Source organism: Phyllostomus discolor, chromosome 10, assembly GCF_004126475.2.
Source record: "Phyllostomus discolor isolate MPI-MPIP mPhyDis1 chromosome 10, mPhyDis1.pri.v3, whole genome shotgun sequence".
NCBI classification, from domain to species: domain Eukaryota; kingdom Metazoa; phylum Chordata; class Mammalia; order Chiroptera; family Phyllostomidae; genus Phyllostomus; species Phyllostomus discolor.
In genome coordinates this window covers 26,195,852-26,484,209 of record NC_040912.2, presented here as the reverse complement: position 1 = coordinate 26,484,209, position 288,358 = coordinate 26,195,852, and the positions used below count along the sequence as shown (strand labels likewise).

The 288,358-nt window shown below is 40.3% G+C and overlaps 2 protein-coding genes across 6 annotated transcripts; one reads left to right on the top strand and one right to left on the bottom strand.

Moving 5' to 3' along the window:
- The first annotated feature begins 15,056 nt into the window (after window positions 1-15,056).
- Window positions 15,057-46,079, top strand: C1GALT1 (core 1 synthase, glycoprotein-N-acetylgalactosamine 3-beta-galactosyltransferase 1). Of its 3 annotated transcripts, none has more exons than XM_036010317.1 (4): window positions 15,057-15,268; window positions 29,947-30,183; window positions 33,526-34,193; window positions 37,001-37,528. In XM_036010317.1, the coding sequence occupies exons 1-4, from the start codon at window positions 15,262-15,264 to the stop codon at window positions 37,013-37,015; spliced, it is 927 nt and encodes a 308-aa protein (XP_035866210.1). In that variant the 5' UTR covers window positions 15,057-15,261; the 3' UTR covers window positions 37,016-37,528. The 3 variants fall into 3 exon arrangements, with proteins under 3 accessions (XP_035866210.1, XP_028381157.1, XP_035866209.1); XM_028525356.2 differs by lacking the exon at window positions 37,001-37,528 and adding an exon at window positions 40,887-46,079 and having other exon boundaries at window positions 15,062-15,268; XM_036010316.1 differs by lacking the exons at window positions 15,057-15,268; window positions 37,001-37,528 and adding exons at window positions 15,355-15,837; window positions 40,887-46,079.
- An 83,994-nt stretch (window positions 46,080-130,073) lies between these two features.
- Window positions 130,074-284,228, bottom strand: COL28A1 (collagen type XXVIII alpha 1 chain). 3 transcript variants are annotated; one of them, XM_036010297.1, is made up of 36 exons: window positions 284,008-284,228; window positions 280,766-280,925; window positions 278,009-278,565; window positions 272,251-272,271; window positions 270,451-270,507; window positions 268,474-268,527; window positions 266,615-266,656; window positions 258,431-258,457; window positions 254,403-254,447; window positions 251,524-251,568; window positions 250,453-250,506; window positions 236,765-236,833; window positions 235,354-235,422; window positions 229,592-229,660; window positions 227,109-227,177; window positions 224,059-224,127; window positions 219,470-219,538; window positions 218,394-218,462; window positions 213,713-213,784; window positions 212,674-212,742; window positions 209,093-209,164; window positions 205,386-205,454; window positions 204,690-204,758; window positions 199,819-199,887; window positions 199,360-199,428; window positions 186,259-186,327; window positions 184,154-184,222; window positions 155,953-156,021; window positions 155,317-155,397; window positions 155,192-155,227; window positions 151,831-151,867; window positions 149,639-150,187; window positions 147,773-147,930; window positions 133,908-134,133; window positions 132,057-132,233; window positions 130,074-131,192 (listed from the first exon to the last, which is right to left on the bottom strand). In XM_036010297.1, exons 2-35 carry the CDS (start codon window positions 280,887-280,889, stop codon window positions 132,061-132,063), a joined length of 3,465 nt encoding a protein of 1,154 aa, XP_035866190.1. In that variant the 5' UTR covers window positions 280,890-280,925; window positions 284,008-284,228; the 3' UTR covers window positions 130,074-131,192; window positions 132,057-132,060. The 3 variants fall into 3 exon arrangements, with proteins under 3 accessions (XP_035866190.1, XP_035866189.1, XP_035866191.1); XM_036010296.1 differs by having other exon boundaries at window positions 130,226-130,935; window positions 284,008-284,227; XM_036010298.1 differs by lacking the exon at window positions 280,766-280,925 and having other exon boundaries at window positions 130,226-130,935.
- Between the last annotated feature and the right edge of the window lie 4,130 nt (window positions 284,229-288,358).

Here is a 288,358-nt window from a genome sequence, read left to right as displayed (position 1 = left end):
GGAAAGTCTTACAGTCCTGAATGGGGATCAGAGCAATGCATTCACAGTATCTGTTGGGAACTGCCCTGACTGGTATCAGCTGAAACCCCCGCCTAGGCTAAGGCTAAGGGAACGCCCTTGGAACCCTAAGCCAGCAAGGTGACAAGGGCTTGTCTCCCTGGCAGGAATGCTGCTTCTGCTGCTTTATTCATAACTGAACCCCAAAAAGCTTGGTCGGTTAGCCAAAGACGGGTAAGATTCCCCACGCGGGGAATGACCTAAGCCAGGCACGATCACTTTGGGAGGCCCCCCAAAAGAAGGACTTTGGGGGCTGCAGCAAAAGAGGGCGACGGACCCTCGCTCCTCGGCTTTGACATAGCCTGAGTTCTCATCGTCTGGGAGAAAATCTCCTTATTGCCTTAGTTCCCGTGCTAAGCCTGAAACAATGACAGGGTGGTGCAGCTCTGTGCTGAAAGGGCAGATTCCTCGGGTGATCAGGCCAAAGAAAGAATATGTAAATTACTGTGAAGCCTTCTTTGTTTAGAATGCTCTCAGTTGCGTGAGAGGGGTCCAAGGAGGAAGTTTGTTCCTCAAAGTCTTACAGCTCTTTGACCCAGACTCAATAGACCAGCAGAGTTCCTTATTTTCTATAGTTCCTTACTTCCCCCTGATAAGTACTGTACTTTCCCTGAATTATTATGCAAAATGAGCCCAATAAAAGCATGTATGGACAGTAAATCAGGGCCCTCCCCACTAGGGGGGGTAGCCATTTCGTCCCTGCTTCCCCACAGAAACTAGTCTTGTCTCTGTGCATGTTTGTGTTTTGTTTCTCGCGTGTTTTTCGGCGAGCCATCCACAGCATTCCATGGTCACTGCTGGCCGGTGACCCACACGCAACAAGTATCTACCTCAGGTATGCTGCCTTTGATTATATGTACAGTATTGTTTTGTATTATTTAAGATGCATGGGGTGAGTCTTCATAAAATACCCCAGTCTGATAAAGATTAACTTTGCCGTCAACTTCGTTGGGCACTTAGGAATTTCCTGTAGACCTTCCTCAACAGAGGGACCAAATAGTGTTTGGGAAGTTAGAACTTAAAGGGTCAGAACCCTAACCTCACACCTATCAGAATGGCTATCATTAATAAATCAACAAACAACAAGTACTGGTGAGGATGAAGAGAAAAGGGAACCCTAGTGCACTGTTGGTGGGAATTCAAACTGGTGCAGCTACTGTGGAAACAGTATTGAATTTTCTCAAAAAACTAAAATGGAACTGTCTTTTGATCCAACAATTCCACTGTTGGGACTATACCCTAAGAATCCTGAAAAACCAATTCAAAAGGACCTATGCTTCCTAATGTCAGAGCAGCATTATTTACAACAGCCAAGTGCTGGAAATAGCATAAGTGCCCATCAGTTAATGAGTGGATCAAAAAACTGTGGTACATTTACATAATGGAATACCATGCAGTGAAAAGAAAGAACTCCTATCCTTTGCGACAGCATGGATGGAACTGGAGAATATTATGCTTAGTGAAATAAATCAGGCAGTGAAAAAAATACCATATGATCTCACATATAAATGGAGTCTAATGAACAAAACGAACAAATGAGCAAAATAGAGCCAGAGGCATGGAAATAAGGAACAGACCGACAGTGACCAGAAGGGAGGTTGGAGGGGGTTTAGGGTAGAAAGAAGGGGAAGGGATTAGTCAAGGAACATGTATAAATGACCCATGGACATGGACAAGGGTGTGGAGATTGACTGTGGGAATGGGGGCTGCGCAGGTCAGTGGAGAGCAAAGGGGTAATAATTGAGACAACTGTAATAGAATAAGCAATAAAAAATAATTTAAAAAAAGAACTTAATGAGTCGGACTGGTATTTTTCTATGAGCAGGACAAAAAATCACTGTAGCCAGTGAGAGAAGATGGCCAAAACACCAAAAGACAGAAGCCAGGTTAGGAAGGAGCTCAGACCTGGTTGTGCCCACCCACCTGTGTAAGGGAGTGGTGATCCTTGCACAAGCAGACCTGGGACTAAGTAAAGCTCTTTCACAGGCTGAACTTAGCCAAAAGGCTGTAGTTTGCTAATGCCTGATTTAAAAGATTATCATTAAAAACATGGTCCAGGAATCCACTTTGTTTCATTTGCATCTAACACCACAGATTACAGTGTGGCCTTAGGCAAGATCCCAAAACTTTCTGTGTCTCAATATCCTCATCTAATACATAGATGTAATAGTAGTACTTATCTTATGAAGTTGTTAAGAATAGGTGATAGGCCTGGCTGGTGTGGCTCAGTGGAATGAGTGCTAGCCTGCAAACTGAAAGGTTGATGGTTCAATTCCCAGTCAGGGAACATGCCTGGGTTGCTAGCCAGGTCCCCAGTTGGGGGCATGTAAGAGGTAAACAATCAATGTATCTTTTGCACATAGAAGTTTCTCTCCCTCTCTTTCTTTCTCCCTCACTTCCCCTCTCCCTAAGAACAAATAAATAAATAAACCTTTAGAAAAAAGAGTAGGTAATATAGTCCAAGTTGAATATTGAGTACATAGGTTGTCTATCACTAAAGTATTCAGGAAGCAATTTTTGGAATTGTTTATTGTTGTATTTAATATCATTAACACTAAATTAATTAAATATTTTCTGTTAAAGCCACAACTAGCTTACATTTTGGAAGCAGGAGAAAAAGAGAGTAGTTCAAGTGAATTGTTAAAACTTTAAAACAATAATCAAGGACAAAGTTGTATAGACATTCTTTACTATTCTTGCAACTTTCCTATACAACTGAATTTATGTCAAAATAAAAATGGAAAAGAAAAAAGTAAAACTCTTTGATTTTGCTGGAATTATTCAGTATAGAAACATGCATCTAGGCACCCCAACTATTTTTTTTTCTGATTGGTTTTATGTAGTTGTAAAACCTTTACAAAAAACTTTTAATTTATCCCTTGTTTTTTTTGTGTGAAAACATCACTATTTCAGCCATGCTACAGAATAAGAAAAAAGGTATCCTGTACTTATTTGTACTAGAGAGAAGAGAGGATTATCACATTTGGGGGGCGTGGGGCGGGGGCAGGCACAGATGAGATTCAAGCAGGGGAAATTAAAGTGAGAAAGTTTTTAGAAGAAGATGAAATGCAGAAAGAAGGAATATAGAAAGGCATTATTGCTGTATTCTTTCTTGGTTCTTTCCTGGAGATATTTCTTTCTTGCAAATAAATAAATATTTATAAGCACCCACTGTGTGCCAGGCACAGTACTAGGTGCTTTCACATTATCTCATTTACTAATAACAATACTGTGGAAAATAATATTATTGCCACTTTACAGTGAGAGAAATTGAGGCTCAGTGAGAATAATTCTGTTCTTTAAGACCACATAGTAAGTTATGGGGCAGAGGGGAATATAGCACAGGTTTTGAGTCAGAAACAACTGAGTTAAATATCCATCAGCAGGTAAATGGATATACAAATTATGATAAATCCTTATAATGGAATACTGCTCAGCAATACAAAGGAATGTACCACTGATAAACTCAACAACATGGTTTAGTTTCAAAGTAATTATGCTAAGTAAAAAAGCCAGATAAAAGAGAGGATACATTATACAATTCCATTTATATAACTCTAAAACATGCAAACTAGTATACAGTGCAAAAGCAGGTAAGTGGTTGCTTGGAGATGGGGTGCGGTAGGGAGTGGCATGAGAAAAGTTTTGGGGTTGATAGATATGTTTACTATCTTTATTGTGGTGATGGGTTTCATGGGTATACAGATGACAAAATATCATACTATGCACCTTACATATGTATAGTTAGTTATTGCATGTTAATTGCACCTCAATGAAGCAGTTTTTAAAAACTTGGGTTGAAATCCATATTATACTACTTACAAGTGCTTAATCTCTGAGACTAGTTTATCAGTTAATATGGTTGATTAACACCTACTTCAGAGGGTTGGTGTGAAGTTTAAAGTAAACCAGTGACATCAGTGTTTAGTATGGTGCCTAAAACATAATACAGTGTCTAATATGTAGTAAGAAAGCAGCAGAAGTCATATAAGACAGCCTAGACTCTGAGTTCTTCCCTCTTAGAGCTTTCTCCACTTTAATTAGTAGTGTTAGTCACCGTTATTTTTATTTATGGCTATAATTTATACTCATCAATCTTACTCCAAAGCCCTAGATCTTCACACTAAACCATGACAAATTTTATGATTTTAGTTAAGGGACACCATCTCCTGATGGAGGACCAGATCCAGAGTCTTTTGCATAAAATTTGTTTTGTCTAAGAGCCAACTTTGTCTAAGCTGTGGCTATTATTGTATTCTTCAGCTCCACTATTTGTGTTTAACTCCTTTTTATTTCTATCTCTTTTTATCATTTTTCTCTGTATACAGCTCTCTTCTCAGTTTCTCTCTCCTGTGAACTTGACCCATCAATGTATTCCACATTCTCAGTTCTGCCTCCTTGATTCAGGGAGTCAGCTGCATGCTGCCTGACTTGAGAACTTCCTGACTTATTGTCTTGAGAACTTTGTCAAGACAATATTGTCTGAGAGCTTTCTCAAGACAATATTGTCTGAGAACTTTCTGAAGACAATAAAGTTGATAATAAGGCTCTCTTTGTTTGCTTATGTCTATCTCTTTATTGATATTCTCATTTTGCTCATACATTATTTTCCATATTTCCTTTAGTTCATTGCTCTTGTTTTCCATTAGTATTTTGAGCATAAGACAGTTGTTTTAAAATCTTTGTCTGGTAGTGCCAATGTCCAAACTTCCTCAAAGAAGGTTTCTATCAGTTTATTCCTTTGAATGAGCCACACTTTCTCATTTCTTTGTCATTTTTTTTAATAAAAACTGAATTTTATAATGTGGTAACTAAAAGTTAGATTCTTTGTATGCCTTGTAATTTTTCTTTTTTAAAATATATTTTATTGATTATGATATTACAGTTGTCCCATGTTTTTTCTCCCCTTTATCCCCCTCTGCCCTGTACCCCACTTCCACAAGCATTCCCCCACCTTAGTTTATGTCCATGGGTTGTACATGTAAGTTCTTTGGCTTCTTCATTTCCCATACTATTCTTAACCTCCCCCTGTCTATTTTGTACCTACCATTTATGCTTCTTATTCCCTGTACCTTTCCATTCTCCCCCATTCCCTTCCCCACTGATAATCTTCCATGTGATCTCCGTTTCTATGGTTCTGTTCCTGTTCTAGTTGTTTGTGTAGTTTCTGTTGGTTTCTTTTTTAGGTTCAGTTGTTGAAAGTTGTGAATTTGTTGTCATTTTACTGTTCATATTTATGATCATCTTTTTCTTAGATAAGACCCTTTAACATTTTATATAATAAGGATTTGGTGATGACGAACTCCTTTCACTTGACCTTATCTGGGAAGCACTTCATCTGACCTTCCATTCTAAATAAAAGCTTTGCTGGATAGAGCAATCTTGGATGTAGTCCTTGCCTTTCATGACTTGGAATACTTCTTTCCAGCCTCTTGTTGCCTGTAAGGTTTCTTTTGAGAAATAAGTTGCTAGTCTTATGGGAACTCCTTTGTAGGTAACTGTCTCTTTTTCTCTTGCTGCTTTTAAGATTCTCTCCTTATCTTTAATCTTGGGTAATGTAATTATGATGTGCCTTGGTGTGTGCTTCCTTGGGTCCAACTTCTTTGGGACTCTGAGCTTCCTGGACTTCCTGGAAGTCTATTTCCTTTGCCAGATGAGGGTAGTTCTCCTTCATCATTTTTTCAAAAAAATTTTTGACTTCTTGTTCTTCCTCTTCTCCTTCTGGCACCCCTATGATTTGGATGTTGGAACATTTAAAGTTGTCCTGGAGGTTCCTAAGCCCCTCCTCATTCTTTTTTTTTTTTTTTTTTGAATTCTGGTTTCTTCATTCTGTTCCAGTTGAATGTTTATTTCTTTCTTCTGCTCCAAATCATTGATTTGAGTCTTGGTTTCCTTCCTATCACTATTAGTTCCCTGTACATTTTCCTTCATTTCACTTTCACAGCCTTCAGTTTTTCCTCTGTTTTGTAACCATACTCAACCATTTCTTTGAGTATCCTGATTACCAGTGTTTTGAACTGTGCATTTGATAGGTTGGCTATCTCTTCATTGCTTAGTTCTATTTTTGGATCTTTGATCTGTTCTTTTGTTTGGGCAATTTTTCTTTTTTGTCTTGACAAGCCTGTTACATAGTAAGGGGCAGAGCCTTAAGGGTTCACCAGGGCAGGGTGACCCACATCACTGTGTTGTGGCACTGTATGTGGGGGAGGGGTTTGAGAGTGAACAATGCCCCTTGCTCAGCTCTCTGCCAGTTTTCAGTCATTTCCTCTGCTACCCACAAGCAAATTGGGCCCTTCTAGTGCTGATTCCCAGGTGGGTGGGTTTGTGTGCATTCTAGGATGCTGTGGGTCTCTCCAGGGAACTCTCCTGTGAGGCTGGGAGTCTCTCCTATTGCTGCAACACCCACAGATTTTTACAGTCAAAGGTTTTGAGGCTTTAATTCCCATACTGGACCCCTGGGTTGTGCAATGTGTCTTGCTCCCCAGTTGTTCCTCCTGATTTATCTGCACATAAATGTGGAACCACACGTTCTGCCCACTGCTGCCTTGCCACAAGTCCTCTCTGGCCCAGCTGCCCATCTCCACACCTCCTACCAGTCTGAATGAATGTTTCTTCTTTAAGTCCTTGGTTGTTGGACTTCTATACCATTAAATTTTCTGGCAGTTCTGGTTATTTTTTGTTTTTAAGTTTGTTGTTGTCCTTCTTTTGGTTGCGCGAGGAGGCAAAGTGTATCTGCCTATGCTTCCATCTTGGCCAGATTCCCATTGTGATTTTTTTCTGATAAAAACTGGACATTGGACTAATATAATGTGGTAACTGGAAGTCAGATTCTCCCCCTTACCAGGGTTTACTATTTTGGGGTTGTTGAAGGCTGTAGTAGTCTGTTTATTTAATTTCCTGCCCAAACTATTATTGCAAAGACTGTTGTACTCCTGTCAACGTGGTCACTAAAGTCTGTGTTCCTTAGCTCATATGCAGCTTATGATTTGATAGAAATTTCCTAGAATGCTGGGAGCCTCCCAGTCTTTGCAAATTGGCTCCAAGCCAGGGCCCTCCTTCAATTTTCCAGGCCTGCACTATGCCAAGGGATCAGCCCAAGGTAAAAGCTTAGGGTCTCTTAAGATTCCTTTTTCTGAGAACATATTTACCCTGGGCATGCATATGGTTTTCTAAATTCCTCTATACCCATGATTGCTTCTGAATGTCATAACTTTCCAAAGAAATCCTCTCCACCGTTTGTCTTAGACAGCATATTGTATATTTCACTGCATTCCCTGCCCCAGCTGTCTGAGAGTTATTAATTTGGCTTGTATTGTTTTCCAGCTTTTTCACCTGAGCTCTGCATAAGGCAAAACACAGCAGGACACTTTGCTTCAGTCCTTCAGGTTGTTCCCTGTATTAATTAGTCTAATTGGTCTGCCATAACAAAATGCCACAGCCTGGATGACTCAGACAACAGAAATTTATTTCTCACAGTTCTAGAGACTAGAAAGTCCAATATCAAGCTTCCAGCCAATTCAGTTTCTGATGAGGGTTCTTTTTTCTGGTTTACAGACAGCTGCTTTCTCACTATGTCCTCACTTGACTGAGAGAGAGATAGCTCTTGTAACTCTTCTTCTTATAAGGGCACTAGCCTTATCAGATGAGGCTCTCATCCTTATGACCTCATTTAACTTTTATCTCCTTTTCATGGGCCCTACAGTCACACTGTAGGATAGGACTTCAACATATAAATTTCGGAGGATACAATTTAGTTCCTAGCACCCCCAGGCAGATTAGAACAGATATCACAACAGTCTGAGAGCAAGGTCAGCTTTGCTCCCTCCAGAATCAAGGGAACAATGCCACCCTGAGAACACAGGGTGCTGCCACTTTAAGACTGCTACCAGTTTCAGGCTGCTGCTTCTTCACGACTGACTGCAGCAGCATTACAACTGCTGCTGCTTTAAGACTGCTGCCACTTTAAGACTACTGACATTATCAGACTATTCCCATGCGGGGGAGGAGGTAGGGGAAAGACAAGTAAAACTACCACAAAATCTTTGTTCTGCTTTGAAGTGCCTTTTTCTTGATTCATTGCTCACTTGGTTACTGTAAACTTTTAAGTGTTTTCTAGAGTTCTCACAAAATTGGTTCTGACAGTTGCTGTGGGAGAAAAGAACTTGGAGCTTCCCACTTTGCCATTTTGCTTATTGTATACAAAAGATTATAATTTTTGCCTTCTTCTCATAAGCCTTATATTATTCTTCACACCAAATGTTTCAAAATGCTTTTCAGTTCTTATAAATGAAAAGAAATATTTAGATCTCTCTTGAATGAAGGGAAGAAATGTATTTTAAAAGAGCAGGAAAATTGCCCATTTACATTAACTTAGCCAAAAAAAAGTATGCTTAATATAAGAATGCAGTGTAGGGATTTATGGAACTCACAAGCAGTCAGGCCATCTGCCAGAATGGGAAATCTGCGAGAAGCTGGAAAGTGACTCTCTCCCGGTTTTTCTCTCTCTCGGGGACCACACAGCTCTGGGTCCTCATTCTTCTCAGATAATCTGCTTCATTTCTGTCTCTTCCTGCAGACTGGGTTCCCCTTCTCTTGGGTTAGTGTTTGGGTTACAAGCCCATGTTACAGTTTCAGTGTTCATTCAACAGAGAGTAACTGAGGCCTCTCTCCCAATTCCAAATTTCCAGAGGAGAGAACCTGGTTGATGCATATTCCTAAAGGAATGAAAACCTGTTGAATCAGCTGTGGCCAGGAAATGAGAAGGGATTTCTCATGCACACAGCTATGGGGACCCAACCTGTAGAAGGAATGGAGGGGGAAATGGACGAGAAGGGGGACGCTTTTCTATCATGATGGACAGAAACCCAAAAAGATATCCGTCACAATCCATTTTTAAATTTAAATACATTTAGATACAACTTAGAAGAAGAAAAAAAGTGCTGCATTGTGCAGCTAAAATTTGTCAGTCAGTTCTTTACAATAATAGAATTAACATACATATTTATAAATCTTCCACTACTTAGGGATTTTAAACTAAAGCCAGCTTTACCTATTCCATTTACGACAAATGTTCTCTGCTCTTGTTGAGCCACTAGGGAAAATAGTTAAAGAACATCCTGATTCTTATTCCAGAGAACTAGAGAAACACCAAGTCACCCCAGGGAGCCCCACCTCATAAAGAGGCTATTTCTCTAGATGACATGAGTTCCTCAGCATGCACATGGCTGTCTCTGCTTTTAAGCTAGCATGGTGTGAGTCATGCTGAGTCCTCTTCCCTTGAGGTTAGAAGTATTTCCTAGACTTTTTTCCCTTTACCTCCTCCTCTGCTCCACTTCATGGAGATACTTCACCTTTATTACTTTATTACTTTAATACTTCCACCTTTATCTGCTTCATGTGTCACTGAATTCAGAAAATAACAGTAACCTTTGCAACACTCTCAAAGTCTTGGTAGATTTTGTGAAGATGTAGCTGCAAGGAATAAAAACTATTTGAAAAATGCTCTCTTAGATTCCATAAGGTAAAAATACTTTATCCTGGCAGGTATTTTGATATGAGAGCTGAGAAGATGAGAAGAGAAGCTCAGCTGAAAAGCATATAATGTCCAGAGAGGGAAGCTCTGCCCTTTTCTTCCTAGGATTCTTCCTACTCCAGTAAATAAAAATGATAGGTAGCAGAGGCCATTTCCAACCACCAATAAACTGTCTAGTTAAGCCAGTAGTTTTAGCTAATTTGGAGTCACAGCTGAATAGCAGAATGCAAGAATGCACAATACCTAATACAAAACCAGGAGTTTGGATGATTCATCCACTACATAATCGGGACTTGAATCTTATGCTGAGGTTCTATCTTACTCATCCTCATACATTTACCTATGGGGTTAGCCATACCTCCAAGTTGTGCATTGTCAATAACCACATAATCTCTACCTCTGATGTTCTCTTGTCCTCCTTTCTGAAAAAAAAAAAAAAAAATACGTGTAGTCTACCATGTATTTTCTTGCTGCTGGGTGAAATTTTGCTCTAGGATAAACACTTAGACGCAGAGCAAATTATTGGTTAAATGTATGTTTATTACTAAGTATGTTTAACTACCACTGTTACCATAAAGAGGGGCACACACCCAACCACAATTACAAATTAATTCATGAAAAGAAAAAAGCCAGTCATGATTATGTATTCTTTTTAAAGTGCAATAAATTTTCAACAGGCTAATAAAATGAGATCTGACATTTAATAACCTACCATCCTGCCATATTCTTAAACCCTAACTGCTTACTATAAATGATGCTAATACTTTACAAAGGAACACAGTAAAATCAGTTACTACTTCTTGAAAGAAAAGTCTTCATGGTATACATACCTAAAATATTTGATGCTCAACTATAATTTGACTTTGGATACAAGAGCACAGCAAAAACTAATGAAGGCACTAGTGAGAATCATTTGGCTATATGAAAATTCAACAAAAAAGAATGTTATATTTCATTATTTTTTATAAAATTGGGAGTTATACATCCTTACATCAATAAGATTTATTCTAAATTAATGTATATTAATAGATATGTACACATACAAGTATATACTTTTTAGAGAACTGGTTGTTAAACATTTGCCAGCAGACCACTGTATAAAATTCTCTTTCAGGCTTCACAGACACACATTCAAATTAAAGTGAATATGTACTCTTCAAAAAAATAAAATATTTAATGTTTAATTGCTTAAAAATAAAATAGGATAGACCTCATGAGCCTAATTAATTAAAAGCATATTAATGCTTTACAATTACACTGTCACATATAATCTCATTGACTACCTTTTGAGGCAAGTTGGGATTATTTCCCCCAATTTATGGATAAGGGAATTCAGATTTAGAGGTCTTAAATGATTGCCCTGGGCCACTCAGATAATCAGTGATAAAACTGAGAACATTATTCAAATCTCAAGGGTTCTCTACTGCTCCATTCACTACATATTTCTTCCAGGATTGTCAATGTTTAGATCTCAGCAAGATTCACAATTGAGTTCACTATGACAGGGGTGTCAAACTCATTTTCAGTGCAGGCCACATCAGCCTCACAGTTGTCTTCAAATGGCCAAAATGATTTTAGGACTGTATAAATGTAACTACTCCTTAGCTGTTAGGGAGTTGAAATTACATTCAGCCCTTTGAAGGCAACCATAAGGCTGATGTGGCCCCTGTTGAAAATGAGTTTGACACCCCTGGTCTCTGATCATGTCAGAAAACCCTATGTAATACAGGTGTCAGGGATCAAAGATAACACCAGCATCGATGTTACTGTTTAAAGTGAAAAAGAAATATTCTACTTCATTCAATTGTTTTTTCATTCAAACAACAAATAATTAAACAGTAAAATACAGGGTCCAGCAGAAATAAGGCCTGCTTGAGTGTGGTTGGTAGGGTAATAATATCGGTGTAATAATTTATAGTTTTAATTTAAACATTTCAGCTAAAATGTCATATAATGTGCTTCAGTATGATATTGTTATGTTACAGAATTACATGCTTATGATATTGAAAGATACTATGTAATAAAAAAGAGGTGTTATTTGTGCCAGACCCTATATGTGCCAGGCATTGTGCTAGGCACTATTATACCTAACTCCATTAGTTATTTTTTGCAGCATAAGAAATTGTCCCCAATGTAATGGCTTAAAACAACAAACATTTATTAACTCACAATTTCCTTGGCCCAGGAATTCAGGAGCACCTTAGCTGAGTGGTTCTGGCTCAGGTTCTCTCTTGAGGTCCCTAAGGTGATCAGGGATGCAGTCATCTGAAGGCTTGACTAGGATGGAAGATCCGTTCCCAAGCTCACTCACATTGCTGTTGTCAGGAGTCCTCAGTTCCGCACCAGCTGTTAGCTGGAACCCTTAATTACTCATAATGTGGGCCTCTGTGTTTTATGATGCTCCCCCCACCCCCAAGATCATACTATGTCATCTCTCAAATGTTCTATCCATGAGAGCAAGTCACTAACTACAGTTCAAACTCAAGGTGAGGGAAATTCAGCTCCACCTTTTGAAGGAAGAAGTATCAAAGAACCTATGGACATATTTTAAACCTACTATACCAGTGAACATAATTTACTGTACAGAACTTAATCTAATTATTACAAAATGATTTGTTAATCTAATTGTAATATTTGGGTATTTAAAGAGAAACTAAGTCTATCAGAGAAGAAAGTGGTTTCTTATGGTTATTATTGCTTGTTTGCATTGTGTCCCCATTTTCCACTCACTCTGTTTATTGAAAATACTGCATAGTGCTAAATAAATGATGACTTCTTCTATCTTAATATACCAGCTAGGAATTGCATTTGGTGCTTATAACAGAAAAGCTGAACAACAAAAACTTAAATAGAAGGAATTAATTTTCCCTCATGCAACAAGTCCAGAAATGGGCAGTCCAGAACCGGTAAGCTGGCCCTCCAAAGCTATCATGAAACAGGCATCTCTGACTTCCTATGCTATTAATAGTGTGTGGGGCTTTTGTAATTATGGTTGAAATATGGCTGTTCTGCCTCCAGGATCTGCCATTGCTCCTGGTAAGAAAAGGAATGGGTAGAGGTCCAATGACTAAGTGAATATTTCTTCCATGAAGCTTTGAGTCCCTCCTAGAAATACTCACTTTAATTTGGTTACAGCCCACATGGCCCACCATGGCTTACAAGAGTCCGGGGAAGTAAAGATTTTTAACTGGACACATTGTCACCCTGAAAAAAAAAAAAGGAATTCTACTAGTAAGGAAGAAAGGCTATTGCTTTCAATAACCAGCAGTGTCAATCACCCTGCTCCCAGGGGCCTCAGCACACGTTGCTCTGGCCCAACGAGCTCTGACACATACTACTGAAACACCGCACCAGACTGACAATACTTTCTGAGGTTTATCTGTGTTTCATATGGGAGAATCTGGTTCTTTTGAGTCCCATGTATAAAGTATATTTTTCATAGCAGCCACACATTCTTTTTTCTAGTTGATATGTTGAAGAATTGGCTGATGAAAATATCACTTCTAGGAATTTGTCCCAAAAGATAATTAACTGCACAGTTGTACAAAGGGGCATGCATGAGGAAGTTCATCAGAGAGTTGTTAAAAATAGCAAACATTTGGGGAAAAAACATAAATGTCAATCAATAGATAAATGATGGTATATCCACTTAATGGATATTATGCAAGTTTTAAAAGTGATGTTATTCATGACAGACTGTTCAGTTAGAAAAGAACTCTGTACAAAGGATCCAATTTAGAAAGTAATTTTTTATTCTTGGAGATGTATGGAAGAGTAGAACATGAATTTTTAAAATGGTTATCTCTGGATTATGAGATTTGGGAAAACACTGTATTTGTTTGAGTAGTATGTGTTATTTTCATCAAAATAGTAGCTATTTTCAAAAATACCCAAGAGGGTGGGAGGGACTGACCTTATCTGGTATTCTTCCTATCAACATGCCTTGTTGCCAGTAATTTTCTTAGATATGCCGTGGCTAACTTATCCTTAGACATTTCTTATCTTAGCTCACTAGAAAATGTTATTCCTTATTCACTATAAATTTCAATGAAATTGAAATGAGGGTTTTTTTTTCTTCGCTTTCCTTTCTATTTCGAACAGTGACTTCCGAAGGCTCTCCTTTCCCTGTTTATAGCAGCTGTGGAAGGGAAGGCCGGGGAAGTGAGAACAGAATGGAGGCAAGGACGAAAGGTGGGAAGTCTGGAGGGGCGGGCCAGGGAAAGAGCAGTAAACTGAACATCAGGATCCTTGCACTTCTAGTATGAGCCTACCTGTTTATCTTTCTGACCTCAGTTTTCTCATCAGAAAAATGAGAGGTTTAGATAAGAATCATTAGATGTTTTAAAATTCTTTTTGGAAGTTTCTTTTGTATCTATTTAATGGCATATCCTGGAAAACTACACTAGAGCAGAATTTAAACAAATTAAAGGGAAAATAACAACAAAAACTTAAAAATGTTGTTTCTTTCTCCCAGGGATGTTAAGTTACAGTGCAAGGATTACACAACTAATAGGTAGAGGGTGCAAGATTCCAGCTTCCTACACTCCTAACAGCTTTGCTAAAAGCCACTATAGAACTGCCTTAGGAGGGCATTTAAAGGAAGCTTGATAGCTTTCTCATCTTCAAGCTAGGCCTTGTAGATGACGGTTAACCCTAATAAATCCAAGACCTCACCCCAATTTTCTGATTGCTTCCATTGCCTCTATAGCCCGACAGGCTTCTCCCTCTAATTTAAAGATAACTCTCTGATTCAGTGTCTTTTTGCCAATTAAAAGAGGAGGTAAGTTTTGCAAAGCCCGGAGGAAGCCTCTCCTGCCATTGCCTGACAGCACTGAAGTAATGGCCTGAAGTAATGGCACAACCCAAGACCAAGTGTGCCTACATGTAGAAGGCTTTGTAGTATTATCATTGAATTTTCAGCCCTTCCTAGTTCACAGAACTGGTTACCCAGCACTCGCCTGCGTATCTTATCTTGCTGTACTTCCTTTCATTAAGGCCTGAGAGATACCAAGTAAAGAGACTACGAGGGTGGGATAGGGGAAACGGAAAAACGGGGTAAAAGCAGGCTAAAGGTCAAGACTCCGGCAGGGCTGTCCCTCAGACAAAGGTCCTTAAGGCGCCCTCCCGCTTCAGTCCCTGCTGTCTCATTGCATTAGTCCCTGTCAAGGTCCGGGCTACTGCAAGACCCTACAGCTGGAAGAGGAAGGTGAAGGCCAGCAGTGAAATGCCGCCAGAGGGCTGCGACTACCGCTCACAGATCTGACTTCCCAGACCCTTACGCAGAAGGGCGAGGCGTGAGCTCAGCAGCCAATCCCGGCATCCGCACGTCTCCGTAGCTCCGCCCACCCTGCCCCCTCTCACTCTGCCCTTCCCTGGGGCTGGTGCGGCGGCGGCGACGTAAGCGATAGGAGACCCCTGGGTGGCGCCTGCGCCGTCGGCGGGCCGCGGCCTGGACGCGCTGCAGGGAGGGGCGGAGCGAGAGGGCGGGAGCGCGCGCGGGGCGCCCCTGGCTGCCGCCGCCGCCGCTGCCGGCGAATAATCTAGGCGGCAGCGGGCGGCCCGCGCTAGCGGCTGCAAGCTTACTTCTGCGGCTGCCGAGGAGAGAGAAGGTCGCGGGTCTCGTGTGGTCCTCCTCTCCGCCCCCCAGGAGGGGCGAGAGGGAGCCGCGGCTGATGTCAGGTACGGCCGGCGGAGGCGCCCTCAGGCTGCGAGTCCTAGGTCTTGGTTCCCCTCTCCCTCCTCCATTTCGGAGTGTGAGTGTGGGGCGGGGGGGGGGGGGGGGCAGCCTGGAGGGTGGAACCAAACCCTGGGCTAGCCAAACAGGTGTCTAGGAGTCGCCGCGGCAGCACGCGAGGTGCGGGCTGCTGAAGGCGGTGCGGGGCACTTCCTGCTGCGGGCGCTTCTGACAACTGCCGTTGGGTCCGCCTGCCCAGCCGCCCGCTATTTGGTGGAATTGTTGCGACCTCTTCGCCGTGGGTCCTTCCCCTTTGCCTTCTCGCGCCTTCCACCTCGTCGCGCGGTGCCTGCCGTCGGGCGGCGACGGTGAGACGCTGGCTGCACCCGGTTTACGGCGGGACCATTTAGCGGTCCGGCCCCCTCCGACCTGTGGGTCGAGCGGGACCTGCCGCTCAGGTGTGGGCACCTTCTGCGAGAGCCTGCCGGCTGCCTGCCGCGCCACCTGAGCTTCCAGCGAGTGGGCGCCTTCCACGAATGTCGGAGACTTCTTCTGGGCTTTCTTGGAATATCAGGTTTGTCTGTGAGAAGTATGTATTTTTAAATAGCTCTGCCTTGGCAGAATGACCAAGCCGGGTTGTGCTTTGAGCGCTTGGAGAGGGAGAGAAAGAGTACCTCCCTACTTTACCCCCAAACATGATTTGATTAATAGCTGCTGACAAGTTGGCCGTACAGCTTTTGGATAAATTATATGTTCTTAAAAGGTGAACGTTATTTAGGAGTGGGGATTTATTTTTACCCTCTACCTCTTACCCTCTTCTCTTATTTTGTAAAATAATACATAGACCAAAAAAAAAAAAATCACACGCTCTGGAAACGTTGACTAGATTTATAAACTAGTTCTCTGAATTCATTATAGATATGTGGTGTATCCTTTTTACACTTTTCAGATTGGAAACTATTGCTACCTGTGAATTGATTTTATTAGGAATTTAAAAGTTAGTTATAAAGTTAGGACTTTAATGCATCAGAGTGAGTAATTAGCTAATGTGTAAGGGATAGAAATATGTTCATTCACTAAAAGCCGGGCATAAAACAGATAGCTATGTCTGGGTGCCAGGAAAAAGTGTGCGTGATTTCAAGTTGTTCAATTCTGGTGTAAGTTTAGACAGTGGGAATCTTGAGTTTTTAAGAGGTACTTAGCTTTTCACACCCTTATCAGATAATTGTCAAATGAGCTTTATGCACATGATGTTATATGTATTCTAAGTATTAGAGTAAACTATACTGACTGTATTTTCTGTCAGTCTTAGTATATATTGATATGCAATTTAGTGAATATAAACTTTTGAGTTACCAGTTAACTCTTTTTACTATATTTTAAGGAAAACAGTGATTTACTAAGGAAAGTGTGACTCATCTAAAGTTCTTAACAAGAGTTTGGTTTTTCAGTACTAGTAGAAAAGTATTAAATGTCTCTTGTAAATATGTTTGGAGTTTATGTGTTAATTAATCTTTTAAATTAGGGCTTAGAATTTTAAAAATATTTTGTGGTTACTACCCATTAAAATGTAGGTATCTTTTTTTATACTTTTTTTGGTATAGAGTATGTATTTCTGAGTGAGTTCAGCATTCAGAAATTATTAGAGTTTTCTCATATACTTATTTAGGAGTACGTATAATGAGTTAATGTTCAGCTAAGTCAAAGAAATACAAACGTTTGCCACTAGACAAGCACCTTTTACTACTTGTGTATTGATTTGTGCTCACTAAGATAAAAAATGCACTGTATACAGCTTATGAACTTTATAAACCATGGTAATTTAAAATGTTCTTCGTGTCGTAAAATCATTGGTTGGAATTCTTGTGACAGTGCAGGTATAACATTAGATGGAAAATGGACAACCATGCTGAACTTAAGATTCACCTAAAATATTAAGCTTCCCAGTATAACTGTGTGACTAAGATTTGTTGAGATATGAGTAGAAAGGCTAGTGTACAAACTAGCAGGATGAAAAGAAAGGTATGACAAAATTCTTTTACCCAATATACAGTGGGATTAAGGCCATTCTTTTAAAAGGAGAAGGGGAAAAAGGGAAATTAGCATTTTATCTTAAAATCTAAATATGTTTCTAATGTGTACTTAAATTTTCACTTTGCAGCTGATTCAAATGTCCAAGGGGAAAATGCATGCCAAAATCTGTAATGTGTGAAAATATGAAGTGCCCCTTGGAGGAAAAAAAGCTCCCATCACAACTTGGGGGAGTGCTACTGGTATCCAGTGAGTGTAGGCCAAGGGTGCTGCCAAACATCTGATAGTAAACAGAGCAGCCCTCACGACAGAATTATTCAGCTCAAGATGACACTTGTGCCAAGTTAAGAAATCTTGGCTTAATGGGACTTCCTTAAGTTGGGGCATAGGTGTTGGATGGAAGAGGGTGTTTGTTATGTAGACAGAGAAGACAGCAGGAATAGAGGAGCTAACTTCATTGGGATGTTTAGCAAGCTAGACAGTTCAGGATTGCTGAAGCATCAATTAATAAGGCATGGAATATTCAAATGTGAGTCTGCAAACCTGGAGAGAGTCTAGATTAAGGACTTATCATGGATGTAGTTTTTGTCTTATAGGCAATGGGGTTCCATGGAGTATTCATGGAGTGACATTTAGATAGGTCATTTTGGTGACAGAATGGGGATGTGTTGAAGAGACAGCATTTGAGTCAGGGAAACTGATGAAATATTGCAGTACTTTAGGGGAGAGAGGAGGATCGGACAAGTAATAGGAGAAATAGGATAAGTAATAGAAATGGAGAGGAGAGGATGGATTAGAAAAATATTTAGTAAATAAAATTGGCAAGATTTGGTAATTGGATGTGGGGTAGGGGTAAGGAGAATGTTAAAAATGTCTCCCTATTTTCTACTTTAGATAATCAGATGGCTCTTGGTAAAACAGGAACCTATTGGTCAGTAATTTAGGTAATTACCAGCAATTTAGGTGAGATGAGCGGACTTAAGCGAGGAAGGCAGTGAGAATGAGTCTGTTTTGGACATGTTGAGTTTGAGATGCCTATGGTCCAGGTGGAAATGTCTTGTGTATATATGATTCTGAAACTTGGAGAAGTCTAAAAAGGATCAACAGATCTTTTTGTGTGACAAGTGTAGGAAGATTAGTGCAATTTTTTTTCTTACGTTATTTCACTCTGTATATAAAATAGACTACCTTTATTTTTCTTGTCAGAAAAGTAATAGGTGTGTACTTGACTTAAAAATTAAAACATAAAAAGCTTATAAAATGAAAATAAATTTGTCCTTCCTGCCTGTGCAACTGGGTCTTAGTTCCCAGAAATACCATTTGTTAAAATATTTTGTGCACAGTACTTCCCACTTATCCATGGAGCATGTGCTCCAAGATTCCCAGAGGATACCTAAAACTGTAACCCTGTTATACAGACATACCTTGGAGATAATTACGAGTTCGGTTCCAGGTCATTGCAATAAAACCAGTCATAATCATTTTGCTGGTGGAGGGTATGCCTTCCATTTGTAAAAAAAATGCAACATCTGCACAGTAAAGCAAAGTGCAGTAAAACAGGGTATGCCTGTATATTACTGTTTTTTTTTTCCCCTAAACATACATACCTTTTCACTTAAAGAAAGCACTTTTTATACTTCTCTTTGAGACCAACACTACTCTTGTGCTTTAGAGCCATTATTTAGTAGAATAAGGATTACTTGAACATACTAATCAATATCGATGGACCTGATAACCTTACTACTAAAGTGACTAATGGAAGGGGAGCATATACAGCCTAGATGGTGTACAAAGTGATGAATCACATCCTGGGTGGTACAGAGCTGGATAGCACAAGATTTCATCATGCTACTTTTAGAACAGTGTGCCTTTTAAAACTTACGAATTGTTGATTCTGGAACTTTCCATTTAATTTTTTTGGACCACAGGTAACTGAAACCACAGAAAGTGAAACTGGATTAGGGGAGGGGTTCTATACTTATAATTTTAGAATTTTTTGACATATAAAGAAGCATTTAAAAAACTGAATGCAGTAATATGGTACAGACGGTAGTAGTGCTTTATCTTAAAAAATAAATCCTCACACACTTGTTACATAGTTGATAAAAGAGGTTGTATTATGAGAGAAAATAAGAGAAAAGGGTAAAGTGGAAATTAATGGATCTAGAGCATCATCTCTTTGATGTAAATTAAAGGATGCATGTACATGTATGCTGATATGGCATTACTTTTTTCCCCTAAGGATATACAAGAAGTGATACTAGTTACCTTTGGGAAGAACTAGTGTAGAGTTGGGAAAGAAAACGTTTTCTTTTCTGTATATTTTATTTTTTTTTCTATGGTTTCAACTGGGTTTGTTTTACCTTACTTAACAAAAGGTGATGGTTTTTGCCAGAAGTGCAAAGTTTTTATTACTGCATTATGGTTCATTGTTTTCAGCAGCTGCAGAGTGTTTGATGGTATGGATTGTGTTATTTTTTAAGTAGTTCCTTGTCAATAAACAAACATAGCTGTGGCTGCCATGAACATCTTTCAGACCCTGTCCATAAGAGAAATTTCTAATTATGAAATGATGGGTCAAGGCATATTTATTTAAAAATTTTAAAAAGTACTGCCAAAAGACAGTAAGTAGTGTGAGAAAGAATGTATGAGTGCCAGTTTTCTCTCATATCTATGTCAATACTGGGTGTTAACTAAACTTCAGTTTGTTTTGCCAGTATGTTAGGTTAAAAACAATATCTTCATTTAATTTACATTTCTTTAATATGAATGAAATTTAAACATTGACCACTGTATTTTCCTTTTCTGTAAGTGCTTTTTTAAAATCTGTTTTTATTTTTTTATACTTTATTTTTAGATTTTATATACTTATTTTTAGACAGTTGGGAAGGGAGAGAAAAAGGGAGGGAAAGAAGCAGTTTGTGTGGTTGCCTCTTCAGAGCCCCCTACTGGGGACCTAGGCATGTGTCCTAGACTGGGAATTGAACCAGTGAACCTTTAGTTTTCAGGCTGTCACTCAATCCAGTGAGCCATACCAGCTAGGGCTAAAATCTGTTTTTATATTAGGTTGATTTTTTTGTTTTTTCTTTATGACACTTTTGTTTTCCTGTACAGACCTTTGAACCAGCAATTTCACTACCAGAAATTTATACAATGAATAACCTCATACAGTTTTTCTATAGTCACAGTGTTTGAGTTTTGGGAAGATCTCAATTCATGATGTAAACATGTAAAAAGATGATGTTTTCTAGTTTTGTTTTTATTTTTTAAATATTGAAATCTTGGAAATATTTGGAATTTGAAAGAGAAAGGTACGGATCCAGCTGGTTGCTTTTTACTTTTTCCCAAAAGATTAATTCAGTATCATTTCTTGAATAAGCCATGTTTTTCTTGATTTGAAATGCTATGTGTATTCTGTATTAAATTTCCATATGTACTTTTTTTTAAAAAAAGATTTTATTTATTTATCTTTAGAGAGAGGGGAAGGGAGGGAGAGAGAAAGAAAGGGAGAGAAACATCCATGTATGAGAGACACCCCCAACTGATGACCTGGCCCGCAACCCAGGCATGGGCCCTAGCCTGGGAATCAGACCAGCGGCCTTTTGGTTTGAAGGCTGACACTCAGTCCCCTAAGTCACACCAGTCAGGGCTGTACTTGCTTTTCTTAACAGATTATTTGATCTTAGGTAAAGTTTAAATGAATCAATATTTGGTAGGTTTAAAGCACAGGGAGACTGTGTGTCAAGGGGTTAATTAACATCACACTTGTTGCCTTGGAGACTACAAAGTTAAGATAAATGCAGAATGTTCTGTCTGGGAAACCTTTGTCTGACTAATTTAGAAATTGAGGCTGCTTCTGTTTAATTAGTGATCCATCATCTGTACAAGAGTAGGATGTTGTAATATTATTGATACACTTTTTGACAGTTTGGTTGTAGAGAAAAAAGGAAGTTTCTCAGCACTAAGTCTTTTGTATTAATTAACACACATTTAAAAAAAAGTGTTATACATATTCAGATATATTGATATGCCTTTTTCACCTAAATGTAAAATTATTTTTATTACTTTATCACTGTTTATTTTAGGTGATATATTTCAATATCTGGCCAATCTAATCTACCCTCTCGCTCCCAGTGCCTGTTCAAAAATTTCCCAGTGTACTCACATATTTATTTTTCCAAACAACATTTAGAATAATTTTTACATTATTAACTTTTTTAAATCTTATCTTTTAAGTGGGTTTAGTAGACTTAGTTTACCCCCTACACCCTTCTCCAGTATCACATGTTTATCTATCACCCTTCATGTTCACATGTTTATTTTTCCATACTTTTTCAATACTTTTTACCAAGTTATTTAAATTTTTAAAATCTTATATTTTTGTTGGGATGCATTAATAATGTAGATTACTTTGGAAGAAATCAACATCTTTATTATTGGTTTGTTTTTTTCCAGCCTTTTTTTATTGTGGTAAAATACACATAAAATTTACCAACTTAACTATTTTTAAGTGTAAGTCTTAATAGTATTAAGTACATTTATATTGTTGTACAGCTGAAACTCTCTACCCATTAAACAATAACTCCCTATTGCTTCCCTTCCCCAGTCCCTGGCAACCACCATTCTACTTTCTTTCTGTAATTTTAACTAGGTATCTCATAAAGTCAAGTCACACAGTATTTGTTATTTTGTGATTGGCTTATTTCACTTAGCATAATGGCCTCAAGCTTCATCCATGTTACAGCCTATTTCAAAATTTTCTTCCTTTTAAAGGCTGAAGAATAGTCCATTGTAGGTATGTACCACACTTTGCCTAGTCATCCATTGATGGAACTTGGGTTGCTTCCACATGTTAGCTATTTTGAATAATGCTTCAGTAAACATAGGTATATAAATATTGCTTTGAGACCTTGTTTTTAATTCTTTTGGGCATATACTCAGAAGTGGAATTGCTAGATCATATAGTTATTCTAGTTATAATTTTTTGTGGAATTGTCATACTACCACCAATGTTTTCTACAGTGACTGTACCATTTTAAATTCCCAGCAACAGTGCAGAAAAGTTTCCATTCTTTCACATCCTCACTAACACTAACACTAGTTTTCTGATTTTTTTTTTGATGTAGCCATGCTAATGAATGTGAAGTGATAATCTCATTTTCATCATCAGTGATGTTGAGCATCATTTTACCCTCAACATGCTCATACTTGGCCATTTGTGTGTCTTTTTTGGAGATGTGTCTATTTAATTCCCTTGCTCATTTTTTAATTAGGTGGGGTTTTTTGTTGTTAAGAATTCTGTCTGTATACTAGATATTAACCATTTATCAGATATATGATTTGAAAGTATTATCTTTTATTCTGTGGATTGCTTTTTTACTCTCTTGTTACTATCTTTTGGCGTACAAACTTTTAACATTTTCATAAAGTTCATTGTGATGACGTTGTTGTCACATGTGCCTTAGATGTTATATCCAAGAAATTATTGCCACTTCCAGTGTCAGGAAACTTTAGTACTATGTTTTCTTCTAAGAGTTCTACAGTTTTAGACTTATGTTTAGGTCTTGATCCATTTTGAATTAATTTTTGTATATGGTATTAGGTAAAGGTCCAACTTCATTCTTTTGCATGTGGGTGTCCAGTGTTCCCAGCATATTTTGTTAAAAAGACCGTCCTTTGCCCATTCTGTGGACTTGGCCCCATTGGCAAATAACCTGGCAACAGTGAATATGAGGGCTTATTTCTGGGCTCTCTATTTTATCCCATTGGTCTATACATGTATCTTTATGCCAGTGCTACACTGTTTGGTCACTGTAGCTTTTGTAGTAGGTTTTGAAATCAGAAAATGTGAATCCCCCAGCTTTGTTCTTCTTTTTCAAGATTGTTTTGGCTTTTTGGGGTACATTGAAATCCCATGTGAATTTTATGATGGATATTTCTATTTCTACCAAATTATTGGTTTTTGATAGAGATTGAAGTGAATCTGTAGATCACTGTGGGTAGGTAACCTTGAAAGATCAGTTCAGAATCAAAGTCCAGAATCAAAGAGGGCACTTCAGCAAGAAAAAATAAAATGGCCAAAGGCTTCCATATAAAAGGCCATGACAGACTTGGCAGATGGGTGAATATAGGCTTTATGGATAGGAAGTATCAGAAGTGAGAGAGCATGAAAGTAAACTAGAGTCAGATCTTGTGTGCTAAATTAAACTTTGGACTGAATCCTGTGACTTTAGACAGTTTTATGTATTTTATTTATTTTTAAGAGTTTATTTATTTATTTTTAGAGATGGGAAGGGAGGGAGAAAGGGAGAAAAACATCAATGTGTGGTTGCATTTTACACGCTCCCAACTGGGCACCTGGCCCATAACTCAGGCATGTGCCCTACATTGGGAATCGAACTGGTGACCCTTTGGTTCACAGGCCAGTGCTCAATCCACTGAGCTACTCCAGCCAGAACAGAAAGTTTTATGTTTTTAAGTAAGACTGCTATGTGAAAACTCTATGAAATTGTTAGTGAAGAGAAGTAAAATAACAGCCTAGGGAAGAATGGTTAAGGAATGAAAGTTTCATCTCAGAGTTGAGTCACTGAAATAACCGTTTAAAGGCAAAGAAGGAAATATTGCTAAAGAAAACCTTAACTTGTCTTTTGAGTTTTTTGTTGTGTGAGGACACATGGCAAACTGTTAAAAATAACAGTAATTATTTTTTAGTAAAAGGTAGTAATAAATAATAATAATTAGGAATTTACATGACCCTTTATCCTGTATTATGTTTAAGTGATTAATGATTAAGTGAATTAACTTAAAGCACTTACAAGGATAATTTTTACATTGGCTAATAACTCACTGTTACCTGTTTTTATTTGCTAGATTATACTTTAGATTTGGCTGTTATTTATAATTTTTTAATCCAAATATACAAATGACCGAATGTGAGCGTTTTCCTAGGGCTCCAGACCTGCATCTCAAACAGCATGCCCGACATTTCTGCATCAGTGCTTTATTACTAGAGCTCTTAAGTAGACACAGTATGATGTACTGAATCAATAACCAAAGTCTGTCATGTCTTCAAAATATCTTTATTCATCCTGTTTACTTATTGGATAGTCTGGCTGGGTATAAAATTCTGGATTGGAAATCCTTTTTCCTCAGAATTTTGAAGGCATTTCTACATTTTTTTTCTGGCTTTTATTGTGTGTGAAAGAACAAAACCATTTAATTCCTGATCTCTTGTATATAGCCCTTTGCCCCTTTCTCTGAAAGCTTACAGAATGGTTTCCTAAAGTTCTTTGTTGCAGGGCCACCCCCACATTGCCAGAGCCTACTTTGCCAATGTACAGAATGGTTTCTGAGGTTTTTTGATAATGTATTTTTGTGGACCTTTTTATTCACTGTGCCGGGTATCATTGGATCTTTTCAGTCTAGAAACTTCCACGAAATATTTGTTTTTTCAGGGAATAATTTCTAATAAGTCACTTTAACACAAATGCCTCATCTCAGAGTTTGCTTCCACAGAACCCAATTTAAGATGACCACTGACGATTGGGCTATATTCTCTTTGATAATATATTATTTTGAAGGATTGAACTGAGGTTTACTATGCTATCGATTTTGAGGACTCATTTTGTCAAATATTGGTATCAAGCTTTTATATAAAAAAATTGGTTAAAGTCTATGACTTAATTTTCTAGAATGATTTATGTAGCCTAAAAATTAAGTTCTTTGGAAGATTGAAATATCCTGGAAAAGCCTGGATATTTTTGAAGTCTGACTATTTGACAGCATTCTGTATCTCCACTGTGGTTATTTGCCCATTTAGGTGTATATCTTAAGTCAGCTTTGATAATTTGCTTCTTAAGAAAAATGTGCGTTTCATTTGGGCTTTCATCTTTAACAGCCATTTGTCATGTAATATATTTTCCTGTTTTTTTTTCATGTTATCTGTAAATGTTGATGTAGTTTGAATCCTGATTTGAATGAACCCAACTGTGAAAAAAGACATTTGTTAGTTAATTGATACAATTTGATTGTAGAAGACAGTTGGGTAAATTTTATCAGACTGTGGTTTGGATAAGGTCAAAGAATTACTGTTAATTTTGTTAGGCATTTCATAATGGCATTGTGGCATCTAAGAACATTTCATATTTTCAGACAAGTATATTAAAGTATGTAGAGATGAAATGACTTGATGTCTGGGACAAGCATTAAAATTCTAATTGACAAAATAATAAATGAAGTAAATATAGCACATTTTATATTATAATTCAATCTATGTCATGGGTTTATGAGTGTTCATTATTATACTTTCATATGCATTTGAAGATTTTTATAATTAAACTTAAAAAAAAAACGAAACTGTTACCCCTGTGATGTAATCAGAGTACTTCTTAGCATAGTCCCTCCAACGCCCACTTCATTTTCATTTATGTCTTTGCTGCCTAGGTGTATTATAGTTAAATATATTTTATTCTCTGAATAAATTGTTTCATAATTACCACACACAGTTACTCCAGTTTTATATTGGAAAGGATTACAGCCTTTCATGTTGTATGCTAACCCTTTTGTTGAATGATTTATTTATTTGTGAATTTTGTGTTTTTAAATCTGAATTTACCTTTCAGATGAATTATATTGTTAAGTAGGTGGTGGTACTTAGAGTATATGCATACTGAGTCATTTCATATTAGAAAATGTCTTCCTGTTCTCTTGATTTTTGAATGACAAATTCCTGATAATTTAAGTCTATTGGCCTGCTTGGGTTTTTTTGCAGGGTTTTTTAGTTTAGTTTTTTTTAGCCAAAAGAGGAGAAAATTGCCTATTATTTTTCCCTTTGTAGTTTTGCCTAATATTTTGACTTTGACTTTTTTTCCTTGGATAATTAGAGTTTTTATGTTTGTTTTTTTAAGTGTGAAGTTCAGTATCTCTCTCAGTACTGATCCATCTGTATTAGGTTTTTCTGGGTTATATATGAGACCTTTAATATTCAGGTCTCACTTCCAGTCAAGATGTCAGCATATGTAAATGTGGTACTCAACTCCTGCCACAGTCACATCAAAATGACTAAACTACTGAACAACCATCATTCAGAACAACCTGAAATCTGACTGAATGGAAGTCGTGCAACTAGGAATGTAAAGAAGCAGCCACACTGACACTGGTGGTAGGGGTGGAGACACAGAAAGGCTGGTTCCACACCTGCATGTGGCAGATAAATAGTGGGAGGGATATCTTGACTGTGGAGAGTCCCTATGAGGAGTAAGAGGTCCTATCCCCACACAGGGCCCTCCAGCCCAGGAGTTCAGTGCCAGGAAGAAAAGTCCCCATAACTGTTGGTTGTAAAATCCAGCAGGATTTGAGGCTGAGGAATGTGGAAGCTGCTGGAGTCTCATGCAGTTACTTTTGGGCTGGCACATGGACTTACTCTGACTCACTCCCTCTAAGCTCCAGTGCTGGGACAGCTACTTGAAAGGCACCATAGTTATACAGGGAGGAACTGAATTGTTTGGCATCAGGGTGAGAACTGAGGGGGCAGCTTTCCCTCAGACAACAGTGCTAACACAGGCCATTGTTTCTTTGATGAGCCCTCCCCCCCACAGCCAGCAGGAGGGTGCCATATCTGAGATTCCATCAATTTGGCTCACTTTCTTTGCCTCTCCCTGGCGATTCCCTGAGGCCCTGCCCCACCCAGCTTTGGGGCTCATCCAAGCTATTTCCAGTGGCTTTTCCATATGAATGGCTTATGTGGTTCATACTTGAGAATTTCCTAAATTCTCTCAAACAGGCAGCACATGGCTTGTGTGTTTGAGCCCTGTACCCCTCATTAAGTGGCCCCAGGCCCAGTACTAGCAACAGCTGGCCTTGCTTCACAGCTTGGTTTTACTTGGGCAGCTCCAAGCTCAGCACAAGTAGCAGCCATCTGCATATTTTTTTGTAATTTATGCTGGGTGGCCCTGGGCAGAATACAGGTGGTGGCTGACCTTGGCCTGTACCTCCTGGGAAGCCCCAAAGCCTATGCATCCAGTAGACAACTTCAGACTACACTGAAACACCACCCCCCAACTATACCTCCACAAGAGACACACTCAAGGGGCAGATTCAGCAGGCACCAGAGCCTGCTCAAGTAAGTCCTGCTGTGTGGGTTGGGCCTCTGCACAGCTGATCCTCCATGGTGGTGAGCAGTTGATGGTCAGTGGTCACAGCCAGTCCTTGTAGTTGATTAGCCTAGGTAAATCCCTTCCACTCACATGCCAAGAGCAGTCAAGGCTCACCTACAAGGAGAAGGGTTTACAACCCACATGGGGGACACATCTGGACTGCCCAGCTTGGGTAATAGGGGTGACTGTGCTGCTGGACCCTACAGGACATGTACTACATTAGTCTACCAAGCCTGGGAAATGTAGCAGCTCTACCCAATACATAGAAACAAACATAAGTAGGCTGTCAAAATGAGGAGACAAAAAGACATGGCCCAAATGAAAAAACAGAACAGAACTCCAGATAAAGAACTGAACAATGTGAAGAAAAGCAATCTTCTAGATGCAGAGTTCAAAACAGTGGTTATAAGGATGCTCAATGAACTTAGAACACCAACAGCATAAAAAAGAACCAGTCAGAAATGAAGGGTACACTAATTGAAGAATAATTTACTGGGAATTAACAGTAGAGTGGAAGAAGCCAGGACTAAAATCAGCAATTTGGAATATGAAGAAGCAAAAAACAAACAAAAAACCCCAAAACAAAACACACCTAATCAAAGCAGCAAAAAGAAAACAGAATCCAAAAATATAAGGATAGTGTAAGAAGTGCCTGGGACAACTTCACATGTACCAACATTCTCATCATGGGAGTACCAGAAGAAGAAGAAAGCAAGAAATTGAAAACCTATTTGAAAAAATGGCAGAAAACTGCTCTAACCTAGTGATAGAAATAGACATACAAGTCCAGGAAGCACAGAGTGTCCTAAATAAGATGAATCCAAAGAGGCGCACACCAAGATACATCATAATTAACATGCCAAAGATGAAGACAGAGAATCTTAAAAGCAGAAAAAGAAAGGTATTTGGTTATGTACAAGGGAACTTCCATAGACTGTCAGCTGATTTCTCAAAAGAAACTCTTCAGGCCAGAAGGGATTGACCAGAAATATTCAAAGTGATGAAAAGCAAGGACCTACAACCAAAATTACTCTACTCAGTAAAGCTATCATTTAGAATTTAAGAACAGATAAAGGGCCTCCTAGACAAGAAAAAGTGAAAGTAGTTCACCACCACCAAACCTGTATTATTTGGAATGTTAAAGGGCCTTCTTTAAAGGAGAAGATCAAAAATATGAACAGTAAAATGGCAATAATAATATCTATCAACAATTGAATCTAAAAAAGAAAAACAAACAAGCAGAACAGAAACAGAATCATAGATACAGAGATTGTTTTAGTCACTATGTGATGTCATAAACACAAGTAGACTCATTCTTCCCATATTCTTCCCATAAAAAATTATTGTAGCTATTCTAGTTTATTTGCCTTAATATGTAAATTTTAGAATAATCTCATCTGTATAAAAAATCTTGAAGGGATTTTCATAGAAATTGCATTCAACTCATGCATCCAATTGGGGAGAATTGACATCTTTACTATGTTAAGGCCTCTAATGCATGAACATGCTCTGTTTCCCCATTTGTTTAGTTAGGTCTTGTTTGATTTTCTTAACATCATTTAGTTTTTAATCATACAAGTTTAGTGCATGCCTTCAATTGTTTTACGTTTTCCATAATCTTTATCTTCAAAGGGATCATTTAAAGGAGGACTGCTCAAGAGAGGTAAATGTCAGAAATGCGTAGCTGACAATCAGAGTTTGTTTAGATTTGCGTCATTTCCCCCTTAAAAAAATACATTCAAGTAAATCTAACTTAATATGTTAAGTCTTTAAAATAACTGTAACTGGTATAATCCAAATTCTGGAAAACTATAGCAAAATGGTGAAGAGTCTGAATTCTTGATTTAGGCCACTAATGTGAACCTGAGAAGGTTACTAACCTCTCTTAAGTTCATCTATGAAATAGGATTCATAGTCTTTAGTTTAATGGTACAGGACTCAATGTTAGCTATAATTATCTCTCCTTCTATTTCTTTCTCTGTTACTTATAAAGATGCTATTCATATCTGTAATGGTATTCACCAAGAGTTGTTTCTGGTTGATGGGATTTAGGGTAATTTCTTTCTTAATGCAGTGCTTTATCGTGTGCTTTTTTTTTTAAACAGTGGCTAACACAAAGCTTTTCCTTAATACAGTAAAAATAAATATTTTAGTTGTCCCAGCACTTTTTTTTGTATCTGAAATCTCAATCATTGAGCCTGGAAATCTGTATTTTTAAAATGCTCCTCAAGTGATCCTAATTGAATTGTGTTTCCTCGTACTCATATTCACCCATGTCCCACCCCAGCAGTGATTATTCATTTTATTGACTTGTCCATAATGTGCTATTTTAGCAGCAAACAAAGGGATAAACTCGTAGGTAAAAGTTAAATACTCTTAGATATACTCTCATAGGAAAGGAATTAACTTTCCAGTGTAGCAAAGTTACAGACTTTTTACTTTTGGGATGTATAGTGCTCTATAATTTATAACATCCTGCTATTCCTTTTTTCTTACAGAAATACACTTTCGGGAAATGGCCTCTAAATCTTGGCTGAATTTTTTAATCTTCCTCTGTGGATCAGCAATCGGATTTGTTTTATGTTCTCAGCTACTTAGTATTTTGTTGGGAGAACAGGGTGATACCCAGCCTAAGATTCTTCATAATGATCCTCATGCTGGGCATTCAGATGATAATGGACAGAATCATCTAGAAGGACAGATGAACTTCAATGCAGATGCTAGCCAACATAAAGGTACAGTTTAAAGAAGTAAACATAAATCATATTTTTCAGGCGGTGTAAGTATTGAAAAAATTGGGAAAAGATATATGAATTTTAATTATATCACACTATATTTTAATTTACCACACTGTATTTTTTGATAAAAATGATCTTAATTCCAGATATTAGATGACATTCTTGGTTTGCCTCAGAAAAGGAATTGCTAAACCTAGATGTATTTAGGTAGTAAAATATTAATTTTGAATTTATTCAATAGGAACAGTTCAGAAACTGTAATTTGGGAAAAGGCAAAACTTTTCAGACTAGATTTGTTTCTGAAAATTTTTGTTTAGTCTAATTTTCTTATCATGGTTTATATTTGTATCTTTGGGTTTTCTTTTGTCTTATTTTGGTATTAGTTTTTGCTTATCATGTTTTCTTAGGGAAATGCAAGAGTTATATATACATTTCAGTTTATATTTTTATTAATAGTTAATATCACTAATCTTTTTTCCTTTTGAGAAGAATAAAGAACTAAGGAATTAGAAAGCTAGGTATGTATTATGACTTCATTTCTTCCTGTCCTCATATCTCTAACTAGATTTTCTCAACTGAGTCCTCTGTGTGCCCATTAAAGGGAAGTTTTCTCCAAGTTTGTGTCCTTTGGCTCTTCTTTGCCTGCATGATGTCATTAGCCCCTATAGTTTTCATTTCCATCTCTTCTTTACTGTCGTTATCTTCAACTCCATTCTAGATACTATAAGGCGTCAACACAGTTCAAAGATCTCTGCAAATGTTCTGGTTTATGTAACAGAAAAGAATATAAGCAGACTGAAAATAATTAGAGCTCTAGGATGGAGAGGATCCGTATTAAGAGTTGTTTCTCTTACCTTTCTGGCTGTAAATTACTTATTTCCTACCTCTCAAGCAGAGGTTCTAGGGCAAGGTGTCAAATCTTGGTTGAGTTTTGTGTACTAGCAAGCACATGAATACCTTTACAAATTGTATTATGTTGTGTAAATGTTTACATAACTGATTTAACTCCAAGCAGGTGCTCTGTGGTCTTATTGGAAAGCAATTTGATCACTGTGCACTTGCTCTGTAGCATTGCTTCAGGTCTTGAAATGATCAATTGGATTGAGGCTCCTCTACTACTGGTAGGCTATGCTAGGTTGTCCTTAACTGCAGGAACATACACAAAATGAAGGGGATGCTAAAAGTCTGTTTTCTTCAAACTTAACATGTGTATATGAACTCCTTTTTTTCTTTTCCTTCTTACTCCTAAAACTTCTACTTCTTTCTTATTTTATATAGCTTATTACCACCTGCCTATGTTAGAAACTTAAGTCATGGTAGATGCTTTTCTTTGCTTACCAGTCTCATTTGTGACTTAAATCTAACGGTTCACCTTCTGTACCATTTTACAGATTTCTTTTCTCAATCCATAGTGCATTTCTCCTAGTTCAGATCTTTAGTATAACCCATTAACCTGCACACAGCCAAACTTTACCATGCCTTTTGTCCTTTGTTTTGGTGAACATCTCATTTAAAGTCCTATTTTCTGCATCATCTCTTATTTTCGCAGATACTGCTTTATTTTCCTTTCTTCTCTTTTCTAGCCACATTCTCACAACTTTCTTTTCCCACAGCACATCAAACCCTTTGTATTTACCTCCTAAATTGTAGCATTTTTTTATCTCCTTGATATGTGGCAAGTATAGGTTTGCACATGTGTGTTATTCATCTACTTATCTCCTGTGCTAGCCATGCTTATTACAAAGTAATTAATGAGTGAGGATTTGATATATCTGCATAGGTAGGAGATTGGGCTCCCAAGTATAAGAATTGTGAATGCACTCTGACTGGAAATAGGGTGATTTTGTCTGTTTTTAGATTGTGATTCTTGATACCCAGAGGGGCATGAGTGTATTTTTATGCCCTGCACCAACCTTGCCTTCTAGACTCTCTCAATCAGTTAACTGTAAGTTTATGTCTTTGTTGTTAATTTTTCATAGGACTGAGCTTTTGTAACTCACTGGTTGACCTTAACTTGAAGGATATGCTTTCTGAGGATTCTACCTAGAGCATTGCTGTAGATTGCTATAAAGCGTAGTATAGATTTTTCAGACTTCAATTAGTGCTGAAATCACAATTAAACGGTTAGAAACTTTATGGTAATTTGGAAGTAATTTTACCTAAATCTGAAGATAAAAACTTAGTTGGGCTTGTATTTTATATTTCTTTTTAAAATTTTATTTTTCAGTATTTCACTTTTAGCATGTTTATAAAAGTATAGGTCTCTAACTATTGGAAATAAAAATTGGTCCTCACCAAGTACTGATCTAGAATCTTACAGTTGGACTCTTCCTCTGTACCAGTGTTACTCAAAATGTGGTCCTGCCATGACAGCCTGTGAATTGTTACCTGTCTACACCCAGATAAGGAGCTTGCACAGGATGTAAATCATTTAAGCTCACTGTTTTAGGACTTTTTTTTTTGAGGGAGGAGGGGAAAGCAAGACTTCCTCAATGAAAAAATTAACATGCTGCTTTATATTCCAGCATAAGCTCCTTACACATTTCTTTGCAAACCCATACTTTGGAAAACACTTCTCTAGATAATATTGGAAATACTACCTCTACCTATTCATCTATTCTTTTTCTGACTGGTGGATTTGAATTTGTAATGAGGTGTGTTACTAATAGAAGTAATCTCAACTGTGCATTAATGCCTCTTCATCAAACTGGGGTAGTTGGGAAAGCCTTTTTAAAGCCATCTCGGAGAGTACTTGTAGAAATTCATTCCAGGGGACTCTTGTGAGCTTCAGAATGAACTGCCACTTCAGCAGTATGTCTTCCCTGCCTTTCAGAATTTATTCAGAGCAATGAAAAATTCCTGTCAATTTTCTGGTTAAGAACCAGCTGGAGCTTTCTTTGCAGAATGAAGTGAAAAGCAGACTCTCTTAAGGCGGTGAAATGCACACAAATCACCAGGAGAACTTGTTAAAATTCAGATTCTGATTCAGTGGGTCTGGGTTGGGACTTGAGATACTACATTTCTAACAAACTCCTAGATGTTGCTGATGCTATTTGGTCAATGAATCGAAGGAATAGTAAGAATTTAATTCATAGTGACAACTCTTGTTAGCTCCAGTGATCTCCTGAAGATTGACAAGAAACCAGTAAATCAGAATGTCAGTTCATATTAGGTTGAGTTTTGCTTTCTTTCAAATTAAATCACTAAATGGCAGCTAGGTAAGTAGAAGCAGGGGTAGGGGGTGGTTATTTGAAATTGTTTAAGAAAATGTCTTCTTAAGCATAATTTGTTTGGATTTTAGATATATGTAAATATAACAAACATTTTTTTGTTTAATAGATGAGAACACAGACATCGCTGAAAACCTCTATCAGAAGGTTAAAATTCTTTGCTGGGTTATGACAGGGCCCCAAAATCTAGAGAAAAAGGCTAAACATGTCAAAGCTACATGGGCCCAACGCTGTAATAAAGTGTTGTTTATGAGTTCAGAAGAAAATAAAGACTTCCCTGCTGTGGGATTAAAAACCAGAGAAGGCAGAGACCAGCTATACTGGAAAACAATTAAAGCTTTTCATTATGTTCATGATCACTATTTAGAAGATGCTGATTGGTTTTTGAAAGCAGACGATGATACATACGTTATACTAGACAATTTGAGATGGCTTCTCTCAAAACACAACCCTGAAGAACCCATTTACTTTGGGAGAAGGTTTAAGCCCTATGTAAAGCAGGGCTACATGAGTGGAGGAGCAGGATATGTACTGAGCAAAGAAGCCTTGAAGAGATTTGTTGATGCATTTAAAACAGAGAAATGTACTCATAGTTCCTCCATTGAAGACTTAGCACTGGGGAGATGCATGGAAATTATAAATGTAGAAGCGGGAGATTCCAGAGATACCACTGGAAAAGAAACTTTTCATCCTTTTGTACCAGAACACCACTTAATCAAGGGTTATCTACCTAGAACATTTTGGTACTGGAATTATAACTATTATCCTCCTGTAGAGGTAAGTTTAGAAATGTTATTACAACATAAATACTCAACTGACTTTTGCTTACTTAAAAAAAAGTAGCTAATATGTGTATGTTTCTTTAGCATTGCTATCTCCTTTAGTCTTTTTACATAGAATAACAGTCTAACAAAGTAAATGAGAATGAGAGTGTCAGCAATAATCAGTCATTCAACAAATATTGGTACTTACTACATTCCAGGCACTAAGACTATAGCAATAAATGTGGCCAATCTTCATTTTTCATGGACCTTACATTCTAGATGAGGAGATCTACAATAAATAGAAAGACTATCAATTTATAATATGATTCTAGGTTGTGGTAACTGCCCTGAAAGAAAAAAGCTGGGTAAGGGGATATAGCGTGACTCAGAGTAGAGTTGGATACTCTAGTTTGAGTGATTAAGGAACAACACATCAAAAGACTTTGAGGTTCAAAAAGACCTAGGTTCAAGTCCTGCTCTCCTACTTAATAGTTGAATGACCTTGGATGGGCAGAATTTGGTTAACTTCCTAGCATCAGTTTCCTTATCTGTAAAATGGACGTGATTTACCTGTCTCATCCAGTTGTCCTTATGGTGTAATACAGTGCTTGTCACACACTAAGCATCTAAGCCTTAGCTGTTGTTTGACACCTTAACTTACATTCCTGAAAACTTTATCTAAAGTGCATTATTTTATTAAATTTATCAGAAGTACAAATGTTTGAGAAGAGTATAATGCCTTGTACCCACAAGCCAGCTTTACCAAATATTAATCTTGTGCTATATTTGCTTTAGATTTTTTAAAATAAAAAGGTATAGATACAGCTGAGGCCTCTGTATCCTTTCCCATCCAGTTTTCCTACCTCCTCCTTCAGATAACCACTGTCATGAATTTAATATTTATTATTGCCATGCTTGTTTTTATATTTTCTACATGTTTATGTATCCACAAATAAGATATAGTATTGTTTTGCAGATTTTTAAATAAATAGAATTGTACCATATGTATACTTGTACATTTGCCCTTTTCACACAACAGTAAAATTACCAATTAATCTATGTATCTGCTTATTTATTAATTTCAACTGCTGTGTAATAATCTGATCCAGTGATTTTCAACCAGTGTGCTGCAAGATTTTTTAAAACATGCAATACCTGATTATTTTAGTAAGGGGCACTGACCCCTTTTCCTTTAAATTGTCAAATAAAAAAATGATAACATCCAACATAATAGCCATCCAGTGTGCATGAATCAAAATTATAACTATTTTTTGTCAGGTCTGCAAAAAATGTATTTTCTGGTATGCTGCAGAATTTTAGTAGTTTATGTGTGCCATGACATGAAAAAGGTTGAAAAGTACAGATACAATATATGAATGTACTATAATTTGTCCATTCGCCTGGTGATAAAAGGTTGCTGCCAGTTTTGCTGTTATGAGCATTGCAGCAGTGAATGAAGGAGACCAGGAATCATTAAACCCAGCTTTTAATCTCAGTTCTGTTATTATTGGGTTGGCTAAAAGTTCGTTTGTTTTTTTCTGTAAGATGGCTCTAGTAGCGCTTAGTTTTTAACTATATTCTAAACAATTGTGTTAGATTGTATTGTGACAGTTGTCATATCAGCATACATTTAAAAAAATGATCAAAATTGGTGAATTTTTTGTGCAGCCACTTTAACATTGAAGATGGAAGAAAAAACAACATTTTTGGCATATTATGCTATATTATTTCAAGAAAGGTAAAAACAGCTGAAAGGCAAAAAAAGATGTGTGCAGTGTATTGAGAGGGTTCTGTGACTGATCAAACGTGTCAAAAGTGGTTTGCGAAGGTTTCTGCTGGAGATTTCTCACTGGACAGTGCTCCACAGTCAGTAGACCAGTTGAAGTTGATAGTGATCAAATCAAGACATTGAGAACAATCAACATACCACATGGGAGATAGCTGGTATACTCAAAATAACCAAATCAATAAAGTTGTTGGTGAAAATTTAAAATGTCTTTTATTTTATGGAAAAAACCTTACAGACTTTTTGGCTAACCCAATAATTAATAATGCCTTTAGGCAAGTTACTGGGACTTTGCCTTCTTTCCCTCTGGCCCTGAGATACAAGTAAGTACTTTGTGCTATCATTCCCTTCTTCACAAGTCAACACTTTCAAATCATCACGTAGTTCTCAACCAGGGTTTTTTTTGTTTTCACCCAGAGGACATTTAGCAAATCTGGAGACATTTTGGTTGTTAACCAGGAGGTTCCATCTGGCATCTAGGGGTAGAAACCCACAAGATTATAACTCACTGAATGCTAAACATTCCACAACACACAGCACAACCCCCAACAACAAAGAATTATAGTATCTGGCCCAAAATGTCAGTGTCACTGATGTTAAGAATCCCTGACCTAGAACATCTGACCCAAGCTTTAGATGATCAACTTTAAAGGAAACTGAAACCATTACTACTTCTATCACCCACCAGAGCAGTGTGTTCTTGGTACTTACACAGACATGATACCTAATCCTTACAGTAACTCTGCATTTAATAGACAAAACTGAGGCTCAGGAAATTAAAGTGACTTGCTTCTCCTAATAAGGAGTTAAGTGTTACTGCAAACCACTTTGATTCTAAAAGCTGTTATTTTCGTCCTGAGCTTTCCTGTATGATTAGTGGGGTATCTACCCCAAAAGGGTGGGGATAGGAGGATATGTTAAAATAAGTATTCTGTTGGGATAAAATTCCACTTTCCTAAATACACTTTTTAAAGTTCAGTTGTATGTAATGAGTCTGTTTGAAACCTTATACTAGCATTTTATTTCTATCGTAGATGCAAAATTTTTAGACTGTGAAACAGATGCATTCCCAAGCCTGTGTTTTTGTTTTGTTTTAATGAGGTGCTACTTTGGGTGTTTTTTGGATACAAACTTTTCTTACTGTATTCTGACTATCCAAGGTTACCTGGCTGCTTGTCTTCTTAATTTTGCATCCCTTTGCATACAAAAAATATACCCAAACTCAAAAACATAATAAATGATGTAATAAATACACCTAAAGGCGTACAACTTCACCAAAATTATCTGATATTGGGTACACATACAATAAGATCAGAGGGGTATCATAATTGTTCATTGTTTTGTAATCAGTAAAATATCCTCCTTTTCCTTTAAGAGAACTGCCCACAATTCCCACCAACATGTAGATGGGAATTCCCACCAACCTAACAATATGCTTTATATGAACAAAATAAATATTTCTGTAGTGCATCTTTTATTTAAATTGTAGTAGTTTTTAACATGTATGGCAAAATTTATGTTTTTCCTGTAAAAATTTATTCAGTTGTATTAAAGGTTATAAAGTAGACTTGGGGATACCAAAACTGACCCAACTTTCTAATGTTGTCTTTTCTCTCTTACCAGATTTCTGTTATTACTCATCCATCATTTAATAAATTTTCCCCGAGTTACTGTTTTTACAGCCATCCTAAATTTCATACATACATTCTCTGTGGTAATCACTAAAAATAAAAGTGTAGAAAATTTTTTGGAGTCAGAGTAAGATATTCTAGTTCAGGGGTCCCCAACCTCTGGCCTGTGGACCTATACGGGGCCACACAGCAGAAGGTGAGCTTGAATGTAATGTGTTTGAATCATCCTGAAACCATCCCCCTACCTCAGTCCATGGAAATGTACTGTATTCCCCAAAACTGGTTCCTGGTGCCAGAAAGGTTGGGGACCGCTATTCTAGTTGTCAAAGAGTTACATTCTTAAGTTGGTTGTTCAGAACTTTTCATACTTCTCATATTGCCTGCTCACTTCCCTGTAAGTGAGTCTGTTCCCTGGAAAAAGGCTTTTCACCAGAGAATTTGCATTCATGACACAATAGATTTAAAATAGATGTGTATGTATTTACTATATATAAATATATATGCTTATGTATGTGAAATTGCTTTTTTCATAGGTCAGAAATAATCAATTGAGACTTAATTCTCTTAGTTCTTCAGTTTTATTTAGACTAATTCATCTGAAATTTACTGGCACCTGGTTAGGTAGAGAGTTCCTGAATTTTTAAAATTGTTAACTAATTACTCCAATGCCATTTTTTAAAAAGATTTTATTTTTAGAGAGGGAAGGGAGGGAGAAAGAGAAAAACATCAATGTGTGGTTGCTGGGGGCTGTGGCCTGCAACCCAGGCATGTACCCTGACTGGGTTAACCTTGTAGCTTTACAGCATATTTAAGTTATTAATCTAAGAGTGTGTATTTCTCTTTTAAATTGTTCTGGCAGCTCGTATGTCATTTCCTTATATATAAAGTTATTAATTTAGGGTAGTAGACATCTTTACTCAGGAGTTTTTAAGTTTCCTTTTAGGTCCCCTAGTGAAGTTTTACAGTTTTCTTCAGAACTTTATTTCTTCTTAAGTATTTTCCTAGATGTTTACTATTTTTGTTACTGTTCCACTTAGGCTGTTTCTTAAAACTTCTTAATTGGTATATATCAAAACTTTTGGTTTTTTAAAGCATCTTTGAAATCTGGCTGTGTTCTTGGCTTCTTAATTTCAGGTGATTTTTCACTCGACTCTTCTTGAGTTTTTGAGGTAACCATAACAATATGCAAACTATTTTATTTTTGATAATTATAGCTGTTTTATTATCTTTTATTGCTTATAATGCTTAATAATAACAGTATTCTGGCCATCCATAAGAAAATAATAATGCAATAGGGTGTAACAATACAGTAAACCCTATAAAAATATTATTACAATTTCAGAGTCAAAATTGCTTCCACAGAGGATCAGCAATTTAAAATTAACTACTATTATTCAGGGTTTTTTTAGTTTACTATGTATTGGCTAGTATAGTAGCCATTAAGCACATTAACATTTGAGCACTTGAAATGTGGCAGGTCTACACTGAACTGTGCTGTAAGTGTAAAATTCACACCTGATCTCATGGCTTTAGCACAACTAACAAGAATGATTTCATTAATAATTTTTAAAGTATTAGTTACATACTGAAAAAGTAACAATATGGATTTATTCAGCTAAATAAAATGCCTTCAAATTAATTTTACTTATTTGTACTTTTTAAATGTGGCTACTAGAAAATGTTAAACTACATTATGTGATTTATTATTAGGTGATTTATTTATTTTTTAAAAGATTTTATTCATTTACTTTTAGAGAGAGGGGAAGGGAGGGAGAAAGAGAGAGAGAGAAACATCAATGTGTGGTTACCTCTCTCAAACCCCCAATGGGAACCTGGCCTGCAACCCAAGAATATGCCCTGACTGGGAATCAAACCGGCAACCCTTTGATCACAACCCACACTCAATCCACTGAGCTACACCAGCCAGGGATAAACTACATTATGTGATTTATATATACCTATCGGACAGAGCTGATTTAGATAATCACAAGTTGACTTATATCACAAGTATGACATATATGTTTATATGTGTGATATATATGTTTATATGACTTATAAACATATAAGTCATACTTGTGATTTTCATATATTTGTATTGCATTCCCTAAAGACATAAAAAGTAGATACTAGGTAATTTTTCAGTGCCTACATAGTTGTCCAAGATCTCACAAACAATGTTTGTTTCAAAGGAAAAGTTGAGAATCAGGCCAGAGAAAATATAATGAGCAATTTCTCGATAATTTTTACTGCATTGTAAGCTACATACTTCCAAATATGAATTATTAAATGTTCAATTTAATAGGTCAATATCAGTCTTCTCCGGGAACTTGTCAAACTTTCTCCCTGGGTCCTTGCAAAGGCATATAGAATCTGAATTTTGTTGGACTCACCTGGATGAAACAGTCTCCAGATATCAGTTCTGACCCTAAAAATGACCTTGTGACTGTTTAACTCTGTGACCAGTTTTTTTGTTTGTTTTCTTTATTTTCATGCTTTTTCATTCTTATTTGTTGTATTTTTTGTCTTGTTTTAAACTTGTTCTCATACCAGCTGTATTAAGAATGTATGAGAATTCCATAAGTGAACAATGGTTTAACCGTCACTGGAATGTTATTATTTTAGCAATAATAGCTCACATATTGAGCATTTATGATATATAAAGCTTAGTCCCAGGCATTTTACACACATTATCTCCTTTAACCATCTTTTGCAGATAGGGAAATTGAAGCTTATAGAGATTTAATAACTTGCCCAGTGGCATACACTAATAGGCAAAATCTGAATTCAATCCTAGGTTTGATTCAGAACTTTCCTAAATACTATACTGTTTGGGTTAATGTGCAGATAAAGTATTAGGTTGCAGATACATTATGGGCAAAGCTTTCTAGTCATTGAATGCTCCAACGGTATTTTTCTGAGGCTGAGCCCAGCAAAAATTTACAGTGAGAAAATTATGAAAAAAAAAGCGAAATTTGAAGAAGTAGAGCTTTATCCTTCGTATATCTATTCCTTTCACTTAAACTCTCAAGATGTTTTCCTGCTAAAACACTATAGAGTATGAGAGAATATTATTTCAGTTAGAAATACTTATGTGTAGTTTCAAATTATTAGGAACTCTATAAATTCCTTTCTTCCACATGTCTAATAAATTAGGTGCCTCTTTAAATAAACCTTGCCAGCTTTAATTACTGGATTCTGTTAAAATTAGTGTTTCTTTTATCACTATGTGCATATTGTATTTTAACAATGTACTGCTTATTAATAATGCCTGTTTCCACTACTTTTTTAGGGGCCTGGTTGCTGTTCTGATCTTGCAGTTTCTTTTCACTATGTTGATCCTACAACTATGTATGAATTAGAATACCTCGTTTATCATCTACGCCCATATGGATATTTATACAGATATCAACCTGCCTTACCTGAGAATATACTAAAGGAAAGAAGTCGAGCATACAAAAATGAAGATACAAAAGTAAAATTGGGAAACCTTGAAAGAAAACATGAATGAACAGAGGTAAAATGTCTAGCATTGCACTGAAGAACTTCTGCATTTCTTTTATAGAACACTGGACTCCCAGTGAAGAATTCTAAGTGAACATTCCTTATTAGAAATCTTTCATATGAATTGACTGTCAACTGAAGCTTTAATGAGCTGTGAGGTCTGTTAAAGTGTGTTTTTGATACAGTAATATATATATATATATATATATATATGAAAAACTTGTGATTTTATAATGTTGGCCAGGCAAGGGGACTAGAAAAGAGATTTTATTGCCTATTCCTGACCACATGTATTATTTTCAGCGGGAAGCTAAAACAGTAAAATTTGTTAAAACATCACTGCACCATATTAGTAACACACACATGATGTTAAACAGATCTGCCTTAAAATTTTAGAAGGAAGTGTTGTTTTTGGTGGTGTTTGTAAACTCAAGACATGAGTTTATGTTTGCAATGTAGTATAAAGGAACCAAACTCCCTGCTGCCCCTCCCCCCCCATACACACACCAGTGTGCAGTTTTGGCTAATCAAAACTTTGCTGTGACTTTAAAATTGGCAGTATTTCTTTCAGAAGTAGGTAGAATAAGAATGCACTTATCTTAAATGTGCATTAATAAAATCACATTTTGAAATGATCATAGTCCTTGACTGTAATATATACATACTTGGTTTTAATTACTAGTTAACCTTATACAGGCATACCTCATTTTATTGTGCTTTGCTTTATTGCACTTCATAGATTTAGTTTTCAAACCGAATTGAAGGCAAGATTTCCTCCATAAGCAAAAAGATCAGGACTCACTTTATTGTGAGGCTTGCTTTATTGAGGTGGTCTGGAACAGAACCCACAATATCCCTTAGGTATGCCTACACTGAGTCCCTGCTGTCTCTTCTAAGTATGTTCAACCGTTCTTAGATACTATTTTCAGCTAGCATTTGGTAAACATGGATTTTTAGTATTTTGTTCCCATTTTACCCATTGTTAATTATGGGTAACTAATAGTTACTGTAATGCTTTGGGGGGAATGCTTTTCTTATGTCAGTGCCACTCTCAGGAATTACTAAGCGACATTTTTAATTGATTATTTAAAACTCTTTCCAATTATATAACTATAGTTCCTTTTATTCTTGCCCTGTTGTGAGACACTTGTTTGTACCTTTCATAATTTGTTTAAAGCAGTTTTGAATTTATTTTTAGAATCTGAGGTGGTTATTAATTACACTGGCAAAATAATTTAAATGTAGGATTTTACCCAGAGTTAATTAAAAACATTAGAAAACGCAAAGTTCTTAAACAAGCTGAAGTATGTCAGATATTAAAAGACCAAATACTTAATTTGTGAATAGCATCTGAATTTTGATTGCTGGCTTACATACACAGGGTGGGACAGAAGTAGATTTACAGTTGTTCATATGGAAAATAATACAATAATTAATAAAGAATAACAAGAATGAATACTATTTTGCGTACTTACAACTGTAAACCTACTTTTGCAGCACCCTCTATTTTGGGATGATTGTTTTGCTAATGCATAGATAATTTCAATTGAGTAGAATACCCATTTGAGACTGCCATCAAAAAACACATACATGAATGTTTTGTTCTAATTATAGTGACTATCTAAAGAGCTTCTGGAAGGAAAAATTCTTTTCATTTTTGTTACCTTTAACAATATTACCTGAGTGTATCATAACAATATTTTACAGACTTTCTGTAATACTATGTTACATGTTACAGATGGTTTACATTTCTCTTATGTTTATCATTATGCTAATTTTACATGGCTGTCATACCATTGACCCTGATGCTTAACTAAGTAGTTTATTGTGCCAAACATGTCAAAACCGTGACCTCTTTGATGGTGTATTTGAGAGGATGTTCATATTAGCGGCCAGTTATGGATACTCTGCCCATGTTGTAGAAACTTGACACCAATTTTTACCTATTAAATTGTTTTTCATGGTGTTCATGGTGGTTTCACCTGCCAAAATTTCAAGGCATTCATTCTATTCTTTGAGCAGCTCTTCACCTTGGTGTGCATATGAATTTGAGTCCATATTTGCTATTGTACTTTTCTGTGCTACTTCAAGTATAAATGGTTTATCATAAACATCCAAAAGCATTAGAATTTACTCACAGGAAATTAGCATGTGAAAAATCCTGGGGTCCAGAGTCAGACTGCCTGGGTTTAAATTCTTGCTTCATCACTTACTAGTCTTGTAACCTTGAGCATTTTACTTAATCTCTCAGTGCCTCAATTTCTTCATCTGTAAATTAGCAACAATAATATTACCTACCTCACAAGAATTTTATGAGGATTAAACAAGTGAATATATTTATGGCTTTTAGAATACTGTCTGGCCCAGAGGATGGAGCAATAAGTTTAAGGTTTTATGGTTAACTTGGAGTGTAAATATTTGTTTCAAACGAATGAAAAATCTACTTTAATGGAATCAGATATTGAAGGAACTATTTTGTACATTTCTTATCAGTAATTACTAGCTTTTATCTGATGCGTACTATATGCCAAGTACTGTGCTTAGAAACTCTGTGTACATTAGTGTTAAATCCTCACAAATTGGGTGTTACTTCCATAATATAGATGAGAAAACAGAGGTTCAGAATTAAAGTAACTTTTCCACTGTCACAAAGCTAATAATTAGATTTCTACTCAAAGCCAGTATGTTCTTTGTAACCATTGCAGCTCAAAGGTTAGTCATTTAGCATTATTTCCATTTTTACTTACTGACATGTGACATCTTTTACTCATTGGCCAGTAATAGTAAAATTAGCCAGATTGCCATAATGCTTCTCAAATTGTGGTTTTTATAGTCTCGCCTGGGAGCTTGTTAAAACTCAAATTTTACACCAAGCCCAGAAATTCTGAATCTAGCATGGGGCCCAACACTAGTCATTCTTCCAAGCTACCCTTGGGCTGTGGTTCTCAAAGTGTGGTGTAAACCAGTTTCTGGGCCATTTGGGAACTGCTTGGAGATCTTATCTCTCCTGGGCCCTATCTCAGACCTACTGAATCAGAAACTAGGACTGGAGGCTAGCAGTTATGGTTAAACAAGCCCTCCAGGTGAGGCTCATTCATTCTAGTTTGAGAACCTTTTTACACTAAGATCTAAGTGATTCTGATGTAAATGATCCTTCAAACATGCTAAGAATCACGGCATAAGTAAGGTATCTTTCAAAGATTTAGATAGAGCATGTTTTAAATAGTGTAGTCCAAGATTACACTGTATTAAATGTGAAAGACTTTAAAGATGATTTAAAGGGTCAGTGCATCATTTATTTTGACAAATTTTTTTTAACTTTTTTAGAGTGGCTAATATCAGGACCTACAGAGTAAAATCTGTAATTCTTTGAATTCACATTGGGGCAGGAACAGTTCATTAAGTAAGTGCATATTACTTCATTAAAAGCATATGTAAATGAATGTCATTAAAAATGTCCACAGTTAATAAAAATTTTTAAATAGATAGAAAAATATTTTGTTATATGCAGAATGTTTTTTTACTAATTCATACTATCAAAATTGCATCACTTTCAAGAATCAGTTGACTGTCCTATGTAACCTAATAAAAGAAATTCAAGTATTTGATGGACCACATAAAACTAGATTCATGATGATACTGACTTACCTTTTAAATTAAGATCTCTGCTATTTAGTGATTTTAATGTAGTGTCAAAACATATGGCTTTTACTATTTTATGTTCTCCATAATGATATACTTGTATTTTCAGTTGGAAAGTTCATAGATGATATAAAAGATTGTTGTCCCTGAGTTAAATTATTTGTTTTCAAATACCTTAAATTTCAGAGGAGTTTTGTTCTGTGAGATTTGAAAATAAATCACTGACCAGTTGTTAATACTTTTTTGAAGTATGGTAATAGGATTTGGGCATTAAATTTGCCAATTATTTTCATAATTTTTTAGTATTAATTTTTTACTTCCTTGAGTCTATAAAACTATATTTATCTAATTGAGGCTTGAAAAATCCCTCACTTGATTAATTAGATCAAGTCTGTCCTTTTATTCTCCATTCAAATTTTCTGTTTATTTCGAGTACTATGTCTTTGACAGTTTCTGCTTCTTTGTATTTATTGCCCTCTTTAAATTTCCTTTTAACTAATTTCCATTTTCTAACTACTCTTAGTGCTACCTTCACAAGGTTAATTTGGCTGTCATTAGTGATTAGCATTTGTATCACTTAACTGATAATTTTATATAGCTATAACTTTGTTTCCCTGAGTTTAGAAGTAAAAACATCTGTCTTAAGAATAATGCCTGCTGGCTTTCAGGATACTTACCCTCCTTAAAAGTCTACAACTTTAAACTTATTTTAGATATGAAATTATTAAACAAAGCAAAGTTATTTGGATTCTACCACCGCCCCCTTAGTTTTCTCAAAATCAAACAAAAAAACTCATTTGCCTGATGTCTCTGTGTTTTTAGAGTAGGACTGACAGAAATAAACAATAAATCTGGGGGACAACCTGTGGTTTAATTTATGCTAAATGTAACTATTGATTTAAAAATTACTTATTTCAGTTGAAATACAAACTTTAGTAAAGATTAGAACAAGAAATTTCACAAATTCTCTAAAGAGGAACCAACCTAAAACTAGTGTTCTGTTTTAACTCCTTTTCTCTCTCTAATTTTCAGCTTATATTTGTTAAGTTTAAATAACTTTTCAGAGCCCTGCAAATTAATAAAGTATATTACAGGGAAACTAATCTTACTGCTAAGCAGTGTGCTATATTACACAGTGAATGTTTGTGTTTTGGAGTTTAAAAATTATGTAAGGTAATAGTATCATGAATGGTTTAAAAATGTCTGGTGACACTTATTTTAAGTGATCACCAATAAGTCAGAAAAATGTATTTTTTAAATATGTTTTTTTAAAGTGCCTTTTGAACATTTTTAGACAATGGATTTAAACAATTGCATAAAATAAATCACCGTGTTTAAAGCTGCTTTATCTGATTATTTTTAACTTATGTAAAAGTTACTGGAGAAACATTGTCTTTACGGGTATTTTGGGGGTTATTTTACCAAAAATAATAATTTAAATTGTTCTGCCAAAGTTATTCACTTTGAATTGGCGTAAGTAATTTTACTGTAATATATATATATATTTTTTTTTAAAGCAACAAAATATTCTACCTCAGATCTTGAATAATGTACCTTAAAAAAATTATAAATACCTACTCTGTAGTCTAGATGCGTTTGTGTGGGTGTGTGTGTGTAGAAAGAGGGAGAGAGAAAGATTGCTTTCCTATTTCTTGCTATATTTTGATCTGTCTTATATACTGAGAAAATAATTTATTCAACTAAGTATATATTCAAATAATTGTGCCTGGCATCTACTAGAAATACAGTGGTGAGCAAGACACACAGGATTCCTGTTCTTATAGAGCCTTAATTCTATGGCTAGCCAGCAAAACAAGTTAATAGATGAATGAACAAGATAGTTCAGAGAGTGCTGTTAGGAAAGAAATGATGTGATAGAGCACATTTCTGGGGACAGGGGGGTGTCATTGAGACCTGTGAGGAGGTAATATCTGAGCTGAGACTTGAATGACAGATATTTTATACACTTCAAAACGTATTTATGTTTATGAAGTTCTTTGCTCCCACTATGTAAAAAAAATAGCATGTCCACCTTTGCTTAATCATGCTTTGGGCATACATGAAGGCTCACTGAAATGTCATCAGTAGGCCAAAAACTTGGTGGTTTTAGACATATTTCATCCAGAGCTCAGATCTGTTGGTATTAGATTCGTCTGGGACTTTTAAAAGATGAATAAAGATTGGCATACCTCTTCCTAAGCAAATGATTACAAGTGTTGATAAGACCCTCGAGTCAGCCTATCTGTCTCAATTTTCAGTAACCTTCTACCCAGCATGTTCCTTCTTAGTCCATATGTACATTTATGTATGTATGTGTGTGTACACATACATACACTGTCATTTGGATTAACAGCTTTAGAAAAAGTAAGTTTTCCTAAGTCATTAGGAAAACCTATTGATAAGTCATTAGAGAAGAGATTTATTTATCTAAATACATACAGATTTACCACCTATTTCAGGTTTTCCTAAGGTATAGTCCTGGAAATGATTCAAGATTATTGCTGAATTTATCTTCTTGCTAAAGGGAAGGGCTCTGTCTCAAACATATTTTACATCAGATCTAATAATGCTGACAACATAGGTTGTCCAGATACAAGTTCCTTATGTGTTTAAGACGTAATGAACATTTAACAACTGAAGTTCAGCAACATGGACATCCTCCAGATAAATCCATCAGTATTAGTAACACATGGAAGTAAACTTTGTTTTGCCACGAGTTTGATATGTTACTAATAAATGAATTTAGCATTGCTGCCTAGAACTTCACTGTAGTTTGTGAAAAGTTGACATAAGTGGAGCCATTTAAAAATAGAGCTAGGGCAGCCATTCCAGAGCAACTGCCTTGCATGTCTCACTACTCAAACCTTTGGAATGTTTGAACGTGAACTGGGCCACACCAGCATTGTAGTTCAAACAGCTGTTTACAAAGCTAACAGGAAAGCAAACATCCTGATTATGGGCTGAACGTGAGAGAGACACTTTAGAATTAGCACCCACCATGTATAGTTATAGGATAACTGAACTTATGTGCACCTATACAGATTCCCTCCTTCTACTCATGTAATTATTTCCCTTTCCAGGAAAGGAAAACAACAAAAAAAACTTGCCTTCACCCCAATCAAAACACTATTTGCTTAGGTTTCTGCCTATATTAGTGCTTCCCAAGTAGGTATTCTTTTTGATTTCACTTGTTGCCTCTCACTTTTGCCTTTTATTTTTAGGTCAACAAGTTCTCAAAATTATTTTTTGGTGCATCATTTCTTCTACTGAAAGAAGCACCAGTTATTTGTGCTAGTGTTTTTTGTATTGTTATTAATATTTCTTTTTTAGGACTGAAAGTTTGTGTAGGGAACTCATACTCTCTTATGCTTTGCCTCTGTCTAGTGCAGTTGAATACAGCTGCTTACTTTGCAATAATGAAATACTGTCTTTTTTTTTTTTTTATGAGATTCAGTTCTGAGATGTAAGCTATTTGGGTTCTTTATTGAATGTCTGATGGAAGATTCACAGTACTTCTGGTTTGTAGAAGTGCTTGATGGTGTGCCATTATAGAACTGATTTGAGTACAGTGTCTTAGTCTGAACAGCTAATTAAGTTCTGACTCTTGTCAGCTTCAAATCATTTTTCATAGAACTTACCCTAATTAAACTGCATTGCCTTTCCTCCTACACCTATAACACTGGAGTTATACACCTGGTAGCATTTAGGTTGAATTTCACTTTCCATTCATGTTGTTGAATTGTAAAGGAATCATGTGATAGAAATCCAGAAAGAAGTTTAAAAGAGAAGCAACAATTCAACTTTTCCTTTAGGTCTTTTTTAAAGATTTTATTTATTTATTCTTTTTAAAAGATCGTATTTATTTTTAGAGAGAGGGGAAGAAAGGGAGAAGAGGGGAAGAAAAACATTAATATGTGGTTGCCTCTCACGCACCCCATACTGGGGATCTGGCCTGCAACCCAGGCATGGGCCTTGACTGGGAATTCAACCAGCTACCCTTTGGTTCTCAGGCCAGCACTCGATCCACTGAGCTATACCAGCCAGGGCTCCTTTAGATCTATACAAAGCTGTCTTTCTGTATTTGTACTGTTCAGGTGTGTGTGTGTGTGTGTGTGTGTGTGTGTGAGAGAGAGAGAGAGAGAGAAAAAGAGAGAGAGAGAGAAATTGGAGTAGAAAGCTATGGTTATTTTAGTAGTTGGATTTTTCTTAAAATATTGAAACTATTGCTTTTTCATATAATTAGATTTATATAATAAGTATTTGTATTTGATGAGGAGACAGTATGGGCTTAGAATAATGGGGAATAGAATGATTAATTGTTCATAAAAATAGTTTTTACAAACATACTTGCCTGGTTGAATTTCCCCTCACTTTTTGCCTTGGAATTTCTGGCTCTTTGAATTCCCCTGTTCTTTTATTCTCTCATCCCATGTATTTTCTTTTTTCTTTTCTTCTCATTGGCAGCAGTTCTTTAGTTCAAGATGTTTTATTGCCCCCATTTTCTATCAGTAGATGTTTTGAAGACTTTTAAAAGAATTACATATGTTTTGAGAATTTTAGTTCCCTCTCACCAGCTAAAGAAAGTTTCTTAGGATTAGCGGAAAGGGGAAGGAAGAGACACGACTCAGAAAATACATGCCCACATAATCCTAGAATTTCCTCTTGCCTTTGGCAGTGTTTCCTTCTAGAACCTACCCAGCAAAAATACGGGCACATTTTTAAAAACTTGAAAACTACTAAGACTTTGCCTTATTATTTTTAACCCCAAGTCAATGTCATCTTGTCTAGCAAAAGTGCTACGTGACGTTTTGAATGGCACTCCTTGTGGCAGAGGATAGCTCCTGGGAACAAAATGACAAGTATTCTTTCTGCAAAGTGAGGCTGAGGATTCTCCTGTGCTTTGCCGTTGCCTCCTGGGATATAGTTGTCCACTGGGCACTGTTATCTTCTGCTCTGACTGGGATGTAGCCTCGTGGGAGGGACTTGTCTTCTCTTCTACCACAGCACAACACAGACCAGGCTTCATGGGGGTTCCAGAATAACAGAATGAGAATTCCAGAGTAACTTATGAGAGCCACCTAGACCCATTGGGATTCTCTTACTTCTCACCAAGCTGTCCTTCCTTTGCCACCTGTTTCCAAGGTGCCAAAGGTAGCAGAACCTCCCCTATCCCCCCCAACCCACACTAGAAGCATTCCGGGTACCATTACCTTTTTAGAGTCTGAGCCAAATTGATATCTACTCTACGAAAAATGAGGAAGATTTCCTTTCATTCCAGTCTGAAGCTCTCACTCATTTCCACCAGAGAACCGATTCGTCAAGTGAAAGCAGGAAAAAGAGTTGGGAAATAAATGAAATAACTCTGTTTCCTTAGTGATCCTAAATTAGACATGTGACCAGCTATTTCTGAGATCCTTATTAAGTAATCAGTACTTGGTGAGTTTTTGTTTTTTGTGTCTTTTTTTCCATCTGAAATAGTCATAATCTTTATTAGGTCAGACCTTCATTCCGTGTTTTATTGTTCTTAGACCCTCTTAGGCTACGAAATCCTCAAAGTTACCAATGGAAAACTGGTGTTCAGAGGTCGAGTGGCTCAGGGAGAACAAGTGAAGCAGAACTGAGGGGTGAAATTCAACCTGAGTCTGAAGTTCACAATTCGCCAGTATCCAGTGCTCCTTGTAATATACTGACTTAGAGGGTGGAAGGAGATGAAAAACAGCTGCTTGCTCCTAGATTTTAATTTGAGATCACAAATGACCTCATTCAGGGCAATGGATTACCTGGCAATAATGTAAGGTAATGTCTTCATATAAAATTTTTGCTGTATATTAAGCAGTAGAAATTTATATGGCCTCTTACTAAGTCAGTAGTCAGTAGTCTTTACCAACCCTAACCTTACTGGATGTTTTCTAAATTTGCTGTTTGATAACTCTAGATCACTGAATAGAGTTATTTGAAACTCACTTGTAAGGGTGTCTTTTATAGAATTTTCTTTTTTCCTTTATAAATCTATAATTAGATGGATAATTACTATATTTTTTGGACTAAAGACATACTCCTCCCACCCCCAGATTTGGGAGGAATAATGGTTGTTAATGCTGCTGTTGAGTTCTGTTTACATTTACATCAGTGAAATATTATGTTATTCATGTTATTAAATACTTCACCACATTTTTTGCTTCAAAATTTTTTCCTATTTTCCTCTAAAACCTACGTGCGTCTTATGGCCCAAAAATACGTTACTCAAACTTTCTGTTGTTACTGAAACTGAACAAAGTGGAGCAAGGGAAATAGATGCTGTGAGAATGTGAAGCAGTGACTTTACCCAAAAGCACAGTTACTAGTATCAGTGAGATTAATGATTCTTTTAAAGGACATTAAAGTACAGGGTCCTGCAGAAGCAGTGCCTGCTTGAGTGTGGTTGATAGGGCATGTCAATGAATGTCTGGCATGAGATGGACAGCAATTTGAACATTTCACCTAAAATGTCACATGGTGTGCTCGACTGTGATATTATGTTACAGAATTACATGCTTATGATTTTGTAATAAAAGATTTTGTAATAAAGAGGGGCGTTATTACAACGTACCCTGTATTTGTGCCGTACCCTGTAGCTTGGTTTCCTTTGAACTGGTACCATTATTTCCCAAACTCCACCTTATGTGATAGGATGATAGTGGTTTCCTCTGTGAGATGATTGTGCTTCTCACACCTAGAAATTAGAAATTAATCTCACCCCTGGCATGGCATGTTAAAATCAGGAGCTGTTAACAATAGCTGTTAACAGTTATTTCCTTTCACCTGACTCACAGGTAATTCCTCCCAAGATTCAATCCAGGCTAATCTGTACATCCAAGGTCAGCAAATAATTCATTTTGTTAGCTTTTATGTAAGTCAGATTCACACCCAGGAGACAGGTGTGGTAACGTAGAGGTCAAATCTCCTAATACCCTAATTCTAAACCAGTCAATCCACACAGAAACAGTCAGTCTGCCATGTGACAGATTGGCTTCTAGAGCCAAGGATTTGTGGTTAAATTAAATCTTGACTGTTCTGATGTTTCTGAACTGTCTTTTAGGAATAGTAGCCCTCATTAACGAAGCAGGAAACAAAACGCATTCCTCAAGGACCTTACCCTTCATTCAGTTCAGCGGTTTGGATGGAGAATGGAGATACATCTTGAGGCAACACAAGTGCAGTGACCTCGCTTTTCCCCTCCTGTACTGCACACAGATCAGTTAACTTGGTTCACTGCTTTTTTCTGCTTTAGTGTTCTAGCCTTGAGTCCACATAACTAAAGAGTTGCTATTTCAGTATTATAGTAGCGAACCCCACGGTTTCCTTCCTGTTGGATACAATTTAGCTGTACCTTAGAGCCCTCTGCTAAACATGTAAGATGGGAGGAACGGCACCATTAGAGAAGTGGAAACGAAAATAGACTCCTGCTCCATCTCCAGCAGTCAGGAGTTGGGTGCAGTCCCCCATTTTATTACTCCCCTAGAGCACAAACATATCTTTCAGTAACAAGAAGAGGGTCACACTTCTGTCAATCATTGTGAGGGGCGGGCTGGCCAGGTTGAGGGTGGGGATGAGGAGCGAGGGGAAGAAACTGCCTGGAGATTAGAAGCAACTTCCAAGTGTTGTGTAGTTCAGGCCTTTGCCTAGGGTTTGTATTTTTCAACATCTTTCTCATTACCCCTTCCTTCACTTTCCTTCTACCCTAGAAGTCCAGTTCTTGTATTCATGCGAATGACTTATTTTTGCCCCAGGTACTTCGTTGGTCCTGGGGTTGCAGAGAGGAAACGACACAGTCCTGCTCCAGGAACTCAGTGTCTAGAGAGGCTCTTATGACTTAACCGTAGCAGAGCTGGTGAGCCTTCCAATGTGCCTCACCAAATGAGCAGTGAAGGCTAAGGACTTAGAAGTAAAGAGCAGACCTCCAGGACCACAGATGCCTAGTTACCTGAGATGAAGCCCTGCCAGGTGAACTGTAAGGGCAAGTGAGGTTGCCTTTCGGAGGCTAAGCTTTTTGTGAGATTATGGTTTGAGGGAGGTTAAGCAATAACTTCTGTAATGAAAAGTTTTGTTGGTAGTGTTGGAAAGTTTCAAAAGAAAAATTGAAGCTCATGATAGAATTTTAAAATCTAATAAATTTATTTTTTCTGTCATATTTCAAACTGCTAGATCATTTGCCCTTTCTTATTTTTGCAAATGAAACACAAGAACACACATTTGTGCCTGTGCATATACATACATGTACCTCCACTTTGGAGGCCTCTGGTAAACAGTCTGTCCTCAGGGCTGATGGGACTTGTTGGAATCTGTTGCTGGCTGGAGGTGGACATGCCGGAAGGTGTTTGGGAGGTACCCTTGGGATTCACAGCTATAGGGAAGTGGGAGAAACAGGTTTGTGCAGAAGGAGGTGTTGAACCTGTAAGGCCTAAGCTAATCCCTCAGGGAAACTCTGCAACTGGGGCGACCTTTCAGTCTTGTCCCGCTTAGGGCAGGCTGCCTGGCCTTTACACAGCAGTATTTACCCATTATTTACCCATCACTGGATGAGGACTGCTCAGGGAGCGGGCATGACCTTGAACAAGGCAACTGTCTTCAGCTGAGAGCCGTTGGCTGCCAACACTCCCAGCAGCTGGGGAATGGGGGCCTCAAACTTGAAGGGGGGACTGGACCACACCCCATGGTGTCCACTATAGAATCACTATAAAGCGTGGCCTTGAAAGCTCACCCATATCTTCTGTCTTTAGGCCTTTAATGTTTTTTGTTTTGACTTTTCAACATTATCCAGACTTTCCCACTCTGTACTCTCTGTACTTTGATTTTCAATACTTTGAAATTTTCCTGAAGTTGAAAATCAGGCTAAAACCATACTTGTCTGAAAACTCCTAAAATATACACTGGACACTGTGTGCTTTGCTCCAAAAGAGTAATTTCCTGAACCAGTGTGGTGCATGTATGTCACATTTTCTCTTAACTGTTTACTTGTCAGTGGACACTTAGTTTGTGTCTATGTCCAGGTTGTTGTGAGTAATGCTGCAACGGGCACAAGTGTGCAGATGTCTCTTCCGGAAACTGACATCCATTCCTTTGGACAGATACCCAGGTGTGGGATTGTTCGATCATATGGTAGTTCAGTTTTCAGGTTTTTCTATTGGTTGTACCATTTTACAGTCCCACTAACAGTGTATAATGGATTCCTTTTCTCCACATCCTCGCCAATTATTTACTTTTTTTTTTTTTTTTGAGAACAACTTTCCTAACAAGTGTGGGGTGGTATCTCATGGTTTTGATTTGCATTCCCCTGATGATTAGTGATGGTGAGTGCTTTTTCAAGTACCTGTTGCCCATTTGTATGTCTTTAGAAAAATGTCTGTGTAGGTCCTTTGTCTATTTTTTAATTGGAGTCTTTGCTTTATCTGCTATTGAGTTGTAAAGCCAATTTCATAGAATAGAATGGTGGTTTCAAGATCTGGCAGGAGAGGGAAACGGATGAGTAGTCAGAAGGGTATAAATTTTCAGATACAAGACAACTAAGTCCTGAGGTCTCCAGTAGAGCGTGGTGACCATAGTTAGTAACACGGTTCTGTGTGCTTGAAAGTTACTGAGAGTGGGGTTTAAGCATTCTCACCGCACAGAAAAAGAACTATTAAATATATGAGGTGATAGATGTGCTAATTATCTACAATCTGTATGTGTATCCAACCATCCCATTGTACACTTCATACAATTATATTTGTCAGTTATTCCTGAATAAAGTTAAAAATAAGTATTATTTAAAAAAAAAAAAAAAACTAAAGTCTGCCTCTAAAGCCAATCTAGCCAAAGAGGAGAATGGACAGAGATCCAGAGCTCTGGTGCATTTATTATGTGCTGGCTTGAGCTGCAACTGTATGTGTACCAAAGCTAATACCTATCCTCTGTGGCAAATACCATTATAATCTTAGTATCTCCAGGGTCTCCTAACTGGCATTTAGAGAAATGGATCGGTCCAGTAAGTTCTTAGTTCTGGTTGCACACCAGAATCACTTAATGAGCTTTAAAAAAAGTCCTGATGCTCAGGCCTCATTCCCGATCCACTGAATCAGTGAAGTCCAGGTCTCTGGTGCTTTTTTTTTTAAAGTTTCTTGGATAGTTCTGATGTGACCCAGATGAGGTCTGACGGCCACTGGTTTGAAGTGTGGCCCTGCCTCAGAATCGCCTGAGGGCCTGGGCCAACATCAGTGGTCGACTGGCTGACAGGAAGCCCTTGCTTCTTCATTTACAACAGAACCCCAGTTACGTCCAGGTGGCAGTGTGCTAGCAGGTAAACACGGTCGCCTCAGTTTTATACTCTAGTCCTGTTACCCCATCGTGCTCTCCTAGATACCTTGCCATCTCCTTTCAGCTAGAGGCCACCAGCAACAGTTCTGGCCAAAAAACATGTAAGGAGACTCTGCCAGAGATGGGGAGTTTCTAGGAAAGATTTTGCTTCCGAAAAAAGATGAAGGTACACAAGGGGAGCTGTCTGGTGCCCACTGCTGGGCACAGTCATGAAGATGTGCTAGTAGGAGCGGCAGTGACCTGTGGCCATGAGATGAGACATCTACGATGAAAAGCTACTGTGCTGAGGAGGTAGGAGAGAAAGAGCCTGGACCTTTGATAACATTATTGAGCTGCATCGAGGAGACATACATCAGGTGATTTGATTGTTATTGGGTATTGTGTCACTTGCCGCTGAAAGCATTTCTAAGTGCACAGGGCTAGTTTAGCATGCAAATCAGCATTTCTGGTAATGGGGCTTGGGCTACTCACATTTTTAACAACTACCCAATTCTCTCTGCGCCGGACCGCTTGAGTACACTGGTCTTACCTCTCCAGGAAGTGATGAAGCTGCTTCTGACTGGCCCTTGCTTCTTGCAGTTTACTTCACTGCAAAGAAACGGAACGACACCAGTATTCCTCACTTGTTACCACACTTCCCGTGGGAATGTTAGTATTAGACATATCAGAAAATAATAAGTAAGGAAATAACTTGAAGAAAACATGTCTACAAGTATTTTTGTTTAAACAAAAAAACAGAACTGCCAGCTGTAAAATCCTATTTGATATACACTGGGAAGTAACGGGTGTATGGGGAGTGGTGGGCAAAGAGTGGGTAGCCAAGATGGCACCACTTTCCATATTCATGACAAGGGAGTCGGATAGCAGCTCCCAGAGTCTCTGACAATGCTCGTGATAATCAGTTTGCACAGCTCTTCATAAATATGTTAACTCCACGTATCAGAATATACCCTAATAATATATGTAGGGACACAATTTCTTTGTCTAAAAGAAAGCTTCCAGACTTCTCAGTTTAGTGTTCTGTATCTTTATTATTACTCCTAGAGTTGGCTCTAATATTCCCTTCCCATTTGGAAGTGATTCCATGCATAGGAACTTGAACATGAGTTCCCTGAAGAGAGCAGCCCTCCCCCTCTGGTTCCTTGCCCTGTCCATTGCCTAAGACACAGTGCTTTGAACTTGGTAAGAAGTGTTCATCCAATGTCAATTGCAAGGTCCCAAAAGACCCAGAAGGCAGACACCTTCTTGGGAACTGGTATTTGAGAGGCATCTGGAATATATCATCAGCTCGTTCTTTCGGACAGGGCCCAAAACACAGAAAATCAAAGTACAGTAAAGTGCACCAGAGGTCGCAGAGCTGAGGAGTTGCAGAGCCAGCTCGCTGTATTGGTGCGCTCGTTCTCCCAGGTTCATTCCTCATACATCAGCCTTCAATATCAACATCAAGTTTATCTTCCCTGTGAAGATGACATGGAACAGGAAGGTGACTATTTACCCTAAGCAAATAACATGCTGCCATTTAAAAGTACAAAATAAAAAGTAGGTTCCTCTTGTGTAATTAGAATGTAATGTCTTTGAGGTAAGAGATACAACTCTGCTACTGGGCATCATAATGCAGCATAATGACTAGTGCCTGGAAATTTAGTCTGCATTCACCACATTAATATGTCAAAGCACAAGTGTTTAGGCCCTTTTCTTTCACCTTGCCTTCTTCATATCCCAGTTCAGTGCTTTATAGCAAAAATCAGCATCTTTCTAAATCTACAAAGAAATGTCTGGCATTTCCTTTCCAGTCCTGGGTGCAGTAGAGATTTTGGTCCACAATAGCTAACAAGAGAAAGACTTGCAGCCCTCAGCAGTGTGGTTCGGTTAGAGCAAAGTCCTGCAAAGCAAAACATCGTCAGTTGGATTCCCCATGGGACACGTGTCTGGGTTGCACTTACAAAAGGCAACTGATTGATGTTTCTCTCCCTCTCTTTTTCCCTCCCTTCCACTTTCTCTAAAAATACTTAAATAAAGTCTTAAAATTTTAAAAAGTCTTACAGATATTTGCTTAAAATATGAATGAAGTGAAACATGGTCAAAAGTTGCCCAACTTAGACATGTAGGATATGGGAAAACAGGCTCTGATCGCACACATCACAAGATACTCCAAACCGGTCAGCACTGTCGTTTGAGGGTAGAAACCAACAAGCAGACCTTACATAGCAAATAAAAATAGTTTGAAATTGCTGCTTCTCACTTCAGTGGCTCCAAAGAATCAAATGGTCTTAAGAACAAAACAAAACAGAACACAACAAAACAAACTCATAAACAACAGTATAGTGGTTACCAGAGGGGGAGGGGCTGGTGGGGGGGGTGAGGAGGGTAAAGGGGGTCAAAGGTATGTTTGGCTGGTAGGCACACAAGGCAATATACAGATGGCATAGTATAGAATTGTACACCTGAAAAAGCACCCTGATGAATGTAACTTTTAAGAGGAATTAAGTGACTTTTTAAAAGAAGTCTGTTTTTAAGATTCACCATCAGATATTTCTTAACCTCAGGCAAACTTTTTATAAGCTGAAAAACAGAGGGCTCTGTTTCACTTTTCTCTAACTGCTCCAACATCAAAAGAGCTACCTGACCACCTAGGGAGACAAGAAATTCCTTGTAATGGATTGAAGATGTTTTCTTGAATCTGAGATGGTCCCCTGCACAATACTAAAACTGACTTATCCTCCCTGTTAAGTCATAGCTGACAATCCACTTTTGGACAAGTCTGTGGGGAGCAAATTACACTGTTTCCCCACCTCCAGTGTTGCTCATTCCTGGGAGACACCGAGTTACAGGGAGCTGGGGTCCGTTTGCTCTTGGGCGGAGAGATGTGCTTCATGACGACATAGCCAATAGCCTCTTTACTGCACGTTGACCCCTGCGGTGTTTCCCTTTTAGTCTCTGTCTCTGTGTCCCCACATGTCCTCCATCTGCACCTGTCCCAGTCTTCTTAGTCTCTCCAGGCTGCGTTCAGATGCCTCCAGAGAATTTTTACCATTCCTCTCTGTACCTCTCAAGCGCTTGTTAGAACCATCTAGATAAGCTTCATATCTTTTAATAAACAGATTGGCACATCTAAGAAGGCAGGGACTCAGCCTGTATCTTTGCACTTCCTCCCATGGCCAGGACATGGCCTTGGGCCCAAGTTATAGTCATAAATGTCTGTTGTCTGAATGGTTGTCTGACCCAAATTGGTCAGAACAACCTTGCCCTTGTAGGAAGGGGCTCCTAACCCTGTGGCCCCTGCCTCCCTTAGTCCCGAGAACAACTCTGACATCCCAGGTGCTCCCAACCACCCAGGCCCTGGTTAGCTTCTTTTTGTGAAAGATAGGGAGTGGCTGAAGTTGGATTTCATCCATTGTTTGAGCTTTAAATTTTATTTACAGTGAGTTTTAAAATTTACTTGCCCTAGATACCTCAAAACTGAGATTAAGGCATGTGTTGAAAGAATGTGTTTACTGAGGACTGATCATGGGCCAGCACTGCATATGATTGAGCCATCAGGAAACTCAGAATAAAGGGCATACAAGCAGAAGAGGAACAGCTGCATCTGTATCAGATTAAAATTATTTTTCTGTGGTTGTGTGTTCTTCAAATCCTAACTCTCAACAGGCCTGGTTCTGTACTCCTTGGCACAACCCAGAAGAAGAGCTTGAGCAGGAAGAGACAGAACAGGCTAGCGGCCTTCATAGCCAAAGCCTGAGAAATACTGAGAACCTAGAAAGAGACATTGGTAATTTTCCAAGTAAGAGCTCCTGGAGTAATGGTGTTACTTTTTGGTGGGCAAGTAAAAACGTTTTGTTTAAACTTGCCAATAGAAATCAACTATGCCTTGATTTAGGAAAGAAGTTTATCTCTGTGCCAAATAGCAAGTCTTCACAAACCTGGCTGTCCACTGTTGGGGAACTGTGTGCGTGCATGTGTCTGCTGGTGTTCCAGAGACGTGTGTGTTGATGGTACTCTGTAGCATAGATGCTTTCTGGGTGAAAATATATCCCCTTAAATGCTAGGCTAGGTGTGTGAAAGCAAGCCTAACTAGTAAGGAACTTACCAACCCTAAAATGCCTATATTTCATTTCAAGGGTGGATCTCAGAAATGTGATATGAAAATCACATCATTGATGAGGTACAGTAGGCATGAGTGTTTTCAGCATGCTTTTACCTGAGTTTCTGAATGTTTTTACTTTTTGAAGAGTTGATATGTGTGCATGGTGTAAAATTCTAAAGGAGAAGAGAATGCAGAAAAAAAATACACATCTCCTCTATATCTGATTTTAAAAAAGATGTGATAGGGACAGGTATAGGGCAGTGGACAGTACAGAATCTAGTAACTTAAAAGGAGAATAAGACAGTGGGGGAGAATATTACATGAGTTTTATTCCATAGCTTGGAGAAGATGTGAAATGGACAAAAACCATAACTCAGTCTGAAGAGAAGACATTCAAGGAAAGCAAGTTAAAAGTAGATTCTCTGTGTGGTTCAATACCTAGTGCCGGATGCCAGGAACCTCCCAGCTATTTATTTATTTTATAATGATTTTGCAAGTAGCTTTAATTATCCCAATTTACTAATGACACCAAGATTAAGAAATGTTTTGGTGTATGAATACTAGCTCTGCCCTTACCAGCTAAGGAATTTAAGCTGAAATTTTGAACCTCACTTTTCTCCTCTAAAATAGAAATGAGCAATGTTATGAGTGTTCTTATAAGTTCCTTAGCGTAGTCTCTGAAACATGTAAGAACTTAATAATTCTCTTACTGTTATTAAGTAGTATACTTGAACCAATTAGATCAGATCTATGCTGAAAAACAGCAAATTAGAAGGACCTCTGCTCCAGTTTCTTACATTCTTGTTCTCAAGGTTTAGCTCTCCCCTCACCCTACATAACTGGAGTTTTATTTCTTAGGAAGGAAAATGGGGCCCAAGAATCTCATTTGTTAATATACGTGATTTAAATGTCATTAACATTTTGCTCAGTCTCCATGAATCACAAGTTATAAAGGCATCTACTTTATATTACCAAAAAAAGGAGGGAAGGAGGGATGGAGGGAGGGAAAGGAAGGAGAAGAAGAAAAAGGCAGCCCTCTATTTCCATTTCTTATGTATGATTCCCTGATTGTATGAGCCTCACATCCCCCCACGCTCTCCAGTCTCATGAATCACCAGTCAAAAGGGTTTCTAGCCTTCTGTGCAATGGTGCTCCACATTTTTTTCCTCCATAAACCCTATGAACGTGGCCACCCAGGTCAAGGAGAAAATGTGCCTCGCGAGGGTCTAGGTGTTTTCAGAGCCAGAGTCAGGAGGAGGTCCACTGGGCATCTGGCAGAGAGAGGCACCAGCGTATAAGGGGCACCAAAACGGAGACAGTAAGTTTAAGAAAACCGCTAGCAGGACTTCCGGCAAGATGGAGGCATAGGTGGACACAACGTACCTCCACGCACAACCAAGATTAGAACAACAATTTAGAACCAGAATAACACCCAGAACTGACAGAGGATTTATCTGAATGGAAGTCGGACAGCCAAGAAGTTGAAGTAGACCGGTACATTCAGACTGGTAGGAGGGGCCGAGAGGATGAGCCGGGCGGGCGCGGGTCAGCAGCGCGCAGAGGTCGGGGAAAACTTGGCACCAACTCGGCGCATAAGCCATCTGGGGCGCAAGAACACAGCAGTGGACCCTGAGTATGCAAGCTGTGGCTGGCGGACCCAGTGAGGCGGCGATTGTGGACCAGGGCAGAGCTCGCAGCTCAGGATCCCAGGGAAGGGACTGAGATCCCAGGAGAACGGAACTACCGCCATTGTTCCCTCCTGTCCTGCTCCCGCCCCCGCCCCCACATATAATGTCACAATCTAGGGACTCCCCAGCCCCGGTGAACACCTAAGGCTCCGCCCCCCACCGTAACAAGAGCAACCAGACCAAAAAAAATTTTTTTAAAAAGGAGAGACAGGGAGAGATATGTTTCCAACAGAAGAACAGATCAGTCCCCCAGGACTCATCCTTTTGAGCCACCAAGAAATAGCCAGTCTATCAGATGCACAGTTCAAAACACTGGTGATCAGAAAGCTCACGGAATTGGCTGATTTTGGGCGCAAATTAGATGAAAAGATGCAGGTTACCATAAAAGAGATGAAGGAAGATACACAGAGGAGAGCCAATAGTGAAGGGAAGGAAACTGGGTCTCAAAACAATACAGTGGACCAAAAGGAAGATAGAATCAACCAAGCAGGAAAGCATGAAGAAATAAGAATTCAAAAAAATGAGGAGAAGCTTAAGAGCATCAGGACATCTTTAAACGTTCCAACATCTGAATTATAGGGGTTACCAGAAGGGGAAGAGGAAAAGCAACAGATTGAGCACATATTTGAACAAATAATAAAGGAGAACTTCCCCAATCTGGCAAAGGAAATAGTCTTCCAAGAAATCCAGGAAGCTCAGAGACCCCAAAGAAGTTGGACCCAAGAAGAAACACACCAAGGCACATCATAATTACATTAGCCAAGGTAAAAATGAAGGAGAGAATCCTAGAAGCAGCAAGAGATAAGGGGACAGTCACCTACAAAGGAGTTCCCATCAGACTGTCAGCTGATTTCTCCAAAGAGACCTTACAGGCAAGAAAGGGCTGGAAAGAAATATTCCAAGTCATGAAAGACAAGGACCTACATCCCAGATTGCTCTGTCCAGCAAAGCTTTCATTTAGAATGGAAGGGCAGATAAAGTGCTTCTCAGATAAGGTCAAGTTAAAGGAGTTCATCATCACCAAGCCCTTATTTTATGAAATGTTAAAGGGACTTATGTAAGAAAAGAAGATAAAGAAAAAACATGTATAGTAAAAGGACAGCAAACTCACAATTATTAACAACCACACCTAAAGCAAAACCAAAAGAAACTAAGCAAACAACTAGAACAGGAAGAGAATGACAGAAATGGAGGTCACATGGAGGGTTAGCAACAGGGAAGTGGGAGGAGGAGAGAGGGGGAAAAGGTACAGAGAATAAATAGCATAGGTTGTAGGTTGAAAATAGATAGGGGGAGGGCAAGAATAGTATGGGAAATGTAGAAGCTAAAGAACTCATAAGTATGACACATGGACATGAACTAAAGAGGGGGAATGTGGGTGGGAGAGGGTGTACAGGGTGGAGGGGAGTGAAGGGGGGAAATGGGACAACTGTAATAGCATAATCAATAAAATATATTAAAAAAAAAAAAGAAAAAACCACTAGCCAGAACTCATCTTAGGGAGAGTACTCTCTCTAGGGAATACTTGAATGGCTGCTGAAGATGAGAGCTAAGGACTCCAGGAGCATTCTGAAGTCACACCACACATTTCCTGAATACTGAGTGTTGGTTCACTTGAATACGTACTATTTTGCTGTTGCAGTATTAGGGACCAAGACCTGAACTGGTACTGCTGCCAGCGTCCCTCATTCTTCACCCTTTCTCCATGCAAAGTGAGGTCTCAGCTATAAAGAATTGTTGAATAAGTGTTGGGAGATAAAATTTAATGGGGTAGTCAGGTACTCACTCACAGGTCTTGGTTTACAACATTTCCGAGTATCACCTGGGATGATGCACCTAAAATTTACACTGTGTCTTGGTATATCGCCTGTTACATTTTAATCTTATACGCTAGAGGTTATTTATTGGAGCTCCCTTTCTGGAAGAGGGAGGCATATCAGATTTCACCATCAAGAACATAGATTTACCAGTCACACATCTTGCAAGTGCCCAATTCACCAGTGTCCCCAAGTCAAGCACACCTCTCTGCTATTAATTAAAATATAGAAAAGCAATTGCCAATAATAGTGTGCTGGTGAGTTAACTCACTTATATGGAGCTGTTCTGTTGTGGCTTCACCTGTCTTGCCACATTATGGGGCAGTTCTCATTTGTGTAAATGTGTAAATGCATGTGTAGATGAATGTGTAAATAATGGCATGTCGGCAGAAGAGGTAAATTGGCTTAAGTAGTTAGCCACTAATGGCTAATTTGTTGATTGCAGTTTGTCCCATAACAAAATTCTGTATCTTCTTAAATTTGTATGCTGTGTTATGTACACACTAGCAGAACCAGAACCAGATGTTTTATTCATCTTTACCTGTGTATTGGAGAAGGTGGAACTCAACAACTGCAGCATGTTCTGTACCCTGTAATTCCAAACACTCAAACTGTCTGAAACATAATTTTTTTTTAAATGTGAGAATATACACCTTGTTATCATGCATGTGCAATAGAGTGGTTTTATCATAGCAAACCCTGAGGACATGTGAGTTTGACTTAAGAAGCTTTGGAGACAAACATCCTATTAAGTGGCAAGTTCACGTGCCAAGGGAAAGAAGCTCCTGCATTGGGTAAATTTCTGTCCATTGAAATGTTTTTGAGGAAATTGTATTGAAAGGAGATGCACCAAAGAAGCTTCAGAATGTTTCTTTGTCTAATAATGAGATTTGCTAGAGACTGCAAAACCTATTCCTCTTTTTTTTTTAATTTTATGTGTTTTACTTATAGAGAGAGGGGAAGGGAGGGAGAAAGAGATAGAGAAACATCAATCAGTTGCCTCTTGCACGCCCCCCACCAGGGACCTGGCCTGCAACCCAGTCTTGTGCTCTGACCAGGCTGAACAATCGAACAGGTGACCTTCTGGTCTGTGTGCAGGATGACGCCACTGATCCACACCAGTCTGGGCAAAACCTATTCCCCCTGAAGTAGCTACTAGTTTGACAAGCCACATGATAGCTATGGCTGCAGTCAGCTGTCATAGTTACTCAGGAAGGGGAGTGGATGAATCCCCCTTTTGTGAACTGCTTCACTTAACTGTGAAAGGAGTCGATGTGTTCAGTCTGACCCCAGAGTTCATTGTGAACCACCAACTAACACTTCGTGTATATGAGTCAGTTTGTACTGCTGGTACACCCTGCTGTGCTCTGTAAAACTTCAAGCTAGCTGCCTACACACAGGAAGGAGTAGCTATTCGTGTAATGCACTATCATCCACTTGGTGCAGAGGTTTGTCTGCAAAAAGAAAGAATGCTCACTTTTTTTATATAGTGACAAAAATTCCTCCAGGAGATAAAAACCAGATCTTAGCATATTCCATGATTTTTATACATCATTCATTTCCACATACACTAGAATTGCCCATAGCAGCATGTTAATTTTGTAGCAGAGTGAAATTACAAAAATTAGTAAAGTGCTTCTTTCTTTTGTCTCTCTTGAGAGGGTGGTACTTACCCAGTTAGCCTGAGTGTCTAGCTAATTGAATGGGTGGGGGGTGTACAGCAGTAGAAATTGGGATTTATAGGAAGAGGGAATGCAAAACATTTATATTATTCAGGTTATGGAACAAGAAATAAGATTATGAAGGAAAAATAAAAAGACTTCCAAGTCAGGCCATTGCCTTGAGAGAGGATTTTCCAAATACCCTGCCTCTCTTCTTGAACGCATCCCAGCCCCAGCCGGCAGGATCCAGCTTGCGGAGGGCCTCTGTGCGCTAGAGAAGAAACCTTTGCTCTCTGTGGTGACAAGGCTCCAAGACCTGCTGCTGTATGGAAAAAGATACAGCCTCACAAGATAAAAGATAACCCACCCATTTTCCTTCTAGGGAATGTGGGGAAGAGGGAAGCAAGATGGAGAAGGAAGACCAAAAAACAGGCAATGTGTAGGGATGAAATGTACCCCCAACCCTCGCCACCCCCCCACCCCAGCTTAGATGAGTGAAGAAAACTCAGAAGTACAGGGGGAAAGGGGTTCTTGCCCAACTCGCCACTTGAGGCTCTGGGAAGGATAGCTCACAGACTGTTCTGCCTAACTTGGAGAGAACCCACCTCGCTGGCCAGTGCAGGTCAGGAGGAGGTTGTGGTTTCCTCAAGTGGCCTTGGTTCCCACGTGATATTGGATCCTGCAGCCACCGAGTCTGGGGTGGAGAACAACCCAGTGGGGGCTGCTGTGGTGGAGATGCATGCTTTGTAGAGGGGGTTACAGAACAAGCTGCCTGGCCAGGGACTCAGAAATGTCTGTAGCCCCTGAAGAACCAGAATGGGGCTAAGTCAGGAAGAGGCCAGGTGACAGAAGCCACAAGTCCCATGGATGAACCACATGAAGACCGAAGAGCAGCTTTCAGGGACTGTGCTAATGGTTCCTAGCCGTCAGCACTAAAGAAGAGGTCCAGAAAGATATGAAGAAAGCCAAAACTTGTCTGGAGAATGGAGGGGAGGGTGCAGGTGGCAAGCCAGCACACACAGGGACTTTTGCAGCCCTTTCATATAGTAGCCACAGAATTGAGCCACAAGTATCAACCGGGCAAGAACTAACCAAGTGAACTAGGTCCATCATCCGTCCACTGTGCCCAAGACTCTTCCCCTCAACCCACGAACTGTGAAAACCACACCTGTTCCCCTGTAGCCATAGAAACCATCTTGGACATAAGTCAGGGGGACATGCCATATAAGAGACCTGGGAGGCTGTCTGTTTTTGTCTTTTCCCCCAAAGCTCAGCATTATCTGAGGGCGTGGTTTCCTTTATTCATCTGAACTAAGATGTCACCCAGTTTTCCCTAGCACTGGAGGTCAAGGGGAACAAATTTTGGTTGTAGGGTAATTTAAATTTGTAACCCTGTTACATTTATTTTTGAAAGCCTTCAGAAATAAAAGTCTGTTTACTTACAGCCAAAGTAATATTTTAGTTGACAATTAAAAAAAATAGAAAATTTGACCTTCACCTGGTGTATTCAGTAGCTGTACTCAAACATAAAAATGAGCACAATTCATCTTAATATTGATCTAACGAGAACACGGTGTGGCCAGAGGCAAATCATCTGCTTCTATAAATAAATTTCTACTTGGGATAAAGCATGCTGAAATAACTTTCCTTTGGAGAAGGTTTTAGAGAATGAAGAAATGGCCATCACAACTGATGTGACAATGTATTTGCAACAATTTTGTGACACTTTTCATGGGGATTTTCCACTGGAGATTTCATGTAGAAATAACAAAAAACTAAGGATACCAGAACCATTTTTTGAAAAATCTCAATTCCATCAATGATAGTCCTCTATATAAAAGATAATCTGATTAAATTATGACCTAGTGAGTATGTTTTAACAAAAAAGTCTTGGGAATTTCTAGTGAATTTGAATAGCATATCCTACAAATGGCAAAGACAGCAAAGGAGATTTTGTGATTTTAGATCTTCTCACTTATACACTGAAATAAAAAGGCCTAGAGACTGATGACATAAATATAGTTATTTCCAAGTACAATGTCCTTATCTCTTGAATATCTTTGAATAGCAGCTATACTTTTACTGTGTTCTTATTAATTCAGTATTATAGTAAGTGCTAATTACATTTGATTTTATAGTTAAAATGATCTTAAAAGTCTTATTCTCTTTCAGAGGTTTGTAATACATGATGTAAGAACATAATCTGAGAATAAAAGAATGCTAGTGGCCATCGGGTTAAGGACCAGGGTTAAGTTCCCAAACGTCAGCACAGCCTTCCAGAGATCCGGTGCTCATGTCCCAAGAGCAGCCCCTCAACGCCAAGCCCACTGCCCTCCTCTAAATGTGACCAAAGCCCAGCGAGGGCATCTGTTTGCCTTTCATGTTACACTTTGTCTTACAGGCTTGGACAGAATGTCGTGCATATTAATAAAAAAAAGCCCTTGTTGCTATCCAACAAATGTAATAACTCTAAGTTGTAAGAGTACATGTTGAATGTGAAATTGTAAGTAGACATTCTTATTACAAGCTATCGGATCTTGAAGGCTCAGCACATCCATGTCTAATGTGTTAGCTCGGTGTTACTCGCCTTCGCTTCAGTGCTTTCCCGTGGGCCGTCCCTGCACATCCATCTGCCAAGGACAGCTTCTCTCCCTTCTTCGGCGGTGATGTGTCCTGTTGAGAACAATGGGGCCCACACCCAGCATCTCGGCCTCTCTCTCCCCTTGCTGTTTCTCTTGTCCAATTATTACATCTTTTTATGTTCCAACAGGGCACCAGAGATTCATGTTCAAGGTCTCTACCCAGAGAAGTAGTAGGTAGTATGGAAAACCTTTACACATACAGCATTTTATTAAATTGTACATCTGTTAGAGTTGTGCAGGAAGAAAGATTGTCTGAATTAAAAATCAGTCTTACTGCCAAAAAACAGTCTGAGTCTCCCAAGAAGAGAGTCTGTCTCAAACAGTTACATCCTCAGGTCCCTAGCTGTCCAATGAGGGTGTGTGAGCCTGCTCTTGGGAGCAGGGTTCTGTGGAATCCTCCCAGACTGCCCCACTGCTGCAGGTGGCGGAGAGGTTCTTCTATGCTGACCCTACATTTTTATTTCTGTGTGTCCCTGGCTGGGTCTGGCTGTCCACTTCAACACCTCGGCCACCCACTCCTTCCTGCCCTCCGCAAGTGCTCACAGCAGATGGGGCACTTGATGTGCATACTCTCTTGTCACAATTTTATCAGTAAATCAGCAAAGTATTGCAGCGTGCTTACAAATGCTGCAAAGGCAGATGTTTTCCAATCTCCACCCTCCCTTGCTCCTGCCAGAGTCTGAGACTGTCCGCTTAGACCTTCCTGGCTTGGACTAAGACTCTGCCTCTTTGGCACAGTGGTGCTTCTTTGAGTCCCTTCCGTCAACAACCAAAGACGAACCTGAGCACAGCCCCTCTTGTCAGCAAGCTCACATCAATGTTATAGGTGTAGAATTTTACAGATTAAAAAAATCTGATTCATGTCTGATATTTAATGAGAAACTTAGAAGAGGGTAAACATGAAATTATTTCTGAATATGTTTTGGCCAACAGAAGAATTTTGAATCAGGAGCAGCTTTTGTTAGGGGTACTCAGAAAACAGGGAGAGGAAGGAAACAAAGTAATTGGCGTAGACAAAAGAAGGCAGAGAGAGCTGGCAGGGAAGGAAGAGATTTTTGCAGTGGAACACTGGAAACATAAGAGAAGATAATTGAAAGTAGCTTCAGCCTAAGAGCGAAGCCTGAGGGACTATGCAAATAAAGATACCAAAGAGGTGAGCAATGGGAAATGGGAGGTAGAAGTCAAGCACCTCACAGTTGTACATTCAGAACAGTATTTGTAGCAAATATAGGTAGCCATGCACTGGATTTCACGTACTCCTTGCAAACTAACAAAATGCTCATTTGCTTAGGGCAGAAATAGCATCAGTTAAAAATTCTTGCCTCCCTAGGTTCCTTTTCAGCTGAGGGTGTGATGTGACACCAATGAGATGTAGGAGAATATCCCTCCAGACTTTCCTTCCCTATGAAAGGCCACCAGAAGAAAAGAACGTTGGCGTTCCATATTGCTCTTCCTCCTCCCAGCTTCATGCACGGTCTCGGTGCTGCAGATGCAGCAGCCATCTTGCAACCGTGAGGAAGAAAATCCCTGGACTAAGGACTGGAGGAGGGGACAGGTGGAAGGTGCATGGTTCCTGATGAAAGCCTGCAGCAACTGCATTTTTTTTTTTTGGAAGTAGAGTACATTTTAAATAGAGTGTAGGGTACCTTTAAGAACTGACACACCCGATTTAAAAAAAAAAAAGTACTTTTGAACAGATCATCTATGACAAAGTAAAACTAATTAGACACCTCTAATGCTGAAACGAGGAGATAGGAGAGGGATAGCCAGTTCAAGTTCCAGAGAGCAAAGATTGATAAATGGAAATTAACTGTACATGACTCATACTATTCATATCAAATGAGAAAACAATATGAACAGTTCTGTTTCAAGTTCTGTATTTGTTGGCAAATTTTAGTAAACCTAAGAATATAGGCACTTTCCTAAGTGTACGTATAACCCGAATCTACCAAGGTCTCCTGTTTTCTTCTGTATAAGGTTTCAGGTTCTTGCGCCACACACAGGGCTTCCTGGGTGTGCTGAGGAACCCAAGCCTGCATGGGAAGGCACCGCTGTGCTGTGATCCTTGAGGCCTTTGCGCCCGGGGATGTACACTTCCCAGCAGCCATTGTCTTACAGGTGCTGGTTCCATTTTCCTTGCAGCTGTTGCAGCTTGGGTGTGACCTCCCAGAAATGAAGTTGTTAGCTGGGTAAGAATCAAACACCTCCGATGTCACTATTCACCCCGAAGGCTCCTTAAACTCTTTGTTGTCCAAACCCTAATGGTATACACCCAAGATGAGCTTTGGAGAATTAATTACAGACTCCTGGGAATCTGGGAACAGGATGGCAGCCCAGTAGTTCTCATCCCTGAGTCATACTATTTCATAGAATCAACCCACCTTAGGTAAACATAGTGTGTACTTTTGATAATGCAATAAGAATGAACATAGGACACATTTCCAAGTGATGTCCTTTAGGAAATTTGAGTATAAATTTTTTAACACTAATATGTAGTCAAAAGAATATGCCTCTAAAATTTAGACAACAAATTGAAAAAATGATGTTTCTATTCTTGGGGGGAGGGAGAGCAAATGCATTTAAAGTATATACATAATGTACAAGTGGGTAAAATAAATTTATCAGTTCTATTTAAATGACCTATTTTATGATTATCTTAGTTGCTTATTCAGAAAGGTATTAGGCCAATTTAAATACTATTTGTTACATGAGATATACCAACACCTGTGTTACCCAACTTGGAAGAAAGAACATGGATCAGATGTCAGTTACAACTTAAATAAAATGTCATTTCCTTCCACTGTAATGGGTGAAGTTTAAGAAAGAAAATGATCCAGATGGGGATATGACATGTTGCAAATGGCAGTGCAGTTACCAAGGAGACCTTCAGGGGTTTCCCCCCAAGGGTTGGCTCAGCACTTCGTCGTTATGCAGAAAGTGTGCCCCGTCAGGTGAGAACTTCAAATGGAGCTCCTCTGTGGGCAGGGGAATGCTAACGGCTGTGGGAAGCTGCCGCACACACTGGCCTTTTCCCAGCATCCCTGGCCAGTTTTCCTTCTATCTGGTGAGTGACGTGGTGCTCACTGCCAGCAGGCACCGTACCCAGTGTCTTGGAGGGTCTGTGTCCAGCAAGCCTTCTTTCATTGTCATCTCTGTAGTGCATCTCTATTCCAGATCCTTCTAGAATCCATAGACCTATGATTTTTGATTTGCATTTCTTTGTTGTATTGCTTTACACGACGCCTTTTCCTACTTCACGAAGCTATGTCTGATCTCCCCAGGACATCAAAGTGCCAGGAAGGTCTGATTCTCTTGACACAGAGGAACTCACCAGAGTCCCACACTCTCCTGCAGAACTAGCAAATGACCTAAATTATTGAGTGGGGAAGAGAAGGAAGGAAGTGGGAAGAAGTGAGACCCAAGACAAGCCGCAATACCTGTCCCCTGAAGAGGGGGAGGGTGCTAGACAGCAAACCTTTTCCTCTTAGGAGTTACCATCTGTTAGGGACTGGTACACAGAGCTGGTCATCAACTAACACCAACCACTTACTTTTATCTTGGGGTAAAATGATCTTGTGTACAAATGTTAAAGATGCTTATAATGATGTGTGCCTAAACAACATCCTCAGATGGTAATAACAAACAAGAAGAGTGACAGAGAAGTGCTTCACAAATGTCCTAGCTCAAGTTCCAGTAGTTCCATGCCCAGGTGCAGAGGCTGGGGGCTTTCACTCCCACTCCTCCACACTCCTTAGGGTGTCTGGGCCCAGCCCCAGAGAGCTGGTTTTTCTGGTCTTTAAAAAGGGCAGTTGTCCATGAGAAGAGCTCCAGTAGGGCTGGGGATGTCTTGGGGTGTGGTGGGTAGGCATTGCCCCTTCTAGGGCCTGTAGGCATAGTACCTACTGCCTGCTGTGCATGGGAAGGAGGACAGATACTGTTGTATCTCAGCATGGGCATGTGTGTTGGGCACCAGAGTGGGGAGTGTGCTGGGAGTCATCGATTGGTCAGTCGTAGCAGCTGGCTCAGAGGAGAGTATATACACAATTGAACACTGGGAGGGGCATGTACAAAAGCTGAGGACTTGTAGCAAACCAAAGGCTGAACAGGTGGTGTGGCTGTACCAGGAAGTCCATCAAAATGGAAAGTAGGTAGTGGAACCTCAGTGTTGCGCGTGGGTCACCAGCCAGCAGTGACCACGGAACGCTGCGGATGGCTCGCCGAAAAACACGCGAGAAACAAACATGCACAGAGACAGACTAGTTTCTCTGGGGAAGTAGGGACGAAATGGCCACCCCCCCTAATGGGGAGCATGCTGATTTACCATCCATACCTGCTTTTATTGGGCTCATTTTGCATAATAATTCAGGTTAAAGTACAGTACTTATCAGGGGGAAGTAAGGAACTATAGAAAACAAGGAACTCTGCTGGTCTATTGAGTCGGGGTCAAAGAGCTGTAAGACTTTGAGGAACAAACTTCCTCCTTGGACCCCTCTCATTCAACTGAGAGCATTCCAAACAAAGAAGGTTTCACAGTAATTTACACATTCTTTCTTAGGCCTGATCACCCGTGGGGAATCCACCATTTTCAGCACAGAGCTGCACCACCCTGTGATTGTTTCAGGCTTAGGTGGAGCAAGGGAACTAAGGCAACCAAGAGATAAGGAGATTTTCTCCCAGACGATGAGCGAGGGTCCATCACCCCCTTTTGCTGCAGCCCCCCAAGTCCTTCTTTTGGGGGGCCTCCCAAAGTGATCGTGCCTGTCTTAGGTCATTCCCCCCGTGGGGAATCTTACCCTTCTTTGGCTAACCAACCAAGCTTTTTGGGGTTCAGTTATGAATAAAGCAGCAGAAGCAGCATTCCTGCCAGGGAGATAAGCTTTTGTCTCCTTGCTGGCTTACGGTTCCAAGGGCATTCCCTTAGCCTTAGCCTAGGTGGGGGTTTCAACTTCTGATACCAGTCATGGCAGTTCCCAACACCTCAGGGCTTGGGCCTTGGTTAAATCCTAAAAACTACTCATTGTGTGCTTCTGTTGTAGACAATGCATAGGAGTGAATGGGGCAGAAAGTCAGACATGAGGATGAATAAGATGAGTGAGGACAGTGTGGAGTCAAGAATGAGTGGCATGTCATGCCAATGGCCCTGTGCAGGCAGAGCAAGGCCGTGCAGACGTGTGAAATGGTGAATACTTGGGTCAAGGGCACTGGGGCGATCAGTGCTACAGGGATGCTAACTTTTTACTCTTTAGAATGCTTATCTTCCCACCCCCACCCCACCCTAGAATATGAGCTCCTTGAGTTATTCAGTCCTGGCTCTCCAGCTCCTGGAACAACCTGGCACGTAGCAGGTGCACAGTAAATATGTGTTGAATGCGTGATAAAACTGGCTGGTATTCCTCACTCACATGGACAGATGAAGAGCCAGCCACCCTATAAAACCCACTCTTCGTTTAGAAGCAATAAGAAGCCATGCATTTCAGTAATAGCGGAGAACCACTCTTAGGTTGCTTCCTTCCTCTACCTTTCCCTGTTCCCAACACTATTTTCCCCCCAACCCCCCAACCTGCAAAAGGTCTGTTTGTTCACGTTGATTCCCAACACCAGCCTCAACGTGACTCCCCTTCCCACCCCACCCAACTCTGCTGTACCATGTGGCGGGGCATCACTCTGCTCCTTCATGCAGGGAGCTCAGCACCACTAAGCTCGCTGGTCACTGAGAGTAATTCTTCCCAACACAGATGAAGCCTACATGAAAACTGGAGACCTGGGCCAGAGGCGGATGGGGCCTTCGTGGAGGACACATAGATCTTACTGAATTTCATTCATGATTAAACCACAAACCAGCCCTACTGACTGAATGCCTTGGCGTGGTGTACAACTGTATTCAGCAAAGCTTCAGAATGACACAGAATGACTTTGTGTAGTAATACTCAGGTTTTCCCCCCTGGGCAGGTGTAGTCTTGGCACAGCATCTGGTTATGTAGGATGCATTACTATACTTGCTCAGGTCTCCCTTATTCAACTCATACTGGGACCCTTAGCTGACAGCTCACACCCACTTTGAAATTAGGCAGCAATAAATAAGTTAATTCACCATAGATACCTTTATCTAAAAAAAGAATTAGCAGATGTGGAGAATCCACAGTGCTTGTGCCTGAGGACCTTAGTTAATTTGGAATTCTTTGAAAATGTGGAAAGACTTTGATAACATCACTGTCAAGATTCTATTAAATCACTGGTATGCACCAGACTAAATGTTTCAAGCTCTTCCTCTCCCCGTGCCCCACTGCCCCCACCCAAGCGCCACACCTCATCCAAAGCCTCACACAGTGACTTGCTTACAGTCCTCACCAGAGAGACGCTGGCTAGATGAGTGAAAGCATTCATCAATCAACATGTCTGGAAGAATCTGAATAAATGATTCCTATTTTCTTCAGCCTACTAAGAGGGAAACAGCTTGATAAATACATGTGTAGGTTTGATGGAATTTGTGAATTCTCTCGAGTATTTGCAAACCTGTGATTTTATTTCTCAGATGCAGAGTATATTATGGTTTAGCATCAAATTTTTTGCAGTCAGGTACTTCTGTGCATTTTCTTTAATAGCCAATTTGGAGTCCTCTCTGTGCTTTCACTATAATATTCATGAATCCTGTTAATAATAAAAAAATATTTCAAATGAAGGAAATAACTCCCTCCCATCTGGAGGCTGGGGATGGTGTTAAAAATAGAGGGAAGGATAGATTTCTAAATCTGGTTATATACATTCTGATTTGCAAGAGGGCTCACCTTCACTCAACTTTGTGTTGGCAGAAAGCATTCAGAGCAGTGTGCAAATGGAAAATTCAGAAATGGATGCCCAGAGGAAGAAAAGCTACATTTGGATGTTGCTTTTAAACTTTTCCAATGAGGATCTGATCCTTTTGCTTTACGTGATCCCATCCCAATTGTTCTGGAGCTTGGCCAAGGACTTGCCCTAATTATAACATTCTGGATGTAGAAGCTGCTGTTTATGCCTAAACAACCACTCAAAATATCACTGTAATTGTATGTCTTCCTCTCTGAGGTCTTCAAAAATAGGAGCATGACTTACATGCTTGAAAAAAATGTTTAAAAAGTGCTTGGTGCTAAAAAATAAAAATAACAATAGCTAGAAACCTGCTAGTATTTTATTATAATTCTATGTTTTAAGATTATCTTTATTGGAGTAGTAATGCCTTGAATTTATAAAATTCTGTAATGTTTTAAGCTTTGTCTTGCATTCTTTCTCCCCTGGAATATGATGTATGCTTGATGACGATTATTATACTTAATTTGAAGGTAAGAAAATAAATAAAAGGGAAGTAACTTGCCTCACCCCCTGTCTTCTCTTTGTGTCCCCAGTCTCTGCGGGCCTCTCTGTCACTGCGGATTGATTCCATTACCTCTAAACATGCGGGTGGAGGATCGACTTCTCTTTAGGGCTCCTGCCCCACATAGTCTCCTGGACAGTGTCCACAGATGTCCCACAAGTACCTTGAAATGAGTATTTGAAAACTGAATCATCCTCTCACCCCCGATCTTGTCCTTCATTTGTCCTGGCAAGTGGCTCTCCTCCCCAGCCAGTCATCCCAGCCAGAGTCCTGGCTTTCAGCCCTCACCTTCACGCTCACTCTCCCATATCTTCTCTGTGCGTGTCCTCCTCCTCCTCCTCCTGCTACTGCTTGGTTTGGCTCTTTACCATCTCTCCCATGGACTACTGACATGACATTCTGGTTGTTCCTCCTGCTCCCAGCCTACACTGGTCCAGCACACAGCGGCCAGAGTAAGCTCACACATCTCAAATCGTCAGTTTCTAATTAAAATCCTGACACAGCTTTCCATGGTCTATGGAATAGTGTCCAAATTATTACATATGGCATATATGATCTGGCCCTTGCCCACTTCTTGAACTTCATAACCTTCCAGCCTCTAACATACCCTCCACTCCTATTATAGCTTTAACTGTAATCTACTACAGGCTGGGGCAACAAGAAACACATATGATTCCATTTATATAATATTCCTGAAATGATACAATCATGGAAATGGAGGATAGGCTAGTGGTTGCCAGGGGTTAAGGTGGGAGTGAAGGAGGGAAGTGGGTGCAGCTATAAAATGGCAACAGGAAGGATCGTGCTGCTGATGGAAATGGTTTGCGGCATTGGCATAGCTGTCCTGGTCATGATGCTGCGCTACGATTTCATCAGGCGTCACCACTGAGGAAAAATGGATAAAGGGTACACGAGATCTCTCTCTTGCTCTCTGTATTATTTCTTATAGCTGCATATGAATCTACAATTGCCTCAAAATAAAACTTTTAATGAAAAGATAATGCACGAATATTATAATGAGCATATGCTGGCTTGAGTAAATATTTCCAGGATTATTGAAAATGAAACCTCAGCACCATTCCTTATTCACAATAGCACCAGGTTTTATAAGGTACTTAATAGTTATCCAGCCTTAGCTTTTCCAGTCTTCAACTTCCTCCCGTGTATTGGGTGGAACTACTATTGTATAGTAAAACTTCCAACTGATGCCACGGGGAACGCTGGTCATATGCCAAATGTAGGGGAGAGGAAATAATTCTTTCTTTACTCTCCTAGGTTTGTGGCTGAGACTCTTGTGTAATAAAAACAGATTAGCAGAAGAAAATTAGATAATTTAAATTGAATTTAATTAAGTTAATGAAATTAATTTAAAATTTAAATCAATTGAATTTATTAATTGTGGGAGCCCCACAAAGATATGAGACTCAAAAGGCAGCCAGACAACTGAGGCTTCTATAGCATCCCGAGCTAAGGTCTGGGACTTCAAAGGGAGAAGTCAATTCACAGGGAGGTAAGAAGAGGAATATTTGGTAAACAAAGATTGCATTATAGATAAGTCTCTCAGGTGAGAAATTATCTCTGGTAATAGCTCTCCTTCTGTTAGGGACTCACATTCTAATGTAAATTTCCCTTATAAATGGATAACTTCTACTCTGTTTTCAGAGCATCTCAAAATAATCAGCTCAAAATAATCCTGCCAAAGAGGCATGTTTTGAGGTGGAACATGCTGCTCCCCTTCACAAATATGTTCCGAGGATGTCAAGAAACTGGCCAGAGCCCCCGGGCTGCTCATCCTCAGCCGTGGGCAGCCTCGCCTGTTTGCCCCAGCGTACAGCCGCAATCATCCTGTACGTGGGTCATGAGAAAGGCCATATGGGAAGAGCCAGCCAGCATAGGGTCCCTTTTCATAGGGACTGCAGCCCATATGAAAAGGCACGGTAGGTACTTCCTGTTTTGTAAGTTATCTGTCCTGTGTGTTTGGCATTTGCCATGCATCGGCACTTCAGGTACTATACCTTATCTCATCTAAACCTCACCATGATTTTATGAACTAAATAGTGTTATCCACAAAGAAACAAAGTTCAGAGAAGTTTAACTTGCCCAATATCTCATGGTGTGTGGTTGGTTAACCCAATATCTCATGCCAAAGATCAAGTTTTTAACGTGGAGTGATCTCATTTTATTTGAAGGTCCCCACATTCAGCAAAATCTAGTGTTAGGGGCGAATGAGAAGCCGGTCTCTAGACAGGTAAGGGAGTCCACGGGTGAGGGTGTGGCTCAGGGTAGGTCAGAGACCCACAGGGCTTCCTTTCTGTTGAGAAATAAGCACAATGCAAACACCTATGTGAAATAACACTTCAGATAGTGTCGGTAAATAGTCTTTGGTATGGAGTAATATTTTATATTCTTTGTGGAAGAAACTCAAGTAATCTCAGCCCTGAAACCTCTATAAGGAAGGCAGGTTGGTGTTTTTCGCAGCCTCGCAGCAGCAGAAACAAGCAGAGGGGAGAGGGAGAGCTCCGAGGAGGAAGTCCAGTGCTCCGGTGCCACTTCACTGTTCCCAGCACAGGGAGGATTCTCTTTTTGGATCAAATGGGACCGGGGAGATGTGAGTGAGCACTTCATAAATATTTAGTCAAAGCAGTTACCTTCTTTGCATTTCCTTCCAGTGATTCTCGGTGCCTGGTGAGAACTAACTGGGAGTTTTCTAAGACATGACAAAGAATATTCTAGCTAAGCTAATAGACAACATACCAAAAGGGACAGGGAGCCCTGAACAGCCGTAAAGTGATTAGAGCTAAATTAAATATAGTGATCAATTGAATGGTGAGGACTTTCTTGAATTGCCATGTAATGTGAGCGATAATTAATGGTTGCTTGGATGTGGAGTGACTCAGTCAGCGGGCTTCTGGTTTCCCTGTAGGTAGGAAACATATTGCCATGCAGATGTTTCACTAGCTATCAGCAGCTCGATCTTAAATACACAAGTTCCTTCCCCTTGCAGTGAATCCAGAGCAGTCTACTTCAAAACAACAAATCTCTTTTGAGTACCTAGCATATACAGTGCAATCTGGTAGGCCTGAGAAGTGAAACAAAAAATAAGTCTCAAGAAGACAAAAAAGGGTAGGAGCTCCTTCTTTCTTTCTGCTGCATAGAATTCCATTGTGTAAATGGATCTCCTACCCTTTGTGACACCATGGATGGAACTGGAAAGCATTATGCTAAGTGAAATAAGCCAGGCAGTAAAAGACAAATACCATATGATCTCACCTTTAACAGGAACCTAAACAACAAAACAAACAAGCAAGAAAAAGATAACCTAAGACACCGAAATAGAGAACAGGCTGACAGTGACCAGAGGGGAGAGGAGAGAGAATCTCAGGGGAATTTCAGGGGAAAGGGGGAAGGGTTTACAGGAACAAATATGACACATGGACAAAAACTGGGGGGGGGGGGGAAGGGGAGGGAGGTGGGGAGGGATGGGGAGGTGGGCTGGGATGGGAGTAAAGGACAGAAAACTGTACTTGAACAACGATTAAAATAAAATTAAAAAAAAAAGACAATAAAGATAAAGACAACCGGTGTGCATACATTGCAATCATCTCTGACAGAGTAAGATGAGTGAGTGAGCACAGCTGGTCCAGGTGGAAAAGCTTTGTCATCATTTGAAATAATAAGGCATGGCCAGATAGACAAAGGAATTTCCAAGAAAAGGGAACAGTTCCAGTCAAGATAAGAGGCAAATAATCTCAGAGTATTTTCAGGAAGAACAGGTGTTGTGGGTGACAGGAATTTAAGAGCTCAAGTTCTCGTACAACTGGTCTGTCTTCTCCAATACAGTAGCCTCTAGCCACAGGTGGCCTCTTGGTATTTGAAATGTGTCTAATGCAAACGGAAATTTGCTGTAAATGTCAAGTGGTTGTAAATGTAAAATACACATCAGATTTGAACACTTAATTTAAAAATAGAATATCTTATGATTTTTTTACAGTGTTTACATGTTGAAATCATATTTGGATTGTAGGGAAGGAAGAAAAATTCTTTTTTTTTCTATTGACCTTAGGTTCATTACTGGAAACCCTAAAAATTAGATTGACAAAAGGCAGATTCACAAGAGAAAAATAGCCCTGGCTGGTGTAGCTCAGTGGATGAGCGAGGGCTGCAAACCAAAGGGTCTCCACTTCGATTCCCAGTCAGGGCACATACCTAGGTTGCAGGCAAGGTCCGCAGGAGGGGGCACGTGAGAGGCAACCACACATTGATAATTTCTCTCCTTCTCTTTCCCTTCCCTTCTCTCTAAAAATAAGTAAATTAAATCTTTAAAAACAATTTAAAAAGAGAAAAACAAACAGAATTTTATTAATGCATGCATTGCTCATAAACAGGATTACTCAGTGATGAGTAACTCAAATTTGGACTTATAGAGTGTCTTAACAAAGAATAATAAATTTGTAGAGAAGTAACAAGACAAAGGAAAAGGACTTTAAGCTTCTGGGGACAACAAATTGTGGGAAGAAAAATATATGGATGGAGAAACTCACAGAAGAGAAAGGTTATTTTAGCAAGAAAGAGTCTAGAGTTGTCTCCAGTGATTAAAATCCTTCTGCCCATCCTAAGAGAATGGGAGAAAGCAGACAGTTTTTCTTGCGTCCACTTCTTTCCAATTGTCTTCAGCCAAAATAATCCAAATGCCATCCTTGCATATTTTGGGGTGGCAGACTCTGAACCCCTTCAGGATACATTAGATTGAATAAAATATGTTACTAAAATTAACTCCACCTATTTCTTCTTTACTATTGTAATGTAACTCCTAGACATTTTAACTTACACATGTGGCTAATATTATTTTTCTACAGGATGGTGCTTGGCCAAATTATGGCATACCTTGAATACCAGACAAAGTGTCTGAAAACACTTCTCCCTCAGCACTGGATTTTACCAACGTGAGGTGGACATGAGACCATCAGTGGGGTTGGGCCCACGCTGCTACTGTAATATCATCATCGGGGACCAGGACCAAGGCCTGGGAAAGGGCTGGGCAACAGCTTCTCTGGGGGAGTGGGTGGCTGGATGGAGACAACTGTACTTGAACAACAATAAAAGACAAAAAAGAAAGAAAGAAAGAAATGAATGACAGAGGCACTGCTGACAGTAGGCACCGGTAGGTCCAAGGAGAGGCGTCCCTAGCAAGAAAAACCAGGGGTGATCCTGTTCCGGGTTTGCTCTGTGTAGATTTCATAGCAACAGGCTATTCAAGAAAATATTTTAGCATTAAAATTTCTATTGGAAAAATGTGTGTTGCTACCAGTCTGAATCTCTCCTCTCTGTAACTTTATTTTCCCCTTGAAATGATAGTTTTTAATAGAATCATTAAAAACCAAAGGCTGCTGAGGGGCCTAGTTATTGAGTTTTGCATATTGTCTGAAATTTACTTTCGAGCACTTCAGCAGAAGTTGTGTGATGTACAGATGTCTGTTTAAATTAACTTTTGTCTATCTCCAAGGAGATGTTTATTAACTCCTGAAGTATTATAATCATAATCCATACTTGAAAGGTAGGTGACACATAGAAGGTGCCACACTCTGGATGACATTTCTGCAAGAGCTTCAAAAATTGCTCTCTGAACCTGCACACAGTGGGATTCTTAAGGGATAGCATAAGCCCTTTTCAATGGGGAAATGACTGATGTGCAATCTGGGGAGCCTGGCAGCCTTGGGAAAGACTCCTAGATTTATATTTCTGTCCTGCATTTCTTCACTTAAGAGGATTCTCTTGCCTAATGCAATTGGCAGCTTAGCTGATCTTCGGTTAGAACGCTCTCTCATTTTGTCTGGGAAAATAGCCTTTCAGGCAAAGCACTTGTCGGAGTTCCTAGATGAGCAGGGAGCTAGAATTTCACTCAGCTTGCAGGGCAAGATGCATGAGTGAGTGTTTGGGGGTCAATTTGCAATAGGTATTTGCAAACATGTCTTGGTCTGAGATTCATCTCCATGAGAGGTGACGGGAAGACTGATAGTTCAGTGACCATACATCCTGATTTGTCCAGGAAAGTCCCAGTTTTACTGTCCAGACTCGGTTATTAATAACACCACTTTTAAAGTGTCTGAGTTTGAATGATAAATTAGGTGGTTATGTTTTTTATGGCACTTTTAAAATATGTCCACAAATTTTTTGCTGTTCCTCTGATCAGGAAAAACCTAGTGTCTGGCCCCTTGCCCATGGCCTGGATCAGTGACTAGCTTCTAAAGAGCAGATTAAGGTGGGAGGGATGGTGTGCGGCCTTGGGGTAGGTCATTAAACTAAGGCACTCGCGCTCTCGTGGATCAATCATTCTAGGGGAGGCTAGCTGCCACCTTGAGAACATGTGTGAACACTCTGGGCTTCCGGTAAAGCGGTTTGCTTAAATTCCTACTGCCAGGGGGTGGTGGGGCAAGCTCCCAACCTGAGTCCGTCTGACACCAAACCCACACTCTCAAAAGAAGAAATATGCACTCTACTGCCTGGAAGAAAAGAGTCCGCAAAAACGACGTAACAAATTTTGACAAAAGGCCACCCCCAAATGCAGAAAGATGCTGTCTGAAAGAGGTAGCAAACCTAAGGTTTTATATGCTGTTTTTAAGCCATATTTTTTTTCAGAATGTATAATACATTCACATCATTCAAAAGACATGAACTATATTTTGGTGCACTGTCTCTCACCTCTGCTCCCAGCCACCTAGTGCTCCTTCCTGAAGACAATCGGTGTTACCAGTTTCTCGTACATCTTTCCAGAAATGTTCTTGCCCGTACAACATACGCTCTCACCAAACCTTTCTTCACTCAAATAATAGCATGGAATAGACACTGTTCGGCTAACAATGCCAATTTTTTTTTAATCTAACACTGAATTGTGAATGTTATTATGTATCAGCATATAAAAAGTATTATTTTTATAGTTACATTATGTTCCAGGAAATTGTGTGACATAATTTATGTAATGACTTCCCTTACGATACTCATTTTCAGTTATTTCCAATTACTTCTTATTTTTTTTTAAAAAAATGCTGTGGTGAATAATCTTGTTCACACATCCGTTCTGGATGCAGGGTATTAGACCCGAGGTCACCCACTGCCCTGACGTGCTGAGGGGCCAGCCGGAGGGCACGGAGGACTACACTGGCTCACAGTCAAAACTCAGATGGACCCTGAAATGATTGGCCTCCTTTTCCATTATTTTGGGAGTGGGATGAGGGCAAAAGAGCAGATTTTTAAAAATTCTCTTAAATAAATTGGTGGGTATTTATTTTCTAATCCATTTTGTCAGAGAATAGCTGATGAAATTATTTAAGTTGGCAGGTATTCAGCACATTCTCATTTGTCTGTGCACCAAGGAAATAGTGCGTGCTTTTTCATATCAATACCTTCAAGTCTTTTCCATAAACTCCCCCCTTCCTCTGCATTCTCTTTCTTCCTGCTCCCTGCCTCTTCCTCCTTTAGCTATCCAATTGTCCTGGCCTGAAAGGTGTGTTTTGTCCCTGCTTCCTCCTCCTGCCTCACCCCTGGGTCACGGTCCAGGGGTCAAAAGAGCTAGCAGTGAGCTCACGTGCTCATTCTTGGCTACCAAGACAGTGAGTCAGTGAAGATGGGAGCCTCCTTCTTAGTAGAAGAGGCTGTGCCCACACCAGCTGCTCGAGGGGGGGCAGTCCCTCTCCCCACTCCTTCCTCCTAACTCAGGTAGCTTTTCATGAGCCTGAGGTCCCCATGTGCCAGACTGCTGGCATTCTGAGGCAAGTTCTGTGAACACCAGCCTCCCGGCGTGTCCCGCCTCCCTTTGCAACTGGTTGCTTCTCACGCCTACCCTATACAAAAAAGGGTATGCATGGGATTCAGGACATGCTACGCTACCCCAAAACGTGGCACCTTGGCATACTTTTTTTTTTAAGTTGGAGGAGTTTGAGAAAATAGCAGAAGCAGGAAGTCACTCTGACCTTCCCCACCCTCTTCTCCCCGACCCTTGGAGAAGTGTCCTCCCTGTCCCTGGAGGAAAGGAGCACCCTCATCTCCCAAGGCGAAGTGATATCAAGGAGAATCCTAACACACAGGCCTTGCTTAGCTTCCCCCAGGTCACTGTGCTTACCTCACACTCCTTAACCTGTCATATGTCTCCATGGCTGCCCACTTGTCACCAAACCCAGAACAAAAATGCTCAGGTTTGTTTCTTTGGGTCCTCATTTCCTCATGAAGGCTTCAATGCTACATCCAATTTATATTAAATAAATTTATATGTTCATAATCTGTTTTTGCTAGTTTGATTTGTTAGACTGAGCCAGGGACCCTAAGAGGGACCAGGAAAACTTTTTCCTCCCCCGAGTATCAAGGGGCAGTTCCTTCCAGCGGCAGGTAGACCACGCCACATACCCCGCAGAGGCCCTGCCCGAGACTCCTCTCTGTGGGGTGACTGGAGAGCAGACGCCTCCTGCCCTCTCTCCCCTTAGTGGCCCAGCCCAGTAATCTTCCCTTCTCCCAGTAAAGCCTCTCCCTGGACCCATGCCGTGTGCTGCTGTGGCATTTGTCCTGAACCCTGACGTGAGATAAATGGTGACTACAAAGAGACCCATCTTGTTTGCCAGGTGACCACTCAGTCCCCAAATCCTCCTGGTCCTGTAGTGGCTGGTTTCCTGAATGAAATGGGCTTGATAGGTGCAAACTGGGTGCAATGGTTTTCTTTCTCCCTTCTCCCCCTCAAACCTGCCCCTGGACCCATTCCAGGCCAGCTCCGGAAGACATCTCGGGCAAGTCTGTCACCTTTTGGGTCACTGTCACATAATAAAAAGTCCATTCCAGTTGACCCAGCTGTGGAGTTGCGGCTGGGGACAAAGGACATCGCTGTTGCCTGGGTCAAAGCCGCCACCTCCACCAGTCTCACACCAGCCCACTCTACCTCTCCCTGTGGTGGGAAAAGACTTTGAAGCAGCTTCCCACAAAGAGTAGAAGGTGACCCACAAACAGCATTGTACTAAAGTCCCAGGAATCATAGAAAGATACAAAGGTGAGAAGCGGCCTCCTGTACTGGGGAAAACTAAGCTCCTTGGACCAGATCATGTCCACAGGAGTAATTAATCAGAATAATCTGAAAGACATACAGCTGAATGCTAATCAAGCCTTCTTCCTGTTGGTGCAGGGACACTGAACGGTGAGCGTTTCCATGGCAATTTCTGGTGTAGTAAAGTGAGAATGATGAAGATGGATTCCTGCACGTGGGATACGCCTGTCAGGAGACTTTCAGAATGAAAATGCCCACATAAGACCCGTAAAATCCATCTCGTCTAGAATGTTTTAAACCCTTACCAAGGACAACGGGAGTGTTACTGTGACTGATAAAGTCACCCAATCACAAGTCATCAAAGCGGTAGTGTTCCAGCAGAAAAACTGAGCTTCAAATGAGCACATTTGGTTTTGGAAAAATTGCATTATTTAACCTAGGCTCTTGTTTTCAAATGTTAGAAGTTTAAAAATAAAATACTTTGTGTCTTAAGTTGCCAATAACACGACCTTGGAGTTACTCAAATGTTTTTTTCACCCAGTAGAAACTTGCAATTCAAGCAGAAACTTAAGGCCCTCAAAGAGACCTTTTCTTTGGGATCAAGAACCTGCTGGCTTTTTGTAGAAGGGTTTCTGTTCAACTAGAGACATCCTCATGTGAGGATCTTTAAGCATAAGTTACCAGGCATAGCCCTCCAAAACTCATTTGCCATAATAGTTAGCACAAAACAGGATGTATAGGAATGTGTTTTTGTTAAAAACCCTGACTCTGGCTGTTCGAGGTTCCTGATTCCTTATAACAAGTATGAGGAGGGACCCCCCCAAAACCCTGGAATTATCTTCTGGAGGGTGGGCCCTAGTAGTACAGGCTTCCCTCACTAGGTGAGTGTTCTAGGAGCCCATCTGTATCAGTGTACCAGCAGGATTGTTGTGAGAAACTGTGTTCAGCTTCAGTGAATTTTTTTGAAGGCTCAACGCATTTGCCCACTTCATGATGGTGATTTATGAGCACACCGGCCCACACCGTGCTGGGTGTTCAGCAGTTTTTGACCAAAACTGGCATGACCCCAAAAATGGCCCCACCCTCCCTATTCACTCAATCTCACTCTGCACAACTGTTTTTGTTTGTTTGTTTGTTTCCTCAATGATAAAAGTCCTTGAAGGAACTTTTGACGATATGAAAGAAGTGAAACCAAAAAGCAGCAGAAGCACTAAAAGGCATCAAAATCGATGAGTTCATAAACTTTTGAGCAGCAGAAGAAACGTCTCAATGGGTGTATTGCATCAAATGGACAGTACTTTGAAGGTGACTGAAGTTTAACCATGTCAGAATAAACACACAATTTTTTGTAAATAAAGTCAGGTTTTTGGGTCCCCCCTTGTACACCAAAAGTTAACTTTCTCAGTGTTAGCAAGTTCTTACTTGGTTTGCTCTCTGATGCTTAGACACACACATACACAAAAGCACGGCTTAACAGGAAGCAATGAAAAATGTCTAATTTGGGACTAGCTTCTAAAAAGTACGCAGAGGAAAAAGGAGTAGGAGGATCTTTCTGATTCTGGGTTCTCTGAGAATTCAGACTACTGCTTGGTTTCCTAAATAAACAAGCACTTGCATCCATTTCATTAGTGGTAGAAACCATACCTTACAAAAACTAAAAGTATCACAATTCAGATACATTCCCTCCTACCTTCTGGTTTAAAGTTATATATGATTCCTGTTATATTTTAAGTGAATGACTGAAACATGTTATTAAGTTTTTCTTAAAAACATTTGTAAGAGTACTTCAGTTATCAGTATTACTGAAACAACCATCAGAATCCCCCCATTCTAATGACATGTCAGTTGTGTGGGAAATGTAGCAAAGGAGACATGCTCCTTAGGGATATTAATGTCAAGAGTTAAGTGTCTTTAAGGTTCAACAGATGATAAACAACTTGATGCCTCCTGCTACCTGGGTGGGGTTTGCTCTCAACTCTTTCCACAGGAGTCTCACAGAAAATTCACAGTGACATGGCATGAGACTGTCTGTGTAGCAGGTGAAAACACATTCTTGTGTTTTCGGGTATGTGTAGAATACCTGAATCTATTAGTGAAATTTACCTACTCGGGTGCGGGGGTGGGGAGGCAGTTTCCCTGTGTATGGGTACGCAACTGATCCTAAAGGGGTCCCCAACTTCCTGTCTCATTCTCTTCCTACATCATGCCTCTGTCCACATGACTACATGTCATGCCTCTGGCCAAATGTCTACATGTGTGTTTTTACATTACATACAGTCCTAATCAGACTGTCTTATTTAGACTGCATATGCCATTATATCTGACATTCTTATTACTATGGTGTGATCAGTAAAATTCCTATAAGAAATTCTGCTTAAAAAAATACCACACGGGGGAAGGTGACTTATATCCTACATAAGTTCGTGGTCACCTTAATTATAGAATCTTTAAAACAAGTACATTTTTAATGAACGAAGGTGAATAAAGTCACAGCTAAAAACTTGTCCAAAAAAGAAATACAAAGTCCAGTCCAGGGTAATAGTAAAATTCAAAAGTTCTTTCTGATTTAAACCTTCCCCCTTCCTGGGTCAAGCCTGCTTCATGCTGAGAAATGCACCGCCAGGAGGATAATTAGTTTTATTTCTTTAGTGTTTGTTTTACCTTCTTCCCACCGTTGGATACTGTTTTGGACCCATCCATGGATAGAGAACCAGGAAATCTGCCATTAGAGGGAAGGCACAGAATATTTAACTTAAAGGTTACAGCTCTAACCATTATCTGTGCCTCTGAGGCTTGGGGAAAACCATAACCAGTTTGCACGCCTGCAGGTTCTCTGGAGATCCCGTGTCACTGGCAAGCCTCTCGCCTAAAAAGTTTTGGAGACAAGTGATATCTTTTTCAGGTGTCTGCTTCTGAATTTCCACATACCCCCAGGTTCCCAAAAAAGGCTCATTCATTTGTTAGAACCACCTCCCAGCCCCCAGACTCCCACTAGGTTGTCTGTTTGGATGGGGGTTCCTCTCAGAATGACCCAATCCAGCTGCTTCTCTGTGGTCCCCAGTGCACGGTCATTCCTGCCCTGCCAAACTGAAAGCACAGGCCGTTCCTAGGCAACCATCTCTCCTGTGGCTGCCGCAGCTCCCAGCACGGTCTCCTGACTTCAGCTTCCCAGGCAGGAGGCAGACGACGGTGACAATGACACTCAAACACCAAGACAAGTCCAAATCTCCAAGTGATTTTTTTTCTAAGCTCCTCTCATTAGCTTAAAGTAAATAGGTAACACTCATTTTGAGGAACACACTGATTCGTCCCTGCAAAGAAATCCTCGCAGGAGGCTCTTCGACCTCCCAGTGATTCTCACCTTCTCTTTCATGATCTACAGGTGAATGATCCGCCAGTGATGGCAAAACCATCCCACATCCTCTTCACATGCCCTGTGTAGGCGATCCACTGCCTTGCTTTGGAACGAGGGAGTACTTGGCACTTGTTTTCAAAACACTGGGCCTCTGCTAGTTTCAAGGCAACTTGTTGTACTTGATGTTCTCAGTTTTTAGATGCTATCTTTTTTTAGTATGTTTGACTGATTATGTTATTACAGTTGTCCCAATTTTCCCCCCTTTGCCCCCCTCTGCCTGGTACCCCCCTTCCCCCAGCAAAACCCCCTCCTTAGTTCATGTCCATGGGTTACGCATGTAAGTTCTTTGGCTTCTCCATTTCCTATACTATTCTTAACCTCCCTGTTTCTATTTTGTACCTAACAATTATGCTTCTTAATCCCTACATCTTTTCCTCCATTTTCCCCCTTCCCCCTCCCAGCTGACTATCCTCCAAATGATCTCTATATATATGATTCTGTCCTGTTCTGGTTGTTTGCTTATTTTGTTTTTGTTTTTTAGATTCAGTTGTTGAAAGTTGTGAGTTTGTTATCACTTTATGTTCATAGTTTTGATCTTCTTTTTCTTAAATAAGTCCCTTTAACATTTCATGTAATAATAGCTTGGTGATGATGAATTCCTTTAGCTTTACCTTGGCTGGGAAGCACTTTATTTGCCCTTTCATTCTAAGTGAGAGCTTGGCTGAATAGAGTAATCTTTCTTTTTTAAGATTTTCATTTATTTATTTTTAGAGAGAGTAGAAGGGAAGGAGAAAGAGAGGGAGAGAAACATCAATGTGCAGTTGTCTCTGGTGTGCCCCCCACCAGGAACCTAGCCTGCAACCCAGGCATGTGCCCTGACTGGGAATTGAACCTGTGACCCTTTGGATCCAAGGCTGGCATTCAATCCACTGAGCCATACCAGCCAGGGCTAGATAGAGTAATCTTGATTGTAGGTCCTTGCTTTTCATCACTTTGAATACTTCTTGTCAGTCCCTTCTTACCTGCAAATTTTCTTCTGAGAAATCAGCTGGTAGTCTTATGGGAACTCTTTTGGGCTTTTCTCTTGCTGCTTTTAAGATTCTCTCTTTATCTTTAAACTTTGGCATTTTAATTATGATGTATTTTGGTGTGGCCCTCTTTGGGTCCAACTTGTTTGGTCTCTCTGTGCTTCCTGGACTTGTATATTTATTTCCTTCACCAAATTAGGGAAGTTCTCTTTCATTACTTTTTTCAAACAAGTTTTCAATTTCTTTCCCTTCCTATTCTCTTTCTGACACCCCTATGATTTGGATGTTGGAATATTTGAAGTTGTCCTAGAGGTCCCTAAGCCTCTCCTAATCTTTTTGAATTCTCGTTTCTTATTTCCGTTCTGATCAAATGTTTATTTCTTCCTTTTGTTGCAAATCATTAATTTGAATCCAGCTGCCTTCCCTTCACTGTTGGTTCCCTGTATATTTTTCTTTATTTCACTTAGTGTAACCTTCATTTCTTCCTTTATGTTGTTGCCATACTCAGTGAGTTATGTGAGCATCCTGACCACCAGTATTTTAAACTCTGTATCTGATAGGTTGGCTATCTCCATTTCATTTAGTTCTTTTTCTGGGGGTTTGTTCTGTTCTTTGGCCATGTTTCTTTGCCTCCCTGCATTTGTTTCTGTGTATTAGGTAGAGCTGCTTTTACTCCCTGTCTTAGTAGTGTGGCCTATGTAGAAAAGGCACCTGTAAATTGTGTGGAGTGGAGCCTTAGGTAATTGCCAGGGTGGGGTAATCCGCTTCACCACGTTGTGGCTCTGTGTGTGGCAGGTGGTCAGAGAGGGGTCAATGCTTCTGCCTGGCTTCTGGAGGCCTGCCTGGCACTTGCCCTGCTTCCATTCATCTCATCCACCTCCTGTACACGATTGACACCCCTTTAGCTGCTGTCATGGGGGTTGTGTACGTTCTAAATCCACGTGGGCCCTTTAAGCAATGAAAATCTGTCAGGTTCTTCTGCTGCCCCAAACCCCACTGGTTTTTATAGCCAGAGGTAAATGGGGGAATGTAGGACAGTCCATTCCACTGCCACCACCACCTCTCCACACCACACTGCCTCTCTGCCCCGTCTCCTCATTTCTGCCCCTCCTACCTGTGTGGATGAATGTGGCTTCTTTAAATCCTTGGTTGTTGGATTTCTATACAGCTTGATTTTCTGATGGTTCTGGTTGTTGGTTTTGAGATCTGATTGTAATTCTTTCTGTGGTTGCATGAGGTGAAGTGTGTCAACCTATATTTCCATCTTGGCCAGAAATGTAGGTGCTACCTTTTGTAACACTATCTATGTAGTAAAAGTTTATAAGTGACAGGGAGAGAGAAGCAGCATTGTGCTCTGTGTGTAACAGTCAAGGAGGTGAGGTACCACCACTTCAGGATATCAGAGTCTAAGAGGGAAGCGTCTGCTCTTAAAGACAGGAAATACAGATTTCTTAGATCTCTCTACCTCTCTCCATTCTCACTGCCCTGACACTGCTGTAGACCTTACTCTCTCTTGCTCATGTAGGGGATAGTAATCTGAGTGACTAGATATTTATTCCTTTCTCTGCTCTCACCAAATTATTTCTACTGTATCACCATATTTGTTTCCTAGGACTGCTATAACAAATTACCACAATTTGGTGGCTTAAAGCAACAGAACTTCATTATCTCACAGTTCTAGAGGCCAGAGATCCAAAATCACAGCAGGATTGGTTCCTTCTGGAACCTCTGAGGAAGAGATCATCCCATGCCTCTGTCGTCTGATGGCTCTGGCGTTCTTTGACATTCCTTGGCACGTAGACTTCTGGCTCTGTCTTCATATGGCCTTCTCTTCTGTGTGTCTCTGTGCCTCAAATCTTCTTTTTTTTTTTTATAAAGTATGTTTTTTTAAAGTTTTTATTTATTTATTTTTAGAGAGGGAAGGAAGGGGGAGAGAGAAAGAGAAAGAGAGAGAGAGAGACATCAATGTGTGGTTGCTGGGGGTTCTGGCCTGCAACCCAGCAATGTACCCTGGCTGGGAATTGAACCTAGGACACTTTGGTTCCCAGCCCGCACTCAATCCACTGAGCTATGCCAGCCAGGGCCTAAAATCTTCTTTCTTTGATAAGAGCACCTTGTGTGTTCACTGCCAGTTACCAACTTTGAGCCCATCCTAAATCCAAAACAATCTCATGTTGAGATTTGCACTTACTTACATGTGCAAAGACCCTATTTCTAAATAAGGCCACATTCGTAGAGATACTGGGGGTTGGGAATTGGACATATCTTTTTGGGGTGTACCATTCAGTCACTACCAACTTCTCTCACACAGCCCCCTTCTCTTCCACTCAGCACTCACCATCTGACCTGCAAACAGAAGGGATGAGAATGCTTCCTAAAGACTCAGCTACGTGTGATAGACTATTTGTTCCCTGCATAGACCAAGTAAATTAGATTGGGGACTGGAGAGCATGAGTGGAGAGACCTCAAGCCTAGGAGAAGGGAGCTATGCAGAGACAGACATGGGGAGAGCCGACAGCCACCAGCAGGCAAGTCTTCCCCAGTAAGCAGCCTATGTGTGTTAATACTCATTCATTCCCAGCAACCCTGCCCAGCACATACTGCTCTCCACACACATCACATACCATACACACACCCAGCACACACCAAACACACATATTGTATACCACACAGTATACCACAAAATATACCCCACACTGCACCACACCACACACCTCACATACCACACAGCACACCACACATAACCCCCCCCACACACATACACATACCACATACACACATTATGTACTACAACCACACCACACACACATCACATACTACATACCCTACATGCTCACACATACACACACCATATACCATACAGACCACACATATTATATACCACATACATCCCTACATATGTCACACAAACACACACTCACCCCACATGCTGACACATATACCACATAAACCCTTGTACAGTGACCCAGGATTGGAGATGGGGCTCAGGGACACATACGGTATAATGGCGACATGAAGAGAGAGCTTGGCCTCCTTGGCCAAGGTGAAACACACACCCTGTGTGCCTTGATAACTGCCACCCGGAGGATCGCATTGTCCTGCAGCGATCCTCTAAAAATCACATCTGACTTTGATGTCGCTCTGGTTTAAACCCTTCAGTGGCTTCCTAGAAGCTTCAGAATGGAAGCCTCCCAAGTTCTAACCACACAGACTACTTGCAGTTCCCTAAATAGACTCATTTGCCACCACTCCCCTGCACAGCTGCTCCCTCAGCCTGGGGCTTGCTTCCTTTTCTCTCCCTCTCACCTTTATCAAGCTCATAGCTCCTCCTCTCGAGCAGCTCTGCCCTGTGGGTGCAAAGAGAGGTGGACAAAATGGGAGAGCAGCAGCATGTGGCCAGACTGAACATGGGCCTGTGTTTGGTCCAACATTTCGGTGTCGTGATGTGTTCTCTGCCAGGCCAGCTCACACCCGTTCCAGGAAGCCTGCCCCACACCCCAGGCTGGTACTTCGGCTACCACGTACACACACAGTGCATGGTTTCCTGGGCACACTGCTTCAGCCCTCGTCACGCTGTTCTGAAATTAACTGTCTCCTCCATTAGGTGGTGGCTCCCTGAGGGCAGTGACCTGGACGTATTTGTCATTGTGTTCACAGTACCTAGGAACTGTTTCTTAGGCTGGATGCCTGGAAAGGGAGAGATGGCCTTCCAACGGCTCCCTTGTTTTCGACCAGTTCGCAGTGGTGCTCACCTCTCCTGTGGGGACAGTGCTGAGGGGAACAGGAGATGAACCCTGTGCCTTCAGTTCTCTGGACTCCGATGGGAGAGAGGGAGTCAGCATATCCGCCTTCCATGACCTTGGTTCAGGCCAGGACACCATTGTCTAAACACAACTCCGGGTGATTGCTTCCTTTAAGATAACTATAATGCTTTTTTTTCCATTCTAGAGCTACTAATAGTTTATCATGGAAAATTAGGAAAATGAAAAGAAGTCAGAAAGATGATTCATATCCCCATCACCGTTAAACATTTTGGTGTATTTATCTCCAGCATTGGGAGAGGTAATCCTGTTTCTGCTGGCTTAGGTTTGCTCCTATAAGGAGAATTGTAAAACAGGGATGATGCTATATTTGTATTTTGCATCTGGCTTTTTTGATGTAATAATTAACATAAACATTCTTCTACGTTATTACAAACTGTTGGTAAACATTTTGTATCTTAACGCTACACTACTTTCTTGTTTTTTTCCACTTCCTAGTTCTTTCTAAAGGAAAAAAGCTGATGGAAATAAAAATTTCAGAGTGAAATTGACCTTCTGGTATTTCCTCGTCAGCCAGAAATTCAAGTACTGGAAATTCCCCTAATCTCTCTGATTCTCTCTTTCCTCATTTGCGAAACTTGTTTTTTAATGTGTTTCTGGGGATTAAATGAGACAATCTGCAGTAAATTCCTACACATTCCAACAGATGGTTGGCACTCAGATTGAACACATTTCCTCCCCTTCTCCATAACCTCTGCGTTTAAGCGGACAGCCCGGTCCATTCCAGGAGAGCCATGGGTCAGTGGAGGAACAAGGGTCCTCCTCTGTCCGCGTCCTCTCAGAGCTCCATGGCTTCGTGGAGCGACAGAATCAGAAACCACTTCTCTGGTTTCCAAACTGGATTTCTCCTCTTACCTGATATTGAAATTTAAAATAAAGTAAATTTAGCAATCATTCAGACATTCACAGTTGAGAGCTTTATAAAGGAAGTTCTTAACAAGTATCTATTATATTTTCCCTGGAACAACAAATTATTATATGCTTACATAACTTTTTAGTGGAGGTGGTAGAAAGCAGGGAACGAGTAAGGCAGAAGGTAATATAACCCCAGACTAAACCCCTTCTCCTCTCCCTTTCCTTCCCCTCCCCTGCTCTCCTCTCCACTTCTCCCTCTTCCTTTCAGAGGCTCAGATAATTGGATTTCTAGTGCTGTTAGGAAATTACGGAGTGGTCTGTCCTGTGTCCACTACGGGAAAGACTTGCTCAGGGGAATCCATGTTGACCAAGTCCTTCTGGCTTATTCCAGGCCCTGTGCCAGCTTCCCTGTTAACGCTGGTGAGGTTGGTGCGGAAGGTAAACAGCGGTCAGCATACCCCAGGCTATCTGCATATCCACCCAGGAACTGGCCTGGCTTCCGGAATCCGGGAGAGAAATAGAAAGGCAGCTTTCTATTGTGCCATTCTTGTGCTTTCTGGGTCACCTTAGAAGACAAGTGACATGTTCCTGGTGGCCTGTGGCTAATCATCACTCTGGCAGACAGGGCCCCTGGGCGCCCCGCGCACCAGAAGGCACCAGCTGGGGAAGAAGGCTGCGCTGGTGGGCTGGAGTCACCGCCTCTCTCAGAGCCTCTGTTCTCTCGCCTCTAAAAGGACTCTCCTTGGACTTTTTTTCTCTTAGCACAAGTAGTTTCAAGGAACAAATTGGTAGTGTAGTTATCTTAAAAACATGGGGTTAATGTATAGCTAGGGAGGACGGGAAGTGCAAGTCAAGGGACTGCAGGGCCGCTTCAGAACCCATCCTCATCTCCCAGAGCTCCCCTCCCCTCTGAGTGCGCTCCTCCCAGCTCCCCTGGCTTCCCCGCTGTGCCTGACCTGCTCCAAAGAACTCCTGCTTACACATAGCTTTCACCAGCCAAGGCCCTAATTCAAGCTCTTGGTCTCGTTTTACTTTGAATTTCACTACCAACTGGCTAGTTCTGTGTGTCTCTTAGTCCATAGTTCTAAGATAAAAACTTTAATTGACCCAGTGTTTGGAGGTTGAGCTGTGTGTGCCAAAAGGATATATTCAAGTCTTAATTCCCAGTACCTGTGGATGGGCCCTTATTTGTAAATAGGATCTTTGTGGATGTAATCGAGTTAAGATGAGGTCATACTGTATTAGAGAGCACCTAAATCCAATACAACCGGTGTCCTTAAAAGAAGAGGTCAAATTTGGACACAGAAAAAAAATGCACAGGGAGAAAGCCATGTGACTCCAGAGGCAGAGCTGGAGTGTTGCATCTAGAAGCCAAGGAGAGAGAAGGATTATTGGCAACCAGCAGGCACTGCAAAGGAAGGAAACTTCTGTAGAGTCCTCCGAGCTTGATTTCAGTCCTCTGGCCTCAGAACTGTACAGAATAAACTTCTGTTTTTTTCAGGTCACTCAGTTTGTGTTAATTTGCTATGACAGCCCTTGAAAACAGATACACCCAGCTTATCATTTGGGGCCCGGCCAACCTTGGAATGAGGCTACTTCAGGTGGGAAATTCACTCTTTGCCCAGTCAGCTGTGGCCAAGGGACTAGGGCGATGTCATCTAATCGTGGCCACTTAGGAAGCAAGGCTGTAGGCAGAGCAATTTCCTGTAGAAGGAGGCATGAATATGGATAGGAATTTGCTGGCATGACCTCTCCATTACCGACTAGGTGGCTTTTAAATTAATTTTCCTTTCCAAAGATGCACACTGCCTGGGACTGCATGCCATCTCTGGCTGGATCCTAGTCCAAGGACTATTCTGGTCGTTTGCCAAAGCAATATTTTTAGTATAAATTACTTGCCCATCAGCAATCCCAAAGGGACAGTTCCTCCAAACAAAGGTGTGTTGGTTCCTGCCCAGACTGTCCCTTGTTCACAGGGAGCCCTGTGGCAATGGGCCGGCTTCGAGGCAGAACGCATGTTTATGTCCAGAGGAGATTACCATCTTAAGAAGAACTAATGATCTTACCCAGAAAACTGAATACAGCCATAGTCACATCAAGTGCAACAGAGAGAGAAAAAGAAGCAATGTCTATGGCCTAAGGTGGCGAAAGCTTGATGGACTGAAGTGATAGGAATGAGAAGGAAAGCAGGTTAGAATCAAGGCCATGAATGATGAGCATGTGCAGGACCTTCTCTTCCCTGCGCAAACAGGGCGCCTCCGGGGTGAACGCGGTGTGTTTAACACAGAGCAGGCAGCCTAGGATTCTCAGGTCCTAAAAAATGCTTGTTCGTGGGAAATTTACTTTTGGCTGAATGAACAAACCATTTCGATATCTTTGAACTCTGTATTTATGATGGTAGCCTGAGTATTTGTTCAAAAAATGGATTCTTAATTTAGGAACAAAAGCAGGAAATGTAAGTTACTGACAGGGTTGGCTGGGGTTTAGTTTTGCCACTTACCTAGATATAATCTGCTTTCTTGTGTATTTTAAATAACTTGTTTTCATGAATGTACATATTAGACCTATTCACTGTAGAGATTTAGGGTAGAAACTTGTTTTCAAAAATGTGTAGGGTCTGATGCCAGTAGTGGCTTTGAAATGGTCCTTTGAATCAGATCTCTGCTTACCATCTGTCCTGTTAACATGCTTCTTTCTTTCCTCCCTAAAACTCGAGGTTTGCTCCAACCTTAGCCCTGTCACCCCTCCAGGGAAGCACTAAGTTTATTCACACTGCTTCCTCTATAAAGACAACTCTTTGTAAAAGTCTGTCAGCTTATAGGAATGTCTTACATTTCTGTGCTGACACCCTTGTGGAAAACCTTCCGAAAGAACACTGTTTGCAGCTGGAGGTCCCCTCACCCCCACCGACAGCAATCTTCCTGTTCTCTGGGAAGTCGATGCGTCAGCTGATTAATGTCTAGGGTTCTTCAGCAAGGTACATGCCTCTTAGAGATAATTGCATTTCCACAAAAGACAGGAGATGTCATGTCTGCAAATTTCCTATCAAAAGTCTCTCTTTGTTCACAAATAGTCCTTGCTTCTTTTTCACATTTTCATTTTTTAAAAAAAGGGAAAAGGGGGATAAAACTGTCTATATAACATGTCATGTGACATGAGGAATGTGTATTTTCTTGGCCCTGGGAAAGGTAGTAAGGAGGGCCCCAGCATTTTCACTCCAACCTTTTCCTCCCATGCAAACAGTCTCTTAGTTACACCCACAGAGGCGTGGCCATGGCCAAAGGACACACGTGGCACTTGGAGTTTTGAAAATTCATTGCTGATCCTCGGCCCTCAGCCACATGTGGGACCCCCCGTGTGGGCTCCTGCCCGTCTGTGTTCGAACTGTATAATTCTTCATCCAGTCAGCAGCACCGGGGGGGCGGGGTGGGGGGTGGTGGCAGGTGTTCTTTTCCTGTGTGCCTTCCACCGCTGCACCAGGGTGGCCATCTCCTACCCTCCACAGGCTCAGCGCCCTCTGTCAGTCAGCTCTGGCAGTGGCAGCAGCTGTTTCCTCCGAGGGCCTTTGAGATCGTTGCCCCACTAGACAGAGGGGTCTTTTTGATCGAGGTCTTGCCTTCCGCTGATACGGTGACACCATACTCTCCTGGGTGACCAGGCAAGCGAAGGACATTCTCTGGATGAATGGGGCTTCTATTATAGCTTTGCCCACAGGTCTTTCCTCTATCCCCCTTGTTGCTGGTGATAGGTGGAAGGAAGTGGTGCAGTTAAGATCAAAAGAGATCACATTCTAGAGATGCAGTGATTACAGTCTAAAGAGTTAAAGAAAAGACATGGTTGGAAGACATGTTGTTCTACATATATGCTATAAAGCTCCAAAGGATATAAATTTAACACAACCAGACAATGATCATGCTTCGTTTTCATCGTCATCAACAAAACGTGGTAACAATTTTGAGAAAGCCATTGGAAGACAGTGTTCATGGGTGGCATGAGGGGCGATGCCATACCACGAGTAATTACACAACAAACATCACTAAGTCAGTGGTGTCAGAGAACAGCAAAAGCAAGAATATCTATATTGTTTCAATACTAATAGGTTCTAAAGAGCCATAGCGTTGTAGGAAACTGTCCAGGAATGGTGCACTTAATAGTACAGAACCCAAAGAAATGGTTCCCGGATTGAACAAGGACAGATATGACAAGGATCTTTATGTGTGCTGATTGGATAACAAACAAACCCATAAAAACTCCTTCTCTACCATTATTCTAAGCCATGTACTATATCCAGCCATGTACTATAAAAAATAGAGACATTTATTGAAGAAGATACAAGGTACAAAGAAACATTGTACATAGGACAATGATACCTTGGCCCCCTTCAAAGTAGTCAGTCACCTTGGGACCTCACACAGTTCTCCCAATCACCATCAGTGGCCCCATTGTATTTACCTGAATCTCATCAATAGTATGAAATCACTTTCCTTTCTAACCTCTTCCCCACTTGGGAAAAGCTGGAAGTCACAGGGCACCAGATTTGGGCTGAATCACCTGCGTGATTTGATGTTTCACCAAAAAAACTCTACAGGAGAGGTTATGCACAAACAGGCGCATTGTTGTGATGAATCTGCCAACCACCAGTTGTCTATAGCTGTGGCCTTCTAATTATCTGAATATTTTCTGTGGAGGAATGTTCAAGCTTAACACAAAATTTGATGCAGATTTGTCACTTTACTCACTCAGTCATTTTGAAAGTGACAGCCACACAGTACACATTCTCACTCAACAGTGTCTGCCACCCCCTCTGACTAGTACAGTGAAGTCATCATGATTCACACATGTGCATTCCAGTCCACTCTCCTTGGCTGCCAGGTTATATCAAGGTTGTACAAATCATTCTCATTATATTAACACTGGTTGGACTTTTTCCAGACAGACCTCATATTCATTGATAGATTACTCACATGGGTCCATGAATTTTGTAATACATTTTAAAGCAGTTTGTTTATAGAGACAAGGACCTTGCAGAAGGGGTTTGCCTGGGGCCTCACACACCCTATCTTTCCCCTGTCTCCACTCGTGTCCTCGGGAGAGAGGGGTGAAACATCTGCTTTGTAAGAATAATTCTTTGGTCCACAGCCTGGATCTCATATTATCCTTTCAGTCATTCTTCACCCTTTTTTTTAATGTTCAGTCTCTCCTTCTTCATTGTCCTCTCCCTCCACTGATTACACAGTCAAGTTCTCCGTTTTTTAGTGTAATCAAAAAATTGACATTTTTTCCCAGTGACCCACCTTACCAATGCACTTTCATTTCATCATTACAGTTTTTGAAAGGATAATTCACAACATCTTCACCCACTTGCATTAATTTCTTGCAATCTAGCTTCTACTCCTGTTATTTTCCCCCTTCCTCTCTTCCTTCTTTAGGCTATGTTATGAATTTTTTTAAATGTATTCATAAGTAAGCCAGTATTGACCCCTCTTATAAACTTGAGATATGCATTTCCACCTGCCTACTTGTTACCTCTTCCCTGAAGTTCTCATGGTTATTCAGGGTGGACACATTTAAAGCCAAACCTATGGCTAAGATAAGCCCCTTATCTTACTACTTCCCTATTCTATGCGCATCAAAAATGCTACTACCAACTGTCCTATTTTGACAATGGTTCTGGATATTTTTTCCTCTTCCCCGTTCCTGAGTTTCCAAATCCTCCATCTCTGAAAGTTTGCTCACGTGTCCGTGCTCATTTCCTTTGCAATTGCTTTTTAGCCAGTGTTTTCACTTCTAGTCTCTTTTCTCCTTTTGCTTCATTCTTCACCAACATAACTGGTTAATAATGTTGACCATATACGTAAACATTTCTCAGTGATTTCCAGAGATTATTTTGAGGATGTAAATTCAGTTTTTTTTAAAAAAAAGGAATTTCTGGAATCTAAAGCATGAAGATTCTGTGTCTTGATATTATGGGTCCTAATAAAAGTGGCCTTACTGGATAACCCCAGGCATGTGAAGACTGGGGAAATGTTTGCTGCACACTGTGTTCTCGGTAGTCATTGTCTGCATTGCCTTGGGCACCAGTGCACTCAGAGTATTCGCTGCTCCTTTCAAATGAAAGTCAATCAGACAAAGTCGTATCACATGAAAGTATCCTCTTTACCCATGTTAACATTTGCATTTTTAAAAGGACACAGTAGATGCCCCAGAGATATTGCTTATTCAAAGAAATAAATGGTTAACAGGTAGAATTTCAGATAGCAATGACAGGTAGATAAAGAAAAAAGTTTGTTCTTTGGGGTGAAACTTTTGAATTCCTTAGATCACACAAACATGATGCTATAACCTACCTATTCATCAGTTAGTCCCGCCCTGAACCAAGAATGACATCTTCTCAGCAAGCTGAGAAGATAGTGTAAAAGGAGCATTTAAACTCTATTACCTGTGCACTTAATCTACTCATGTCCAATTACTTTACGATTTAATGCCTGTGCATCCAACCAAAGAGAGAGCTTCAAAATAGATAGATTAGTAGATTAATTCACAGACCTCAGGAGTAAAGAGTGATTATTTAAATGGTTTCCTTCTTACCATCCTGCTAGGAGCCTTATTCACACTGAGATCGACAACTACGACCACCTTGTGTGAAATCGCATGCCAGCGTATCATGTGTCTGGGAAACATGCCTTGATGTCACTTTGGAAGGGGGCACTGTGCAGGTTAGGGTCATCTGAAGCACTGAGAACATGGCAGAAGAACAAGACTTGGTTGGATTTCTTTTTGAGAATTAATTGTGAAATTTTTATTCTCTCATAATTTTCTTTTTTCTTACCTTCCCCTCCCCCATCTCTGCTCATAGCAAGTTCTGTGCTCCATCGTATCCAAGGGGACATGTTGAAAGCAGAGATTTTGGGGAGCTTGGAGACTTCTTGGATTTCATTTCCTAAAGCTTTCATCCCTTTAGGAGATTAGGGTTGAGGGGGAGGGGTAAAGCAATGATGAGGAGCGAGTCTGAGGAGTGATGTCCTTCAGCTTCAGAAACGATCTGTGGTCCCAGAGGGTCAGGGCCACAGTTCGGCTTCAGGGACGGTGTACTGAGGAGGTGCTAAGGCCATAGGAATGTGTCGTAGAGTGAGTCGTGGTCCTTGGGGTTTAAGCGGTAGCACCAAAAAGATTCCTGTGTCCTCAGAGTAGAATGGAAGCGCAGAGTCAGGCCTGGATTTACTGCCAGGTTAGCTCCACGGGGACTCAGAATCAAACTCAAGTCATATACTTTAAAAGCAGAGATGACATTTCTCAGACATTTGATTTTGTAAACTGAGGTTGATGTCAGTACACAGCTATAATCTTACCTAAATACAAACTGAAAGCTCAAGGCTTTGGGAATAGAGTGGGTTTCTTACTAGAGAAATTTATGATGGAGACCATCAGACATTTAAGACTACTGACCTGTCAAGTAAAACAGTCGTTTTAAGGCTTTTCTGCCTTTGGAGCAGGTGGTAGCCCAGCTGCTCTGCCCTCTCTGCCAACCATACCTCTATCACCTGCTGCCTGCTAGTAAATGGTTAATACATTTTGTTCTTATTTTAAGCTTTTAAGACCTGAGTTTCAAAAATAAAAATTATTTTAAAAACCTTCACCATAATGGGCAGCATTTTCCAACCTCCCATCTCACCGGAAGTTCCCTTGGAACGGGAGGAGGGTGTAGAGGTAAGGAACCTCACCAGGAAGGGCCGCTGAAGTGGACCTACTATCCCTGAAGCTGACGTGAGGATGTGAGGGGTACAAAGGGGCCAGGCCTTACCCAGACCTTCCAGAGCAATGACTCTTTAGCAGGGATGTGCAACTCATTTTCACCGGGGGCCACATCAGCCTCGCGGTTGCCTTCGAAGGGACGAATGTAATTTTAGGACTGGATAAATGTAACTGCTCCTTAACAGTTAAGCAGGAGCTCAGTGCTGCTGCTGGGTAGAAACAAGGTGAGGGGGCTTGGAGGTCGGGGTGGCGATAAATAACAGGGTGCAGGGCTAGCCCTCGGGCCTTGCATTTGCCACCTGTGCTTTGGAGGAAGCCCCTGACAGGAGTCTCCTTTAAAAAGTCTAACCTGTCCCCTGGAGAGCTCTGGCTCTGGCCACCTTCCTCATCTACAAAAACTAAGGTCAGTCAGTGTCAGAGAAGAGGTAGCAACAACCAAGAGCAAGGGGTGGCCGCACCGTGGGCCTTCCCCCCAGTCTCCTCACCAGTCACAGAGCAGACGGCCCAAGCAGGTGGTGTGAGGGCAGGTGACGCCCCTTGGTTCCCAGCCGCTCGCTCAGCCTGTGCTGGAGAGGCAGGTGGTAGGTTGAATATGATATTAAAGTTTTATAAATCACTACTTTAGTCTTTTAGGAGGTTAAAATTTTGTGAACAAATATGGTCAAACTACAAGAACTAGAATGACATTGTTTTAATGACAAAAATGTGGAAGTAAGGTTGAGATGCTGCTAAGTTATTCCATGAACAGCTGTAAGTGGGGGAGGGGGAAGGGGGTGCTGATTCAAGTACAGTTCACAGCAGATTTTAGAAAAATAAAAATTGTGTTTTGTTTATACACTAGTGACTTGTGCTTGCTCACTCAAAATAATTATGTTTATAAGCAGTTTAATTATTGTTTTTGTCCTTGGTTGTATTTCTATTTGGCTGTTTTCTTTATCTATTAATTGAGGGATATTTATATACTAGGGAAATTCACATTCGGTCCTACAGTGGACAAATCTTTTTCTTTGGTTTGTTATTTGTGTTATACTTTTTAATGAACTTTTCCTGTACATTTTTTTGCATGATTTGTTATTTTTCTTGGTCGATACTGGGGTTTGTGTCTTGCTCAGAAGAGCATGCTCACCCTAAAATAATACTTAAAAAAACCCATTCGTGATTTCTTCTAGTACTTTCTTTTCGTGTTTATAAATGCCATCTTGAGAAGTACACAATGGACTTTCAGAGAGAGCACCCGCTGTTGCTCTATCAACAAGGAACCTTTGTGACTTTTTCTTCCAGCATTTTCCACTCACGCGTAGGCATTTTTTTTCACTCTCATTGCGGCCCTGACTTGCTGTGGACCACTGCCTTGCTGAGACCGTGACTTCCAGGCTAATTGGTCCCATTTTACACATGGCCACCCGCATACACTGGTTCCCACTCACACGCGTGCCCTTCTGACAGTCACCTGGTGCGTCTGCTCAGGAAATGGCGTGGTCAGGAAGCCCACGGTCTTCTGACCCTTCCTGCTGCAGGGGGCTTGATGTTAGGGACCCAGGGAGTTCCCAAAATTGGAGGTCAGCAGCAGCCTGAGTTGATTAGAACAGGACCCTTAGTCATATTTCTTGGGCTCATACTTAGGTTACATTTTCACTGCCATTTGGAAGATAAATTAAGATCTTTATGTTCCACTTTCCAGAATCCCATCTCCTACTGGATAGGGATTATATTCTTGGAAGTCAACAGTGGCTATTATAAAATGGAAGGAATTAGTATTAACATAAATAGAACAGGTTATATCTTTCATCAGAGGATTCCCATTGGGTTATTGCCAACTAGATCCACCTGTCTCTTGGGATTTCTCTGTAGGCTAAAGAATAATGTTCTAAAGTTCCATATAATCATCCCTAAGAAATACTCAAAAGCCTTATTATGACTGTGTCTCCTAAGGGGTTTGATTTTTCCACCTAATTTGAATTCATTCTTTTGTTCAACGTATCTTCATTGAGTATCCATATCTTAGTCAGTTTGGGCTGCTATTACAAATTACCATAGACCGAGTGGCCTAAACAAGAAACCACAATGCTGGACGCCAGCAGCCTAAGACCAGGGCACCAGCAGGGTTGGGTTACGCTGAGAACCTGCTTCCTGGTTCACAGCCATCTTCTTGTATCCTCATGTGGTAGAAAGAGGATGAGAGAGCGCTCTGGGGTCCCTTTTATAAGGATGCTAATCCCATTCGTGCGAGCTTCACCCGCATGACCTAATTATATCCCAAAGGCCCCACTTTCCCATACCATTACATCAGGCATTAGGCCTTCACCATACGACCCTGGTGGGTGAGGGAAACAGACATTCCATTCCTTGCAATCTACTACACAGGCAAGCAGTGGGGATACAGCAGTGTTGTACAAAACTGAATCCCTGCTTTTGTGGAGTATACATTGTTATGGAGAAATATATAAATCAATATATGCCATAATATTAGGTGGTAATAGGTGCTATGAAAACAAAATAAGGCAGAATAAGAGGATGAGGAATGATGAGGATCAGGCTAGCAAGGATAACTTTGCTGAAGAGACAGCATTGGAGCAGAGACCTGAATGAACTGGGCAAGTGAGCAATGTGGACGTCCAAGGTCAAAGCATTTCAAGAACAGGAAACAGCTGGTGCAAAGGCTTTGCAGCAGGAACGTGCTGGGTGCGTGTAAGAAACAGCAAGGCGGCCAATGTGGCTGGAGAAAAACGAGCGAAGGAAAGAATAGAGATGTGGCAAGAGAGGATAGTAAAGATATCATAAGCTGCTGGCTAGTTTTGAGCAAAACAATATAACCTGACACATTTTAAAAGGCTTGCTCTGGCTTCAGTGTGAAGAACTGATTATAGAAAGGAAGGAATGAAAGGAAGGTGTATTACGCTGTGTTCTTCAGAGAAACAGACCCAATAGAGTTTATGTATGTATTTATTTATGAATTGTAAGGAATCGGCTCACATGGTTATGGATGCTGAGGAGTGACAGATCTGTAGTTGGAAGCTGGAGGCATTAAGTCCTAGTCCAAAGTCAGGAGACAATTGCCCCAGCTCAAAGGCAGCTCAGGAAAGAAATTCTCTCTCGCTCAGCCTTTTTTGTTCTCTTCAGGCCTCCATTGGATTTGGTGAGATCCACCACCTCAGGCAGGGAAATCTGTATTCAGTCTACTGATTCAAATGTTACCGTTTTCTGGAAACACCCTCACAGACACATCCAGAACATGTTTAATCAAATATCTGCACATTCCTCTGGCCCAACCAAGTGGACACATAAAATTAACCACCACACAAGAAGAGCAGTTAAGAGGCCATCCATAGACCTGGCCAGAGCTGATCTAATAGTGGTTTGGGCCAGGAACGTTGCCTGGACCTGGGGAGAGGTGATTAGATCCCAGATGCACTTTGAAGGTGCACTTTAAAGGCCTGGCATGGGGGTGAGAGGAGTTGAGGGCTCCACTGAGGATTTCAGCATGAACATGTGAATGGTGTTATTAGGGAGATGGAGGACACTGGGGGAGAAATCAGCTTTGGGGGCTGAACACAAAATTTGGCTTTGGATCTATTAGTCTTGAGAGGCATATTAAACATCTAAGTGGAGGCTTCAGGCAGACAGATGAGACTAGAAGGTAGAGGACAGGGCTAGAAATAAAAATTGGGGTGTCTTTAGCATAGGAAGAGTATATAAAGTCAGAGGCTGCAGGAGGCTTCCAGGGAGAAGGGTAGATGGCTTAGTGATCTGAGGCTGAGCCCTAGATCTCTCCAATCTTAGACAGTAGTAGAGATCAAGGCCAGTGTCAAAACAGGAGACCAGGATATGATTTCCTGGAAGCCAAAGGAAAAATAGGAGCTTAACAAGGAGGGAGTGAGCAAGTGTTTGAAAGGCTGCCTAGAGATTAAGCAACAGGAGGCCTGAAGGTTTTCCACTGGATTTGGCTGCTTGCTCTACGTGATGGGATAGGATGGATCCCTTGGGGCACCCTCCCAGTTCAGGGAGACTGCCAGTTGTCTATTGAAGATGTTTTCCTCCTTCTTACTCACAGAACCACAGTTTTATCCAGGATGGTAATTTGTCCACCTCCTCTGAAGCTAGGAGTAATCCTACGCACAGCTCTAGGCAATTAAGGACAAACAGAAAGCAAGGAATGAGGATTTTTAGAAAGTCTTCAAAGCAGACTAACTCAGCAGGCTTGAGTGTCTGTTTCCCATAGTGCATCCCTTTCGTCCTGCCTGAAGCCTGGATATGATGGCTGGAAATCTGGTGGCCATCCTGACAGCAAAAGGACTGTGGACACCCTGTAAAGAAGGTGCATGGAAGCTGGAAGAAGCCCAGATCGCTCAAGGACAATATGGGACCTGGATGCCAGTCTTGGACTACTTACCTTTTGACTTCCTTTTTTTGTGGAGGAAAAATTGTACCTCTGATTTGTTTAACTGTCTTGCATTTAGTTTCTGTTACTTGGCAACGGAACCTGATCCTAACTGGCACATTGGTTGGGCAGCCTTTCCGTTGGCTCTCCCTGCGGAAGCAGCCCATCCCTGCTGCGCAGCAGAGGCGGTGTGGGGCTGGAGGCACAGGCCGTGGTTCTGGGACCAGCTGTGCTACTCAGACACAGTAGGGCGTCTTTTGTCAAATCGACTGCACAGACTTCAGACTTGTCTTTTCTTGTCTGTAAAATGGGTGTGTGAGAAGGGTCATCAATCCCCGCCCTTTTTTCACGGCCTTATGTTTTTTTCTTCAGAATTAATTTTTTCTTACTCATTGTCCTGCTTCAATTAAATGTGAATGCATTGCATCTCTGGAACTCAGACTAGATCGAGTCTGTGGGAAAGAATCCATGGGCAACAATAAAAATAAACTCTTACAGATCTTTAGCTATGAAAATAGAAGGCTACATACCTTCCAGTGGCTTCAAAACCAAGTCTGGTAAAGCAAAGCAAACCAAGAGCAAAAACTCCAGGTGTGAATGAAAATTAGGCCTGATGCAATTAAAGGCCTAACTTTGCGTTATAAAGTCAAAACACCTGTGTCAGAGGGCCGGTGCCGCTCACAGGTGTGGCTTTACAGCAGACTCTAGTAATACTGCTGGACTAGAGGCATTGGCCGGGGCTACCTGTCTCCGAGAAGAATGGGCAGTTTTGTGTTGGTGCACTTGAACTGGAACTGGCTTCCTGCTCGAGGCTGATGTTTCTTTTTCAGGTCAGTGAAGTTGACTTTGGAACCAGTGGGGAGGGGGGAGAGAGAGGGACAGAGAAACAGAGAGAGGGGTGGGGGCAGGACAAAGGAGGGACGAGAAGCCCGAGAGTCGGAGGGGAAAAGCGTTACCTCTTGAAGTCAGTGATTTTCAACGTCTCTCTAACCGCCGATACCCGAAATGCCAGCATACCAGGTGCTGGTTCCAAGGGTGGGTTTTTCCTGTTAGAAACGTGTCCTTTTTCCTTCTTATTACTTTTAATTGAGTTTATTTGGGTGACATTGGTTAGTAAAATTATGTAGGTTTCAAGGATACAGCTCTATAATGCATCATTTGTGTATTCTATTGTGTGCCCACCACCCCGAGTCAAGTCCCTTCCATCATCATTTGTTCCTCTTTTACCTTCTCCTACCTCCCCGGTGCCTGTTTCTCTGGTAACCACCATACTGTTGTATACGAGGTTGGTTGGTTTGTTTTGCTTCATTCCTTCACCTTTTTCCACCCAGCCCCCTTACCCCCTCCCTTCTGACAGCTGTCAGTCTGTTCTCTGTATCAATGAGTCTCTTTTGACTTTGTTTGTTAGTTTATTTTGTTCACTAGATCCCAAAGATAAGTGAAATCATATGGTATTTGTCTTTCTCCGACTTGCTTATTTCACTTAACATAATGTTCTCTGGGTCCATCTATGCTGTTGCAAAAGGTAAGGTTTCCTTCTTTTTATGGCTGAGTAGTATTCCATTGTGTAAGTGTACCACAGCTTTTTTATTCACTCACCTACTGGTAGACACTTAGGCTGTTTCCAGATCTTGGCTATTGTAAATAATGCTGCAGTGAACAAAAGGGTGCATATATTCTAATTAGTGTTTCAGGTTTCTTCAGAGATATTCCCAGAAGGGTCATAAGGCAGATCCATTTTTAATTTTTTGAGGTATCTCCATACTGTTTTCCATAGTGGCTGTACCAGTCTGCATTCCCACCAACAGTGCACTTTTCTCCACATCCTCGCCGGTACTTGTTGTTTATTCATTTATTGATGATGAACATTCCAACTGGTGTGAGGGGATAGCTCATTGTGGTTTTAATTTGCATTTCTCTGATGATTAGTGACATTGAGCATCTTTTCTTGTCTATTTAGAGAAGTGTCTATTCAAGTCCTTCATCCATTTTTAATTGGGTTGTTTGTTTTTTGTTGTTGAGTTATATAAATTCTCTGTGAATTTTGGATATTGATCCCTTATCTGATGTATCACTGGTGAATATGTTCTCCCGTTCCTACAGGAGTGTGGAGGAGGAAGCCTCTTCTCCATAGAAGACCTCAGATGAGGCTGAACCCTCAAAGCTGGCTGACGGCTTGGGGGACACTTGTGGGGAGGCCCAGCCAGCCTGACCTGCAGTTGAGCTGGTGCTGGGCATCACTGGGGTTCTGTTCAGCCCTTTCTTCAACTGTTTTGTTTGTAAATGATGATTTTTGTACCTCATCAGTCTTGTTCTTTCTATTGGAGTAGGAGTGGTGGCCTCTTGGGACTCTCTATATCTGGCAAAGGGGAGCCTCTTGCTTCATTCCTGGGAAGGACTGCGCAGCCCCTGGGGTCCAGCAGCTCTAGACAGTGCTCTGTGCGGCTAAAGGCAGGGAGCCATTCTTGCATTATTGAGCCCTGCCCAGAGCTGTTTCCATTTGGAGAAGGAGGACCTGGAGGCAATGGCTCAGCCGAAAGGCATGACTGTGCCAATGGAAAGATTTCAGACAATGTGATGTCAGTTATATATCAATTTTTGAAAAAGTGTCGCAAGTAGATGGAATAGGTCGTCTTTTAAGGTCAGAAACACTCGCCAGTTTCTTCCTATCACAGCACCTTGAAACCCACTCCACCTATGCTTGAAGCCTGTGTCTGCAGAGGCTGCTGATGCTTCTGGTCCCTTAGCTGGCTCCAGGGACCTAGTGCCACAGAGGGAAGATGGGGGTGGCAATGAGGGATGAAGAGTGAGGTGGTGATGACCCAAAATCCCCTCACAAAGCACAGACCGGCTGGCCCTACTCCCTTCCATCCCCTACCACCTAACTAAGAATTCTTTCATTAATCTGCTCAACTTATAAAATACATTGCAGTGCCAAGCTATGCTGGATTCTGGCTATGTAATGAGCCAGACACGCAAGGCACTTGCCCTCAGCAGAGATGATAGGAGGCAAACAAACATTGTAAGGAGGCCGGTGAATGTAACGGAGTCCCTGGGGGAGGAGTGACTAGACAGGGAGGTCAGGGAAGGACACTGGGGCGGAGACCTTGGGGAGATGAAGACGGAATCAGCCAAGCGAAGAGCTGGAGGAAGGGCCTCGGGTTCAGGACCAGCAAGAACAGCGGCTCTGAGGTGGGGAAGAGCCTTGCTTGTGGACAGACAGAAAGGACGGCAGTGTGGCTGGAGTGTGGGAAAGTGACCAGGGAGAGGTGTGAGAGATTCAGGTCGCAGGTGGGCGCCAAAGCCTGCTGGGCCCTGCTGTGTGGGTTGTGAGAAACCACTGAGGTTTGAGCAGGGGAGAGTAGCTTGATGTAATTAATGTGTGTGTGTGTGTGTGTGTGTGTGTGTGTGTATTCCAAGGCCACCGGAGCAGCCACGGAACAGTGCATTGTGCGTTGGAGCTGGAGGGGTTGGAATGGAGGGTGATTGTGGGAAACTGAGGAATTCCTCCCTCGGGGTTGCAGCCCTGTGCTGGGGGAGCAGGTGCTGGTTTCATTCCCACCCAGAACTGCTTGATTTCCCTAGTCCCCAGAGGGGCTTGATTTCCCTTAGGGGCCAGTGTGTGTTTGTGCTGAGGGTGTGTGGCCGTCGTCTCGTCGTCGTTAACTGACTGCCCAGCAACACCTGCTGTCATCTGTATACCCTATTTCTGCTTCTCACCTTGCTGCCACTTGCTGTCCAGCTTCTGCAAAGACCATCCGGGAACAGGGAGTGCTGGGGATTTTGCCTCATGATGAGAGAAACTTCACTTGGCAAGAATGTCCTAGAATCCAGGCCAGAGAGCATTTGAACGTCATTAGCAGAAGCCACGTGGGGCGTAGCTTTCAGTGTTCTGCTGTGGGGCTGTCCTGCCTCTGGTGCTGTGTGTGGCTGCAGCCAAGCCTCCATCCACTCGCCCAGCAGGGACGGGCACCCTGGAGTTACGTCAGCAGTTGTCGTGTTCTCACTCGCTCACATCCTGTTTTCAACCTCCTGTCCTGTGATTCTAACCCCACACCCTGGGGACCTGACTGTTATCCTCGATAATGACCATTTGTGGATGGTGTTTCTGTCTTCTGACCCTCAGCTTCTCCTAAGGACCTCTGACCTGGTTTGTCTGTCCCTTCCCCATCTCTGTCACTATGGAGCCTACCCAAGCCCCAGCTGTGTAACGGAGCCCCAGTTCCCTGTGAAGAAGACCTGGGGGGACTGCCTCTGCCCAGCTGAGTCACCCCTCCCCCAGGAATCCAACCATCAGACCTAAAGTTGCTTTTGCCTTTTCTCCCAGGCGTCTGAGTAAGTCCTCATACAAACTGGACTCGCAGCTGGCTCTGATATTCTGGAATTCCCAAGGCCGGCATGAAAATTAGATCTAAGCTGTGACCTTCATTTCACACACATAAAAAGAATGTGTAAAGATCCATTGCTTGTGAAAGCAGCCTCATTTCTTCACAATCACTTTTCAAATACCACTAATTGCTTTATGATTTCAACTTGAACAAATGCGTTTACTCAAACAGCCGTTGAAATCGAGGAGCAGATAGTATCACATCTGAGTCACCAGCACAACACCTGTTTCTGGAATGACAGAGTTTCCCTCCCCCCCTCTCACTCTCTGGACGTCCTGGCCTCAGAAGTGCTGCACTTGGAACAGACCATTGTCTACACTACACCTGCGAGTTTCTTCCTTGCTGCTTGGTAGAGTCTAACTAATAATATAATTAAAGAGAAACAGATTGAGCAGAAACAGGCATGACTGTCTCACTCTTTTCAAGGCTAGGAGCCAAGCCAGCAAATGGTTGATAGATCATTTCCCTGGGTGTAGGGAGAGAAGGAAAATTACGACTCAGAGGTTAGTTCTTTCCTATAGGGTGTAAGAGGAAGTGGGGATTTCAAGCTTGTAGTGTTTTGTTTTTGTTCTTTTGTTTTTATGGCAAGGATTGAAGAGCATACACTTTTAGTGTATGCTCTTATAATAAGAGGGGATGTAAAAGAACTTGGGATAGAAAGGCACGTGGATAAAATTTGTAAAAATTCAAAATTCATCACAGATGCACGAATGTACTTTTGTCATGAGAGAATGGGTGTAATAAACATTTCAGTGTATTGACTCTATGATACTATTGAACAAATGTTTCATTGTATCAGGAGTCATTTTATTTTCTTCTCATTTGGGTCACCGAGGTAACTGGCTGAATGGCAGTGTGGCGCACAGAGCCAGTGTGGGAAGGGCACTGGGCTGAGAATGAGGAGGGCTGGATTCTGTATCATGTGAGGACAAGAGGCCCTTGGAGACCTCTGTATGAGGGGCCTCCCTGGTGGAAGACAAAGACCCAGGGACCCATAGTGCCCTGAGCGGTAAGTCAATCAAGATAATCAGAGCTGCACTCAAAAATTAGCCCCACTCCAAACCGAGATAAACACTGACGATAACTTTTTGAATCACAGGGGAGTAAACCTACTCAGTTCCACGGTCACCCCTTGGGTCTGACAGGACATGCCTTCTTGGGGCGCATCCAACAAACCCCCACCCGAAACAGGTTTTTGGCCCCTTACTTTGTAGAAGATGCAAAGTGTTTACTGGGCGAGAAAAGTTGACATAAGTGGAACCATTTTAAATAGATATAGTCCAGCCATTCCAGAGGAACTGCCTTGCACATCTTACCCCTCCAGCCTATGGAATGTCTGAACTGAGCAAAATGCCCTTTGGACTGGGCCAGAGCGACACTGTATGTCAAACAATACAGCTTCAGAGAAGGAGAAGGGAGGTAGAAGTTGATTAAACGTAGGTATGCTACTCTGCCCAGTCCGAAGGAAAGCAGACACCCTGATTACCTAACTGCAAATTAAAGACATTCTTTAGAATTACCACTACTGTGTATAGCTAAAGAATAACTTAGCTTATCTGCACTTGTAGGAAGTCCTTCCTTGACTTATTAACACCAACATAAACTTCCTCCTTTTATTCATGTAATTATTCCCTTTCCCTTTCTCATAAAAATCCCTCGCCTTCACCCCCTAACTGGAACGCTATTTGGGTTTCTGCTTGAATCAGTGCTTTCTGAATAGCTATTCTTTTTGATTTCAAATAAATGTTTGTTGGTTTTTTAGTTTTAGGTTAGCATGGACCATTCTTGTCCACCTCCACCAACGATGTTATGTCCTAAGGCCTTTGGATTCCCTTGTGAGAAGCATCCATTTCCCTCCCTAACAGTGGAGAGCAGATTCTTAAGGCCTCTGGAGTTACTGCTGAATTAGAAGAAATTGCATTGTGCAAGTTACAGGTGAGATTCAGTATTAATGTAAAGAGGAACTGGTGTTTTACAAATGGTCAGTGGTAATTGTAAAATAGTACTTATAGCATTGTGCATAGAAATGGTTATAAATCCTAATGAAGCTTGTTTTGGATCCCTCTTGAATTACAGTCTTTCTCTAGAGCACAGAGGGCTGGGGAGGGCCTATTTGGATCTTGAGATTGTGGAGAAGGGAGGTAGAAGTTTGATCAACTGTGGGTTTAAAATTCAAAGACACTTGAGTTGAGAACTCCTTGAACAGTTCTTCAGTTTCCACTCCACTTTAAAAGACACCCTATTAATAGTCCACAAAAAGTTTTGCAAGTAGCTACTGCTGACTGACTCCTATTTCTAATGTCATTTCCTATATGCCCTGTGCAGAACAGAGGTTGAGTTTCTGTTATAGTAATTAGGCTGCCCAGAATCAACCAAACCCACAGGTCTGACTCACAGCTGATCCACCCTTCTGCATACTTGTAACCTAGGAACGACCTAAAGCCATAAAGGCTGGAAATTACTGTTATTTCACTATTAGACTCAGAGGCCTTCACAAACCACAGAATGGACAGCACTCTGAGGTTGCACCAGACATGAATCAGCCTTTGGAAGTGGGCCGTGTGTCAGTGAGGCCTCGCAGGTCGGTTATCCCATTTGTAGACACAACCTGGGGACAGTTAGAGCAACAGAAACACATTTCCTAAAGTCAGAAGAACTGTTTTTGAGTGGGACCAGCAGTGGGACCAGCCAGAGTAACTAGCTAATGTAGCTCTGTTAAATGACTGAGCAAATCATTCCACATCCAGAAACTGAGTTCTGACCTTTGTGAAGTGAAGGCCTTAGACTTAGTAATGACTAGTCAATGACAAACTTCTATGAAGATTTATGACAAGAAACACTAACTTTTAGGAAGTAAGTCTTGAGAAGAAAAGCCTGGGCCTAATTCATCTGAAACTGCTTAAGGTATTTCCCAAATGATTCAAATAAGTCAACATTGAAGTTATAGTGGGTTGGCCAAAAAGTTCATTTAGTTTTTTCCATGTGATGGCTCCAGTGGTGCTTAGCAGTCTTCAACTTCATTTGAAACAATTTTCTTAGATTGTATTGTAACAGCTGTCATATCAGTGTGCATTTACAAAAAACTTATCAAAATTGGTGAATTTTTGTGCAGCCATTTTAATATTGAAGATGGAAGAAAATATGCAACATTTTTGTCATATTTTGCTCCATTATTCCAAAACAGGTAAATATGCAACTTAAACGCAATGGGAGATTTGTATAGTGTATGGAGAAGGTGCTGTGACTGATTGAATGTATCAAAAGTGGTTTGCGAAGTTTCTTGGTACTATTGACATTTTGGCCAAATAATTCTTTGCTGTGGGGCTGTTTTATGTATTGCAAGATGTTTAGCAGCACCCCTGTCCTCTATCCAGTAGAAGCCAACAGTAGGAGATAGCCCACATACTCAAAATATCCAAATTAATAAACTTATTCATAAAAATGAAAAATGTGTCTTTACAGAAAAACTAAATGGGTTTTTTGGCCAATCCAATAAATAAAGATGCTTAAAACTAATGTAGAACCTTTTAGGGGTTTCCTTAATAATGATAATATACATGCTTTATAAAAACTCTAATTTTAAAAAATAGTTGGAATAAAATTTAGCCCTGGACAGTATGGCTCAGTTGGTTGGAGCATAGCCCTGTAACTGAGAGTTTGTGGGTTCGATTCCTGGGCAGGGCATATAACTAGCTTACGGTTTCGATCTCCAGTCTGGACATTTACGGAAAGCAACCAGTTCATGCTCTCTCTCACATGGATATTTCTCTCTCTCTCCCTTTCTCTCTTTAAAGGCAATGAAAAAAATGTCCTCTCGTGAGGATTTAAAAAATAAATATGTGAAATAAAGTTAGAATAAAATTTCACTGTTGGATGAAAACGTTTATATTATAAGAAAAGTTATTTTGGTTAATGACTGACAATGATAGTTTTTTAGTGAAATACTGTAATTGATTTTCTGTCCACTAGTGGACTTAAACTTACTCCTTTAGTAAGTAGGCTCAGTGGGGACACAATGTTTTTTACTTCTTTTTCGGCTTCAACAACACCAAAGTCAGTACTCTAAGTATAGTCAGCATTCAATAAAAATGTCATTATTGACTGAACAGCGGTGTGTGGAGGGAAGGACATTGCTACTTGTTCGGACATGCCCCTCTGATTAAATTCCACTTTTGCCTCTCTCGCAATCAGACAGTAAAGTAAATGCGGGGCATTTGATCTTCCCCCTAAAAGAAGGTCAGTGGCTGATAATGAGGCCCAGCACAAAAATATCAGTAGGGTTTTTATATGTACTCCATCAGGGAGATGAAAGTCTAGGTACCTCCCTCGTTCTCCCTAGAACTTTTTCTTACAGTCTCAGCATTTCAAGAGCAGCACACATACATTCATTGCCAGTTTCCAATTTTATGTTCTCAAAAGGTAACTGTTACATATTGTATTAGTCAGGGTCCTCAGAGAAATGGAACTAATAGGATGTATATGCGAGAGAGAGATTGATTTTAAAGAATTGGTTCACTGATTATAGGGGCTGGAAAATCCAAAATCAGAGGGGCAGGCAGGTGGGCCAACCCAGGGGAGAGCTGAGGATGCAGCTCAAGTCTGATCCGAAGGCCGTCTGAAGGCGAGTCCCTCCCTGCTCGGGGGCCTCAGTCTCCTCTTTGGCTGGATGAGGCCCATCTCCGCCACGGAGGGCAACAGACTCAGAGTCTGTGGATCTTACTGTTACATCTAAAAAAATAATATTTTCATGACAATGTCCAGACTAGTGTTTGCCCCGACATCTGGGCTCCGAAGCCAAGCCAAGCTGACACACAGAATTGACCACATACATCAAGGAAGAAAAACGATTTTGACCTACTGCTATTATCTCCTGCAAGTTCTCTAATTTCATTCATTCTTTCTTTTTAAAACAAGATTTTATTTATTTTCAGAGAGTGGGGAAGGGAGAGAGAAAGAGAGGGACAGGAACATTAATTGGTTGTCTCTCACAGTTGCCCCAACCTTGGGCGGAAGCTGCAACCCAGGCACGTGCCCTGACTGGAGTTGAACTGGCAACCTTTCACTTTGCAGGATGACACCCAACCGAATGAACCACACTGGTCAGGGCTAATTTCTTTATTTCTTTAAAATATTCTATGAGTAACAAAATAATACTTATGTCCATGGTTTTTCTGATTTGAAAAAGAAAACATTGTTTTCTGGCCTTTCATGGCCTCCTCTCCCTGAATTCTACTTCAAAAGATGTTTATTCCCTTTGTAACCGCTATTCATCAGTGCTCAGGATGCAGAGAAGGAAAAGCATGCTTTCTGACCCTCACGGAGCTACTGTCTGTGAAGGGTGTGCAGCAGACTGTGGCCAAGCAGTGTGCTCGCTTTTCTGAGTTGCTCGTATTTGCGCAAGGATCAGAGAGGAAGCAGATGTTTAATGAGTGAGTTAGCTCATTGGCGGTGCTAGCCTCTGCCAGTCCTGTTGGTTTTCTCTGTGTGGTACGCATGTCCTCCTTGCAGAGCAGTTAGAAATTTGATTTCCCCTGGAGCGGAGGCTGAGGTCACATGACCTAGAAAGGTTTGTTATTTCATTATCCAGCCGCATCTCCCCAGCACACACTACACTAAATAAATTTAGTCTCCCCATAAAACTTGTTGCCTAAGGAAATGAAATTACCTCAATGGCTTTTTCTCTTCACTTTTGCTTGTAACTTTTTTTTTTGGCTAATTCATTAAAAATTTTATTTTTCAATTACAGTTGACATTTAATATTATATTAGTTTCAGGTGCACAGCATAGTGGTTAGATACTGACATTACTTACAAAGTTACCCCCTGATAAGTGTGGGATCCACCTGATAGCACACATATTGTTGACTATTCTCTAAGCTGTACTTTACCTCCCTGGGACTATTTTGTAACTGCCAATTTGTACTTAATTCCTTCACTTTTTTCACCCAGCCCCCACACCCCCTCCAACCTGGCAGCTAGCAGTTTGTAATATGTGTCTATGAATTTGCTTCAGTTTTGTTGTTCATTTATTTGCTTTTTGACTCCAAGTGTAAGTGAAATCACATGGTATTTGTCTTTCTCTCACTTATTTCACATAATATCCTCTAGGTCATCCATGCTGTCACAAATGGTGAGATTTTACTCTTTTTAATGGCCAAGTAATATTTCATTGCATTTATGTACTGTAGCTTCTTTATGCAATCATCTATTGATGGACAGCAGGGTCTAGTTTTGTTTTTAATTTTTACTTCTTCAATTGCAGTTGACATTCAAGTTTGTTTTATATTAGTTTCAGGTATTCAACATAGTTGTAGACATTTATATAATTTATGAAGTGATCCCCTCCATAAGTCTAGTACCCACCTGGTACCACACATAGTTACTGTGATATTATTGACCATATTCCCTATGCAGTGCTCCACATCCTCTTGGCTATTTTGTAACTGCCTTTTGTATTTAACCCCCTTCACCTTTCCCACCCAGCCTGCCAGCCCCGCTCCCCTCTGGCAACCATCAGTTTGTTTTCTGTATCTGTTTCTGTTTTGTTTGTTTGCTTATAGTTTTTTAGATTCCACATATAAGTGAAATCACATGGTGTTTGTCTTTCTCTGTCTTCCTTATTTCACTTAGTATTGCTTGACTTTACACTTCATTTTGTACTTTATATTAATTAAGCTCCCAATATGTTTTCTTTTTTTATTGTGTTAAAATACACATAAATTAGCCACCTTACCTATTTTCAAGTGTACAGTTCAGTGGCATTAAACACATTTGCACTTTTGTGCAACCATCACCACCGCCCATCCCCACAGCTCTTTCATCTTGTGACTCTGAAGCTCTATACCTATTCCACAGTCCCTTTCCCGGCCTCCCAGCCCCTGGCAACCACCGTTAAGCTGTATGTCTTTATGATTTTGACCACTTTAAGTGTGTCGTATATGTGAATTGAAATGGTATTTGTCTTTTTGTGTCTGGAATTAAGTTCCATGTTTTTAAGTAGACTTTATGTCTATATCTGTAGTTGATGGAGCTGTTCCTGGTGATCTAGTGGACAATGGTGGACCCTTGTCACTCAGGTCAAGAAAAAAAACTCCTTCACAGGAGCACTGGGATTTGAATGTGCAGCTCTGGTCCTGGCCCCTCAGAACCAGTGAGGCTGTTAAGCCCAGATTTTTTTTTTATTGTTGTTCAAAAACAGTTGTTTCCATTTTCCCACCACCATTTTCCCCCACCCCACACACCCCCACCTCCCAGCCTCAATCCTACCCCTCTTTGGCTTTGTCCATGGGTCCTGTATACATGCTCCTTAACAACCCTTCCTATTATTTCCCCCGTTACCCCCCTACCCTCCCCCCTCTGGTTACTTTCAGTTTGTTCTTTATTTCAGCGTTTCCGGTTATATTTTGCTTGCTTGTTTGTTTTGTTGACCTATAGGTTCACCTATAGGTTCCACTTATAGGTGAGATCATATGGTATTTGTGTTTCACCATCTAGCTTATTTCATTTAGCATAATGCTCTCCAGTTCCACCCATGCTGTTGCAAATGGTAGGAGCTCCTTTTTGTTTCTGCTGCGTCGTAGTGTTCCATTGTGTAAATGTACCATAGTTTTTTGATCTACCCATTTACTGATGGGCACTTAGGTTATTTCCAGCATTTGGCTATTGTAAATAGTGCTGCTATGAACATTGGAGTGCATAGGTTCTTTTGAATTGGGGTTTCAGGGTTCTTAGGGTATAAATAGCAGTGGAATTGCCAGGTCAAAAGGCAGTTCCATTTTCAGTTTTTTGAGGGAATTTCATACTGTTTCCCACAGTGGCTATACCAATCTGCAATCCCACCAACAGTGCCCTAATGGTCCCTTTTCTCTACAACCTCGTCAGCACTTGTTTGTTGATTTGGTTATGATGGCCATTCTGAGCGGTGTGAAGTGATACCCTGTCGTGGTTTTAATTTGCATCTCTCTGATGGCTGCTGATGCCAAACTTCCTTTCATGTGTCTCTGGGCCCACATGTATATCCTCCTTGGAAAGTGTCTGTTCAGGTCCTTTGCCCATTTTTAAATTGGATTGTCTTCCTGGAGTGGAGTCCTGTGAGTTCTTTATATATTTTGGAGATCAAACCCTTGTCCAAGGTATCATTGGCAAATATATTTTCCCATGCAGCTGGTTCTCTTTTCATTTTGCTGATGTTTTCTTTAGCCATGCAGAGCTTCTTATTTTGATGTAGTCCCATTTGTTTATTCTTTCTTTTATGTCCCTTGCTCTAGGGGACACATCAGTGAAAATATTGCTGCATGTAATATCTGAGATTTTCCTGCCTATGTTCTCCTCTAGGACTTTTATGGTATCGTGACTTATATTTAAATCTTTTATCCACCTGGAGTTTATTTTTGTGTACGTGTAAGTTGGTGCTTGAGTTTCATTTTTTGCATGTAGCTGTCCAGATCTCCCAACACCATTTGTTGAAGAGGCTATTTTTAATCCATTTTATGTTTCTGCACCCTTCGTTGAGTGTTAATTGACCATAGAGACATGGCTTTATTTCTGAAGCCCAGACTTTTAACTTGGCATTTATCCTCCAGGCAGTGCTGCGAAGCCACTGTCAACAAGAAGTGAATTCTAGGAACTGGCATTGTAGCACACATAGCTCCTGGAATTAGGAGCATGTGACAGTGGCTCCAGCAGGCCTTCCTCCCCGTCATTGGTGTCAGTGGTGAAGAACGGACAGAGGGGCTTTGGGGCAGATAAGGTCATGGACAGAGACCTGGAACTTTCAGAAACATCCAGGTCTAGAAGACAGATAGCACCTTTTGCTTTCTAGTCCTACTGTGTACCGGGGGTGTCCCACTTGCAGCCCAGGATGGCTATGTATATGCCCTAACACAAAATCGTAAATTTACTTAAGACATTATGAGATTTTGTTTGTGATTATGTCATAACGTCTTTAGTGTGTGGCTCAAAACAACTCTTCTTCTTCCACTTAAAACATTATGAGATTTTTTTGTGTGTGATTATGTGTCACAATGTAATTAATGTGTGTCCCAAGACACCTCTTCTTCTTCCAGTGTGGCGCAGAGATGCCAAAGGGTTGGACACCCCTGCTAGACCCTGTCAAGGGAGTGAAGAAAGCTATCATCGGTTTTACCCCTTCTAGATCGGAGAGAGGCCTTCCCTGTTCCAACTCAAAAGCCCCCCTACCACTTCCCTGTTCACATTTGTCTTTGCTCCCAGGCATAAGCCTCATCCATCCTCTCTGGCCAGGACACAGAGGTTGAGAAATCCTGCAACCTGCTCGGTGTGGACAGCTCTGGATTTCCGATGGTGCCAGGCACATCTGTAATTGCTTTCTGAAGTATTGGGGGAGACAAACAGAACCTAAGTTTCTCAATTATCCTCAGCACATGCTTCAAATTTCAGGGTAGCATTAGATCCTAGAATGGTTCAGAGTGAAAATTCCAGGGGAAATGCAATTACTGAAAACCAGAGCCAGAGGCATATATAATTTAATACAACTACAAAACAGCCCCAGATTCTGCAAGTAGGAAAGAAAAAAAATGGTTAATGTAAGACATGTTCTGGCTTTTTAAAATAGTCTTTAGCCATTCTTTATGTATTCTGAAATTAAATGTTTCATTACATTTAGATGACTCCCGCACATTAACCATCATTTTGAAATGTGACCCCAGGGCAAATCCGTGGTGCTTCTCTTCACGAGTTTTGTTCCCCCAGTTCCTCAGGGAAATTACATTAGCTTGAGTCGTTAAAAAAACCACCGTAATAAGGAAATTGCAGCCGCTCCTATTTTATACCAGGCAAATAAGAAATGCAGAATCAGTTCCATCTCTCCCCATTGGCACATCTTGTGGGAATCAGAATTAGACGGATGCTTCAGCAGCCTTGAATCAGAGCAAGGGACTCGGCGGGATGAGGCAAACGCCTGCAGGCATGAGTCTGCGACAGCCCGATGCCCCTGTCCACAGCAGGGTGACTCTGTCACTGGGCGTGGCTATGAGCTGGTATGCCCCCACCTCCTCTGCCTGAACAGCATGGGTGCGGTGCCCCCATATGCAGTTTTAAGATAAATTTAAAATAATTTTGTTGTACAAATCTATTGAGATTTATGAAATTTCTCTCGAGATAGTTTTGCAGAGACACAGCCAGTAGAATTTATCATTGCTGTTACGAGTGCTTCTCTTCTGTCTGCGTTGGTCCCCTTTCCCAATGCTGCCGATGCTCATGCAGCATTTCCTTAGACTGGTCCAGACAATGGGAAGAAGACAAAGATGAAGCAGGAAAATGGATGGGGAGAAAAATAGAAGAGGTGAGAAGGTGAGAGGCAGGAAAGGGAAGAAAAAAGTGATTTGTAAGAGGACCTGTTTTTGTCAGAAGTTTAGATTGCCTCCAAACATGGCTTCAGTGATTACGGTTTCTTCATGGCAATTTAGGCTCCCTGAGGGGCTGAGCTGGGGAACAAGGCTGCATCCTCCCCCTACGCTGATCTAACAAGAATGCCTTCAGCAGGTTGCTACCTTTCTGTGTATTTTTCATCCCTAATCATAAACTATTGATATTTGCAAAGTAGAATGAAAATAAAGAGAGGCATGACTAGCTGTGATGGTATCCAGCAAAAGCTACTGTTTTTTTTTTTTTTTTTCTTTTTTCTCAGCTCTGTCCTTCCTTCTCTTTTTCCTTTGCCATTAGGTATCGACATCCACCTGAATGCATCAAAATTGCTAGGACGTAATAGGCTAGAAAATGTATCTATATCTTCAGGTTTAAGCAGTTTTGTCAAGGGATTGATTAGGAGACAAGTAACATTATTCAGCACTATATGCTAGGTTACATAGACACAGTCTTGATTCGGTTTTCATCTCAACTTGCTAGATAGGCATTATTTTTCTCATTTTATACAAAGAAACATTTCAGAGAGCTTAACTGTCTATATTCTCCCTGCTAATGAATGGAACGGTGATTCAAACCCACATCTCTTTGACTTTAAAAACCTTCTTCCGTCCTAATACCTGTTCCCAATGTGGGGAGTATTCTTTGAAGAATCAGTTCTGGAACCTCCTTAGAAAGACTCAGTGACTTCAGCAAACTTGCTGTTAAGAGACGCATATGATATAATTAACAGGGTACACACTATTACCTAGTACTGTGACCTAGAGCCTAAGGTTACTTAACCCTCATGTGCTAAGTTTCCTCAAATGCAAAACTACATTAATAATGCTAACACACAACAACAAATACAGCAATGGAACAGAATAAAGAACCCAGAAATGTATCACCCAGATCTGCTCACTCAATTATGACAGAGATGACACTTCAGTGCAGTGGAAAAGGATGGTCACTTCAGTGAATGGGATTCAGTTACCTGGATAGAAATATGGGGAAAAATCTGGATCTCCACTGCACACCATACCTCAAAGTCAATTCCAAATGGATTGAAGAATTAAACGTGAAATGTAATGCAACGAGAATTTTAGAATAATAGAGCATCTTCATTATCTAAAACTAAGCAAAGCTTTCTTAAATGGAACAGAAAAAAAAACTAACAAATAGGATTACATGATAACATGAACGTGAAAAGTCCCACTGTTAAGAGTGAACAGAGCGCTGGCTGGTGTGGCTTGGTGGATTGAGCACTGGCCTGCAAACCAAAGAGTCGCCAGTTCAATTCTTAGTCAGGGCACATGCCTGGGTTTCAGACCAGATTTCCTGGTGTGGGGTGTGTGAGAGGCAACCACACATTGATGTTCTCTCCCTCTTTCTCCCTCCTTTCCCCTCTCTCTAAAAATAAATAAAATCTTTTAAAAAAGAGAGAGTAAGCAGGTAATCCACAGAGTAAAATATAAAGGGTTTTTTTTTTCAATACATACAACTGATTCAAATTCAAAATATTAGAGCACCTAAAAGTCAATGTAAAAAGCAGATTGTGATGAAGATTAAATTAATATGGTTTAGAATAGGATTTGGCATATACTGTGCATTCACTTCATATATGCTATTGGTATTATTAGAACAAAAGTCCAGGACTCCCTGTTTTGAATTTCTGTTCTATTCCCAGCCTATATGTCTTATACACATAATTATGTATATGGTTATACATAGTTTTACTATGGTTACTACGGTATCCATGGTAATAAGGCACTAAAAAGGTAAATCTGTGGAATAGGATTCAAAATATGTGTTCGACAACATGAACAGTGGCATTTATTTCCCCAGTATTTCAGTATTTGTTCTTTGCCTTCTATGGCTGTGTGCTGGCAGGAAAGGTATACAGTGAGGAGCAGTGTTACGATCTAAATTCAGCTTTAAGAGGCTCTCACGCTTACTCCACCACCCCTTCCACAGGTAACAACTGCCTGATAGACCTCTCACTCCTGGAGCACCGCCGCACCCCAGAGAGTCTGTTATCCAGGAATCCTGAGCCCAGGGCCTCTCCCCTGAATGCTTATATTCAAGCCAGCCTGAAGCTCCAGAGGGACCAGAGTCTCCCTGTCCACTTTACGTTTGACCTCTTCAAAGGCCCTCTGAAAGGAGGGCCTCTGTGTTCCCACATCCGCTGAAGGGCCTTGAGGACTAATGTGCTCACGGTCTTGCAGTCCCCACAACCCACACCCCAGTTTTCAGTACCTGCCACCCAAGTCTTGCCTCAACCTGAGTGACTTCAATTTTCATGTGGAATCCTTGCCTCCTGAGCTCATGACCACTCTTCCCCTCCAGCTACCCACTTCCATGACCTTGACTTAAACTTTGTCATAGCCTAAGGAGCCCCTCGAAGGTAATAAATTTAGGCGTTCCACTCTTTAGGCACAAAATTATGTTCTTCCAATTCTTTTTTATTCATTTTCATGACATTGGTTCTTGGGCTTCAACAAAGCCACTTGTCACTGAATCCCTTCACTTCCCAACTATCACCACTGTTTTCCACTGAATCTTGCCCCCCAAAACTCATATGGTGAACTCTTAACCCCCAGTATCTCAGAAAGTGGCGTATTCAGGCATGGAGCCTTTGAAAAGGTAAATTAAGGAAAATTAGGTTGTATGGGCGGGCCTTAATCCCATTTGACTGAGGAGAAGAGGAGATTAAGACACAGACCTCTGTGTGTGTGTGTGTGTGTGTGTGTGACCGGAGGAAAGACCATGTGAAAACACAGTGAAAATGTGGCCACGTGCAAGCCAAAAAGAGACATATCAGAAGAAACCAAATCTGCTGACACCTTGATCTTGGACTTCCAGACTCCAGAACTGTGAGAAAATAAATTTCTGTTGTTTAACCATCTAGAGTAGAGTGCACAATCACCTTCCATATGTGCTTCTTTCAGTCCGATTTGCATTTCATGAGCCATTTGCCACTCTTCTGACACCCTTGTCCCATTGTCCTTCCAGTTAATTGGCCCAGCTGGTCCCTGCCTACAAGGAGGCACTGTTGGGGAAGGGGGAAATCCACCCCCGGCCCCTTACTTCTAGTGGCTGGACTAATAAACACAAGATTACAGTAACAGGAGAAATACCAACTTGACACTATGTAAGTGGGGGAATCATAAACAAAGTTCAGAGAGAACTAGCCAGCATTTTATACTTCTTTAGACAAAGAAACGATAAATTTGTGAAGAATTCACAGGACAAAAAGAGTGCTCATGAAAAAGGAGCCTAAGCAAGGTTGGGGTGTTCATTAGTGAGGAATCTAGACAAAATCTGGGCTTTTTAACTTTAAAAATAAGCACAAATATTTAGTAGAGAACTTTTCTAGTATGATACACAGTCTTTTTAAAATGATGAGAATCTGAAAAATAAAAAAAGCCCTCCCTCTGAAAGGCCATACAATGTTGTTCGAATTGGGAAGAAAACAGATTTTTCCACGGTGGAAATGGAAACTCAAGAGAGCATCTATAAAGTACCAGAATCCAATTCAAGGCTTTTAACATGTTCGTGACTGTTTATAGCTGATGGTTCAGAAAATCAAATAATACTGTCCAATATCCTATAGCAATTACTTTGAGAATCTTTTTTGCAAAATAAAATTATGGAATATTTATTCATTTGGAAAGCTCACTGAAGCTTTATATAAAACAAAATGACCTGAGGAGGGTTAGGATCTGTACTGGGGAAAAGAAATGTAAGACAGAGATTCATTAATTTTAAACTAACAGTTCTAGGCAAGCGCAGATAACAAGCATATCATGATCCAAACTTTCCACCTCTTTGTGCCAAAGCTTCACTTAAAAATTATTTGCCAGACCTTTTAGTGCTGGAAATGTAAATATTTTCTATAGAGTTAAGTTTAAAAGCTTCATTGTCTTAAGATGTTAAAAATTGCTTTTTTTGTTATTAATTAAACACACCAGATAAAAAATTTGCAAATATTTTTAGCAAAGCTGAGTTAAGAAACTTGTCTCCTGACTTCTGCTTACACCAGACTGGTTTTCCACAGGGCTGGATATTTATTAAAATGAATTATAATGTCCACACTAAATAAAAAGAGTATACAAGGGCTTTTAATTAGCGTTTGGCCACGCTGGCCATTAGAAGGAAATGACCAAACCAGGTCATTAGAAGGAAAAGACAAGAAGTGTCCTTCTTGTCCCTGGTGCATGAACCCCCTTTTAAAAATTTATTTATTCATCCATTCATTCATTATTAACTATTATTATTTTTGTCCCTACCCTGGGACTTTTATTTAATTGCTTTTTGAGAGAGAGGAAGAGAAAGAGAGAGAGAAACAATTGGTTGCCTCCTGTACACGCCCGGACCAGGGATTAGACCCACAACCTAGGTGTGTGCCCTGACTGGGAATAGGATCTGCAACACTTTGGTTGCTGGTGGTCCTACCAACTGAGCCACACTGGCCAGGGCATAAGCCCCTTTTAAAAATGCCTCATTATAGTTTTCATCAGAACAATACAAGTCCCTCTGTCAGTAAACAAATTATTTCTTTCCCAGGCGGATGGGTTTAATAATTGCAAGCTTCTAAATGCCCAGAACATATTTCTGTCTGCTTCCAATGTCTATTCTAAGAAAAAGTGACTGTTCTTTATATTTTATTGCTATCTTTCTAAAAATGTTCTGAGTCTTTAAGCGGCTCTAAGAAAAGTGATACTGCACCCTCTAATCTAAGCAGTCCCTGGTCTTCTTTCTACTGCTTTTTACATCAGCATTTCTGTGACTTCTCCCAGCCCAAACCGCTGTAGGGGTCCAAGTCCTCAGCCCCAGGTTACAGTTAGTTATCATCTTACTTGTGCCATTAGTAGATGCCATAAGGGCAATACTATTTAGGGATCAAACAATGGGGGGTCATTTTTTTCCGGACTATTAGGAAATGCTTCATTAAGGATGTGCTATTGAAACTAAATCTTATAGAATATGCAAGAGTCGGACATGCAGAGAAGAGGTAGAGGAGACAGCAGGCACGAAGATACAAAGGCAAGTGTATCAGTATGAAACCCAACCTCGCACATTTGGGATTAGGAAGCAGAATGGCTGGAGCACCGGGCCGGAGGGACTGATGGAACCCAGCGGAAGCTGGATTGTGAAGGGAATTATAAACCCTGCTGCAAAGGCCCAGCCTCGTTATGCATGACGTAATTAATGGGGAATGCTTTGAAAAGAATCTGACTTGTGTCCTAGAAAGAATGTTTCCGATAGGTCTATGAAGTATTCATTGTCCAGCAATGAATAAACATAAGGAGAACATTTAAAGACTTTAGAACATAAACGAAGGGATAGACTTGAGGGAGATTTCTGAGGGCTAACTGGCAAGACTCAGGGACTTGTGGAATGTGAGAGGAAAGGGAGGGCTGAAGGTCAGCTTGGAAGACTGGCTGCATTGTTATGCCATTGGCAGACATGGGGACAGCAGCAGTGACGCCGGGCTCCAGAAAGACTTTCAGTTATTGTTGGAACTATGCCAGCACACTTAGGGGTTAAGTCATAGTACACTATGACCAGAGGAGGATAAGATCTCCAGCCCCTCTCCAATATCCTGTGCCTCTCCAGAACAGGGATGCTAATTTGATTGGTCACACGCAAGTCACCAATGTAGTAGTTACATCTACCTCTAGACAGGGACAATGCATAGTGTTAAAATATTATAATGCTGAGCACATAGGGGTATCTAGTCTCTGGAGAATTCTCTCTCTCTCTCTCTCTGTCTCTCCTCTCTCCCTCCCCCCACCCCTCCCACAAGACACTTTTAAAAATATTTAACAGCTTTATTGAGATATAATTAATTTACAATAAACTGCATCTATTTAAAGTATACAATTTGATAAGTTTTAAAATATGCATATGCCCGTTTAGTTTCTCCTATTTCAAAATCAGTTTACATTTTGGTCTGTCTTTCTTTCTGCTACTTAATTTACACTTAATGTGCTCTCCCTTTCTAGGTTCTTAAAGGAGATGCTTACATCCTTGATTTGAAACCTTTCTTCTTTTCCAATAGCTATTCAGCGCTACAAAATTCCCCTTCTGTACTACTTTAGTAGCACGCCACAAATTTTGATACACTGTGTACTTATTTTCATTTAATTCAAAATACTTCCTAATTTCATCTTTGGTGTCTTTTTTGACCTATGAATCTAGAAATGTTTTAAAGAATTTTGAAATATTTGAGATTTTTTCCAAATATATATTTGGTTTTGGTTTATAATTTAATTTCATTGTGATATGAGAACATATTTGGTATGATTCAAATGTATTTAAATTCATTGGTTCATATTTTTCAGCCCAGAATATGTTCTCTACCCCATACTCCATGAATCTCAAGGTTTTCCAGTCAGGCTGGTGTTATAGGCACTGTTCCAGGTTCAGTGTTAACACCTGGCCGGGCTGCCTCTAATCCTTTCAGTTGGTTCCGTTCCCAGTTTTGGGTAGTTTCCTTGTGTGCATTCATTCATCGCTACTCAAGAGGAACCCTCCGCAGATCTCCCAGCTTCTTGCTCTGTGAACTTCTCTCCTTTCCAACAGTTTGTCCTCATCCTCAGATTTCTAGTCGCCGTGGTCTTCCTGGACTCGCAGCAATTTTTCCTCAATCCAGGGAGTCTGCGAGCTTCTGCCTGAGTTCCCCTTCTCTGCTGTAGCCTGGAAACTCTCAAATCAGTAGGCTGGGCAATTGCACGTTTTCCTACCTATTGGGGATCACAGCTGTTTCTTAACTGATTAACCGTGTTTTGCAGGCTGTTGTTTCCTATATTTTATCTGTTTTGGTTGTTTTAGGAATGTGGATAAATATGGTCCATGTTACTATATCCTGATGGGAAGCAAAATCCTCCATCAATCTCTTTCTCCCCTAAGAAGCTGCAGCAGCAGCCATGTCAGAGCCTTTCCCTGCACGGAAAGAGCCCTGGCCATCTCCTGTAACCTCACTCCTCTGTCACACGCCGGCCAGGCCAGGGGCTCCAGCCTCCCATCCACAGCCAAGGCAAGCCTGAGGGTAGAAATTTGTATTTGTCAACTTTCACAGTTGTAACAGTCCTGAATCGGGACTGATGAAAACGTTTATTTCCTGCTCACATGACGTGAGGGCCGCAGTCGGCTCCAGCTCTGCTGGGCCCAACTAGCTCGGCTTGTCTGAGCTGGGCTTGCCCGGGCCCAGCTCTGTGCATCTCGTCCCAGAAGCCCAGGTGAAGGAGACACGCCAGTGTCGTGATGCAGATCCAGAACCAGAGGCACAGGGCCAAAGCATACAAACACACTTAAAGCTTCCGCTCAGCCACGGCTCACTTCACATCTATGCACATTCCACCGTCAAAGCCAAGTAATAACCAAGCCCAAAATCAAATGTGTGGGAAAGTACACCCTACCTACAAGGACCATGACAAGGACTGAAAATAAATAATGATTATGATCAAACAATTATAATCTTCCATAGCTTTGAAGACTTGCTCTCTCCTGCTGTATTTTCTCTGCTATGTGCTCTGCTAGGACAGTGGATCTTTTTCCCGTAGCGCTGAGGACATCAGAGTATTTCACAGATTAAGTTTAACACGACATTTATGTGGCTCTTCTGTGTATCCTCCACTAGAAAACAAGCTTCATAAAGGCAGAGATGGTACCTGGCATATAGTAGGCAGCAACTGGTGTATGAATGAACGAACATCTTTTTCTGCTTACTTTCCCAAGACACTAAGGAATGTGCTAGATAGCATTTGGTTAGAAACTGTTTAGGATGAAGTAACCTAGGACCAAAGGATCCTACATGATCTAGACTTGCATGTCATAGAGCTCAGCCCTGGCACTTGACTCAAGTATAGAAAATGATGAGGAGCTTTCCTTTCTCTTGCTGTTCCTTTCTGTACATATTCTTGTGGACAGGGGCGGCAGAGTTTGGAGCAATTCTCAGGCATTCCTGGGCTCTTGACGTAATTCCAAATGAATACCTTCTACAACCACACCCAGTTTTTACGCTGGGCATCCTGAGTGGCAGCAGGGAAGTAGAACACGTGAAAAGATCAAAGTCCCTGTGTGGGATGAGGTTTCTGGTGGTCTCTAGAACTTGGCATTGCATCCCTAATGGCCACAGGGCTGAGCTAGGCACCCACAGAGTTCTAATGCCTCTCTCTATATTAAGTATTTGTGGTTCATGCTAGGCTGGCTGCCCCAGGATATCCTGTTGTGGACTGCATCCAAGAGCGAACTCCGGGGACTCACAGCATGTCCTTAGATAGAGTAACTTCTGGGATCACAGAGCACATTGTTGGCCATGGTAACTTCTGGAAACTCATAGCATATCCTCGGGTATCTATCCCAAATCACCAGGACCGCTTATCTTCAAGTTGGTTTTGGCTCTGTTTGTTTGGGGAGCAAACTTAGAGGGGACTCCAGTGATATTGGTAATAATCTATTTCTTTAGCTGGATGGTAGATACACAGGCTTTTATATGATTATTTTACCTGAAAATCTAATTGTATGTAACAAACATTCTTTTGCATATATAAGACACTTCACAATATTAAGAAATGAAAAAGTGAAAGAGAAAGAAAGATTAAAACCAAAGGGAGATTTCATCTCAACCACCAGATAAACAAAGGTCGGTTAACTGACAACACTCGGGATGGTGAGGAAGTGAGACAGCATGCCCGCTGCCAGGTTGGGGGAATGTACATTGGTGCAGTCTTTACGGAGGGCACTTGAAATCCCTATCAAAAATATCTCCTCTTTGTCCTTACAGTTTTCATGTATGACTATCTCCTGTAGATATACTGTCCCTACACAAAGACTAACATGCACAAGGATGTTCAATGAAGATTTGGTCATAATAACATAACACTGGAAACACTTAAGGGCCCCCCAAAATGAATTGATTAAATTGGACAGCAGCGAAGGTCTTAAAAGATTCAGGTAGATCTTTCCTGTTAAGGAATGAATTCCATAATGCTAAGTCTGGATGTAAGGAAGAGAGAGAAGGAGGGAAGAGAAGATTCCCAAAAGGAAATGGATGGTGTTTTCAGAAAGTAGCAAATGGTTGAGAGTAGCTGAATTGAAGAACATCTACAAGGACCTGAAGGGAGATAAACTAGCAATGTAAGCAGCAATGAGGTCCTGAAAGACCTTGAATACTGTGCTACAACGTGTACTCTATCTTGAAGAAGATAGAGTTGTAAAGCGTTGTAAAGAGAAGGATTGCATCCCACTTACCATAACTCCACAGCACTGGGTGGATAAAGATTGGAGACGAGGAGGCCAGCTTTGAAGAAATGACGAAGCAGGGCAGAGAGGAAGAGGGAGAAGAAAGATAGACCAGGTGCCCTGAGCAATCGGATAAGGGGAGTGAGGGAGAGGCAAGAGTCGGGAGTGTTTCACCAAGGCCAGACAATGTCACTGGCTGGGTGATTGCGCCATTGACAGACATGGAACACAGAGGGATTCTGGTTTGTGATGAAGGTGTAGAGGGGTCCAAAGTAAGTTTAATAGATTTAGCCTCTCACTTTTAGTATGGGAAGAGCTCTGGTAACGCTCTAAAATTTGAAGAAGCACAATTTTAGTCCATTTTACTGTATTTGTGAGTATTTTTCAAGTAACAAAGTAATGCTGCACAGGAAAAGTCTACAGATTCCAGTATTTATTTCCTGGAAGACTGGAGATCAGACAGTTACATAAAGGCAAGGGTTTTGTCCCTGCCCCCCAGAAGGGACATGTTCTGTGTTTTGCTTTAAACAGCTGAAAGCAAGTCGGAGCAGAGACTTACTCATAACAGAACAATTCGAGAAAAATGCCAATTTGCAGATACTGACAAAACCATAGCACTCTTCATTAAGATGCGAGAGAGGGAAAACAGCCAAATAATAAATTTAAGATAACACCAGCTAATGTGCCAAGGAGGAACTAACTGGAGAATCCTCTTAGGAGTTAAAAATAATGTTAAGAAACTGTGAGTGCAGAGGTTAAGGGCAAATTTGAAGACCCGTAAAAACAAAATTGAAGCCTGCAGCCAGTCTCAGAGAGAAAAAGGGAGAGAAGCCTTGCTGTCTTTGCAATGCCCGAGTACCGTTTTACCATTTAGAATTCCTGCAATGTAATTCCTCTGTTCCTTTCTGCTTCCAAGGTAGAGGTCAATTTTCCCATGTCTCCTATTAATGTGGCAGTTATCTTGGGTTTTTAATATTCTATAGGAATAGACTATTCAGAACAAGGGACGTGTTAATTTGCTCCTTTCCCCTACTCCGTCACTGTGAAACCCTCACATACTGGAGGGCACACTCAGAATGAGAGGCTGGGATGGTCCGAGAGCCCTGGAAGTAGGGGAAGCTGCTGAAGCAGCTGGAAGGAAAGAGGACATAACGCCAGTCTTACAATAACACAATCGTTATAAAAGCCTCCATGGGTCAGAGTAGGAGTTTGTTAGGGTGCGAGCCATAGGAGACACCCAGCGCATGCGCAGCAGTAAGGGTGGGGTTATCCGAAGATGGACGGGGCTGCTCAGATCATTGTGCTACCAGAAATGTCCACCCCCGAGAATGCCCAGTCACTTAGGGTGTTTGTATATGTATTGCTTATGTCCTTTATACAGTATTAGCAAAATGAAGAAGTCTGAGCATACTCAGTATTGGTAAGAGTATCAAGCAAAAGGAACTCTCATACACAACTGGTGAGAGCTTATGATGATTTGGTTCAGACACTTTGGAAAATGTTTTGATTTGGTATGATACACTATTTTTGAATGTTTACATATTCTGCAACCCAGCAATTTTATTTTTGGGTATATATCCTAGGAAAACACTGGCACATGTGCACCCAAAGCTGTGCATAGGAGTATTTATAGCGATGCTGATGAACCAGTAAAAAAAAATAAGTAAATAAACAGAAATAATGTAATTGATCATAGACAAGACAATCTTTAAATATGATATATTCACACAAATACACAACCATGAAAGTAAATGAATTATAACGTAATAACATACCAAGTTGCAAAGAATTATATTATGAAATAAATTTTCTAAAGCTCAAAATGCCTAAATAATAAATTTGTAATAACACATTGAGATATTTTTAGGAATGCATATGGTAAGACATATGGATCAATTATAATATTGAATGAAAATAGCAAGTTGCAAAAGACTCAAGTATGGTACCATTTTTATTACATTCTAAAATAAGCAAAAGTATGTATTGTTTAGGGATACATAGAGATATATATGGTTTTACATGTAAAACTACATGTAAAAAACAATAGCAAAGTGAAATGGTAAACACAAAATTCAAGATGAATTATCCCTGACAGGCAATAGGGGGCTAGGATGGTAGTGGGGTACACAGGAAGTCCCAGTGGAATTGGTCATGCTTGGTCATTCTCTGGGTGAAGTATTCAGTGGTGTTCATCTTTTGATAATATTTTTAAGCTGACAAATACATTGCTTATATTCTTTTGTAGCATCAAATATTACATCATAAAAATTTAACCAAACTACACAAAATTATTTTTACTAAGATGGCTCTTCTTCCAGCACCAACTTCCTCGAGCATTTGTGTGTGTGTGTGTGTGTGTGTGTGTGCACCGCTGACCTTGAATGAGGGTCACAGGCCTGAAAGAAGAAGAAAGGGCGCGTGAGACAGATACAAGTGCTGTCTGAGGACAGCTCACAACCGAAGATCCTCCCAGACGGGGCGTCACAGAATTATTGTAAAATGACACAGCCAGTTATCTATTACTCTGTTGGGTCATATTTCAATTTGGTGGCTCGTTTTTCAGCCTAAGGCATCTCTCTAAAATGCCCTCCTCGAGAATGGATGTGGGTTTTAAGTAGTTCCTGGCTGTCAAGTGCCTTCTTTTTCTATCCTCCTAGAATTGAAAGTCATTATTTACACATTTCAAAGGAAGGAAGACAAAAATTCCTTCATTTAAATTCCAATTTTTGCTTTCAACATATAGTCTTAGAACACAATAAAGGTTTTTTACCAAACACGTTGGAGGAGTGCGGAGTGACAGCTGTTAATCCATATGAATTAAGTCATTTTAATTCAGATTGGTTTTTTATTCACTTTCACGGCAAGTGGGGAAAAACCTAACCACACCAGTCCACCTCCTATCCCAGCACCTCCCATTTCTCAGAACCGTTCCATCTTGCTGGTTTCCTTCAAACAGGGTATCTTTATCTCATGGCCTCCTATGTACAAACATACTCCCATCACATCTGATTCCCAAACCCAAGTCCTTCTGCACCACCTACCTACCCTTTGCTGCTGGCATGGCTGTGAGGCGTTTGAGCAACTACAGTGGGTGGATGGGACCAGGGGACCAGGGAGGAATGCGGGGCTGGGCGGGGAAAGGAGTTTAACCCTGCATAATACGTAGAACAGGAATGAACAGGAATCAGAACCACATTGCAAGTTGTGAAGTAGATACTAAAACCTACGTATTGAGGTCTCATGGCTCTGAGTCAAATCCTCAGCGTTGCCATCCTTCAGTTGGGTCACTGTTAACAGATTACTAAACCCCTCAGAGCTTCAGCTTCTTTATCTGTGAAAGTGGGTAATAACATCCGCACCCCAGTGTGGTTATCAGGATTCAATGTTTATAAATTGTAAATAGTATACAACCAAATATGGTGCTTTGTTTGTCTTGGGTAAATATGTTGAAATTATAAAGGTTCTTCCTAGACTTGTTGATAGAGATGTAGATTTGTCTCATTACAGGTGGGCTTACCAGCTCATCCTCGAATGCAGGTTTCCTGACACTGCTTTTCACTGGTGAATCTATTTCCTGAGCCGTTACAGCCACTGAACCAAAAGCGGGCACAAGAGTTGACCTGTTGGTCATAATACCACCGAACCACATATTCAGTACAGTTTCCAGGCTTTAGGTCTTCGAAACATCTAGGGTCTAGGTAGAGAAAAGGACAGTGTGTTATTATAGGTGTTTCGTTCACTGAAAAGATGAAAAATAAAAGCTTTATAAAATATATTTTCAGCCCTGGCTGGCGTAGCTCAGTGCATTGAGTGTGGGCTGCGAACCAAAGCATCGCAGGTTTGATTCCCAGTCAGGGAGCATGCCTGGGTTGCAGGCCATGGTCCCCAGGAACCACACATTAATGTTTCTCTCTCTCTCTCTTTCTCCCTCCCTTCCCTCTCTAAAATAAATAAATAAATAAATAAATAAATAAATAAATAAATAAAATCTTAAAGGAAATTATTCTCTGTGTACACTAACATACCAACTAGGAAAATATTGTTCTAAGTTAAAGAAGAGTTCTCTAACATCCAAAACATTTCCTCCACCACCTGAAACTCCACCATTAATTATACAGTCCTTTGAAAACATAAAAACTTTTTGTCTTCATGAAACCCCATTAAGAATTCATATTTCTCTGAAAGCATAACACTGTGAGCCTTCATTGCCTAATATTCTTATGAGGATGAATTGACAGGAGAAAAAATAGAACTCTCTAATTTACTTCAGAATTGACTAAAAATTAAATTAATATTTGGAATGAAGGTGATTTTTTGGCGTTCCATACACACTTCCTTCTAGTTTGTTTCTAGAAAGCACCACCACAATCACATGCCATTGTACCAATAAAAAAGAAAGATCTTTTTAAGTCTCAAAAAAAAGTAAAGCAAAGGGCTCTCCTTCAAGTCACAATTTTCTTCTATGAAGAGGAGCTCTTGCAGGGTAATAAAGACATGACCTTTTATGTCAGTATACAAGTAAGTTTCAGAAACACATCCACTGTGAAAAGCAAGGAAAAGCTACAACAATAAATCCTTTGTTAAATCCCTTTTTGTTTTATGGTGCTCCTTAGTGCTACTATTCATATTTCTTACCTGAGGAAGAGAGAAGCCACAAAAAGACCAAATAGATACTTGCTGCTTTCTGTGTTCTGTGTGATGGTTTATGTGTCATAAGCCTCATTTCTCAGTATCACAACCAGCCCTCCCCCATCTCTCATCATCATTTCCCTAGATGTGAAGTATGTCTCAATTCATTTACTTCTAAAACTAAATGAACACTCCTTAAACCAATTGGAAAGGAGCATTGGATTTCTACTACCTTTGCTCTTAAAAATGATAACTAAATAATATTGTGTAACTTGTTTTCAAGCCAGTCTTGTCTTCTTTTAAGCAAGGGTATTGTCTTCCTGACATATTCTTCAGAAGCTGTACCTAATGATGAACTTCTGTAGATATTAATTTCATAGAAAATATGTTAATGAATCCTGTTCTAGCTCTTTTTCCTCTCCTACAGTCTAGGGTTCAAAATTCAAATGTGTCCATGTGTGAAGGCCATGCGTAAGATAATAGGGAGTGGTAGGGACTATGGCGAACACAAGAACACAGCCCTCTGTAAAGACATTCAAATGAAAAACAATAATAACAAACACTAAAAAACTTTAAAAGTTTTATAGCCAGTCAGTTTTTCAATTTTATATATAATAAAATGAAAATTATCGTTTGTCCCACACTGTTTACAATTAAAACCTCTCTAGAGGAGGTTACGGAGACCATCTCTGTGCCTCCCTCACACGCAGATGCAGCAGCCGATCCACAGATAGCTCACCTTTGTGCACCAACTTTTCCAACTCTGAGTTCAAAGTGGGACTGGGCGTTCTTGTTCCTGGCTCCTCTGCCTCAGCCTCGAGGATGCTGAGCCTTGGCCCCAGGGTGGTGGCAGCCTCAGGTGAAGGGGTGGTGGCAGCCTCAGGTGAAGGGGTGGTGGCCAGCCAGGCAGCCCAAGTAGGCTCTGGAGGCTCATTCTCTTTGCCCTGGGGTCCGAGGACATTGACCTACACAAAAGTTCACATTTTTGTTTCTGCTGATATGAAGGCAAAAAAGTGAGCTCGCTTTTGGGAACATTTAAGGAAAAACTCACCATGCTGCTTCTCCCAACTCTCCAATATTAATTCTTTTAATAAAAACTTAGGAAATGATGCCCCTCTTCTAGGTCATACATCTCTGAACACCTAAATATGGATCTTCCTACCACTCTATGTGGGTGTACGTGCACACACTCACACATTTCCCATGCACACATGCTTCTGCGCTGAGCCTTTCAGAGGGGTCCGCGTGTAGGCCACAGAAGATGGGAGGTTGGGAGGAATTTATCTTCATTCTTAGTCATTGGTATGAGGAGAGAAGATAATCATTAATTTCTTTGACCATTTTTTTCATCATCTTTTTCTCTCCATTTCCTAATACTAGAAAATGTAAAAGTTTATTCCAAAATATCTATCTGAACTCAACCAATTTTGAGAATGGGAATTGGGGTGGCAAGGACAATAATATGCTAAATTAAAAACAACAGCAATCACTTTTCATCTCATCCTGTTATCCAGACCCCAGCATGTGTCAAATACGACAGGATGTTTAGCTTCTAAGAAGTTAAATGTTAGCTAAAGAACAAAGGATTATAATTTCAAAAACAAATTTTGTGGGTTACAGATGTAATTGTCATCCACATGGAGTTGAATTGATTATTCATCTCAGTCCTGGCACAGTATGGTCATTTATGCTGAAATTTATACTGGGACTTCTCTTGTCTATTTTTTAAATTTGTTTGCTTTTTCAAAATTTATTTAATTTGGCACATCTGTGAACTAGGTAAAGGTCATTTTCGACGTGATCTTACCTGTGTTTCTCGTCACTCCGTGACCAGAACCAGCTGTCATCATTCGCTGCTCTCTGCCACCGAAGCCATTCTACAGCTTTTGATTCTGTACGCACTCACATGCACACACGTGGGGGGAATGCTAATCAAGTCTATTGCTGGTGTGTATGTATTCACAGCAATTAAAGTCCTACCAAGTAAATCAAAGCAATATTTCCATTGGGACTGATCGGGTCATCAGCTGCATATAAATGGACACTCAATTCAAACACAGTAGTGGATTTTCACTAGCCCCAAAACACAACTTTTGGTACAAATGGAGGGAAAACTGTGGTTTAACTGAGGCATTCCTATTTCTTTGAGAATGGTTTGCATATACATATGACAATTTGAATGAGAACTTTTGTTATAATCACGGAACTAGAGAATTTTAAGGCTAGAGGAAAACTTTCTCAGTACTTCATTTCCTGGTAAGGGGTGGGGTCTGAAGTTCCAAATGATTAAGGAGCTTCCCCTAAATTACTGGTAAGCTAGTGGCAAAAACCTGAGAAATGCCTATTTCACGAAAGAAATACTGTTGGGTTTTCTTTTTCTGCACCTATTTCTTTTTAAATAAAGTCAGTTAAAGGAGAAGTTTGCCTGAAGTTTTATCAAACATAAGAAATGTTATCAAACATAAGAATGTCAATGGACTACAATAGACGACACTGCAGATACACCACGTCTCAAGCAAGACCGTCTTTGAAGAAGTGCACAGGACAGCTCGGCTTTCTGAAAGGGGTTAACTCAGCCTTGAAATCGTTACCTTACTCAAGTCTTGAGGCCTCATCAGTTATTCTTTACCGCTTATGCTTTTGGAGTGTGTGTTTTCTTTCTCAATCACGTCCTCATTTGGGAATTTTGGCCCCGAGAGCATCATACCCCAGGTTCTTAGAACCAGTGAAATTATTTTTCATAAATGAGAATAATTTTATTTTTGGCTCCATGAGATTCAGATTGTTTTTTAAAACTACATAACTGTTATGGTTTTCCATTTTTATAATTTCTCCCTTATTACAAAAGCAAACATGTTCATTGAAGGGATTTTAGAAAACCTGAACAAGCAACAAGAAGAACAGAGAAATCACAAACGATGGAGTCTACCTCCCAGAAATCATCATGGTTGATATTCCGGTGCATTTTTCCCTCAGTCTTTTTGCTATGTGCATATATTTTTGTAACAAAAAAATTTACTGTATTATGTTGTTTTTTTATGTTTTTTTAAAATTTAATATATCCTGGTTCCATATATTTTACTGTTACTCTATATACCATTTTAAATATAGAACATACCTAATTACAATGGCCCTTTAAAACATTTAGTTTATTTGCTTTTTTTTCCTGTTAGAAACCACATGGCTGATTACTGGTTAAAGGAATCATGTATCTGAGCTTCTGAGACAAAGTCCTCTTCCTAAAAGCTTTAGCAACGTGCACTCTCACTACCGAGTATCTTTCTTAAACTATCACCATTTATTAGATATCATGGTTGAAAAAAAGATAACGACCAATTTGTTAGGTAAAAAAATTCTTCAGCTGGCACGTGGCCCTGCTACACTCTGTCTCCTCCGCACTCTCCTAAGCTCACCTTCCACTGCTCCCAGCACACCTGGCCATGACCTTTCTTTCAGCACTTCCTCTTTGTTCTGCATCTGGCTCAAAATGAACCCTCCCACCATGGTCCCCAGCCACAGAACCTTCCCCAACAACCCAGTCGGTACTGACATGCCTCTTCCAGTTGGTGGTCAGTACCTTGTAAGGCTTCTGTACTTGGCCCTGATCCTGTGGAAGTTAACCTTTAATCCTATACTTCCTGTTTGCATCACTTCCTGTTTCCCACCTGTAAACATCCCTTTCCTGATAAGGGAAATTAAGCCACACCATATTTCTCTTTCCTTTTATTTTTTCCTTCCTTTTCTTTTTTTTTTTAAGTCTTTATAGCATAGATAAGCAAATAGTGGCCACTGGATAAATTTAGAATGGGAGAGGGAGAAGGGGAGGAGAAAAGGAGAGGGAGGAGGAAAGAGAGAGGAAGGAGGGTGAAGGACTTTGGATTAATTATTTAATTCCTCTAGGCTTTAATATCATCATTTAAAATAAGAAAACTTAAACCCTAACTAACTTCCAGTTCTAACTTCCAGTGGGAGTTAAGCAGCCCCAAACTTGACTGGCGAAACACACACCATATTCACAGTAGTGGTTCCCGGTGGAGAGAGGAGGAGAAAGAGACTTAAAAAAAGCAAGGACTTGAACTTTATTTGAAGCAAGGGTGAATGAACAAATGTAAATAATGGTTACATCTGGGAGGTGGGGACTCAGATGTTTATTTAACGTATTCTCTGTTCTCTGTTCTCTGAATCTTAAGCCTAAACAGGCGCCTGCCTACCAGCTCCATACATTTCCACTCCCACCACACTGGCTTGCCTTCAAGGAGAGTAATGGGCCCAGCTTCAAGCAGGGGCTCAGCACAGTGAAAAGACAAAGAACAGGAGATGAGGGGCACATGAATGGCCAGCATGCGAATGGCCAGCGCATGGAGTCTGGGCCTGCTCTGTGCAGCTGGATGAGCAGATGTGTCAGTCCCTTTCAGTCTTCAGGCAGGTGTTTAAGACGAGGGAAACAGATTTTGAGCATCATCCTAGGAACATGATGGATGTATGGCCCAAAGGAGGATTATTAACCAGGCTCTACACAATTCCAAAAGGCCATTTGGTTTCTGATTTCCAAACAGTCCCCTCATAATTCATTACACAGAATCTTGCATCTATTACAGACACACTCTTCAAATCTGAGCTCATGTCATCTCTGCACGAATGCAAATGATCGTCTACATTAGCCCATGTGTTCGGTCTTAGCTATTCCCAGCAGTGCGGGTGGATGTTTCTCCCAGTTGGCTGTGGGGATTCTGCTCTTGACAGCTGGCTCAGCAGCCAGTGCCTGCAAGGTGCCTGGCTTCCCAGGCTTCTGACCTTGATTGACTCTTTCCAGGTGATAGCACTTTTTTTGCCAGGACTCTTCAGCACTTACATACTTAGACTGAATGTTCTTTATTTGCATTTAAGGTTGCTGAGGACTGTCAGCAACACCTTGAGTATGGGGGCTGCATCTCCCCTGATCTTCTGCAGCCTTCCTAGAGGGAAAACTACAGAATTTTATTTTGTTTAAACCCTCTCATACATTAATATAATGCCCAGTAAATGTTTATGACATTGGCCACATCATGTTTTTGACTGTTCTAATTACATACTTTTACAAAAAGAAGAATGTTCTGGTAATAATTCATTATTTTATAAATTAGGAAATGGAAATATTAAGGAACAGGTGCTTGAGCCCTGGCTGATGTGGCTCAGTTGGTTAGAGTGTCGACCTGTATACCAAAAAGTTATGGGTATGATTCCTGGTCAGGGCACATAGCTAGGTTGCAGGTTCAATTCCCCCATCAGGGTGCATATGAGAGGCAATAAATTGATGTTTCTCTCTCTCCCTCCCTCCCTTCCTTTCTCTAAAAAGCAATGAAAAAAAGGTCCTCAGGTGAGGATAAAAGGAAAAAAAAAAGAAATAGGTACTTCATCCAATGTCAAGTACTAGATTTCATTTCTAGGATGTCGTTCATTGTGAGATACACTATACATTTTAAAAGTCTTTTTTAAAAAAACTACAACACACTAACTAGACATATCCCAATCTCTGAAATAATATAATAAAAAATATATAAACTTTGGAGACAAGAAGATAAATATTTAGCTTTAGCATTGAGACTACCACATTTCCTGACTTCCAGATCTGGGATATTTCTTCTAGACAGTTTGCAGTGTTTTTTGTTTTTTGTTTTTTTTTTTCTCTCCACCATAGGATAGAAGCATCTTAAAGGTAATACATCTATTATTGGCAATGTAGGATGCTTACACAACACTTTCACACAGCAATGCTATGAATTAGTTGTTAGGTAGGATTTTATCAAAGGGAATTGAATTTTGTTTCTGTTTTTGCTTTTACCACCACAATGAGAGAGTGTTACTTGTATTAAAACAATAATTTATATTGAATGGTATGACCATATCTGTATAAATGTGGCTTAATCAAGGCCACTTATAAATAATTAAGTCTAATTTTAGGAAATCAACCTAATTTTCCCATTAGTGGAGACAGTAAACTAACAGTAGGCTCAGTCCCAAGTGTTTTAAAAGTTTGAAAAGTTCATGTCATTTGAAAGGATTAAGTATGGCCTTTGAACAGACTACTTCATTTAACAGTGAGTGTAATATGATTGAGCAATCTACATTTTACTTGAATAGGACATTAGGAGAAAACATAGATGTACTGAAATATTATGTTATTTTTCCTAATCTGTCATGGAGGCTTAGTACCAAATTAAAAATATGCCATGTTATAACAGATTATTAAGAAAATTCAGCCCAGCCCTGGCTGGTGTGGCGCAGTGGACTGAACACCAGACTGTGAAGCAAAGGGTCGCTGATTCGATTCCCCACCAGGGCACTTGCCTGGTTTGCGGGCCAGGTCCCCAGTAGGGGGTGCATGAGAGGCAGCCAGACATTGATGTTTCTCTCCCTCTCTTTCTCCCTTCTTTCCCCCCTTCTAAAAGTAAAGTTTTTTTAAAAAAAGAAAATTCTGCCCAAATGGAATTAGATATAAGAAAAATAATTCAATGATGTTATTTTTACAAGTAAAAAATAAATAAAATTATACCATCAACAGGTCATGGATAAACTGAATGGGATATAGAAAAGAAAGATGGGACCAGTGTTTTGAAGCCACATAGACAAGAAGTGATGAGTCAGCAGAGATATGGGTAAGGAGAACAGAGTTGAGAGAGTAGACACAGAAATGATCTGACCAAAGAGGACAGCACCAACAACTGTGGAAGGTAAAGCAAGAACAGAGCTGGAGATGTGTCCCAGGTTTCTTGTCAGGTGCCTGGCTGGTTGGTGGGACCGCAACCCCAGGGGGAAATCTGGGGGAGCAGCACTATGAACATAGTCCATCTTGAGTGTGGGGAGACTGAAGTGGGCAGAGACCATCAAAGACGTCAACCCCGGGCCCAGGAGAACGGTCTGGGTTGGGGAGGCAGAGTGGAGAGCGGTTAGCTTTGGAACTGAGAAAGAGAATGTGGAACAGGGAGAAGCACAGGCTAAGGACAAATCCCAGACAAATTAAAAGTTTAATATTCAAGGGGTAAAGAAAGAAAGAGAAGCTTCAAAAGTAATAGAACGTTCAGAAGGGTGAGAGGAGAAGGAGTGAGAGAATGCTCAGAATCAAAGAAATGAGTGGCCTGGTGTTACATGTGAAAGAGAAAAGAAGTAAGAATATGGCGATAAGGGTTTGACAATTAGGAGGTTATTGGTGGCTTTCCCAGCAGAGTGCCAGTGCCACGTTGGAGGCAGTGGCCTGACTTCAGAGGGTACCCGCAGTAAGTAGAAGTGAAGGAGTTGAAAGAGAGAGCCAGAGGGAGAGGGAAGTTGAGTGTGTGTGTGTCTGAGAGAGAGAGGGAGAAAGAGAGGCAGAGACACAGAGAGAAAACAACAGCAGAGACTGGCCTGTGGAATAATTTTGTTATAAAAAAGAGACAGGATAGTAGAAAGAAGGATATGTGAATAGGAGGCTTAGGGAATGTTTTAGATGGGAGAATCTGAAGCCCGTTCACTGACTATGGGGCAGGAGTCCAAAATATTGCCAGGAAAGAGCACAACAGCAAAGCAAGGTCCTGGTCTTGGGAGAGAAGGGAAGGGAATGGGCCCCGGAGCACAGGCAGGGGACTACCCGTGCCATCAGAGTTCAGGATGGTAGAGCCCAGGACCAGGTTATGGGGTGAAGGACCCCATCTAATTCCAATGTCAAGTCAGAACCTACCCAGGCCTCCGGCTCTCAAAAAAACTGCCAGTGGAGTCGCACTATCAGAAGGGGCCTTCTTTAGATGGATCTCAAAATAGAATGAGAGAGAGTTGTGGGGAAAGGAGAGGATGAGATGGGAGGAACAGCAAGAGTGAAAACTGAGATGGAGCCCTCCAAGCAGCTTGTGTGGTAATGGCAAGGGGGAGGAAATGAGGCAAGTGAGGACCAGGGTTGGGGTCTCACTAAAAGTAAGAGGATGGACCAAGAGAGGGTGGGACAGCCAGCAAAGTTAACCTGCTGGGTTAGTTTTTCATAATATACATTGATATAGAAAATGCATTTCTTCCATAGATGCAGAGCCTGCATTCTACACTTAAGGCTACACTTTGGGGTGATGTCAGAGGGAAAGGAGAGACTCCTAGCTCCCCTTTTCCTCCACCATACCTTTCCACCTGGGGCAGGAGAGACCAGAGGGACTTTTCCTACGCTAGCTTGGTTATTGCCATCACTGGTTTGCTGCGGAAGCTCTCTGCATAGGAGTCCCACAGCCTTCTTTCTGTGGAGAGGAAGAATCTCTGCTGCTAGTTATTTAACTTACTTGCAATCAGGGGACAATTTTTTTGTAATACAAAAAAATAAAGCTTTATGGAAAGGGTAGATAGGGCTTTTTTCCTTCCTAGTCTTTTGCATATATGTGTGTGTTAAGCGGATCTAGAATATTTTTATGAGAAAGCAACTCCAGTGAATAAATATTTTTTTTACTTTTTATTGACATACAATTGATATAAAATGTCCTATTGTACCTAGTTTCAGGTGTACATCATAGTGATTCAATATTTGTTTTATATATATATATTTGTTTTATAGATATAACAAATATATATAACTAATATAAATATATATAAAACAAAATAATCCACACATTAAGTCTAGTTACCATCTGTCATCATACAAAGTTATTACAATATTACTGACTGTCTTCCCTATATTGCACCCTCATGACTTATGTATACCTGAAAGTTTGTACATTCTATTTACTTTTTGGAAGTTTGTACCTCTTAATTGCCTCCACCTATTTTGCCCCCACACCCTTCCCCTCTCAGATAACCACCAGTCTGTTTCCTGTGTCTATGAGTCTGCTTCTGCTTTGTTTGTTCATTTGTTTTGCTCTTAGATTCCACATGTAAGTGAATTGCATGGCATTTGTCTTTCTCTGTCTGAATTACCTTAGTATAATGTCTTCTAGGTCCATCCATGTTGTTGCAAATGGCAAGATTTCTTTCTTTTTGTGGCTAAGTCATATTCCCTTGTACATATTTCCCACCTCTTCTTTATCCATTTATCTATCAATGGACACTTAAATTGTTTCCGTATGTTGACTATTGTAAATAGTAGTAAAAATAGGGGTGCATATATCTCTTCAAATTACTGTTTTTGTTTTCTGTGGATAAATATCCAGAAGTAGAATTGCTGGATTGTATGGCTGTCTATTTTAACTTTTTTGGAGGAACCTCCACACTGTTTTTCAAAGTGGCTGCACCATTTTACATTCCGCCAACAGTGCATGAGGATCTCCTTTTTTATGCCTCTTCACCACCACTTGTTATTTTTCAAATCTTTTTAACAATAGCCGTTCTGGCAGGTTTGAGGCAGTATCTCATGTGGTTTTGATCTGCGTTTCCCCAGTGATCAGTGATGCTGAGCACCTTTTCCTGCTCCTGTTGGTCATCTGTATGTCTTCTTCGGAAAAATGTCTATGCAAGTCCTCTGTCCATTTTTAATCAGATTGTTTGTTTTTTATATTAAATTGTATAAATTCTTTATATATCTTTGACACTAATCATTTATCAGGTATACAATTTGCAAATATCTTCTTCCATTCAGTAGGTTGCCTTTTCATCTTCTTGATGGTTTCCATTGCCATACAAAAGCTTTTTAGTTTGATGTAATCCCATTTGCTTATTTTTCCTTTTGTTGCTTGTGTCGGAGGAGACTGGTCCAAAAAAATATTGCTAAGACTAATGTCAAAGAGATTCAAGTCTTTAATTGATTGTGAATTTATTGTTGTATATAATGTAAGACAGTTATCCAGTTTCATTCTTTTGTATGTAGCTGTCCAGTTTTTCCAACATCACTATTGAAGAGATCGTTTTTGCCCAGTTGTATATTCTTGTCTCCTTTGTCATAGACTAATTGATCGTATATGCATAGGTTGATTTCTGGGCTCTCTATTCTATTTCATTGATCTATGTTTCTGTTTTTATGCCAGTACCATGCTGATTTGATTATTATAGATTTGTAGTATAATTTGAAATCGGGGAATATGATAACTTGAACTTTTTTGTTTTTTTCTAAATTGCTTTGGCTATTCAGGGTCTTTTATGGGTCCACAGAAATTTTAGGGTTATTTGTTTTAGTCCTGTGAAAAATGCCATTGGTATTTTGATGAAGATTGTATCAAAGCTGTAGATTGCTTTGAGTAGTATTTTTTAAACAATATTTTTATACAATATTCTTCTAATCCATGGGTATTCCATTTATTTTGTCATCTTCAATTTTCTCATCATTGTTGACATTATTTATTAATGCATTTAGAATAATGAAAAATGGCTTCATGCAGGAAATTAAAATGATTTGCTTAATGAATCATTATGATTATTACCAGTCAGTCTGGTTGAATAATGTTTACTTGATTTTATTGCCCTATACCCACTTATATCCTGGAAATCTCAACCCAACTTGCCAAACCCAGAAAGAATAAAGGAACATGGAGTGCCAGCATTATTAGTCCCAAAGAAAACAAGTGTTTTGTGTGTTTTTTTAAAGATTTTATGTATTTATTTTAAGAGAGAGGGGAAGGGAGGGAAACATTGATCCATTGCCTCTCACATGCCTCCAACCTGGGGCCTGGCCCACAGCCCAGGTGCATGCCCTGACCAGGGATTGAAACAGTGACCTTTTGGTTTGCCAGGTGGTGCCCAACCCACTGACCCATCTAGGCAAGGTGTTTTTTTTTAATGTGTACAGTCTTTTATATAACAGTATAATTTATGCCTTTCATTGAAGAAAATACTTAGAGTTTTTAGTCCCACAGCTGGTATAGTGTTCATTTGGTCAGTACGTATTTGCTGAGGCACAATTTGGGGTTGTCAATGGGACACAAAGTTTAATGAGACACAGATCATGTCCTCAAGGAATGTAAGTCCATTAGAAAAATTAAGGTGCATATATAAATAATTATTAGCAATGTAAAGTGTGATAAATTCCAGAAGAAGTATAAATGACCTGGCATTTCGGGAGAGAGATGGTAAAATGGATGTACAGGTTGCACTCCCCGGAACTGACCAGGAAGGGCAACAGGGAAGGGCGTTGCTGAAGTGCTGTGAACTTAACAGAACCTAGGAAGTCCTTCCACTTTCTTTAATTCCCGACACACTGTTCCAGATGTTTAGTGTATATCAAGTTCATTCCATAATTACATAAAATGCTTAAAGTGTAAGTCCTTCTTGGAGGTGGAAGCCTATTGACTTAGATGTCACACAAAAGTGTAAATAACCAATATCAAACTTTTCCCTAAGAAGAGATTTGACAGAAAGAAGAGGAAATAAGGCTAGATATAGGTGTCTGAAGGAGTAGGCAGAAGGGAAAACAGAGAAAGAAAATAGAGGCACAGGAAGGAACTTCTGGGATTATTTGTTTTGCAGTGTTTCCTAGGGTAGGCTTGGGAACAATCTGAGAATCAAAAGGTTTTGACAGGTTCACTTTACTTTAGATGTTTGGATACAATAATTATACTTTAAGATAAAGGTGGGCATACATGCAGATATATTATAAATATGTTTTGGTATTAATGTGTGTATGTATATGTCTTATCTATACAAATGACAGAGATAAGTGCATATATGTTTGTTAGACTGAATGTCTATTAAGAATGTTCATTGTTCAGTTTTTTCTTGATGCTTCTGAAAAGAGAGTCAGGGTGAGAAAGTCTAGAGAGAAGGGGGGCAATCCAAGAAGCTCAAGTTCATTGTGGACTGCCATCATCTCAGTCACAGGCATCCTAGAGAGACCTACCTGATGCTGAGTTCTTTTCTATGTGTCTCTGACATAAATCCGAACTATTTTGGATATATTCGTCTAATGCCCTTCCCTTCCCAGCTACTAGAGCGAACCAGCTGTCATAACCTATTAATATCCCTGGTCTCCCCTGGCCATCAGACTTCTTGGGTCATGACATGAGGCACAGGGTCTTGCTGTCCTTCATTCTGTGTCACAACTGCTTTGGATTTCCCTCAAGCAACTCTACTTTACCTCCTGCAAACTCATTATTTTCCTTCAAAAAACTGTATCCTGTCTCCTACATTCCCCATCTCAATAGATCGTGCTCAAATCCACCCCACCTCCAAGCTAGAAATCCAGCTGTCATCTCCAAGCCTGTCCCTCTCCCTAACCTCCAATCCACAGCATCCCCAAATCTTGTTCATTCAACCCCAGAAATGGCTTTCCAGTCCATGCCTCCTTTTATTCTCATGCTCCTATCATCTCTCACCTGGACTATCACTCCTCATAGCTAGTCTCTGGTCTCCTCTCCTGCTCCTCCTATTTATCTGCCACACTGAAACCGGGGTTACTCCTCCTGTGAACCCACTATGACCATATGACCCTTGATTTAAAAATCTCTCTGCTTTCTCCTGATTGCCTGGCCTATGGATGCAGTTCAACCCCTTTAGCTTGACAGTTCAAGTTATTTATCCAGATTTAATTCTCACCATTCTGTCACACACACACTTTAGGATCTAGTTAGACTTAACTTGTACTAAGTTATTGAAATGCCCTGCCTGTTGGAGTGTCCCTTTGCCTACACATTCCTTTTGCAGGAAGCACCCTGAAAAACTCCTGCTTATTCTTAAAACTCAGCCCATTGCCACTGCTCCTCTACAAAGCCTTCCATCTCCCTGCCCTGAAATGAATTGCACCACCTCTTGTGCTTTATCCATAGCTCTACTAAAGTTATTAACACTCCTTACACTTATCCACTCCCCAATAGACCCTGGACTTCTCCTGGGTGAAAACTGTGTCTTAAAGATCACCACCTACTACAGCAGTAGATAATCAATACATTATACTGGATTCATGACTTACAAGGTGAACTCAGCTTCAGCACCACTTGCTGGATGAAACCCAAGTTTGCCTTGTTCGGGAAATCTTTACAAAGGGACATGAATCGACTAGGAGAGGGACAAAGTGATAGACTGTGTACATTATTGTCTGTAATTTATTTGAAAATGCTCAGTAAAGACCAGCATGAGCAAACTCTGGGGGCCAAATTCTAGTCTTCATCTGTTTGGGAAATAATTTTATCCAAACACAGCCATATTCATTAAGTACTGGCTGTGGTGCTGCTGCTCTTCACAGACAGAGTTGAATAAGTGCAGCAGAGATCAAAGGGCCAGCAAAAGCAAAAAAATGTTCTATATTGCCTTTTACAGAAAGAGGCTGCTGGCTGATATAAACCATGTGGAATAAATGTGTATGTGAATTTCAATCAATAGTTCAGGGGCAGCCTGTTGCCCTAACTGAAATTACCCATCTCAGGGATGGTTAATATTTAACTAAATAGAAATACATTAGAGGCTTTTGTTCTCTTTCTGGAACAGATTATAAAAATCTAGTGAGTGCTATAGTCTGTCCCCTTAGGAATGGCTTCCTAGGTCTGATTCCTGAATGGTCCTGGATCTACCTACTGATCTGGAGATTCCTCAAGGTCTTAGCCCAGCTAGGCAGCTGAGTCCTGATGCTAGAATATTGTTGCACGTGCTCATAATGAACCTTTCATGTCCGTGAAAACTTCATAAAAGGACAGGACAGGGACTTCATTGAGCTTACAGAACAGGGTCATGCAGATATGTGCCCACTTGCTAGAGGATGTCCTTATGTGTAGTAAAGATAAGTCTAGACCTGCCTTGTTGTAACTTGGTGGGGAAGAGTATAATACCCACTGACCAGTGATTATGGGAGGCTCTCCAATTTTGACCTAAAAGAACCTAACAATTTCTTGTAACCTGACTGGCTAAGATCAGTGCCCAGAAACTGTCTATGAAGACAGTCACACTTGTCACAGTACATTCAGGAGGTAGTTCTCTTTTGATCTGAAACAAAGCATCCACCATGCACTAAATGCATCTCTAGGCCCACTCCAAGTCTCCATCTGATCACAGAAAATGGAAGCTAAATGAGCACGAGTGTGGCTTGGATTGAGTCATAGTGGCAAGTTGAACATTGTGCACTTTGAAGAAATTTGAGAGGATGCAAAAATGGGCAGTGACACCCTGGCTGCTGTAGCTCAGTGGATTGAGCATGGGGCTGCAAACCAAAGGGTTGCTGGTTCAATTCCCAGTCGGGGCACATGACTGGGTTGCAGGCTAGGTCCCTGGTAGGGGGCATGTGAAAGGCAACCACACATTGATGTTTCTCTTCCTCCTTTTCTCCCTCCCTTCCCCCTCTCTAAAAATAAATAAATAAATATTTTTTTAAATGGGCAGTGGATACACAGATGAGAAAGAGCTGTGACCTATTATCAAAGAATCTACATAGCATGGTGAGTGGGTGATTCAGCTAGTACAGGACTAATCTGTTCTAGTGTATATACAATTACTTTGGTGGTGGCAGGCGTCTAATAAAACTATTATTAATAAATAATTATGTATAAAATATAGAAATATTTTTAAATTTTGTCTTCATTCTTGCCAGCCCCAGAGCTATTTCAGAACTAGAAATCTGGAGACAAAAATGCTAATATTTAGAGCCAAGGACCTGAAACTACAGATGCCTCAGCTGATTCTTGGCAGTGCAAAGCAAGATGTTCTTTGGTGTCAAGCAGACAGAAAACACAATGTTAAGCTTGCAAATTAAGCAAGACGGTTACTTACTGACTCAGAAGTTTCTTTCCGAGGCTCTGGAGTGGGAACGCTGAGTTCTTCCCCTGACGTGCCAAGTCCAGGTTGAAGCGGTGATGAACCCAAAACTTCCGAGAGGTAGGGTCCAAACTTCTTACAATTTGTTTTAAACAGTCTTTGCTTCAGCTTGTCTTTTAAAAGAGAAGTAGAAAAGGGAGGTAGCGGAAAAAGGAAACATTACTCAAAACCTGTTTGAACAGCTCTACATTCTCCTTTTAGTAAACAGACTTTCCCATCACTTGAAGTCAACTGCCAGGTGAACTAAGTTTTAAAGCATTTTTACATCATTAGTAGGGGGCCATTTAACTGATTTAATTAAATTTAATAATATGTGAAGGCCCACATAAGCAAAAGAATAACTTTAGTGCTTGCTCATGTAAAGCATCGGTTAATTGTGAACTACTCTGTGGAAGGGGCAGGTCTCACCCTTAATAAGATTAATGTGCAGTTTTAGAGACAGCAAAAGGCCGGCCAGCCCAAAAACATATCCCTCTCTGGCTGGAACAAATAACTAACTCCTTCAGTTTAGATGATAAAGCTCTTCAATTAACTTGTCTCTGAAATGTGCAATACTTCTGGTCATTCTAACATGTTAACAGCCCAGTGAGGTTGAATGTATCAGACAAACCCATTAGTCACCCAGCTGACTGTTAAGGAAATGGGACCCCAGGTTAGAAAGATCTGAAGAAAAGGGCGACCAGAAAGTGGGAAGAGTCTGAGTATGGCATGCTATGATTAGGGCCGGCCGTGCAGGGACCCAAGTGGGTTGAGAACAGCACGAGGCAAGGAGGGTCACACCAGACCCTGTCAGGCCATCCCCATGGGGATGGAAAAGAAAGGGTGATGCCAAATGGAAGCCTGCAAACATGTGGAGCACCAATTTTACCTCCTTCATAAACTTGCTGGGTGTGGGCTCTGCCAGAATGAATGATCAGCTTCCAAAGAGCTGGAACACATATCAATGTAAAGCAGTAATGACCACACTTCAGTCTTAGATGGGCAAGTGTCTGAGAATGCCTCTTTAGGAACTACCCGTTCCTGTGAGAGGGTAAAGTGGTATGCGGAAACCCATCGCTTCAGCATTAACTGTGGGATGTGTACTCGAAACGCTGCTCCACTGTGAGATCAACTCCTGATATCCACCTAATTATTCATTATCTGTTTTCATAAAAACAGAATGTGCTATTCTGTTTTTAGAGAATAACAGAAGAAACTTGAGAGGGTACAAAAATGGGCAGTGGGTACACAGACAGATGAGAAAGAGCCGTGATCTGTTATCAAGGAATCTACACAGAATGGTGAGTGGGTGATTGAGATAGTACAGGGTTAATCTGTTCCAGTGTAAGGGAGAACATACTCTGTTTTTATAAGAACAGATAATACAATAGAATAATCCTAGTTACTGTGTCTCTCATCCTTTTAGATTACTATAACTTTTCTTCATTCATCATGCACTTCCTAATTCATTGATTCTACAGTTACTTTGTGCCTTGCTGCTGGCTTGCTCCATCTCTTATTCAGGTCAGGTAACTTTCTGAATATTAATCTTAGCAATACCCCCAAGTTCTATTCATCCATGTTCCTTGACCATAGATACATCAGTGAACTCCAAGACCAACTCAGCACTCGTCCCTAATGAATAAAGACACGGGATTATGCTCTCTAGAGAGGATAATACTAAATGCTTCTACCTTCTGAAGTTTATGTTTCAATTTAATGTTTGCCTAAGGCTCATTAGCCCCCCCACCCCGCCCCGCTTCCATTTTTGTTCAGGGTGATGCAGCGACATGGTACCTGGAAGAACAACCTAAGTGTCTGTGCCCTGGAGCTGAGTCTTACCTTGCAGGACAGTGAAGTTCTCAAACAGATAAACGTGCCCACTATCCGTAGCGATTAGATTCATTTCTTGGTAGAACATATTGTAGTTGGGGTCATTTGTCTCCACCACCCCAATCACAAATATTTCCACATTAGCATCCCTGGCGTTCTTCACCACCTCTGTCAGATTCTTCCCATCTCGGCTATCTGTCTGCCCATCTGTGATGACCAAGGCCGTTTTCTTTACTCCCGGCCTTGCAGCTTGAAACATGAGGTTGGCTTCATGGAGGGCTGTGGCCGTGTAGGTGCCTTCCCCCAGGTACTGCATGTTGTCCACCGCCAGCTTGAGGTCATCCTTGTTGGAGAACTGCGTCAGATGTGCCACACTCTCCACCTTGTGGCTGTAGTTGATTATGCCTATGCGGACTATGGTGAGGTCCAGAGTGACCTGGTCAATCAGGGTTTTCACAAAACTTTTGATGATCATGAAGTTTAGTGTCCCCACACTTTCTGAGCTGTCAATCACAAACAGCAGCTCCAACGGAGTCTTTTCACATTTTGGCCCACAACCTAGAAGGTGAATGTCAAGACAGAAACATTGCAGAATGGGATGCAAAACACCACTCACGGATAGCAGATGGTTATATGTGTGTGTGGGGGGGGGGCAGTGACGAGAGACGGGCGCAGATGAACCTGAGACCTGGACTTTTACCTTCCTTTGCTGTGACCGTGAACATAGCTGACAACCGTCTCCCTTCTGGTTTCTATACCTGACTCTTTTTAAGAAATAATTTCTTTGAAAAGAAAACTATAGATGACAAAATAATAAGCAGTAGGTGCCAATCTCTCAGATTAAAAATGAAAACTTTTTTTAGAGTCAGCATCCCTGGTGTCTGTCTGTCTTCTGATTCCATTCCCCTCCCTCTCCCAAGAGATAACCACTAGCCTAAAACTGTTATTCCACTGTTTTCATTTAATCTGAACCTGAAAACTAATACTTCAGTCTTCAACCACATCCCTGTATGAGAATAGAGATTGGCTCATTGGCATGGGCACTGGGTAAAGTAATGGGATGAAAAATTTTAATTGTGAGAGAAGGAATAGAGCTTCTAACTGTGCAAGAATAAAGAATAGCTACTCTAGTTTATGTCCCCAATCACCCGCAATGTCAACTAAGGTGGCTCCCATCCTACCAATGAGGCCAGCTTTCCATCTGTACTGTGAGGCCTTTTGAGGGCATCGAGAATGCTGGTCAATAAACAATCTCTTTTTAAGGGTTGCCATTCAGAGCAGTTGCCGGAGTCCCCAGGCAATCAGAATTATCAGGGGCCCATTGGTTTATCCACAACCCTCCTATCGCCCACCAACCCTACCACAAAAGTCATGAGAAAACTTGGTCCTGATTTTATAGAGCTTCTAGAACTCAGAAGTCACATCTAAATTGGCCTGTCACCACACAGAGTCCCAGGATGGTCCAGAAGTCTTTCAGGTGACAGACCAGTTCTGCAGTTCTCTATATGGAAGAACAATGATATTCCTGCCTCTCTCCTCTTTAAACACAGAAGATTCCTCTATCTTTCTTATTCCATTTAATTTCTTGCTTTTGGGCTAATCTCTTTTCTTTACTTTCTCTTTCTGGTAACTCTATTTTCAAGTCTAAGGTATTTAGCCAAATATGTAGAAGCATTTAGATATAGATGTGAAGCAAGAGGACCTCCTGACTCTGTCCCCTGCCTTTCAAATGCGATGCACTTTAGAAACGGTGCTGAAAACAAAATACAGAAAGACTTCTGGCTTCAGGAAAAATGCAGATATGACAGTCACTGGCCAGGCCGGACTCAAATACCAGCTGGGCCCCTGTGGTTCTGTTTCCTTTGTTGTTGTTTTTTCTTCCCAAGCTCAGGTAAAGGTCACTGAATATAAATAAGTGTCATGCGTACAAAGGCCCGGCTGCCCACAGACACCAGGCAGGCATCTTCACGCTTCTCACCCAGCTGGGAAGATGACTTTCTTCTCCTAAATCAGGATTCCCACAGCCCCTCTCACTGCCTCCTTTCAGTTTCCCACTGACTTTTCAGACGAGCTTTAAACTTTCTCATGAGCTGCACGGTATACAATTTCTGGGTGAGCACATTATCTTGACCAACACAGAACATAGTGGGGTTGAAACCTTAAAGGATTGTTTTTTGTCCCCCTCAATAATCAAATCTTACCACATATTTCAAAAATAAGTTTGATAATGTCTTCTTTCTGGAGAAAAAAAAGAGGAATATGCATTAGTTGTATGGCCATAATATTTTTCCTACCATCATAAAGATATGTCTTATTACAATCAGCATGGGGTCATTTGATTTCATCCTTCCAGAGCAGAAAATAAAATAAATAAATTGTTAAAATAAATTTTAACAGAGGTTAAAAAGTGGCAGTAATGTGACATAACTGAAACGTGTTTGAGTTGTGAAATGTAATAGCTCAGACTTTTGGAGTTCAAATTGTGGCCCCAGCTTTATCAGCTGCATGACCTTGGGCAGGAGGTGACTTAGCATATCTGTGTCTTTGGGCTGGGGATGGATGATCAAACAAGGTAACACGAACAGAGCTCTTTGCACGGGGTCTGGCCCCGCAAAGTAACCCCCACTTCCACGGTTTCACCTTCCATGGTTTCAGTTACCTGCGATCAGCTGCAATTTGAAAATATTAAATGGAAAATTCCAGAAATAAACGAGTCACAGGTTTTAAATTGTGTGCTGTCCTGAGTAGCAAGATGGACTCTCGTGCTGTCCCACTCCATCCTGCCCAGGACAGGAATCATCCCTTTGTCCTGCATATCCATGTTGTATACACTCCCCTGCCCCCTCACTGCCCCGCCCCCTACTGGTCACTTAGTAGCCACCTGGGCTGTCAGATTGCCTGCCGTGATATGGCAGTGCTTGTGTTCAGGGAACCCTTATTTTACTTACTAATGGCCCCAAAGCACAAGAGTAGTGATGCTGGAAACTGGATATGCCAAGGGGAAGCTATAAGATGCTTCATTTAAGTGAAAAGGTAAAAATTCTTGACTTAATAAGGAAAAAAAAATCCTATGCTGAAGTTGCTAAGATCTATGATAAGAGTGAATCTTCTATCCATGAAATAAGATACTTTGAGAGAGAGAGACCACATTCACATAATTTTGATTATAGTATATTATAATTATTATATTTTATTGTCAGTTTTATTGTTGATCTCTTACTATGCCTAATTGATAAGTTAGACTATATCATAGGTGTGCATGTGTAGGAAAAACATAGTATATATAGGGTACTGTGTGATTTCAGGTATCTACTGGGGGTGTTGGAATATATTCCCTGGCTAAGGAGGGAACCACCGATGCTCCCTACAGTGGTGTGGGTAGTGCATGTATTCGGTTCCATGATTTAACCCACATGTGCGGAGCAACTAGGATACACATCATGGCCAAAAGAGAATGTATTCTTTGCTGTATGCCCTCTTTTTCTGTACCACTCCCCAGTTTTGCAAGTCCCCTCTCCAGCTTCCTAATCCTCTGTCTTTGGCTCTTTCATGAAAAGTCCCAGTGTTCAAATGCTCCTTCTCGGTCCTGATGCCCAGGGCCCCCTCAAAAGGGCCCAGCAGGAACTGGGCACTAGAAGTACATCTGCCAACACCCCGCCCTGAGTAGCATGCTTACCAATAACTGGCCTGAGACTAGAGGAGGTGGGCTGTACCTTTGCCAGAGGCAGGAAGCTGACAGGGATGGTTAGCTAATAGATGAAAGAAACAGTAGCCCAGCAAATCTCGACAGGAAGAAGCAGTGGACCTAATCTAAGAAGATGAAACTTAACAGTTGCAAAAGTAAAGTTTTAAAGAAAAAAATCTATAATGGCAGAATTGGGGTGCAGTGACATTGCTGGTGTCAAGACTTAATAGAGCACATGTGGGAATGTTCAAGGCATTTTAATTTAATTTTTTTTACCATAAATTAAGTAGAAGCCAATAATTCCAAGTGGCTATTTAAAAAGAAATTCCAGTATGATATTAAAACATTATATAAAATGAAAGTGTCAACAGTTATCCTTTTTTTTCAGGTCTTGGCAAGCTTTTTCACATCTACTGAGGCATTTAAGAAATCTGAAACTAGAATGGATAGAGAAAGGGAAAATTTATATATTTATCCTAGATTCTCACTTATTAAAAATTCTGTTTTCCTTCCCCCTTCCCTTCCTGCTTATCCCCTTTTCTAGAATCTGGAAAGCCAAAGTCAGAAGAATTATATCCCCATTTCCAAGATTCCTGCTTCTTGGCTAAACACCTTCTGTCTAAGAGATAAGTCTATCTTGCCCCCAGACATCACCATACATCATTGCGACTGCTCCGGACCCAGGTATCTTCTTCTATCACAGCATTCATCAAGCTGTACATGAATATGCTTTGCTTGTCTTTCTCTACCCTGGGCTGCGAGCTCCCTGGGTGCAGAGGCAGTCTCCTATTCTCTATTATTTTCCCAGCGTCCCCCCAGAGCCTACCCTGGAGTACACGCCCAATACATGTTAGCGAAGTGGATGAACAAATGAATGGATGAGAAAACCAGCCCCTCCCCTTGGTGGAATAGGAAAGAGGGTATAAACCTATGGGTCCATTTGTCTGGGCATGTTGTGCCTATTCTCTCCTGCTACTTTTGGGGCAGAAGGCTGCATGTGCCGCTGCTTCATTCACTGTAGACATCTTGGGTGTAGAGAGGGGGTTGACTTGCAGTGGGGAAGAACAAAGAAATGAAGGTAGCTGGGCCAAAAAAAAAAAAAAAAAGCGTGCAGTCCTGTTTGTCACACACCCAGTTCTCATCTCTCACCTTTACTACCGGAACTCCCACGCCCCTCACACCTGGATTTCCCAGCACAGTCCCTAGAATCAGCATCCCCAGACCCAGACCATGATCCCCTCCAAATCAGAAAGGGAATAAAAGAGAAGGTCTGTATTTCTTCTCCATTCCAGAAGATAGAGTGCCTTCAAGTCAGAAAGGAAGAATTAGACGTTGCTATAAAAATTCTGGAACATTTCCACCCCATGGGACTTCAAAGAGTGAGTTTTTTTGTCTGCAGTGGTGCAGGGAGAAGAGTAGGGAGCAGACTGTAGATGCTTCCCAGTTACTTGTCTTCATGGATCAGTACATAAAAACACCGGGGTTGCTGTTCTTTTCAGGGCACGTCCTAAAGAAACCAGTTGAGGAAAAAACAGCCCCAGTTCTGAAATGCAAAGCATCATGTAAAATACAAAGTCATTTGTTCATTTGGCTGCTTGTAAACAGCTCACCTTGTTACCATTCCTACCAGGAATCAGAGGGGGATAGTCACCAGTCCCTACCATGAGGCCAGATAAGGGTTGCTGGGTGACATTTCTCCCCCACATTCAGATTCAGTTACCTGGTGCCTCTAAGTCAACACTGAAGTTATTGGCAGTGCTGTCATTTAAACAGCAGCTGGAACTCTGCATCAAAAAAAAACTTGTACTTCTAAAGCTAAAATCCGAGTGTAATAATTTTGCAAGTACCCCCACTTAGCCTCTAGGAGTGATACTCACTGTAAGTCCTTGGTCTCCTTTTGGTCCCTGTAGCCCCTGCTTAGCAGAAGAAGAGTAACAGTCAGTATAGGTTATAACCAGTTAATGTGTAAAATTCCAGTAAGGCTTTAAAAGTCACTCCTTGCCTGTTCTCCTGGCAACCCGGGCTCTCCAGTTTCCCCTTTACTGCCTTTTATCCCCGCATCACCCCGTTCTCCATGCTCCCCCTGTAGGATACAGTGAAAGGTAAGTTTAGAACGTGAAATGCAAAGCCAAATAAGAACAACTCTGAAACGCTGTTTATTTAGAACTGGTAACTCTTGAAGAGCTGTAGTCCTTGATGATACAAATGTATGATAGGAAAAAGTGGGCATTTTATTCACCCCCACCCCCTTCCCAGCTGCCATAATCTAATTCATCATGAACCAGAGATGTCAGAGTGAAGAGACCTTAAGATACCATCGGGTCAGCTGACTGCCTTCAGGAAGTTCAACTATTATGTATTTTATACCTGAGTTATCTGCTATCTTCTACATGTTATGTTGTGAGGATTTATTCCTTTGTCAGCTGGTTTTCAAGAATGAAGGAAATGGGATTTTTTTAAAGTTAGCTTGTTTGTAGATAGGAAAGAAAATGCATAAAGATTCACTTTCAAATGGATTTTTTCCTCTGAGAGTTTTATAAAAAGAACAGTAACAAGTATATGAGAGCCCTTCCAAAGTTCAAGTCAAGCGGTTGAGATCCTAAGCCTACGAATGTTTTCAAGGTCCTGAAATACTTACCTTCTGGCCAGGGAAGCCGCGGCCGTTCGTGCCCTTTGGCCCCGGAAAGCCTTGAGGTCCTTGCTCTCCCTACACGCAATGTGAGAAAAGGATGTTCCTGTTAATCTTCTGAGAAAACTCAGAACATTCTTTGGGTCAGGTTTATACTTGCAGTTTCAATACTGCATTACAGCATTATCTAAACTTGGGGTGAAAATACATATGTCAGATGGGCTCCATGCTCGCTAGTAAAAGTCAAGCTGCCGGAAGTGCAGCAGAAGTGAGGCAGCTGGTTTATCAAACGTGCCTATTTCTGTGGTGTAAATACTGCCACCCTGGCATGTTTCAAACTATGAACTTCATATCAGTTAGTTCACACATACCGAGGAGCTGTTATTTCAATTGTGACATTGAGGGTGATTTTTATAATTGTCTTTATATTTTGTCTAAATTTTATTATATGTCAAAAGCATGAATTATCTTAACAATGGACAAAAAAGATATAATAGGATCTGGTGAATGTCAAGGAGTTGTTTATACAGTTTGCCAACACCCAGATCCCAGGCTGGAGATCTGAGCAGATATATCTGCCCCGCTTCCAGAGATTGCACTGCTAACACTGGTGTGATAAAAAGGAATAGACAGGAACATGTGGGTAATACAGCCCAACCTCATCACACCTACTGGGCAACATGCTCTACTACCAGTTGATCTACAGCCTCATTTGAGCTTGAAGGGTAGAAGCACCTGCCTACGTACAGACTCGGCGGCCGGCCTGCAGAGTGCTGTGAAGGACGGTGGACAGATACCCGCCTGATAGTCTCCCATTCTTTCTTCTAATGAAAGAAAATTCAAAAATAAAAAAAAGTATAGGAAAATATCCTCTTAAGAAAGATGTATCAGTAATGATACTCTGACATAAATTCGTTTTCTCAGGATTTGTGTGTGTGTGTGTGTGTGTGTGTGTGTAGGTGGCTGAAGACTTCTTCGTTCAACTATGCCCCTGGTTAAGAGTACCTGGGGCTGTGGATGGCATGAGGTCACCAGTGCAGGGGTCAGCGGGGTTCCTGGCCCAGTGTGAGGGAGACTAAGGTTATGGGAGAACGTGAAAATGAAATCTATGGTTGGCTCTGTCCCTGCCCCAAAGGACAGAACAGCAGGACAAAGGAGCTGGGATGGTAGTGTGATGGTGAATTATCACTGGGAATTATATGTTTAGATGAAGTGGGTCCAGAAAGGACTCAAAACCTTTCTGACCGTTATTCAGAATAATTATTTCTCTTACAAACTTTCAGACTCCTACAGCAGCTGATGCAGCATGCTCAATCAGTGTCCACTACTAACTAGCTGCTTTTAAGAAATGACACAACTCCTAGCCAGGTTAACAGCCACCGTGGCTTCACTCATGCGCCCTGAGCAGGAGACCACAGAGTAGCCCGTTACCAGGTCAGGGCCAGCTCCATGCTGACGGGTTTATTTTGCATTATTCACAATACAGACATTTTAATATATAATTGTTAACATTGCAGCTATTCCAGGCAGCTGGATTTCCCTATAATAAAGATTTTTCCCCCTGTTTAATCACCAGTTTCCCTTCAAAATAGTTCAAGGCTTTCTATAATTTTCCGAGCAGACAATCTGGCTAAAAGCCTTTAGCAAGTGAGTCCATGCCTTAGCTTGGCAGAGGTGAATGCTATCCAATCAGATTTTTTTTTCTTTACAAATGTCAGGAAAATGATATACTGTGATTTTGGCATGGGTCAGAAGCAACTGCAGGAAAGAACCTGTCTCTCTAAAGGTATAATTAAATCAAAATGTCAAACCTGGCTTCTTAACCACTGTATCTTACTCTTGGATCTGTCCTGTTAAAGATGTGATCTTTTTAGCTTTTTCATATGATTGCTTGTTGTCTGGGAGATAACTTTTTAAGGAGGATGCACAAGTACCTGAATATTTTAATAAATCTTTCTTCGTTACTGATATCTCAGGAAACAACTTGTTTGTTTGTATTGTTTTTTTTTTTTTTTTTGCAAATGTTTTCTCAGTAATGTAAAATTCATAGATGACCAAAAATGTAAAACAGATGTCATTCTTCTGCTTAGGGTAGAAGCCAGAAAAAAAGCTGCTTTTATTCTTAAAACAGCAACAAAAAATGCTTACTAATGAAGTCACACCTTTCCTTGAATCCATGACAGAGCTGTGGTTGTGGCTGCAAGGCAACGAACTAGCTTGGAATCTAAGGAAACACAGGCTCCCCTGAGGAGAGACAGGACCCTGGCACTCACCTACCTGCCAGAAACGCCAGATATCATGCGGGCTGGTAGGAAGAATCCAACTAGCATTTTTAACAAATTGCTGAAGGCCGAGTGTGGAGAGCACGAGAGGCTAGAACCCCTGGGAGCTTCAGGCACAAGGGAAATTCGTACCCACTCACAGGCTTTTCCCTGGGGACTTCCCAGTGCTTAAGAGAGAGACTGGAGACAGGGCAAGTCCCGAAGCTCCCTGGTGGGCCAGGCCTCAGGGGGGGTCCTCTCGAGAAAGGCACAAAGCCCTCTCTGGGACAACAGTCTTCAGCTGCTGGGGTGGTCGCAGCCAACACTGTCACTTCGAGGGCACAGATGACAGCCCATGGCGGCTGGGAGAAGGAGAGAGAATAAAACCTGCAGAAGTACATCCTGGGCCCAGACTTTCAGAGACACCTTCCTCCTCGGGGAGGGTCAGGAGACGGTCCTCAGCCCAGGCCAGCAGAGGCCTCCTATGCATTTGCTGGAACTCACAGAACTATATGTGCTTGAAAGGGGTGGGGCTTTTTTAATCCTTTACTAAAAATTTTTAAAAATTTAAATTAAAAATAATTAATAGAACACGGCAAAATGAATAAGGTCTGTAGATTAAATAGTAGTATATCAACACAGATGCCACTAAAGATGTTTCAGTCAGCTACAGACCGAGTACACGGTGGTGGTCACGTAAGATACTGATGGAGCTGAATTTCCTGCAAGAAATGGAAGGATATGTGGTTCAGGAAGATTTTGTTGTTGTTGTTCTGTTGGGAGCAATATCTGCGGGGCCTGAGAACAGAGTTCCTCTCACTCACAGCACCTTAGTTTTGAGAGCGCAGATCTCCTCGCAGCCAGTCCCTGACCTGCTTCAGCACGAAGGAGCCTGCCCCCACATACTGCACACTCAGAGGGCTCTACCGCCCTCCCAGATTCAGCCTGGTGGTCTGCAGGGCGCACTGTTGGGCATTCTTTGTTAAGGACCTACAGTTCCGTACAAGGACGTGGGTCCACGGGAGCTGCCTTAACAAGTACTAAGTGTCACTGCCACCGCAGTAAAAGCTTTCTGTGGTTAATGTGGAGCCAGCCTGTCCCTGAACTTTGGAAATATTTTTGTATTGTAATGATGGGAAGCATAGATAAGCTTTTTTAAAGATTTTATTTATTTATTTTTAGAGAGGGAAGGGAGGGAGGGAGAGAGAGAGAGAGAAACATCAATGTGTGGTTGCTGGGGGCTGTGGCCTGCAACCCAGGCATGTGCCCTGACTGGGAATCCAACCTGTGATGCTTTGGTTCGCAGTCTGCACTCAATCCACTGAGCTATGCCAGCCAGGGCCAGCATAGATAAGTTTTATTTCCTCCATCAATTCAAAGCCAGAGAGAACATCTTGTACCAGATGGGGTCAATGGAACCAAAGACAAGTTTCCAAAATCAAATTATTGAGTCCTCAATTCTAGACCCCTCCACGTTAAGCACCCTCTATTTGTATGAAGAGCACACAGTTCCTTCACCCGACCACTGCTCCAACATGCAATAGCCAGAACCACATTCCCATGGCGGTCCCCCATGACCCTTCATCTCTCCACCTGTATTTCCTATTCCTACCGACCCTTAGGCCACCTTTCACTCCCACCCTCCAACTGTCACTGTTACGATGGTTTGTGCCTACTCCAGCCAGTTCCCCTTCGATAGTCCCAGTCAGTCCAGCCCACACGCCTGTTCATGGAGCAGCACTGATAGCACTCATGTTCTCTTTCTGACGCTGCCAGAAGGAGGGTGTTGTGGGACAGTTTTGTAACACCAGCAGTCATGCACAGTGATGCCCTGTGTCTTCCCATTCTCTCACCACTCACCCACTCACTGACTCACCCAGACCAACTTCCAGTTCTGCAAGCCCCATTCCTGGTAAATGCCTTACACAGGCAGACCGTTTTTTATCTTTTATACCATATTTATACTGTACCTTTTCTATGTTTAGATGTTCAGAGATGCAAATACCATTATGCTATAGTTACGTACAGTATTCAGTACAGTAGCGTGCTGTACAGGCTTGTAGCCTAGGGGCCCTAGATGACACCATATCGCTTAGGCGCATAGCAGGCTACGCCGTCTAGGTTCATGCAAGTGCACCCTGTGACGTTCCCACGATGACATAATCGCCTAGTGACACATTTCTTGGAACACATCCCTGTTGTTAAGCAACACATGACCGCAGTAATTTGCTGATGTTTATAACTTTCCTATGTTGTGTGAGAGAGTGTGCTTGTTTGTATGAGAAACACAAAATATTTGGGGGTAAATACTGCAACTTACTCTCAGGTGTTTCAGAAGAATAATACTGTTTGTGTATACACACACACACAGACTTTGATGAAGCAAATGTGGATGTTAACCTTAAAGAAATCTGGGTCAAGGGTGCATGGGAATTAATTGTTTGTACTATCTTTCCAAATTTTTTGTAAGACTGAAATTATTTTAAAATAAAAGTCAAAATTAAAATACTGTATAAAATGAATGAATGAATGAATGAATGCACTAAATGGTTGCAAAAAAGACAGCATCTATCAGCGCTAAAGGAACTAAAGCACATGAGTATACAGGTACTTTACCTATCCAAAACTGGAAACCCACAGGTTAAAAGAACAACACCAAGAGTCCTAAAGTAAAGCCACAGTTGTGGGTTTCTCCCTACCCAGAGACAACTTCTGCTCTTTTTTTCAATGGTCACCTGAGGACATTTTTTAAAATTGCTTTGAGAGAGAGAGAGAGAGAGGGAAATATTGATGTGAGAGAGAAACATCGATGCTTTCTGCCCTAACTGGGGGATCAAACCCACAACCTAGGCAGGTGCCCTGACTGGAAACTGAACCCACAGCATTTTGATTTACAGGACAATCAACTGCTCCACACTAGCCAGGGAAAGCTTTGCTCTTTGAATTCAGGAAGCTTATGAGGTTACCAAAAACCTATTGCCCCAGGATTTACACTCATACAATACTAAGTTCAGTGCAACCTTTAAACCAGCAGTAGCATTGCCACACTTTGACATGGCCGGTTTATAAGCCTGATATTGGTTGACTCCACCATACTGTGACTTTATCTGCATAGGGATTACATAAGCACTAATGGAGAAAGGAGGACATTTGAGCTGCACAAACAGAAAGGAAGCCCTCAGCTACCATTTCCCCTTCCTGTTTGAGTTACTGCCTCTGAAGTTTCCTCTGTCATCTCATAGGTAATAATCAAGATAATTATTTAGAACATGGACATCACTCATTTCACATGTACAGAAGAGTACTAGAAAGTCCACTATTGGGGAGATTTTTTAATGTCCTCTAGGATTTCAGCACTTGCCCATTGTCTCAGGCTAAAATGTGGATGGTAAGAAAAACAAAAACAAAACAAAACAAAACAAAAAACATGACACCTAAGTGGGACTTGGGCTCAAACTTGACACCCTTTTTCTTTTACTGTTGAACTGCTTTCTTCCTTATCACTTTTCTTGCTAAAAGGAAAAGGGTTAAAGTCAAAATTGGAAAATGTATCTCCAGTATTTCCAGCTCAGCCAGAAGTTTGGGTTTCTTCTTTATCAAGATTTGTGGTCCGGGAGTAGGGGGGAGAAAACTGTACTTGAACAATGATTGAAATAAAAAAAAAAAAAAGATTTGTGGTCCTGAGAAATTGTGGAGGCCCAGTTACATATGAAAACAAAGGGAGACTCTGGCCAACCTCCCGTCATAGGTCAGCTGGAGCACTCTAGGTTGAGAGCTCTTGCTATAGAAGCAATGAGAAGAGAAAGCATTTTATTTTTTTACTATATTTTCTTTGTAGGATGCAATCATGCAACCATTTTAAAAGTCCAAACCCATCCCATCTTTTTGTAGTGGCCCCCAAAACATCCTAGAATAAATCAATTTACCATTTTTTTTTTTTTGCTTCTCCTTGTTTGCCTTTCTTTGTTCCTCATGGTGATTAGAGTATTGCTAATTAGGAACCAGGGGAATTGTAAAATTCAAAAGTGAGACAAGCAGCCTTCTGCCAGCTTGAAAAAAGAAGCCAGTATTGTGGTAAGATGTTGATTTAGTGGGTAATGGTAGAGTTAGCACGTCCCAGTGACCTGCCTTGAATAAGCATGTAGTGTTTGGCCTGGAATCCAGGAACCACTCTGTATTGAAGGGATTATTTTCTTATACTTGGTGGGCACAGCTGGTTCACTTTAAAAGGAAAATGGTATTTTCCAGGTGGCTTATGGAGACCCTATCATTGTACACATAGTTGAAGGTGATCCAGAGGCCCCTAGAACAACCAAATGGTCTGGCATTTTGGCATTCACCTCCTCCCTGAAGTTCCAGTCCTAACAGTTTCCTGTGTAACTAGCAGCTGCCCCTTGTTGCATGCCTGTGTGTGAAGGACTGAGCTAGGTAATGACAGAGCTAGACACGCTCTTGTTTAGCTTCTATAATAACCCTGGGAAAAAGTATCTAAATGATAAAACTGAGACTTCAGCAATTCTTCCACGTCATCTCGGATTGCACCTGACCTCACAGCAGAGCCTTGACCAGTAAGTCGACCTTCTAAACTCAAAGCTGCTGGTTGCCCCACAGGCTCTCCTGACTTTCATTTCTCAGCTCTCTCTTGCCAGAGTGGAAGTCCCCTCAAGTCCAACATGAAAATCAGCCAAGAGCTTCCAGTTTCGTCAAATCCTTTCCTTTGTGGAATTGAGTTCTCCTACCTTAATGCCTCATATTGATATACAGGGTGTGGCTCAAATAGCACCCCCCCTTTTTTAATTACAAAATCATAAGCAAGTAATTCTGTAATATAACAATATCACACTCAAGCACACCATATGACATTTTAGGTGAAATGTTTGAACTAAAACTATAAATTATTACACCCATGTTATTACCTTGCCAAACAGACTCAAGCAGGCATTACTTCTGCCAGACCCTGTATTTTGGTTTAGACAGTATCATGAATGTGTGTGTGTGCAAATGAATTTAATGCACACTCTAGGGGTGCTGGGTTAACATTAGAAATACCATAATCAGTGGTCCACACTTCAAAGACATGTGCTTCAACTACTACTATTGGAATTTTCTCCAGAGGGAAGACAAAAGCGATTTACCCTCATTCAGAATCGGCGCCTCCTGTTCTCATCCCATAATGAAGAATCCCTTTACCTTACCTGACTAACTGGTTAACTGGTTCCATCATGAGAATATGCTTATATTTGTGATCATCTCACAAATATTGGAAAAAGAGCAAAAGTCTCTGGGTAGGGAGAAACCCACAGAGTGATCATTTTACGCAAAATGCTTGTCACAGTGCTTTAAAAGATAGAGAACTGGAAGTTGGACCAAGCTATCACTGCATGTTCTTTGCACGCATGTTAGTAAGTAGCTGAACGTAGGGTAGGATTCTAACACTGGCTTTAAATAAAACATGCCACCTGACGGCCAGGGTGTCGAGGAGGGTGCAGGTAACTCCTATTGACTGTTAATCTTCAGAGGCTACAGACAGTCATCGAGAAGAATGTGACAAATTATAAATGTCCGAATTGGCTAAGGTTAGCTGACAACAGTTACAGCCCAATGTGCTTGATCTGGGCATATTTTTACCCAGTCATTTTGCTTAAACTTTTCGTCTCTGCTTTCATTTTCCTGTTTATGTTTATTAGCAGATGATATACTGATTAGACAAGTGGTACGTGAATATTTGCAAATAATCTCAGCAACAGAAGCCACTTGACCATTTGATTACTGCATGGACACGTGTGCTCACTGTTATGATTTTCTCTCCAGATCACAGCATTTAGTCCTGCCGTCTGATAATAAAATGATTCTTAGTGGTATAAATACTAGAATTAAATACATTGATAGATCACAACGCAGAGTATCATGGCCTCTAAGGGCTTTCCCAGTCGGAATCAGTTCTATGAATTGACCTGTCCTGCCCTTCCACCTAAATATTCTTCTGTAAAATTGGCCACATTTCATGAATATCTTGCAAAGCATTTGCATTACTTGCATCATGAATGATAAACAGGAAATGACAAGGCTGGCTTCGTGGCATTTGCCCTGCCGGAGACGGGGCTCAGGGATGCTCCCTTTGCTCAGTGTCTGTGCAGCGCGTCTCCTGGTTTGCCCGTTTCTTTGTCACTTTGGTTTCTGAATCCCTGCATTGCTCTTCGTGCTGTCTGTGCCCCTGCCTTGGCCCCTCACTTTCACTTTTGTGTTATCCTTAGCAACCTTGTTCACATCCATGGCATTAACTGTGACCCTCTGGGGATAATCTCCAGTTTTCTAGTCCCCAGTCCCATCCCAGTCCCATCCCAGTCTCTAAGCACCAGGACTGACTTGTATCTGCTTTCCAGACCTTCCCATGTGTTGGCCATTTCAGAACCAAATCTATCAAAGACAGAAATTCTATTCAGCCACATCTATTTATCTGCCTGGTTTTCCCTCTTTAACTCACTTCTCAGTCTTCTAGGATTTTCTTGTGCTGACCTTGTCTGTGCTCCCTGGATACCATCATTGGCTTGTCCCAGCCAGAAAACACCTCCAAGGGGGTCTTCCCTGACTCGCCCTCACTCTAGCTGAGAGTAATACCCCTATAGATCAACCTGCACCTCTCCTGTAGCAGTGTCTCATAACAGGTGTGGATGCTCACATCCTTTCTGGCCTATTTTTAAACTCTCCAAGCAGAGGCCCTTCATCTTATTTATCTCTACACCTCTTGAGGTACCTATTTCAGGGCCCTACACATCCCACTGAGCTAGAGGGAGTAGGTGTGGAGGCTGGCTGTCATTTTGTTAGAAGTTTCCCAGAGACCCTGTGCCCTAAACACTGTCTTATCTAGCCTTATAAACCCCCACAGGTAGTTAGTGCTTCTCCGATTCCTACAAGGCAAATTTCATGATAAGCTTTTAGGGATCAATATGGACCAGAGATAACAGCCTAGAGACATAAGGAAAATTGCCAGCCGAGATTTCACAATGTAGGTCGTGAAGGAGGTATTTATAAATGGTCTTCTAGCCTGGGGTCTGGAGCTGAGTCCAGGTCCACTTTATTAGCAGCTCCTGTGGCGCCGGCCCCAGACACCACTGAACAAAGGAGTGAAGGGTTGGCCAGCAGTTAGAAAACCGCCGTAAGTCATTTAAGAAGCATCCCACTGAATGCACTGGCCCCTTCCACGTTGCTGCCAGAGTGTGGGGATGGGGGAGGGGCTGCCCTGGTAGCCAGAGCTCTGCCACAGCATCAGGAAACAGGGCTCCTTCTTCAGTCCCTGTGTACAGGGGACTCCTGGCACAGTCTTCAGTCCCTGTGTACACATTTGCCGAACGAAAGGATTCCGTGAAATGTTGTATGCTTTTCAGATTTCTCTTTTCCATGTATCAGTTTATTAACAGACAAGAATGGGCCCAAAAGCATGAAAGGCAAAGCCTTCCTTGTGCTGATTTACCATTGGGGTAGGCTCACTAATGGCTCCAGAGATATGCAGGCCCTAGTGCCTGGCATCTGTAATCTATTACACACACACACACACACCAAACAAAAAAAGACAGCCCTATAAATTCCAAATATACTAAAATATATGTTACGGTCATGCATCCTTGGACATGTAGCCAAAGGGAAGATTCTAATTAGAATTAAACAGGCTCGGCTGTGCATAGACTTGAGAACCACCACAAGGAGATGTACTGTGGGAGTCCTCTCCACAAAGATGAACCGAAAAGTATAGCAGGCCGTTTTATACATAAGCAGAAGGTAGCAGCTCCTGCTGTCACAATGAATGTGTCTTAACTGTCACACATTTAGGTGTGAAGGCTGGGGAAAGGCAAACTTGTTTAGGCTCCAGGTCACATGTTTAACTACATCAAGAAGAATATCCCAATGTGACATTCATCCAGGTCTTCCCTTAGGCCTAAGTCATTTCCTGTGAGTAGATTTGGTGAGGCTCGTTAACTTGTGAAGTGCAATCAAAGAGCAGACCAAGGGGTGGATCACCCACCCCCTTTCATCCTGTGGTCCCTTCGGCCGTGCTGGGGACTCCCAACCCACTGTAAGCAGAGCGCCTGCTACACCTACACACTTCCAGACCAGGCCCCCAGCCGCCAGGACACTCGGACTGCTGCCCCTACCACACAGAAATTCTGGAGACGTTGTTGACACTGACATCTAAAAGCCATAATGGAAGCATATTGTTTTTAAATTCTTGTGTTTGAGATGTGAATTCCAGAATATATGCCTCTGTGTTGTTCTCCTAGTTTCATCTCCTGTCCAACAGGATTGCAGCTGCAGAAAGACAGCAGCATTCTCTGAACTGGTTATTCTCTACCAGGAACTGAAGCTCAAAGAACTAACAGCGCATTGCCCGCTCAGAGAGATGCCTTCCACCAGAATTCTCAGCATTAGCTCCTCTATGGGTCTCTTTCTGGACATACTATAGGGATTAAAGAAGTAATGTTAATAGAGTTCTATGAATTCCTTAAATAAAAGTATGACAGGCTTATTTCACTCAACATAATGTCCTCTAGCTTGATCCCTGTTCTTGCATATGGCAGAATTCCCTTCTTTTGGGGGACTGAATAATATTCAATGTGTGTGTATACCACATTTTCTTAGCTCACTCATCCCTCAGTGGGCATTTAGGTTATTTCCACACCGCGGCTATTGTGACTGGTGCTGCAGTGAACATAAAGGTGTGTGTGCTAAGTGAAATAAGCCGGGCGCAGAAGGACAAATCCTCCATGGTTGCACTATGTGAGATGAATAAGATGGTCAGGGTCCTAGCAGCAGAGTAGAATGAGGCCAGGAGGAGGAGATGGGATGTGCTTCAGTGGGTGTAAAGTCTTAGTTATGTGAGACCAGTCAGTCCTGGGGGCCTTCTGAAGAACCTACTGCCTGTAGTTAACAACGCTGTACTGTATGTACACTTAAAAATGAAAATGGGTAGGTTCCACATTAAGTGTTTTTTTTTTGCCACAATAAAAAATAAAAACAACAGCTAAAAGTAATAAATTTGTTTAAAAAGGAAATGACAAATATTCAAGTGTATTTTAATAATATACAGAAAATTCATTTTTAAAAGCTGGAAAAATGCACGTGTAATAAAGTCTTATAGTTAATAGTTCCTACGGGCAGCCCTCAACCTCATTCATTTCTATGCCCCATTTTTCTTTCTCAGTGCTTCCAATTTAACACAATAGGAACTATTCCTGACAATTCAAATGCCACTTTCAGAGGGGCAGAGCTTACTCATAATGGAAGCTTTTCTCTTGGTTTTCTCTGCAATGCTCTTTTAGACTGAATTCATAAGCTGCTTAATGACAACTTAAGAGTTGTCATTATATACCACGTAACACACGGATGTATGGCAAAGACACAGAATAAAATAATGTGAGAAGATCCACAAAGTCACAGTCTCTTGTAAAAATATGGCTTTCAAGAAAATTCTGTTATTAACAAAGTTAGCTCTGGTTTTAATTGCATCATGCTTGCTTCAAGCAAGAAAATGTAAGTTAAAGTCTAACAGTAAAAGAGACAAATAATGTGTAATAGAATTGCATTTACAAATTTTTATAAGCTTAGACTCATGCTCAAAGTGAAGCAGCAAACCACATCAAAGAGTCAGCAGCAGCAAAAAAATTCACAGGTAGGCAGATTTCAGTTCAATATAAAGAAGGAGAGCCTACCAATTATGGCTCTAGAACAAGACTTTCAAAACACAATGGAACGGAAATACTACTACAAGTATGGGAAATTACGAGAATGTTCTCTGCAGTATTATTTAAGGAAGGGAAACAAACATAAGTTATATAACTTATATTACAGCAATGTTATGGGTTACTACATAGCTGTTAAAATACAGTAAATGTTTATGTATTGATTTGGAGGGCCATCCATGCTCTATTAACCAGGGGTGGAGCAGGGTAGGAAGCGGTTGGGGGAATTCTGCAGAGAATGGTGTTAAAGGCTGCTGTGCTATGCATGTGTCTGTTGACACATCTGTTGGAAATACGGCAACAACACACCAAACTCCTACCAGTGGCAGCCTCCAGGACTGAAGGAGAAAGGAGACTTTCACAACTTTGCATGATTACAAGGTTTTTGGAATTAATACAAGTATACATCATTTTCATTTTAAAAAGCAACAAACCTTCTTGAATTTGTTACAAGGTCACTGAAAAACATACAAGAAAAAGGAAAAGCTTCCATTCCCTGGAATGTCCATGCAGAGTATGGATGACCAGCTGCCTTTTAGAATTTTAGAGTAGACTCTTGTGTTGGATGGGAGGATATTAGTAGAGCCACTTCTGATTCAGAAGATCTAGGGCATGACCTCTGGCAACTCCTTTCTCTTTGGCATCGTGAATATGTCCTTGTTTACTAGACCTTTCCCAACAGCCTACATGATACCATAATATCTTTCATCTTAAATATAAATTTACTTAATCTCACATGTCACTCCATCACTCCATTTCCATGTTCTCCTTTTCAAAAATGTCGCCTGTGTGCTCTGTCTGCACTTCCTTTCTCACCATTAACTCTTTTAAATTTTTTTTAAAAAAATGTACTTACTAATTACAGTTGGCATACAGTATTATATTAGTTTCAGGTGTACAACATAGACATTAGATGTCTTATAATTTACAAAGTGATCACCCCAATACACCTCCTCTTTAATTCCCATTATAACCAACATGTATGGGGTGCTTACTATAAGCTAAACATGACAGTGAAACTATACATTAATTTTTATACAATCTAATCAGGCAGGTTTTATTATTACCCTCATTTGATAAACTAAGAAACAGGAATCTGGAGAGGTTAAGGACCTTGTGCAAGGTTACACATCTCTAGACAGAGCTGAAGTTTGAATCCAGGTGGTCTGATGCCAAAAGCTACAGACTTAACCGCTCTGCTACATTGTGTATGAATAATAATACCTACTATCTGTGTGCCAATTTGTAATGATCAAAATATGACTCATGCCTTTGATTCTCAGAGTAGCCTGATAAGGCAATTCCTGTTTTCACACAGGTACGTATTCTACGAGATGGGGACCCATAAAGAGAGGAAAGTAAATTTAGGATGGGCAAAACTGGACTTGTCAATAAGACATATCCTCAAGAATTAGCCAGAAGTTGAACACACAGAGTTCAAAGTGCTCGCCTACAAGTATGAGCTTGCTTGATCTCTCAGAACAGCACTGATATTAGTAAGGTCAGAACGGGTCAGCGAGCTGAGACAGCAGGAATTATTAGACCAGTTCGAATCAGAAGGAATAAAGGGATTTGGTCATTTTTTATATAATGGCCTCTTTTCCACCATTAGGTTGCCTGGACTTTATGGTCAGTCAGTGACCACATTTTACCCTGTGTCTCCAGGGAACCTTCACATTGTAAATGCTCAATAAAAGTTATTTGTAAATGACTGAGGTGAAAAAGTTTGGGCTTGGCCTCGCATTCTTATGTAAATTTTCTAAATAAAACTGCCAAAAATTTAATACAAAATAAATATAATAATAACTAGTCATTCAAAACAAGCTTTTAAAGATATAAAGACCTAAGTATAACTTTGTATGCTTCTCACTAATTTTTATTTGCTCTGTCAAGCTTAAACTAAACCACATGTTGCTTCCAGGGGTAATCAGAACATTTCTGCATTTTTACCTTAGAATTCCTATTAGGAATGACATATATTTCTGGGATTTCCAAAAGGTCTGACTACAAGTGTGTTGTTTATATCTGCTGGTGAAGTTTTCAAGCAAACATCACCAGACTGGCTTGTGCGATGTTTAAACAGGAACTTCTCAAAGTTCACACTGTCTGTTAGCCTTTTCCTCTGCCCCACAATGCAGAAACTAGTAAGTCTCACCAGCCCTTGGGACTCAGGTCTTACGTATGACAATAACATTTCTAATAACAGAAAAGAGCTTAGTTATCTTCTCAAAGTCTAATCTCAGAACTATTTTTTGAATTATTTCTTTTATATGGCTAAAATTTATAACAATATTAGAGCCATCTACTCCTACCACTATTTTTCCTTTTTTTATTGAATTTATTGGAGTGACATTGGTTAATAAGATTACATAGGTTATAGGTGTACAATTCTATAATACATTGTCTGTATTTTGGATTGTGTGTTCACGAACCCAACTCAAGTCTCCTTTCACCGTCATAAAATTTTGATTTTAAAATAATTTCAGACTCACAGAATGGTAACAATACATATATTTCCCATATTCTCTTCACCCAAATCCATTAGTTGTTAAGACTTTTCCCTGTTTGTTTTATTCCCTGTGTATATGTGTGCATGTGCAGGAGTGTGTACATGTGTATGTTTGTGTGTTCACAGCACTTGTCTCCAATGGTCACCAATGACGTTCCTGTTGTCAAATCTAATGATCACTTTCCAGCTCTCATCCCATCAGCAGCATTGAAAATAGTACATCATTCCCTCCTTCTTCTAACACTTTTGCACTTGGCTTCTAGGAGGCACTTCCTCTTGGTCCTCCACATACTGGCTACTACTGCTCAGGCTCCTTTGCTCCTATGCTGTCTTCATCATAAACACCTCCAAATACGAGAGGGCCTGGGGCCCAGTCCTTGGATCTCTTCCTTCTCTGTCTACATTAACTCCCCACATGTTCTCATCCACTGCCAAAGCTAAAATACTGTCTCGATATTGTTAAATCAAATTCATACCTCCTGTATGGATCTCCCCTCCAAACTCTAGGTTCCTATTCCCAAACTTCTACTTACAGCTCCACTGGAGGCTTAGCTTTCCATGTCCGAATCTAAATTCCAGGCCATGTGAAGTGGTTTCTTGCACACCTCCCCGCCCCCGTTTTCCGACAGACTCTCCCATTTCAGGAAATGGCAACTCCAACCTTCCAGGGGTTTAGGCCAAAATTCTTCGTCATCTTAACTGCTTCATCTCACACCTCACATCCAGTCCAGAATCCAACCAGTCCTTACCATTTCCACCATTACCACCCTGGGCTAACCCGTCACCATCTCTCATCCAACGCTGGCAACATCTTCCTATCTCAGCTTTTTATTTGTCTTCGCACCCCGTAGATTATTGCTACCTGCTGCCAGAACCATCCTTTCAAAACATGATTTATGCCGGGTTACTTCTCTGTGCAAAGCCTTCTCACCTCATGACTCACTTCATTCCTTGAGTGTGCCAGCCACAGGCTCATATCCCAAACTGCTAATTAAGAACACCAAAAGTTTTCCCACCCACGGTCTGAACTTCTCTCCCACTTTTTAACATGCAGTATGGGATGTCAAGATCTAGGAATGTCAGGTGAAGAAGGACAAAGAACACGGCCAATAAGGAAGTATTTTTGACGAAGCAAAAGCAGGTGGTAAAGGGACTCTCCAATGGGAGAAGTGTTTCCCTGAGTCTTTTGTTACTTTAATTCCTCCTTTGGAATCTACCATCAGTACAGATGGTCTACACCGGCTGACTTTACTCAGTGCCAGTTCATGACTTCATCAGCAAAGTACCAGGGTTAAACTTGAGAAGAGTTCGTGTCTTCTTGCCAAGGCTGGTTGCAATGACATTGCCTTATGTGGTAATAAGTGGTAAATTATAAATACACATATTCTATCACTCAGAAGGAATGGGATAATATCAGTGTGTGATATGTGTACTAAAATCAAACTACAAAACAAAGCCATCTTGTCCTTTATAAGGTAAAGAGCCAATAGACCCCATCCACAGTTCCCTTTGTTCTTCTCCTCCACTGTATGTTTTGATTTTTTTTTTTACTAAGTGGATATAAGAGAATGCAAACAGAAACTCTATAGAATCTAATCTCCAGGTACAGATGCTTTAGCTCTCATAGTTACTTCTATCCCCAGCACTTAGCACTGTGTCCAGCACGTGGTAGTTGCTGAGGAGTATTTGTTGAGTGAATGCTCTGGAAGAGAGGCTAGAGAGTCAATATTGAGGAAGGCTATGGAGAGGACTTATTCATCTTTTTATTGGGTACCTAATAGATGCCAGACATGTGGTAGGTGCTCAGGTAACAAAAAATAAACACAAGACACCCGCTAATCTCACATATCTCACAGAATCTGGCGTTTCAGTTAGAAAACAAGTGCTTACAATACAATGTAGAGAGATCTGCGACAGGGCTATTGTGCAGTGTGCCAGGAAAACACAAAGGAAACACAGGGTAAGGAGACAGGGAAGGCTCCTGGAGGAAACCTACCTAATACAAGTCCTGACACAAGAGTAAAAATGAGCCTGTAGAAGTGTGGAGTGACAGGGGTTTCTTGAAGAAGAGGGAACAGCATGGGCTAAGGCACCAGGGTCAGGAAATGCGGCTTTCACAGGAAACTGAGACTTTCAGTAGGACTGCATCGTTGAGAGCAGGGTGGTGTCGGTGGGGCAGTGTTGAGACGATGTGAGACTGGGTGTCCAGATCAACTGGAGTCTTGCCGATTTTTGAAGCTGATCTCTTTGGGTGTATTTAATGACTCTTTAGATGTTTTTTGTTGATATGAAAATATATGAAGGCTTTTAAAAATATAAACTAGGTTTTTAAGAATGTATTTATGTCTACATCTTACTATGGAAGCTTTCTAATGGCCCATAGAAGGCAGACACCTCCTTCCCTGGACTTCAGCAGGGAAGCTGGGTGATAACAACTGGTACTTCTGTCACACATATGTCCTAAACTGCATAATTTCACCCACAATGTCTAAACATACAATTATCACAGACTGAGGAGAGAGAAAAAGAGGGGAAAGGGAGAAAAGCAAAGGAGAGAGGGAAATTCCACCTTTGTTTTCTCCAGATGTATAATGAGAACTGTATCTAGGATTAGGATTTAGGATTTTTTTTACTTTTTGTGCCACCTTCCACATATGAAGTACAGTTCTGTAGGGTCCAACAGCCCAAACTTCAGTTGGCAGATCTGCAATCAGACTTATATATCTGGCATCAATTTTGTCATAATGTTTTCTATGACACATTCCTGTTTTCAGACACAGGGCACTAGATCTAAATCCTTCCCTAGGGAGTTAAATTTTTGTGAACTGATTGTAAGGCTTAGATTTTCAAATGCCATTTGTAAGTGCCTGAATTCCTGAATAGCCTCCTTAGTTCAGACTTGGTCCTGTTACACTCTATTCTTAGCCCAGCAGCCAGAGTTATTCTTTTAAAAAGTAAGTCAGACCATACCCAGAAATCAAAACCCAGAAATCAGCTTGACTCTGAGTAAAAGCCAAAGTCCTTACAAGCGCCTACATGGCTATACCTGCACTGGCCCTCTTCCAACCTCACGTTGTTACTTCCCTGACCTCATGTCCGGCCACCCAGGTCTCTTTGCTCTTCCTGGAACGTGCCAGGCATCCTCCTGTTATCCAGTGGCTTTTGCATGAGCTCCTTTCTCGGCCTGGACTGTCCTGCCCTCAGAAATCCCCAAGGGTCACTCCCACACCTTCCTCGGGTCTCTGCTCAAATGGTACGGTCTCCTGAGGCCACCCCACTGTATACTCTTGCCCTGTTCCCCTTTTTTGGTCATAGCAGTTCCATCTTCAGACATATAACTTATTTATGCTATCTGTTGCTAATAGAGTGTAACTTCCATAAAGACACATCTTTGTCTCTTTTGCTTCTGATACATGCCAAGCACCTAGAACAGACCCTGGCATATTTATATATGCTCCATAAATACATACTGAATGAATTGCTAATATAAAATTTTGTACAACTAGCTAGGACTGAATATTAGGGTCAGTATCCTTAATTTGGGGCAGAAAGAAGATCTGATTTAAAAACTTGTATATAGCCTGGCTGGTGTAGCTCAGTGGATTCAGCGTGGGCTGCGAACCAGTGTCGCAGGTTCGATTCCCAGTCAGGGTACATGCCTGGGTTGCAAGCCATGACCCCCAGCAACCACACATTGATGTTTCTCTCTGTCTCTCTTTCTCCCTCTCTTCCCTCTCTAAAAAATAAATAAATAAAATCTTAAAAATAAATAAATAAAATTCTTATTGGAAAAAAAAAAACTTGTATATAAATGCCCTGGGCAGTATGGCTTTGTTGGTTGGAGTGTCATCCCATAAACTGAAAAGTTACAGGTGGTAAGCTGAAATGAACAGGTGATTCAATTCCAGTCAGGGCACATACCTAGGTTTTGGGTTTGATCCCCGATAGGGGCACTTATGGGAGGCAGGCAGCTGATGTTTCTCTCTCTCAAATCAATGTGTTTCTATTTCTCTCTCTCTCCTCCACCCCCACCTCTGTCTCTCCAAAAAGCAATAATAAAAATATGTCCTCAGGTGAGAATTAAAAAAAAACTTGCATATAAACTTACTTTCCTTATAAGGCATTACAGAAACAGATTCTGTAGTGAAGGATATACTAGCATTACTCATCACAATCCTGGCAAATAGTCTGTGTGCACTATTTTTTAAGTATATGTGCAGCAAAAACTGCACAGCCAGTATGCTCGTTGTATGCAATCACCACAGAAAAGTAATTAAAGAAGAAAGGACAGATTGAGGTCCAGGGAAGATTTATTTCTTTCTAAAACTGGCATAATAATCACAGTGGGAACTATTGACTCATCAGATTTCATTTTAAAACCAACAGAAGCCAGCTGGAGAACTTTCAGAAGACTAGTATTCTAATAAATTAAGAATCTGTTTTCAACTTTGAAATTTAAGAGCTACTCTTTAAAGGCATACTGGCATACACCAAAAAGAAAGTATTTAAAAAGCTCGTTTCTTTACACCAATGAATAGACATTGATAATGTGTTAGTACTACACTTTAAATGTTAGGTCTACAATATGAACTCACAAGAAAACCTGTCCCTTTCCAAGACTTACACTTGCTGGTGAGAACTACAAAGGTGTGAAAATCTAACAGCTGGATAGCACTGGGTCTGTCATTTATTTCTAACTTAATTGTTAACTTCAGAGGCCCGTGGAACGTGTCATGATGTGGCATAGTGACGGGCTGGTGATAGGCACTGATGGACCATGCTTTCTTCCCCTTATTTTTTTTTTCAATTACCATTGACATTCAATATTATATTAGTTTTAGGTGTACAGCACAGTGGTCAGACATTTGTATAACTTAGGCAGTGATCCCCCTGGTAAGTGTAGTCCCCACACAGCACCAGAGATAATTATCACAATATTTTTGACTCTACTTCCTGTGCTGTACTTTACATCCCTGTGACTATTTTAATCTATTGATGAGTCTTTAGAAGTAAGACCTAGATCAGCTCAATCAAGAATTTTTGCATATGTGTTCTGATTATCACTGGGCAGAGCCCACTGAGTATATAAAACAACCACCAGATAAAATACCTGGTGGTTTATTTGTATTAAACAAGCACATTTATAACATTCATTGTGATCCCGTTGTACTACTGTAATTGATCACAAATATATACTTTCAAGAAAGCCAAATCCAGCACTTCCAAGATTTGTTATTAGATCAACCAAGTATACCAAACTATAAGAGTAAGGTATTATTATGTCCTCTATTAAATACTAGGATTTAGGAAAAAAGTTATCATTTCACAAGTTTAGAGTTCTCTTAACAATGGAATTTAATTGTGGTTTATTGAATTGAAGTACATACAAATGAAGCCCTTTGCGGGTCAGCAGGTAGAACTTTACTGTCACTCACCAACCTCCACAACATTCATTCCACTGCTCATTACTTTGTTCATTTACTAAATCAATATTTGTTAAGTCCCTATGATATGTCAGTTTGCTAGATGCTAGGAAATTAGAGATGGATAAGAAACAAAGCCAGTGCTCTCAAGGAGTTGTTTTTTTTTTTAAACCAGGAGAAGACAGATAATATACAAGTAAACAAGGAAATAAATATTTCCACATGGTGATATCGTTATGAAAACAATAAAACAGGGCAATATCATGGAATGATTGAGAATGGGGTAGGGATGGAATGGTGAGCTTAGGAATGGTTTCTCTAAGGAGATAACATTGGAGCTAAGACCTATAAAGAGAAGGAGCCGGCCATGTGAAATGATAAAATAGGAGAAACAGTAGTGCAAAGGCCCTATGGAAGGAATGGCCTTTGTTTCTGAAAAACAGGAAGAAAACCATTGTGCCCTGATTGTGTTGTGTGGGGTAAAGGGAGATGCAGGATCAAGTCTCAGAGGTGGGCAGCATCCAGGTCATAGACAGCCTCTCCAGCTTTTCTCCCTCTCTTTTTTTCTTTCTTTAATTTTTAAAAATATTATAGGAAGATTGCTAGGGGGAGGGGTGTATAAGGGGTAATGGAAAAAACACGTGGAAGGAAGGAAAGAAGGAGAAAGATTGGTTATAGGAAGACTTTAGAGCTTTTTAAGCAAGGAAGGGATATGGTCTGAATATTTTTTTCTAAAAGAATACTCTACATAGAATAACTATGTGGATTTTAAAAACTCAAATATGACATTTAGAAATAAAAAATATAATTGAAGCTAAAAATTTAATAGACAGACTAAACAACAAATTCGATACAGTTGAAAAAAGATTTAGCAAACTGGGAAACAGACCCGAAAAATCTTACACATGATGTGACTCAGACAAGATTGAAAATACGAAAGGACAGATACGATACTTAGAAGGAAGGAACAAACAGGTTTAACTAATTGCAGTTCCAGAAAGACAGAGAGGGTGTGAAGTGGGGAAGATTAGAGCAGATCGTTTCACATTACTTGTTGGAAAGATATGGCAGAGAATTTCCCAGAAACAATAAAAAAAAATACTAGTTCACAGAATCAGGAATTCTAACAAATCTTAAGCAGGATAAATAAAATGAAATCTACCCCTAAATGCATCACAGTGAAAGTGCATAACACCAAATGAAAAGAGAAAACCTTAAAAACTACTGAGAAAAGGACAAATTATCACCAAAGGAACAGCTAGACAGTCTAGATAATGTTTCATGAGCAACAGAGGCCAAATGACAGGAAAATCTTCATGTGTACTGAGAGGAAAAGCTGTGTCTCTAGAATTCTATACTTAAAAAATATCTTCTAAGAAGATATTAAGGAGAAATAAATATGGTTTCAGGCAAACAAAAACAAGGAGAGTTTACTCTGGTAGATCTTCACCAAAGAAAATTCTGAATAATCCAAGCCAGGCAGAAGTAGTTCAAGCCTGAGGTGCAAGACAGATTAAAGAGAAAAAGAGTAGAAAATCTGTAGATGAATCTAAATAAGCATTAATGGTATTTAAAATGTCTTGAAGGATTGAAACTTAATTAAAATAGAAAATAAGAATAATAATATTAGCATAGGGGTAAATGGAATTAAAGTGTTCTGAGCTATTATTACAGTAACCAGAAAGTTGATATGGGTTATTTCATAAGGCAAATATGAATATTTTTAAGAGTAATTATTGAAAAAAGAGGAAGAATAATGTACAAATTCAAGACCAGCAAAGAGGAAACACAATATTTAAAAATTAATCTTAAAAAAGAGTAAGAAAAGATTTTTAAAGAATCAGCCCTGGCTAGTGTGGCTTAGTGGATTGGGTGCCAGCCTGCAAACCACAGGATCTCCAGCTCTGTTCCCAGTCAGGGCACACGCAAGGGTTGGAGGTTAGGCCCCCAGTAGGGGGCGCATGAGAGTCAACCATACACTGATGTTTCTCTCCTCTTTCTCCCTCCCTCCCCCTCTCTAAAAATTAAAAAATAAATAAATAAATAAATAAATAAATAAATAAATAAATATTTTCTCTAAATTGAGTTTAAAAAAATTATAGAACAAGTGGGACTAATAGTCCCAAATTGAAAGATAAAATTTTAAAGTTTACTAATTACAATAAAAATAAATAAACTAAATTCTCTTGGCAAAAGACAAACATTGTCAGACTAGAGTTTTAAAAATCCAAATACATGTTGTCTAAGGGAAACATGTAAAATAAAAGGACACACAAAGACGGAAGTAAAATGATGAAAGTGGAACACCAGTAAAATTTAACCAAAAGGCGATAACTACATTAATTTCAGGCAATAGAAAAGTTTATGGACAAAAGCCTTACTAACCATAGTGTCCTTAAAAAGTCATAATAACCAATTTCCCTTTTAAACATTTTTTTGCCTTTCTCCTCTCCCTCCTAAACCTCTCTCTCTGTGTCAGAGGCAGGTGATTTTTCTGCCAGTTTCTCTCCATTTTGATGCTCTTTGCTCTTCTCACTGTTTACCATTCCCTTGGAGGGCAGAATGCACACCAGTGGGGCCAGTGGTTCCCACCCTGATAATGTGAGAAGCATTTCTAAACAATTTATGGTTGACGAATTTTTCACAGAATGAAAAGAAAATTATTCTGGGGGCCATCATAGCCTGTCCATTCGAGCCACAAAATACCCAGAAAACTCCATAATCTTTGCTTTGTTAGAGACTCTTCTGAGTAACCTTGACAGGTAATTCACCTCATTTCCCATCATTTCTTTTATTTAAAATTAAGTCATATCTGCAGCTAGATAAGCAAAGGTATTGATAATAAAAAGCCAATAAAGTTAAGATATTTGTAACAACAATAAGAACGATTTATATTACTGATGAGGTGGCTACTCACTGGCTTGTCACAGAGGTGTGCAGTACAAAAGAATATGACCAGCCAAACCAGAACGGATAGATAAGCAAGCCTTTGAACGTGTGCGGGCATAGGGGTGGTTAAGCCTCACGGGGCAGCCACAGGGGCCAGCCAACATCCGGCTGTGATCCCCAGTCTTGTGCCTGCCAACTGATTTCAAAAGGTCACTAAGTCCAGCAACCTCTGCCTCCTGACAGGAATGCACTCAGGGGCATCCCTCAAAAAAAGACCTCATTGAATCTATCTCTCATCTTAAAGGGTCAACTTTTAATTCCAACATGCAAATACAATTTTGAGTGGCATTTTCTTTTGAGAGTCTCAAGCTGATCATTTTCCTCTCTCCGGCATCTACCCAGACTTGTTTATTACCCAACACGTGATTTCTCCGGGGAGGCTTCAGCGAAATGCCCCTGTGAGTGACCTTCGATACTTATTGAATATCTCTGTGCCCTAGTTCCCTAAAGCCTACTTCACAGGCAGGTGAGGCTTGCATGAGATAATGCATGAAACTTAGAGAAGAGCATTATGGCCCCACTCTTTCCTCAAGCTCAGAGCTCTGAATAGTAAAGGTACTTCTTCCCTTGCTGAAAGGAAAAGGGGGAATTTTGCACTAGTAACTTACTTCTAACTAAGCATTGATGGGTGGGAAAAGATAAAATATCTTTTATAAATTTTCAACAGAAGTTCATGATAACCGCTTACATAAAATGTTTCATATGATCTTCTTACTTTTGGTGATAATTTAAATCTGTTTGTCAATTTATTTTTTTGATATGCAGCATCAGCACATGGTGCTGCACACTGTCTTTGTTACCAAATCTGCAGTCCTTCTGACTTTTCTTGGGAATTGGGGAAACCATAGTAAACCTTGGGTGGGATTCAGTATTTACTTGGGAAAACACGATTTAGGGATTTGTTTCTCCTTTCAGGCTCCTGGCCGGGGGAACACAGTCACTGGCCACTGCCTCAGGCTTTGCTCATGGCACGTGGACAATAAGTGCACGCTGCTACTGGGGGTTCAGCCCCTCCGAATGGAGAGCCTAGAGCTTCCATTCCAGTCTTCATTTAGGAAACTGGTTATCAAAAAGGAAAATTTTAGTAAAGAGATTGAGAGAGGAAAATGACCTATCATATCCTCAGATTCAGATTCAAAAATTAAAAAACAGACAAAAAAAATCCTCTTTCCTAAATGACCCAGGAGGAAATAAAAGTGTAAAAACTAAGGTGTGAGTAATACACTCGGCCCCGAGCCTGCCCCAGTTAATTACCGCACATTTTCCCTGATATCTACAAGCTACCTAGGTATGGGGGTGGGGCCTCAGCAGTTTTAGCTTGGCGTGTAACTCATATCACTGCTTTTAATTTTGTTTAAAAGTAATAAAGGTTATAATGATATCGGGGAGGCCTTCAATGTCTGTAACTAGGTTTGTGACTTTGATAACCAGGATTGATTTTTAGCCATAGCCCTCTCTGCCTCAGGCATTTTGACAGGGGTAATCTCAAAACACCAAGCTGTTTGAGAATATAAACCTCCCATGTGGTTCTGAGGACTCCTTTCTATGTAGAGACATCATTATGGGAATTTGAAAATTGTAACACAGAAAAAGTATTAGAAATTAATTCAAAGATAGTTTCTGGCCTAAACACATATACAGTCTGTGTTACGCTGTTAACTACAGTATTCCTTACCATTTCAGTTTAATTTCTAAGATGTGTTCAGGTTGAATGCAGTGGACATACTATTACCACGGTTGGTTTTGTCTTCTGTTTTTGCTGCTGTTTGTTTGTTTATAATCAGGAGGGAGAAGAAAACTTTAAATTAAAACACCAAAAAGCCATCCTATTAAAATGTGTGTGTTTATTGCTTCTCTTGTAATATTAACATTACATGCATGGTTATACATTTAGAAAACTACAAAAACTTCCTAATGTCATTACCTCTTAATCTTTCTGCAGGTATTCGCAACTTAGTGCATATTGAATCTACCCATGACCTTTTATAGATGGGACTCCCCCCTTAGGTCAGCTTCATTTCAATGAATATATCATTTCTATTTGGCCTTTAAGGGGCATGATTTTCCATGCTGTAATGGGTCCTCTCTGTAAAAATCTAGTCCAATAGGTTCTGGAACACCTTCAAAGAGATCAGGTCTCAGGTAGATGCCCAGCAGCAGGCTGGCAGGCTCTGTGTGAGATTTCCACCACCGTATTGTTGACTCTCTTTCAAGTTTTACTGTTTCTGCTGAAGGGACACCAAAGGGAGCAAAAATGCCTGATGCAGTAAAAAGCACGTTTGGAGTTTACAGAACCAGAGTCACACAGCTGAAATAAGCAAAAAATCTGCCTAAGAAATGATATTAACCTTAAGCATTGAGCCAAGAATCCGAGCTTCTACCATAAATTTCTCATCAGAGCACACTGGTGGGAGAAGCCACTTTCATTCTGGCTGTCCCCTCGCTAGGCCCCGTAAGCTGGGCTGACACACCCACCAGCACACGCCTCCTGGTCTCAAATGCTGCGGGCATCCCAAGTAATCCCCCAGGACTCCCACCCTTAGAGGTCCACGTGAGCCTCATTGCTGGGCCCTCTTTATCTCCCAACAGCAGGCTCTTCCTGCCAGCTCTGCTGCCCTCCTATGCTGCCACGCCCATCTCCTCCCAGCCTTAGAACCCTGGCTCTCTTCCAGGTTTCAGGTGTCCCTCCTCCTCCGACCCTGACTTAGTCACAGACAGAAATGAAAATGTCCTGGAAATGTCCACTGAACCCCAAGCCTTGTCCAACTCTATCTGGTACTCAGCCTGTCTATAAAAACAATTTTATAAATCACCCACTGGTGCTCCTGATGCTGCTTGAAATAAATAAGAAGATATCAAGGCTGTCAAGTTTTCTTTTCAGGATAGGATAAAAGAAATCATAGGGCTGGACTCAGGCTTTGAAAGCCCAGGTGACTGTGCCTCACAGAATCAGGAGAGTGACGAGGCACTCTGGAAGTTGTCATGGAGACCACTCTGTGTCCTGTTCTCTTCTGGAACCACTGACATACTACAGAGCAACCAATTTCTTCATCTTATCTAGAAACAGGTTAAATTATCTGTGGCAGTAAAGGTTCACCAAACCTCTGCTTCCCTTCATCCTGGGCACACAGGTGGACTCCCTTTCCATGACACGACTTCGCACCAGTAACACGTGGTCAGAGGTGGTGCCTGTCACTTCTTGGCCAAGAAGCTTAAGAAGCAAGTGTGCCTCTTCCACACTCTCTCTTGCTGTTTGCTGGGTGGAAGTGGAAAAGAAGCCCAGCAGATGAAGGAGCCATACATTGAAGATGGGGTTCTCTGAAACTCTATGTGGGAGAAAATTGTCGACCAACACGGAGCACTCACATGGCCTGTTATGTGAATAAACACCTCTATTGTGTTTGAGCTGTTATACATTTTGGGGTCTTTTTGGGTTCTGAAGCCATGCCTACACTAATTAGTGCAACCAATTGTTATGTTTTAGAGCACTGAATCACGTGGATGTCAGAGCTCTGGACCTTCATCCTGGAAAATGCAAGAAATACCAGCTGAAAGGGGAGGGAAGCAGGAAAGAGTACTGTTGTGAGTAACTACAACATTTACTGCCTGTGTAGCCATGTGCCGAGCCTGTGACAGATGCATTATTCATACTGTTTCATGTAATTGCATTTATGCTTCACAGCAACTTTAGGAAACAGTACTGTGATCACCCCCATTAGTCTGACTTGGAACCTGAGGCAGAGATGTCGTACTCAGGAAGCCGCGATTCAAATCTGTTGACTCCATAGCCCAGGCTCTAGTTGAGTACCCACTGCTGTGTTCTAGGCAGTTTATACAATTTCATCTTCACAACTCCTTGTAACTAGGCTTTATTATCCCCATTTCAAAGATGTGTAAGTTGAGGTTTGACAAAGACAGATGATTTGTCCAAGCTTACACAACTGGAAAGATTCAGGCAAAGGTCTGAGCGGCTCTAAAGCCCTTCTCTTTCCATCACACCTTTGAAGCCAGAATATAGATAGACAAGAGAGGTCATTTGGGCTGAGTTTCCCTTCATTTCCTCGGAGGCTGAGTCGTTAGCTCTGTGGCCGAGGGACAACTGCACTCGTCACTATCTGTCAACTCTGGAAACGTTGGGATTTCTGCCAGATAGTGTTCACCTGACTCCCCTAGCATGTCACTGAAGTTATTTTGTCACACTGATAATAAACCGGCTAGACTTGAAATACTAGTCAGCCCATCCTTTGCCACAGCCCACAGGGAGGGTTCCCTCAGCCAGGACTAGATTGATCATGATCAGGCCTAAACAAAGCATGGAAGCCGGTGGTGTAGAAATGCATTCTTCTAATGAATAAAGGGTTTATGCATAGCAGGAGTGATAGTCCCATTCTGCAAATGTTCCTCAGAGTCCTAAAGTTAGGGAGGGCCACCAGGAATTTTATTTTTATAGCGACCTCCTGATCCTCCGAGAAAAAATACTGCAGAAATGTCAGGGCTGATCAGGACTCTGAAACTGACTTAAAGATGGAGAGAGAGAAACTGGAGTGATTCCTGAGTAGACATGAAGATTCATGTCTGTCCCCATACTGGGCTTTTTAACTGAAATGGCCCACCCTCTCAGTATAACCCTCTAGGCCCTTATAAGCGCTGGCCCCTCCAGGGCTAATTGACATATTAAGGAATTCTCTCCAGACCCAGTCCCATCCCTGGTCCCTTCTGACTTCCCCTGGGGATTACCAGCACATCTAGAGTCCACATCTAGGGGAAAGGTCGGTGCTAGAGGCTCCCAGTGGGCCAACATGATGGCATCATAGAACCTGCTGGCCTGTGCTGTGAACCCAAAACACCAAGGCCACTTAGAGACCAAAGAGCCAGAGTCTCACATTCATCTACACAATCAATAGACATCTGTGGTTGGGAAAAAGCATGAACAAGGTCTTCCGGAGCCAGAACACCTCTGCAGGGCGGGGCCAGCAGGGCCACAATGGGGACTGCATAGGAAAGATGGGGGGCTGCTTTGGGGCCCATGGAGTGAGCCCATCGTGTTTCCAGGGTTCCCAGGACCAGGGATGCCACAGCAGCAGCCCCACAGATCACTGCAACAGTTAAACCGTTCGCCAAGCAATTTATGTCATGTCTAGCGTTCCCGAAATGAATGTACTTACAGCATTTTTGCACTTCTGGATGGTGTCTTTAAATACTGGATGCAATTTTAATGGCTAAACTTACATTACATTCATTTCATAATCATCCTATTTTATATTGCCCACAGCCTCTTATCTCCATCACCCTCATGGATCAAGAGGTGACTCTAGCACGGTCGTGTCCACGTACCTTAATTCCTTGCGATCCGTAGCCAGGGGCGCCAGGAGGGCCAGGCAAGCCTTTCTGCCCAATATTACCCTGTGAGAAGATGGAGGGAAATCAGACAAGTGTAAGACGATTTAGGGAGAGACAATGGATTATTGCTCTTAGCTTTGTTCTTACTTCAATCTGACCAGGACCTTCATCCAAGCTGCCTATAAGCTAGGTCATATTTTATATAAAGCAGAGGTTTTATAAAATTTTTAAGCCACACAATCCTCTGCAAAAATCTTATGTATAATCTGAATATCAGTAAAGACTTAAGGCAGAGCTGCTTGGTGTAAGCAAAAGTGTTGGCCTGGGAGCCTTGTCACCCCGGGCTCCTTTGGCTGCCCTACCAACAACCCCTGGAAGCCAGGGGCCTGAAGACCACTCCCAGACCATCTACGGAGACTTTAATCTACTGCTGCATTTCAATACGGAGTGTTGATTCACCGGGGTTGCAGTTAAAGATTCAGTGGATATTGACATGGATCCCTGTTGAATTTTTAAGAAAATATGTAAATGAAGCAAAAAGGTCACAGTTTCACAGTATGTATTCCTTACAGCATAAGTGGACCCCGTTTTTCCTGAGGAAAAACTTCTGTGGTCAAATGAGACTGGAAAATGCTCTACACCACAGAATGTGCCTCTCCTTGGAGAGCTCCAGCGCACATGAAAATACCAATTATAAAGCTTCCAAGAAGCCCCAAAATAGAGATATTAGTTTAACTAGCCCAGAAGTTCCAAATTAATGTTTGATAGAATAAACTTTGTAGAAATGTCGGGTTAAAATGTAAGTTACTTATGAGTCAGACTTTTTCTTTCCAGTATGAAAAAAAGCTTTATTTTTTTTCTGAGTATAAGAGGACTACCTGCTTATTGCAATCAATTGATTAACCAATAAAATAAAACAGAAATAAAGGTGACACTGAAGAAAAAACGGATCTGTCTTCCCATCACCCAGTGAGAACAAGCACTGGCATCCTGGGACAATCTTCACCCACACAGAGTGATGATCTGTGAGGCTGAGAAATAGCCCACTGCCCAAATAGAGCTGATGGGCACCAAAACATAAAGAATCTTAGTGATGCTGAGGTCCTCAGTAACTCTGACTCATAAAGCCTCTCCCCTTTCCCCTCTGATAACAGGATTCTAATTCACTTCTGGGCATTTTGAGTGTGAATACATCTATTTAAAATTTGAATTTGTGACAGCTCATTAATACCTGTTTTCCCTATAAACATACCTGATATTTCTTTGCTTTCCTTTCTGAACGACTCAAAAAAAAAATGCAGAGCAGGTGTTTGAAGAGCAGGTGAATGGAAAATTAAAGTGGGCTGCTCAGCCTCAGCACCAGCGTCACTTTGAGCTGCATGCTCCTTTACCGTGGGAGGCTGGCTGTGCGCTGTGGGACACTTAGCAGCGCCCCGGGCCTCTGCCCACTGGAAGTCGGCAGCAACCCTTTTCCGATTGTGACCCCCACCCCCCAAAATGGCTCCAGACATTGCCAAATGTCCTCCTGCAGTAGAGAGAGGAGGACAAAATCTCCCTCCTTAAGAAACACTGACTTAAAAGAACCAAAGGATGAATAGTCACCAAATTGGAGGTGGCACAAGGAAGTGAAATAGAAATGATAGCAAAGAGAGCCAAAGGAAATTTCTCTTAACTTCCATGGAGACAATAAATCTAGACCTCGAACTGAGTCCCTGACAGGGTACCAGACACACATGACACAATAGATACATTAGCTGGCGTCCTGTTAAAAGGCCACCTGACGCACCTGTGGCTAAAGTAACGGTGTGCTTCTTAATGGTGGCACAGCCACTAAGGAACCTAGAAATATTTTGAGCACTTTTCAACTGGTCTTTAAAGAGACGCTGGCTTCCCAGTTTCTTTGGAGGAAGAGAATGGCTTTATAAACTTAAATGTTCTATTTACTAAAAGTTCACATGATGTGAGAAAAGAAGGCTTCCATTAGTAATCAAGAAAAGACAAGTAAGCATCAAAACGAGCACTTACTATGAAGCTAATGCTCACTGGGTTGCCACTGGCAGTGCCTGAGCTGCACACAGAGCACAGCCCTGGGGACTCACCTTTGGCCCCTGGGTTCCCACGCCCCGAGGCCCAGGGGGGCCTGGAGGTCCTCTGACACCCGGCTCTCCCTGAAAAGACAATGAGTGACAACTTACTAATTTTTTAAAACCCTGTATGTTGTATATGTAAAACAGTAAAATATAAATATTTTATATAAATTTACATATTCAAAAAATATTTTTAATACTCCACACCTTTGAACTTGACTAAGCTATGAAGTCCTTTTATGCCACATCACTTTCTTTAAACTCGACCAAGGGAGTGTTACCTCCCTTTGTTTTCATTTCTTATTGCCATTTATTCAACCTGCAAGCCAGCTGGGTCCATTTCAAAGCAACCAAGTCAATTAACTACTTGGCAACCCTAATATGCACTTTTTCTTCGGAACTCCCTTCTCTGGAATTTGGACAAATAATTGCCTCCATTGAAAAGAGACATGAACAAAAGGAACCACGAAAAGATGTGACCCATCCTGAACTAGCTGCTTAGCGATTTGCGTAGCAAAGATTACGCAGCTCGGGTTAGGGCTGGGCTCTGCAACACTCCTGCCACTGGAATGGCTGTGAGGGCAGGGCAGACTCTGTAAAGGCTTTTCAGACTCTCCAAAGCATGACAGGTTCACACCAGGGGACTATCACCAGAGAAGTGGTGGGGCCTGATTGGGACAAGTCCGGCCCTGTGGTTACACCTATTTAAGATGTGAATTACAATGGGAAGAAACAGAAATAAAAATCTCTTCATTAACCTCTTTCTGCATGCCCAGCATTTTACTAGGCATGTTCATATATGTTATTTGCTGTAATTTAGTATTTACCACGATCCTGTATTACAGTGATGACTAATTTACCTAACCCCCTCGAGCTTCAGTAAGTCCATCAGCTGTATCGAAAATCATGTTCGCATTTCATGGGGAGGGCAACAAAGTGAAACAAAGAATGTGAACAAACAATAAAGGAGAACTTCCCCATTCTGGCAAAGGAAATAGTCTTCCAAGAAATCCAGGAAGCTCAGAGAGCCCCAAAGAATTTGGACCCAAAAAGAAACACACCAAGGCACATCATAATTACATTAGCCAAGGTGAAAACGAAGGAGAGAATCCTAGAAGCAGCAAGAGATAAGGGGACAGTCACCTACAAAGGAGTTCCCATCAGACTGTCAGCTGATTTCTCAAAAGAGACCTTACAGGCAAGAAGGGGCTGGAAAGAAATATTCCAAGTCATGAAAGACAAGGACCTACATCCCAGATTGCTCTATCCAGCAAAGCTCTCATTTAGAATGGAAGGGCAGATAAAGTGCTTCTCAGATAAGGTCAAGTTAAAGGAGTTCATCATCACCAAGCCCTTATTTTATGAAATGCTAAAGGGACTTATCTAAGAAAAGAAGATAAAAAACATGCATAGTAAAAGGACAGCAAACTCACAATTATTAACAACCACACCTAAAGCAAAACCAAAAGAAACTAAGCAAACAACTAGAACAGGAACAGAACCACAGAAATGGAGGTCACATGGAGGGTTAGCAACAGGGGGGTGGGAGGAAGAGAGAGGGGGAAAAGGTATAGAGAATAAGTAGCATAGAATGTAGGTTGAAAATAGATAGGGGGAGGGCAAGAATAGTATGGGAAATGTAGAAGCTAAAGAACTCATAAGTATGACACATGGACATGAACTAAGGAGGGGGAATGTGGGTGGGAGAGGGTGTACAGGGTGGAGGGGAGTAAAGGGGGAAATGGGACAACTGTAATAGCATAATCAATAAAATATATTTAAAATAAAAGAATGTGTTGCTCCTACTGCAGAGTCAAGCCTAGAGCAGGCCCTCGGTAAATGTTAACTCCCCACCCCACCTATTTTGCTAAGCAGGAAACTAGAGTTTGCGCAGCTAGTAAGAGGCGGGGCTAGGAGGATGTATAGAAATGGGAATCCTCATATCTTGCTGGTGCAGACACTTTGGAAAACAGTTTGGCAGTTAATTCCTTTAAAAGCTCAACATAAATTTACCTTTTGATCTAGTAATTTCACTCCTAGGTATACACCCAAGGAAAAATATGTCAATATCAAGACTTATGGACAAATGCACTTAGTAGTACTATTCATAAGAGCCCCAAATGGAAACAACCTAAATGTCCATCAGCTGGTACAATAAGGGGGATAGACAAAATGTGGGACATTCGGCAACAAAAAGAAATGAACTACAGATGCATGTGTTGACATGGATGGACTCCCATAACATTATTTGCAGTAAAAGAAGCCAGATTCTTGAGAACACACATTGTTTGACTTCATTTATATAAAATGTCCAGAAAAGGCAAATCCATAGAGACAGTAAATCAATGGTTGCCTGGGGCCAGGAGCAGAGTTCACTGTAAATGGGCATGAGGGGTCCTACTGGGAGGGAGAAAGTGATCAAAAACTGATCTATGGTGTGCAACTTGGTGAATTTACTAAACAGTCACTGAATTGTACACTTGAAGTGGGTGGTTTCTGTGTTATGTTAAATGTCTCAATAAAGTTGTTAAGAAAGAAAAAAAGGAACCAGGCTTTGGACCTCGATCTCCCAAGCTCTTTGCCCTGGGCCTTGTTGTGTCCATGTCCTGTTAGGAGATAAATATTAAATAACTCATAGCTTTCAACAGTGCAAAAGTCATGGATTTTAAGAAATGATGACATTGTTTATCTAGAAAAACAGCCCATCCTTTACTTTTCACTTACAAACCCTAAAATAATTCTAGAGAAAACAAGGCCTTAAAAGAGTGAGGAAAACTTTTAGACTATATTTTATTAGTGACTTCATTCTTTTCATCTCTCTTTTTATAATTACATATTTCCCTTTTGCTTCCATACCACCCTTCTGGTTCTGGTCCCCAGCCCCCTCTCTTCCTCTCACTACCTCGCTGCCCTTGAGACCACAGACACCAGTTATTTCCTCGACACCTCTCTCCTGCTGACTCTCAACTTCGAGTGGCCCCACAGTCCTCCCAGCTGAAATGACCACTCTGATCACCAGCAGTGGAGAGTAGAGAATGTGAATGTGTCTGGCATCACATAGATTTTTATCATCTCTCTTTCCTGGAGGGACTGTGAAGTCCTCTACGGGGAGTGTCTGCAAGCTAACCACCACGTGAGGGTCTCCAGCTACACCTGCCGGACTCACCCCCCTGCTACATTTTGAGCCCCTCCAGCAACACCAAGCACAGTGAAGTAGTAAATCTAGTTAAGGAGATTTTATCCAGAATCAGTCAATGTTTTATCAGAAAATAATTGTCTTTTTTGCCTAGTCGCCCTTAACCCCACCCCAGATGCAGTGGATCCCTCTCTGGCGTTTCTGTTTTTCTCCACCCTCCTGTAATGAGCTTAGACACCCGATGTGACGGAATGGGACCACATGGCCCTGCCTGTGAGGTATTTTCGCTAAGAAAAATTGAAACTGTGTCGGACCAGGGGTCTGTCTAGATCTAACTACCAGTTTATAAAACAAAGCAGAAAAACAACAAAGAATAGAAAAACATGTTGAACAACACCAGAAGGGTACCACTGGCAAAATCCTCAAATTAAAAAAAAAAAAAAAGAAAGTCCACCAAGAAAGTGCAAAGAAAAAAAACAAAACACATGTAACCTTTGATTTTAAAAAGAGATGTGAATTCGAACACCATGTGTAGACATCACTTGAACACCAATTTAAACAAACGAACTGTAATAAATTTACAAGGCAAACTGCGACATTTTAATGTTCAAAATAGGATGATGCTATGGAAGTGTTATTAATATTTCTTAGGTCTGCTGATGGTATTAGTTATGTTTTTAAAAAAGAGTTCTTACAGCCCTGGCTGGTGTAGCTCAGTGGATGAGTGCAGGCTACAAACCAAAGCATCGCAGGTTCGATTCCCAGCCAGGGTACATGCCTGGGTTGCAGGCCATGGCCCCCAGCAACCGCACATTGATGTTTCTCTCTCTCTCTTTCTCCCTCCCTTCCCTCTCTAAAAATAAGTAAACAAATCTTAAAAAAAAGAGTTCTTACATCAGAGAGACAAATGCCCAAGTGTTAACAGGGGCAACATCTGGGGTTTGCAGGGGTGAGCAGTGTGAGGGGGAGCAGTGAGAGTGGGGGACACAGCTAGAGACCGACCGCATGCTGGTAACCGTTGAAGAAATGTGAGGGGTAAATGGGAATTACTAATGTTTCTGCTTTTGTACACACTTGCTCATGTTCGTGATACTTCAATAAACTACTTTTTAAACCCATGAACAATACTAACAAGTATCTCACCAGTGAGGGTGAGGAAAGGTTGCTGTGATGTTCAGCCTTGATAAGGAGAAGGAGCTGGGATTTTTAAGAAGGAAGGATGGGCGAAGGGGAGGAGGAGCACAGCGGTAGATTCGATCATCACTAGTGTAACCTACATGTGTTTCATATATTCTTGGTATGCGCGAAATCATTTTAAAAAACTAAGGACATGGTAAGAAGGCAGATGGGTATTTTTTATAAAGCGCTATCTCTTTTGACAAAGAATTTGATGCTCTAATTCATGATACTTTCCTTGTGATGATTTTAGTCAAAACCACCTTCTCAATTAGTATTTACCATACTAATACTCACACACACACACATCCCAGATGGGAAAGTAAGTGGGAAAAATAGTTACAATACGTTGTGAGTTCACTTTAGGCCACTCTTGCTGTTGCTGTCCTTTTACTCCCTCGCTTAGTTCTCCTGACCCTCACCATTTAAAAATGTCTGAAGGCAAATGCAATAGTATAGCTGCCCTGTGGACACTGTATGGCCCTTTTCTATACATGAATTCTGGTAATTGAGCTTTATAAGGGTGTGACCCCAAGTTACATGTGGTGCAACAATGTTTACCTCAACCAAGTTGTCCACTTTCATTCACGTAGTTGTTGATATCTAGCCATGTTTTATCTATCAAAATATTTTCTGTATCTTTTGACCTGTGTGAACATAATCTGATACAGGCTTTTATGATCGGATAGACCTTAAATCCAGTCTTAACGTAGTCTGCAGGTGTACGAGTTGTTCAGTAACAAGGTGTGAGGGTCGTTCCTTGGTGTATAAGTACCACACTTTTCAAGAGGTGGGAGCATCTTAATGAACAGGGTGAACCCACAGAGGTAGCATCTCTCTACTATGGTGGGGCCTTAAAAATGCATCCTGTCTTTCATCCCCTGGGCGACGAGCCCATGCTAGGCTACGACATGAGGGGAGTGTGTGTGAGAGGAGGGGCGTCAGGACTCACTCCACCACCTGATAGCACCAGCTCTGCCACCGTGCCGCACCCATGCACAGAAGAAGTTGTTTACATGGCGTTTTCAGTTCTGTCGTCAATAGATACAGTGACATTCACAACTAAGAAGTGCAGCAGGTACTTGCACAGCTGCTCTTAGCTTCCAGTGCAGAATCTGAGGGCTGCTAGAACCTGCAGAGGGAGCCCTTGCACTAGGAGACAATGAGCAAACCCGAAAGCAAATTCTGGACTTTTCGTTTGTAACTATATCCATCAATTTCATAAGATGCTTAGCTTAAGTCATACCCCTACTTGCTTACCTCCACTCCCCCCAAAAAGAGCAACTAACTATTTAGATTGCCCACTGCTTCCTTTTGGCCCACAAAGGGATTCTAGAAAAGGCACTCTGTTCATTTTGACAGGAGATGGTCAAGTTTAAGGCTATCTGCAATACCTATACATGTGAACTTAACAAATGATTTGGTGAAGGTTTTACTTAGACTATAACCTTACAGAGTGGTTAATTTCAACTCCTTTAAAATCATACATAACCTTATAATGATCCTATCAATCATTTATTGAATCTTTTACTTTTTAAAAGGAAGAAAAAAGCAAAACCACTATCACTGTCCTTCATTGTCTCATTAGTAAATGTTTGGTTCATCCTAAAACTATCGTAATTAGTAATTAAATAATAATTAAAATACATTAAGTTTATTACATGGCAGGTACTTTTCATTCATTATCTTATCTGATCCTACTAATATTAACTTACTCCAATTTACAGATGAGGAAACTGAGGCTCGAGAGGATACAGGATTTGCCGAAAACCATGCAGCCAGAAGCAGCTCACACTCAAGGTTTGAGTGCAGAGTCCACCCCTCAGCTCAGCGTTGGCTGGGGCTGGATGGACCAGGCTGACTTCTCCATAGACTAGCTTCCAGCGGCCCCTGAACGCAAACACATGGCTATGTGGCAGTCACAGTTTTTTCCCTACATTGATTCAATCACACTCTCTCAAGGGCAAGAAAGAAAATATCCTGGTTATAAGACTCCTAAGAGGCCCATGCAATCTTCACAAGTACCCAGCTGTCTAAGGCTTCCCTTTCAATTTTCCCTCCATCGCCATGCCTCAATTTTGTGGCTTACCCCAGTGTTCTCATTGGTCTTACGCCAGATCTCCTGCCTACACAAATTCTTACTCCCTGTTTTTATCCATACTGCAGTATATTTGATTCATCAGAATAATGCATACTAGGACTACTACTACTACTAATAGTACTTTAGTATGTTAGAATTCATAAAAAAAAACCTTATAGACATAATTTCACTAATTTCTTAGAGTTATCTCATGAACTAGGCATTCTTGTCCCAAGTCAAAGATGGGGAGGCTAAGTCTGAGATACAATGACTTGCTGAGGTCACATAGCTAGTAAGTGGCAGAAGTCTTAAGTGGAGTAGTGATAAGGAAACAATCTGTTATATTTTCTATACTTCATAAGTTTGAAATATAATATTTGAGAAGCTAGCGCTCTTAGAAACAAAAGAGCCCATTCTATTCTCCCCACACACACCTTCATAAGTGAAGCTTTCATCGTTATTTCTCCCTTTGTGTTGATTAAATTACTGTCACTCTTTGAGAAGACTACAGAAGCAAGTTACAGTTGTTCTATAAATGATTTTATGCTTTTTTTTTTACTTCAGGGACAATGAAATGCAAATTAAACTTACTGTGAAAAGAATTAGCTTCTTAAGCATATTTGAAGGAATGGTACACTGAAGATTGTACTAAATGATGAAACCAAGGAACAATTGAGTTTTAAAATAAGGTAGATGTCGAAGTGATGATTAGCAGCTGCGTAATGTTCCTTTCTGTCTGGCTTTTACATAAAAATAACATATAAGTACTCAGGTTCCAACCACCACAAACGCAAGTACCACTCTGGAGTGAATTACGTAAAGAGTATAGGCAATGGTTTAGTGACTCTTGAATACCTCACTTGGGTTGTCAGAATGTCAATGAAAATTTTAGAGTCCTTCTTCTAAGCTTACAGACAGACAACCCAGATATTAATAATGTGTATTGATTATTGACTGGCCATTGTCATATCGCTCAGCCACTTTTCACTGACACCCACTGAAAAGGGAGAGTAACAATTCCTGGCATAAATATCAGGGGATGAGGAAAAAATTTAGAAGATACTAGAAAGCAAGCACTCAAATCACTGTAACATTTTCTTTAGTGTATTTTTCCAGCTTTAAATTTCAAAGTATTTAAAATGATTTCAATTCTTCAAGTTCTCTTCTAGAAATCTAATACTCACCCCAAAGCAGCACTGAATCAATACCAATGATAATTTAAAAGCTTTCTTTAGGATTTAGGGATTTGTTGTTGATTATTTCTTTCTTTTCTCAAAACCATCTCCTCAGCGATGAGCAAATGGTTCTCCTGTGCCAAGACTCTCGCTGGGGAGGGAGAGTCTTACATCTGGGAAGCCAAGTTTGAAACCTCGAAAACTGAACTATTGTCACCACCCCTAATGACAGAAAAGAAAAGGCTCTCTTGTACTGATATTCAATGTAACTTTCTGCTGGGGGAAATTTCCTCCAGTCTCCATGATCAAAAATAAAAATATGTTGATGGTGGCATGGGTGGAGAATGTTAAGATTCCGTGTGCATCACCAGGGCTACAGGGAAGGCGCGTGTGGACTCCCGGGGAGAGAAATGCAGAACTAGGAAAACAAGTGCAAAGAGGGAGGAAGGCAATACTGAACATAATGAGAGGCTGGAGTACAGCTCGGATTTCAGAGATCAGGCATAGAGCTGAGTTCAGTAGTAACCTTGAACAGTCACCTAGTCAAGTTTTCCTGGTTGGAATGCGACCTTTACTCAAATCAAAAGGTCACGCTGTCTGGCATGTAAATTTGGTATGGCTCTGGCTTTAATTAGTCCTGTTCGTTGAGCTGATTGTCCTGCCTGTAGCAATTTTGCAGTTGCACTATGGGAGGTGGGTGTCTTCAACTCCAGTTTGGAATCGTGGACCCTTTACTTCGCTATCATTAAGGCTGTGTCCTGGGCTAGCCCCGCTTGTTGGACACTGTTCAAAATGGAGTTCCTCGTCCAGTTCATGTCCGCTGATGGAATCTACAAATTCCTAATGCATCTCTGTGTGAATCGCGCCTCTGTTCTGCCACTGCCTGTTGGTGGTATGCACATATGTGAGCCATTGCAGAGAACAGAGGGGCAATTCAGAGGCTGGGAACATTTTTAGAATAATGACACTCAGTGGAATTTTACATACACTTGCATTTTAATTTATGACAGTGGACCACTTTTGTCAAATAAAGTATGTATTTAGAATCTTTAAACATTGAAAGCTTTTAAAAATGTTTAATTCTTTGGGGGTTAGGTTTATGCTTCTCTTTAATGTTGACATAATTTAAGTCATGTCGATGGAAAAACTAGATGGAAAGAGAAACGGTCCAACTGTGCACGAGATGGTGCTGTGATCGTCAGAAGACGGATAGCTCTGGAGAATGAGCATCTACGCGTCAGGCCAAGTCATTCTTTCTGCTCCGATCTCTTCATCCATCTAGTCTTCCATTCATTCGCCTAGACTCATAGTTCCCTCTCACATGTGAACACAATATAATATCGAAACTATTTATAAAGGGGCAAGTCATCCAACCTCTGTGGTTCTTGATTTCCATATCTATAAAATAAGGGGGTTGTTTAAAAATGTCACAATATTTTGGAACTATTTAGATAGTAACAACAATAACCCAGTAAGTTTTTCTGCCCGCAGACCTTATTCCAACCACTTGATGGTGAAGAGGTCCCTTAAAGGCTCCAAAAGCCACATTCGATCTCTGTGCAAGATTTGGCTGAGCTCACTGGCTCCAAAGTTTTTGGAGAGGCTGTGGCTTTCTCTGTGAGGAACCCGCGCACTGATGGAGGGGGCTGAAGGAGCTCAGAGAGGAACATGGAGCATGCACCTGCCTTTACAGAGCTCCGGGGAGCCACTTCTTGCATTGATTCCTCTCCTAAGGTCCAAGAACAAACTCTTCCCCTCAGCAACGTCAGTGAGTCAGCCCTGGGGCAATGTGCACCACCTCAGGAGCCTTTGGTGGTGAAAGTACAGGGACGAAGAGTTATCTGAGCTTCTCAAAGGAAAATGAGTCTTAGGTAATGATGGTCTCCAAATCACAAAGCATGCCTGAAGAAATGCAGGCAGTGTTAGATGGAATCTTGGAACCTGCCTTCCCTATCAATGAGCAGGGCACCTGAGTCCAGGGTCAGGGCACTGGAGGGGCACTTCTCACTCGGCAAGAAACCAAATTGCCTGTTCCTCTTCAGGGCATGTTCCCAAAGTAGATTAAAATCTCTATCTACTGCTTCCTTGAACAGTGTGGTTTTTACAAAAATTGTAGAACTCTCTCAGAAGCCCTTGTCAAAATTTGGATTAAATTCAAGGTAATGGATATAGAAGTACCATGTAGCACTGATGTCATATAGAGTTCTTCCCCTTGAAAAAAAGCCGCAGAGCACCACAAGGGTGCAAGATGTCGGGGACTGGTTTCTGTGTGTTTCGAAACACAGAAGCTTTGATTCAAATATCTGTGTCATGTGCTAAACACATGTGCTCTTAACTAAATATCACAAAAGCCCACCATAAATTAATCGTCAACCTTAATGGTTTCCTCATTTCAAAACACATTTGTTTTATAAATTAATGCCCTAAGGCCAATATTTTAAGGTGACTACACAGAATTTAAATGAAAAACATCAGATCTATATGTCCATACAACTACGCACGTAATTTCTCTGCCATTTTAAACGTCACAACAGAAGGAGAAGAAATCTGGCACACACTTAAGTCCTGCACTTCTGCTGCCACTGACACCTTCAGGCGTTGTGAGAGTTTCACCTTAGCTCTGCCGATCGACCTCTGTGACTATTTTCCTTGCTTTACCCGTTTCTGAGCTTGTGTCCAAGTTTTCTTTAGAAAAAAAAAAGGCCACACAGAGCTTTTAAGTCTTCTTTAAAAAAGGATACATGACTTTAGGTTATGAAAAGCCGATGTTTGCTTTTAAAATTTCCTTGACTTTTAAGTGTATGATCCACGATCTTTGATTCTAACACTGGCTCACCCTCCTGACATCTCCCTGCAGGGCTAGCGATAGCCAGGATGTCATGCTTTCCCAGCACCGACAGAAAGAGGCCGCAGAGAAGGAAACGGCAGCTGAAAGGGAGGTGGGCCAACAGAGGCGGGTCCGAGCTAAGGTGCTCTTCTCCCGTCAGCTGGAGGTGAGCATCTGGGCTGCTGCTTCCGCTCAGCCTCCCATGTGGGCCGACAGGGATAATGTGTTTCACTTAAAATACAGCTTTTGGCAACATGTTGACAGTTACAATAAAAATAGAAAAGACAAAATTTAGAAAGAACACTTTTTTCCCCATGACCTTTCCCCTTAAAATGTATTATGATCCCTGACTGGGTAGGTAGGTCAGTTGATTAGAGTGTTTTCCTGATATGCCAAGGTTGCAGGTTCAATTCCTGGCCAGGCACATACAAGAATCAACCAATGAAGGCATGAATAAGGGGAACAACAAATTGATGGCTCTCTCTCTCTCTCTTTCTTTCTCTCTCTCTCTCCTTTCTCTCTCTAAAAATGTGTATGAAAACAAGTACAAGGGACTTTGAGAGAAATAGTATATAAAATAATTTAGTAAATGGTTTAGTCTATATGTTAAATAAGCTGACATAATGAATATTTACAAAAATCAAATTTTTAAATGCTCCCTATCTGTGCCTAAGTCCTACATTATTATTATTGCTCCTATAAGATAGTAACGTAATAGTATAATTAATATAATACAACATATTCTTATATAAAATATTTATGATAATCTACTCTAAAAATGTAAATGACCATACTGTTCCACTGGAATATAGTTATAGTACATTATATATTTCACACATTTTATATCATGTCTTACTTTAAATAGAAATAAGCTTCTATTTCTCTAAAGAAACATTTAGTGTAATAACAAAAGTTTTTACTAATGTTTCACTCAGAACAGAAAATAATGAGATTTACATATTGAAATTTCTCTCTTTACTGTTAATATTAGCATTGGACAGATATGTCGCCTTAAAGAATAAAGAATACTAGGATACTCAGGTTCAGCATGGTTATTGACATGCTGGGGTGTGTGAGAGGGTCGGATTCGGTCCTTAGCCTGACCAAGCCAGAACCTTGATAAAAGCACCTCGAGTGTGTCTCCTTTGCACAGTTCACTCAGCACTTTGAGACACAGACTGTCCCTGGCTCTCATGATCACCCTGACAGACGGACATGGGGCAGGAATCAAGATCTCCCTTGGAGACGATATTCCATGCACGGGTCCCAACCTTTCATTCTACCAGGGGAGGATGGAAGAGCTCCGGCCCCATTCACTAGACAGAAGCACCGTCAAGGTGTCGTCACACTCCTAAGTGATGGGGCAGACCAATTAAAACAAAAAGACAAAAAGTTGACACTGACCTGCAACATCTCTCTCTAGTGACCCGGAATCATTTGAAAAACTGAGTGGGTGTGTTTCTAAGGGAAAATATTCTCTTTAGGGTTCTATTGATCACTTGTTCATTTTCCATTCATTCAACATGTTACAAAGCTCCCACAGGGTGGCACACATAGTTCTGGAGCCAGGAATTTAGCAGAGAGCAAGACAAAGAGCCTGCCTTCCGGAATATGCAAGGCAGAAAATAAGCAAGGTGACATCAGAAAGTGGTGCGAGGTCCCAGGTAGGAAATACACAAGGGAATGTGACAGTGAGGAGGAGGGAGGGAAGGGAGAAAGGGAAGGTTGCTTCTGTGTGGGTGGTCAGGGAGGTGAGCCATCCTCACAGAACCAAGGCCTGGAAGCAGGAATGAGCTGAAGCAGTGTGCAGTGCAGGCTAGTGTGGCTCCCTGGAGCGGGTGGGGGAGGGCAGCAGCAAGAGAGGAAGGGAGAGGCAGGAGCCATAGTCAGGTTGCGAAGGGCCTCACAGGCATGGAATATGGTTCAAACTTGTTTTCGGCACAGAGACAACACCAGAGTGTTTGTTGAGAAGGAAAGAGGTACGACCTGACTTGTGGTCATAAAAGACCCCTCTGCCTACTAGGTAATATAGAAGGGCAGAGGTAGAAGAGGGAAGACAAGGAAAGAGGGTATTTTCATAGCCCAGGCAAGAGATGATAGTGGATTTCCCAGGTGGAAGCAGCAGGAGAAAACCAGACAGAGTCAAGATATACTTTGAAGGTAGAACTGACAGGATTTACCATAGGGCTCCGCGTGGAGGGAGGAGAAAGAAGAGACCAAGAATTTCCTGGCATGAGCGTCAGATGCACGGCAGTGCCACTTACAGGCTTACAGGGTGAGAATCAAAGGTTCGATTTTGGATGTTAGGTTAGCGTAGCGATGTCTGTGAGAAATCTGGAGGCCCTATGTGGAAGAAACAACATGTGAGAGGGAAGATAAAAATTTGGCACCATTAGCACGTGGATAGTGGTTAAGGCCATGGGACAGGAAAAGAGCACCAAGGAGAGAGAGGAGGGCTCTGAACTGGACTCTGATCTTGATACAGGAAGATAAAGCAGCCAAGGGACGTGAGAGTCGCCACAAGGAAAGCAAGAGAAAAACCATAAAAGTAAGCTATGTGTTCAAATTAGTGCAAGGTCGCCAGGAAATCCATAGATGAGGATAAATAACTTCATCAATTCTTTAGTTATATCTACTCTTCTATAATGCCTGATGAAAACTTTACCAAAATCACCTACCTATTTTAGATACTATTATGTTACCTACTTTAAAATCTTACCTTTGCTCCAGTGTCTCCCACTCCACGTAAACCCATTGGTCCAGGGGGTCCTGGTAATCCTCGAGGTCCCTAGATGACATAATAAGGGAGTGAGTCAGCAACTGTGTTGTTTGCTGTGTCCATAAAGAAGGAAGGAAGGAAGGAGGAAGGAAGGAAGGAAAGAAGGGAGGGGAGAGAGAGAGAGAAAGAGAGAGAGGAAAAAAAAGAAATAAAAGGTAAAAGAAGGGAAGAAAGAGGAGGAGAGGGATGGAAAGAGGGGGAGGGAGGGAGGAAGGAAAAATGAAGGGAGTGCAGTAAGAGGGAAAGAAATACAGCACTTGGGCGGGTGTGGTTAGGGAGTGGAGGGATCGAGCAAAAAGGAAAAAGAACTCATGGACATGGGGGGCCAGTAATAAGGGGGTTAACTGGTAATGGAAAAATACAATAAAAATAAATTTTAAAAACAGTATTCAAACTTACAGGCACACCAGGATAGCCATCGCCTTTGAGTCCTGGAGCACCCACTGGTCCTCGAGGGCCTTGGGCACCCTGGGTAAATTCCAACACCAGGTGATGTCATAAGACTACACAATGAAACACCTGGCAAAACTTACACACAGTACCAACTCAATATGCCAAAGGTGGATTTGGTAAGTACAAAGGACTGAATTGAACATTTTTAGAAGAAAACCCTGCCACAAGTGGTAACTCGTTATCTCTTCCTAAGTCTTGCCCATTGTGTGTGGTGGGAGTCATGGAATGCACGTAGGCAACATGTGTGGACCATTGCCAAGGGCTCCACAGGACACACACATGGAGGGATTAGAAGATGGCTGGTTGCTGATATCTTAATTTTTAAAATGACAGATTTTTACTGAAACATAGATCATGGAAAAGTATAAAAATGAGAATATTTAGTAAGCACCATGTGAGAACAAGGGTAGAAAAGAATACGCAGGGGAACCCCCACAAAATGGAATTACTTCTGGAGGGCAGGCCCCTCATAGTACAGGCTTCCCCCGCTAGGTGAGTGTTCTAGGAGCCCATCTGTATCACGTTCCAGCTGGCACTGATGTGAGAGGCTGCGTCTGGCTTCAGCAATTTTTTTCTTTTTAAGACTCAATGCATTTGCCCATTCATAATGGGTGATTTATGGGCATAACTGCCCGGTGGTTTTTTACCAAAACTAGCATGACCCTGGTGTCCCACCCTCCCTATTCATCTGCTCTCACTCTGAGAGACTATTTTTGTTTCTCTGACGAAAAAGTCCTCAAAGGGAAATGTTTTGCCAATGTGGAAGAGGTGAAACAGAAAGTGGCAAAAGTGCAAAAAGGCATCAAAATCAATGAGTTCAAAAACTGTTCTAAGTAGTGGAAAAAACATCTCGATGGTGCATTACATCAAATGGACAGTACTTCGAAGGTGACTGAAGATTAAACATGGAAGAATAAATATGCAATTTTTTATAAATACCTTTCAGGCTTTTGGGGACCCCCCATATATAAAAATGTGTAAAAACAAGATAAACTGTATTTTGCCTATGATCGTGTTACATCTCTTGTCTTCCTCAGTAGGGCTCAAATTACATGGGGACTAAATAATCCCAAATAAAATATTGAAAATATTTTTTTTAAAAGTTAAAGGCGATAAAACACAGAGTTTGTGGTTTATATCTTGAGACCTAGGAAAAAGTTACAAATATTGCTTTAGAGTGATAACCTTAGGCATCAAAAACTTTTTAGTAATAACTACTGGCCTCCTATATAGAAAAGAGAGGAGGGTAATTATTGCCTTTTGAACAATAGCTTTTTGAGATGTGTAAGTCTCTACAAATGGAAATTAAAGAAATTTTGGCCAAAGTAAAATGAAGAGAGAGAGAAAGAAAAATGAGGAAGACTTCTAGAAGATTTGTTCAACATATGTCTATTGCACTTGTATTTAAAACCTGTAATAGTCCTTTTACACCACATGCCATTCTGCTACTATGGTAACTTTTGCAATGGTCCTTGTCAATACACATCAATTATTTTGATAACGAGCTCTTCATGTTTTTAAGTATTTATGGTTTTTGCATTAGAAAGAAACCCTACAAATAGACAGACCTTTGTTTTCCAAGATTGGAAAGAATAGCAGGACTCTCAATACTTTCATATGCAGGCAGACACTGAAATCCAACTGCCATTCTTCCAAACCAAAATGTTTCTTAAAATCCAACTCCCCAAAATGTTCCCAGTTTTACTCCTATGAAAGAATGATTGATTGGAATGGGGGGAAATCTGTATAACTTTAAGCAATAAGGAAGCTGGATTTGTTTAGAAAACCATGAGTGCAGCAACTGGTTTTTCCTATTAAATCTAAGAGACTAGTTCTATATGATGAACCTTTTTAAGAGTGCCCATCTTCAGAACACAGTGGTCATTTATTAAAAACCTAATTTACCATGTGTCAGCAACAGAGATCCAAGAGGAATGCATAAAATTGTATGACAGAGAGCAAAGCAAGGCCGTCTGGAGAGGTGGGGTTGGGTATACCTCCAACTGCAGGAAACTGGTCACTTCTCAGAAGCAATTTCTTATTCTATTCCAACTACATTTAAGATTAAAGCTTTACACATCCACAAGGGATATGTCCCAGAATAAGACGTCCATTTCTCTGCACGCTCACATGAGGAGCGGGCCAACAACACAGCAGGAACTGCTGCCTGGTGAAGTTGAAAGAAAATTGGAATAAAAATTCAATTTCAGCATTTAGTTATAAGTTCCAAGCCTATAACAAATTATCAGCATCTGCTGTCATTTATCCTCTGGCACCCACACTTGGGGGAAACATCAAAAACATTAATAGTTTACAAACATTTTTTTCCTAGAGAAATTTGTCCTCTCCTGCAAAAATTGTAGTTAGCTTATGACTTCTAATATTAATGGGAATATCGGGAGATGGGGATAAAGGAAGTGTTCTCTCTCAGATTTTTATTTTGGACTCATCACAGCATATTTTAGATGGAATTTTGCCACCTGGTTTCTTTGCCTTGGATTCAAGAAAATGTGTTTCTCATTCAGCATAAATTGGGGCAGAAATCTTAATCTGATATTTTGAAATGGGCTTTGTGGGGGGGCGGGTCTGGGAGTTCCCTGATACAGAAAAACTGAACAAATATGCTAAAACTTCCATCAGGCATTTAATCCCCCCAAAGCATAAAAACCAATGCATTAGCCTTGGCCGGTGTGGCTCAGTTGGTTGAAGCATTGTCCTTTAACCAAAAGGTTGCAGGTTGGATTCCCAGTCAGGGCACATGCCTGGACTGCAGGTTCAGTCCCTGGTCCCGGCACACAGGGGAAAATAGACATTCGGTCTTTCTTTCATATAGATGTTCTGTCTCTCCCTCCCCCTCTCTCTAAAAGCAGTGGGAAAATGTCCTGGGGTGAGGATAAAAAATTGCTATAGGGAAGAATGACAGAAAGAACATCTTTAGAGGCCAAGAGATTAGAAAGAAGAGTGAAGAGGAAAATAACTTTAAATATGTCACCAATAATGCCCAATGATGATCAGTAGAAAACAGGTAGGGCTTATAAACCCTAGCTGCATATTTAATTAGATTGTATTTGTATTTTAAGCAATAGTATAAGTAGAGAGAAGTAACTGCAAATCATAAACCCAGGAATACACAGATCCAAGAAGATATCAAACAATATGAAAATTGTCACCCAAATGTTCTTGATCAAGGTTGCATCTATAATTTTAGCATTAGGAAATTTGGAATTTTCTCCTTGAGTTGTACATAATTTGGGTTCCCATAGTCTTTTCAGGAACTTGGGTTCCCAAGTGCCTCAAAGTCTGAGGAGTAAGTGTGTCTAGGACTTTCTCTGTCTCAGCTTGAATGTCCCTGGAACCTCCCCTGTCCCCAATAAACAAGAAGGTTGTCACTCTAGCAAGGACGACAAAGTGATTAAGATCAACGAGGGTCAGGATTCTCCTTTGACCCTCAAAAAGAACCCCTACTGCGTGTATCAGTAAATAATAGGTTTTGCATTATATTTCAAAGACCGTTTTAAGTTGTCTTTTTTGAAGTTTGAAAACCACTGTCAGTACATGAACCCTTTTCTCCAGAAGAGACAATCTGGTAGAACTGAAGCCAGCTTCAAAGCCATGTAACAACATGCTACTAATTCACTGAGCACTGACTGTGGGGCCCTGAAACCTGTTCTCCGTGCCAGGATGCGCTGCTGACATTGGGACGGCACCTGCTGCAGCGCTTTGCTGGCTGCTGTGTGCGGGAAATGGCGCTTCGTTGCCATGGAGAAACAGAAACGACTACTTAAAGCTGTCTTTTCCTATAATTCTTTGCATTTTAATTTAAAATAACCCTGAAAGATGGATAACAAAACACAGAAATTTGACTCAATAAAGCTTCCGAACATGAATTTTTTTGGCAATGTTTTGCAGAAGAGATGCATTGGCCACTAATATGTAAATGAAAAAGGCTAGAGGCCATATAATCTCACATCACTGATATTACAAAATGGGCATTTTCAAACAACTGTTTAGTCAGCAAAAATTCCACTGTTTATGAAAAATAAATGGTTTCTCTGTCTCATTTCCCACAGTACCTGGCATATACTTAGAGTCTAATTGAATAAGTTATTTTATATCTCTTTGCTTAAAAATCTGTTCTGTTCCTCACTTATCTACAAGATAGAGTAACAACAACAACTAGGAGGCCTACTAACAAACATAATGATCAATAATGATGTCTTATGAAGGAAACAAATGGCTATCTAAAGAGTAATCAAAGTGGCCTACTTTAGATTGGTAGAAATGCCTTTAGAAGTGGTATTAAAAGAGCTCAGATCTAAAAGATGAGACGTAGATTATGCACATACTGATGGTAATAGCATTCTAAGCAGAAAGGTCAGCATTTGCAAGGACGCTGAAGCCGGAAAGAGTTCAGCAGCTTCTGGGAACTTCTACAAGCTCAGTTTAGTTAAAATAGTCATCGAGATGTAAAGTACAGCACAGGGAATATAGTCAATAATATTGCAATAACTGTGTAGGTGCCAGGTGGTTACTGAAAATATTTGGGGGGAACATTTTGTAAAGTATATGATTGTCTAACTACTGAATCTAATACAAAATAATATTGAATGTACACTGTAACTGAAAAAGGAAAAAAGAAAAAGAAGCGACCTGTTGGCTTGATTTTGGTAAAGGGAATAGTGTATCCTTACATTTGAGCTCATCAACATAAATACTGGAAGTAGAACCATCGCAGCCATCAAGTTACTATGCCTTAAATTACTTTCATTCTCTCACATACAGAAAAAAGTAAATGAAAGAACGTGCACAAAGCATACCTTTGGTCCTCGAATAGCAAAGCCAGGTTCTCCTTTAAGCCCAGGCACCCCAGGTCCTCCTCTCTCTCCCTGTACATTTCAAATAACGTTCCAAGTTTCAGACTTGAGGTTGCATGAGAAACCATAATGGCAGGGACAAAAGTGACTGGCCAGTTTGTAAAGGGCTTAACTGATCAGCCTCGGATCTGGAGAGAGTACATTCTTCTAATGTACCTGAGATGAATTTCAAATCCTAAGTAGATAAAACCTGTCCATAAAGTCTACCAGGCTGAGGCTGGTTAGAGAAAGGCCTCTGAAGTAGGAGGTGGCCATCTAGACTCAAATGTTTGGACCGTAAGACTGTCTGGGAATAGCCTCAAATCGGAGTGAATTTCTTTTCTGTCACACTTTCTGACTTTAAATCTTAGCAAATTCTTGTGAATAGATGCAATAAATTTTTACTTGTATTGAGGTCTAAGATTTGAGGAAGGTAATTCTAGATGAAATGACAAGTTCAAGACCAGGAGCAAGTAATCTGGTCTCTAATCTTACATTTGTGGTTGGCCTTTAGTTTGCTTAATTGTGATGCATCAGGGTTGAAGTAGATAACATTTTGGGGTTCTTCCAAAGCTAAAATTCTAGTAGACTTGTATCATGAATTTTTCCCCTTCTCCAACTATCTAAGAAAAAGAAAAAAGTATTCACAAGAATGCATACCTTTGTCCCAGGTGGTCCAGGAATTGATGCTCCAGGAAGCCCAAAAGGGCCCATAACCCCTGGATCACCCTAAAAGCAAAGCAAAATACTCATTACATTTCAAACAAAAAAAACTATATATAGGAATTATATTAGGAAAAACATAGAAATGTGTTTCCAGCATTTTGAAATATTATGACCTGTTTCACAGTCCAATGTGAAAACACTTTAACATCTTTGTTAAACCACTACTAAAGTTATTGATGGTTAAGATTTCAATGTCTTTAATAAATGCACTCAGTTCATTCCTGAGTGTTAGGCACATTTTATCTCTTGTGCATCCTTTTATTAGCTAATAAAAATTATGCAATTAATGATGCTTCCCTTTCGTTGAATGCCAGAAAGTTCAGAGGGAAATATTTGTTCAATGCCGATAATTATCTTCAGCATAAGTTTTTGGTATACTTGGAAGATAAATAATGTTTCTTATATTTGTAACTTTTTCCTTTGTTCTTTTGTTCTGTGGTCCATGGTGTGTCAGTCTTCCATTGTAAAGTATTTCATATCCCTTTTTAGAAGTAGAGAGCTTATGGTATAAACAAACAAACAAACAAACACATAGATACATTTTCAAATAGAAAAATTAAAACATTTCTCAATGTTGGGGGCATGTCTCAATATTGACTCTCAATAAAAACTCAATTTGAAATAGCAAGTAGTATTGCTGTCCCACCTAGTTCTAGACCCATTATTCTCAAATTTTAGGGAGTAATCATCAGAGGAATTTGATAAAATAGAGAGTCCAGGGTTTCAGTCCCAGAGATATTTTTAAAGGTTTTTAAATTCCAGTTGACATTCAATATCGTGTTAATTTCAGGTGTATTGAAGTAATTTATAAACTGATTGTCCCAATAAGCCTAGTACCCAACTGCCACCATACATAGTTACTGCAACGTTGTTGACTGTATCCCCCACGCTGTTCTCTAGGTCCCCGTTGCTGTTCTGTAACTGCCAATTTGTACTTCTTTATCTCATAACGATTTTCATCCTGCCCCCCCAACCCCCACCCATCTGGCAACCATCAGTATGTTCTTTGTATCTATGAGTCTGTTTCTGTTTTGTTTGTTTATTTTGGTTTTTAGATTCCACATATAAGTGAAATATAAGGTATTTGTCTTTGTCTGACTTATTTCACTTAATATAATACCCTCTAGGTCCATCCATGCTATTGCAAATGCTAAGATTTCATTCTTTTTTATGGCTAAATAATATTCCACTGTATATTTTAAATTAAGCTTTTATTCTCATTTTTTAAATCCTTACCTGAGGATATGTTTATTGATTTTAGAGAGAGGGGCAGGGGAGGGGGAGAGAGAGTGACATGGATGTGAGAAAAATCGATTGGTCTCCTCCTGTACATGCCCTGACTGACAATCAAACCCACAACCCACGCATGTGCCCTGACCGGGAATCAAACCTGCAACCCTCTGGTGCATGGGACAATGCTCCAACCAACTGAGCCACCTGGCCAGGGCCTGCATCTTCTTTAATCAGTTGTCTATGCATGATCAGTTCCAGATATTTTAATAGATGTAGGAGCTGGGTCGAGGAATATGAATTTTTATGAGGCACCTCTGGGGGTTCTGATATAAGTAACAGGGTGCACACACCCTGCAGGGTGTTTAAATGGACCCATTTGGCATTATTAGAAGAAAATATTAGAACTACACCATTTATTTGTATCTCCTCTTTTAAATTTTCAATTGTTTAGATAAACCTTATAACATTAATATGATAGTCTCTGAATAAAAGTTATAACTAAAAACTAACTAAACAAAACCTATATTGGCATGCTATTAGAGATTTGTAACTGAACAGTTTGGAAACTAGGGATCTAGAACAGGTGCAGCAAACTGCTACCTGTGGCCAAATCCAACCTGCCACCTGGCCTCGCACAGCCGATGGCTAAAAATGGCTTTTGCATGTGTAAATGATTGTGATATAAGCGGGTACATAATATTCTCAATTTTGCCTCTTGAACCGCAAAGCCTAAAATATTTACTACCTGTCCCTTTACCAAAAATGTGCCGCCTCCTGACCTAAAGAACAAGCCGTTCTTCCCTTCAGGAGCCGCCCCATGGGTCCCCCGCCTCCCGTGCGGAGAATCGCTGGTAAGGACTCCAGCCCTGGGCCACGTCCGCCTCACGCCTGAGGCCCCTGCTCTGCCGAGTCTCCAACATGGAGGGACAGGCGGAGCGCATTGGCCTGCGAGGGCCCGGACCACTGCGAGGCAGGTGTGCGCCGATCCTGCACTTCCCACCTGCAGGTCAGCGGCCCCCCACAAACCAGGGCTCTGGTAACACGTAACCACCCCACTCAGTCCTTTGACAAAGGGATAAAGCATTTACCTGTTACATTTTTCACAAAGACCAGGGTAAGCAAGATTATGCTTCCAGATTTAATCTCTTCTACCTCTTTTTAAAGAGGCCAGTTACCGTACTTTTAAAATACAACGTTATATACATAGAAGGTATACAATTGTTTAAAGACCCTTTATTAAGGTGGGATTATGAATTCAAATATAGCAGTTCTTCATAAAAAACAGCTTTATTTCAAAATACAGAAAAATATTCGCTTTGAATAAGAGCAACTAAGATGTAAAGAGTAATCACTATTATTAATAATAATACAACACATTTCTTATAAAGTGAGATTTCTCATCGTGGGCTCCTTGAACTACCTGCAGCAGAAGGCACTTAATGGAAGAAAAGCAGATTCCTAGTACCCAGATCTCTGGGCACGGTGCCAAGAAATAGGGATTTATAAGGCGCCCCCTGGGGGACACTGAGGGGCACTGATGTTTCAGAATCGCTGGCCTGCAGGGATTGCTGTGTTTTGTACCTGCCGTCATCACAACACGGCCATTTTTTTGAGTTGTTCTTTAGTAGTCTGGTCTTTGTCTCTTTTTACGATTAGCACCTTCCTTGAGGCATGAACTCTTAGGTTTGCAAATTTCTGTGTCCTGACACATCCAAATAACCTCAACATCCTCTCCTGCTAAGGCAGGACATGTACCTAACTGCTTGCCTCATGACTTCCTTTACTTCTTCCTCAGCTCCCTGTCCTGGACAGTTTAGCAGGACATGAGTCCCCTACTTTTCATTTCCATATCTCTCTGAATAACGCCACGTATTGAACTCTTGCTACGTGCCAGAAACTGTACTAAACATTTTATTAAATGCCTTACTTTTCCCAACAACCCTGTGAAATAGATCTTAGTATCACTTTTCTTCTGTGATTGAAACGACGGGCCCCAGAAGGTTCTGGGGAGGAGCAGGGCGAGAATGCCCCTCTCTAGCCTTCTGTGGCCCGCTCTCCAACTGCCTCTCAGCCTGGGACTTCGTAAGTTGATCGGCAGAACGAGATGATGGAGGACTGGTATCTCCTACAGTCCTAACTGTATCCCAGAGAGGGGCGACACCCAGATTCTCTCGTAGAAGCATCAATAGTCCAATGAAGAACACGTATGTTGTGCAACCTTCTTATTCCATTCTGTTATGGACTGGATTAATATATTTTCTGAAGACTTTTTTCACTTTGAGGTTTTTGCTTTGTATTCGTTCAGAAGAAAATGGGAAATCAAATTTGTGGTAGAAATCTAAGATGCTGCTAAAACCAGATACAATTATAACCCCCTCAGAGAGAAAATGAGAGTATAAAAGCCTTACCTTTGGCCCTTCAGACCCCGGAAATCCCCTCTGTCCTGGATTTCCTTTGCTCCCTTTCTTTCCTTCATCGCCCTGGCAAAATAATTATAAAAATATAGTTGTTGTACTAACAAACCCTCCCCAATCACACAACAACCATATCAGGGCCTCATCCTCAACTAATACCCAGTTTAAAGGGATAGAGATGCCCCAAGCCCAGCTCAGTTATACAGGGTTTGTCAAGGTTCTTGAGCAGATTGGGTACTTCAGAATCAATACAATTTAATATTTTTAAAAATCTAAGTTCAGTATCTTTCTTTGGGGACTTTTATTTAAATCTACAATTCTTGTGTCATCTTGGCCTATTAATGGATGGTTCTGAGAAAGTCATGGTACTGTTACAGGGTGCAGCCAAGAGTGGGGACCCCAAATGGGCATTTGAAATGGGGTCCAGAACTCAACATGTCCAGGAGATTTTAAGATGTCTCCACCCCTTCCCCCACAGGTGTGAGTTGGGGGAAGGGGCACACAGAGCAAGAACATGAAGGGCAGCTTTGCAGCTAATCCATGGCATGGTCATTTAACATACCTATAGCCTTAGCTGGCCACTTAGATATGCTAAATAGCTATGGCCATGCTCTGGGCCAGGGGGGATGGAAAGGGACTCTCTCACCCAAGATGTGACTGGGGAGCAGGTCCCCCGAGTTATAGCACCTGTATGGGAGCTCGGAGAAGATTGGCTCCATGACATGGGGCCACACCTGCCCAGACCCACAATGGTGACCAGAAAAGCTGGAAAAGACAGCAGATTGAGGGCAAGTGTGGCCGAGTGTGGGAGGAGTCAGAAATGGGGCTGCAGAGGAAGATTGGCTCAGGGATTTAAACCCAGACACGGCAGCCATTGGGGAGAGAAGCACGAGGTTTTGGCTGAGTGGGGACTCCCATGGCCCTGGGAGAGAGGACCACGTGGCTGGAACGGTGGAGAGAGGACCACGTGCCTTTGCCAGAGTGGGGACCCCTGCAGCTTTAGAAGGGGGAACCACCACCTGGCTTTAGCAGAGATCCCGGTGACTCAGCTGAGGGTGCCAGGAACTGAGGGAGGCCTACCAGCCTAACACAGAGTACTGGGAAGAACCAGGGACTGCCTGAGCCATGGACTTCTATTTCCTTTCCTGAGATACAGTACTCTGGACTGGGCAAAGGGGGAAGGAAGGACTGTGTCTGTTTGTGGGTGTGTTTTAAGGGACTTTGGGATTTTGATGAAGACATTAGGTCACTACTTAAAGTTTGTATAACATTAAATAAACATTTTCTTTCCTTTTCACGAATCTCTGGCATTGAGAGACATCTTTCCTATAGACAGCGGACATAATGGACTTGGGGGTTTCTTTCAGTAATAGTATATCATCCCAGGCCCCCCTTGTTTGTTCTGTAACAGTACCACCAGACAGATTTATCTGTGCTTTTCCTTGGTGGTTTTCAGCATTCGTGCAATTTCAGTTTTCAAACATAAAATGGGGTATCTTTCAAATCCAACCCCATTTCTCCCTCAGTGGGGAGTCTCTTTCTTTCCCCCACAGGAGACTGGTGATTCTGCTGGTGAAAGATGTGTGAGCATTAACCTGGTGCAGAACTGGAAACTGCCTACTGTCTATTCCCCAGCCTGGCTGTGTACACTGCTGCTCCCCCAAAAGAACTGTCTTCCCTTCACCCAGAAGCCTCCGAGCATTACAAAACTATCCTTAAACTAGAGCTCAACTGCAAGGCACCCTATCCAAGCATGGGCCCAGCTCAACAAAGGAATAACTCCTTGGGCTTTGCAACTGAGTCCATATAAACATGTGAGACATAAATGACTATAGCGTGGTTTTCAAACCTGAGCTATAGTCATTTCTGAGTGTGCATCAGAAATCCCCTGGAGGGCTTGTTAGCCCGGAGATTGCTGGGCCCTCGTCCAGAGTTTCTGATTTAGTAGGTGTGCACTGGGACACAAGGATTCACCTATGTGACTCATTCCCAGGGGATGTTGATGCCGCTGGTCCAGGGACCACACCTTGAGAACCACTGGACTATATACCAAGGTCATCAGCAATGCAGGAACACCTCTGAGAAGAAGAGGTGGCCTCCCGTGGTATCTAGACAGATGTCATTAACTCCCCAAGGTCCCTAACGAAGAGCAGTAACACAGGTAATAAAAAAAGTATCAGCTGAATGTCTAAGTATCACTTATTGTATCAAAATTTCCCAATGGAGAAAAAAGTCTAGCCAAAACTATTTATTCTTACACTCACTACCAAATTCAATTTATTGACCGAAATCACCCCAGAAGATGAAAACAGGAGCCCAACCAAATAAGAAAGTGCCAACGCTGAACCACAGGGGGACGCTGTGCTGATTAACATATTCCCACCCCTCTTCTGCTGTCACATCCTTCCCAAGCCGCAGACCACCTGGAAGCCACAAATCCAGTGGCCTCTCTTTCCAGCACATTGTCCTTGCTCTAGTGGTGGCATTGACACCCTTTGAAATGCTTTTTCCTAGGGTTCCCTAACGTGGTAGCTATTGTGCCTGCCTTTGTCCTGTTTTGAATGTTCTTTCTCTAGCAACTGTGCAGCGTGAAAGTCAAACCCCAGCTCTGTTTCTCAGAGATATCGCTTGTGCTTACAGCTTCGGTTGTTACCTCAACCGTCTGCCTTCCAAAAGCATATTCTGGAATACATCAGTCCTCCTGAATGTTAACAGGCAATCATTTCTATAAGTATTTTTGCATGACGTTAAAAAGATATTTTCTGTCTTCATCCCTCACCCCCGGCCCCCCACGGACCTCATAATCTGGTGAGTCAATAAATAAAATTGTTTGAAATTCTACAAATATACTTAAATGTCAAATTCTCACTTTTAAGGTTAAGGACTCAGTTTTAGCCAGTATTTTTCAAGAACAAAGACGTCTTAAGCCATCCATGACTATTTCAACACAATCGTATACAGATTTTACTTTTACTCTCCTCATGTAGACTTTTTCAGCATCTTTACAGCGCATTGATGGCTGTGCATAAAAAACACAGGAACATCTGGCACCTTAGAGCTCCGGGTTACATCACTAACGGTCTTACTGATGAGTGTGGATATTCTCATCTTGACGTATAAAGATGGTATCCACTAGCGTTTCTACAATGTATAAATATAAATTTATTCCAAGTTGTGAAAGTAAAATTGCCACTTAATAAGGTGATATTTCTTATTGCTGTGTGAAATTCTGTAAATACTTAAAGAAAATGTATGGACGTGCAAATCTCAAGGATGTGTCTCAAGGCTTCTTCCCCCTTCCTCGGTGTTTTTTAAATGTCAATCTGGTTATTAAGAAAAACATGTGTTGAACTCTTCGTATAAGCTGGGTGTTCCAATAGATGTTAGGAAATAAAAATGAATAATAACATACTTGCTTTCTTCCGGAGCTCACAAGCTAGTGTCCATAACTTTAACCCAGAAGTAAACACATTTGACACAGCAAGAATAACAACCGCATTTTCCCCAAGTTGGCTCCTTAGTATCGGGACCAGAACACAGGCAGTCTGCGTCCCCCGACACTGTCAACTCCATACCTTGGGGCCAGGCTGTCCTTTTCCAGGTGGTCCTTCTGGGCCTCTTGCTCCTGGGAGCCCTGCTTCTCCCTGGGGAAAATGACACTGGTGGCTTAGCTGACCCTCCACAGGCAGTGTGCAGGGTGCGGCAGAAGTAACGCCTGTGTGAGTGTGGTCGGTAGGGTGTAATATGGGTGTAATAATTTATAGTTTTAGTTTGAACATTTCACCTAAAATGTCATGTGGTGTGCTTAAGTGTGATATTGTTATGTTACAGAATTACATGCTTATGATTGCATAACAAAAGAGGGGCGTTATTTGTGCCACCGCCTCTCTATCGGCCTCCTTGTCTCTTTTTCATGGCCAGTGGATTCTCTGCTGAGACCCTCCAAAACAGACCAGACCTTAACTCTACTCACAAAATTAGTTTAGAAGTTCGTCAAGTTGAATAAATTAATATCAAACTCTAGTTTAGCTGAGAGCAGCTGAAATATGAAAAAGTCCAATTTCTCAGCCAATTTCCAAAGAAATAAGCTTCCTTTCCTTTTGGCTTATCATTCACTTTTGGTGGTTTGTTTACTTTCTTTGAAAAACAAGGCCTTCAGCCTTTTCATCTGATGTTTTTTGCTACTTGTGTTGAAAAATAAATATTTCACATGTCCACTTAAAATATTTCAGGAAATCTTTGTAATGGTTTTACTTCCCAAACACATTTACAGATGTTTCTTTTAGAGGGGGAAACAAAGTGTTTTTGCCAATATTTTTGGCAAAAATTTCAGTTTCAATTAAAGTGCTTTCTAGGCATCCAAAAAAGCCCGGGTCTATAGAGAATGTCCTGGCAAACACCAGAGAGAAGGCAGGAGGCGTGACACACTACTCATCCTTTGAATTGGTGCTCTTTTTCTCTCTGATGTAAGTAAACAAGGAAATTTAGATTGTGGTATGTTTTTTTCTTAAAAGACTGCCTTTTCCCTGGATGGTTTAATTGGAGGTCCTGCAGGGCCAAGGTATCAGTGTGGTCCAATTGTTCTTACTCCTGTAGGATGAAAAACCTAGGTACCTTCTTCCCTGCAGCTCCATCCTCTCCTGGTACTCCTGGCTGGCCTGGGAGCCCTGCTGTTCCTGGCGCCCCCTGGTGGATGAGAAAAGATTTTATTTCCAGCAGTTCATGTTTATCATGCACCCCCATTTTGAGCTACTTGTAATTAGATATATCTTAATAGTGTCTAAGAAAAGCCTTGGAGCTGATAAATCTAAATAGTAATTAAGCTATTTGACCTTGACCAAGATACTTAACTTCTCTGGGTCTCAGTTTTGGATTATGTTTTTTGTTACAGGTTGAATTGACCCCAAAAAGTATATGTTAAAGTCTAATCCCTGGTATGTGTGATGTGACATTTTTTGGAAATAGGGTTTTTGCAGATGTAATTGAATTAAGATGAAGTCATTGGAGTGGGCCCTAATCCAATAGGACCAGTGTTCCTTTAAAAATCAGAAAACACCTTGTGAAGACAGACACATAGGGACAATGCCAAGTGACAACAGTAGCAAAGATTAGAGTGATGTAGCTGCAAGCTGAGGATTGCCAAGGGCTGGCCCCCATGAGAAGCTAAGGAGAGGCCAAGAAGGATTCTTCCCTACAGGTTCTGCAGGAAGTGTGGCCCTGCGCACACATTGATTTTCTATTTCTAGCCTCCAGAACTGTGGGGCACTAGATTCCTCCTGTAGTGCGCACAGTTTGTGGTACTTTGATGCAGCGATCCTGAGACACTAATATAAAGGTTACATGAAAAAGTTTGGGACCTAGCATCACTTTCAGCTCTAATACTCAATTTCACTTGCTTTTGAGTTCATTTATAATTAGGAATAAGTTCTTTAATATATTCAGAGGAAAGACATCCTACCTTAAAACAGTATAAAGTGTCCTTGCTGCATTTATTAGAAGCAAAAATATTAAAGATAATTGAAAGTCATCTCAACTAACCTAAACTCAAAAAGCTACTGGAAAAAAAAGCACAATGAACCTAAAAATAAGTAAAAGGAAATAACAAAGATGAGAACAGAAAAATATAAACTTGAAAACAAAAAGTAAGCAGAATAACAGTTAAAAGATAATATTTTTAAAAAGCCTAAAATAAATGTCTAGCAGAAATGATTAATATTTTAAAAGAAAAGCCACAAATAAACAGTATTAATTAATGAGATATAAATACATACAACATAAATATTTTTAAATCATAGAAAATTTCTATGACAATTTCAAAAATATGTTGGAAAACATTAATAAATAGGCAATCTTCAACAGAAATATAAATTACATAAATAACATAAGATAGAATGGACAAGCTTTATAAACTAAGACCTTTAAGTAAATTGAATCAGTAATTCAAGGGATATCACTTCCTCTCAGGATCACAGGCTTAGCTGGTTTTACAGTCAAGCCTTACCAAATTATTAACCCTTTGAAGAACAGATATTTCCCGCCTTACACATAGTTCTGAAAAATAAAAAGAGGAAGCCTACACAACTTATTTTACGAGGCTAATATCATCTTGATTTAAAAGCACACACAAAATAACAAGAAAACTCAATTATAGACCAGTGTACTTGTGAGAATAGATGCAACTTAAGACTCCAGTCAGAATGGAGGAATAGGAACTAGATTTAATTTCTTGCCTAATACAACTAAAACACTGGACAATATATATGAAACAGGGTCTCTCAAGACATTCAACACCAAATAAAGAAGGAAAATAACCCCTACAAAAGGAGAAACAAATAAAGTAAAAGTTTCAAATTCCCCAGTTTACTGCCTGAATAGTTTCCTGGTTATGGTGCAGCGAACAGCTACCCAGAGAAAATTCAGAAGTTTAAGGAGACAAGGTAGCCAGGTGTGAAAAAAATTCACAGAATAGATTATCAAAAAGGAAGGAGTCACATGGAGAGAACGATGATTTGCTGAGCTTCCCCCTGGAGTATTCAGGTGAATACAATACAGCACGGTGTGAAGAAACTACCCAAGGCCAGAGGAAACAACCAACTTAAAGGATTTGCGAGGACCCTAGACTAAATGCTGCCCTTCCTACCTCCTAAAACTTAAAAGCAAGACCACAAAGCTCAAACTATTTTCAAGTAACTTAAAAAGCATCCAAGAACAAAGCCAAAATATCAGTAGGAATACAAAAATATCCAGCACCCCCCTCCCAAGAAAAGGGTAAAATCCACAATGGTTGGCATCCAATCAAAAATTATCAGGCATTCAAAAAAGCTGGAAAATGCAGCCCTGTGTGTTGAGAAAAATCAGTCAATTGAAACTGATCCAGAAAATGATATATGATAGAATTAGCATATAAGAACATTAAAACATCACAATTTACAATAGCCAAGTGCTGGAAGCAGCCTAAGTGTCCATCAGTAAATGAGTGGATCAAAAAACTGTGGTACATTTACATGATGTAAATACTATGCAGCAGAAAGAAAGGAGCTCCTACCCTTCATGACAGCATGGATGGATCTGGAGAGCATCATGCTAAGCGAAATAAGCCAGACGGTGAAAGGCAAATACCATATGATCTCACCTATAAGTGAAACCTAATCAACAAAATGAACAAACAAGCAAAATATAACCAGAGACATTGAAATAAATAACAAACTGACAGTAACCAGAGAGGAGGAAGGAGGGGATAATGGGGCGGGGGGGGGGAAGGGTCATCAAGGAACATGTATAAAGGACACATGGACAAAGTCAAAGGGAGGTGGGATCAAGGGTGGGAAGTGAGGATGGGGGGTCAGGGAGGAGTGGTGGTGGGAAACTGGAGACAACCATACTTGAACAATTTTTTTAAAGAAAGAAGAAATAAAAAATACATCTGAAAAAAAGAACATTAAAAATTTATTATGACTGTATTCTATATGGGTCATGGAATAGTTGGGTATTGTTCATTATTCTATACAGTAGCATGTTTGAAATATTTTATTTTTTAAAGTAAGAGAAGCTTAAGATTGCACATCCAGTTAGTGGCAAAACTGGGATTTGAACTTAGGTAGTCTAACCACTGAGCCTTTCTACTCTACATCGCCTCTCTGAAACTGACAACTCTATGGCATCATACATGCACATGCACAAATGTATACACTCCATATATAGACATATGTCATATTTAGCACTTAGCACATTGTATGGCACATCAAAACCACTCAACAAATGACAACAATTATTACTACGTTAGTACACTTTTTATCCCCTGTAATTATATGTTTATATATGTGGAACATGCATGTTCTTCTTAGACCTACATCTTAAATTTCTTTTAATGACCAAATGTGTTTAAGAATGATGACAATGGCAGAGAACAATGGTGAAGTTTAATGGTTAGGGTGGCTCACCAGACCCTATATGCTTTCAGGATAAGTTATAGAAATTGTGAAACATGAAGTAAGGATTCATTCATTTATTCAGCAGCATTTATTGAGTATCTATCATGTCCCTCAAGCTGGGGATTCAATAATTAATAAAAAGAAGGAAACTAGGTTCCTGCCCCAAAAGAGCAGCAATGTCCAATAAAAATATAAAGCAAGATCTATATGTAATTTTAATTTTCTAGCAGCCACATTTATACAGTTAAAAGAAGTAGGTAAAAATAATTCTGATAGGTTTTATTTACTGTACCTGAAATATTACCATTTCAATATTTAATCAGTGTACAAATGTATTAATGGCATATTTTACATTCTTTTTCTGTACCAAGCATTGTAATCTGGTGTGAATATCACTACACTTGGAGGACGTTTCAGCTCATACCAACCACACTTTAAGCACTCAGTAACCACATGTGGCTAGTAGCTGCAGTATTGGAGAGTGCACTGCTAGAGGGTACAGTAAGATGAAAAGTACTGTTGGCCCTTGAACAGTACGGGTTTGAAATGCCTGGGTCCACTTCCATGCAGATCTTTTTAATAAACGTACAGTCAGCCCTCTGCATCACTGGGTTTTGCATCCACAGATTCAACCAACCGTGGATCAAAACTGCTCTGTGGTTGGGAATCCGTGGGTGTGGGCAGCCAACTGTATGCATTCTTCTACACCATTTTATGTGAGGGACTTGAGCCTCCAAAAATTTGGTGTCTACAGGGGTCCTGGAACCCCTCCCCCAACAGATGCCAAGGGATGACTTGTTCTGGGGGGACTCGGAAGTTATTGCAGAGTGTTGGCACCTCTAAGCTCCACCTTGTTCAAGGGTCAACAGTAATTCAAAAAACATGCAAACTAAACGCAAGTTGAGGTAAGTGGTAAAAGCAAGGAAAACACAGCGTGCTGAGATATAAAATTACTGGGTAACAGAAGTGGACTGGACTTACTTTAGGCCTAGGGAGTGGATTGCTTGGGAAGCCATGAAACAAAGGAAGGGAAGTGACCTTTACTGAAATCCTAACTACTAGAGTCTTTGTCTTATAATATGGCACGTGATAATGTTCTTAAAGAACCACTCTATCCAAAAAGAGGGCCTCTGATGCTAATAAATTCATAAAAGAAACAAACAGCAGTCATTAAAATAAACCAATTTTGTGGGTTTTTTTAAACAATAAGAGTTACACTGAGTATCAGACCCTTTTCTAAATAAATACTTCTGTAAAGTAACAGATGACACATACATAATCTGTATTCCATTTGGATATAAGTGAAACTTTACATAATATTACATAAATTATCTAAATGCTTCCGAGCAGCATAGTCAACTCACCTTGGGGCCTTGTACTCCGACCCCCACTGGTCCTCTAGGGCCTGTAGGTCCTATCTGGCCTACTTCTCCCTGGTATGGAAAGAGTATTTGAAGGATATTTGATTAGGTCAGGAAAATAAAAATAATATATTTCTGTGTTTGGTCTCCTAAGAGCTGTCTTATATCAACCAAATAAGAAAAAATTGAGTTTCATGTGATATATATATACACATGGGGGAATATATATATATATATATATATATATATATATATTCCCCCACCATATCTGGAATGTGTACATGTACAAGGGTCTGGCTTAAAATACAAGCTATGTAACATACTCAGATTGACTTTACGGAGCCCCTGCGCCCCGCCCCCAACACATGAGAAGCCAAGACGACTGATGATCAAGGGCAGCATCATGACCAGAGACAATAGCCTGAGCGTTCAATGATGTGCCCCAAAGCAGAAATCTCAAGGACAGTAACAGTGTTCCACTGAGGTGCTTCTCACACGGGAATCGTAAAGGAGTATGCCTGACGGTGAGACCTCTCAGAGAAGGATTTACTTATTGAACAACGATTGGCGATTCCCTGAAGCAACGTGAAGGACAGCTAATGAGACAACCATACCTCTCCCCGAGGGTGAAATAATACCTCCTAACTTAGGAGGTAAATTGATTCCTAAATTTAGAGAAAACGTTTATTTGTGGGGTCATTTCTGACTCCACATGTTTCGCTAAATGTTTTAGAGGTAGGACCTGCTGGTGAGAACGAGAATGAGTCTGCCCGGGGGCCACGCAACCACGTGTGGTCCCTGCTGCTATCACTAGCGCAGCTGCTAGAGCAGGGCCTCCTAAGTAAGAGTAATAAGGAAAACAGCAAATAACGATTGTGTAAATAGAAGCTTCTATGAGCATAAAGGATATACATTACAGTTTCTAAGCCACTAAGAACATCAGTAATATTTTACATTAAGTAGAGATCTCTGATTTTTAAGTTCATGTCAGCTGCTGCCTTCCACGTGCCCGGTCACTGCCCAGAAAACAGCAGGTAGACAATAGATATATTAAACGCCTCTCTCCTTGAGAACGTTACCTTGGAACCAGGTAATCCCTGTCCTGGGGGTCCTTGTGGACCAGGGGGACCAATAGGACCTTGGATTCCCTTTAAAATAAAATTTTAAAAAATAGTATTAGTGAAAAAATAGGAAGAAATATGAATGAGCAGTTTTAAATCTTCTAAAGTGATTATGATATTTCAAATCCTCTAAAGTGATAATGAATTACTAATACTCTATATTAGTTGGATGGGATAGCAGAGGCTGCTAGTTGAATCATAAAATACATTCTCCCCTCCTGTGGGAAGAGAAATTTCAGCCAGCCTACATGGCTGCCTAGAATAAAGGCCACATGTTCCAGGCCCTGCGGCAGCCAGGTGTTGCCATATGACTGGATTCTGGCCACTGGAATGTGAGCGGAAGTGAGGTGTGTAATTTCTGGTCCATGTGAAAGGTGGAGGTATGCCTCCTCCTCCCGTCCGCCCGCTCTCCAGTGGATGAAGGGAAGACGTGGTGTTGTTCTTGGATTATGTGGAGGAGGAAGCACCCTCAGGATGGCAGACAAACCATAATGAAGAAGCCTGAAGCCCTGAGGAACAGAGCTGCCACAGCAGCTTGGAGTTCTGAGTAAGATAAATGACATTTCACCTTGTTAACCCATTTCACGCTCAATCACACGCGAGCACACCTGTGCCCTGGCTGTACCGATGGGTACATGTCAAGATGTTACAATGAAGGTTTGACCTAGGCTGTTAGAAGCGATCGGCAGTGGACAGCAAACTGACAGATGTTCGAACATTTGCCTCTCACTCGTGTTGTAGGTGTAAAAAGGGAAAGGAGACAGCATTTATAAAGTTGTTCTTTGGACAAAGGAGCCATGAAGATCTTTCTCTGGAGAAAATGAGAAGGGTTTAGGTTGCTTCACTCTTTACCCCATTCTGCAAAGGGAACTTCAATGAAACTACTTGGAGAAATTTATTTTTTTTAACAATTATGAAATTTTATTTTTAAGAACTCTTCTTATTGAATTTATTGGTTAATAAATTTATATAAACTTCAAGTGTACAATTGTATAACACATCATCTGTGTATTGTATTGTGTGTTCACCACCCCAGTTGAATTCCCTTCCATCACCATTTGCTCCTTTTATCCTCTTCTGCCTGCCCCACCCCCACTTTCCCTCTGGCAATACCACACCGTTTTCTGTGTCTACGAGTTTTTCTTGTGCTTGATCCCTTCACCTATTCCACCCACAGGGGCCAGTGTCTGACTTGCGCCTGAGGAAGCTAACCAGACTGTGATAGCCAAGCAAGGGCTGGGACGGGATCCACCCAAGCATCAGAGTCTGTGCAAAGGCCACATGAGTTTTTCCCGTGGACCACATGCACTTGAAGTGTGAGACAGTAGGCGCAGAGCTGTTCTGAAGCCTATCCAAGAGGGCCTGGAAGAGTAATGGAACTCGAACGAAAAGAGTTGGTACAGAGTAAACCCCCAGAAAAGCAGAGGCTGGCGGGGAGAAATAGCTGGAGGAAGAGAGTCCTTTATCCATATCCTAAGGGGGGCAAACACAGGGACCAGTGCAGGACCCCACAAGAAAGAGTGTCAGTGTCAAAGAACCCCTGTACCCCTCCGCTCCTCCCAGCCCTGACTCAGCCTGGGAGGGATGAGAAGCACCTTTCCTTCCCGTGGACCGCAGGCTCTCTGTGCAGCTCACACTAGGTGAACAAAGATGGAAGGGAAGATTTATATGGTGACTGGAGAGTTTTTATTGTACAGTTAAACCAGGGATTTGCAGCTTGGAGTGATCCTGTAACTTTCTATTAACTAAAAACAATAAGAAAAGTCTATAGCCTGGTGATAATTTCTTTTTGTGGTAGGACAAAGAAGAAACTTCCCCCAATAAAAAAATTTTTAAAGGGATAAAAGAGAAAAAAAACTAAGATTTGGTTTTGCTCAGACCCCACAAGCCATGTCTACATGTATAGCAGTTACAGAAATATGTTTATTATAAACGTTAGGCCCTTTCTCTAGCTAGATGATACAATGGCTGTTCATTTTAAAATTACTAATAGTATTTCCCTTTCTCTGGTTTATAAAGATGAAGCAATCTGAACAATTTAAGCAAGCCAAGCTTGGAAACACTGAACCTTTATAAGAAGGAATCCTTCCTAACCCAAGTAGCATACAATAGGACAAGGAACCAAAAAAATCAAAGGGATGTGCCTATATGTGCCTACACATGTATATGTGGTTATTTATATTCTCGTTTATTTTATAACATTTGAGGTTGTTGCCCTGGCCAGGTGGTTCGGTTGTTTGGAGCATTGTCCTGTACACCAAAAGTTATAGGTTTGATTCCTGGTCAAGGGCACATACCTAGGTTGTGAGTTTGATCCCTGGTGGAGGCATGTATGGAAGGCAACCGACTGATGTTTCTCTCTTCTCTCACTGGTCTCTGTGTCTCACTCTCCCTTCTCCCTCTTTCTCTCTAAAATCAATAAACTTTTCCTTAGGTGAGAATTAAAAAGAAAAGATTGGAGGTTGTCAAGTCTCCAAATATTTAATGAAAATCTGCAGGGTATTATATACTTGTTGCTGGAATGGAAACAGAAGTTTCCTCAAAAATAGATGAATGAGAAAATTCACTTCTGCGAGAGAAATAGGAATACCTAAAATATCAGGAATTCAATGGATAAACATGTTAAATTAAGGATAAGAAGAAAAATGAATAACTGCATGGATTAAGGTTAAATTTAAGTAGATTTTAGATCATTTGTCTTAGAAGGATAAACAGATTTTTTTCTTGTTCAGAGGAGTTTACAAATGGCACATTCCATTCAGTCTCCCATCCGATAGGGCTCAGCTCCACGCGGAAACGTCCAGCTTAAAAGTGTTTTTCTCTTGGAAGAGAACAGAGGGGATGAGAAAACAAAAGTCAAGGAGGTTTGAGGGCGTTTTTAAGCCGAGGGAAAACCACCTCCGGGAAGAACCAGCATTGGAGGCAACAGGAAGCTGCAGGTGGGAGGTCCAGAATCCACAGGCCATCTGGACAGACCGGTTGTCTTTGAACCTCAGTTTCAGCCTTAGAGTGGTGACTCAGCACCAAAAACACTGCCAACCCAGGATGTGACAGTGCTGTCCAGCCACTTCTGGGATCGGAAAGTGAGCAAATAAACTACAACACTTGAGAATGTGTGGTCACATAGTCAACCCATACATAGTCCAAGTATCCAGCTCTTAATTATCATCTAAATATTTACTGACACATTTTTTTGGCTTCTCTTGCCCCTTAATCCTTCTAATTTTTAACACTAGGTCCTCTACCAAGGAAAAGGAAAAGAAATAACTCCAATTTTGCTGTTGCTTGGATTAACAACAATAAAAAATATACTAATTAATTAGAAGATGGTTAGAAATAAACTCAAAGTTAATGGCAACAAAAAACCAAATGAAAAATTATTTCATTTTTCTTTAATGCTTTTCTTCTCCCACTATCCTAGATAAAGGAGCTACTGTTCATTCTCTAAGCAACAGAATAATTCAAACCTTAACCATAAATTTTAATCAAATGGAGGGTTGTCATTTTCTATGCAGGAGGGTGTTGGATATAAGTTTGGATTTACTGGTCACTTGATTAAATGAAAATTGTGGGTAAAAGCACATGGTCAACAACACCCGTAGATAGTACTGTTATGTTACCTTCATATCACTTAGCTCTAACAAGGCGTACCCAGCTTTCTACTAGCTCTGGTCAGATGTGGGAAGTGATTTCAGGCATGAATGTAGAGACCAGGTGAGAAATTTTTCTTCTAACCAAAAAGGGCCAAACGTCATTTATAAACTCTGTTTGTGCCTTACGTCTCTTCAAGAATCATGTCCCCTAAAATGGAGCAGTTACTTCTGATTCTTGGACCTTGTTTTAAATTTAATACTTTTTTAGGTTGTTCCATGGCTAGGGGGTGAGAAGTACTACCCTACTGGCATTGGAAGAAAGTGGGATTTAATCATTCTCAAAGCTGAGAAGGGAAAAAAATAAACACACAAACCAAAAGGTAAATAAACTGTTGCCTCAAAGGGATGCTAAAAATATAAAATATTATCCCAAAACCCTTATGCTATTAATTAGGCTTTAATGCTAAAAGTTACAGCACCAAGCCCTGGCCAGTGTGGCTCAGCTGGTTGGAGCATCACCTGTCAGCAGAAAGGTCACAGGTTCGATTCCAGGTAAGATCACGTGGCTGGGTAATCGGTTCAGGTCCCCTGTTGGGGTGAGTAAGTGGGAGAGGCAACCAATCGATGTTTCTCTCATGTTGCTGTTTCTCTCTTTCCCTCTCTCCCTTCCTTCCCCTCTCTCTAAATTCAGTAAAGCATGTCCTCAAGTGAGCATATAAAAACAAAAATGTTAAAGAACCAAGAAACACACTATTTATCTTAAGTCTTGGAAGTTCTAAAAATATGGATCTCATGAAACCATCTTATTCTTCCCTACACTCACTTTGGATGTGAATTCCATTGCAGTTTGACTATCAAATATACTCATTGATGTTTGCAAGACTGGCCTTCATTGAACAGTAGGATTGGGCTGGTTATTCTGTGCCGTAGGGAAAGGGCGAAAGCATCGATTACCTGTTCCCCTGGACTCCCGATTCCAGGCATGCCCGTTGGTCCTTGGGGTCCCACAGGTCCCAAGTCCCCCTGTATAGAAAATAAGTCAAACATATAGCCATAAAGTGAAGCTTTATTCCTTCACACTTTGCTACTCTGGAATTATGCTAGATTAAAACCTATCTTTACATCATATAAAAGTTCAACATGGAGAGTTAGCAAACTCCATTCCTTTTAAGCAGTTCAGCTCAAATTTGCCAGAATAGTTAATGGTGCTTTTACTGTTTAGTCTAAATTTGTGAGAATTTGCACCAGTGTATATTTATCGGTCATTTTTCTCACAAGAACCAAAATTTCCTGAGTGGTTATTATAATGACACAAATATTTTCTGCTCAGATTATAACAGAAATATTTAAGAGTATAACATTCAGAGAGTACAAGGAAATTAGGATTTGGGAAAGAAAGTGAAGAAAAATGTTTTAAAATTTTCTAAATACCTTTTCCCTTCAAATCTTACTAAAGATGTATTTTGAAAATTAAGAAATTAAGTTAAATACAATAAAATTGAAGAACGCTACTTGTCCCTTCCATGAAATAAACTTGGGAAACAAAATGAATGTTATCACTAAGAAAAGCAACATCATTCATCCATTCTTTGTGTCTGCCATCCAATATTCTATGCCAGCGGGTATAATAAGGTCTCTTTCGTAACTACTGATTGCAGCTTTGGCAGCATGAAAGCAGCCGCAGACCGTCCATGAGTGAGCGGATGAACCTGTGTTCTAATGACACTGTGTTTACAAAAACAGGCAGCCAGCCCCGTAGTGTGCCAATGCCTCGGCCAAACATATTTCTATGAATGGAAGTATATCGACAGATTATACTTCATGCAATATTAAAAAGTATATTGGACCTGTCACTAAAACATGCCCTGGAATATGCTTTTTAACGTTTCACTTTGTATCAGTCTCCGGTCTAAGTAAATATCACGGAAGGAAAATGTAATGGAGTTAAGTCCTAATTCAGGACTAGATCCTTCCGATTCATAACTTGAGTGCTCATCCTGTGGCAGGTGCTGTGCTAAATGCTTTCCATGCTTCATCTCATTGAATCCTCACAACAACCCTCTGAAAGCAGGCATTCCCGGTTTCCAGACCAGGCTGAGGAACACCCACACAACAGTTGTTAGATGGCGGAGGCAAGGTTCAAGTCCACTCTTGCTGGCTGCAGGACCCAACTCATAACCACTATCCTGCAAATATCCAATATGCCCATGAGAGGGGTCTTTTGTGCATTGTTATCTACATTTAAATATCTATACCAAAACCACTCCCTTTTTTGTACCAATTATATGTATTTGAGAGCCCTTAACATAGATGTATTTATCTTACCACTTGAAGCACAGACAGCAAAGTCTGTGAATTTAATGTATATAAGAACAGAAAAGGAAGAAAGGGGGGAGGGAAAAGGGAGTCGGTGTGAATTAATAAGGGAACAGCAGGTGAAAGCTTTGCAATTACTCTGCGAAAATGTCCTAATATTTTGATGTGTTTTCTTTGCATGAACTCCAGGTGTGAAAATAAAAAATGCAATGTCATCAGTACCTTAAAAAGTTAATTTACTGAACACACTGGGAAAAAAAAGTTCAGTTGTACTCAATTTGCACTGCTCCAAAGGAAGAAAGAGCATCTTACATATTTTCAGAGTATTTTAGAACTGAAGTTACAACCAAGAATTATACTATACCTAAAATTTATATAACTCACTATTTACCACTATCTCTGCTATTTAAAATACAGATTCCCAGAAGAGACAGCTACTAATAAATAAAAGAAATAAGTAATTCAAGTTAGAAACACAATACCTAAGATAATCTTGAATATCATTCATTATCCTAATACAATATATAATATAATGATATGCTCAGAGGTTGATGTATAAATGACTCCATATTTATGAGGTCTCTGTTTCTTGTACATTTTTTACCCTTTCCCCCTCTGGTGGCTTTCCCTTCCCACTGGTATTTAGGGCCTTAGCCTCCAGTAGCTACTATCACTGGCTTCACCCCTACTTTGAGTCTGGGTATAGTAATTCACAACTGTTTTAAAGAAAACAAGTAACTAATAAGAAAGAAGAAAGTTATGCCAGGTAGGCCATGGTGTTGAACATAAAAAATGTCGCAGAACACCAATGTCAGACATGGCCATTCTGTGCAACGAAGCAAGCAGGACAAAAGCAAGACCTCGCTGTAGTTATGTCTGAGCACAGACAAAAACAGAAAACAATGTCCAACCCCCTCAAAAATGACCAGACGTTCTCCTATCCTGGCTAAAATGAGTATGTGCTACGTGTTTACCAATTACAACTAAGCCTGGCTCTCCCCTTCTAGATAAGATTCATTAAAATGCCCAAACTTAAAATTACCCTCACTTCCCTATAGCATCCACTTCACCTAATACATGCCCAAATCGCCTAATATAAGCCCAAATCCTATGAAAAAAAAATCTTTCATCTTCTTCCTGCATTGAAATAGGTTCCTCGTGGGATGTGGTCTCCCACTGCAGTGAGTCAATAATCCTAAATTTGTTCAACAATAGGCGGATTTCTGTTGATCCTTGCTGGGGGGCATGAGTGCTGGTGTTCTTAAATTACCCATCTCTTGTTCGCCTGTTTTAAGGTGAGATTTTTGAGTGGGCAGCTAAGGGTGGATATATGCCTCTGTAATGAGGTCAGGTCATGTTTTTTAACAGCTGTTTTCTTTACTAAGCAGAGGTCTCTTTTGCTAATGTTCGGCTTCAAAGCTGCTTGGCTGGAGATAGGGGGACTGGAAATCAGGACTTAAATAAATGAGACATTACTATAAATATACAATTTTGGAATTTCCAGATCACAATTCATCCTATACACTAAGATACCTTGCATATACGTAATTTAGAATTAAGTTGACCCCATGGCCCGCATGTGGTATGGTTGTCAGGTTGTGTGCAGTTCATAAATGTACATACATAATGAAACATTTTAAAAATAACTTTCTTGGCATCTCTTCTATTATATGCCCTATTTTTAGTACCTTGTCCCCTTTGATTGACAGGCCTTGTAATCCTTGTGGGCCAATTGGTCCTTCAGAACCTTTTTCACCCTGAAAGTATATGGGAGAGACATCAGTGCACTAATAAAAATCAGAATTTTAAAATGGTTAAAGCATTCAAAGCAACCAGATTCACTGATCACTGCAAATGGGTAATTGTAATGGACTCCAAGATTTGAAACTTGCAAAAAAATATTTTGCCTTATAGGAAGGACTTTGTCTCAGCAGAACACGTATGCAATATCACTGAAGTTAGAAAAGAGCTATATTCCTCTATAACCAGAAATATCTGGAGATGGGGGCCTAATCAATCACATAGCACGTCTAACTGAATCAGCCCTCCGTTTCCCCAGCAGTGCCGCAGCCACACAATGAAAATGTGTCTCTCATATTAGTATGTGAACTAATGCTTGCTAGGGTTGAACTATTTATGAAATGTTTTGTGTCAGGATTTATAAATATTCATTGAAAATTTAGTTTTAAAAGAATGAAAAATCCTTTTGGATCAAATCACAGGACCTCTGTGAATAACTCTAATCATAATGTAATATCAGTGAAGTCATAACACTGCACATGTATGAAAAATAAACCGTGTAAGCAATCCGAAATAGCATTCATTTCATGAATTTATTTGAACCAAGAGTAAAATCAAAGAACATTTGCAAGAAACCTAGGCAACAGGAAAATATATTTTTGTGTCTCCCTCTATTCATGATATATTCCCTTAAGCCCTACATCATTGCAAAGCAGCCCCAAGTAGCTTGGTCCTGCTGGTTGGGGCATAAAGTATTCTGAACAGTGAGTTCTGATCATTTCCACAGCATAATTCATGCAGTCGGCCCTAAAACAACAGTGGATGCAGTACGTTCTTTCTTTGATGAGCTGGAGGGCAATGCACTGCCGTGGGTTATTATGAACAAGGGTGTGTCATTATATCAGACAGCTGAACTTGTCACGAGGACATGCTCTCCTGCATGCCGTCTTAGTGTCTCATATATCCATTTCTCACTTATTTCTTTATCTTTAAAAAACAGACGATACAGAGAAATAATTCTGGCTATTTAAATTATCCAGGGTTTTTGGACTGCACATAAATAGAAGTTAACAGAAAACAATTCAAGAAACTAGACACTAGAAATCTTTCTGATATGTAGTGCCAAATTGCTAGTCTCTGTATTGGATAGTGACATTTTGGTTAGTGAAGGGCATTAGTAATGTCCCCTTTATCTAACATTTGATATTATTTTCATTTATTATGACAAATTTATTTTGCTAGCTAAAAGGGGCCTCTCTGAAAATTCAACCCTGCAGTCTCTGAAAACTTTGTATGAATTGTTTGCTTTAGCTAATTAATTGTCCTCTAGCTGAGGTTCGGTTTTTCTCATGGATCATTGAATATTTCATGACGGAAAGGCCAAGAATGAGATGCAGTCTTAGAGTGGGAGGCTGCACGGAGAAGGTCAGAACGCAGTGACCTGAGTGAACGCAGGGGAAGGCCTTAGTCACTTAGAGAGAGCGTGTGCTTCTCTGGGCGTTGGTACATGTGTGGTGGGGGAAAGAGTTTCCAAAAGAAGGAAGAAAGACTCCAAAATCTATCCTTGCTTGCTCTGGAGTTTTATGGATGTTGCCCAAAGTGTCTTGGAAAATCATTTCCCATGTGGCCTTTGGCAAATGTGACGTAGATTGTGAGAAAACAGCCTACACAAGGGATTGGCAAACTGGAGCCCGACGGCTAAATCCAGCTCCCTGCCTGTGTTCCGTGAGGACAGCTTGGTGGGAACACAGCCATACTCGTTCATTTATGCTACATTGTTTATGGCTGCTCTCATGCTACGGCCACAGAGTGAAGTAGTTCCAATGGCACCATATGGTTCACAAAGCCTAAAATATTTACTATCTGGCCCTTTACAGGAAAAGTTTGCCAACCCCTGGTCTAGAGGAACTTGAGCTCCAAGAGTTATATGTGGAAAGCAGTGGAAACAATTAAATTCTTAATTGCTCCTTATGGTATTAAGGTAATTCCAGTTCCCTCTTCACAACCACATTTTCCTTTTTAGCATATTCAGTGTTAATGCCAATGCTGTTATCAATTGGTTTACTAGACTGTTTCTTATCTATGTTTCACAAAACAAATCTGTGAGTAAAGCTTTGTCATATAGCTACACTCTGTAACTTAACTACTGGGCATAAAGATGATATCACTGTGGCTTTAAGGACTACAGGCTAAGAGATTTTTCTAATTTCATAAGCAATGATTATATAAAGTAGAAGTCCGTCCATTATTTATGATTGAAAAATTCACTGTGGTTTCATGTTAAGGGGAAATTTACATATTCCTTCATTTAATAGGGTGAAGTTGGTAATGAAAATACTTGACCTCTGATAATTGGACACATTTTTAAAAATTTGTGACTCATGACTATGCAAGACAAAGCAAGTTTTCCTGGTACAGAAGGCATTGTTACCTTTGGTCCTGGAAATCCTTCTCCCGGTAAGCCCCTCTCTCCTGGTGCTCCCTCAGGACCACGGGGACCCTGGGTAGGATAACAGGAAGAATGGGAGAAGAGAGAAAAGGATCAAAAGAAGAATAGGAGGAGAAAAAGGATAATGGGAGGAGGGGAAAGGAAGGGAGAAGAGGAGGGAAGAAGAAAGAAAGTGGTTATATTTTAGTTCACGTGGGTACAGCAATGATGGAGCCCTACCCATTTAAGTCATTAGTAAGAATCCTCCTGGTAAGTTTCATACTAATCAGTAGAATCATAGAATTGTGAAGAATAATATCCTCATTGTATTAAATACTTATTCCACTTGCTTGGTTCCAAATACTTGTTCCACTTGTTCCACTTGTTCTACTCTGGTATCCTCAAGTTAGTGGAAAACGGAAATTAAGGGAGACATTGGAATAAGGTGTAGAAAATAAATCCTAAGGAAAGGCTAAAATGTAGGACTGCAGGGCCTGGGGAAGGATGCAGAGTGACTTAATAGTTTAATTATGAGGAGAGCCTCGTGAAGAAATCACTGCACAGCTGTTTTAAAACATGGCTTCTATTTACATATTTTAAACATCTATCCTCATAAATTTGGATTCAAACTTGAATTCTTTCCAGAACTAGTTGAATGTCCTGGAAGTTTATGTGTAAATAGAAATCTTGATAGAATCATTAAGGGAAGCATTAATTAAAGTTAAGAAGTCCATGTAACTATTGTTCAGAAAGGCACTAGGAAAGGTGAGAACTTATCACATAAGGAAAGAAAACACCGTTTCAGGCTTTGAAGTAGACTGGCAGGAAATGTACTATTTGAAAAATAAGACAACAGTAAGGTATTCACTTAAACACTAGGAATTTTAAAAGGCCGCAAATTGATTCTCTTGTTCTTCTTGGCCGGCAGGCCAAAAAGTAGCAAAGGGACTAACAACAGGAATCTTAGAAGCACAGACTGGAGCTTTTCCTCGAATTGACCTAAAAAGATAATTAGGGCTCACTTGCCAGGGAAGTACACCTGTGATAGAACAAGGGCCATGGAGCTGCCCAGAAGCTCAAAAGCCAGCACGCTGCCTGGCACTGACCGGTGTAGGGGCTGGGTATGCAGTCATCAGGGTAATTTAAGGGATGTCTTCTACCCAAGCCTGGAAGCAGAACCAGGACAGAGCAAGGTGCTAATGAGTGACCGAGCACAGTTATGGATTTGTAGGAAAAAAGCTTACAAGAAAGCTTAAAAGAACTCAGTATCTTTTTTCTTTTCTTTTTCTTTTTTTTTGCTTTTCCCTAATATGTATATTTTAAAAGCCATCTTCTTTAGTATTTATGCATAGCCAATTTAGTAAAGACTTTAATTAAAATTAAAAGCTAACATTTAATTCAATTTAAATTGCTATGTTTATGGGAAAATCTAGGTGTTTTGGTTTTGTTTGTTTTTAATCCTCACCCAAAAATGTGTTTATTGACTTTAGAGAGAGAGAACGGGAAAGAAACATTGATGTGAAATGTGTTTATTGTTTTTAGAGAGAAAGGCAGAGAGAGAAACATTGATCAGTTGACTCCCATATGCACCTTGACTGGGGATCGAACCCTCAACTGGGGTATGTGCACTGACCTGGGATAGAACCTGCAACCTTTTAGTGTATGGGATGACACTTCAACTAACTGCGCCCCCCGGCCAGGGCAGGAAAGCCTATTTTTAAATAATCTGAGTCCTTAACAAAGCATTGATATTCAGGACAGCTTGCTGTAATGCTAGAGCAATTAATTAGGAAGACAATAAATACGAGAATGAAAACTAGATTGAAAACTAAACAGACAATGTCTAGCTAACATTACACACTCTAACAAAAAAAATTGGCCAATTATCTTATTCCCCAATGACATGAAAAATAAAAATAACACAATTTATATTAAAGGCCAAGAAGTCTATTTTCTGGTTTATTCATTTTTTTTCATCCATTCAACAAATATTAACCAAATGCCTAGCAGGTGCAAGCTCTGAGCTAGGTTCCAAGAAGAGCAGACAGTTTATAGTCTTGCATGATAATTAAAAGCAGATTTTGGTGTCATTTGGATTGAGGTTCAAGTCCCAGCCCTGCTACATAGTATTATCAGTGTGGCCTTAAACAAATATGGTAATTTCTTTAAAGCTCAGAAAACGTATCACAATGTTGCTAACAATAGTAGCTACCTTAAACTTAAGTATTAATGTGAGGATTAAGTCAGAGACATTTAAAGCTTTTTCATAACAAGCATTGAATACATCTGCTATTGCTATAAAAATTATTTTACTTGAGCCCTGCAGTGGCTACGAATGTCTTTTTATGGACATTTTAATAAAGAAGTTGGTCTCCGGGTGAATCATTGATATTACATATTGAGAGAGGCATGCTATACAGAATAAACACTGAAGCTTCTTCCTTCCATCTCTGCATTTCTAGAATACATCAGCTAAGGTGAAAGTGAAAATAATGGGGGCTTTTAGGAGCCATGTGGTCCCAGCTGCTGGGAACAGAGGGTTAATGCTGATGAGCAATCACTTGGGAACATTTTAAGAAATAGTGAGCCAAGGCTCAATTACTGTCAACGGTCAGAGTAATATTCCACACCACCAGTATATTCTCAAGTTTTCTAGCTGAGCAATCAGGATCGAGAAGATTGTTCACCAGAGAGGAAGAGCAGGCACTTGGGTTAGATGAACTATTGGGTTGGCCAAACAGTCCATTTAGTTTTTTCCATGAAACAAAAGACACATTTCTCAGTTGCACCAATAACTTTATCGATCTAGATATTTTGAGTCTGTCAGCTATCTCCCTATGACGTTGATTGTTCTCAATTCAATGTTTTGACTTGATCACCAACTTCAACTGGTGTCTACCTGACTAGGGAGCACCATCCAGTGAGAAATCTCCAGCGCCGAACTTCACAAACCACTTTGCCTCATTCAATCACCCACATCACCTTCTCTGTTCACTGTACAAATCTTTTTTTTTTTTCGGTGTTTCAGTTGTGTTTTTACCTTTTTTGAAATAATAAAACATAATATGTTGAAAATGTTGCTTATTTTCTTCCATCTTCAATATAAAAATGGCTACACAAAAAATCACCAATTTTGATGTTTTTTTAAAATGCACGCTGATAGGACAGCTGTCACAATACAAGCTGACAAATTATTTCAAATGAAATTAAAGACAACTAAGCACTACTAGAACCATCTTATGGAAAAAAACAGATGAACTTTTTGGCCAACCCAATATATTTTTAATATATGAAGACAGTACCAACAGACCATTTTTTAAAGACAGGAATGCTTCTATTAAAAACTATCTTTTTCAAAGGTCATGAGAATCAATTACAACTATGACATACTTATTTGGTGTCTAATGAACACCTCTAAGAAAAAAATATAATGAAAGAAACTAATTATCAGTTAACACAGTCTGGTCAGTGAAATGCTTTATTTGAGACATTAGCATGATAAAGTATAATTATCCATTATGTTATTACTTCCTTAATAATCTAAATAGTGTGGATAATCAATAAAGTGGTTTTTAATGTAAATTGCAAACAAGATAAATATATTAGGTAATAATAAAAATTATCTATAATATTCACACATGGCATGTACTTTATTTTAAACCTCAAAATAATTACAAGTTCTACTTCAGGGGTTATTTTTTACTGACAGTGCTCTGAATAACCTTGCACAAAAAATAAACCGATCACCCTGAGAGTCTAAAATCAATTTATTTTTTATGAATCAGTCATCTGTGACAAGCACAAAATGAGTGGTAATAATGTAATTAAAGATGGAAGTTTCTGTATTTGCTACCAGAATATAGAAATAAAATTGATTTTCTATGTTCCACTTGCATCCTATGAACTTAAACTCATCTATTAGTTCTAGGTGGTTGGTATAGATTTCTGGGGATTTTCTATGAATACCATTATGTCATCGGCAAATAGGAACAGCTTTAGTTCTTTTTGATGTATATGCCTTTTATTTCCTCTTCTTGCCTTATTATTCTGGCTAGAACATCTAATGCTACACTGAATAAGATTGTTGAAAACAGAAATCTTCGTCTTATTTTTTATTTTACCATTTAATCATGGAGTGCAATGTTAGCTGTAGTTTTTTGTTTGTTTATTCTTTGTTTTTGTAGAAGTTGAAGTTCTCTTTTATTTCTAGTTTCTGATAGTTTTTATCAGAGTTTATGAGGGCTTTGAATTTTAAGTTTTGTGAATGCTTTTGTCTCATCTTATATGCAATTTTTAGCCAATTAATATGACATATTATATTATTTAATTTTCAATCATTAAATCAGTCTTGCATCCAGGAATGAACCCCATTTGGTCGTGCTGCATAATTGCTTTTATATATTGCTGAATTCTATTCGCCAATATTTTGTTAAGGATGTTTATATCTAGATTCATGAAGGATATTGTTCTATAGTTTTCTCTTTATGTATTGTCATTATTTGCTGTATAAGTTGGGAAACAATGTTTGCTGTCTTTTCTATTTTCTGGAAGAGATTCTGTAAACTTGACTGTATCCACACTTTATGGGTTTTCAAGAAAATCTAAAATTAGTGTAGCAAAATACTAAGATGTGTCTATCTGGTGGAAGTTTACTAAATTCTTCTCTGTGTTTTTTAGCAGCTCATTTTTAAAAATTTATTTATTTACCTCATTTTTAATCCCACTTCCTCACGGGAGTATGAAAAGATTCTTGTTTATTTCTGTTTAAAAAATCCCCGGATTCTCTGCTGTACTCCCTGTGCACACGGCAATCTGTATGTGCCTGTGTCTTTCTTTCCAGCTGATGTCCCTCCAGTCTTCTCCGTTTCCAGCCTGTGCAGTGAACAACCAAGTGTCTGCAAGAAAGCTGATTTCTGCTCTCCCAGCGGTTTCCCTTTAGGTCCACTGTCTGGCTAGTGGAAACTGAGACTTGACCAGTGACCTCTAGATAATTAGTCTAGTATATCTTCCCTCCATAAGATGTGTTTGGCTTTGAATTAGTGCCCGCAGGCATTAGCGGAAAGCCTGGCCCTCAAGCAGTGTGCTCCCATCTCACTCACGGAGTACAGCCAGGAGACACAAGTTTTGTTCCATTTACATACGAGGACCTCTGCAATGCAGAATGAAATTGGGAGCCTGGCTATGTTTTCATTTGTACCCCAGGGAGTCAGCTACTGTTCTTTGCCATGAGAATGATTACTTGAAAAGTTAAGAAACTGTTTATGCTAGAATAGTCACACTTGATTCATTTCCTCTTCAGATATCTCTGGATAAAAATATTTTTCTCTTTCCCATACCTCTGCAAATAACACAGGTGTGGCCTCTCTGCCTTTCAAGTATGCTCACGGATTAGTTGATGAGTGAAGTCCTCTTTGTCATGAATTTCTCGTGGTTGCAGGAAAGTAAATTACAAAGTACAGACATGAGACCAGAACTCAGATCTCATATCTCCCAGGAAATTCTGACACGTAAGAAGTCTCTCTTGAACAAGCTGATTAGTCTTGTAAGACACTACAGTGAGAGAGCCAGTTGTGCAACCGTCTGTGTGTCTGTGTCGCCATTTCAAGTATTATGAAAAATGAGACTTGCATCTGTTCTTGCATATTTATTGTCTCTTGTTGTCCAGAAAGACACACGATGGATTAATCGAACCATTTATTCTAACCAGAAGGAGCACATAAGTACTATATTTGTCCTTCTTCCATCTAGAATTGCTAGCGACTTACTGGCTGGCCTGGTTCACCAATGCCGATGGGTCCCGGAGCCCCAGTTCTTCCCTCCTGGCCTCTCTCTCCCTAAGAGAAAGAAATAATCAAATGAAAGTTTAAGCTTTTAAACAAAGAAGAAACATCGCACAAAATACTCTAAAGATTTCAATAACAATAAATAGCAAAACAGCCAAATTTTTCTCATTCATGAAGATAAAAAAATTCTGAAAAAGGAGAAATGGCTTGAATTTCAGTGAAAAAATCACCCTAAAACGTTCAGCATCCCTTATGGTCTAAATGCAATCTGCACGTTCGGCTTTCGGAAACCACTGTGCAGTGATTGGCAGGATGGACCGTGAGTGACTCATTTTGGTCACTGAGATGACCACGCTGACAGTGCTCATGCTGCTCCTGGCCTGGCACCTCCCTCGTGGAATGCCGCCCTTTCCCCGCCCCCACTCCATTCCCTGTCACCTCTCCTTTCAGCTCTGTTTCACACTGATCTCCTCAGAGCCCTTCTCCAATAGCTCTGCCAATACAAACTCCGCCTTCCCTGCCTTCTCCGCGTGCTCTTGCGTAACTGGCATCCGTGGTGACACTCGACGACATCCAAAGTGCACTGTTTTGAACTGCTCTCTGCGTTAGTCCTGCGCCAATGTCCTTTTGTCTTAATGACTTAGAAAATTCATTTAAAATAAACTCTTTGCTCTATCACATCTTTCATGTGTAGGGGACCCAGGATGTTGGTGCTCCAGTCCCTTCTAGCTCCCTATGGACCTTTCTGTCAACATTTACTTCTCAGTGCCGTGCTTCTTCTGGTTTCTGTCCCTGTGCGCTTCTTTAATGTGCACAGATCATAGTTGCTGTGTTAAAATGTTTCACGAATCATCTCTGGCTGGCGTAGCTCAGTGGATTGAGCTCGGGCTGGGAACCAAAGTGTCCCAGGTTCAATTCCCAGCCAGGGTACATTCCTGGGTTGCAGGCCATAACCCCCAGCAACCGCACATTGATGTTTCTCTCCCTCTCTCTCTCTCTCTCTCTCTCTCTCTCTCTCTCCCTTCCCTCCCTAAAAATAAAATAAATAAATAAAATCTTAAAAAAATGTTTCATGAATCAATAGCATTTTGCATATTTAACCTTTCAAGTCCATGAAAACTCAACAGACCCAGATGTACATTGGCAAAAGGGTGGGTATTTGGAGACAAGCAAATTTTTCACTCCCATCAAATAACAAAACACATTGGTTTTTCTTGTGGTAACTGTCCCTGACCAGGACACCCTGTGTCCAAGCATCCAGACTATTAAATAACTTCTGCAAGCAGCCTTGGTATCTTTGAGGATAAAGCTGAGCAGAGTTTAAATCACAGCTCCCCCAGCACCCACAATAAATGCAAACATCATCAATGGGCAAAGAGACAAGTATCTTTACCTTAATACCTTGCTGTCCAATACCCGGGACTCCTGGAGGACCATAAGGACCCGGAGGACCTGCCTCACCCTAGAGGAAGAAATGGTGATATGTTAGCTCAACTCGGCATCATTTGTGGAGCAGCTCTGGGATTCATAGTGATGTGAGAAGGGCTTGAGGGCAACGAAAAAACCTAGTGCACAGTCACTCCCTTGAGTTTACACACCAGCGGGAAACAGCACAGACCCGCTGCGGAATTCTGCACTGGGCATCGTAGGCACAGTACTTGGGGCTGACAAACGTGTTTCAAGTTGCATTTTTAAAAATCAGAATTAAAGTTAAACATAATAAGAATTAATACATAACAATGAATTCAGTCTGGATTTTGTCTTTATATCAACTCAGTTGTAAAACACTACTTTTAACATAGTTTTTGGATGAAGGGACCCACAAAAACAAAGTTTTTAGGATCCGTGAAAGTTACAGAGCAGCCCTCACTTGTTCAGCCAGCAAACCTTTATTAAGTATTTCTGGCAGACACATTTTATTTTCTACCCAGTGACGATGCTCTACCCTCTGTCCTTCCTTGCTGTTAAAACTCTGACCCGTTCAGGTTCTGGGAAGCTACTCCTTGCCCTAAGGGGTATAGAATGAATGGTGATTGGTCTAATGCAAGTCTAGAGTCTCCTTTCCCTTTGCTATTGGTTCCTCTAGTTGGTCCTTGGTTGAGCTCCGACAAATGTAGGGGTCTCATTTAATGCAAATCAGAACCTTTTGCTTCTGGCTCTTGTTTCCTACTTGAAGCTGTAATAGCCATCTTATGGTGATGAGGCTACAACCTCTTATATGAATGCAAACAATTGAAGAGGATGATGCAAAACAACTTTAAAAGAGCCTGGAGAACCTCATTAAGCTACTGATTTTGTCCTGGACTACCCATTTTCAAACATTCTTCAACAAAAAGAGTGCTTATGATGAAGTCACTATTAGTCAAGGTGTCTGTTAATTTTCAGTTAATGCTATCTACTACACAGAAGGCCTGGCATAGAATCAGGCCATTACAGAACTGAATGAGAGCATCAGGCTCCTACATTTCACAGGTGTTAGTCCCAGAGAGATTACCTCCAAATCAGTTGATTGGAAAGTTTATGATGCTTTGGCATTTGAGTGGACTGAATTTAAAAGTACCTTCTCTTCATCCTTTTGAGTACAAGTCAATCTGCAAGATAAATCAACTTAATTTTTTTCCTGTTAAAATTGAATTTTGTACTTATTTTTCTATATAGATTAAATTTTCTGCAGCAGCCATGTCATTGCTGTTAATTTTTACTTGCTGTTGGCCATGGACTTTCTCTCTATATAATATCAGATTAAAAGTTCTCCCTAAACTTAAAATTGTTTTCTTTTTTTTTTTTTTAGCCTTACCTGAAGACATTTTTTCATTGCTTTTAGAGAAGGTGGAAGGAAGACAAGAAGGGAGAGAGAAACATTGATGCAAGGGAGGAGCAACCACTGGTTGCCTCCCCTCCGTGCCCAGACTGGGGATCAAACCTGCAACCTAGGCATGCGCCCTGACCTAGAATCAGACCTGCAGCTTTTTGGTTATAGGAAGATACTCCAACCAACTGAGCCACACCAGCCAAGGCAAGTTGTTCTCTTCATCTCAAAGTTTGATTTAAGTGCTAGAGAATATTCAGTTTCCAAGGTTTTTACTTCAAAGAACCATTTCCTTACAACTTCTTTGCTGACCACTCAAGTTGGAATCTCCTTGTCAATGACACCGCATGTGGGTGACTGTTCCCATTATTCAATAAACGAACACTTTGGTCATTTACCAGGTCATTTAGCCTTGGTCAAATACCAGCAGCAACCAAAAGATGTCTTAATATTTCTTAAATATTGGGGAAATTACAGGGATCTGAAGCATACAAAGGAATTTCATGTGCTTAAATTAATTTCTCAGGAGCCTAGCATCTCAACACAGGACCTGCAGACCAGTGTTGGCCTACAATTAATATTTGCCTTTTCCTACTTCCCCTTTCCCTTTCCTGCAAAGATTCCTGAGGTGCTAGAAAAGAGGTGCTCACCCAGTTGTACAGCACTACAGTTGGGTAAGACAGAACAGGAAGAGGAGAGTTGGCACTCGACTCAGAATGACTTTTTAGGAATTCCCCAGGGCCACATAGCCCTAGTAAGACTCCGGACTTGATGCCTTTTCTGCTATTCTTTCCCCAGCCCTCACCAACACACACACACACACACACACACACACACATTGCCGCAGTATTACTTATTTCTCTACTCCACTCTCTCTAACCATCAGAGGATGTGCAAAGGGGGCTGGGTCAAAGGGGTGGCCCCTGAGGGCTCTGCTTCTCAGGACCTCCGTACAAGTGTGGGTGTGTGCGAGCATGTGCAAGGGGGTCACGGCAGTTAGACCACTTCAGTCCTCCTCAGAAATTAAGGACCTCTATGCTGTGGGCTTCAAGATCGAAGAAAGCTACTATTTACTTAAACCAACTATTTCCAAGCATTGCCCTGGCACTTTATATACAGTATCTCATTTAATTTTTTAGCAATCCTAGGAAATAGGTATTTTTTCTGTTATGAGGTAGGAATATAATCTCCATTTTTTAAATATGTTTTTCAGCATGTATGAAATCACAGGAAAAAACATAGCTTTGGAGTTATTCATCGTAGTTGAATCCTCGCTCTATAATTTACAAACAGTTCAAGCTTTTGCAAGATCCTCATATGCAAAATGAAGATAATTATGTCTACCTTACAGGGTTGCTCAGAGGATTCAATATATTGTCACAGAACATCTAAGTCATAACCAGTCACGTGGTAGCTGTTCAATATGTGCAGATTTCATTGTTATTCATCAGGCTTTCCTTGGGCACCAGCCGGACAACGAGTACCTGGTTACGTAATTACAGACGTAAATCAGGTTGCACCTGCACTTCTCAGACACTTACAATCTGGCTGGACAGACAAATGAACATAAAACAAAATACCAGCATGTAAATTAGGTGCAATAAAGACATTAACAGAGCATGTAAGGCTCTGAGGCAAAAATATTTAATTCTACCTTAAGGAATTGGGACATTTTCATGTAACAGAGGAGATCTTTGCTCTGAACAAAGAAGTAGGAATCACATCTAATCTGGTAGGAAAGGAACTAAAGTTCAGGAATAGGAAAGCATATGAGACATAAAGTGATTTGAAATGCTCTGGTTACAGTAAGCAGTTCTGTGAGCTCAGGTGGGCAGGAATGGGGAGGCAACAGGTCACTGTCTGGGGCAGTTCCATCCACTAAAAATACACAGTGAGCCACAAATGCAATTTTAAATTTTCTAGTAGCCACAGTGAGAAAGTAATAAAACACTTTACCTAATCCAACATATTACCCTCTCAACAGATAATCAATTAGAAACCTTACTAATGATTTTATTTGTATTATTTTTAACTCTATACCTTTGAAATCCTACACGTATGTAACATTTCGGGTTCATTTTATTTGCATGAGGCACATGCAAGTGCTCAGTAGCCATATACGGCCATTGTATTGGCCGGCGCAGGTTTGGAGTGACTACAGAGGCTGGAAGCTCAGGTGAGAACCATGGGGAATGCCAGCATTTGAATGAAGTAGGAGTGGAAGAGCACAGAGATGTCCTAGGGAAGTTGGCGAAGGCAGTGGCCAAGAAAAAGAAGGGGGAAGATAAAAACAGTGTAAAGGAAGTCAGGAAAAAGAATTTTAAAAGAAATTCATAGTTCCCAAAGACAAACTCATGATCTTCCACTTGCACACGTGGTCATCCCGTGGCATGCTCTCTCAGGAAAGGGCACCCCGACCCCTCCAGGGGTCACACCAGACCTAGGGGTCACTCTCGACGACTCTCACACCTTTATCCGCCATATGCAATGCATCACCAGTGCCGATCAATATGCTTCCTAAATCTCTCAAATCCATCTACCACCTTGATTCTCTACCACGTCTCCACGGCCTCCCCCAAATCAATATCAGCTTTTGCTCAGACTACGACAGCTTCCTTAGTGCTCTCCATGGATCCATTCTAGCACACTCCAATTCATTTCCCCCATTGCAGTCACAGCAATCTTTTCTATTTTCATTTCAATCTGAGTAAAACCCTTCAAAGCCTTCCCTTTAGCTCTTAGGATGAGAGCAGAGCTCCTTACAAGGCTGGTGAGCTCCTGAAAGTCATGGTCCTGTGGCCTTTCCAGCCCCCTCTGTTATTCACTGCTCCTTTCTACACCACCCTAGCAGCAAGGCCTTTGTTCAGTTCCTTGTCGTGTACCCTTCTGCCACAGAATCTCTGTACGTACTATTTTTTAAACCCTCACCTGAGGATATGTTCATTGATTTTAGAAGATAGGAAGGGAGAGGGAGGGAGGGAGAGAGGAAGAAATATCGATGTGAGAGAACTCTCAATCAGATGCCTCCCATACGAGTTCCAACTAGTGATCAAACCAACAACCTAGATATGTGCCCTGACTGGGAATCAAACCCGCAATCTCTTGGCACATGGGACAACATTCCAACCAGCTGAGCCACCCATGCATTTTTACCTATCTGGGATGTTCTTGCTTCCCTATTTTCCTAGCCAATCCTGACTCATCCTTCAGATCTTCTTTGAAGCCGTATGACTTCAGGGAGGGCTTCTCTGATCAGGTGAAATCCCTGTTTCAGAGGCACTGATAGCACCATTTTCCTCTTTTTCTGAGCATTCTTTATAATTGCATTTAGTTAGTATGGCTCCACCCCTAGACTGTGGGGAGGATGTCATGTGATTTTGCTCAGTTTGGCATTTTCAGTGCTCAGCTAGTTGATATCATCCACTCAGCTATCCGTGCATCTGTGCAGCATTTACGGAGCAGCACCAGGGAGCAGGTGCCGTGCCAGCTGCTGGCAGTGAGCAAAACGGGACGCCTTTCTAGGCAGGGGAAGCTGGGAGTCTAGAAATGCGCCTCTGGAGTTGCCCCTGGTTTCTTCAGGTTTTCAGTCAAGGACAACTGTATATAAATTACACAGTGATATCAAATACCAATGATGTAGTTACTCTTGCAAACTGACCCAGATACAATTAATCTTTTTTTTCCCAACTGAAGGAATAATGAAATTCTAATAGATGACCTAAGGTTACACCATGTGGAAAATCCAGCCAGAGAAACCCAACACTCCTATTTCCTGGCTCTGTCTCTAACCAAAGCCAACATCCTTCCTTCCCTAAGATAACAAATAATGAAGGGTTATCTAAGACTCTTGGAAATTTTTGAGGACAGAACCTTTACCATTTTTTGAGTAATAAAGTTGTGAACAATTTAATCAGACCATGAGATTTTCTTAACATTAGAAAGATGTTTCAGCAAATGCTTTTTGTTATTTCCCACACAATGTGTAGCACCAACTTAAATATTTTGTCTGTGACAAATATTCTGATAGTTTCCAAATGGAAGAAAAGGATGGACAAGCATTCTGTGAGTGCAAAGTGGTTAAAGTATGGCCAAGATACATGCTCAGCTAAAACTCAGGGCAGTGATGACTGTATATGTAATCTTGGAAAAAAGTCAAGAAAGCTCCCCCCTCTGTTTTGGAAAGAAGGTAAAAGGGGACAGGAAACTATATTTATCAAGTGCTTCCTAAATTAAGCTCCATTTTTAGTCCCTAATTTCTCTCGTTTAAGAGGAAGTATTATGTAATAAGAGATATATTTTTAGAAAACATATCTAGCTAGACTTATTCTATATTAATAAAAAAGGGGTTGTTAAGGTACTTAACTGCTTAACAATTATTGCCAACATATATGGCACTTAATATGTAACAAGGGCTATCCTAAGTGCTTCACATATATTACGGTAACTCGTATACTCCTCAAAATGACTTTGAGAGGTAGGTACTATTACTAACCCATTAAACAGATGAGAAAGCAAGGCATGGGAAGGGAGTGACTGGCCCAAGTAACACAGCTAATGTAATAGCGGGCTGGGTTTGAACCCCAGCAGTCTGGTTTTAGAGGTTGTGCTCTAGCCACCCCACAAACTGCCCCTTGGGACTTCTCAGTTCTTTTCTTAAATTGTTTCAAAAATCATCTCATTGCAGACTAAATTCATGTCTTTGTTATAGGATGAAAAACACAAAAATCAGTTAGTTTCAATCTACCCACAGCTGAGGATCCATCATATGACAGCCAAGAATCCTGAAACACAACACGAGCCAAGAGGAAATACACTTTACACAAGCCGGCTCACACACTGTCTCCCCAGCGTCTGTGTTGTCTCGGAATCACCAGGAACAGGGTAAAGGCAACAGATTACAGTTGGCAAGACTGTGACCACACAATGTAATTTTACATATGTAAACCCATATCTGAGTTTGGAACCACCATCACGTTGAAATCTCCGATTACAGGCCTATGTGAATACCTCTACTCGGGGAAGAGAAAAGACCACAGTTCATATACTCCACCTACTTGTCCCTTCCAAAGAAGAAAACATTTCAAAATAACAAAGAATTGGAGAATAAAGTAATTAAAACTATACTGCTGCACCAGATTTTAGTAACTCTTAACGCCTTTTCTTTAATGCTTTTAGGTTAAACCATACAACTGATAACATCCAACCATGTTTGACCTACCAAAATGGCAATTCACATGGTTCGGTCTAGCTGGAAAGTCATATGTCATCCCATATAATAAAGTCTAAGTCATTGTGTGTTATTTCTCTAAAAGGGGGGACCAGTCAGCACCCCATCAGAAGAGCTTTTAAGAATCACACTCTGGTGGCCACTGTTGGACTCCTCCGGCACAGAATATTTGCTGGAACATATTCGGGGTGAACCCTCTCCACAAATCTGAGAACAAAACATTGATTTAGGAGAGAAGATGGGTTCATATGACAGGGAAATCTTACCTTGGAGATAGGGGGCAGGGGGAAATGAGGAAAGTTATTGTTTAAAGGGTGCAATGTTTGTTTGGGGATGATGAGAAAGTTTTGAGTATAGACAGTGGTGATGGTTATACAACATTGTGAAATTATTAAATACTACTGAATCATACACTTACAAATGGTTAAAAGGTTATGTTAGTCATATTTTACCTTATCGATGGAATGAACTTGATTTTCCTTGTTGCAATGTTGCTATTGCCCCTTGAATTAAGTAAGGAACTGACTCTGTTCCACATCAGTGCCAGATTGACTGGACACGTAGGTTAGACTCAGTGCCTTGGTGAGAAATATCATCAGCATTTTGGTTTCTTGATCTGTCAGCGTTTTCACCTTACCAGTCTCTGCATACACACCTGCACACACATTCACACAGGGCGTACACCATCTGCTGAGAACCAAATGCGTCAGAGATTTGGGAATGAACATCATCTACCTTGAAGCCATTGGCTGACATCCTGCATGTTCTGGCAGACATTTCCATTGTCACTTTCGGTTGTCTCATGCCAAGTGAGTTAATAAGCTAATTTAGAGTCCTGGCAGGCAGGTGTGCATGTAGGTCAAAGCCCTTCCTGCAACAAGAATTACTGGATTACTAATGCCTCTTTCCCTTTAATTATAGGCTCAGGACAGAAATAGCATTTAGACTTTGACATCTCTGAAGGAAAAATAATCACATGGTTTGGCGGCATGGTTCTGGTTGTTAAACAGATATTTGTGATTAAAATTGTAAAGGATTCTTCCCATTGCAGTGCTATTCACTGAGCCATCACAACCTTGCTCCAAGTTCTTAGCCTGAACCAGAAGGCCCATTATTGTTTTTGGACAGCTGCTAAAGCTGATGTGTTCCAGTATCCTGTACTTAAAATACTTTATGTGAAGCCAGTAATAAAGTCATTCAGTTAGGAGAGCTATGGACTTAAAAAGAAAGTTTTCTGTGTGATTAATTATTCTATACTAGGAATTGCCGATGTCATGTATGTTTCAACTGATTTACTGCCTATTGAATTATAAGGAATTATATTCTATTGCAAATCATGACTTTTTAAAGATTGAAAGCAACATTATAATGTCAGGAAATTGTTAGTTTTTTGAGTTGTATGGGAACTGAAATAAGGAGAAAGTTTAAAATTCTTCACAGTTGTTTATATTTGTGGTATTGAACTACTTCCAAACCACAACTGAAATATTAGTTAGGTTTAGTAGGGCGACCTACTAAAGCTACTAAGCTAGCTCTGAGTCAAATCAAGTATTTAAATAATTCCCAAAACAGCAATGTATTTTTGAAATTATTGTACTAAATCTTCATCAATGATTTTCTGTTCTAATGAAAATACTGACATTATAAAAAAACATAAGAATCTAACTTGTATATATGAACTGTAAAGAAAATAAAATTAAGCCCCAAGTCTTTATGTCACTCTGAGAGGAAAGTGGAAGTATAAATAACACATTAGATTACTTAATGCACAAGAAGCTCTTGATGGTTTTCACCAACCACTGTCCTGTTTCTCTTCATTATCCACCTAACTCGGAAGAATGGCCAAAATTCCTGCCTACTGCACCCTTCTCTCTGATTGCTTCCACAATCCACTGTTACCTCCCCAATCTCTCTGTTGAAACTGCTCTCTCCAAGGTTTCCAGTGACCTCAGAATTGGCGAACTGACCCCTTAGGCTCCCGCCTGTTTGACCTCTATCTTCAGTATGCTCCTGCTGACAGCTCATCCCATTTAAAACCTTTCCTTCATTCCTTCATGGATTCAGTCAACAAATACTTACATTCGGCTTACTTGAAATGTGTTTGAGGGTGCGTATAATTTTTTTATCTCTCAGATATGATTGTGGTGCTCCTGACCCTTTATCACTGGATCTTCTGCTTTAGTTTAAAACAGTGATGGGCCTGCATCTATCTGTCCAATTCTCCTGCCAACGGTCCACATATGAAAGAAGTCTGGCAATGTATAAAGGCATAACACATGGAAGCTCAAAGGAAACTTGATCGGTACACGGGCAACTACCAAAATTACCTGCATACGCATTCCTAGTAGCTATGTTTAGGGCTGGCGAGTAGTGCTCTTTTTTTTCTTTCTTTCTTTTTTACCCTCACCCAAGGACATGCTCATTGATTTCAGAGAGGAAAGGGGGGAGAGAAACACCAGTGCAAGGAGAAACATCCATTGTGCCCTCTCCTATGTGCCTGACTGGGGACCAAACCCACAACTTAGGTACGTGCCCTGACCGGAATCAAGCCTGTGACCTTTCAGTTTATGGGACGACATTCCAACCAACCGAGCCACACCAGCCAGGGCAGCCCTCTTTTTAAAAATAACCTTTTTTCATAGAGCATTTTGAAGAAAACAGGATGTTCTACAGGGATGTTTACTAGGCTTACGGTTTTAATTTTAGGATCTGTATATTTAGCTATTACTTAATTTCTCCAGCCAGTTGAAAAATAACTATTGTGCTTAGGAACCTCAAAATATGGGATAAAAAAATGGAGGCTGGACAGAGTTGGATAAGGAGGAGAAGGGTATCTAAGAATCACGGCGTGATGCAGCACTGGATTCTAAGTGCTGAATTTGCCCTCGCTACCCTCTTGAAACATAGGCTTTGTCTTTTTATTAATACTAGGTCCTTTGTTCATTTTCGATGGATGATGGATGTTTAATTCACTGGAGATTATGTTTTTGCCCTGACCACATGCAATTGGTTAAACTGGACCAGACTGATGACACTTCTCTATGGATTTTCTTGACATCTCAGAAGTTAAACTGAACATAAGGTAAGAGCGAGTCTCATAGATAAAAGGACTTGAAGAATGTTATACTTGAGTGCAGCACAAGAAGAAAACACTTAGCGGGGAGAAAGCCCTGCAGGAAGTACATGAACATCTGAGAGTAAAACAATGGAAGGGGTTGGAAGATGGGAGGCAATCCACATATTAAGATAAATTAATATATAACATTACGGTACTTTTTAGTGGTTTGGGGATTAAGGTGTGGTATTTTGCCTTGGGAAAATACATCAGGGCTATTTCCGAGTATCCTTTGGTCCTAGCACTGGGAGACTTCAACGCATCACAACCTGCTTCCTGGTCCAGCCACAACGAACTGTCTCTCCTTCCAGGAACACAAAGAGGGTCTCAGAAAGAGTAAGTTTGCATGAAACTTGAAAAAAAAAATACCCTTCAGACATAACCACAGAAATACATCAAGAAATAGCAAAAATTGCCTAATGCAGGCTTGTCCATCCAGCCTTCTGTGCTTATTTGTTCAAAACTAATTTTGGTAATTTATTCTCTGTGATTTGAAAGGCTTGCCAATCTTGAGCCATTCTTTCCAGTTATTAGAGGGCCCATTCCGTGGCCAGATGTGACTGCAACCTGAACCACCACGGCAGCACTTGGAAATTGGCATAGGGCTTTAGGTACGCCGTTTTTACTAAGAGAGAGCACAGTGCTCCTTCGAGTCACACTTCCAGTTCCATCCTAGGGATAAGTCTTCCTGGGTAACTTACGTGGTTATGATTCAAGTTAATGTAGAAATGGAGGGGATGTCCTCCTGAGGAATGCCACTGCGTGGCCCTCGTGTGTGGGAGAGACTAAGGTGCCCTCGGAGCCAAGGCTTCACTGGGAGGAACATCTATGTTTTGTTTCTAAGGAAACAAGGGCATCCAGGGCAAAAGCGGAACTACTTTACATGTGGAAAAGATTAAAGGCAGAAAGGATCTGTGGAAACAAGGCCAGAGTCACATTTTTCCTTGATTTGTCACATGCTATTTTTTTTCCTTTTGTTCTTTGGCCACCTTCACTGCAAACCCTTTGATGAAGAAAATGCAACCTCTAGAGCAACAGAATGGCATTGTTCATGAGAGTGACCATTCACACATTTAGAGACAGAGGCAGACCCCATCTAGGGAATCTCTCAGGGCATATTCACAAATGTTACAAATCTAAAGGTTTCCATTAGAAGGTCTTCTAAGAAATAAAACAATTCAAAGAGCACATTACTAGTTTCTATTTCCTCATATGATTCCCTTCCTTCTTTTCCTGCATTTCCGGATAAACATTATAACCAAGCAGAAAGGTGCCTCTTAACAGACTGATGTTTCTGTTAGGGTACATTAGAAGTGGACACAGATGCGATTTGCATCCTGCTCAGAAGAAATGTATTTCCCTCATGTTGACTATTTAGGAGACTAAGCAATTTTCCTAAGGAGATAAATATAGTATAGTGGTTAAGAGCAGACTGGCTGGGTTTGAATCATGGCTCTGTCCCTTACTCGCTGTGTAGACCTGGTGCTTCAACTCCCTGTGCAGTAGCCTGATCTGTAACTAATCTTGGGGTAAGAAAAGAGAGTGCCTCAAAAGGCAGGATTATGTTAAATGAGCATTTAGAACTGTATCTGCTGATAATCAATAAATAACTGTTATATATTATTACAGAAGTTTTAAAATAAATAATCCTCCCTGTGCCCATTAGAAAACACAGAATTACTGGATTTTAGATACTGTTTTTATACAAATTGCAGTAGCAATTTCTTAAAAAGCATTTTGTAATAAAATGGTAATGGGTGAAAAGAAATGTCACTATAAAACAATATTATTTTTAGATAGAGGGAAAAGAGTTTATTTGGTCTTTAAGATTTAGAAGTACATTCTGGGATGTAAAATGAAAGTAATCCCTGAAAGCTCACATTTAATACAATACACTCATAAATGTATAAAATTAAAAAAATAATGTTCAATGTGATGCATCTCTGATCCAAAGACAAGTAGAAATTATTAGTAGTTTCAAATTAAGAGTCAAGAGACTACTACATTTGTGACTTTAAACCAGAAATTTAACTAGAGGGAAAAAGAGCAGCTCCTTCTCACTTCACTTCTTCCCCACAACCTTGAACATGCTCTAGAAATTCACAGTGAGCTTTATGTCTTTTGATTGGCAATGAATGTTGTATGTTCACCTGGCAGTGAATAGCATCAAAACAGTAATTTTACATTACATATCTTTTACCACAATTTTTAAAAAACCTGAGAGTCCCTTTTGTAAATTAATGCAGTCCTCAAATGCTTTTGGCACAACTGTTTTCATGCTGTTGCTGTGAAAGTCAAGCATGCAGTGTGATTATGTCAGAAAATTACAACCTCCCTCAAACACTTCACTCTTTGTTATTTATTCTTTCTAAGAATTAATGCATGGCTGGATGAAAAGATAAATTTCGTTAAAATAAAAGCATTTAAAAATTAAAGCCATAGTAGTAATTGCGTGAGACATAAAGAGGGATGATCAAACGATGGCACCCCTTCATGGACCGCCACCAACCACGTCCCAATGCCACGCGTCCTGCACCCAGCCCAGCACTTCCGCAGACGCCCCCCAGAGCTGACGGGCCTGGCTCTGCCTCTGCCTCAGGCAAGCCATTGGATCTCCAGACTTTCTCATCCTTAAAAATGAAAACTTTGGGCCAAAGTGATCACCCATACCCCTTGTGCCTCAAAATTCCATAATTCTCTTACTGTCACAAACTCCAAAACCTGAAACCTGATTTTAAGCCTCTCTTTCACAAACAAATGAAAATCATCATCTTCAGTAAACAAAAAAATCCTACAAATAAGCATGAACTGTCAAAATATTTTTTTCCCTTGCTCCAGGATTTTACTTACAGCCAAAGCAATCTTATAAAATCCTTCTACTCAGTATGCAAAAAAGCCATTTCTATCCCCCAGAGAGAAATGTAGGCAAGGAAGACACCTTCCCCAGACAAAGCTGAGGCATGCTCCTGCGGAGAAGCCCAGTCTATTTTAATTGCCAATTAAAAGTGGCCTGGGGAATCACACACTGTCATTATATCATTAAAAATACTATTCTTGTCACTCCTTTACTCTCACTCGAGTAGTCCAACTACTCCCCACAACTTAAATTTAATAGCACTTTTAAAATATTGGCTTTATCTAGGGTCCGCTGGAGACAGCGCTTTCTGCAGTTATCACCGCCATAAATTTCCCGGGTCTCCAGTCACTAACGCGACTCCATTTACTGGGTGTTTACCACATCCGTGAAATTGACCAAGCATTGAGAGGAATCAAAAAGGAACTAGAGGGCTTGATTTCAGCAAATTAGTGGCCGTTCTCATTGGAAAGCAGAGCTTTATAAAGGCTCTTTTGCAGGCTCCTCTCTCTGCATGTTTTGGTTCTGCTTGGCTCCATCCAGCCTCCCTATCTGTCTCGCCTGCTTATCTAGGGAATGACGTTACAAGCCCGGCACTGATGACCGAGGTTGTGCCCCTGTTAAAAAAAAAAAAACAAAAAAAACTTGATTTCTTTTGTTATAAGAGTTATAAATTCTCTTCCCCTATGAACTGTAGATCAAGTCGGCATTCCATGTAGGAAATAGGGTCATTTGAATTGAGTTACTCATGACTACTTACTAGTTTGTAGTGAGCTATAGCATATAATGACTAAAGGGCACAGTCAAGTGGGATGCGCTGCAAAGATTCTGATGATGGCTTGTTTTTAATAATGCCCCCTTTGAATAATGTAACAGTAAATGAAAAAGCTACGCCAGTGACTTCCTCCAGGTATTTGAACAATCTTGCTTCTTTGTACACACCTGCAGGTTATTTTGTATTGCCAAACATACTTCCTGAAAGAGTCCATTGACTTCTGCCTCATAAAAACATGCATTACCGTGGCTCACGGGGGGGAAAGGCACTCTGCCCATCTTTAAGCCAAGAATAGGATTACCTTATTGCCTTGAATTCCCTTCGGGCCTGGGTTCCCCGGAGGTCCGCTAATGCCCTGCTCCAAGATGAAAACCGAGAATTAGCTCTGGGTCCAAGGTCCAGCAGGAATGAATCATTCATTAGGGTGCCTGGAGATCCCAGAATTAGCATTCAGAACATAACTCAGTTAAATAATGATTGCATGGGATTGAGAAATGGAATGAGATAAAATTCCTTGTGTCAAATACGCAGTTTCTAAAATAGTATGTAAACTGAGAGCAAACATTATTAATGAGATGCTTGTTTTCTAAACCTGTGTTTCCAACCTTATTTCTGTATTGGACCCTTCTTTTTGAAAGATTTCAAATAACTTTAAAAATGTATCTAAGGCATCTATAACTGAAAACTGGAGCTTCCAAGGGCGCTATGATGGCCAGAGTGACTGTCCTACCTTGACACAGGTCCAGGCCACAGTGAAGGAGTTGGTGTTTAACGAAATGCTATCTAGGAAATCTTGGGCAAAAATATCATTTTCAGAAGACTTTTTGAAATACTGAAATCAACTGTTTACACACCCTCCCTACCATTGTTACTATAGAAGAGGAAAATTCATAGACTAACAAATATTATCCTAATTATTCGTTTTTAAGATATGTCTTAAATAAATGCCTTAAAGAATCAGTCCATGTTATTGAGCATCACAAATACTTAATTTAGATAAAATGCATAACTCTTTCAACTACATTTTAGTAGCACTGCAAAAACAGTTACATTCTGCTTGTAATTACTTGGACTTTATCTGTCTTTCTAGCCTCTAATTCAAAAAGCTTTACCTTCAACTACTCACTAAGTGGACTCCCCTGCTGGTACCTATCTTGAGGGAGCCTGAATTAGTTATTAAAGCATTAGTGTAGTGGTTTCCAAACTTGGATGAACATTGGGGTCACTTGGGGATCTTTAAAAATAGTAATGCCTAGCTCCAATCCCCAGATATTGTCATCGAATTGGTAGAGGGTACATGTGAGCAAATGGACTTTAAAAGCTCCCTGGGTGATTCTAGTCCCAGACTTAGATTTGGTTTTAGCCTCTTTACCTGAAGTCCTCTGGGTCCTATTGGTCCATATGGCCCCGGGGATCCCTGTGGGATAAAATTAATGGTAAGTCACTCAAAATATCCACGTTGAAAGTGCAATGATTTTAGGTAGAAGAGAAGGGAATATGTTTTCAGTAATGGCCAGTCTTCTTTGGTTACCCAAACATCAAAGCTCACATATTCATTGTTAACGAAATGATCCTGATTAACAAGTCAAATGGGGGGTCAAACTTCCCTGTAGCAAACAAACTCCATGAAAACATAATTTTAGATATAAGTTCTTGGTCTGTATGGTCTATATATTGACATTTTGATCAAAGTAAAAGATTACTTAAGATTCCTTAGGAAGCAGTAGACTTGGTGAAATACTGTTTTCTTCCAACCAAGTAATGTCAGTTAAATTAATTTAGCAAGTTTCTTCGATGTCTAAATCATTCTTTGCCTATCTTCAAAACATGGAACTTAGTAAAACACTGATCACACTAAACACTCTTCTAATAAAAAATATTTCAGTATGTTTCATAACTAGGAAACCCTTTGAAGTTTATTTTTATTAGAGGATAATATAATCTAGTTTCTCTTTTCTCAGATTTTCACTTTTTTTCCTGCTTTTGTTGTATGTGTTTCTACACACTGCTTTAGTGTATTTTCACCTACTTTTATTCTTACTCCCAATCAATTTTTCTTCAGATAATTTTATCAAAGTATGTATACAATTTTGTATCCTACTTAACTTAGTTTTCTGTTGTGTCAAAAATATTTTTCTTTGTCATTAATAACTCAGTAAACTGAATAATATTCAAGAATATGAACCCATCATGATTTACTTACTCATTCCACTAGTTTGGACATTTAAAGTGTTTTTGATGATTACTATTTAAATAATGTTATAGAGCACATCTTTGTGCATACATCTTTGTCCAGCTTCTGATTCATCCCCGAGGATAATTTCCTAGAAGAGGATGACCGATGCAGAGAAAGGCAATGAGCACATTTCAGGTTCTCTCTCACTCTCTTTGTCTCTCACACCTTTTATGGAAAGAAATCATGAAACTTTTCTCCATAAAATTTGTTCAGATTTCCGTTCTCACTACCAAGGTAGAGAGAGCACATCTTCATCTTATAGAGTCCCCATCAACACTGAGTACTATATATTATTTCAGCGTTTGCTCATTTGATTGGTGAAATAATACTTTAATGTTTTAATTTGACTTATCTGATTGCTAATGTATTGGATATTTTTCATTTATTAGCCATTTATATTTTCTTTTTTGGGTTTTCTGATTCTTTGTTTGTTTTACTTATGAATTTATGTGAATTCTCTTCATGTCAAGGACTCTTTTTCCATTGACTCTGGACATGCATTTTTCAAATTTTTACTTCTCTGACACTGGGACACATATTACAATCAATTGCATCTTTATAATTGACAGCATTTTTTCTTTCTTTTTGGCACAGAATATAATAGGGCATTTAACAATCCTTGGCATCTCAGTCAATGAAATATGACATTGACTCTTTATTAGCCATTTTTGTTTCAAATAGTTTTCCTAGTTATTATCTGATTTTCATTTTTGTTCTGTTCTGTATGTGCCCGTCCTGCATTTTTGAGCCCAAGTTCATCTCTCATTCTCAGTTATCTTCCGGGAAGAATCCATTCATTATCATACTTCCCATTTCGCCCAGAGATAATTACCAAACTTACATTTTTCAGATCCACCTGACCTTTCACTCTGCCGAAGTTTAAAAAGCTTTCAGAAAACCTCAGACTATTTAAAGTGTTTAGTTACATGGGCCACTGTCATTATCTTACCCTTTTCTTTTCACCTTCTGCCTCACCTCCTCTCCTTGACTCTCTGCCATAATTAGAATATAGATATTGAAAGACTTTGGTGTCTTCCTGGCATGCTCTTAATAGTTTTTAACTGTAACAAAAACTACTTTTACTCTGTGCTTTTTTGACCCTTTATTATTATATTTCAAATACAGTCTATATTTCTGGCCCATTAAGGAACTCCTTAACATATTTAATATTGTCTCCAGCTTAAATACTTTATTCATATTTGTTTTTTAATGAAAAGGAAATATGTACTCAATTGTCTGTAGCTTGCTGGATTTTCAAAATTTCAAACCCCTGAGTTGGTTCTGTCACGTTATTTATAACTATCTCATCAACTTATTCCATCCAGTTCTTCACTCTGCTTGGGAGGCACTTGGTCTCAGTGTCTACATCTGGAAAACAATTCTGCTTTTTGCCAGTGGAGCTTGAATTGACTTTTTGCTGGTTAAATTATTCTTTTCACCATAACATTCACTAGGCCTGTCCTCAAAAGTTAGCATACCATGAAGCAAAGTCTTAATGGAACATAACAAAAGCATCTGGGGACACTCTTATTTAAAGTTAGGTAATGGCTTTGTCTTCTGCTTCATGTTGTACTGATGAGAAAATTGAGCCGAGCACTCTCTCACTTCAGTAGTAAGGTCAACACAGTGCATCCCAGGAATTTCCTATTTTTTTAATTGTTTGGTTTTTTTAATAAGTAGAGTTGGTATACAATCTTATATTGGTTATAGTAGTTTCAGGTGTATGATACAGTGATTCAACATTTTTGTAACTTATAATGTGATCACCCCAATAATTCTAGCCATCATGTCACTGTGCCAACTTATCACAATATTGTTGACTATATTCCCCTTCCCCTTTTCACTCATCCTCCACTCCCTCCCTTCTGCTAACCATTTCTTTGATCTCTATTAAAGCAAAACAACACAAACAAGCAAACAAACAAAAACAGACTCATAGAAACAGGAATTTCATCTTAAGGAAACTCAGTCCCAAAGTATCAAAAATGTTAGTGTTTCAAAAACATGTTCCTTACTTTGTCACCTTTTATTCCTGGTTTACCACATTCTCCAGGCACACCCTAAAATAAATGAATAAAATAAATCAGAGGACATTTGCAGCCATTCAGTGTTAGGATTTTCTTTTAAGAATTCCCAGCAGAATCTTGAGACATAAGCACTGTGATGGATTATACCCAGTGTTATCCTCAGTCCTATGGGTTCTTTGGGCATTGAAGTCTGAAAAATTGTATCCATAAGTCATTTTTAACTTGACAGAATGAAATCAGTGATACCACCTAATGAGGTTTAACATTTTTGAGAGATGGATGAAATTAAAAGAAGCGAAGGCTTACTGGCCATCTACTATGTATTATACATCCTTTACATGTATGATTTAATTGAATCCACAGTACAGCCCAATGAGATCAGGTTTACAATTCTTATTTTGTAGATGAGAAAACTTAAGCTGAATGAGATAATCTCTCCCCACCAGAGCTCATAAGTATCAAAGTCTGAACCCAGGTCTACCTGGACTCCAAGTCCCTATTATTTCTACAACACCATGCTCCAGTGCCAGTACCAACTTTCATCTTTTTGATCTCTATTAAAACAAAACAAGCAGTAGATAGATTTTGCCTCGAGAGTGTGAGGGAAAAATTCTGAGACCCTGTCCTGACTTGGTAGGGAAAGGAGGCAAGATGAACTAGCAAGGCCGGCTGGGAGAGAGTGGAGTGTGGTGGCCAGCATGCTGTGTATGTTCCATCCTCATTCTCCACCATGCTGCCTGTCCTGGAGTATTAATGAAAAAAACTAACATATACATTATGCTTCACAGTTTATCATTAATGCTATTTTACGGAAACTATCTCAGTTAATCTGCCATCAACTGTCTGAGGTAGATATTGTTAGCCCAGTTTTACAGTCTGAAATTTTGTGACTCAAAAAGGTTAAGTAACTTGCTCGGGACTTCTAACACTTCTAAAAAATTGAACTAAAATGTAACAGAGCCACTGAGAATAACAAGTAAAGTTGGAATTGCAGAGTGCTTTCATATATATATATATATACATTTTGAGCCTCAAAGCCATTCAAATTTCTAAGATAAGCCAACTCAGCTGGAGAGGTAAATGGTTCACTTCAATGTACATGCTACCCAGTGAGTGACTCCTAGTCCAGCGCCCTCACTGCTGGTTTCTGCTTCCGCTGCTGCTGTGCCTCCTATGTGCTGCTCTGAGGCGTGCTACTGGAAATGCCACTACATGATATAAAGGATTGCACTAACATGCAGTTCAGTGCCCTGCTTCCTTCATCAAGGAAGTCTTGCTATGGAAAATAAAGGTCAGCTGAGCTAAAGAGTATATTTAATGATCTAATGGATTTATATTCTGGTGCAAAGTTTATCTTATCACAAAATAGCAGCAAACAGTTGCTGTTTTTAACACACACTGACAGCCAGCCTGCAGACCACATCTTCGATAGCACTGCTCCAAGAAGGGAAATCACAGTTCTAACCACGAACTATGGGTGCAAAGTATGTGCCAAGGCCTTTGCATTATTGCTGATCCGCACACCAGCCTTGCAAGGTAGATATATATATATATCTTCATTCACAGATAAGGAAAATGGGGCTCAGAGAGATTAGGTAATTTGCCCATGACCACAAACTGAGTGTGATAGACGCTCAGGCCTGTGTTCTTCATTAGCCGCCCAAAGGTGAACAGAGCACACTGCCACGGTCTGTAAGTTACTGCCCACTGACTTGACACTCCTGCCTTGGGTGCTGCACAGGGCATTGCTGGCGTGGGAGCGGAGAGAGGGATCCAGCTATGCCTCTGTTCAAAAGCAATCTATTCTCTCCCCACATCACGTGAGTCGCACTGACCCAGGAAAAACTGAGCTTTCCCTTAGAACAAGCTGCATATTTATTTCAGAACACAAATGGAAAATCACTCTTGAAGAATCAGTTAGAAAGCAATTAACGTAATAATGTTGGATGGGAATGAAATGAGTCAACCACCAAAATATAAAACAGAAAAGTACCGTAAATGCACTCAAAATTATTTTGGCCAGAATTCACATTCTGTTAGCCCAGACAGATGTGTTATCTATGGGGTCCTAAGGAACAGCATTTGTTTGGGGTGGGGGCAGATTCCCATCAATGAAAATATTGTACTAGTGTTATTTGCCTCTGCGAAGACGGTTTCTTTTTGGTGGGCTCATTAATCGCTGTGGAATGGCCACAGTGACAGTTCCAGGGAGCAAGGGCTTCAGAAAGCTGTGAACAGATTAGTTCTGTTCACAGTCTCTGACTCCCGATGCTGCTGCTTCTGGCGAAATCCTGGCTTGAATGTCAGGGTCAGGGTCACTGTCACTTTCTCTCATAGCGTGTATTTTCCAAGTGAGATCTCCTCCAGAGAGTCTACAATTCCCCAGAGGTTTCAATGAATATTTTCATGTATATATGAAATACATATATCTTCCTGGGGTTCATAATTAGCTCACTGTAAAAATCAAAATGGAGGTGGAGGTTGTTCATAATTCTTCTCAAATATAGGCAAATTTGGGTATCATGGAACTTTTTCAACTTTCCCACATTAGCATGTATGTCCAGTCTCCTCCTAATAGCACCTTACATTTACAGGCCAGCAAAGAGTTTGGAATACGCTGTCCCGTTCATTACCCTGTTTGATTCTCTGAGAATGAAGGAGGCATGTATTAATCCAGTTCTATATGGAGGGTGAAATAGACACTCCAAGAGGTTGAGGAGCCCAGGTTCTTATGGCTAAGGACAGAATCGTGGCATTTCTGACACTCTTCCTCTTGATTAGAGATACGCTTATTTTTGGTATGGAGGTTCGCCTCTAATATTTGCAGGGCCAAAGGATGAGTGCAAGCAGAAGCCCATATACCATGTATCTAAATAGTGGAAAGTTAAAAATCAAGCTAATAAAGTAGTCATGTTCTAGCTTCCTTTCTTGGCAAATATAGCTTCAAAAGAAATTTAAAAATTAAAGAAGCAGAGGGGTCCTCAGAGGTCCGTGCAGAGCATAGCCCGCTTCACCTCCCACCTCCAGCTCCTTCCACAGCAAGAGATGCTATGTGTGAGTAGAGAAGGTGCCCCACACCACACAACAAAGCTGCCCCCAGGCCCCCTCCTGCCCTAGTAAACAGCTTCCATCTGATTCCCCCCCAGGCCTGGGAAGAAAGTAGACATGAGAAGGAGGTTTGTGTATGCCTCCAATGCAGGCTCAGATCATTTTACAGGGACATTTGGGTCTTGGTTACCCAAAGCATGACCTAGGCCATGGGGGCACAGGCCTCTTGCCCTGCAAATCCTGGCTTGGGGATGGGGGACAGAGGAGACCCAGGGCAGGACCCTCTGAGGTAAGGCCTCTTGCCCAAGTCTGAGAGTTGTACAACACATAGGACAGAATGGAGGCAGGGACCTCTTCAAGTTTCAGAGAGAAAATCTGATCATAGAACAGTGGTGGACTCATGGAGCTCTCTCAGAGGTTCCTGAGTCCCAAGCCAACTTGTTTATTCCTTTTGAATCAGGCTGTTAACTTCATCTGAATTAGTTGTACCAGTTTCCTAATGTGTAACTTGCAAATAATCTACAAACCCATTCCTTTTATTTGTTTGTCAAATGTATTGCCCCCTACAATCTCTACCCAGATGCTTAACTGAAAGAAGTCAGTGGTTCCACACTGCTTAACCAGGATAAATCCTCTTTCCACATAAGAGGTTTGGGAAGTTATGCACCAAAGGAACAAGCCCATGGCAGTGTTCCTGCATCCATTTGTACACTGAAACTTTCAGTCTGAACACCCGTTTGCAGAGCTCAGGGAGAGTGGGAACCAAATCTTAGTAACCTCAGGGCTCCTTCCACCCCTTACAGTACACACCCATACCTTATGTTACTATTTGTGTCAACAGAGCTTATATTTATATTTATGAATTAGGGAATCTAGACTTACAAAAATAACTTTGATTTAGTACATAAATACAACAATGTTTCTGGTTTTCTTTCTGGAATTCTGGTCTATGGTTGTTACAAACTTACCTTCTCACCCTTGTACCCAGGAATTCCCTGATTAAAAAAAGAAAAGAAAAAGTAAAATGTGATATTAGGAGGCATAGTTGGAGGAAGTATTTGATGTTTTTCATTTGTGATATTACAAAACACATCAGTACAGTCTTGGAAAATAAGACCATATATAAATAGGCTATTTCACTTTGCACTTAGGGACTGTACATTTACTAGGGAGAAGAAAAGGACCTATTTTTCCTTTTATTACATTCTATTCTCAGTACCAGGTGTTTTTTTCAAACCCAATTTCTTACCCTTTGGCCTGAACCAGAAAGAGATACTATACACTGAACCTCACTGTAGAATTGAAGACCTATAATTGTCCTTTCAAAATTGTTGCATTGACTTTTAAACTATGAACTATCATGGCTGACAATGTTTCACAGAGACTGGTAGTGAAAATTGCTTTGGGGTAATATCCTTTAAAATGTCCATAAATATTTATATTCTTTACGGTCCTCCTTTCAAACTCAGTCTAGAATGTAAACATCAAGGAAATGAATGGTTCCTTTTTTGATCTTAATGAATCAGTGACCTTTAAGTTACCCATATTTTATCTCCTGCTAAATAAGGGGCCAGAGTGTCTGCTCCTTTTCTGTGTCACTCCTGGGAACCCTGCACAGCCCTCTCCATTGTGTTGCTGCACATAAGCCCTTTAAATGACACGATACTGAGTATTAAAGGGACTGGGAAGTTACCAAGTTTAAGGAACAGAAAGTCCTTCTCAAAGAGGATTTCAAGCCCTGGCTGGCGTAGCTCAGCGGATTGAGTGCGGGCTGCGAACCAAAGCATCGCAGGTTCGATTCCCAGTCAGGGCACATGCCTGGGTTGCAGGCCACGGTCCCCAGCAACTGCACATTGATGTTTCTCTCTCTCTCTCGCTTTCTCCCTCTCTTCCCTCTCTAAAAATAAATAAATAAAATCTAAAAAAAAAAGAGGATTTCATGTCTTCTTCATACAACTGTGGTTTTCAAGCACGAAAATAGAATTGTAAGACGTATTTTAAGTGAGCTGCTGAAACTAGTGGAATAGACAAGCCATACTTGCAGTTACATGTAAGCCTGTCCACAAAATTTCATTCTCTGTGTGACTTCTTTTTAATGATAAAAAAGAAAACTTCAGGGAAGAAATAACACTTCCCACTAAATGAACATAGGGGTGCTTATGTTCTTTTAAATTAGTGATTTGGGTTCCTCTGGATACGTTCCCAGAGGCTGAAGTGCTGGGTCAAAAGGCAGATCCATTTTTAATTTTTTCAGGTAACTACATACTGTTTCCCACAGTGGCTGCCCAAGTCTGCAATCCCACCATCAATGCAGAAGGGTTCCCCCTTCTCCATATCCTCGCCAGCACTTGTTGTTTGTTGATTTATTGATGATGGCCATTCTGACAGGTATGAAATGGTATCTCGTTGTGGTTTTAATTTGCATTTCTCTTATGATTAATGATGTTGAGCATCTTTTCATCTGTCTATTAGCCATCTGTATGTCCTCTTTGAAGAAGTGTCTATTCAAGCCCTTTGCCCATTTTTTAACTTGGCTGTTTGTTTTTTGGTGTTGAGTTTTGTAAGTACTTTATAAATTTTGGATATTACCCCTTATCAGATGTATCAGTGAATATTTTCCCCAGTTCTGTGGGCTGTCTTTTTATTTTGTTGGTGATTTCCTTTGCTGTGAAAAAAACTTTTTAATTTGACGTACTCCCATTTGTTTATTTTTTTTCCTTTGTTTCCCTTGCCTGGGCAGATATATTCGATAAAAAACTGCTACAAGCTATATCCAAGATTTTGCTGCCTATGTTTTCTTCTGAGATTTTTATAGTGTCAGGCCCAAGTCTTCAATCCATTTTGAATTTTTATTCTTGTGTGTGGTGTAAGAAGGTGATCTAGTTTCATTTTTCTGCATATATCTGTCCAATTTTCCCAACACCATTTATTGAATAAACTATCTTTAGCCCATTCCTCTGTCAAATATAAATTGACTAGAAAATTATCAGTTTATTTCTGAGCTCTCTCTACTGTTCTGTTGATCTATGTGTCTGTTTTGATGCCTGTACCATGCTGTTTTGATTACTATGGCCTTATAGTATAGTTTGATATTAGGGAGCATGAGCCTCCAACTTTGTTCTTCTTTCTCGGGATCACTATTACTATGTGGTGCCTTTTGTGGTTCCATATACATTTTTGGAATATTTGTCCTTGTTCTGTGAAATATATCAGTAGAATCTTGACAGGTATTGAATTGAATCAATAGATTGCTTTGCGTAGTATGGACATTTTAATGATGTTAATTCTTCCTATCCATGAACATGTTATGTGCTTCCATTTATTTGTATGTTTTTCAGTTTCTTTCTTCAGTGTCTTATAATTTTCTGAGAACAGGTCTTTTACATTCTTGGTTAGGTTTATTTCTAGGTATTTCATTCCTTTTGAAGCAATTGTTAATGGGATTATTTTCTTAATTTGAATTTCTGTTATGGCATAAAAAATGATACTGATTTCTGGATATTAATTTCTGTATTCTACTACTAATTTGCTGAATTCACAGTTCTAGTAGTTTCTTGGTGGAACCTTTGGGGTTCTCTATGTACAGTATCATGTAATTTGTGAATAGAGACAGTTTTACTGTCTTCCTTTCTGTTACCGCTACTTGCTTTCCAACTTGGATGCCTTCATTTCTTCTTGCCTGATTGCTGTGGCTAGAATTTTCAATATTATATGAATAAGAGAGGTGAAAGAAGATGTCCCTTTCTTCTTCCCTAACTTGAGGGGAACACTTACAGTTTTTGTTGAGTGTGATGCTGGAAGTGGGTTTGTCATATATGGCCTTTATTATGTTTAAGTATGTTCCTTCTATTCCCACTTTGCTAAGAGTTTTTATCATAAATGGGTGCTGGATTTTATCAAATGCCTTTTCTGCATCTATTGATGATCATGTGGTTTTTATCCTTCATTTTGTTTATATGGTGAATCACATTTATTGATTTGTGAATGTTGTACCAACCTTGCATTCCCAGAATAAATCCCACTTGATCACAGCATGTGATCTTTTTGATGCATTGCTATATTTGGTTCACTAATATTTTGTTAAGAATTTCAGTGTCTTTGTTCATCAGGGATATTGACCTATAATTTTCTTTCTTTGTGTTGTATTTATCCAGTTTTGGAATTATGATACATCTGGCCTTGCAAAATGAGCCTGGGAACCTTCCCTCCTTTTGAATGTTTTGAAATAGATTGAGAAGGAAAGGTGTTAGTTCTTCTGGGAATGTTTGTTAAGATTCACCTGTGAAGCCATCCAGTCCAGAACTTTGGTTTTGGGAGAGTTTTTAACATTATGTTGGGTGCATAGATGTTTTACTAGAGCTATATCCTCTTGTTGGATTGTGTTCTTTAGCATTATGTAATGTCCTTGTTTGTCTGCTCCTATAGCCTTGGTTTTAAAGTCTATTTTGTCCGATATAAGTGCTGCTACCCTAGATTTTTTTCTTTCCATTTGCATGCAATATCTTTTTCTATCGCTTTTAGTCTGTGTGTATGTTTCAATCTGAGATGGGTCTCTTGGAGGCAGAATACATGTGGGTCTTGTTTTCTTATCCTTTCACCTACCCTATGTCTTTTGGTTGGAGCGTTTAAGCCATTTACATTAAAGGTGATTATGGATAGATAAGTATATAGTGCCATTTTATTGTTAGACTGTTTTCCTCTGGGGTTTTTTTCCTTTCTCTTTTTCTTCTTATTTTTAAAGTAACCCCTTTAACAGTTGTTGCAGCACTGGTTTGGTGTTAACAAACTCCTTTAGTTTTTTCTTGTCTGGGAAGCTCTTTATTTGTCCTTCAATTTTAAATGATAGCTTTGCTGGGTTAAGTAGCTTGCTTGTAGGTCCTTGCTTTTTATCACCTTGATTATTTCACACTACTCCCTTTTGGCCTGAAATTTTCTGTTGAGAAATCAGATGACAGTCTAATTGGTGCTCCCTTGTAGATTACTATCTGCTTTTCTCTTGTGGCTTTTAGGATTCTCTCCTTATCTTTAAGCCTTGGCATTTAAATCATGATGTGTCTCAGTGTGGGCCTCTTTGGGTCCAACTTGTTTGGGATTCCTAATTTCACCAAATTAGGGAAACTTTTGGTCATTATTTCTTCAAATAGGTTCTTGAGTCCTTGCTTGTTTTCTTCCCCCTCTGGTATTCCCATGATGCAGATATTGTTCCACTTCATGTTGTCCAAAATGTTTCTTCAGTTCTCATTTTTGTAAATTTTCTTTTTGGTGCTCTGCCTAGGTGTTTTTTTCTACCTTGTCTTTCAAATCACTGAATTGATCCTCTACTTCATCTAATCTACTGTGTATTCCTTCCAGTATATTACTTATTTAAGATATTGCATTCTTTATTTCTAACTGGACGTTTTTTATGGTTTCTATGTCTTTTTTCATGCTGTTGCATATCCCTATAGTCATTACTCTAAATTCCCTATCTGATAAATTGCTTCCCTCCATTGCATCTAGTTCTGGAGACTTCTCTTGTCTTTTAATTTGGAGTCTGTTTCTGGTCTTCCCATTGTGGCTGCTTCTTTGTATTTGATTCTATGTATTAGGTAGATCTGCAAAGACTGTGGGGTAGACCTTTGTCAAACACTGCTTGTTACTGGCCCTGGTCAACCTATTTGGAGCTACCAGTGATCCACAGCATGTGGCTGCCTGTGCTGGGCTTGTTTGTTTGCAGAAAGAACCAGGCTATGCACCAAGGACCACTTTTATCAGCACCAGGCCCAGGAGAGGGTCAGCTGAAGTTTCAGAGCTCCCAGAGATCTACTTTAGTTTGTTAAATTAATCAATGTTATAGCCACAAGCTGCACTCAGCAGCTCAACTTAAGCTCCACAGGATGGGGCAGAGTAAATCCTGTGGACAGGGCTATTGCTTCCCCTCAGATTGATGCAACTTAAAGGTGAGTGCTCTGCTTGAGAAAGATAGACTCTGAAGTATGGGGAATGACTCAGCACAGGGGTCCTGGCAGCTCTTCCTTCAGCTCTCTCCCCACAGCCACCAGGCCCAGACTCTCCTCATGTGTCCCTAGTACAATCTGCTCTCCCTCTGCCAGAGCCCAGGGAAAGTAGCTGCCAGCAGAATTTTGTGTGTTGTCCCTTTAAGAGGCTCTCTGCATCTCCAGCCATCTCTCCCTTGTAGACAGAAACCCCACTGCTTTACACAGCTGGAGGTTATCTGTGTTCCTTTACAAGCCCTGGTAATGTAGACTGGGGAGCCCAGTTTGGGGTTTAGACCCCACACTTCTCAGGGGAACCCTCTGGCCACTGAAATATCCCTCTGGCACTTCAGCTGCCTCCTGTGGAAGCCCAGAGAGCCTTTTTGTGCCTCCTCCATACTCCCTGCCAGCCTCGTTGTGGTACAGTAGTTTCTTCTGTCTGTCCTTGGAAATAAGGCTTCTCTCCAGATAGTTTTCAGTTAGTTATTCAGGATGATTTATCTACAATTTAGGTGTAATTCCAGATTGGCCCAGAGAGGCCCTGAGAGGAGGTTGATGTAGCTTCCACTTACTCCTCTGCCATCTTGGGTCTGCTCCCATCATTACTTTATGTTAAAAGAGTTACATTGTATTTAGGAAGGAGCCAATAGTGTTTACGAAAATAAAGGAATATTACTTTTATAGTATTCTATTCTTTTTGTTCCCTGTTTTCCTCTATGAAATCTCTGATTTATTTATTATTTGGTTGCTATCAGTTTCCTTCCTTCCTTCCTTTCATGGCATCTTAATGACTAGTTTTAAAATATTCAAATTCAAAATATCCACAACCGCAGTCTTGATTCTCTGCCAAAATTATTTCTGACTTTCTTATTTCTATTAATGCTATCATATTTCAAATTACACAGTCTCAAGAACTTATAATTATCTTTTCTCCCTATTTGCCCCTTACAATTCCTTAATCCAACCAGTTAAAATTCCCCAGCAGCTTCCACTGCATTTGTTTTAAGCCCACTGCGACCCTGGCCAACGAAGCTCTGTTGATCTAGCCCCTGCCTAAGCTATAGCTTCATCTCCCACCACTTTTCATCAGGTTCTGGCTTGCTTTCCATTTCCTGTGCCTGCCAAGGCTGTTCCTACCTCAGAGCCTTTGTCCCTACTGCTATCTGTACCTAGAACACCCTTCTGACCTCGTTTTATATTTCCATAAAGCCTCTCACTGACCGAATTCTTATTCATTTGTTTGCCTAATTATTGCCTCCCCTTGTTGGAAAACATTATGAAACAGGAATTGTCTTTCTCACTCCTGTATCCCAGCACGTAAAGAGGACATAACATGTAGAAGGTGCTCAATATATATTTGTTGAATATATAAGTTAGATTAACCACCACACTCTATCATTGCTTCCCTCTCATGATTCTCACAATGTCCTCATCCCTTCTATGTTGTCATCACTGTAGCCCAGTTTTGCCCAATATAATGGGAACCCCAATTGGGAGTCCTATATGTAACTCTAAATTTCCTAATAGCCACATTAAAAAAGCAATTAACAAGTGAAATTAATTATAATAATTATAATAATATATTTTATTTATCCCAGTAGGTCCAAAATACTGTCAGTTCAACATGTAATTATATACAGAATTATCAATGAGATAGTTTACTTCTATTTGGGGGCTATTAAGTCATCAAAATTTTGTTTGTGTTTTATTTCTAAAGCACACCATGACTTCATATTTCAACTGCTCAGTAACCACATGTGGCTAGTGGCTTTCACATTGGCCAGAGCAGCTGTAGCCAATGTCCCTGTTGTTTCTCATATAAGCTATAGCAATACACCTTCTAAGTGCTTCTTCCTTCTGCTTATTTGCATTTCAATTTTTCTTTTAGAGCCATGCCAGACTAATCTTCCGAATACATAGGTAGCTCCTGTGTTACATGCCTCATCTAAAATCCTGGAGGGTGCTCAGCACCTGGCAAAGCCCAGACCTTACAACCAGCATAGAGCACCCACTCTGATCCTCAAGCTGTGTCTGACAGTACTCCCCTTCAGGCACCCTATGTCACCATTTCCTAACACACTGCCTTCCCTCTGGCAGCTGCTCAAGGCCCTGTCCACCTGGAATACCTGTCCCCTTCCACCTTCCTATTCTGTCCTTTCCTGTCACAATACTACACCCTTCAGGGGTCACCCTGTAAAACTACCCCAACGACTCCAATCCCCGAATTCCTATAATGCTTTGCACATGCAACTTTCACAATATTTTGACACTCTGCTTCAAATAAGTAGCTATCTTAAATATCTTATCTCTCCTATGAGAAAATAAGTGTTTCAAAAATATAAATGCTTTGTCTTAATTTTATTTTCACTTAATAGTATGCATTGTATGAAGATAACAAAGAAATGTTTCCTGAAAAAAATAACACAAATTCTGAATGGATTTCCATTGAAATTATCAAGCCTTCTATCAGACTTTTTCATGAAGTTGATTAAAAACATCAAGAGAACAGTGTTTAAAACCAGACCCCCTCTGGGTCTGAGTCTTGGGCTTTGACCCAAGGAGACAGACTAAGAGGAGAGATGCAACATGGTTCCCTTTCATTCACTGTGCACTCATCGGCTATTTTCTACACCAGTAATGACAATTTTTTTCTGTAATTACTTCTCATACGATCTCTGGTATCTTCTATCTTCTAATTACAGGGATAATCAATCAACTGGGATAATCTCTTTTTCTCTGTCACATACACACTCTCTCTTTTGATCTGTAGAATCAGATTTACAAAAGTGTAGTTTAGATTATGTAACTCTTATGGCCCCAGAATTTTAATTTCCTCTATGTTGCAAAAAACACAAAAACAAAAACAAAAAGGAAAAAAAAAACAGAAGAAATAAAGCAAAATGTTTTTCTTGTTTGAGCCTTTCACAAGTGTCAAATTTAGTGTCAGGGAATGTCATGTGGTTGACTACTTGTCCCATCATCACTCCCATTGAACAGAGTATGGTCCTCTCGCACTTCCACTTCTAAGATCATTTTTGTCTGACTTGTCTGTGATATCACTAGCCCACATAGATATAAATCATTTTCACACTCACACTCCAGGGGTCAACATGATCAATTCCAGAATCTAGCACCTGGGATTACATTCTTAGGAAGGCATTCTCGTTGTGTACATACCCGTGGGCCTCTTTCTCCAGGGTCTCCTTTTTGAGCGTCACCCTGTGACAAACAAAAAACTCAGTCAGAATTCTACCACCCTGCAGAAGAACTGATTGCTTGATAAAGGACTGATTTTGTGTTATTCAAAATTCCCAGATTAATAAATTAAGCCAATGGAGAAAGAAAATCTTTGGCCTTCCCCTTTGACATTTTCACCATGCAATCCAGGGAAGAAAACAGCAACTCAGATAGCCTTTGCCCTTTGGAGTGAAGCCAGATGTAGACGGCGCTGAATCCAGGTACATGTTCATGATGTAGGCGGGGTCTCGCATCCCAGTTTCACAGCACAGTCATTGTTCTCAAACACAGCACTGTACCCACTGGGAGCCAGCCCCTCTGGCCTTTCTCCAAAGGGCTGTGGAATGTTTTCCAAAATGTCCTAAAGACTGATTGCTTGATTTCAGCAAAACTTAGGAAAATATATTATGTGGCACAAAATTACAAGCCAAATAAATGAAATATAAACATAGACTTATCACAGGTATTTAATAAAACAAGATGAGATATGATGGCATTAATTTGAACCCATGTAAGGTGAGTGAGTGTAGAGGTGTGTGTGTGTTTTATAAAGCAGCTCAAAGATGCTTTGCATTCCCTTTCTTTGAGGAACAGGCAATTGGCAAAAAATACTTTAATGCATCTAACTTATCATATTTGTCATTACATCCCCAAATATATTCTCAGAAATTAATTAATGGGTTAATTTTTTGAATATTTGAATGCCTCCTATGTAGTGCCCATTTGCTTTCCAAAATGTGCCACCTTACGTTTGCAATGAAAAGCAAACCAGTTTTACTACTGTATTTCTATCACTAGTTATTATTATTTTAATATTGCTGTGTTAGCTGTTATGAAAAATTATTTTTAATTTGAAACACAGCATAAACCAAATTATGTGAATTAGAAAATGTATCCCCTCCTTACCCCAAAATACAACCCAACAACCATGGACTCTCAAGTTTCTACAATGTAAATAATTAGTATTAAAGGGTACCTCAATGTCTCTGTCTCAAATTTTATTCATTATATAGTGAAAATAAGTGCTTTTCTATTTCTTTAATTACTGGTTTTATTTCCTCTCTTGAAAATTATTTGTGTCCTTTGACCATTTAATTATTAGAAGGTTGATATTTTCTCATCCATTTTATTTTATTTAGGTAGTATGGAAATTAACCCAATGTCCATTTTATTTGATGAAAACATTTCCCTATATGTTTTCCTCTTTATTTTAAGTATTATTTTTCATTATATAGAATTTTGCTTTAAATTTTCACATAGGTGTATCTGCTAGTCTCTGTCTTGTGATACCTTCGGTTACTGCAAAACTTGGAACACCATTTTCCTGACAATGATCTGAACAGGTAATTAAAAATAATCTAGAATTTTGTGATGGGTACACAAAGAAAAGAATTCAGGAAATGGCTGGAGAGTGAGAGACAATCTGGTGTTTTTTCTATTATTCTTATAGATCATTTATATTCAAAGTGGACCCATTAAAAACATGTGTCTAGGTCAATCTCATATGGAACATACGTTAATAATTCATGGGACATTGTGATAATTAATTTGGGACACCATTATTTTAATTACAAGTCTCTATGTACTGGGTCCCAAGGTTTCCTTAGTGTATTGACTAACATGATCATATGTGAACAAGCCAGACAGATAACACAGGAAGTGAACATCCTGTACTTTTCCCAGAAATCATCAGATTTTTTTCACATTGACATATACTGCAATGCTCTTTGTTTTGTTTTTGTTCTTTAAATAAATTTAGAAGATACACTTGTTTAAAGGAAAGATGGCTATTCATTTACCGGGTTTCCTTTTGGTCCTCGCTCACCTTTGATACCTGGGTTTCCATCGGTACCCTGAAGGCAAAAGAAAAAAGATTATATTGAGCAGCCATTCCATTAGTTTCCTACATCTTACAATAATTTCCGACCAGCTTCAGGCTATAAAATGAAGGGAGATTGTAAAATAACTTTACCTACCAAGAAGAGTCAACTCTACTATCTCCTTTCCTACACATCAGGAAGGTGGCACTGTCTTGCATAGACAGATCCTCTAGATGATCCAAAAGAGGATAATGTCTCCCTGTTATTTGCACACAAGTGCTTTTTTAAAATTGTTTTCAAATACAGTGGTCTCTATTTTCCTGCCACCACTTCCCCCCGCCCTACCCACCTTCTACCCTCAATCCTTCCCCGCTTTGGCTTTGTCCATAGGTCCTTTATACATGTTCTGTGACTTGACCCTTCCCCTTCTTTCCCCCATTATCCCTCGCCCCTCACCCCTCTGTCAGTTTGTTCTTTATTTCCATATTTCAGTTTCTATTTTGCTCCCTTGTTTTTTTTTTGTTGATTAGGTTCCACATACAGGTGAGATCATATGGTATTTGTCTTTCACTGCCTGACTTATCTCATTTAGCATAATGCTTTCCAGTTCCATCCATGACAGCGTGAAATAGCCCTGATATTTGCAAGTGTGAGTAAAGTGATCATCCCTGGGACTCCTGAATGGACCCTAAATTCAAGGGACAATCTCAAAAGATGAAAGAAGAGAACTCTCCAAATCCTGTTCCAGAAAGACTCTCCATTTCTCTATTCTCAAATAATTAAAAATATCACTTTTCTGAGAACTGGTTGTGGGGGTACCCAATAACTGTTCCATAACACAGTTCTATGGCTACCCTTATTAAAACATGGGTGTTGCTCTTCTAACAATATTCATTGACTAAAGTTGTCAGGTTAGCTCAGCAATTGCAAGTTGTGTTACTGTTCATCCTAAAACATAATTGAATATCACAAGTGATATTCAATTACCAGTGGGAGGCCACTGGTAATTCCCTGGTATCATAAGTATAAACTAAGACTTTATGGGGAGGGATATTCAAGCCTTTGCTTTGGTTCAAGTCAGTTTCTACTGGCTGCCACATTATCATGGAATGTCTCATATCATATATTTTGAAGAAAAAAACAATCATTCCTACTTTCTAATGCCTTAATTGGTAGGAAGGGTTGAAAAAGGATAGGTTTCAGCCTCACGTCTCAGGGTAAAATGCATCCATCACAGTCTAAGAAGCTCACAGTACGCATCTCCTGTCCCATCCCCCCAATACAAGCATTAGTTGAAAAATCTTATCCATGCACTTTTGTGAAATATCTCCAATGTGCTTCTGAACATTAAGGTTTAGAATCATAAATAAATGAAGTACTGAAAAAGCAGCATGGATGCTTCCCGATGATCTGGTATTAGAGAAATGTTCAGCACCTCCGGTCATAATGATATCATTTTAAGTCACAGAATTCACTTGAATCCCCAAGGCTTCCTAACCAGAGCTTCCTCTGCACAAGTCCCCACAATATTGCTTTTGGATGAGTGTAGACACAGTTACCTTCAGGAGAGGTCTCTGGTCCTTGTCTCTGGGTGAAGCAAATAAAGCTTTGCCTAAAGCATAGAGATTTGATTATCTCTATATTTTCACTTTAGTATTGAGAAATTCTGGCCCTAACTGTCACATAAGAAGTGATGCTGAAATAACCTTTGTGGGAACAAATTTGTCATTTTAAACCAAGTCTGCCCTTAGTTCAAGTCAGTAAAATCCCAGGCTTATTCCTAAGGATAGAAGGTATCCTTTTAGGAAAAAAAGAAAGAGCACCTTTTTTTGCTGTTATTTGCACACAAGTGCTTTTTGACAGTATGAAATAGTCCTGATATTTGCAAGTGTGAGTAGAGTGATCATCCCTGGGACTCCTGAACTGATCCTAAATTCGAAGAAGAAATATACTTACCGGGGGCCCCGGATCGCCTGGATCCCCCTTCTCACATTCACAGGCATTGCGATCACACTGAATCAGTAATGAAATACAGTATTAACACACACTGAAAGGCAGAATTTCAAATCTCATTCAGTACATTACTAAATGGAACACTCCCTCGAAGAAGTTTTACTTTGCAATTTTATGGAGATTTTGCTCTTCTTATTAAATTCTTATAGGAAAACTCATATCTAATAAGAACCAGGTAATAAAATATTATTAAACATTGCCATGGTTAAATTAAAGAAACCTCCTTTTATATATATATATATATATATATATATATATATATATATATATAATCTAGTTGCTAATTAAAAAAGGGAAAGATAAACACTTTCAGTGGACTCAGAATTTCTGCTATTTCTCTTTTATATAACACATCAGAGCTAAATAATATACAAATATCAAATACTTACTCAGCAAAGGAAAGCATTTGACTTAAAACATATTGAATCAATTCTAAGATGCACATTTTTCCTTATTATAACACCTCTGAAATCAGAGTAAGCCCAATCATGATGAAGTTGCTATTTTCTACATTTACACTTCAAAACATACAGAATGAAGTGGAAGAAAACTCCAGAGACACTACTGGAGCACTCTTAAGAAATGCTGTATCACCCATGTTTTTGATGTACTTCTTTTATAGAAAAACAACTACATCGATGACTCTAAGACTAAAATGATTCAGAAGATATAGACTCTGAATGTGAAGTTTTAGAAATAACCAGTTTAGTATGCTTATATATTCTCATATATGTATGTATAAAAGTGATACAGGATTTTAAAATCTGTATCTAAATAAACCTAAAAGGATTCTTCACATAAGTATAAAATGAAAAATCAAAATAAGGCAACTATATCACAGTTTAATCACCAGAGTTTTTTCTTGTCTTAATGGCACATAAAATAATGGTATATCTGACCATGTATATACAATTCAATGAAACGTGCTTTACAACAGTGGTCCTCAACCCCTGGGCCATGGACTGGCATTGGTCCATGGCCTGGTAGGAACTGGGCCACACAGCAGAAGGTGAGTGGCTGGCAAGCGAGTCAACTGGTCCCTGGTGCTACAAAGGTTAGGGACTGCAGCTCCATGAGGTTTGGTTGGCTCCTATTATTTTATGCAATATTACATGTAAATTTTCTGATGTTAAATAAGCAGCTTATCAAAGTTCAGATGTTCCAAACTCTTTGTGTTAACAAACACGTGTTCACTTCAGGAGTCCTCAACAAGCTGATGGTCATCTATTGTGCTAAGAACTATCCAACCAATGTTGGCCAGCTTCCTTGGCCACTTGCTCTGGTTGCCACCATCAGAAAGAATAAGGTTAGTTAATCAGCAGGCAGCAGGGGGCGACTCTGAGCTCTGTCTCAGCCTGGAGCATTCTGCCTGCCTAACCCTGGCCAACACCAGGCACACCTCCCAAAGTAGAGGACCCCCCACTCCACAAGTGACTAGTATCAGAGACATGCTTAAAATAAAGGAAATCATATCAAACTAAGCAAAAGCTATGTCCTTTGGTTATCATTAATTTCTAAAATCAGTCTGTAGAATCACATTAATTTTTTTCTAATTTTCCAACCTGTATTGGATATAGTAGCCTAAAAGAAATCAGATGGCGGCCTAGAAATAGTGTGGCTCTTTCTAAAGATAGTTAAGCATTTTTATTTAGTCACGCCTATCTTCCAATGAGAATTACAATGCTGATTTGATAATGCAAGCTTATAGAGTAATTCATAGTAATCAAAGCAATTGGTACTTACCTTCTTTTGAAATAAGATATCCTATGAGGGGAAAAAAGAATGAAACATTAACTCAATTTATGGTTCTGCTTCCAACTCTTATTAGTCTTAATTATTCCTTAAGGGATTTGCAGTTTCCAAGAAGAATAGCAAGTCAGCCTTTCTAACCTTGTGAAAGCAATAAAGCCTACCAGCCACCGACCCAAGGAATACTCTGAGCCATAGGAGTATTCCTAACATTAAAATTATTCTGTTTTCTGGGAACTTGATCCTGTTGCATCCTATGCTTACCTTTGATTTCCTTTGTCAGCTCTATGATCTGGCTATAAGCTTAATTTGGCTACAAGTTTAATCAGTCACAATGAGAAATTTTCTACTTCCAGTTACAAAGATTTAGGCATCAAAACATTCATTTTAGGTTTATAACTTCAGGAAATATTAATGAGCCTTAGAAGCCAAACCTCTCGTTTTGCAATAAGGAAACTTGATCTGCAGTGTTGTGACTTGTCCCAAATCACACACTTGGGCTGAGTCACCTGACAAGGTTTGGGGCTGTTTCATACTTACCACACAGAGGTGAGTTGGCCAGAATACTTTCCAAAATTACTTCAAATTCCTAACTTCAGAGAAACTCTCAATGTGTGTTTTGTCCAATATCTAGGCCTCACCTTACAACACAGCTCAGTGGTTTTATCTGACACGTGCACTGAAGGCCCTGTCTGAAGTCAAATCCTGGGGAAAAGTTAACCTATGTTTACGGGTGGAATTATTGCTTTCTTAAGGCAGATACTATGTGTCAAATGAATGCCTTGTGACTGAATCAGAAGGCATAACATGCGTATGATAAAACTGAAAATGGAAGTAAGAAGCACTAGAATATTGGTTGCAAGATATTAAAAATGAAGGGTGTAGTGAGGAAGTTAAAGACAAGTCAAGAGTTGTACTTTTATGGAGGATCTACATCCCTGTAGTTTTGTTTTTACCTTATTTTTATTTCCATACAAACTAGTAACATAGAGGGAAGATGCAGCAACATGCTTTAAGTAGCTCAGTTTAATTGGTAGTAGTGAATGGTAGCTCAGCACCATTCACTACTCATGTGGCCTTGGGCAAGTCTTATACTCTTTCCAGGTCATTTTCCTATATAAAATGAGAAAGTTTGACCGCATATGTTTGAGAGCTGTAAAAGTCTGTCCCCAGACCCTATACAAAATTCAGGGTTTCACCTGTGGTCCTCTTTGTCCCCTTCTTCCACCCCTTCCCCACCCAGTGATTTTAAATTACTAGCCAGCATAAATCCAGGCTGAAAGCAGATGATGTCTTAAAGATGTATCTTTAAGACCTGGCAGGTCACGTGAAAAAATAGAAACTGAGATACAATGACAGTCTGCATATAGAATGGCATTGCCCCCTCCAGAACCTTTGGCTGTGCCTAGAAAGCTGAAGATGAGTGTGCTTTGTCTCGAGGCTGCTCTGCACGAGCCCTAGTTTCCACCTGACGTCCTGACAGCCTTCCCAGACATACCCCAGAGAGAAATTCTTGTACTCGCACATTTCAGCATTCATTGTTTCTTATAGTGAAAAATTGGAAATAATTAAAGTATCCACCACTAGCAGAATGGATCAATAAATGAAAAACTATTCAGCAACTAAAGTAAGCATATTAGATCTACATATTTCAACATAAAAAGGTTTCCAAGAACACTGAGTGAAACAACAGTGTGATCCAAATTATGAAAACATTTAAAACATGTCGTTAGCTTGCTTTCCTCCGGCAGGAAGAGAGGGAAAGGGAATTTGAAGGAGTTCAAGAGACACAATAAACAACTTACAATGCAAGTCAAATCGTAATATTTGCTAATAACTAGCGAAATATAGAAAAATCCAAAGTTTTGTCATGTTGCAATCTTTTCATAACAAACATGGATGTCCTTATCAATTTTAAACTCATGAATTTAGCTGCTACCATGCCTAATGTGCAAATTTATACTTTTCTAACCCTGCCTTTGAAAATTCAATTTCTAGCTCGCCGTATTACTGTCTAAAAATATGTGCCATGAGGATTAAAACCATAACAACACAACTAACAAATTATTTTTGGAACTCATTTGATTTGAGTTTTTTGGAATTTACATTTCTATGGAAACAAAAGTGGACCCAAAACTGCACAATAAATAAGACTGTTTCAAACAATGAACAAAGCTCCATCCCTAAGGGCACTTATGGTCTTAAGCCCCAGTGACAGAAAACAGACAGCTCACAGCAAGCAGCGTGGGAAGGAGATCCTAGCTGGGGGGTGGAATGGGGGCATTAACAAGATAATTTCTTGGAATAGGTGCATTTTTCTGGAAATTATGAAGGGAGGAATGCAAAGGACAGACTCTTTGATGGAATGCTGTGCTGTATGTCAAAGTTTATGAGGAAAAAAGTCATCCAAACTAGTGTGGGCAAAAGACAAAAGAAGCAGTAAGGAAGGACATTTAGAAAGAGTGGACAGTGGAATCCACATGGACAGAGCTGGAGGTCTTGGGGCACAGTGAGATCTTTCACTGAGGCTGGGCAGCAGGCTGCATGGGGACCATGGTCAAAGCCAGAGGGAAGGGCATGTTCAATTAAGGTCTGGATGGATACTGTACTTTAAATGAAAAGGATAAATAGATAAAGGCCCTCACTAGAGCAAAAGAAAGTGCACTTTGTTAATGGAGCTGGAGCTTTGTGATGGCATATATGTGTAAGGAGAAGGCTGGAATGGAATCATCAGTTTTGTGAATGACTGTGAGGTCAACGCTATGAGAAGGGAAGAGAGGAAATGTGAGAAGGTGCTATAACAGGACAGCAAATGGGATGAAAATAAAAACTCAGTAGGCAAGGATTGCAAACTCGAAGAAAAAAATTTGCAGCTTTAACAAAGTACAAAATCTTAAACAGAGAATAAAATAAGGCTCTAAAGAGAGGAAGACTTGAAAAAAAATGGGAAGTGGCCTATAATCAATAAATGTATAGAGCATAGGATTTTAGAAATAATACAATGATTATCAAGTTGATCTTTGTTTGGTAGGTAAAGAAGGGGATACACCAAACTGATGTTTTTCTTAATAATCTTTAGAGAAAGACACCACTTTGTCACAATGTTTATTCCCATAAAGGCTTTTAAAAAAGTTTAACATCAAAGATGATAGAATAAAGTACTTTTTTAATCTCACATACTCTTTTGTGCTCTCCTAAAGGACCAAGTAATATATTCAGGAGATTGGGCTCAGTTTCTTAGGTTTCAAGACTGTTATGTAAACCATAATACAGCAGCAATAAAAATATTTTTCAACAGAACCAAGAGGTCTCCCTTGGATGATTCAGAACAGAAATGTGTTCATGGGGTTCTTCGATGACACTTCCTACCAGAGGTGCCAAGAATGCACAACGATTTCCTTAGTTTGTCTTGGTTCCTACAAATTCTATTTGTGGTGGACAGTCATGTCCATAAATTCAACTATAAAGTCTACTCTGCAATAGAAAGGAATAAAGTCCTAATACAAAAAAAAAAAAGATGAATTTTGAAATCATTGTGCTGAGAATAAGAAACCTGCTACAAAAAGAGTACACACTGTATAAGTTTATTTATGTAAAAGCCTAGGATGTGTACACTAGTCTAGAGTGAGCAGTCAACATAAGAAGTAGCTCAGGAGCAAGGGAAGAATGTGTTGCAAAGATTCGTGAGAAAACTTTGGGGGTGCCAGAAATGTTCTGTATCCTACTGGTGTTGGTGGTTTCCTGGGTGTATACATCTCTCAAAACTCATGGAATTGTGTACCTTAGGTAAATGTAGTTTTGTAAGGAAATTATACCTAATTAACTAACCTATTTTTAAAAGTCAACTAATTAATTATTTCAAAATAAAAAGTTAAAAATTCAGCCAAGGATGTAATAGAAATTGATTAGATGAGGAATGTTTCCAATGGTCTGATGAAAAGTCAAGTTCTGCCTCCTAGAAGTGGTGATCTGAAACACTGAAGCTTTGTATATCTTTCTTGGAAGAGCCTGATAAGCCCTTTGGATTCTGGAAGTGTTTGGAAAGCAGCATCTCCTTCTAAGAAGTGGCTTGTTCACAGAGCTTCCATCTGAACAAACAGCTGAAATCACAGGATGCTAAGGAAGAGCAGAATCATTAGGACGCTCGGTCATTTTTTGGTTTCCCCAGAAACGAACAGTCTTGCTTCGAGTCTGCTGCCAAGACTCCGTTCTCAGTCGGGCAGGAGCTCTTGGTGAGGGTGTGACTGGAGGGAGTATGAGCCTTCTGAGCCTTCACATCTGGCTAAACAAGGAGATGCCTGTCCTGCATCTTCCACAGTCAGCCACAGGCAACTCATTATCACACCCCCAGGGTTCTCTCCTGAATATGCTGGAAACTTCTGTTCCAGGTTCGCTAGTGAGAACTCCTTAAACAGCACAGGCAGGACTAGGCAGTTTGCCAGCCACCCTGCACATCTCTCTCTCACAAAAGAGATGCTTAGAGTAGGCATGCACCCCAAGCTACTGCATTGTTTCCCCTCTCAATAAGACTTTACAAGGTTAAGCATGCAGACTCTAGGGTCTTTGCCTGGCCTTAAATTTTCAGTTATAAAATGATGATATAACAGCACCTACATCACAAGATTGTTGTTAACACTGACTAGAATAAAATAAGTCAAAGTGCTCAGAACAATGCCTACTACACAGAGCACTCAAGACATGATAATTCTTATTTAGATAAGACAAACTCAGGGTCTCGTGCTGAAAACAGCTGAGTAAAAAAATTGAGAGTGACAAAAAAATAAAAATAAAAAAAGAGAAAAAAAATTGAGAGTAATGTTGGGGAAAAGACTAGAGGAAGGGACAAAGGAGCCAAACAGTCTCTGAAATGGAGCCTGAGGCTTTGCCCAGCCTCTGGAAAACAGCCACAGGAGATGCTCAGTACCTGAAGGACACATGTGTCTTGCCTTCTTCTTAAGAAATCAAAGAAAATCAATATTTTTAAGAAAGTCAATTTTTAACACTTAACAAATCAGCCACTATTTCTCCAGAGTGTTTTTTCTTGAGAAGTACTATGAAGGGGGATTTTGTTTGCATGGCTTCACCTTGTGTTTTACCAAGCAGCAAGGAAAGGTTCTTACAAGCAGCTGAGCACCAATGAAGGAAAAAAGCATGGACACAGCCAGTCAGACCAATCAAAAGGGACTCATCGATTTGATAGGAGAAACTGTTGGGTGACTGCAGGTTGTAGGTGATTTTACAGTCAATACCTAAGAAACAATGAGATAATTTTTAAAAAAACTGAAAGTCTATGAACTCTGCTTGAGCATAATAGAGCAATACATGGTGAGACGAAGTCAAAAGTTATGTTTGTATATCTAGAAAGGGAAAAGATCAGTGTAATACAAGTACAGCAGACCATAAGTTGACTTCAAATTGAACATAAGTCAGCAGGGTCCAATGAACCCAGGATGTATAAACAGGAGTCTGAGCTATGTGATTAGAAATTAATTCTTCCCAAATCTTCAGCGCTGACTAGCAATAAAGTTAGGAATGCAATTCCAGAGAATCAGCTTGATACTGCTCCAGTTCATCTGGTATAAACTATCCAGGACATGGAGAAAGGCTTTAGAGAGAGTCTTCTTTCCATTTCTAAGGTGGGTTATTTTCCTTTCATATTTTGAATCATTATCTATTTTTATAGACTTCATAATAGAAATATCACTATTATAACAAGAAATATGGATGTAAAACCAATCCATCAGATACCTACCAGGCGATCCTCTATTTTATCTACAAGGACTGGATCACTCAGCAGTAGAACGGGTTGACTAGATGAATCCCCAGATATCAAACGAAGTTTGGTTTCATTGACTACAGAAGAAAGTCCAATGGTGATAAATAATATCCCTGCAGTTCTGGCATCTTCAGAAATACTTTGAACATCTGGATTCTTTGGATGGTCGATGCCATCGGTCATCAGCAAAGCTACCTTTACACCATTTTTACGTCCTTCTCTCTTAAGTAGCCTAGTAGCATTGGCGATGGCATAATATGAAAAAGTACCTTGTCCAATGAAATTCATAGACTTGACCCTCTGCTTAAAAGTCTGTACATCCTTCCAAGAAGAAAAAGGTGGGTCGATTTGGACAGAGCTGCTAAACTGCAGAGCTGCCAGTTTTATGTCGTATTTCAAGTAGTGAACTGGGTTCATCTGGAAAATCATGTCACTCAAGTTAGCCACAAAATCTTTCTGTTTATCAAAGAGGATAATTTTAACACTTTCAGAGCTGTCCATGATGAAGACAACATCTATGAAGCAAGCGGAGTCTGGAAATAGAACAAATTGATTAAGTGGGACCACTGGAGAGACAATTTTGCATAAGGAAAGTACTGAGGTGATAAGTAGCGTGCTGTTTGCTGTTTGTTGTTGAAAGCAGAGGGAAGTGAAAGAGAGCACCTTGTAGGTAGGGTTTAAGGTGTAAAGAACTAAGTCTCTTTGCAAGTCTATACATTCTTTTTCTCATGTAAAATCATGCAAATCAAAATCGATAATTTTAAAAAATACCGTATATTCTGAACATCTTCCCAAATTAAAGCCTGCTTAAAATGGGAGGGGGGGGCATCATGGTTTAAAAATTCAACAAACATTGGACCAAGTTGTCTGGAAGTAAATAATACTCTACCGGTTTCTTAGGCTGTGTGTCATACTGGTGAGGCCCCATATTGTTTTGCAGGTTTTTTTAACTTTTTGAAATTAAGGGAGAAAATGACTATACATCACATAGTAGTAACAGTAAGGGAGAAAGGAACTTAAAAACAGAAAATTTAAGATTACATCTTAGGTCTATCTTACTAATTTACCTACAACCTGGAGGGTGCCACTTAATCTCTCTGGGCCTCAGTTCTTTATCTCTATAATATGAAAGTGGCAATCTCTGTCATGCCTATTTTATAAGACTACTGTGAAGTTTAAGTGACATAATAAATGTACAAGTGTAGGAGGGTGCAGCCAGGGGGCCCCAAAAGAAGGATTTGTAATGGGGTCTAGAACTCAAGGTGTCCAGGAAATATTAGAAAGATATATAAGATGTCCTCACCCTACCCCCAAAGGGGTGAGTTGGGGGATGGAACACATGGAGGGGAGCCCTTGAGAGCTGTTTTGCATAGCAACAACTTTGCAGCTAACCTTTGGCATGGTCATTTAACATATCTATAACCTTTAAGTGGTTTCACGGATATGTTAAATAGCTGTGGCCCTGCTTTAAGCCAGGGAGAAGGAGTGACTTCCACCCAGGACATAACTGGGAGGCAACTCCCCCTGGCTACAGCACCTGCATGAGAGCCTGGAGATGGTTGGCTCCACGCCATGGGGCCACACCTACCCAGACCCACTATGGCAGCCCAGTAAAGCTGGAAGGATACGGGAGTGCTGGCAAGTGTAGCTGATAGTGGAAGGAGTAGGAAATGGGGCTGCAGAGGAAGATTAACGTGGGGATTTAAACCCAGATGTGGCAGCCATGTGAAGGAAAACCACACACTTTTGGCAGAGTGGGGAGCCCTGCAGCCTTGGTGAGGAAGAACTACGTGGCTTTGGCCAGAGTCAGGACCCCCCTCAGCCATGAGAAGAATCACCATGCAGCTTCAGCAGAGAACCACCACTTGTCTTTAGCTGGAGATCCCAGAGACACAGCAGATGGTGCCGGGAACCGAGGGAGGCCTACCAGCTGAGCACGGATTACTGGAAAGAACCAGGGGCTGCCTGAGCTATGGACTTCTGTTTCTTTTCCTGAGATACAGTACCCCAGACTGGACAAAGGGGGGAACGAAGGACTGTGTGTGTTTGTGGGTGTTTTATGGGACTTTGGGATCTTGATGAAGACATTAAGTCATTACTCTTAAGTCTGTGTAACTTGAATAAATAATTCCTTTCTCTTTCACCAATCTCTAACATGGAGAGCTATAACTCTCTGGCAAAGAGAAAGGTGAACCTAGTACAGGGGGACCCCAGGAGAAAGGGGGGTCAATTCGGTAGCATTGTGGGACCCTCTTCCCTGGAGGCCAATCAGGGAAAATCATGGGAGACCACATGTGCAGTAGCTTTAAAGTAATACAACTACTTGTACATGCTCAGTAAAAGCCCACCAAAACTAGCCAGGAAGGATCCACCCTATAAGAATAGAGTCCCTCCAGCCCGTGAGGTCAATCTCTGCTTGGAGTTGGCCTGCTCCCATGTTCTCTGCTATAAACTCTGGGTGTTCAGTTCAATTCTTTGTCCCCATCACCAAGAACCTGGTTACCTGTGCCCACCTGTGACACAATGGCTTTAAAAACTCTGATGTTTTTATAGGTTTGCCATAGAAGTATGTAAGGAGTATCATTATCATAATATAAGCATATCAAAGTTGAATGTCACATATGCATATGCCTGTGATATGTTTTTAAATCAAATGTTCTTGGTAAAAATGCATATTAGTGTCTTTAGGAGCTAAAATTAATCATTAAAAACAAAAATGAAACTTTTTTTTACCCTGGAGATTATTTTTCCTTGCAAGTAAGTTGGCCTTTGATCCTTTCTTTCTTTGTCCATGTGTTGTTTGACTCATAAAAGCTGGTGAAAGCAGGAGATAAAAAACAATATGTCTGTTCCACATTTTGGTAGATGGTGAAAAATCATCTGCCTGTAGCACCTTTAATAGAAAAATCAGTTATAAACACTTTAATAAAAAACAGTGTTTGCTATTTTTAATTTCAATCTAGCAGACTTGAAAACTGGCATTTGACAGAAGAAAAAAGTTTTCATTCATATTTATAGAAAAATATGCACATTGAGATTTTTAAAGTTTCTAATGCAAATAAATCGTGGCAGTATACCCAAACATGCGTTAGTGAGTATTTCCATAAATCAAAGAGTTATATGTAAGTAGTTTGTATTTCCCATTTTATTGTGGGAAGTGGGGAGTCAGGAGAGACATTTCCAACATTTCAGTCCATTCTGTATGGTGACTGTGGTTCAATCACAGGGTCTGCTTCAGCATTTCCACATTCAGACCATCAATAGTTGTTCCACTCATTTACATTATAACAAGTTCCTGATGATCCCACTATTTTTACAGGGTCGCAGAGAACCACTGCTATCTTGGTCTTACTATTTTCATGCATAACTTTAGTGAGTTTCAGAACTCAAGTTAAAAATTATCATAAGTTGCTCTTCTGTTTCCAAAGAATCCCATTTCTCTTTCCTACTCTTATTTTGGAAACTGTATCTCCACCAGAATTCCAAGCTGGACACAACTGTATATCCAATAAAGCAAAAGAATATGAGAGCAAACATAGATTTGCTAAATAACAATGTTCTTCTAGCTAATGGACAGAAATAGGGCTTGAAATCAGGAAGTATCCCCTCTGAACAGCCCTGTGAAACTAATTTTCTTGGTAGATTAACAATAAAAAATTCAATCCTGTATTAAAATCTTCAGTCACATCTCCATCACTCAGGATGCCCAGCTATACACCAAATGACTTGTAAAATCATACATTTCCCTGGTAAGAAAAGGCTCAGATATGGCTAACTCAGTATACCTGAGAATGGGGATACGAAAGCTTATTTTGAACCAATGTTCTGCATGGTTTGGAAATGTTTGCCTGCCTAAACTATATTGACTTCAGAAGTTCTGGGAAAGGAATCGCATTTTCCTTCTTTGGCACCTCGCCTTCAGGGAATGGGAATTGGGAAGTCATGAGCACAATTTTTCTGGGCTCTGAGTAGGGGGTAGAAATATACATAAAGCAGTGAAGAATGAGATGGGTGACTGACTTCTTTCATACCTGCCCCATGGAGAAATTCCTAAGTGAATCAAAGTTGTTGAGTTGGGGATAAACCAATGAATGACTCTGTGCCACAGTCTGTTTCTCAAATAGTACCATCTAGCAGGAAGTTTATTAAGCTGACTTCGTATCTATCAGTATGGCTGACCACCTCTGCTAGCAAGTACTGCAATTGATCAAATCTCTACTGTCCAAGCCAGGTATGCTAAGATGTGAGGACAGGTGAGTGTTAAAAGAAAGAACAAAAACTGTGCTAAGGAAACAGAATACAAAGAGGACATTCAGGATCCTCTGGATATAATCCCCTTGCTAAACAAGGAGAAGAATATAAAAAGATGTCCAAATTTAGCTCTGGAGATTAGAGTAAGGATAAGGCTATGAAGCAAAATACAGCTGCTATTGCATTTTTAGAGGGGGGAAGGAGTAACACCACGTCCCTGGTATTATATATGACTTTTCTCTTTTGTTGAGTGTATACCAGAAGAAACTTCTCAGAAGTTCTTTATTTTATTTAATATTTTATTTATTTATTTTTAGAGAGGGGAGTAGGGAGGGAGAAAGAGAGGGAAACATAAATGTGTGGTTGCCTTTTGCATGCCTCCTACTGAGGACCTGGCCTGCAACCCAGGCATGTGCCCTGACTGGGAATCAAACCGGTGACCCTTTGGTTCTCAGGCTAGCACTCAATCCACTGAGCCACACCAGTCAGGGCTCAGAAGTTCTTTAAATAGGAGACTGAGAATTTAATTTCATTAATAGCAAGAGAGATTTTACAAGCTACATGATCAAGATTACTCTTCAAAAACCTAAAGACAATGATAACCATGCAGGAACATGAGAAGAAAACTACTTTGTTCTCATTTGTAGACTTCACTCTGGGCCTTCAAAATGCTGACTTTAAATAAAGACTTATCTTTCTCCAAAACTAAGCACCTGCTCATACAGTTTTCTTGGCATAAAATCACGAATTCCTACTTGAACCTCTGCATAGAAAATGCTCACTGACATAACTTAACCTTTAGTAATAATCACAATATCTCATATTTTATTACTATTTGCTCCAACATTTTTTATTTAGCTCTCCCAAACCAAAGTTTGGTATTCCCTTCTGTTTTCTGGTGTTAGAGGACACACTTACACCTTTCCACTTTTCTTTCTTTAGTTCTTTAGTTTCTCCATCTTCCTGAAATCGTTTAGTGTGGCATCTTAAGAGCCCACCCATTTCTAATCACTTTTACCAATTCTGATTTTTGTCTGCATTTTTAATAAATTCCCACTTTTCTCTCATTTAAATATCATATACAAGTAAAATAGGTTTCAGGGGAAATATCTTTAGTTAAATGAAAGGAATAAAAATCTCTATGTTTACTTATTGGTTAACTTTTGTAAATTCAGAAACAATGATTATCTTTATTCAACTGCCATATTTTTTGCCTTTTTTCCTAAAATTTATTTTGCATAAATGCCATGATCAATAACTCCAACAGACTTTAAAGATAAATTCACAAATGAAATTATCTTTCAACAGAGTTTACCAGTTTTACTCAGAGTATTTGCATCACATTTGTTTCTACCTGAAGATAAAATGATGAATAAATACTTTGTTCAAATTGCCAAACTAACCAAGTTTTAAAGTATTCTGCAGTTAATACTTAATTATAAAAACTTTCTCAAATTAAGAGAATATTAACATCATTGTAGTGCTATACAGTCAACTTTAAGTTAAAATTAATTTTAAAATAATTTAAAAATACAATTTAAATTTCTACATTTTAAAATTCTACAAGTATTCATATTTTCTAATAATTAACTTAAGATAATACAGAGGATAAAATTTTTTGATAAGCTTTTTTCACATAGTAAGTATGTAAACCATTTAGACTTCCACGGTTCTTGATGGCCTGTCTGATTACAAGTGATTAAAACAAAGCAGTTATGTCTTACCTTATCAAGTTTGTCAAACAGGAATTAAAGACTGGTTAAGCAAATGCCAATAGCAAGAACCATCGTTGGGGATTCAATTGGCTATTGAATATTTCTCCGTTATGAGAGAAATAAAAATTGTCTTTGCTTTGGATCTTTTGCAATCTTTCATTCATGTTTATTGGACTAAGTTAAAGAGTGGTGAGGCATTTGGCCAGGGTGCAAGATTTGGGTGGGATCAGTAAGTAATTTAAAGGAATAGTGTCCTTTTGGAACAAGCTGTGTTTTCCAGACTATTTTAAAAACAACTAGAGTAATTTTTTTAACATTTTAGGCATTTATTGACAGTCTGCTTTTGTTCTCATGCTGTGTTCTTTGCTTTCTATTTTTAAATTTCTTTGCCTGGAGTATGTGCTCTGTTAGAGATTGGTTCTAAACAGCTCTGTGAAGGAGTATAAATGATCCAGACTCAGATGAAAACCTGGTTTTTCAAGAGAGGCAATGGGTTGATAATTATTGAAGCTGGATGATGAGTATATAGAAGCTCATTAGTTTAGACTTTCTATGTCTGTGATTTTTGAAAGTTTTCATAATAAAAGGTTTACATAATATATAGTGAAAGAGTGATCTAAATTCAGTCCTTGGTTTGTCTCTAACATAGGGACCTCAGGTTCCCACTTAGACTGAATTACTTATCAACATCCTTTCAAACTGTAACTCAAGAGGTAGGTTTACAAGGGTTAATATTCTGAGGTCTCTGTCCAGGAAATGTGGTCACTGTAGTGGTCCCATTCTCATTCTTCTCTCGCTCTCGCTCTCGTTCTCGCTCTCGCTCTCGCTTTCTCTCACTCTCTCCCCCGCTCCCTCCCTCCTCTACCCTCCCTATCTTTCTGCCTTGTGGTTACAACCCTTATTAAGTCTACATTTATCAGTACAAAACATACAGCCTAGAAGCCACTTGACCCCCAGACAAGTAATAGGACGGCTTCTCTATGGACTGCCTCAGAGACAGAGAACAGTAAGATGACCAGAGAAAACAATATAATTGTCTCAAATCAGTTTTCCTAGGAATACATTTCAGCATTTATGCATCTGCTTATTGTTACAACAATAGTTCCTACTTGGTGGACAGTTTACCAAGCTGGGTACTGTGCTCACTGCTCCACACACATTATGGCACTTAGCCCTCCAAAAGCACAACCACCTACCTATAATAAGTGCTATAAGAATCCACATTTTGCAGGTGAGGATGATGAGGCAGAGAGGACTTCAGTCATTTGCCCACTGTTACATTAATACTAGGGAATGCCAGAGCCAGGTCTTAATGCAGAACTATCTGACCACTGAGACTCACTTAGAACAACGGGCACACCATTAAATGAAGCATCCAGGCAAAGGTTTGTGCTTTCATTGTTTCCTCACCACAAAGCAGTTCATGGGGAACAGAGGGAGCCTTGCAGGGCTTTGGTAACAGTAAAAAGAAAGAGTGGGTGTATTGCAGAAGTAACCACAGGATTTCCCAGGAAGCAAACATATGTATTTATAGATTTACACATACACAGTTTAAATAGCCTGTCAGTGTTAGCTGCACTTGTCACTTCTGTGAGATGAGAATCATGGGATAAGGAAGTGGCATTTTTCAGGTCAGCTCTCTTTTTCCTGAGGTAGGTTAACAACTTGAAGAGCAGTGATACCTCTAAGAAGCAAACAGGTGACTCCTGGAGGGGAGATATGGGCTAAAGCCTTCCTGCTTGTTAACTGTTCTTAATAAATACTTGTTGAATAAATGACTATTAGAAGTGATTTTTTAGTGTTCCTCAATCACTTGAGAACCACGATACAACGGATTGCTCTCCAGAGCACTGCTAGACAGTGAATCTTTTTCAGCCTTTTCCAAAATATTTTAATACTCCACCGAAGCAGAATCTATGTAGGCTTTATTTGTTTTGATACTGGTGCCAAGATCTCCATTTCAGTAGTGATGGTATTTTGGGGTCCTAGAATCATTTAAGAGGACTTGTAAATATCAGAAGGTTTTATCTGCATGAGGTTACAGAAACACAAAAAAGGGCTAATAACATATCAGCTCAAGCTTGTATCAGTTATACATCTGGGCTGAGATCAAGGTTTAGTGAGATGTTTCACAATCTTCTCTCAGTTTCACCCACCTTCCATATTGACTAAACAGAATAGAAAAGAGCATTATCAACTAATAAGGAAGAAGTCAATGACCTTTTTACCCAATTTGGAGAAATTAGAGGTTCCCTTCTATTTTTTTCTTCAGTATAAAATCTTGGTGCCATAGAATTTATAACATTTGCCCCAAGGCTCTGAAGTTTCTGAGATGTATTATACTTCTTGGCTCCAAAAGCATGACTTGGCCATTCTCTCTTGTCATTCTTCAGGAAGTTAAAGAAACACTAAAATGATGGGTTTATTTAACAATTTAGGAATGGATTAAAGGTATTCAAAGACAAGGAAGTGGAAATTATCATTGGTGATCAAATGTAAAAAATGTGGCATAGCTTGAGTCTGGAGCAGTGTGACTCCAGTGCCCCTGCCCTCACCAAATTTGGACCGAGCTGACTCTTCTGCATCCCCTCTACCCCCCTAGGTTTTTTTTTGTATTGTTTACTCCTGATATATCTTGCTTCATTATTTGTCATTTGGTCCCCAGCCTGAACAAATGTGTCACATAGTGTCCTAAATCACAGTAACAGTGTAATTCCCATTGTATCAATCTTAGGACTATTAAAATTTGTCTCTGAAATTTTCTTTCATAATTGATATTTGCCTATTTGGTGTTATTTATTCTTTAGTAAGAGCAAAGTATTTTATGCCAAAAAAGAAAAAAAAAACTGAGTGCTCTCTGGAAACATGTACACTTTTTCTTTCTAAGAAACATCTGCCCTGGCTGGTGTAGCCCAGTTGATTGAGCGCGGGCTGCGAACCAAAGTGTCGCAGGTTTGATTCCCAGTCAGGGTACATGCCTGGGTTGCAGGCCATGACTCCCAGCAACCGCATATTGATGTTTCTCTCTCTCTTTATCTCCCTCCCTTCCCTCTCTAAAAATAAATAAATAAAATATTTTTTAAAAAATCTGAAAGTGGATCGGTCTTCTCCTACTATAGGTTTGAATATTCAATTTTCTAAAAATTATTCTTTTCAGTCAGTGGATAAAGTGGTCGTAAGTTTTTCATGCAGAGTTCATCAGAAGAGAAAGATTAGATCTAGTTAAGCTTTGGTCAAGTTCTACTTTTAATGGGGAAGTATTTTCTATTTTTTGTTTAGTTGATTTTACTTTCGGACATTAGAAAGTATTGTACTGTAACTTAGTGAATTCTTTGATTGCCCACTAGATGGTATTTGACCTTTTCTTATACTGGGGACAAATGATAGCATTGAATCTCAGAACAGAAAGGAAACAGAAAACACTTTTATTTGTTTCATCCATTTCACAGATGACAAAATAGAGGACAGATGTCATGACCCACCCAGAGGTCATACCATGAGTCAGTGAGGGAATAAAATTTAGATGTTTGTGAATCAGTTGGCCATCTTTCAGTGCCCTAAATACCCCGGGAAGTTTCTAAGCCTTTGCGCCACCCAGGCTTGTGCCAGAGCAGAAGAAAATGAGGCTAGTCTACGGCCAATAATTTATGTTTGAAAAATACTGGTTTTAATTTAGTGACAAATGGCTCAGGGCAAGTTACCTCGGACTAAATTCCATCATACACTGACTCTCATAAATCACTGTGTAAATCTTAATGCCTGGGTCATAAAGGCAACGAACACCACTTCTTAGAACCCTGAGCTGAAGAACTTTCTCCTCCAGGTTTGGGTAGGTTTGTTAAATGGATTTGTAACCTATGGCTCATGTCATTGACACCTGATCAAACTACAGCCAGTAATATAAGTAACTATCATTTTCATGAATACGTTTCAGAAACTCAACACCCATTTCAGTTTCTGGTCAGCCCATTTGAGATTTCATAGGAATAGCCAACAAAAACATTTTAAAAATAACTATCAAATTCCTGGAACAAAGTATTTTAAGAACATTAAACAACTTATCTCACATTATGTCAACCCATTACAACTCTGGTTTATACAACATTGTTATTAATTAAGGTGATAGAGTCATCTGTTTTTTGAATTATACCTAAATTATAGTTCTTCCTGGACAATCGTTTGTTTCTTCTTCTATCCTTTTAAATTATATACTAAGGGTGAATTACCCAGGGATGAAGTTTGCAGTGAAAATGGCTTGAGATGAATTAATATTTTCCTATTTGGGGATATAAAAAACATTTAATAATATGAAACCCTATGCAAACATAAGGTACCTATTACAATCATTATTCATTGTTTA

Bases quoted from the DNA above. Each gene is read 5' to 3' on its own strand.
- C1GALT1 (XM_028525356.2), top strand. The intron at 30,184-33,525 runs GTACAGTTTAAA...TTTGTTTAATAG, and splicing joins AGATGCTAGCCAACATAAAG to ATGAGAACACAGACATCGCT. The intron at 34,194-40,886 runs GTAAGTTTAGAA...CTACTTTTTTAG, and splicing joins ACTATTATCCTCCTGTAGAG to GGGCCTGGTTGCTGTTCTGA.
- COL28A1 (XM_036010297.1), bottom strand. From the start codon at position 280,889: ATGTGGAACAGACATATTGTTTTTTATCTCCTGCTTTCACCAGCTTTT. The intron at 229,661-235,353 runs GTAAGTCGCTAG...TATCCTACCCAG, and splicing joins TTGGTGAACCAGGCCAGCCA to GGTCCCCGTGGTCCTGAGGG. The intron at 199,429-199,818 runs GTAAGTTTGAAT...TATGTCATCTAG, and splicing joins ATGGCTATCCTGGTGTGCCT to GGACCTCGAGGATTACCAGG.